The sequence below is a fragment of the Platichthys flesus genome, chromosome 12 (assembly GCF_949316205.1).
Source record: "Platichthys flesus chromosome 12, fPlaFle2.1, whole genome shotgun sequence".
NCBI lineage: Eukaryota > Metazoa > Chordata > Actinopteri > Pleuronectiformes > Pleuronectidae > Platichthys > Platichthys flesus.
Genome location: NC_084956.1, coordinates 5,360,236 through 5,646,818, shown reverse-complemented (window position 1 = coordinate 5,646,818; position 286,583 = coordinate 5,360,236). Strand labels below are relative to the sequence as shown.

General features: G+C 43.1%; 14 protein-coding genes and 2 long non-coding RNA genes across 23 annotated transcripts in view; 8 read left to right on the top strand and 8 right to left on the bottom strand.

Moving 5' to 3' along the window:
• Window positions 1-4,408: 4,408 nt before the first annotated feature.
• On the bottom strand, window positions 4,409-16,325 carry tnfaip3 (tumor necrosis factor, alpha-induced protein 3). Of its 2 annotated transcripts, none has more exons than XM_062400585.1 (9): window positions 16,097-16,325; window positions 14,082-14,495; window positions 10,282-10,472; window positions 9,968-10,109; window positions 9,460-9,630; window positions 9,081-9,261; window positions 7,945-8,942; window positions 7,602-7,807; window positions 4,409-7,397 (listed from the first exon to the last, which is right to left on the bottom strand). In XM_062400585.1, exons 2-9 carry the CDS (start codon window positions 14,386-14,388, stop codon window positions 7,110-7,112), a joined length of 2,484 nt encoding a protein of 827 aa, XP_062256569.1. In that variant the 5' UTR covers window positions 14,389-14,495; window positions 16,097-16,325; the 3' UTR covers window positions 4,409-7,109. The 2 variants fall into 2 exon arrangements, with proteins under 2 accessions (XP_062256569.1, XP_062256570.1); XM_062400586.1 differs by lacking the exon at window positions 16,097-16,325 and adding an exon at window positions 15,756-16,042.
• Window positions 16,326-16,783: 458 nt separating this feature from the next.
• LOC133966640 (uncharacterized) lies at window positions 16,784-18,236 on the top strand. The gene is made up of 4 exons (XR_009923963.1): window positions 16,784-16,978; window positions 17,125-17,159; window positions 17,273-17,323; window positions 17,454-18,236. It is a non-coding gene; the product is annotated as an uncharacterized LOC133966640 (long non-coding RNA).
• A 4,332-nt stretch (window positions 18,237-22,568) lies between these two features.
• perp (p53 apoptosis effector related to pmp22) lies at window positions 22,569-32,096 on the bottom strand. The gene is made up of 3 exons (XM_062400812.1): window positions 31,754-32,096; window positions 25,499-25,639; window positions 22,569-24,389 (listed from the first exon to the last, which is right to left on the bottom strand). The coding sequence occupies exons 1-3, from the start codon at window positions 31,956-31,958 to the stop codon at window positions 24,178-24,180; spliced, it is 558 nt and encodes a 185-aa protein (XP_062256796.1). The 5' UTR covers window positions 31,959-32,096; the 3' UTR covers window positions 22,569-24,177.
• Window positions 32,097-34,046: 1,950 nt separating this feature from the next.
• LOC133966347 (transmembrane protein 26-like) lies at window positions 34,047-40,558 on the bottom strand. 3 transcript variants are annotated; one of them, XM_062401245.1, is made up of 7 exons: window positions 40,306-40,558; window positions 39,026-39,113; window positions 38,723-38,809; window positions 37,838-38,046; window positions 37,659-37,741; window positions 37,497-37,587; window positions 35,810-35,973 (listed from the first exon to the last, which is right to left on the bottom strand). In XM_062401245.1, the coding sequence occupies exons 1-7, from the start codon at window positions 40,494-40,496 to the stop codon at window positions 35,943-35,945; spliced, it is 780 nt and encodes a 259-aa protein (XP_062257229.1). In that variant the 5' UTR covers window positions 40,497-40,558; the 3' UTR covers window positions 35,810-35,942. The 3 variants fall into 3 exon arrangements, with proteins under 3 accessions (XP_062257227.1, XP_062257228.1, XP_062257229.1); XM_062401243.1 differs by lacking the exon at window positions 37,497-37,587 and having other exon boundaries at window positions 34,047-35,973; XM_062401244.1 differs by lacking the exon at window positions 37,497-37,587 and having other exon boundaries at window positions 34,047-35,973; window positions 39,026-40,197; window positions 40,306-40,392.
• A 12,359-nt stretch (window positions 40,559-52,917) lies between these two features.
• arid5b (AT-rich interaction domain 5B) lies at window positions 52,918-130,672 on the top strand. The gene is made up of 10 exons (XM_062401102.1): window positions 52,918-53,079; window positions 53,425-53,679; window positions 64,911-65,145; window positions 88,378-88,608; window positions 107,690-107,853; window positions 109,749-110,028; window positions 115,858-115,910; window positions 116,947-117,044; window positions 125,887-126,097; window positions 126,423-130,672. Exons 1-10 carry the CDS (start codon window positions 53,059-53,061, stop codon window positions 128,421-128,423), a joined length of 3,549 nt encoding a protein of 1,182 aa, XP_062257086.1. The 5' UTR covers window positions 52,918-53,058; the 3' UTR covers window positions 128,424-130,672.
• Window positions 130,673-131,086: 414 nt separating this feature from the next.
• Window positions 131,087-139,927, bottom strand: rtkn2 (rhotekin 2). The gene is made up of 12 exons (XM_062400460.1): window positions 139,694-139,927; window positions 138,008-138,207; window positions 137,726-137,784; window positions 137,546-137,599; window positions 137,319-137,436; window positions 136,782-136,982; window positions 136,034-136,128; window positions 135,472-135,578; window positions 135,245-135,376; window positions 134,590-134,758; window positions 134,270-134,377; window positions 131,087-134,036 (listed from the first exon to the last, which is right to left on the bottom strand). Exons 1-12 carry the CDS (start codon window positions 139,826-139,828, stop codon window positions 133,330-133,332), a joined length of 2,085 nt encoding a protein of 694 aa, XP_062256444.1. The 5' UTR covers window positions 139,829-139,927; the 3' UTR covers window positions 131,087-133,329.
• Window positions 139,928-141,914: 1,987 nt separating this feature from the next.
• cep170aa (centrosomal protein 170Aa) lies at window positions 141,915-176,471 on the top strand. Its single transcript, XM_062400456.1, has 23 exons — window positions 141,915-142,054; window positions 151,417-151,476; window positions 151,672-151,808; window positions 154,638-154,727; window positions 156,179-156,257; window positions 156,481-156,539; window positions 156,651-156,882; window positions 158,160-158,294; window positions 161,031-161,204; window positions 161,448-161,753; window positions 166,228-166,581; window positions 166,673-166,959; window positions 168,239-168,331; window positions 169,056-169,173; window positions 169,373-170,920; window positions 171,104-171,154; window positions 172,082-172,346; window positions 172,525-172,756; window positions 173,094-173,261; window positions 173,367-173,455; window positions 173,564-173,657; window positions 173,750-173,801; window positions 173,925-176,471. Exons 3-23 carry the CDS (start codon window positions 151,704-151,706, stop codon window positions 174,254-174,256), a joined length of 4,863 nt encoding a protein of 1,620 aa, XP_062256440.1. The 5' UTR covers window positions 141,915-142,054; window positions 151,417-151,476; window positions 151,672-151,703; the 3' UTR covers window positions 174,257-176,471.
• A 375-nt stretch (window positions 176,472-176,846) lies between these two features.
• Window positions 176,847-178,687, bottom strand: hint1 (histidine triad nucleotide binding protein 1). Its single transcript, XM_062400459.1, has 3 exons — window positions 178,530-178,687; window positions 177,316-177,420; window positions 176,847-177,166 (listed from the first exon to the last, which is right to left on the bottom strand). The coding sequence occupies exons 1-3, from the start codon at window positions 178,638-178,640 to the stop codon at window positions 177,002-177,004; spliced, it is 381 nt and encodes a 126-aa protein (XP_062256443.1). The 5' UTR covers window positions 178,641-178,687; the 3' UTR covers window positions 176,847-177,001.
• Window positions 178,577-180,829, top strand: lyrm7 (LYR motif containing 7). 2 transcript variants are annotated; one of them, XM_062400457.1, is made up of 5 exons: window positions 178,643-178,791; window positions 179,482-179,554; window positions 179,642-179,712; window positions 180,179-180,260; window positions 180,417-180,829. In XM_062400457.1, exons 1-5 carry the CDS (start codon window positions 178,651-178,653, stop codon window positions 180,485-180,487), a joined length of 438 nt encoding a protein of 145 aa, XP_062256441.1. In that variant the 5' UTR covers window positions 178,643-178,650; the 3' UTR covers window positions 180,488-180,829. The 2 variants fall into 2 exon arrangements, with proteins under 2 accessions (XP_062256442.1, XP_062256441.1); XM_062400458.1 differs by lacking the exon at window positions 179,642-179,712 and having other exon boundaries at window positions 178,577-178,791; window positions 180,417-180,473.
• Window positions 180,830-181,314: 485 nt separating this feature from the next.
• Window positions 181,315-185,698, top strand: dync2li1 (dynein, cytoplasmic 2, light intermediate chain 1). Of its 2 annotated transcripts, XM_062401126.1 has the most exons (13): window positions 181,315-181,443; window positions 181,549-181,672; window positions 181,765-181,799; window positions 182,078-182,147; window positions 182,412-182,500; window positions 182,594-182,792; window positions 182,919-182,987; window positions 183,163-183,240; window positions 183,380-183,459; window positions 183,759-183,829; window positions 183,970-184,070; window positions 184,230-184,322; window positions 185,458-185,698. In XM_062401126.1, exons 1-13 carry the CDS (start codon window positions 181,430-181,432, stop codon window positions 185,518-185,520), a joined length of 1,086 nt encoding a protein of 361 aa, XP_062257110.1. In that variant the 5' UTR covers window positions 181,315-181,429; the 3' UTR covers window positions 185,521-185,698. The 2 variants fall into 2 exon arrangements, 1 of the variants encoding a protein (XP_062257110.1); XR_009923935.1 differs by lacking the exon at window positions 185,458-185,698 and having other exon boundaries at window positions 183,759-183,851.
• abcg5 (ATP-binding cassette, sub-family G (WHITE), member 5) lies at window positions 185,689-194,811 on the bottom strand. Its single transcript, XM_062401125.1, has 14 exons — window positions 194,461-194,811; window positions 194,007-194,128; window positions 193,602-193,738; window positions 192,432-192,530; window positions 192,063-192,195; window positions 191,066-191,205; window positions 190,559-190,688; window positions 190,197-190,410; window positions 189,698-189,903; window positions 187,602-187,740; window positions 187,448-187,521; window positions 187,194-187,305; window positions 186,949-187,061; window positions 185,689-186,419 (listed from the first exon to the last, which is right to left on the bottom strand). The coding sequence occupies exons 1-14, from the start codon at window positions 194,628-194,630 to the stop codon at window positions 186,235-186,237; spliced, it is 1,974 nt and encodes a 657-aa protein (XP_062257109.1). The 5' UTR covers window positions 194,631-194,811; the 3' UTR covers window positions 185,689-186,234.
• LOC133966278 (uncharacterized) lies at window positions 193,449-194,584 on the top strand. 2 transcript variants are annotated; one of them, XR_009923937.1, is made up of 4 exons: window positions 193,449-193,498; window positions 193,608-193,767; window positions 193,995-194,099; window positions 194,454-194,584. It is a non-coding gene; the product is annotated as an uncharacterized LOC133966278 (long non-coding RNA). The 2 variants fall into 2 exon arrangements; XR_009923936.1 differs by lacking the exon at window positions 193,449-193,498 and having other exon boundaries at window positions 193,505-193,767; window positions 193,995-194,095; window positions 194,454-194,568.
• A 7-nt stretch (window positions 194,812-194,818) lies between the features above and the next one.
• abcg8 (ATP-binding cassette, sub-family G (WHITE), member 8) lies at window positions 194,819-202,532 on the top strand. 2 transcript variants are annotated; one of them, XM_062401122.1, is made up of 13 exons: window positions 194,819-195,289; window positions 196,520-196,624; window positions 196,758-196,905; window positions 197,529-197,767; window positions 197,964-198,096; window positions 198,608-198,877; window positions 199,092-199,251; window positions 199,550-199,642; window positions 199,862-200,061; window positions 200,336-200,412; window positions 200,894-201,161; window positions 201,273-201,400; window positions 201,652-202,532. In XM_062401122.1, the coding sequence occupies exons 1-13, from the start codon at window positions 195,239-195,241 to the stop codon at window positions 201,787-201,789; spliced, it is 2,010 nt and encodes a 669-aa protein (XP_062257106.1). In that variant the 5' UTR covers window positions 194,819-195,238; the 3' UTR covers window positions 201,790-202,532. The 2 variants fall into 2 exon arrangements, with proteins under 2 accessions (XP_062257106.1, XP_062257108.1); XM_062401124.1 differs by having other exon boundaries at window positions 194,829-195,289; window positions 196,523-196,624.
• A 1,504-nt stretch (window positions 202,533-204,036) lies between these two features.
• Window positions 204,037-252,651, bottom strand: lrpprc (leucine-rich pentatricopeptide repeat containing). Its single transcript, XM_062401121.1, has 38 exons — window positions 252,440-252,651; window positions 251,228-251,430; window positions 250,838-250,960; window positions 250,580-250,701; window positions 250,355-250,413; window positions 250,110-250,196; window positions 249,893-250,019; window positions 249,198-249,342; window positions 248,946-249,103; window positions 248,706-248,811; window positions 247,989-248,096; window positions 242,267-242,385; window positions 242,092-242,182; window positions 240,812-240,881; window positions 238,770-238,797; window positions 238,197-238,254; window positions 237,245-237,351; window positions 236,548-236,625; window positions 236,311-236,382; window positions 235,939-236,052; window positions 235,693-235,823; window positions 235,212-235,297; window positions 230,929-231,133; window positions 225,690-225,814; window positions 223,928-224,034; window positions 220,119-220,187; window positions 219,900-219,990; window positions 219,122-219,264; window positions 217,367-217,490; window positions 216,620-216,746; window positions 213,892-213,980; window positions 213,539-213,743; window positions 211,926-212,053; window positions 211,700-211,815; window positions 208,032-208,106; window positions 207,582-207,666; window positions 206,123-206,265; window positions 204,037-204,336 (listed from the first exon to the last, which is right to left on the bottom strand). Exons 1-38 carry the CDS (start codon window positions 252,649-252,651, stop codon window positions 204,265-204,267), a joined length of 4,308 nt encoding a protein of 1,435 aa, XP_062257105.1. The 3' UTR covers window positions 204,037-204,264.
• Window positions 252,652-253,209: 558 nt separating this feature from the next.
• Window positions 253,210-255,902, bottom strand: znhit2 (zinc finger, HIT-type containing 2). Its single transcript, XM_062401650.1, has 2 exons — window positions 255,798-255,902; window positions 253,210-255,070 (listed from the first exon to the last, which is right to left on the bottom strand). The coding sequence occupies exon 2, from the start codon at window positions 255,003-255,005 to the stop codon at window positions 253,281-253,283; it is 1,725 nt and encodes a 574-aa protein (XP_062257634.1). The 5' UTR covers window positions 255,006-255,070; window positions 255,798-255,902; the 3' UTR covers window positions 253,210-253,280.
• Window positions 255,903-275,746: 19,844 nt separating this feature from the next.
• Window positions 275,747-286,583, top strand: part of ppm1ba (protein phosphatase, Mg2+/Mn2+ dependent, 1Ba) — a 16,731-nt gene continuing 5,894 nt past the window's right edge. Inside the window, exons 1-5 of the mRNA XM_062401579.1 lie at window positions 275,747-276,147; window positions 282,288-283,204; window positions 283,544-283,661; window positions 285,072-285,186; window positions 285,573-285,630. Of these exons, the coding sequence (XP_062257563.1) occupies window positions 282,317-283,204; window positions 283,544-283,661; window positions 285,072-285,186; window positions 285,573-285,630 (1,179 nt within the window). The 5' untranslated portion in view covers window positions 275,747-276,147; window positions 282,288-282,316. The remainder of the gene's footprint in view (window positions 276,148-282,287; window positions 283,205-283,543; window positions 283,662-285,071; window positions 285,187-285,572; window positions 285,631-286,583) is intronic.

The following is a 286,583-nucleotide window of genomic DNA, read 5'->3' as shown; positions in this document are numbered from 1 at the left end:
CCTGCGTCTGAGTCAAAAAGATAGACATCATTCCAAGAAAAGAAACAGTTGTAGCATAAGCATTATTGATTATATAGATTATACAGCTAATATTTATTCACAGCATATAGGTAAAATATAGTCACAAGATACAGAGAAACATAGATATCTCAACAACAGGCCGCTGCTCAGGGTCATCCTCCTCTAAGTGGAACTGTTTCATTGCTACATAAACTTACAATAATATCCGGCCCGTGATAGAATATCAGATATCTGTCCTTACTGTCCCGCATCATGAACCTGGAGCTGAACCAAGAAGTTTTCATATATGATGAACTTGAACGTTCATTTTTCAAATCATCATCGTTTCTTCAGGCCATCATGTCAAATACCAGCAGGGGGCAAATGTGTGTGTGTGTGTGTGTGTGTGTTCCCAGACATGCAAGAACCATAGCTTTGAGTCCAGCTGGTTTAAGGAGCTGCCCAGTTTAACTGGGACTCGATCGTGTAAACTGGTGATACTTGTTGTCTTTGTTCCAGATGTTGCCGTAAGTTGCAGATTCGTCATTTCCACATAGTGCCCATGTCTGAAGTGTGACATGACCTGAAGGTCTCGGTGGCCTTCACGTGTCATGAGACCGAGCCCGGAAACTGAGGGGAAATTAGATGATTAATGGTAAATAAAAAAACAGGAAATAGGACATTTGGTCATAACATTTTTGACATTTCCCATTTGGAGCTTGGTACTTTTTCAATTCTTCCATGGCTGCTTTTTGATTGGAAAAGCTTAAATACTAATTTGTCCTATTTATAAACATCAAAATTATTATATGTATAAAGGAAATTATTTATATCCCCAAGTAAAGTACCAAAAATCTAACAACAGATTGTCTTTGTTATTTATTGTGTTGGCATGTGAAACCGGTTTGACAGACACTTGTCACCAGCTCCACCTTAAGAATATAAAGGTCATGGTATCTCAGGGATCTTTCTTAAGAGGGAGTTTCTGGTCACAATTATCTGACTGCAGCTTGGAAACAAAGATTCAAAACGAAAATAAATAGCTGACATGTAATTATTAAAACACAACTTGGTCATTTGAATTCTTTGTATATTAGATTAGATAAAAGTGCTGGGGATCCCCACGAGGGAAGTGCAGCCTCAACAGAGAATATTATGCTGATAATAAAAACATTTACAGTTACCGTTGCAATAAAACTAAGAAAACTGCAGAAAGTAAAGAGTTGTGTAGCTACAGGGTCAAATATCACCTGGTGTGCTGAGCCCTGGCTTCTGTCACTTTCATTTCTCTTTTCATTCAATCACCTGTCACCAGCAACACTCCCACATGCACGCACTCATGGGATCGTTGCAGGATTAGACAGATTTACTTTGAAATCATAAATAGTCATTTGGTTGTGAAATTGTGGACATTTCACATGAGGACGTGAGAAACGGAAAGAAAAGAAACAAACTACAAGTATAATACTTTGTCATAACACACTATACTATAATTTGAAACAAGTTTAAAGACTTCATAAAGTTGTCCTAAGAAATTCATGAATTCTTATATCTCCTCTTTAAGGGTATCAACTGAATGATTCTGAATGTAGTAACTGTTAGGGTTAGTCAATCATCTACGTTTATGTATATTAGATATTACATTCTTGTTTATGACATTTCATCACTTTATTACAACTGAGCAAATCTCTCTACAGAGGACACAAGATGTGACTGAAAGTCTAGAAGGAATCTAGTGAGTGTACTTTGAGTTAATAAGTTAGATACTACATGTACTTGTACTGATCAATAATCATTCTTTGAGCTCAACATGTCTTAAAGACTTATCAACACATTCATATACAGTTATAAATTGGTTAATGTGTAATTGTTAAACAAACTTTTTTTATATAATTTTTTTAATGTACGATTATATAAAAAAGCACAAAATATTATTGTATCTGCCTACAACTTTATAAGTGTGTTAGAAAACATTTAAAAGTGTATGTATTTCTTATTAATGTTTTATAAGAAATGTAATAAATAGAACAAATAATTGCAAGTACCTCAAATTTGCTCAGACTAGATGATAAGGTTTGATCATATTTCATTTAGTGGAACATTTTAATAATCAAAGATATGGAGGCTATTTATTTCCACCTGAAGGAGAAAGTTCCCTGCAGAATGTTACAGATGTGTGAGTTACTGTTCAGTGGAAGTTTTGATCTCACCTCTTTGTTTGTTGCTGCTTGTGAATAGTGTTAGAAATGATAACCATGGATACACCCTCTTCCTATTGCACAACATCACACTTCCTTTCCAATGACTCCCCCCAGTACTTTTGATTTTTGCGACATTTTACTTTTAAACAGAAGTGAGTCAGACTTCAATGGGCTCATTCATAAATAGAAACGGTGTTGAAATCCAGATTTGACATTTTCATTTTGCAGTTTGTGGTGACGAATCGAACAGACTGGGGTCGTATGGATTTCTTGTCTCTTTTTGTCATTTTGAGTTTGATGTCTTTATGATATTCCACAGACATTATGGCATTAACACTTTACTTTACAATTCACCTTGTCACATTATCACAAGTCAAACAACGAATTCTTAGAATACCACACCAGCCCCAACGCTCCACCTTTAAACACCTGAACTACCAGTGGGGGAAGTACATGAAGTCGTATACTCAGAAGTCAGAGGGAAACATTTTTCTATTTACAGCACTACTTTTATCTAACAAGTGTTGCTACTGTACTTTGCTGATCCTGAATTTGTAATAGAGTCAATCATTTCAGATTAAACTGCATTAAAGGTAAGCACAAGTAATGATATATAGTATTCAGCATTCAAATGAGCCATTTTCCTGCATTATTAATATTGAACAGCAGACTTTGGCTAATAATAATTTTCCACAATGTGGTTTTGATACTTACACCTTTCACTGTTCTAAAGTACAATATTAACAACTTAATAACTTAATCATCTCATATTGAGCCTGTGTGCTGCTGCAGTTGTGTTCAACCACAAATAACCACACAACATTTATAACCTTTTGTTTAAATTACTATATCATGTGACCATTCTACACGTCTGTTTTGACAAGTGAGGTCAAAACTCCACTCCAGGTTATACTTAACACTTAACGCTTAACACTTATTAATAAAAGGATGGGAATCTTCAGTCCAAACTTACTGTCTTCAAACAAACTGAATTTAGAAAATTGAGAATTAAATTAATGATTTTTTGTTTTAGGCCTGTGAAGAGTATTTTCTTTGGCATCCCATTTAATACATTTAATATTTATTTAGTTTTTTACATTTGATCTTGCAAAACAGTTTCCACCATGAGATAATTATTGGAAAAAAAAAGCATTGCATATGTTTTCAGTCATAATGTTGATTTCCACCTCATCTCCCATTCAGCTTTTAGATAATGCATTTTTTCTAGGACACACCCTTCTGTATTTGTTATTTTAAAGAACAGCATTTCTTATAAATGGTAGATATCTGCAACCTTTTTAACCACAGATCCTCAGTGATGAAAATAGGTCACATCAGTGAAGCTGTCACACGTCAAGTCAATCTGCGCTCGTCTGCAGAGGAGCAGTTGAGCTTAGGGAGTGTTTGCACACTGGGGTATTTCCAGGAAACCACATGAGCCTACCAATCTCACAGTGGTAGATACCCACGCACGCACAAACCTGCAGCCCCACGCATGTTGAATGTCACCTCTGCCCTGCCACATGTATTTTTATATAAAAAACTCCCTCCCACTGCATGATCCACTCCTGAGTAAACTGTGTGAGGGTGGGGGTTCACATTTATTTTATTTTTAAAAACTGGAGACTCTAATAAAAGCCTGGAAAGAACAGATTAGAGACAAAAGAAAGAACCTGAGAAAAAAACAACTGTTTAAACTTTCTGTTGGGAAAATGTGAAACAAAAGAAAAAAACCAGCTAACCCAGTAAAGCAGAGGGGAATGGTGCACGCTGCACATCTACACCAGGCCTGTGATCTGTACCTGCTGCACTGGTGAGGAGTTTGGTGCCAAAAGTGAGCGGCTGCTTTTCAGCAATAACCGATTTAGGCAAAACCCAGCAAGGCAGAGAGAGGCCACGCTGTAATAAGAGTGCAATGTTGAAATCTTACAAAAACACACACACACAAGAAAACTGTATGTGCAAGGGCTTGCCTGTGTGTCTCATATACACACACAGGTTTGTGCAGGTATACTTTTTAAGACTTGCTTTCATTGTGGACAGCCCAATCAAAACCATATCCCTTAACTTACCCTCGACCAAGTCATGCACTGTATGGTTGGTGAATGGTGCTGTACTAGAACCATACACAGCACCTTGACAAGGTCAGTGTTTGTTTTGGAAAGGACACACAAAACAATAGAGACAAGAACCACAGGAGACAGATCTTCAGATTTCTTAATAAAAATAATTCATTTCAGGACGACATATAAATAATTATTGAATCACACAATACAGATATCTTGATATGAATAAATACTTAACAAATAAAATCAGGCGTTTTTTTTCACACAATACCCTATTGAAAAGGTCACACAAAGAAACTTCCAAACCGTTTGCATGTTTTTGTTACACCTTCTGCTCTCACGCGGATGCTCCTCCTACTGTTGGAATGTCCCTAAGCGAGTCGGAGTACCATTCCCTAAATGCCTCAGCAGCTTAGACAAGTCATGTGCAACTTACGTGATCATCTCCCAGTGGAGCTCGGCCAGAGCCCCGAAAACCTTATTAAGGGGTACTGAAGAGCAGACCACTAATTGGCCTTTAATTGATTAAGGTTTGTCTAGAGGTGATTAAAGCACACACAGATCTACATACAGGCTGTCAACACGCGGGCCGGCTCGACAGCTTTAGATACAGTTGAATGGAAAGGCAGACCGAGAGCCTGTTTGTCTACACTTATCTAACTAGAGCCACAGATGGACATCTGCCTATTGCAGCTGAGTTCTTCAGCAGATGTATGAGGGGAATAACTCTTTGACGTCACATTGCATTTGATTAACTTTTTATAGAAAGGTTATCTCTTTAGGTAAATATGTTTTCATATTTAGATAAAATAGACACGGAAAGATGGGGGACTTCAGCAGAAGCAAGCTTGATAAGCTCTAATCTGCAGTGACACAGGACTGGAGATGTCTATCTGTGGCACTCTTATTAGTTCAGAATGGTCCAGGCTGGCCATTTTTAAGGAGGTAACAACAACTGTTTGGTGATTGATGGCACATGTTTTTTTGTCTTTTTTTGGCAGAAACAAAACCAAATGTATCAAAATACAATTAAAAATTTCCCAAAACAAGAAAAACAAACAGGAATGTGAGTTTTGTGTATTCCAGACACACAAATGCGTACACTGTGTGTGTGTGTGTTTGTGTGTGTGTGTGTTGGAGATGAGGCATCGGGTAAGAAGGTCCTACAATGTGGACCAAGATCCATATTCACAAAAGCATTTAATAGGTGGGGGCACTGATCTAGGATCACTGATCAGGCCCCTCTGGTCCATATATTTTTGAATCACTACTTAAAAAGGCAAAACTTGTTGAGGATCAGCCCCAAAACTGTGCTGTTGTAGCAGCAGCACAAAACACATTCAGATAAACAAGACTAGCCAAAGCAGGCGATGGGATGGCTCTCTGAAGCTTTAAACTTGTCGCCTTGGCCCATCCAGTGGAGCGGCGCCAGAGAGCGATGGATTCTGGGTTTATTTACCTATCACCTCTGGCAGGGGTGGGGCGCATACAATCTCTCAGAGCTGTGTTTGCATGTGCAAATTGTGTGCGTGTGTGTTGGTAAGGTGAATAATCATCCAGACTGCACTGGTCATTGTGTTGTCAGTTCTCTCTATAGTTGGCAATCCCCATTTACCAAGGAGTGGAACCACAACATTTGCCTGTGTGGGTATGTGAGCGCATGTGTCTGCTCTAGGTGCTGCAGTTGACGGTAAACAGGAAAACAATGTCCAAGGCAACAGATCTGTTTAGGATGAGAAGAGGGGGAACTAAGAACGTGAAGCAGGACTAGAAAGAGAATGAGTCCTGTCTCTACTGTGTGCTCTGCCTTCTGTCCGCTGACACCGCCAGCATGTTGGCTACAATGAGAGAGGCTTGTGTTTCTGTACATGGAGCACCAGAACAAGCAGGGGCCGGCCCTGTCTGTCTTGCACTGTTTGGACACATGATCTGTTCTTACTTTACATATCAAACCACTCACAATGATAACTTCACTTAACAGAGAAGTCACAATACTGAGGTCAATTGAACTTGAAATATAAACCAACACTGCTATTGATTGACTAATGGAAGAAAAATAATTCTTGAATTTTTTTTTACAATATTGATTGCAGGAAAGCCTTTTTTTTGTTTTTGGCAAAACTACTGTGGAAGGACATAAATGGATGATTTTGGAGAAGTAAGCTCAACAGTGGTGAACAACATGTTTCATATCTAGAACATCACTGACTTTGCTTTGCCCAGTTTTGCTCACTTCTGCTTACTACTTCCGCAGATTTTGTTGCTGGGGTTCAACCGACTACTGCAGCCCTCACTCTACAGAGCAAATGCTAGACAGACAGGCAGACAGATACACAGATGGGTTAAGACGGACGGAGAGTCGGTCAGACGAGACGTAGGGGTATAAATCCTTGGCTGTGGTCTAGAAAGCAATGTCAGATGCTTCTTGTTATGTCGACATACAATCATTTTGTCCGGCACGACCTCTAAATACATATTGTACACAAGAATTGAGTCAGTTGCTTTGACATGAAGCCAAACCTCTCAGGTGTAGGTGCACAGGGCACATCAGATGATAATAATTGCACAAAGAGGTATTCTGGAGGCCATGTCTACTGCGAACACACACACACACAAACACACACTCTCTCACTCCCCCCCACGTACACACATTCTCTCTTCACATTCTACATGGGGGGTTTGATTTTCAGGCCATAAGGTTACTAGTTAGTCACTAGCTAGTTAGTTAGTTGGTTAGTTAGTATCAGAGGTGCATTGACTGGCATGGGGCGCCCAGAGCAGGGCAGCGGCTCTAGCGTGCTAGCAATGTGTCGCCATCGTTGTTGCGTGCATGGGAATGTGGTCAGCCGCGGTAGACCTGTTTGAAGTGGTCGCACTCGTTGCAGTAGCCCTGTTTCTCTTGGTTGGCGTAGTGGTCGCAGCCCTGCGTCCGACACCGCTGCTTGGACTTTTCCTTGGGCGCCTGCGCCCGCCTGCCCACCTCTCTGCCCTGGCCTCGTGTGTGGCACTCTGGGCAAAGGTCTGTGCAACCCGGGGACACGTTGCTGCAGCCACTCCGCCGGCACTGAGTCTGGGTCTGGGTCTGGGTCTGGGATTGCTGCGAAGATCTGGGTTTGACTGCTCGGTCACGCTTTTTGTACAAAGACAAAGAGGAGAGAGGAGGGAGCAAAGAGAAACAGATGAGGGGTCTGTTGGCATCTGTGGATCAGCTGGAAATTGCGAAAGTTGAGAAAATAGGAGAGAATGACAGAAAACGACAGAGGCAAATAACACAAACAAAGATTAAGAAGAGTAGATCAAGAGAGACATCAGGGCTGTGTGGATGATCCCCTACCACGACTAGAGGAGGCGAGTGTGGTGTGCGATGTGCCACTTGGTTGAGCCGTGTGCTTTGCTCTTTGACGTAGCACTTGTCGCAGTAGCCCTCCAGCATTGTCTTGCCAACCGCACCACACCCAGGCCCACGACACCTGGTGGCATTCTGGAAGCCTGCCTCCAAACCATGCCGGCTCTGGGCCGGGGCGACGGGAGGTGTCATGTCTGAAACAGAGAGTGGCCCATATCAGCAAAGAAGGAAAGAGGAAATCCAATCTTAAATTACATAAACAATTTGGCAGACTTTTATAAACAATACAATTTATTTTTCTGAAAACCCTTAACTTGATTTCAGGACTTACGGTGGTTGGTCTGATAGTCTACGTAGCAAATAGTGCAGAAACCCAACTTCTCTTGCGTCCCAAAGAACTGGCAACCAGATCTTTTACAGGGCCGTGCGAGAGGGGCCTGCCAGGCTGAGGTGTGTCCTGGTGTTATGGTGAGGCACGGCCGCTCAGCGTCCCTGGCCTGGCTCCAAGCTGAAGACGAGGCCTCAGTTCTGGGGTTGCTCTGCTGAGGCTCTCCCCTCTCTGGAGCCTGCTGTTTCTGCATGCAGGGTGGACACAGGCCATTGAATATCCTGAACGCCTCCTGTCTACACATGCTGCAGCGCTCTGTCTCTGTCTCAGAGCCCCCCCACTGGGTCCAGCCGGAGCCCTGGGCTGGGTGGGGAACTGTAGGCCCCCCGTTGGGGCCTGGGAGTCCTGTGGCAGCCGTTCCAGCTCCAGGGGCTCCTTGGCTCTGCCTGGAGTTGAAGCAGCGCTCACAAAGTCCATCATGCTCTACGCTAAGAGTGAAGAGGCAGCCGGGGGTCTTGCACTTCATGGCATGAGTTTCACTGTACAGGCTGAGGCTGGGGGCGGTAGGTGGTGCTGAGCGGGGGCTGGAGATCACCACCCCTCTTCCAGACGAGGAGGAGGGGGGGCTGCTGCTTCGAGCTCCTCTAGAGTTCACCTCAACCTCCGAACCCACCAACACACCAACCCCACCTTGTACCCCTGCTCCCTTGGCCTGTATCACCCCTTCTATCCTCACTCCTCCACCGGGGGTGGCATGCTGCTTCTCAAAGCATTCGTGGCAATGAGGCTGCGTGTCAACAGAGACGTAGAAGGTGCATCGTGGTGTGGCACAGCGGATTTCGATGAGGGAGAGCTGGGAGACGGAAAAGGGCGGCGGGCGCTGTGGCTGGGCAGCCCATGCCTGCTCCTTGTCCTCCTGCCAGCGCTGGTACTCGTGGTTGACGAGCTGCAGGTAGTCCTCCATCAGGTTCATGTCTTCAGGAAGATTGCCCTCGTCCAGCCTTCAGACAGAGACATACAAAGTGGTTCTTTATTATTATCATATAAATATATTAACAATATAAAGCTCTTGAAGCGTTTGACATTATGACCTACATCTGAGACGTTATTCTCTTACAGAGTTTACAGGCTTTACGTACCTTGCAGCGTTGACGATCCTTAGAACATCGTAGCCCAGGCCTATGACAGGGATCTCTATCAGGAACAGGTAGTCTTTGAGAAGCCTCTCCTTCTGCTGCTGCTCTTTCTCCATCAGGAAGTGAACCTTCAGCTCCTCGAAGTCCCCCCGTCCCGGGTTGATCAGCGGCACAGCTCGGATCTCTGGGAAATACCGACCAAGACATGGCATTGAAATAAAAAATATGAGCAAACCTCATAACAAGGCTCTGTCTTTTTTTCCATTTATCAGGTCAGCTTCATAACACCAGTTTCCCCCCCATCCAGCCATTAACATCTGTTTTGTGGAAACAGGACACCTGGGTGAGCACGCTTGTGAAAGAGGCATTAAGAGCTTCCTACCTGGACCACTGTCTTTGATGGTGATGAGGGGTGCAAAGTGCTGGGAGTCATAGCCAAGCACTATTGGGTATTTGTAGCACTCTGTGGGCGGCCATTGCAGCGGCAGATAAATCCCACCCACATTCAGAGGAGAGATGGAGGAGCCAGATTTCATACTTCTGACCACCTGGTCTGTTGGAAGAACAGAGATTCAAGTTATTTAAAGAAAGTCCAAGAACAACTTTTGTGTGATGCACATTTTATCGGATGCGTTTTCTACACGTTCATTAACGAAAATACATTTTAGAGGGTAAATACATATTTTTCAGAATATTTATCATCCTTATATTTATATTTCAACCACAATACCCACTCTACATCTGCAAACTAAAGCTGATGGGAGGTGATACAGTGGAATCAAACATGAAAACTACTAAACAAATAATAGACTCTATTCTACATACAGGACCAGTGAGTCTTCAATGGCCAACAAGGAGCTATACACATAGAGAAGGTAGAAGGTGTCTACCTGCGATGACGATGATGGGTCTGCGGAGAATGTTGGAGAGGACGAAGATGTGAATGTCTTCCAGAGAATCAAACTGGAGGCCATTGCTACTGGAGATGGGAGATGCCATCTTCACAATCTTTTCCCACTCCTCCTCCCAGTTCTGGGAATGTGCACATACACAAACGCACAAAAACTTAGGATACAAACTTAAGATTTACTTAAATTGGTTTCATTACACAAGATACTTTCTTGGTCGGAAATTAAAAAGTTGCAGGTAAAGATGCAAGTTAATGGAAAAGGCTTTGAACATGGAAGAGGTCTAGTCTTCATACCATGGTGGTGTATCGGAGTCCGGTCTGGGTGAACTCCTGGGACTGGAGCAGCTCTGCCTGGAAGCGAGCTCTAAAGCCACCAGTGTCCGTCTCTTTCAAAACGCCATGGAGGGCTTTCCGGAGAACAAGGTCTGTGTCCTGAACGCCCAGCATGTACTGGGAGGCCGCATGGAGCAAACAGTTCCCATCTCCTGGAGACACAAAAGAGGAACACATCCAATATTAGCACAAGGAGTAGTTCGTTTTATACGCACACACAAACTTCTACAGTTTTGAAGCAGGACATGCATGTGAATGTGCAAATGTGATAGGTGCACAGCATACACAACAGACAATTGCAGTGTACGCACACGCACACACACAAACACACACACACACACACACACACACACACACAAGTGTAACGAAAGCAGGGGGATTTCCAGGCTGTCACACTATCTGGTGTCTAGACTATTATATGACCCTCACATGTCTGAAAGTATGCAAACGCTACAGACAAAGCTCAACTTCAATGTGGCCCTTATTTCACCTCAAAAACATTATTGAAATATGAAATGTCACTTCTTTTAATATCCCTAATCTGCCTGGTGAACCTCCATAAATAGTGTTGTCTGGTTTCATGTCAAAGAAAAGTACTTATTCTACATTCTACAAACCGTCCAGCGAGATAAAGAGTTGGTTTCTCAAGAAGGTATTTGTGCGTGGGTTAGGGTTATAGCGTGATAGATAAGGAGTGACTACAACTCCTGGTATTTCTTTATTCACAATGGCTGCTCCGGGTCTTTCTCTCATTGAGAAACAGGAGAGCCCATGTTTGTCAATGTGTGCAGCGCTGAAAGAAAGAAAAAACCTGCTGCACACTAACACAGGAATTTCCCTGTGCTAATTTCTGCCTTTGTGCGTGTGTTCCCCCTCCTATGATCCCGATGCATCAGAGCTACTCAGCTAGTCCTGGACTTTCCACAGGGGTGTGGCCTGGACAGGATGGAATGTTATCTTTTTAACTATGGCTATCAACACCCAATGAAAGCAGCGATCAGGGAGCGTTGAGATAACGCATGCAAAAAGGCTACAGTGATATGCAATGTGCAAAACCTTCCCTTTATCTTTCCGATCTGCTGCCTCGTTCGCTGATGTTTACCCTGCAACAGTTCACATGCACCTTATGCAAACAGGCCGAGATAACCCTATTCTAAGAGTTGTGTTCATGTTACAAGGAAGAGCATTCGTTGTAACTTATATTAAAAATAATTCAATGTAATGGTTGACGTTCGTGACTTTCACCAATTTTTGATTTCATCCCTCAGAATAACATCACCTGTGCTGCAGGGTGACCATGATGTGTTACACAGTTGTCATTCAGGAAATCCCATTGTACTGTTAGAAAAAGAATACATGCACTTGTATTTCAGACCAGCTAGCTCTTGTTTTATTTCGGCCCTCTTGCATCACTCTCAACAAAAAGTATATTATACGCACGGCACTCTGGTGAGAAAAGAAGACAGACACTCACACACACATACACACACACACACAGGTGTAGAAAAGGAAATAGGAACTAACACGTTTGTTTAATCAGTTCCCTTTCGTCCACAAAACACACAGACTTGTGACCCTGAATTAAGCTTCCTGACGACTGAGGATGAAAGAAGGTCTGCTGGTCCCATCAGTCTAAACATAGACGCTTCCTCTGTGGCAAGCTGGGACACTTCCTGAAAACACTAGCATAGGACCAGACTTAATCCTCATCCGTTCTGCCATCCAGGTGATGGAAGTTAGCAATGTTGTTTGTATTCCACGCTTTGTCTGAAAGCTGCGTATTAAGACAAGTCCTGGCCAAGACCAGCTTTGCTACCGCTCTGGAAAGAACCCGAGTGCATCTGGCCAAACAATCTGGATTTCTACATGACCTGAAACATGAACTGGAGACAGTGGCCGTATGTGTGTCCTCTCTGCGACTACACTGTTGTAGACTCAAGTGTATTGTAGCTGAACAACTGACTACGTGTTGGGGACTCATGACAGACATGGGATGCTGCTTGGGAAAAACCCTCACATGCATCATCAACACAGATGACACACTGAATTTGAATGAAGCATTTCTTCAGTGCGTGGAAAAGTTGAATGAAGCCAGAAAAAGGGATGTGACCCAGTTACTTTTTCCAGGGAGAGAGTGTCTGAAAGAGGACGTCAGATTTGGGAAATGGATTGAAAAGCTGTTTTAATAATATTCATTCACGGAGATGAAGGGTTGAGGAAAAGATTTTGTGCTTGAGGTTGAATTTGTGTCCCAGATGATGTGTTAAGACTCTGAGAAGCTTGATTAATGTGACCTACAATCGCTGGACGTTCATGGACTTCTGTTCTCTCACGTTCTGTGTGTGTGTGTGTGTGTGTGTGTGCTGAGAGCCAGTGACTCAGCAGCAGTCAGTCCTTTGTGTGTGTGTGTGTGTGTGTGTGTTATCCGTCCTATGCTCAAAGTCACGTCTGGGTCCTTCAGAGTTAGACACTCCAGCTCTAAATTCTGTCTCATCTTTGTGACATCATCTCTGCGGGCCAGGAAATTCCATCCAGGTTACTGGAAGCAGAAGTCAAAAGAGTTTGTGCTCAGTTCAGGGGTCTTTTCTGAAGAGGAACCATGGTGAGAGTTACAGTAACTCCTACAGAAATGACTCGCTTCGGAATCGACAGGGCCCCTCGTTTCAATCTTTATGAAAGACGTAAATCAGGACATGGCACAAACCAGTTCCTCATCCATCCGGCTACTGGTGCTAATTACAGGATGTGATTGATACTGGAATGTCTAACTGACCACACTGCTGAGGGTCAAATCGCTTCTAATGAGAAAGAAAGATACTTTGGAAACTCACGGGTTTAAGTCAAACTTAACACTGCTGGATTTCTGCTTCCTTCTTCTTCTGCTACGGCTGACGTTTCCCTTCATGAACTGTTTTTTTCCGCTTGTCTAAAAATGGACCTGAGTCTTAAACTCTTGCCATGTAGATAAGAGTCAGCAGAGACAATGAGACACAGTTGGATTTGGCCACATTGAACGGCTTCTGGGCTGTGACACATCTCAGAGTCACAAAGGCAGTGACATAAACCTACATCAGTCTGGCAGGTGGGGATGGCGAGGGAAAATGACTTGAGATGTTTTCAGATCCTCTGACATTCACACCTACACAGAACAAAGGTTGTAAAAAATGAAAAACGGTGGAAAGAACTGAGCCCGAAAAACATCATTAACGGTAAATAATAGTCCCACGTGTGAAGCCAGAGAATTTCCGAGCACAGAGCAGTAAGATCAGAAGTAATCAAGCCTAGTGTCTATAAACGTTGGCCCACTCTGGGATGTTCCCATGTTGCAACATCCACGAAACAGAAAACATGACTTGGCAAAGGGCTGACTGACCTCAAACGCTCGGCTCAGTGAAATGAAAAGGGGGCTTAAGTGAATGTATGTGAAATGGAACCTGTGTCACTCGCTGGTTGTCACTTACGGTAACTCTGCCTGTGAGTAATAACATCTGAGAATTTAAATAGCACATCTCCGCTGTTTAGAAAGTGAAACAAAACTGACAACAAAAAAATATGTCTCCCCTGAGCAGATCACCATACTTGGTGAAATCAAGGAATTTAAGTTTGACATCAGCTCTGTGAACCAGAGACAAACCATGAATCCCAAAACCTCACTTAAGTGCTCACAAACTTCCTGGAGTTTCACACCCAAGTAAGAAAACCAAAGAAATCTGGGTTACTGGAGATGTCAGACACCATCAGTCAAAACAAATCGTTCTTACCATTGGTGCGTAAGGGCACCATCTTCTTCACCTCCCGACACCAGTTGAGCTTCTTCTCCTGCTCCAGGGAGGCCTGCATGGCTCGGTCCAGGATGGCAGCCTGCACCACCTCCCTGAAGGCCTGCGGGAAGTGGTTCATGGCGATCATCTCCAGAGTGTACCTGTGCATGCCCCGCAGGTGGTGCATCAGGCCGCCGCTGGCCGCCGGCTTCACCACGTCGCTGGGCACTCGCTGACGGATCTTCACCGCCTTCAGCAGGTTGGAGACAAACAGGAATTTGGGGAGGAAGTTCTGACCCTGCGACATGGCGGACGGATGGCCCGGTGGATGGAAGGACGGGGGACGAAGAGGAAACGAGGAACAAGGAGAAGGAGGAGGTGGCGCCAACCGCCGATGGCCGCACAATGTGGAAACTGGATGGAGAGAAGGGGAGAAGGGGAGATGTCACTTCAAAGTAGTGTACAGTAGAAAAGAGCAGAGACGACTGGTGGGAAATTCACAGCGGAGAGTCCCGTCCTTATTAATTGAGACTCAAGACACAACTTAATTTAGAGTTTGTCCGGGAAATAACCCGACGCACAGGATCATCCCACTGCTGGGGAAGCTGACGACCAAACACAATAAAAGTACACAAAGAGCCCTTTCATCCTTGTTGGCTCTTTTAATTCTCTCTTTCGTCTTGACAGGGTTTGAGAGTTTCCCTTTGCCCGCCGAGCTCAAAGTCCTCGAACAACAAAACTGGTGTTTTCCAGACTTCCACCCGAGGCCACCCAGGGCTTCCCAGGCTGCGATAAAGGTCACAGCGACGGCCCCAAGGCCTCCTCCCTTCGCCCGCTCCTTCCTCGAGAAGGCAAAACTGCCTGGATTCAGGGTTTGTTAGAAATATAAGACAAGACAAATATTCATGTCTGTGCTGTAGCTAATACAAAAAACATTAGCTACAGCACATTGGTCTCGATAAAGTTCTTTGAGGAGGATAGAAGTTTAATTTTTAAAGCATCTCAATTAAATTCCTCTTCCATCCCATCTGAAGAAATATGTAACGCTTCCAATTAACAACTGTTTGAATGTTTTCTTTACACAAGCAGCTATTACACAACTTCAAACTCAAATATGAAGTTTCCTGGTTTGAATTTGGGAAGTTCAGATTGAACTAAAAAGACACAGAATATAATGTGTTACTTTAGAATTTGAATACTTTTCCCCCTACAGTAACCTCTCTTCTGGATGGCACTTAAGGGTATGAGGGTTCAGTGCCACTCCTTTTTTTTAAAAGGGCACATTTCACCCAAAACGAAGAGCCAGTCAGCACATTGACAGCTCACAGGAAGCAGAAAGTGATGGTCAGCACGCAGGCCTGGAGTTTGGCTGACTTTCTTCTTCTTTGACTTGCAGTAACATCCTCTCTGCAGACATGTGCACCTGGACACTTGTCTTCCTGTGGCCTCTGAGCCTTCCACAACCCAAACAGCAGCAGGTGCAGGTGCAGCTGCAGACTCAGGCCAGTACGGTCCAGGGCTCCCCGGTCACATGAGGGGACCGAACCCCTGGAGGAGCCACCGAAGGCCCCTGGTTCGGTTGGAGGTGCCACCGGAGGAGTTGAGATGGTGGCGGCTGCACACAGACACACAATAACAGCGCACGTCCAGTTACGTAACTCCAATGACAACTACCTCCGAGACAATGTGGCGACGAAGCGCGTCTCGCACCGCGGGGACCGACGCGGCGGCGGCGGCGTTAACCGACGCTGCACTCGGCTGTCGGGTTGCTGCTGGTGGTGGTGATGGGGGGGCGATCCGCCGGAGGGAGGGTGACGTCTTTGTAAACAATGGCTGTCGTGAAGGGAGGCTCCGAGCTTCCTCCACGTCCCCCCGGCCACACGTTACATTCAAGGCCCCGGACGACGGTGGCAGCCGCCGCGTCTCAGCCTCCGCGTTTTCACGGTGTCCACATGTGGAGGAGAGAGAGGGAGGGGGGGGGGGGGGGAGAGGAGGAGGGAGGACGGCCGCCTTACCTGTGCAATATGTCGGGGTAATAATAACAAAGCCCTGCCGGATGCTCGGGCTAGTCCTCCACTTCACTCTGCGGTCCACGGCGCCATTCAGCCCGCTCGTCCCCTCGGTACCAGCTCGAGCCCGGAGCCCTCGCAGGTTGCGACGCGGTTCAAAGCAGCTCGCATGTCCGCCACCGAGAGTTTTTCTTTTTTAAGCGAACAACCATAAGGGGATTTCCACACGGGGACTTTCCGTCCACCCATTTCCCCCCCCCTCCTCTCTCTCTCTCTCTCTCTCTCTCTCTCTCTCTCTCTCTCTCTCTCTCTCTCTCTCTCTCTCTCTCTCTCTCGCGCACTCTCTCTTTCTCGCTCTCGATCTCTCTCTCTCTCTCTCAATTTTTTCTATTCAATTCAAAGTAGCTTTATTGGCATGAGGAAACAGACGTTGACACTGCCAAAGCAAGTGCAGAAGCAACAGACATGAACTTGACTGTGCTGTCAGTTGCTTAAAAATAAAATAGAAGAATCTGGATTTCCTGTTAAAAATACACAACTGTAAATACAAGTAAGTGAGAGCAATATAAACTTAGTTTCATAGTTGTATATACCATTTAGTTATACAGCTATAAACATTCATTCAAGTTAATGAATGCATTGTAAACAAATTTATATCAAGTGTGTCTGTGTGCAGATGTCAGCACAGTGCAGATGGTCAGAGGACACACAGGTGATTGACTCATCGTGCTGCTGTGTTTGCACGTTGCTATAATAGTTTTGTTTTTGTTTTTTTTATGATTTGGTTTAGTCGGTCTCTGTGCTGGGACTTTTGGTTGTGTTTGAGAGTAGATTCCCAGGACCAGCTGGCTGAGGGGGGGGGAGCTTCTCTCCTGGGTGTCACTACAGGTGAGGCCTTTGTGATGGAGTGTGTCAGGGTCACTTTCTTGTCTGTGATTATAAAATAAAAGCTTTTATAACGAGTGGGTATTGTTTTATATTGAAATCTGAATGTGGAGTCTCAATTTGGTGTTTGTCCCTTTTGTAAAATCTAGGTTGGCGAGCAGACCACAGACCATGACCCATAAAGGTGAATTTGGTTCTATCACAGAGTCTAATATTTGAATCCATATTTGAATTGGGATGTCCAGCTTGATGGTCTTTTTGATGGTGTAGAACGCTCGTCTTGACTTGTCCCCACAGGTCATTCACAGCTTTGTTGAAGTCACCTGTGGTGCTGATGTTAAGGCCGAGGTACGTATAGGTTTTTGTCTGTTTAAGAGAAATAGTATCTTGAAAGAATTTGTATATGTGTTGTTGGAGGCTGGGCCTTTTTTGGAATATCATAATTCATTCTCTCTCTCTCTCTCTCTGCCTCTTTCAGAACCGATGTAGTTGCAGGCCCCGCCGCCAGGGGGTCTGAGCATTTCCGACCTGCTGTGCACAAAGCAGCGTCACAGACAGGTGGCGTCATCCTCTCTTTCATGATGCAGCTTCAGAAACAAACCATCATCCTGCAGCAGGCATCAGCTCCGAGGGGATCAAAAACCACTCAACCCAGAAACTCTCCTTCCTCAGCAGAGTCTGACTGTTCTTCATTGTGACTGAGTTCACCACGGTGTGTTTTCACTGTGGGGAAATTCTCCTGTCAAACCCACTGTCTGGTGTCTGGCTCAAGGGCACCTCAGAAGCAGATGTGGACTCGGTTGCAACGCTGGATGCGGAGGTGCAAGATTCCTTTATCTGCTTCTCACTCTCTTATTTGTAATTATATCCCCAAGTTATTTAAGTGTGTAGGATTTATTTATCATGCATCAAAGGCAGTATACAACCATGTAAAATACCAAAGTACTTCATAAAACATGACATTTTTTGTAAAATTTAACTAAAAATATTACAAAGGATGAATGTTGATGAAGTAACTACAAATAATAAACCATACAATTACAAAACACCAAAAAACTGATTTAATAGGTAAAAATAGCAAATTTCCCTCAAAGGCTGTTCCAGCGAATCAGAGCGTAGGACACATTTTTTTTCTCCTGGAAAAGTGCATTCATTCTCCTCAATAACATTCAAACCTTCGGGTTTCCATAGCTCATGGAAACGTACCTGAACGCAACAGCCCACATAGAAATCATTGACTTCTGGTCATGCTCTGTTTTGCGTATGGTGCAATTCAGTGGTTTGTCATTGTTTAAGTTCATACTACTATTAAAGACCAAATGCACAACATCCAAACTCCATTTCATGTGTCAAGTCCCAAATGCCCTTGTGCCCCTCGATGGTTACCAGTGTGTTTAACCAGTGACACTGTTGTGTGCCAACGTGCCCCAGCTGTTTTCTGTGGTCTACCAGCAAAGATGCTGTTTCTGCGTCAACTGTCACGTCTGACACGAGACTGCTGTTGCATGACAGGTGCCACAGAGGCATATTACATTTAGGAGGAAACAACATTAAGGTCACGGATAAGAAGTTGGTTAGTTCACAACGAATGGAAGTCAATGCAAAGTCCTAATAAGGATATCTGCACAAACCCAGTGCCTGAGTTGTGGTCTTCAAACAGATCAACAGTTTAAAACCCCAAAGTTGTCCAGTTTACAGTGAGTCAATGATCCCATCAGGAAACAGTGAATATTTCATATTTTTACTTGATGAAGAACTTCAGTAATTTTTAATTACCACAGGAAATCTGTCATTTATAGTTTTTCTTTGATGAGAAGATCAAATCATACGAACCCCCTGACCTGGTTCACTCCGAGCTTCTATCTTCTAAGAATCCTCTTTATATGTAAGTTGCTCATGTGAAGAACAGAAAATGATAATCACCTGAAGGCTGGATTCATGAGGGAAGAGATCAATGAGTCACTTTTACCTTTCAAAGTTCAAAACAGGAACAAGGCCCTCGACCCACAGTTGACTTTCAGCATATGCTGGGTTTTAAGTTGAATAAGCAGGATGTCACATGTACAGATTTCACATATGCCATCATGACTCAGCATTCGATAAGAACATGTGACTTCTTTGCATTGACATTTTGCACATTGTTAACTACTGATGAGGCTATTATTAAAGAGGCGGATGATTTAACTGTGCAAACTTGCTGCCGGCTCCACACAGGATCACATGCTGCTGACTCACAGGTCGGAATGGTCAGTTCGAGCTGGTTGTGGAAGCGGTGAAAGTAAAACACCGCCGCCACACACGGGAAAACCCAGAATTAATTTATTCACTCGCTTCATTGTCCCAAATCGGCAGGTGGTTAAACATCGGCAGCGTGGTGTGCTGTTTGAATCCTTCACAACATTACTTCACATGAGAAGGACACACACAGGGCAAAGAGTATCAACTGCCCTCATTACAGGCCCTTTATGTGACCTACACATCAAACTACAGCCTGTCTGACTGACACTGTGAATGTCCTTATGAACTCGGAACACGTCTAAACCAGTTGGATAGATTAAATAGTTCTAAGTTTCCCTTTAACACATGAAGAACATCCCCTGACAAGCCCTCTGACTCATCTGCTTTTATTTGTAACTGTGGCTCAAGATTCTTATTTTTTAATCGATGTAACTAAGTACATTTACCGTTTTATTCATACCACACATAATAGGAGAAAACCCATGTGTAGATGTATACATCTCAACTCACTAACACTACCTGTCTACTTGCATCTTTAATGTTAACCTCCCTTGGCTCACTTTAAAGAGGCCCTCCCTCCGTCATGTTGATGTTATTTGTCCGTTTGTTATCTAGAAAGGAAAGCTGAGGTTACGGGCGAGATCTTTGGAAACTGGTTGAAACGCAAGTTGAGAAAGAAATACACTAAAAAAGTGACATCAGCGTGTTTCCTGAGTAGCAGTGATGTGCTTTACTCAGAAATTCGCAGTGACCTTGTGACTCAGTTAGTGAGAATGGGTCGCATGTCTGTGCTTGAATCTAGAATGGGATGGTCTTCACTCGTCCTCCTCTATCTTCCTCTATCCTCCTCAAGTCCTCTTCTCTTCATGTAGTTTAAGAAGCAAAGATGGCCGAAAGAGTGTGTGACCTCTATGAACAGCATCTCATGTTGAGAGCACTTTCTCCTCCTTTGATACCAAAAAAAACCAACACATGGGACAATTGGAGTTCATGGTTTTCTACTGGTAACCCAGGTACTTAACATTCACGTACAGGCCTCAGAATACGTAACCTCCCGACTCATCCGTGTCTCGTGTTCTGACGCTGTGGCCAGTCCCTCGGAGTGACTTCTGAACCCAGCTCGTTCCGCCAGGGCCCCAAAAGCCTTGGGGCCGCGTCCCGATATGAGGTGGCAGAACAGCGGGGAGAACCCTGAAGAGAACTATTGAGGGGAACATCTCAATGTTCTCCGAGCTCTTCTTCTCAGTGGAAAGCACCTCGGAGGCGGATCGAAACCAACCCCCACTGACAGTCACTTGACACAGCTCTGTGTGGGGGGGTGAGGGCTGACTCCAACTTCACATTGTTCAGTCAACAGGTTTGTCTTTACTCGGGGGGGGTCAAAGGTGTAGTTGACCTGGAGGGAGGAGAGTGGGTTAAGGCTGTGGAGCACCAGAAGCCAATGTTCTACAAGTCAAGCCTGAACCCTAGTGGTAATCATGTAGAAGTACACCAACAGAGCACATTGACAAGCAGTCTGCTGCTGCTTGTTTCCATGTTCTGAGGCTGCCCCCTGCTGGCTGCTGGTTTCCTCTGCTGCTCTTGCTTGGTTTGTGCAGCATGTGATTAACTTAAGTTGTTCATAAAAGAAAATCTTTATTATCCTTCATTTGATGTACAACCAGCAATCAGTGCACGGCAAACATAAACCAATAGATACAATGTAAATAAAACACAATATAAAAACCCTATAGACTAAGCAGCAGGGGAAAATTAGCTTTTAATAAATGAATTGATAAGCCGAGCAACAGAAAATTACCTGTCAACTATTTAGATATTCTAGAAACATTTCATTCTTCTTTTAAAGCAACAATTCCCAAAGTTTGCTGCATCCATTTTCTCAAAGGTGCTGATTTGACACTTTTCTCAGTCACAGTAGGATTTTAAACTCTTGGTTTGACACAACAACAACTTCAGGCTGAAAGTAATACACAGATATATTCAACATTGTCCATCATTTTTAACAAAATGTTAAAGATTTTTGCAGAAAATACTGATTAATCAAAAGCTAAAATTGTATTTAGTTCACATTAGCTTAGAGGAGGCAAATATTCCATTATTCTTAATGTTGGAGTTATTTCGATTTTCCTCCTCTCCATGTTTCTTGTTTTATTTCTTTCCCTTCTCTCTCTCCATCTACTGCCCTCCTCCCCCATTCACAGTATTTCTCACCCTCCTGTCATTCTCTCTCTCCCTCCCTCTTCGTCACCCCCTGCTCTCTCTCTTTCTCTCCCTCCACTCCTCTCAGAGAGAAACCAGAGCTGTCAGGACATGCTGAGCAAAGTTCAACCCTCAGCAGGCTTGTCCCTGGGTGTGTCTCCCTGGGTGTGCGCTGACTCATAAAACATGACTCACATCTGTGGATCTTTGTGTTGTTTGTGAACTTTGTGAGTGTGGTGACGATCCCCTTGTGTATTGGAACGCACAATTCAACTTTATCAGAATTCTTGTTGGGTCTTGAACTCATTAAAACTCACATCACCTGATTGACTTGACTTTTCAGAGGATATGTTTACTCTTTGGTTATGTTCACATTTACGATCATCGTCCTGTTGATTTATGAAACTTTTGATGCATGTGATCACACAGAGCTCCTGTGTGTGTCTCTAAATTCAAATCATAACAGAACCGCCATGTTGTCGCCTTCGATCTCGAGCTCTTCCTGCTTCTTGTTTTTCTTTTCCCCATAGCCTTCCTCTAGACTGCAGCCCTTCTCTCTTTGAGCTCTACCAAACGTTTGCATCTTGCATTGAAGTCCTCACTTGACCGGAAAACACACGCCTCCACCCTGAGGATCATTGTTGTGACATTTATTTATCATTCTTAACCCACTGTGCTTTTGTAAAAGTGGTTTCCACACAACCTGTTCTCTTATTTACCAGGCTACTTGCCATTCTTTACTGTTTACAACCATGCACCTATTGTTTTAGAACATTCTTATATATGCCAAAGCAACACTTTTGATATCTGATAGATTTTTTGCTTCTTTATTTAGCCTCATTATGGTTTTCTTCACTGACATGTCCATTTCTTCCCTGCTCCTATTGACACACAACTCCACCTCGATTTATAAGGCAACTGTCAACTCTCACTCGTCTTTTTTGTTCACTGACTAAATTGACACAGTCCTATAAACATTTAAGTGTCCTTCTTTTAAATGTTGTACCCATGAGAATCTTAATTGTTTTATCCCTCTGTAGAGAAAAGATAAGATTTGCACACATAAACATTCACACATCCCCTTTTTCTTCTTCTCCTCAATCATAGACATGCACAGTGTCAGCATCTAATCAAATAATAATAACCAAGTAAACTCTTTAAAATACTGTAATTCTTTATTGAATACAAATGTACAGACTACCAAAAATAATCAGTTCATACTACAGCAGAAAATAGCTGGGAGATTTTTAGAAGGGGATGAAAGTGACAGTTTTTACCCAAACACGCACTAATGAGGATTTTTTTTGTTTTTTAAAGTCGGAGCTGGAAACAGATTCACTCCTGTGGATTAAAGTTTGTTTGAGACACACAGAGAGAGTTTCTTCAAGTGTAGACCTGCTTGAATCCGCCCTTCCTCTTATGCTTTTCGTAGAACAGTCACAGATCTTACCGCTCATCCAATGAAACAATATGATTTGGTCGTGTTCAGGCAGAATACTGGTCTGAGCAAAAATGTAACTGTGAACAAGTGAGAGGCAGTAAAACCAGACTGACCAGTTTGATAATACATTCGACACAGCAGAAGAAGAAGCCTGAGGATTTTATACCTCTGTCTCCTTGTCTCAGCAAACCAGACGATGGCATCAAAACATGAAAACCTTTAGTGTTTTTTTTCCAAGTGACTCAATATAAAAATATTTTGGTCTCTTTCTCTAAATGCACCCACTTTGAAGTGAAGACATGGAAAACCCAGGATGAGAGTTTATATTGTTCCCTTTAAATCTTTGACGAGGACGTACATTTGGACCGTTAGAGGAAATAAGTAAAAAAGTAAAATCGTGCTCAGGTAAACAGATTAATACTCAAGTTCAAATGAAACTCAATCTAAAATTTGCTTCCAGCTAAAAATGACAGAAACAACTGTAGCCAAGTCAGAAAATTCACACGTCTCCTCTTCACTAGCATATCAAGCATCACACCTCCGCGCCGACACATGAAGAAGAATAATAATAGTGTTCAAAACAGGGACGAAGACAGCACAGCAAGCTCCACAGTGATACCCCCTTTGGTAATAAGTCAGTAAGAACTCAAAAGTAAAACTAGAATTATAGAAAAATGCATTGAAAAGGTGCAAACGAGTTAAAACTACATATAATAGCATATGTATAGATAACATTCAGCTGCTGAGCCTCTGCCTCCTTACGCACAGCAAAGACACACTGAAGAACAGACTCTCCATTTAGCGCACAAAAACAAAAGATGATTTAACGATTTCTTTAGTATTCTGAGCAGAAGTTTTAGCCTCGATTGCTCTTTTACCAAAGCTGTTATGAGCGCTAAGATAAATCAGGAGAAAAACAAAGCTTTACACTTGAAGAGGTCCCCTCAGGTTAAGTGCACTTTGGTGATCTTGCATTGACGATGACAGGTAAAAAGTGAGCAATATGTTGTCAAATGCACAATGTGTGTAAAAAAAAAAATAGCATGGTTAAAAAAACATTAATGAAGCTGACTTAATCTAGAGGTCAGTACATTAAAGCGGTTGATCCATCCAATCACAGTCCACTTCCGCTAAGAATCACGCCCCCTGACTTCTGACTTCCCTCTCGGATGGTAGAAGAGGTTTTTCTCCACCACTGAACTGGTTTTAACTGCAGCATCGTGGAGTTATGATGGAATTGTACACGTTTAATGGCCGGGACAACATCCGGCTCAGAGTGTTAGGCGGACGTGGCTGCGACTGGGACGGTGTGCAGGAAATGTCTCTAAGTGGAGGAGTAGAGGTATTTCCTCTTGGCGATGCCGCTCAGCTCGTCCTCATAGCGCGGCAGGCAGCAGAAGAGGATGGCACAGCCCAGGCAGAGGATGGTGGCGCCCCAGCCGAAGCCGTAGGCCCAGGTGTAGTAGTAGTTGCCCTCGAAGATCTCCTCGTTGAACTTGACGGGGTAGATGATGAGAGCGATGATCTGGAGGATCACTGCAGGGAGACACGGATGGAAAAAGGTCAGTGGCAAATAGCAATGGTCGTTGCAAATGGCAAACACACTTTCTTTATTAGCTTTGGTTGCAGCACCTGATTTAAATTGAAAGGTTTTCACTTTCTTTTAATTCTCTGCCCATGAAGAGGAATTGAAAACTACAACCTTCACTCTGGAGCACACATCAGCCTTTAAACTTAATGATAATCGGACATTTATTGAGATAATTATCGATATCAACCGACAATATGTTTTATTCTTGGGTTTAAACATTTCATCCCACGTAAACACAATATATCTGTGATATAAGGATGTTGGGTTGATTTCTATGATCCACAGATCAAACACACAGGCATTATCTCTAATAACTGGTGAGTGGAAAGAACCACAGACAGATCCTGCCACTGTGGTTAGGATCTGTTTTATTTATTAATATTCATCTCTCAGGTTTCTGATTGATACACGCGTCAATTAATGGAGGCAGAGTGAGGTGAACTCTCTTCAGCACATTGACACAGACACATCACAGCATCTGCGGGTTACGACTGGCTGCTTCACATGCCTGTCTTCCAGTGAAGAGCTGTGTGTTTGAGTGTGTTTGTGTGTGTGTCTATGTGTGTGTGTGTGTGTGTGTGTGTGTGATGAGTCAGATCACCAGACAGAGCCAGCTGTTCCCATGGTAACGTCACACCAAAGCCCTGACGCACTTTCTCCACTTCCTTTCCCTCGCACGTCCTCTATTGGTGTGAGGCGTGCACACATCATCTCTTACTTCCACATTTCTCACACCTATGACACTGTTAACCTCCACATCTGTTCGACCTGGATGACTCTGGTGAAACCCCAACACACACACACACATTACTAAATCACCACAACGGTGTAACCTACTGCCCCTCTTAGTAATATTTATTTTAATTTAATGAAAACCAGTTAATTCTGATACAAACCAACTTTTAAATGTTTTTTAGAAGTCAGTAGAAGTTAATTTTGGTGGGCAGGTTATGCATGAGTTGGGCATGGTAAGGTTTTGGTCAGTGTGTGTGTCTGTGTGTGTGTGTGTGTGTGTGTGTGTGTGTGTGTGTGTTTGTGTGTGTGATTCTCTTACCAACAATAATCAACATTCCTGCTATGGCGGGCAGAAGAGACATGTTGAGCGAGCAGCACAGAGCCACGCAGGAGAGGATGAAGGCCACGATGAGGATGAGGAGGCCGATGATCATCAGGGCCGCCACTGCTTGGGCCCAAGCTGGAGTCCAACACAAACAAACACACAAATTAGTCACATGTGCGAGTGCAGTGTGTAGTTTATATGCATTTAATGTTTTGTTATGTCCTTTAGGCCTCTATGAACATTTCATTCATATTTTGGGCATTTATATCCTGAAACAATAAGGGGATACGTTATATTTGTTTTCACACTACGGTAACATCGCTCTCTTTCCTCCTGAAGTCTCTGAAGTCTCACACACTGAAGCTCGGGTCGCCACGGGCTCATTTCTGCAGCGTGTGTGATATCTCTCTCTCTCTCTCTCTCTCTCTTGCTCTCTTTCTGTCTCTCTCTAACCCAACGACATTTAGACATGGCGGCACATTCCTCAGGCGTGTGAGCCTCGAGCGGATGGCGACAGGGAGGGAGCGGAGCCGCCACACCCTTCTCTGTCACTCCTCCACTTTCTGCTGACTTCTTCTGACCAGGTTTCACAGGACCTCTGTCATCATCAACAAAACATGCAGGTTGAGTTTTCTCAATATCAACCTGATGATAGTTATGAGTAAAAAAACTGGTGCAGATAATCCTAAATGGTGTCTTCTATGTGGCTGAAGCCAAACCCACCATGTGGATTTTCATCCAAGTGTTACACCCAGTTCACCCAGTTCACTGTTACTGGATCAGCCAACGCCCTAAATTATTCACACCTGTATGAGGTTGCAGTGTGTGTGTGTGTAAAACTCGCTTCCTACTTAGCCTGAGGCACTCCTCTTATAAGGCTCATGCTCATTCACACACACAAATACTAGTTCAACAGGTTCAATCCTTTCTCTTACTCATAATAATGGACGCAAACATTTCACTCCAGCGTTCACTTGGACTCTGCAACACTTTCAAGTCCAATTCTGTTAAACAAATTCAGGCCCAACCTGAACTTTAACATGATAAAACCCACTAGTACAGTTTGTAAGTAGCAGCTCTTCAAACACAATGAGTATTAAACATGTGAAAAATAAGTGTACATTTCGGTTTTGATTTGAAATTAATCTGGTCATTAATTAATGTTTTTTTGCTGCATGATTTTATCAATAAGAATTACATGTACACAAAAACAAATCAGTATAATATCATCTCTAGAGTAGATGTTGTTATTAAAGCACAGCAAGACACCCACACACAAAAACCCTGATTGAAATAGACAAACTGCAGCCACCATCCCTGTTTCCTTTATTTATCCCTGTTCCAGATAACACTGTCCAGCAACACAACATCACTCATGATTTCAGCTGCACAGCAAATCTCTGACTCTCCCACATAACATTTATATAACAATCACATAACTGCAGAAATCCGCTCGCAACACACCGACAGCATCAAGAATCTCCTACTAAATGTTCTGTCTGAGCAATTTCTGTTAAAAGAAATAACCCTGTTCTCCCAAAAGGGAACACGATGATAAAAACTAAACTCTGAAAAGACTTCAACTCTTCAACTCCAACTGCGGTTCTGGGAGATATATCTTGCAATGTGGTGGAGGTAAAAAGATTTTAATCTAACAAAGATGTGCACTGCACTGTTTGAGGTCATAAACTAGAAGCGTTTCTATTGCATTCCTGTCAATTTTGTTTGTTCGTAAACAGGATTACACAAAAACCACTGGACCGATTGGCACAAAAAACAGTTTGGATGTGATATGCGACTGGGAAGAAACCATTACATATCAGTGAGAATCCAGATCTGCTGCAGATTCAGGATTTTCTTTTTCTGCATTGCCAAATAGGGCTTTTTCAAACATTTTGTTAATTTCTGAAAATATAATAAAGGTTAATGAAAAAAAATTATGCACTTTCATTGTTCAGTGCAATGAAATCTATGAGCGTGTGTAATTTGGTGCAGATCCACATAGAAATTGGGATCTAGTGAAATTAAATGTTTAATTGCTCTACTTAGTCACATTCTAGTTTGATTTTTTAGCATTGTTGCATTGTGTCCTCATGTCTGTGCCTGTTTCCTATATAATCCCTGGGAACGTTCTGTCCTCTGTGTAAATGAAGTGATGTCTGGGTGTGGGTGCTTGTATGTGTCACAGGTGAATACTCAAACTGCCAGTCGCGATCATGCTCACGTCACATCATCCAGTTGTTTCGGCTTCTGTTTCCCTCCTCTGATCAAAACTAAGGAAATCCGGCTGCATTAACACAATCAGTACAATCAGTATTATCACAACCCAAAGGGTTTTTTGGGGTTCCACAAATTCAAACACACACAAATATCAGCACTGGGAAATGTGTCATATCTTCCACGTCTGGGGGGGGGACCTTCTGGTCTCACAACCAAGGCTCATGTTTATCAGAGGTGGATAATGATTTCCTTTGGGCAGCAGGAATAAATTCAGCTTTCCTCAGAAAACAGGTTTTTAAGGCGAAACCCGCACACAGACAAACCACATTCACAATCATGAAGAGACTAATCTCTAAAATTGTATGACACATGGTCAGCCACTCCCACTGAACCGCAAATCGCCAGCCAAACTTCAAACACTTACAAAGTGTGGGAACTTGGAACAAACAAGTAAGAGGAGGATATCAGCTGCATTTATCTCGAGGTCAGATCTAAACTGTCACACACTCAAGACGTTGATATGAAACCTTGAGATCTTTGGAACTTCTTAAGTCGTTTTTAATCAGATTGGACAAGTGATTGTGAAAACTCCCCGAAGTCGTTGCAAAGATGGCTGTCAACTGGTTTCAGTCTCTCAAATATCAGATAAAAAATACAAAAAAATAAATACAATTTCAGATTTAAAAAAAAGTATTTTGCATTTGATGACCACGTTGAGTTCTAGAAAATGAAGCTGGGCGATTTGGAACAGAAAGACAAATTTGAGAAAGTGGTCAAAGATTTACAAACAATGAAAATACTGGTTCATTGAGTAATTTGATAATGTCCCACTGATATCTGAAATAGTAAAATTTATATAAAAATGCAATTTCTGTTATTTGGCTCATCGGATATCAATCCAATTATTTTTTTTTCAGCCGATATATCATTATTAGAAACTGATTTAATCCTTAGTATTGATATTGTCATCAATCCCAAAATTACACATGGTTTGGAAGTTATATGAATCCAGTGATGAACTACTTTCCACATGTTCTCTCCATGACGCACTCATGAAAAAACATGTTTATTCCCATTGTTCCCATCTGGAGCCTGGACACAGTGGAGTCTGCTTGGTGCCAACACTCACTACGTCCTACATCCGCACACCATCGATTGTGCTGCTCATGTTTGTTTCCTCCTTTTTTGAAAGTTCAGAACATATAAACTTTCACAACTATTCAGGACAGAACGTAGATGCAAGAATTCCCAGGGGAGCTTCAGAGCCAAAAAGTTTCACGGATCCAGCCAATGGCCTTTTGGCAGCTGAGGCCGTCTTTTGTTTCGACTGCTTCAGACCAAAGCAGGAGCAGCTCACACAAAGAAAACATCTTGATCTACGACTTCAAGTGAGACCAGAGAATTCCTGAAAAACAATGTGTCGTCTCACATGCTCACAGGAAGTAGAGCCCTGCCTCCACAACAGTTTACATTGGGAACTGTGTGTTTGGAGTTCACGCTGATAATCTCTAAGAGGACTCTCTGCTGCTGCTGAGGAGAGTGGAGCAAAAGAACCGTTTATTTATCGATTCCAGCTAATTTAATGAAAAACCTAAGTTTCTCAAAGCCCAAGGCGATAGTCTTAGCCCAGACCAACAATCCAAACCTTAAAGATTTTCAAAATCAATGATATGAAACCGAGAGGAGGGAAGAAACTCCTCTCTCCAGATGTTAGGAGACAGTTTAGTAGAAAAACAACTAAAACAATAACATTATTTCCTATTCATCTCAAATTTTTAGGTCTTATCAATAACACGTGTGCTGTAACAGCTACATTTGTACATCTTGATACCGTTTGTAAAGGTTTTCTATATTAAAAACAACTATGGCTGCACTCTTACATTATATGGACACATAAGGAACTTTTGCACACAGGGCTGCACCAACTATTTTCATTATCCACCGATGTGACAACAGTTTTCTCAATGAATCCTTTAGATTCATTGAACCAACTCTCGTGCATCAGAACCTAGAAACCTCAAATATGATATTTTTGATAGAAAACATGCTCTTAGACTATCAATCTATTATCAATATACCCTACACCGCGAGTTGTTAACAGCCATGAATCTCAAAATCGATAATCTTTGCCACTATCGGGAATTTTAGGCGATCAGAGCTTTGATTGAGGACTCTCCAGAAGCACTGACAACCTGAAATCATCAGGTAAAAAGAACGACTGGTCTCGTTGACGTGTTCTGCAGATCATAAACTGGATTGAGGTGATACTAGCTCTGCGACTTCCACAGCGTCTGATAAGAGGAATAACAGAGGCGTCTTTGTTTGGTGACTCTGGCTGTGGAACAACTCAAACACAAGCTGAGAGGGAGAGATAATGAAAACAGACGTTTCAGTTCAGGGCGAGAGAACCTTTATTTTTAATGCTCCTTTCTGTTTAGTCGTTTTATTTGAATTTCTCCTTATTGCTGTATCAGCACCACGGCCAGTGTTGACGTGTTGATATCTGCAATCTGAAAGGTTTGTACTCAATTCCTATAATAAAGTTTAAAATGAAAGTTAAAGACCTTTTTCAGCATTTTAAACACAAGGGTTACTTATATATATACACACATGCATATATATATATACACTTATGGATACAGCTCTGTTTATGTGTCATTTCATATCAAGATGGCTGCTGTGAAAATAATCTATTGTTCAACGAAAGCTCAGTTTGTTGTTTGGACGACACAACAGTTATAAATAGTCTTATCTGTGTTACCATGTCAGACATGCAGCCATCTTAAACTCTGCTTCTCACCCTCTCTCTGTCGGGTGTCGATCACAAACTATTTCAAATATTCTATTAGTCTGCCTGAGGTGTTCGGCTAAATGCTCCTCTAAAAATAAAAAAAACGAGTTTCTCTAGTGGTGTTTTTACAATAATCCGTTGACTGTCACCTCCAACATGGCGGTTGTGTTTTCACCCCCGTCTGATTGTTTGGAGGGTTTGAACTGAGCGGGTTTCCACGACGCTTGGATGAAGGATGTGATTTGAGTCGGGAAAGTACCCGTTCAACTTTGGAATTTCACTTCACTTTCTTTGACGTTGTGAAATAGGGTGAAAATAGTTTGACTGTTTGCTGGGTATTAATGGATCTTGATGAAAATAATCTGGTGTATTTGAGGAACTGATATCTATGAAAGAACAAACCTCTCCATTATGCAAAAAACTGTTTCTTAAAATCAATGTTGTTGATTTTTGGCTGGTGTCAAACTTTAAAATAAATAACAAACTCTCCCCTTTCTGTGTTTTAATTTCATTTCTTTGAATAAGCCTACAAACATCATTCCCCACAGTAAAGGATAATAATGAGGGAGTAACTCATTATTATTATTATTATTAATCAGTTGTGGGAAGTTGTTCCTTGTTGTAAACATGATGTTGTGAACCTGTAAAGCCAATAGACACACTGTAGGGTCCCAAACATTCCAAAGTGGATTCACAAAGACTTGGAATGTGTGTGTTTGTCTCGTCCTACCTCGTAAATCAAGATACTTCTTTTGTCACATTTCGCAACCTTGCTGTAAGTAGTACAGTTCATAAATCTGTTATTATCGAGGAACCATTAACAATGATCATAACTCTGTTTGACTTTTTCCTGTGAAGCCCAGTCCTTTCCTACAGTGAAGGATCCTCGGCTCTATGGGGAAGAGGAAACTGTCTGACTAAGTTGTGGGGAAGCTGTTTCTTGTGGGAACCAGTGAGCTGAAGCAGAATCCCAGTCACGTAGGCTGCCTCTTCTCTGAGTGAATCCAGCCTTATGCAGACAGCGAAGACCAAAGTTCAGTTTGTGGACAGAGGTCGAATCCCTCCAGTTTTACAGAGCGAGCATGTTGAATTTAACATCCCAGTGAGACCTGCACTGGTTCAGCTGGTTTGATCAGCTCCATTAAAACATGCACCCCTCTCAGTTGTCATGCTACTCTCTCTCTGTGTGTGTTTTGTTGTGTTGTGTTGTGTATCCCACGGTGCAACCCGACACTTACAGTACTCCATGAGCGACACGCACTTCCAGTGGTCGTTCCTGCCCCGGCACTGCTCCCACATGCTGGCGTAGTGGGACTTGGCGTCCTCGTCCTCCACCCATCCGTAGGTGGCGGCGATGGCGATGATGTCGAAAATAATGGCGAAGAGCAGCAGCAGGGGGACGATCCACCTGCACCGGGGGTAGGCGATCCCGCAGCGGAACATGGTGTCGGTAGACTGGCGGCGCGTGGAGACCGGAGACGAGAGGAGGAAGGTGGTCACCGTCGAGTGAGCTGCTGCGTCCGAGGTGCTGCGAGTCTGGTGCGTCTCTGCGCGGGTGGAGTCAGTGTGTGTTGTGTGTGTGTGTGTGTGTTTGGGGGGGGGGGGGGGGGGGGAGCAGAGAGAACAAGAGCCCCACCCGTGTGTGCGGTGCAACCTGTTCCGGGACCTGAAGAGGCCGGGCTAGTGAAAGCGGAGTGAGCTCAGGTGTCATATTACAACGGGGAGGAACCAGGCTGGAGCCGCTAGGGGGAAGCCGCGCGTGGGTTAGTCTCCTGTGAGAATACCAATCAGAAAGTCTCACTGGGATTAATCACTTATTATAACAACCAGTCGGACACAGTTTAAACATGACACAATCACTCTCTCTCCCATTTGTCTGGGCTCACCCCAACCGGACGAGGCACATACCCCCCAACACCTTATAGATTTGACCCACATTCAGCCCACATATACCAGCGATGGCACTTGGGTAATCCACTCCTATTTGCCGGATTTGGGCCACAAGTGGGCCACAGCAATACCCCATGTCAACCAAAGGTGGCCCGAGGTAGTATTGAACTATTTGGGCCACATTCCCTATTTACCATATCGGCAACTTTAGGTTCACATACATTTAGTTAAGGTCACATCACTGCCTTGAAGTGGCCCACATCTGTAAGTTATCCAGATCCACATTGAAATTGTACTCAGACGACACATTATTATTATTTATAGTCATAATATCTTTGTTCTGATACCATAAAGTGTGTATAGCATTTGTAAGCTCTTCAATGTTAAATAACATTTTTTTTTAAAGGTTGTAGCTGCTGAGGCGCCTGTTTAGAACTCTTACAAAAGTGATCATGACGGTAAACTTCAGATATAAACTGGTACAACAGGTAGATACATGCTGAGCTGTGAGAGTGAGAGAAGGAAAGGTAGAAGAGGAGGGATAAAGGAGGGAGAGATTCAGGATCAGTGAAGCAGGACGTTCAGGACTCATCTTGCAGCCAAGAGCCATAGTTATAGTATTTCTCCAGCATTTTTCAACTGTCAACTGTAAGTGTTTATAGGTATTTGCAAAGATTCTAAAATGGAACAAAAAACAGTGTTAGTTTTAGAAAGAAAGAGTAATTGTTGGTTCTGGAAAATATGATTTTGATAAATTTGTTTTATTTTATGATGGTTTTATTTGGAGTGGTTTTATTCTCCATACCATTCTTGATTTATACATATTGTATTTGTTGTATGGATTTGATGATATGGGATGTCAAAGCATTGCAGCCACTGCATCACTAATTTCTTTTTATACAATATAAAGACGACCACAATGGGAGAAGGCCTTGGATTTGATCTTTTACATTCTGCTTCAAGCTTCACAAATACAACTTTCACACAGTCAGAAAACACTAATACTTCAAGGTTACATGTTAGTTTAGTGTTAGCACCAACAGGCTTGTCGATGATTGTGGTTGTGATGAAGTCGGTTTGAATTTCCTATTTCAAACGTTGTTGTTAAAGAAACCGGTTTTCATAGAGTCGGGTCACACCTCACCTCTACGCCTGAACGTCAGAGGTGAGGCGATACAGGGAGTGACACCTGGATACAACCTGAGGCTGCTGTAGTCTGTCAACATGCAAATCAAACTGATGATTATATAATGTTGAGTCAGTGATTCACTGTGAAAAACTCCAATTCAACTGCTGATACTCTGATGTCCACAGTGGGGAGCCAGTGCAACATGTTTGCAATGGTCCAACGGGAATTCAGATTTAAAACTGATCTTATATTAAACCTTGAGAGAAGCAGATACTGTGAGTTGATCCGTTACCATAATAACTAAATAAACAGATGTGCTCAGAGGATATTTGTGTTTATCTATATTTATGTTAATGTAGGTCACAGTAAGGGGTCATACATGCTAATACAAAATAGTACAAGGTGTGCTACAGAATACTTCATTATAAAGTATTCTCATCTCCATGAAATCACTGCCTGTGTAAAAGACATATTTTCTGATAGAATGAAAATTAAATATAAAAATTCTTACCATGATTTGTACTGTTTTATTTAGGTTTCTTCAAGTCCAGCCACATTAACAGTGACTAATACCTTCCCTTATAAAGTCAGTGATTAACATTATAAGGGGCTGAACCTCATTTACAGTAATAATGAGCAACAATATACATGACTTAAAAGATACAAAACATTCAAACGATGCACAATTATTTAAATATAATCAAAAAAATTCTGATAATTAAATGCAAAACACATAGAATAAAATCAGTCAAAAAAAAGTGATACAAAATTATAGTATAATACATTTTACTATTTAACAACTTTCAAAATAAAGTAACAAGGGGCGATAGTGGTTAAACATTAAATAATTCAAGGCAAACAATAGGAGACAGTTCAAAAGTAATTTGAAGGTCACACATCATTAGAGCAGAGATACAGAAATAAAGATTAGTAAAAATATGATAATATAAAACATTATAAAAAAGAAATAATGATTAGGAAAGACACTTATAAAACGTGTCTTTCAGAGAGATTTAAAAGAGGATAAAGAGTTTTTCCGACAGATGTGGTCACCTGTGGTCCTCAGCCAGGACTGTGGAGCTTTGATCATAATAAAAACCAAAGATCATCACAGAGTCACCGTTAGAAGGAAGAATCCCAACGAGGTCTTTGTTACAAAAAATATATAAAAGCCAATCGAGTCAGAGTAGACCATCAACCTTAACAAACAGGATGTAATGATGAGTGTAAACATCACAGGGGCAGAGGGACAAGGTTCAAGCTTAGAAACAGATGCAAACTTGAAAATCACATCATCAGCTTCAACTTTAAGTTTCCAACAGAGAAAGTTTGTCAGGTAGCCAAAGGTATTCAACGGATTAAAAGCAGTAACATGACAGTATTTTTCTTTCATTACTTTATAACCTTGGTTTTATATGTTTTCAATTCAACTGTAAGATCTTTGAGTAAAGTGGAGTGGAGCACTAATATCTGGCTGGTAAGGGAAGTAAACAGTGTTGAGCTCAATTTACCAAGTGGACTCTGGAATGTGCTGTTATTTATCTGTGCAGAAGTAAATACACAGAAAGTAAATAAATGGGGGAGGAAAGCTGTTCTCCAATCTCAGTCTCTGTCCAGCATCAGTGTCATTGAGTATATCTCTCTGTCCTCCTCTCTTCCTGTCCTCGGGGCATCACACAGTGAGAAATCTGGCCAGTCCTTGTCCGAGCAGCAGATTACTTCACTTACTGGCAGTGCCGCGTTGATAAGCAGCCTGTTGTGCTCTGGGACTTCTTTCATACAGTGTATAGTGCTGGCTGCTTTAGTAATGTGCATAATGTGTTTACACATAAACGTAGAAAGGGTTTCTCTCACATCCTTTTCCTGTTATGCTCTGCTTCCCTCTTCTTCTTAACTTTCTTGCCCCACTGCCGGGAATTTCTTTGATTTCAATGTCTCATCAGTTCTTCTGTCAAAGGATAAATGACGTATAGTGTGAGCTTCAAGTTGAGTCGAGTCAAGAGGAGTTTGAACTTGACATCTTCATCCCCTCGCAAGTGTAAGACAATTATTCACAGCTTTTCACATCCTCTTAGCTTGTTTCCCATCGACTGTGAGTGCAAAACTTGACATGTCTCCGTCCCGTCTTCCCCTTGATCTCATTGAAGACTCACGGGAGATCGGTGTCCCTGCTGCTGCTGGAGGGTCGGTAGTCCTGGCATATCACAGCCAGCCTGTACAGGTTCAGTATGACCACCAGGAAGTTCTTGATGGTGAAGAAACCCAACATCTGGTGGAAGACTTTGGAGTAGATCATGACTATGAGCCTGACCACCAGGAAGGGCCCGTCCTGGATGAACAAGGCCTCCATGATGCTCCACACGTCGCGGCTGTGTTTGGTCAAGAGGGACGTCTCCTGGACGCCCTGCTCATTCTCGATGTCCGGCTTGGAGCTCACCACTTTACAAAAAAAAGAGATAACAACACAAGATGTTGATGTTGGAAGGAAACTGAGAGCAGAAGTAATGTGTATGTGTTACAGCTTTTACTGCTATTTTTGTATGGAAAACAACTGCTTTATACAACTGCTTCCAAGATAACACTAAATGTTTGTGGTCTGTCATTTGGGTGAATTTAACGTAACTTAAAATAACTTATCCTATCTTACAGTTATCTTATCTTATCTTATTTTATTCTGTCAATGGTTAACTTTCTTATTATTTCAATTCAAAACATTGTTTTGGTTCCACATGCAGAATGTGAAAAAACGTTCAAGATCACAACCTCAACACAAGGTCCATTTAGGCTTTCTGTGAACTTTTACGACAATGGGCGAGAGTTCCCTGATAACAGGGCTCAACTCCATCAACCTATGAAGAGCCTGTGATATGCTCGCGAGGGATTTCGGTTGAAAAGTAGATGATTATCGGACGTGTGAACTCACTGTGTGTGACTAACAAAATGACTTACACCCACTTTTGAAGATAAAAAAAACAACAACACCGACTGTACATGTCAGCAGTCTCTTTCCCCCAATCTGTGTGTGTGTGTGTGAGTGTGTGTGTGTGTGTGTGTGTGTGTGTGTGTGTGTGTTCTGGAACCGGAGCAGTTTTCCTGCTGCCTCCCCATCCTGTGAAATTTAGCTCATTGCCTAAACCCTTGCATAACCTGCTCTCCTCTTCCTTTCCTCTTCCTCTTCCCCCGTCTCCGGCCCTTCGCCCTGTCAACTCTGCTCCTCTGCGCCTGGACCCCGCTCGGCTCAGCTTCCTTTCCCCCCCGACACTTTGCTTGGCTCAGCCCGAGCCTTTCCCCTATACTCAGCATAGGGGGAAGAGCTGGGGCCCCCTGCCCTGCTCAAATCCCATTCCTCTAACCCTGCAAGAAATAGTCCTCTAACCATCCTCAGCCTCCTCGCCTCCGTGGGATTTAAACTTGGGTTCGCTAGCCTTCACAGAACACAATGAAAGGAAGAGTCACTTCATTTATAAACTGCAGTGTGCATTCAAACACTAAGTGCTCTGTGCATTATGAAAGTAGACTCACAGATAAGAATCTCAACATCTATTTGTGAATTATTCAAGTCCAGGTTATGAATAATTGAGATCATTAGCGTGAGTTGTCTTTTTTCCGAGAACAAAGTTCTGCTGTTTCTGATCAGACTTAACTCGTTCTTCCTTGACTAAAAGGACTAACTGTCTTTTAGCATTTGACTGATTGTTATTTCCCATAATCAGCCAAAGATAAGAGGTGCACACTTAATGCAATAAACATGTGAGACTGGATTTCCTTTTTAAGACTTTCTGCATTTCTAAAAACTGCTGGAGTCGCCCAGCCTTTCCTGTTGCTCATTTCTGTTTTTAGAACTATAGGTCGAAAAGTAGGACCTTCCCATTTCTCTAACAGGACTCTTGTGGTTTATTCAAAACTGGGGGACTTGGCCACAGATAGAAAAGCAGCTTAACTAACTCTCAGTGTTTACATACAGCGTTGGTGTGGTAAGTGTTGACTTTTTGGGATTGTTTGGCCAACTCCGAAACACGTTGTTGAGATGGTCCCACACTGGGAATGGGATGCCTACAACAATAAACAGCTGTAACTGCTTAGTACACACCAGAGTTATTGGATCACCAGAATGAAGTACTCACCGGCCAAGTGTAAGGGGAACTGCAACATGCTCCAAGTCCATACACCTAAAATAACGTAGACCATCACAGAACTCTTTGTGTCTCTGCACAGTGAAACGTAAAAGTTAGTAGTATCAGTAAAAGCCTGTGGACGCCCATAAATCTATGAAACATGTATGTGAAGAGCGATGGCCACCCACTTGACGTCCAAGAGCGTCTCACTCGTAAATTCAAGGATGTCCGCCGCCGTGCCGATGAAGATCAGGAGAAGCTGTGAGAGCTCGTCCCGGGTGACTCCGCCCCCCAGGGGGAGAAGCCACTTCCCCACGATGAGGAGGATGAGCAGGATCTGATGGAGAGCCAGGATCCATTCGTTGGGGCAGAAAGATGACAACTTCTCGTTTATGAGCTGTCGGTGTAAAAGAGACATTCAGTTATTTCTTGGTTGACACTTTATTCTCATGACCTCCAAACTGCCGGCACCTTTCACACATTCAATTTAAACTGAGATCTCTGGAGCAGCAGGCCGAGGCAGGATACAACACGTTCCTGGAATTCCTCTGCACGGATCACATATCTTTGTTTAAAGCCCTTGTCACCAAAAGGTTCTCAGCATTGTCATCAACGTCTTCTACGTGCATGGAACCGCTTTTTCCGTCCTGAGACACTTGTATTGTTTTTATTATATTGTATTTGTTTGGAGGACTGTTTGGATGCTCTCACTGGGACATTTGCGTTTTCCGGAGAATGTCTGGAGATCACTTTAAATATTGTTTGTTTGAGGCACAAGCAAAGCCAAAAGTTATAATGTCAATGTGTGTTTTTTTATTGGAGGTCACATGGATGATCATTTCTGTGACAGGGGGTGGGTTACTTTTCTGGAGTCTGAATGCCCGGCAGCCTTATATATCCCCTATATCTCCAAACTACCGTGTAAGAGGTTTCTCAGAAAATCACTGTGAGAAAAAAAAAAAAACTGAATCATTCTTTTCACTTTCTGTGCTTTGCAGGTGTTTCATCCTAACAGAGAATATATTCTACTATCCAAGCCAAGTGAAGAGTAATGATCTTATCTGTTTTCTTACCTCCAGGTAGTCCTGGTGTGTGAAGTTTCCGAGGCTGTCGTTCGTCGTGAATGTTCTGCGCAAACTGTCAGAGTCAACTTTTTTGCACTGGAAAGAGACGAAGGAGGAAAACGCTCATACTTCTCTCTTGGTACAGCTAATCATTCAAAAATAACAATCAATAAATGAATCAATTATCAACTGCAACTTTGTGTTAGCGCCCGCCAACATCTGTTATAAGATTAGGTTTGGAAGAAATGAGAACTGCTGTTTTTGAAGTGTTACACGCTGACTGAGCGTTTTTTTGTTTCTGTTGTGGAGAACCTGAGCCTCGCTGTCCTGGGTGTGGAGCTCCAGGAGCCAGATGGATGGAATGATACTGATGAGGAACATGAAGATCGGAGGAGAGAACCTGCAAGACAACCAGCACAGACTCATCAACAAAACTTCATACGGATGCATTGGAATTAACGTTGAATAATGAATATGCAAGACCCTCGATAAATGAGGTATATATTTTTTAAGGATATATTTGTGGATCTGACAGAATGAGTCAACTTAAAATTGACATGAGAAGTGGTTGAACGCAACTCAGTAGAATTTTATCATTACTCCTCTACACAACTATCGGTGGTCTCTACTCTGCATGCTCACCTCGTTTTAATGGATGAATGTAATCAATAACGAGGGGTGAACTGATCCGCTGATCCAGACTCAGCCTTGGAGATGTAGGAGATGGTTGCATTACAGGGAGGAGGATATACTCACTAGTACTTTTACTTTACTTTACCTTAAGTACATTTAAGTAACATAAGAGTTTTAGTTTAACCTTGTATATGTTTATACTGTATTCTGTACATTTTTTATTTTCATTCTATATATTTCATCTATTTTTTATCTTGTTTTTGTGTGTGTGTGTAATGGGGCTAATGTGTTGCTGCAGTAATAGGAATTTCCAGTTTGTTATCAATAAAGTCCATTTATATGTCAGTCCGCCCGTTCCCCCCTCCATCAATCTGTCTAATGTGGAACTTCTACTTCTACTCGAGTACTTTTTTATCAATTTAAGTGTACTTTTACTCAAATGTTTGAATACTTTCTCCTTGACAAGCTGTTTTGGACTCATCGTACTTATTTAACAACAGAGAAAGTAATTTCATCAATAAGAAAAGTGACCATTCACAGCCACACTGCTGCATATTTCATTGCCTCACTTTAAAACATCAGGATGCTCCTGTACAAAACATCTGTTTCTTGTAAATGTTTCATGCACGGGCGTGTGCTTCTCAAATGTTATACTTAAAAAAAATAGCTGTAGGTTACATGTCCAGAAAATGAAGTTCGTTCATGGAGGAAAAACGTGGAAAGTTGAGTTCCAGTAATGAAAAGTTAAGGGGCAGGACCCCTCCTCAGTGTCCCGGGGGAGGTTAGACAATAGCAGCAGGGCGACGAGCAGGATGCAGGGTCCCTACAGGCTGGAGGGGGTTGGGGGTCGCCTGAGGGTAGTAATTCATTCCATCATGTACAAATACAACAGTTAGTCAAGATGTTGTAACCTTGTTACAGGCTGCTGTTTATTCAAATACCACAACACTGCATCTCACCACTTGTAGTCCTCTCCCCTGCGCCTCTTCAGGGTGATGATCATTTCCAGGACGAGCGGCAGAAAGAGGAAAGTCAGGAGCCAGTAGTTCGGATCTTTCTTCACCCATGTCACCCTCCACACCCCGACCAGGGAGACGAGGACGAACAAGCCCCTGGTAATGATCGCACTTGTGAACTTACACAGGCTCATCACTACTCAGGCTGGTTCCAGATCAGCTCTACACAACGCCGGCTCTGCACCCGAACGATACACCAGAGTGCGCAGAGAGAGAGAGAGAGAGAGTCAGGTAGAGAGAGAGAGAGAGAGGGGGGGGGGGGGGGGGGGGGTGCATGACGTTATCTTACAAAGTCCCCAAAGTTGAAGCCCTGCCCACATGAAGTTTTCCTGACAGTGAATTTCTACATTTTCAAACTGTTGTTAAATTTTTAAGTTCCTACAGTGAAAAAACATTTTCCAAATAATAACTTACCAACTCTCAATGAAGATTTCTAAGAAAAACTTAGTATCTCAACAACTTATCTTTAAATAAATTAGCTAAAAATAATGACGTGGTATCTCTAATTAAATTATTAAAACATAATAGACAAAATAGAGTATTTACTGTACACGTACTGAAATACTAACTGAATGTAACGACTAATTAACTCAAAATAATAACTTATTTTCGCAAAATAATGACTAAACATACCTAAAGTACCTTCTCAAAATTTTGGATTACGATTCTGTATTTTATTATAACAATTCCTCATTGTAATTTCCTAACATAGCATCCGTCTCTTTTTCTTTCAACTGCAGAAATGGGTCAGAGAGGAGCTTGACTTATCAGGACTCGATTAGCCTCTGTTAGAGAACAGTCTTAGAGAAGTCTGAGAAAAGCTCATTCACGTTTATTCAGTGATTCACAACTGAATCCATGAGAGCAGCTCGAACTCTGCCGAGTGCACAGGAGAGGGCAGTATCACGTCATCTATTCATTCACAAGGACAAACACGATGAAGAGCACTTCCTGTGACGCTCTAACAGCAGCCAACGGTTATTTATGACCTGGGCCTGAACTAGAATAATAGAAGCTGATAAGGGGCAGACATTCCCAGTAAAATCACACAATACCAGTGATGGAAGGAGTGAAGAGAACCGTTCGACAGCAATAAGTATAAACTGTTAATCTTACGTTAGTGAAAGTACACAGGCATAATCAGGGAAGAGTATTTCATTTATTATTAAAAGTACACCAACATAAAAGCAGTTGTATTCTCTATACCTTTAGGTACTTTAATGTATCCTGTTATTGTAGGAGGAGCACACAATCCATATAGGTTTTAAACCTTTAATCTGAAAAGTGGATGTGGTAGCAGCCCAACTTTCAGTATAACAATCATATTTTACTCACAAATGCAAAACTACGAATAAAAGTACTTTAAACTTGTATTTCAATACAATAATCAAGTAAATGTACTTCGTTACTTTCTACCAATGCAGGGTTGAATCCTTACTAATGAACATATTTGTAATAATTGCATATTATAACGTTTTTTATTTTACATATGACATACAGATAATATTTACATACAAGCTCAGCAAAAGTAGTTCCAGTAAAACACACGTGAATGTTAAACGTCCTTTAATGAATTATTTATCTGTTCTTTCCGGAATTTCTCCTCAGTCATGAAGTTTTGTTCAATATTAAACCGTGATCATGGAGTCGAATCACAAATCCCATTATCTCCTAATGCAGGAAATACAACATCACACCAAATCCACGTCAGCTTTCTAATACACACACACACACACACACACACACAGATAAACACACAAAGACACACGATTCAAGATTCAAGATTTTTATTATCAAATGCACAACAATAACATTAAGCAGTCGCTGGCAGTGAAATTCTTGAGTCACAGGCTCTCTTCTTCACACACAGAGACACACACACACACAGAGACACACACACACACAGACACACACGCACACACACACACACATTGCCCTACTGAATGCTGAGTTGATTTCTATTCAAATCAATGGAGTGAGGGAGGAAACAGTAGAAAGGCCTGTGACCTTGGACGGGAGACAAGCTTTTCCTGTCTTTGTTCCAAATTGTCCATCATCATCATCATCATGCCTCGGTTTAGATCACGTGAAATCAGACAAAGCCGCACGCAGGAAAAGAGTTATGTTGCATCCTGCGCCACAAAAAGAACAACATTGTGGCTCGAGTTTTGAGGAAACCACCGATGTGTTGTTGTGTTTTCCGGTTTGCCTCTTGCCAAACTACTGAAACAAGCAGGAGTGAAAGAAAATCAAAGAAGGCTCTCGTGAAAAACACTGACTGATTCTGTGAGAGAGATAAAAAGAGACAAACGCTGCTCTGTTGACCGAGACAGGAAAGTGATCCGAAGTCCCCCCCCCCAGGCCTGGTGTCACCCAGAGATTCTGTGTGAATGTTCTGTTCAACACCCTGCACCCTGACAGAAAGGGCCGAGGGGCTCAACGGTCATTCCCTCTGTGCACTTGCTTCAAAACTCATGGAGCTGCAAGGTGCAGAGCAGCACGAGCAGCCCAACACAACAACAACCAAACATTTTCAGCTTTGTCGCCTTCGTGGGGTCTGAGGTGACTTCGGTTGACATCTGAGGAAAACAACCTCAGGAGGAATCCTGGTGCAGGTGAGATTGTGAAGTGTTGGTTGGATGAAGGGTTGGTGCAGTGGAGATGTTTTTTGTTTTTGACGGCATTCATTCGGCAACATCCTTTGTGGGGGCAATTTGTTTTATTGGCATTATACTGGAATATTTTGTCTTCAATTTTGTCATGTCTGCCTGAAATAAAACACTGGATCACATAATTGTGTGTTTACTGCATGGCAATCGTTTGTTTATTTGTTGGTTGTTGTTGCTGGTAGGTCTTGTCTTGTAATGTTGTAGCCCGTAACACGTTGAGGTGTAATTGTCATAAAGTTGTCCAATCCAATATCGACCAAGAAGGACCCAGAGGAAGCCCATGGAGACAGTGTGAGAACATGCAACCTCCACACAGAAAGGGATTCAAACCAGGAACCTTTCTGCTGTGTACCGGCAGTGCTAATCACTACACCTGCCGGCAGCCAGAATGAAGATTTGCCTATAATCTTATAAAGTCACTGACTCACAAAGAGAAACTCAGGTACTAAACTATTCAGGAGTTCCTGCTTGTTCCCGCTGATATTTTCAATCTGATATCTGTAGAACTCTGTTTAAACAGAACATGGAGCTGAAAGAAGTGAAACAGCTGTGTCATTCGTTGAAATGCAGTTTTCTATCAGTCTATTTGAAAATCAAGGTTTGCTTCTATAATTTTTTTTTTTCAGTTTATGCAGAAGAAAAATATCATTAAAATTAAAAGCAAAACTTTTACTTTTTAAATTGTTATTGTGCTTCAAACTACACGTTTGGATGTCACGTGTCCATCATCAGGTCGTCCACAATTACTTCTCTAAGAAGGTGAGGAAAACTAATTCGTGACTTTAATTACTTCTGTTTGACAAATGTGAATTTATTACTGTTGCAAATGATAGTTTTCTGCAAAGTAAAGTAACAATAATGCTGAGGCAGGGGACTAGAGATGTAGGTCCCAGGTAAATGAGGCTGTGATCAATACCAATTCAGCATATAGGGTTTGCACATTGGTAAAACATCCTCTTTATGTTGTGTGTTTGTGTTAAAGGTATACAAAGATATGTATGTTGGTGTTGTTGTCATCATATAATATCTACTTCTATCATCTATCTCCTGGTTTCAAAGTTAGGTGAGCTGTTTGAATGGCTGCTGTCACCCTGAAACGCTTCAGACATTTAAACTGGAATAATAACAGCACCCTGGGAATCTGCTAATTATGATCAGAGGTATTTCAGTTTTTTTACTCTTGATATAGTCCAACATTTATCTTTAGTTTGTGACCAACAGCTATGCCTCTCTCTCAAGACTAGCTAATTAATAACATGGCGATTATGTTCCGCTGTAAATTACCCTTGTAATCCGGTGTAATACATCTGTCACCGGCTCCCTGCTCTTACCACTGCGTCCCAACAGGTGGCGCTAACACCACAGTCTGCAGAGAGAGTTTAATCTAACGTTTATTATGGCTACAGACAAAAGGTGCAGCATAATGTCAACAGGAAGAGTGTTGCTTCATTTACAAGCCATTGCTCAACGTGTGTGTCAATGTATTCTCAGGGATGAAGAATGTTTTCGCACAGTTCAGTGAATGCAACTCATATTTTCCAAAAGAGAAGAGTCACTGGGCTGCAGCCTCCCTTTGTTTATTCAGAGAAATTCATGGAGGCTTTGACTGATTTAAACCTACGATAGAAAATAAAGAAAACCACAGAGGATTGTTCATGAAATACAGGATTTTATTAAACTATATATTCTTTGCGTTGCAGTTCAAAGATTTCGGGAACTGGCAGTTTGGTGCAGTGAAGATACTTAAATATTATCAGTGGATTTCCAAAATTCAGACTGAAGCACTGGAAAGGAAAGTTATGAGCATGAACAGTAGCTGATTGTAGAGGAAAAACACAGAAGAATAGCTTTTTAGACAATTTCTTTCAGTCATTTTGTATTTCTTTTGTCATTTTAAGTGCTTGATAGTACTTTTAACCTTTAAAATATCCTTTTACATAGTCTTTTAAAGTTTTTTTCCATATTTTTTGAATTTTTTCAAATTTTTTCTTTTTTTTTGATAGTTATTTTGTCTTTATATGTGTTTTTAATCTTTACATTTATATTTTGAAGAGATTTGGAGTCTATATATTTGCACCTCTCATCCTTTAAAAAAAAAATCCAGACTTGTACTGCTTTCATTTGCTGTGATTTGAAAGCAGTTTGGCTCGACTCCTGCTGCTTGTCATGTGCTACATGAATAAATCTGACTTGACTTAAAAACACAAAGACGACAACAGGAAGGTGATCACCCAAATAAAACACAGAGTGACACTTGAAGCAGTTCATGGGGGGGGGAGCAGGTGGCTAAACGGTCACACAGCTCCGGCCTTGATTTTCTCCCCCCTCATTTCAAAAACACTGTTTTGACTCACGGGCCCTGTGTCGAGTCACACATGTCGAGCATTTGCATGGAAGAAATTGGACTTAAATGGGTAACACATGACTCATTCTGTCTCAGCCTCGACAGCTGCAACAGGCCAGGCACTTATTGGACAAATATGATTCGCCCCCAGAACCCAGCAAGGCTTCAAAGCTTCTTTTTTCCAGAGTGGAATCTTTGACGTAAGCCCCCCCGACAAATAAAGAGACACTGACGGAGGTTCAGTGTGAAACATACCAGAGTCACATTCTAAACCATATCATGGAGGGTTCACGTCACGGGTATTTCAATCGCTGGATTTCTGTCTGACCTTTTCCAGAATTCTTCACTTTGCGATCGAATCAAAAAAGTGTTTATTTCCAGTCCTGTGCAGCTTGGAGCTTGTTGCTGCTCGGCTCACATTCCCTGTTCGGTAAACAGCCCACAGATGTTTAACATTGATATTAAACAACCTGAATTTGGCCTGTGCAGAAAAAAAGGCCAAACATAGCGTGGGGATTGAGTTCTCAGCCATGTATCACACACGGCAAAGACAGCAATCTCATTTAGCTTGAGTGAAGTTTACAGTGAGTGGGTTTTGCACAGGTCATTAGTTGTCTCAAAATACACCCCCCCACCCCCCACCCCCCATCCCCCTGTCACCATAGCAACTTCAAGTGACTGCTAAATTGCCTTGTGAAAAGAGATAAATGATGAACGCTGAGAGTTTATTTTCCCCGGGCTCTGAATAAAAATACTGCATGTTCTCTCTCTTCTGCAATGGAAACAATTTAGCAGTTGTCATTCATATTTCACAATGCGTCTTTAACGAGGCTGATTGCTCTGCGGATGCATCACAGCCTGGGATTGCACAGATTACAGCAGCGTTGCACGGACGACAGCTGAAGCCAGTTTGTTCGGGGGGGGGGGGCAGAATATCTTATGAGAAATCTCTCTCTCTCAAAAAAAATAAAATAACTGCTGGTGTAAGTGGCTGCACTGTAATTGCCTGTATACCCACACGGTTATTTGACATAAACATAACACGGGGCGCTCTCGGGCCCCCCTTTCCCCCCCGATGGGAGGTTGACACACACCAGTGCGTAATCTGATTACAGACGTCTGCTGACATTTATGCCCATTTTAATAACAATCCCGTGTTTTGACAGGAGAAAGGCACAGATGGTGAAATGCTCCGGTCTCTGTCCTCATAGTCGATGATAGTTTGACCACCGGGGGCAATAAACTGAAACACAGAGAGCAAATCATACATGTCGGGATCAGGTTCAGTGCAGATGGATTCCTCAGATGTGGAAGTGACACGGTGACTCCTCTGCTTTAAAAAAGAAAAGCACATATTCTTTTCTTCTTCTTTTTTTTTTGGGTGTAAGTCTCGCTCCCTTCACTGAAAACATCCATAACTCACAGGCTGCTGTAACTCGATCCAACAAAATGCCTTTTCAATCACTCTCATCTTTTATAGTTATACCCATCAGACATTTACATAAATGCATTATTCATGGTTCTAATCCTGGTTTCAGATGGGGAGATATAAAATGGGACTGTGTGTGTCTGTGTGTGTTAGTGTGTGTGTGTGCGCCTGCATGTCCTGATGTGTATGCAGATGGGATGAAGCGGCCTATTTTGTTTGTGGTTCGCACATTTCTGATTCAGCTGAGCACTCTCCATCAATGAGGCAAATTTACATTTGCCGCGGCGGTAATAACCTGAAACCCACAGTGATGTTAACACTTCTCTACACTCCAGTTCACGTCGCCCGGCCGCATGATTACATTTGTGTCGCGCTTAATAAAATGACTCACTTGACATTATCAAACAATTCAGCTGTAATAGTGGCCCATGAATGTGAAATTGTGTTTCGCAGGCAATTAGTTCATTGTCCAGGCAGCCATTCAGACCAGTGTTTGCCTTATGAATATACTATTCCTATAGCACACATATATAAATAGGTTTTATTAGATCTGATCAATAGCCATGGCCATTATTGTTTTGTCTGAAATGAGGTTGCTTTGAAAAGGGTTGAATTGCAGAAAACCATAAATTACCCATTAAAACGTGATGAGGTTTCGGAAGCTCGGATAAACAAGTGTTAAATCAGATAAGATCAAAAAAAGTTGGAGTTGTTTTTCTGCTTCCGAGCGTCTTTCTGTTCTGCTGTGAACAGTAATAATCCGCACAGTTCACTGCATGTGGTGTCTGCTTTGATGTTCTGAGGATATCACTGCATCACAGATATTTATGAGCTCAGTCAGTTAATATTCAGCTTGTGGTACACCGGCTGACACCTGCTCGTACAAACACACAGAGAGAGAGAGCATCTCAAACAGCCTCCAGTGAAAAACGACTAACTTAAGTCCTGATTAGAAAACTGGTTCTGTCCACAAGCTAATTGGATTCCTCGTGCCTGAGCCGTACCACTGTCGGGCGGACCCATGTGCGATGGAATGGAGAGAAATGCAACACCGAGTTATAATGAGTCTGAGAGGCTAAAATTAGCTGTGCAACTTCACCCACGTCTCCTGTTACCTTTCCTCGAGCCGTGCTGCAGACGAGAGGCATTGTCGTGTGATTACACAAAGACGCAGGTGTAGAGTTACAACGCACACCGGTTCCCATGGACAAATTTACGTGATGGGTTTCTAATGTCCCGGGGTTTTCCACTGAAGATAGATGGATATCTGCGGGCTAATGCAATTGTGCGATTGTGCATGTGGAATTAGCGGGAGATTGGGTTTGTTGTCTTAAATTCTCAGAGGCTTTATTGCTGCGGTCATGTGGATTTTCATGATTCCTGTTGTTTCGAGTTGAAATGTGGATCCCAATATCACGCTGAAAGTTTTTACAGTGTTTAAAAGTGATGGTCATGAATTTATATTCCCTGCACTGCCCAGCACTGCTGAATAACTCTGACTTCCCCTTTAAGACTGTTTCTAACACCTAATTAGATGATTCATGAAGTAAATTTGAAGACTTTAGGTGTTTTTACCCTTTAATCGTTTCCTCCTCTGTTCTTAAAGCACATTTTGCGTTTGAAAACACTTAGAAAATTTGGGTACAATTTTCCTCTATTTCTCCGCTCCAGTTTATTCCTGCTCGTACAAAAACAACAGGCTGAAACAAGCTCAAATGAAAAATGTCATATATGGAACATATACACACACAGTTCTCAGAGTGAACTGTGTAGAAAATACTTTGAATTTACTGCATATTCAATTTCATTAGTTGGTAAATTGATTGATTGCCTGTCATTCTTGGTTCCAGGTTCTCAAACATTGTTTGCTTAATTGGTCTTATATATTAACTCTTCTGTGGGTTCTGGTGAGTTGTTCAGACAGAGTTAATGGGCTCGAGTAAATTGTGAAAGATATTTTCCCAGTCTCTTCGGATGTTTCACAGACTGAATGATTCATTGATGAACAGATTAATCATCGTCTGTACTCACCGGAGCTCATCCCTGGATCGGGCCCATGATCCAGATCCTCAACAACATTCAATCTGTTCTTTTTTGAACCAGACTGCATATTACACCAGGTTTTGAGGTAATCTGTCCTGTAGTTTTAGTTTTATCTAGCTAATTATCAAACAAACAAGTTAACAAACAAAAGAGAACGAAAATATAACCTTCATGGTGGATGTAATAACATAAATAGTTATTAGTTGCAGCCCTATATTGAATTATTTGTTTATTTCTAAATAATTATTAGGTTTTTTCATGTATTGACAACTATTTTTAAATTATTGATTAATCCGACAATTATTTTCTCAAATAAATGCCAAAACTCCAAAAGCCCAAATGTCTTCAGTCAACAAATCAGTTTATCACCCTGTAAACAGTCATTTCAACCATTTCTTTCAACAGTGTAGTCAAAAACTGTTTCTCCATGAGACCCTCAAAGCTTCTATTTAAATTCATCTCTGTAGCCGGCTGCCAGTGGATTTCCTACCTGTGGCTTTGTGGTGGTTAAATAGCCAATTGTATAAAAGTAATTCTAACTGCACTTCCATATTCACCGTTCAGACGTTTCAGCATATGGTCACAATTATGTAGGAATATGCTATTTTAATGGTTTTCTAGCATTGCTTTGCTGCGGCTGAACCCCGGCTCTCCGGTCCAAGGTGGCGTTCCAACCACATTTGTGGCCCCCCCGCCGAGGCCGCCTCATTATGTGGAACGTGAAACACCTGTGCCGAGGAATAACGCTTCGGCACTCATCCAGTCGTTGTGCGTTTCTGCTCTGAGCAAGTGTCGACCCAAGATGCTTCTTTTTGTTTCATTTCAAGGCTTTTTTCTATCAGGCTTCCTCGCTCACACGTGCAGTCGACACATATTAGCAGTGGCAAGAGACATTTCAATGTCACAGCTCTGGAAATGAAACAGAGAACACAGTGAGTGATCATCTTTCACTCAAACGCTAAACTTTTGAGCAAAAGCTGAAATATAAAGTGAAGTGAACCTGAAAGACTCACACTCGCGCAGGCTGCACTTAAATCAGGTTGACTTCAGATTCTCCAAAGAGGATTGGAGCTGTCACACTTTAACGTGGATGTGCCGAAACACATTTAATTCCTACCTGAACGTGATGCTCAGCCGTCAAACACGACTCACGGTGCATTACTCCAGCTACTGATTTGTCTGTAAAGCAGAGGATGTGTGGGACCATCACTCGCTGATTCCTTTTCACACTTCCAGTTCCCACCTTTTGTCAGGTTAACGTCCTCTGTTGAATGTTATCTCACCACCAAGACAAACTGAGATAAAGAGACGCAGCTGAGATTGTAAATTGAGATTTTATGAATCCTCCGGCACGGCTCGGTTTTAAATAAGTACAGCTGATATTTTGATATCACATCATCACAGTCACGTCTCTCTTTCTACACAACACGCCTTTTTTCAATTTTACCTCAGATTTCTCACAAGGAGCCACGTTCACACCAATTCACATAATTGTCCGCATCCCACCGTTGCAGCCACCGCTGGGCTCTGGCTGTTGACAAGCAAACACTTGCAATTGCCAGATAAGAGCTCGAGTGGTGCCATTGATTAACCAGGGACTTCATTATTGTGGCTGCCATTAACAATGCAACCCCATTGATTCTGCCACTGAAATGGCTGTGAGAGAAATCAGGAAAGATAACTCTGAGGGCTGAGGTTCATATTGGATCCTCTGCAGGAATCCCAACGCTGCTGCAGCCGCATGTAAGACAATGAGCCTCTGTGTAATCCACCTTTTACTCCCAACCGTCCCCACGCTGTGAACTGCTTCTTAAAATATCAGAGTGTCACCGAACCTCGCCTCGTGTTTCAGTATTAATACCTAATGTTCTGCTGCTTTCAATCCTGTGAGCTGTGATCTTGTTTCCAATAACATAACATTACATATAACAACATAACACAACACAACATACCACAACATAACATAACGTTACATAATACAACATAACATAACCATATGATATGTTACAGTGTATGATATGATCTGATATGATGTATTATGTTATATAATCTGATATGATTATATGCTGAATGACACACTGGTATAATAGGCGTAAATTATTATTCATGAGCTTTGGTTAAACTGACTCTTCATCATCAAGCTCTGGTAACATACCATAACATTACACAACACAACACAACATAACATAACATAACATAACATAACATAAGATGACATAACATAACATAAAAAAACATATAACATAACACATAACATAACATAACGTAATATAACTTAACATAACGTAATATAACTTAACATAACATAACACAAAATAAAACAACATAACATAACACAACATAACATAACATAAAACAACATATCACATAACATAACACATTATATAACATAACATAACACAACAAGACACAACATAACCTAACGTAATATAACTTAACATAATATAACACATAAGACAACAAACATAAAACAACATAACATAAAACAACATAACATAAAACAACATATCACTTAACATAACACATTGCATAGCATAAGACAACATAACATAACATAACATAACATAACATAACATAACACAACATAACACATTGCATAGCATAAGACAACATAACATAACATAACACAACATAACACATTGCATAGCATAAGACAACATAACATAACATACCACATACCACATACAATAAAACAACATAAAACAACATAATATAACACAACATAACATATATACGTATAGGTCAATGTATGTGTATATATATACATGTATATGTAAATGTGTATTAATACATATATATAAATATATATATATACATGCAGATGCCCACTGATGAAACGAGTGATTATCTCTGAGCCTTTGTTTCACTGAGTGTTCTTTATCGGTATCTGTTTATCTTGAGGAGAGAAACCAGGCAGTCATTCATAACAGCAACAGCAGCAGCAGAGGAGTGAGTTGGACATGAAAACACTTTAGTGGATGTGAATCAATGCGCCTGTTTGCTCTGCTCGTCATTTTTGGAAAAAAAAGGCGCATTGCGTAATAGTGCACTTGAAATAGCTGGTGTCAGGAGGAGGCCTGTGGCGCTGCTCAGGCTCTGTGATCTGAGTGCTGGATAAATGCAGGGCATAGGCTGGACCTCAGAGGGGGGAACAGCGCAGCGGTGTGGACGAGGCCGGTACTGCTCCACAGGGACACATGAATAACTCCAGACAGAAGATAAAATCCAGCTGACAAACGACGAGAACACAGGGAAACACAAACCGACAAGTTTGTGTAACTTGGTGAAGAAATCATCGCTGAAATCAATAATCAATGATTGTATTTCATCTATATGCAAATAATCCCGTGTTTATACAAATATATAAGTGGCTCTGATCTTGCAAGTGTGACTTATTTCTAATAAACACGCACAAAGTCAGCGCCGCGTTTTTAACGTGATTCGTGGATAAAAGGAGCGCGCCTCGTGAATCCAGGCTCGTGACGCGCCACTCTCCTAACTCGCCCAAATTCGTCTTTTCTCATGTTCGCCTCAAAAAATACATAAAGGCCATTATTCTTCCAGCTTTAAAGCCCCAAACCTGTGCGCTTGAGCCCCGGCACACGCACACAGACACACACACCGCTGCTCTCAGAGCTGCGCCGACACCTCGCGGCTCTCACGTTTGAGGAATCAGTTGATAACCCTATTAACGCTCATGTAACATTGTTTCTTGAAGACATCCTCAGTGTCATTACTGTGAGAAATTTGCTTTCATACTGAACGTCTTTCACGCAAGTCCTGGAAGACACATATCCACACAGCAACGCGTTAACGCTGAATACCGGCACAAATTCATCTTTTTAAGGCAGGAAAATGAGTGAATTTAGTGTTTTATGTCTATATACACAATTTATAATCAGTCACGATTAAAAATGATTGGTCTGTTTATAGTTATACGGTAATATGCGGTCAAAACACGTGATAACGCGCCATATAAATGCGCCATAAAAACGGTATCGCCGATTTCCGCCATTAAATTAGCACATGGGTTTACGCAATGCCTCCTGAAGGATGTTTACTCTCAAAACGAATTTTTCCCATCGTTCGCCATCGACTGTGCTCGATGTTTGAAACTCCACGGACGCGTGTTCCTTGCAGGACCTTCGGCAATCCATTCAAGCCAGCAAGTTTGGAGAGCGTGTTGAGTTTAATCAATTCATAACGTCGAGATGGAGCCGAACTCACTGAAGGTAACGTTTGTTATCAACCGTCGAATTGTTTGATTTTTTTTTTTTTCGCTCTGCGCTCGTCGTCGCCTTCCGTCCAAATGTCCTCATGTGTTCGATCCGGAGAAAACTTTTACACTCTGCGGCTCATTCGACCACATCTGTGTCATATGTTGACCATCTAAAAATAGTTATAGCCCTGCATGATACTAATTGTGCGCAGAAAATGCTCAATGCGATATTCGCCAGCCGTGCGTAATTGCGCACGAATGTTTGGAATGTGTTTGTGCCAATGTATGATTTGTTTACAAAATGAGTTGATAAAAAAATCCATTCATTAATCTGTCTCGTTTTGTTTCTCCTCTACAGTGGGTGGGCTCGTCTTGCGGTTTACATGGACCATATATATTCTATAAAGCCTTTAAATTGAACCGGGACTGCAAACCGAGGATTCTGTCCCTCGGAGACTTCTTCTTCGTCAGATGTAAACCGGAGGATCCTATTTGCATAGCGGAGCTTCAGCTGCTCTGGGAGGAAAGAACAAGCAAGCAACTTTTATCAAGCTCCAAACTTTATTTTCTACCCGAGGATACTCCCCAGGGACGGACAGTCGCTCATGGAGAGGTAGGACTGTTAATCGCCTGATGAATAATCACGCGTAATATGTGTGATTAGTTTTTAATCGTGTGTCTTGTTCCTGTTCCTGTTTGCGAGCCCTTCTTTCTTCACGAGCCGCATCTGTGTTGCTGGTTGCTGCTGAATCTCTGGGGACATTTAGAGGCGCATGTATGGATATTGACATTGATGTGTCCGGGTCAGTGGAGGGACTACAGTCTTCCTTGAGTCTGTTTGTCTATTGTGGTGTCAACTGCTGAATGTGCACTTGTCCAGCTGCGCTCCATAAGGCTGCGCTGCGCTCCGTGGGGTTAATTGTGTTATAAAGAGGGAAAATCCGCAAGAATCCTGCGCTGGGGCTCCGTCGTTTTCATTTCTCTGGGTTGAAGCGTGTCAAATGCTGACATATGGGCGGAAATTGCGAAACGATAATGAATGCACGGGATCAATGTGGCTCAGATCGCTCGGTGCGATAGTTGCTGGAGATGTTGTAATGCTGCCTGATGTTGAAAGAGAGGCAGAGCTCTGGTAATAAAGCGGAGCGGAGCCAGCGCCGACACGTTTTAACTCCTCTCTCTCTCTCTTTCTCCACGCTTTGCATATTTTCTTTTTTTTCCCATGTGGACATTTTTCATAACCCGACATTGTGAGACGTCCCTGTGTGAGTTGCATCGAGGCGTTGTTGTTGGCACAGGGAGCTAATGGTCATGATTGACTGTGGCCATATGTGGCGCGTGTGATCCGGTTTCATTGAATGGCATCACTCTGATCTCTTGAGGGTGTTTTTTTTCTTCTTCTTCTCACCGTCAACAAATGAGGATCTGTTCCCTCTTCTGATTTTCCTCATCCAGCGCTTTGATTGCTGCTCTGCGCCTGTGATCGGCGGCGACTCTCCGCTGCTGTTACATTGTTTATGGGGAAGGACAAAGCGGTGTTTGTACTTGACTCTTCCGCTGATGGTTTACTTACATTCTTTCCTCTTGAGTAATAAGAGTGGCTATCACATTTCCCCCCTTCATGAGAAAGATGGCTATTTATGGCCATTTGTGGAAGGATTCCTCCGCGAGCGGGTATCATCTCCCGAAGCCTTCCTCGCTTTAGCCTTTAACACGCTGCAATTATTTAGTAATTACTTTGAGTGCATGCATCGTCGGTTTCCGAGGCCACACTTTGCGCAACGACATGTCAACTCCGCCCCCTTTCCCAAAGACTTATTTGCATTGCAAAGTGCTTACATTCCACTCCATTGGTTAAATCCACCAGCAGGAGCTTCAGTGCCAATGCAAATGAATTATTCTCCAACAATTAAGGACAGAAAAGTGAATCGCACTTACAGCTTGCAGGTTGAAGTATTAGATAACATTGTGAAAACACAAGAGGGAGGAAATTATGTCTGAACTTGCATCACAGCACTTTATCCTGCAAGTGACAGTCTCAAAACAGTTTGGGACATAAAGTGAAACACATGATCATTCTTAGTTTGAGTGTAAAGGTTACATAAGACAAGTAAAAGTCATTCACCCACATGAATAATGCAGTAACTGGCCTCACAGCACAATCCTGCACATGCAAATGGAATATTCTCAAACAATTACACACAAAGTACATCACAGGGTCATTCTGCTGCTGTAGATTGAATATGAGGTTACATAAGAGGAATTAAAGTCATTTACTAACATTAATTATGTAGCGACTTGCATCTCATGACACAATCCTGTGAATGCTTATGAAATATTCTCAAAAGATTAAGCACAGGATCCTACTGCAGCTTCAGCTAGAGTATAAGACAGCAGAGTGGAGACCTTAGAGGAGCATAAGTAATTTAAAATCATTTATTATCGCATAATCCTGCAAATGACATGTTCTCAAACAATCTGGGACATAATGAAAAGTACCCGATCACACCACCCCTGCTGTAGTTTGCGTATTAGATAACATGGGAAGAATTAAAGCACCTCCATGAATTATGTAGCAGCTTCCATTACAGCTCACAATCATGCAAATGAAATATTCTCAAGCAATAGTCTTGCTCCCGCTGTAGTTTGTGTATTTCATAACATGAGGGATACAAGTCATTGAACCTCATGAATTATGAGACATTACAGCAGAATCCTGTAAAAACGAACATTGCAAATTCGCACAGACATTAAGGACAACAACAGCATCCTACTGTTGTAGTTTGTGTATTTGATAACAGGGTAGAAACATCAGAGCAATAAAAATAATTCACCCGCATGAATTATGTAGCAACTTGCAACGCAGCACAATCCTTCAAACGCCAGAGACACATGCTCTTACTTTGAAGTTGCACTGTGATTATAGAGGAGGCTAGACTCATAAAGTGATATCATTCAGGGGGATGATATGTGTAAGTGAATGGAAGTTGCCTGCAGGCTGAGCTCCATCAAAAGCCTCGTCCAACCCCCCCCCCCCCTTCTGCTCTCGGCGAATCAGACGACTTACTGTATATTACACGCTGGAAATTGCCCTGACAACTTAAAGTCACTTTATGACCTTCACTGAGCCCGTGCAGATTCTCGCTGACTTTGCCCCACAACACTAATCTGCACCGCATGAGTCAGCCAGGAGTGCTTACAGATGCAAACCCGTAATCCAGAAAACAAACAGGAAGGGTGAACCAGCCTCTGAGATCGAGCTGTGATATTAAAACCGGCCGGCTGTTAAAAACCCTGCGCCCGGGTGACGTACGTGTGAAAAGATCATTTTTATTTTCCTCTTTTTGAGGTGTTTTATTAAGCAGTTTATTAACCTCACATTAGTCACATTTTCTCCAAGGCTCTGGTTGCCTAATGTGCTGGGGGGGGGGGGGTTTCACCGAACCGTAAATCTGTAATTGACTGGCTGAAAATCAGGAGTTCAAATTAGCCCAGTGACTCATGCAGATATATGAACCTGATAACTTGGAGCTCTCAGGAAATGGGCTGTGTTCTCAGAGGAGCAGCCGCGTCATGAGGTGAAGCCACAGCTCGGTATCAACGAGGCTCATAGCTCTCATTCTTAGATCCAGTTGGATTTACTCTCCATTCTTTTCTTTCTATTTCTATTTTCTTCACTCGGCATGAAGCAGAAACAGTTTGGGACACTTGACGTGCGGGGAGCAGCCGGTGCAGCGTGATCGCACCTCTTATCTTGTAGATAGTTATTACCTTTAAGCCTGAAGCCAATATCCTTCAAATACCTCAACTTTGTCCCCCCCCCCCCTCCCCACCACCACCCCCCCAAGACATTACAGCTGTGTATTGAGCCAGCTCCGTAGAAGTGGATTACTGATTCACTCGTGTTCTCGGTGCTGAGATATGATGTAATTTCCTGGTTATTTCTCAGGTATTTGTTTGCCCTCAGCCTCTCCTGCGCCGTGTGCCGTGCGGCCGCAAGTGGAACCAACCCATGACCTACTGTGCTTGTTTTTCTTTTGCCACCGGGTTGGAGGTCAATTTCCTTTTAAACGCAGCCAGCTTTTTTAAATGCAGTCGGCTGCGGCGCGGCACAAACACAAATAGTGATTCATTGAGTAAACCTGGCTCTCGGCGCCGGGCGCTCGCTGACGAGCAAATCCAGATAAAACTGTATTAATCTATTTATACCGAGTTAATTATTAAGTCCATATATGTGGAGGTGCCTCCATTATTTCTCATTGTATCTCAGCCCTGACAAGCTAGTGTTTACCCTCCACCAGTTGAGCTCTGCCTGCTCTCTAAATAGGCTTTGTGCAGAGCTGCTCACCCATTATGACAAACCCTCTGTTGGGGCCTCCGCTCTATTTGTCTGCCTGCTAACTGCCACCGACTAAACAGTCACATGTGTTTTTAAAACTCATTGAGTGACACATTATTTCTGCTCAGTCCAAATGGCCTGCCTCTCCTGCTGGTGTGCTGCTCGCCGGCTCTGATACTTTCTGTGTTTCGGAGAGAGCTGTTGTAGATAACAGCGCGCCGCATACAACACCCACTTACTGTATACTCGGCTTCAGGCGCTTAATTGCTTGTGCTTATCTTATTTTTATATATACCCCACTTTACTGCAAACACAGCGAGGGGCTCTTAATGGGAATCCACAACCTGGGAGAATATTTCTGGATCATGTTATATTAATGGGCTATTATCATCACCTCTGATTTCATCTGACCTCTCTTCTCCTCTATTCTGTCCCTGTAGCTGACAAGGCTTTGGCACACACACACACAAACACACACACAAACACACACACACACACACACACACACACACACACACACACACACAGACACAGACACAGACACACACAGTGACAGGCTGGGGACTGCAGCAGTAGGCCAGTATTGATTGCTGTGGAAAACACTTTGGCATGTGTCCAGAGCCATTTCTTCAGTTCACGGCAGTCGTCCGTGCATGTGTTCCAGTGCTTGGAAGGACCAGCTTGTAGGGAAATTAGATTGTATTCATTTGCTGCTTCTTTGATTTTTCCTCAGGGAGAAACCCTGAATGGGTAATTCAGGCATCTGGGAAGCTAGTTGAGTTAAGTGTAAGTGGCTCAGATATGCAAGCAGCGTTTTGATGGATAAGGTCGTTCGGCTGAATGACTGGAGTGTAAATGTGAAATGGCGCATTTATGCAGTGATCTTTTCCATCCATACACTGCTCTCTGGTCGTGGCCGGTCTGTGCATTATACCAAATCTCCCCATTCACACAACAATGGCAGGAATTTAGAGGTGGTGGGGGGGAGCGTGCACGTGTGCCTCCTCCTGCTGCAGAACAAGTCATTAACTCTGAACACTGCCCTCCAGTGAATTCCTCACCATTGCTGAAATAGCATGTAAATTATTACCAGCTTTTTAAGGATAGTGTAATTTAAAACCTTTAAAATGGAATAGCCAGGACTTCAAAGGCTATAAAAAGCCCTGCTAACATTTCCCATCGGTTTAAGAGTTGTCATTCCCCGTGCGTCCAACTCGTTTTCACCCAAAACTCCTTTGTGTCTTTGTAGCCTGTAGTAATGACATGTTGCTGCAGCGCCTGGTTTGTCAACACGCAGGAGACGCTCGCTGCTCTTCAGCCCCGTTTTCTCCACCTTGTCATTGACTAACCACTTGTACAGGCAGACATTTGCCTTGATGCATGACTCCAGCGCCCCCGGCTCCAGTGGATCGTTATTATAACCTTTGAGGAGAATGTAGCCACAGATGAGAAACTCTCCCTTAATACTCCAGCCAATATTTCTCATTCTTAACTGTGGTGTAGTATCATCCTGCTTTTTTTTGTGTGTGGATGAGAGATAGAGAGAGTGTGTGTGTATGTGTGTGTGTGTTTGTGCATTTGTAAAAATACAAGGGTACAAAGCTGCAGTGATTCCAGGGCGCTGACGCAGCTCTTTCTCGGTGTCACCTTACATGATGGATGCCTCTCCCACTTTCACGAAAAGGCTTTTGAAAAACTCCTGTTATCTCGCTGTTTCTCTTTGTCATTATGACCGCGCCAAAAATGCAGAGTTCATATATCACCGCGGCTCGTGTGAGAGCAATCTCTTAATGGAATCGGTGAATAAAAGATGAGTTCAGCGCCCCGCAGATAGTACAGCAACTTTTATGCATATGAATGAACTGCAATGCATTAAGTGCCAGGACATTATGTACAATAATTCTCACCTTTTAAACGCTTGTACCTTGAACTCTGTCTCGTCTTGAGGCAGTCTCTAAAAAAAGAAAAGGAAAAACACAACATATTCTAATTCAATCGTCCCTGGCTTACTCCCCAGAGCTGCTGTTTAATTCCCAGATAAGTTTGTTTTGGGACACTGAAGCCAAGGTCAGTCATGGGGAGGAGAGATAGATAATGAACTCATATTGTGTTTCATACCCCTGTTCTCTCTCTCTCTCTCTCTCTCTCTCTTCCTCTCCACCTCTGCTCTCTCTTCCTCTCTGTCTCCTCATTGTCCATGTCACCATGTCCATTACTCAATTACTAATCTCCTTTGGCCTGAGGAATTCCAACGCTGACCTCTCGGAGGCAGCAGGCTGAAACCTTCCCAGCATGACAGGAGCAGTGTGTGTGTGTGTGTGTGTGTGTGTGTGTGTGCATGTATGTGTGTGTGTGTGTGTGTACCGACAGTATAGAAAGACACCCACCCACTGGGAGCATGCATCCCTTTGACTCCCGAGCTGAAAGTCCTGTCCGAGCGATGCAACGCTCCGCCCCAGAACGCTGACAGTCAGGAATGTCTTCCCCTCTGCTGGCGCGCAGTGGCACGGATTTCTCGCGGGGGGAATTGTTCGCGGCGATATGGAATATTTCAGGGTGCATTGTTTCTAATTGGATCACCGAACATAGAATTCGGAATGTCCCCTGCGCTCTGTTTCGCCACCGGTACACCGCTGCATCCATACAAATTGAATGATATGGATTTTTACGGGCTTAATTTCAGTGAGATTTGCCGGAGTCGTGCCGGAACAGAGTTATCTACAGCTTCACAGCAGAAGTCTGTTTTTCAGTCCATTATGTGCAGTCATAGCAATAAATTCGCTCGGCGGTGTTTTCGGAGATATCATGCCGCAGCAGTAATAACATGAATTATTGATGGAGGAGCTGCGACAGAGTGTAACATTCAGCAGTTAATGTGTTACCTTGCATTTTAACTCGGGTAGGCTATGTGTGTGTGTGTGTGTGTGTGTGTGCGTTTATCGACACACCCGAGGTGAAATCCTACCAACACATTAAGAGACTTGTGAGTGTAGGATCCCCGAGTGTATAAATGCTCCTAATGCACCGGTGCAGGACGTGTCGGTGAAATGACACCCGGCCGTTTGGCATGTTGCTGATGTGGAGTGTCACCTCTTGGCTGTGGGCTTGCAGTCCTCTGACCTATATTATCAAGTGGCCTGCTGGCTGTGTGTCTGCTGCTTTGCTAAACTGTAGGCTGCCTAACTGGAAATGACAGCACAGTGTGGACGGGCGGGCGTTTAGAGAGAGAGAGAGCGAGAGAGAGCGAGGCCCCCGAGTTTCTCTTTGAAACCCTGGACAAATCCGAGTGGCGAGTAGGAGACCCCCCCCCCCCAGGCCAACGCATACCACTGGAATGATTCGTCTTAATGGAGAGTGGAAACAATGAGTGGATTAATTGGTTTGGCAGAAAGTTAATCAGCCACGTCATTAGTAAAGGATGAGTTATTTGAGTCATTTATTAAGCAGAAACATAGGGCTACAGCTAACTAATATTCCAATTATCAATCAGTCTGCCAATTATTGTTAAAGTCATTGATTTGTTAAAAGTACGTGAACATGGTCCAATTTGAACCTGTGTTGTTTTGTGCAGCCGAGAGTCTAATTAACCAAGAAATTCACTTTCATAATACTCACATTTAATAAGTCACAAGCAGATAATTATGGGCACTTATGTAGAAGAAAACATGCTTTGAATGAGTTATTGACCGTCCAAATAGCTGCAGATTGATTCATGGATTGTTGTCGTGTCAGCGCTGCAAAAATGTCAAACGTGCACAGGCTGCAGCTTCTCACATTTCAAATATTTGCTGCTCACTTCACTTTATCTGATTGTGGATTGAGTGTCCGTGCGTTTTGGACGCTGCTGGCTGGACACAAAGTATTGTGATCATTTTTCACTGTTGAGTCTTTATCAGCTGAAATATTATTGAATCGACAGATGAAACAGAAATGAGGATAATCACGGGGCTGCAGCTCTGGTTCGATCCGGCTCTCCCTGTTGTTTGGCTGCTCGACTCAATAACTGACCCGGTTGGCTGCTTCTCAGAAACCCCGGCACGGTTCCTAAGTCTACAGTATTTGCTTAAACACAAACCATAAGCCCGGGCTCAGCGTCCTGACTGAATGTGCTGCATCACAGCAGCTGAAAGTGTCTGGTAAAGTAATAAAAACAAGCAGAAGGGCACTGAGCAGAGCGCACACTGCCGTCAAGGCCCAGCTGTCCTCTTTAATTCAATCAAACAGCACCAAGTTCCTCGAACTCAGAGATACCAGGCCCCTCTGTGCTCTTTCATTAACATCCAGGAATTACTCCTCTGGAAATTGGTGAAACTGTCAAAATAAAAGCCCTATTTTGCAAAGTTGAAGAAAGTAATAGAAGATTCCTGGATTCACACCAAAATTGAAGGGGCTCTTCTCTGACCTATACCGCATCTTTTCACCAAGTTTCGTGGGAATCCATAAAGTTATTTCTGGTTAATGCTTGTAACAAACAAGTAAACAATCAAACAAACACCACTAAAAACACAACTTCTTTGGCGGAGGTCGAAATAAAGCTAATGGTCGAATCCCGTTGTTGTTGTTGTTTTGTTTCTTTCTTCCAGCCGCGGCTCAGTTCATAGACTGATTATGTTCTGGACTGTGTTGACAGCTGCTGAATTGCTCTCACCTGTTGTGTTTTGGTCCTGAGCCGAACAAGTCCCCGAACAGGATCTGTTGACACTCGCACAAGGCGCCGTGTCATTCGGCTGATTGATACGGAGGGAGCGGCTCTGGGCTTTCAAGGTTTTGCTGGTGCTGCGTGGACGCTCTGGCGTGCTATTGAATTACTTGAAGCCTTGCTATTTGCCTCATACATCAGCAGCAGAACATTCAGTGCATTATATTTTTTTCAGTCTTTTTGTTTCAGACGGACTGAAGTGGAATATTCGGTTGGGTTTTGTTTCTCCGTCAGTAGATTGCATCAAAGTACAGTAGCTAATTCTGCAGAGATACAGAGCCGTGTGGTTTTTTGGCTGCAGGCTGAAGTCTATTTGCTGTTACTCTATATTATTCAAATGGCCTGCTTTTTTGACTGCAATAGCGGCAGTCAGTTTTTCACAGCACGGAAAGCTGGTTCCAAGCACCCGGCACCACTTGACAGCTGAAGACAGCTCATTATAAGAAGACCGAAAACCCATGTTTGATGTTTCTACTTAGTGAGGGAGGCACGGCTATATCAAGCTATCCCTCGCAGGCTTTTTTCCTTTATAAGGAAATACTGTCTCCAACCGGTTGGGATTTGATATGCCTGTATAGTCGCGGGTGACGTGAGGAGTGAATATAGGTAATTGTACAGAGAGACTGTGAAAAGCTGTTTGTCTTTTAGCAAATGGAGATGAAATAACAGGAACTCTTTGAAAGGATCCATTAAAACGTGTGGGATGAAGCGTCAGATGCCCATAAAAAAAAAAACAACCTTTGCAGTTAAGCTCCACAAAGGAAGGTTTTTACTGCAGAGTTGGGATTTAATTTGTTTGCATGGGTTTGTTATTTTATTGCACGCACCGTCTCTATATTCATACAGGACATAAATGAGTGTTATTTTAATGTCAGGCTCTTTTGAGGGGGAAATGTGTCCAGGGACGCAGATGCCTGCTAAATTGGAGATAACCAATGTAAACATCAGAGAGCGACCCGGAGCCTGTGTTTCTGCCCTGTACACATCTGTCCTCCAGATTTCCCTGTTTCTGTAATAGCCGTCGTCCAGCACACCACTTCACTCTGTTGGTTACAAGCACTTCATCCATTAGCCCCTTCAAATGGAAACACATTTAAGGATCTCTGCTTCCTTCCCTCTCCCCCCATGTCGGACTCGTAGTTCTTTGAGCATGAGAGTTATTAAAAGACGTTGAATCAACCTCGGAGAGAGAGAGAAAAAAAGAAAGGTCGAAGCACACACTGCTAAGAGAGCAAATCTTATTAAGTGAGCCAAGTGAGCAGACTGAAGTATGTACACAAAACCGCCGCGGCTATATCCAGCCCTCAGTGTCAGCCGTGCACGTCACCGCGATGGATTTACATTTATAGTTTCCTTGACAGTGTCACATTAATTTGACTGTGTGTCAGGGAGAGCGCTGGCTCGCAGCTTTCTCCAGTTCAGTCATTATACACCCGGGCTCCAGCAAATTACCTTTCTTCTACTCCTCTACACTCTGGAAGGTGGAATCATAGCCACAGAGTGTGACGCGGGATTTAAATGCCTAAAAAAAAAACCCAAACCTCAGCATTCATGGTGAATACGAAGAGCCCTGACTTCCCTAAATGCTAATCGGAGAAAAAGTCCAAAAACATATCTGTCCTCATCAACATTGATTTAACTGCTGGCGTCAAATTCAATTCACATAATTCCATATTCATGCAGCTGTAATTTACTTGTATGTTCATCCACAGCTGTACGTTCTCTTGTTTGTTCTGTTTCTTCCACCGACTCCAGCTTTGAGCCGTTTGTCTTTAAGCCCTTCTTGCCCTCGACCTTTGAGCCTGATTATGTCGCCTCACACAGCCAAACATGACTAACCACTGTTGGAATGCAGCTACATTCACTTAAGCACTTTCCTTAAATGCACATGTGAGGTATTTGTACTGAAATTAACTGCATACGTGGATTTCAGAGATAAATATTGTCAAGTATATAATCATGGAAATTAAATTGTGCGTTATTATTTATAAGTGATCAAGAGTATTATGTTTATCGGTATTATTGTGTTATTGTTAAAATGTGCTGAAAGTGTTCAAAGAGCTTTATATCTAAATAATACTAATCAATAAAAGTAATAATATAGCGCCAACAACATATCGAAAGTGCAACATTAACATTGTAGAAGGACGGTTTGAGCTTCTTTCAGATACTTCAAATGTGCATTTAAAAGCAACACAACCATTGCGAGTTCAGTATGTGCATGTACGAACAATACAAGCAAATGTAAACATAACATTTAACGAGCGGAGGTGGAGGAGAGAATGTTGAGAACTCGTTATGTCGAGTCTAGACGCCGAGCACAAATATCTGATTGTCAGGACAATATATCAGTGTTTAGCAGTGGCTCACTACTCCACTTTATAATAACATGTGTTAGTGTTTCTGTTTTTCTTCAGTAAAGGAGCTGTACAGTACCACACTGGGGTTACAATGTGAAAATAGCCTAATGTTGAACAGCAGGGGTTTTAGGTCTGTAGAGAAAAGTTCCCTCTGATTAGATGCAATGATTTCTAATGCAGTTTTACAGGAAGTAATAGTTTTGTTATTTTAATCTGAAAAATGTTTGTACAGACTGATATATTTGTTTGTAGATATCACTTTCAAAAATTCAGTCATGCGAAGCTGCAGATATGCATATTTGATTATTTCTTAAATTATTTATTTCTGTCTAAGCAAGTTGTACAATTCCTGCACTAGTAAATGATCCTTATCTTTGCATGCTGCACATCTTCAGCTCCCATCATTCTGCTGATTGTAACCGGGGTTCTGCCCTGCCTCATTTCAGCACGAGGTAATTGCAGTGTGTGAGAAGGTGGTTGTGCGGCTGGAGGACCTGGTGAAGTGGACGCTACCGGACGTCTCAGGATGGGCCCACGGTCTGAAGGCCGAGCCCCTCAAAGCCTCCGTGCTCCGGGAGCTGGGGACCAACGGGAGGCGCGAGGCCCTGCACCGCTACCGGGAGAGCACCTTGACCAGCGGACTCAACTTCAAGGATGTCCAGAGGGAGAGGGCACAGCTAGGTGAGCGCCCGGCCTCTTTCCATAATGTTACCGCAGTGTCTCCGTCCTCTCTCTCTCTCTGCTGCTGTGTGTTGAACGTTTATGCATTTGTGTCCCGTCTCCTCCATAAATCAGATGATTTTTTTTTATTGTCCCACGCTCGGTTTAACAAGTGCTGTCTTGACTGGAGTAATTCATCAGGATATCGTTGGTGTTCCTCCCGATATAATGAGCTGAGAATCGCACTAATAGAGGCAAGCTAGAAGTAATGGCCGCGTGTCTGCCAACGCGTTACCATCCTGCTGTATAGCTGTTTTGTTTTCTGACTCTAGCAACAATCACATAATTCAGCTGGTAATGTCTTTTTAAATAATCAAGTCGATTCAAGCTGCAGACTCCAGCTCCTCTGACACCTCGGCACCCGTCAGCCACGCTCATAATTGACTGTGTGTCTCCGCAGCTTTAAGGATAATTTCGGTTCTGTGTCTGAATGGTTGTCTGGCGTATTCATCATGAGCACGGTGCCATTAACTGTCGGGGGGGGGGGGGGGAGGTTTGATTCCTGCACCGGGCTTCTCGGGCTCCTCGCTGCGGTTGTGAATCGGGTCCAAAATAAATCTGGATTGCCTCTGCAGATGAGTCACCTGATGCAAATAGGAAGTGCTGCCATTTGAGTCTAATAATCAGAGAGAACATAATGTTCCCTTTGAAGCCGTTTCCCACTTATTTGCCTCTCTCTCTCTCTCTCTCTCTCTCACGGCTGTGATGTAATGCCTAATGCTGATTTAGAATGGTATAATGTAGCTTAGCCAACGCGCCCGGAAAAACCCGTCAGAATTACAGTACCTCTTGTCAGGTTGTGAGTATGCATAGCGGTGATTAAAGCCAGTTTTTAGCTTTATGATCCTCGATTAAGTCATTTTTAATAATCACATACGCCCAAAGCCTACGTGGAAGTTAAACTGCCACAAAAATACGAGCCTTCCTCGGTAGAAAATCTGGATTATTGATGACTCCCGTTCTGTTGTCTGCCCGGGCTCTTCCAGGAAGAGGAGCTGTTGTGTGTTCGCCGGGCCGCTGCTGTGATGCCCTTGATTACTCGACATTGCTTGAATCTCATACACAAAAAAAGGACAAGAGGATCGATAATGGAAGCTTTGTTGTTATTCCAGTAATCAATACAGTTTGATTGTGCTTGTGGGTGTGGATGTGATTGCTCGCTTTCATAAACACATTTGTCAGCCTGCCTCTTAAATGATATTATGTTCCATATCGCGGCTCCGCATAAACGTTTCATCTGGATTTTATAGATTTATCTGTTGTCAGTGTAATGACGCTATTGTTGCTGTGTGTGTTTGTGTGTGTGTATGTGAATGTGTATGTGCTGCTAATGAGCGGTGCTGCCGTTAATGACTCCATCAGGCTGTTTCTAAATGCACTCGTCACTCCGATGGGACACTACGCCAGAGAATCTGCCCACTCAGCAGAACGGGCTCAGACTCTGGCAGGGCACCAGAGACACACGCATGCGCACATGCTTTGATGCACACGCATATTGCACACATGCACGCACACACACACACATAAACGGACACATGCTACACACCAACAATCAGTGGTGTGGACTCACTTGTCCATTAGTTTGTTTGTTCACTACATCTTTGGCGTGTGTCATTTGTTGACAGTCGAACAATATGAGAGGGGCAGAGAGTTTGGGAGATGGAGAGACAGAGAGGGAGGGAGAGAGAGAGACAGGGAGAGAGAGATCACTTATTCATCAAGGCAAATGCATGTTAGTCTGAGCACCGGTTTGTATAGAAATATGAAATGAGCCACTGCAATGCTGCTGACTAACCGAATGAAATATTCATGTCCCAGCAGCAGATCAGATATATCAGTCCCCTTAAAGCATCCTGTAGCTGAATGTTCATAATTCTGTGTAATATGTGTGTTAGCATTGACTAAACAGGCTTTTCTTATGATAGAGCTCTACATCTTTTTTTATTATTTATGAACAGAGCAGCCTGAAGTGGCTCCTCGCCGTATTACTTGAATGATGTATTTGCTGATTGTTATTCTCGGGCTGATCTGTAGCTATGTCGGAGGAATTGGATTGTTCCCCCATAACAGGATACTGCAGCAGCACCACGAGCTGCACAGAAACACCATTGTGAGCTAAAGAGCAATAAAGTGTGCCATTGTTATCGAGGGAAACTGCGCTCCCCCCCCCCCCAAGTTCATATCCTAACTTTTCCTGGCAGACTGCCAATGCGAATTAAGAGCACTGTTATGTATTTTTGTCTCAAAGGCAAACGTGTGAAAAATAGTGCGCCGACATACGCGTCTCGAATAGCAGAATGTAATATTGTGTTGTTCTTGATCAGGGACTTATAGACTGGGAAGTGAACAAAGCCCCGTTCTGTCCACGGAGATGCAAACAGATCCAATTCAAAGATGCACGGAGTGAAGTAATTAATTACAGAAACAAGTGACCTTCACTTCCGTCCTGCAGCTTCTGCAAGAGCTGCGAGGCAGAGAGATGATTGGGATCATAATTCAAATGCCAACTTTATTCAGGCTTTGGGACGCACAGTTTTAACAGAGTGGACCACGAGGCATGAAGGCCTTTTGTCGCAGTCCTTTAAATCATTACAGAATCCTTGAGGTCATCGGCCCGTTAAGGGAACGGTCAAATATTTTGGTAAATGTGCATGATTTATTTTATTATAAAGAGCGAGATGAGCTAATCAATACTGCCCTTGTGTTTTTACAGCTAATATGCAGGTTAGCTAAACTTAGCATACAGAGTGGAAACAGGAAATAAAAAGGCTAGCATGATTCTTTAAAGATGCAGAGTTATCAGATGTATGATCATTATTGTATTTGCACGAATTTTGATCATTTTGTGACGGTATTATCAGTTTTTTTGTTTACGCATCTCATCTCATGTGATGTCCTTCCTGTCTCCTGTTTCAAAATAAGAATAAGAGTCAAGCAGACATTGTTTTATTATCAAGGGTTTGATGATTCTGCTGTTTGTATAGAAAATGTCACGGGCCGTTGGTTATTCAGCTAAACTTAGCATGAAGAGTGGAAACTGGAAAATTGATGACGCGTTATTATACGGAAGTAATTTTCTTATAATTAAGCGTTAAATTAGTTGATCTATCATATTTTTACAGTAAATGTGAAGATGCCACTGACACCACACATTCCCCCTGTCTCTAGTTTATTCAGCAAAATACATAAATATATATATTTGCTGTGAACATCATGTAAGATATGTGACATTCAATTCCATTAACATGCTTAAAAACACTTATAAATAATGAAACTGAAAAAAACAAAAGTGTCCCTCAAATTCCACAAGAGGATAAACATATCCCTGAGTGGGTGGTGTATGTTACAGTCATTACGTAATCCATGTAACCAGCTTAATGCAAAGTGTCCACTCAGTTTATCTTGTTATGAGTATTAGGAGCTTTTTATTTTTCACAGCTGAAGCCACCAGGGATGGTTTCCTAGGGAAGTTTACATTCTGCCCCTCTATCTCTCCCCAGAGAACTGGCCTGATTCTTTTTTTTCCGTTTTCATTGCCGCCTCCCGAAATTGGTTTCTGGTCGTATACTGCGAGGCCGAGCGTTGGAGAGAAACTGTATCTGCTGATACAGTTTGTTGGCTTGTGCCGAGAGCCATAAATGGGAAATGATAATAAAAAAGAGGACACACGCACACAAAGGATGGCTCTTGCTCACAAAACAGCTCAATAGGGTTTTTTCTGTCTTGTCTTTCTTAAATTCGAGTCCTCGGTGCGGAAAGCGCTGAGCAGATTGTGACTGGAGATGATGTGGAGGATTATACAAGGTCACAGCCTCTGGTCCCGAGAACATGGAGGGAGCTCCTGACTCCCGCGCTCACCTATAGGATCATCTGGAGCTGACTCATCCCTCAGCGAGGATCAGGGATCTGAGAAAACATTCAAAGGAACCAAGCAGCCCGAGGGAAAATAAATATACAGTGGATTTTAAAACCATGAACCCTTCCACCTCGGCTTTGTGCCGCGGCACCTTGTGGAAAGCAAACAATTGACCCCATTAAATCGCACAATAATATTATTGGGTTTGACTTTTATCTGGAGAGATCAGGAAATATTTCTTTTAGATACACGTTTCCTGCAGTGCTGCATATTAGAGCAGTCGTAATTGTGAAGGATTGACCCGCGTCACATCGGGCTCAGGCGGAGAACTGGAGGCTGCATGATGGATTAAATATCAGAAAACATGAACACTTCATAGAATATTCAGTAAGTGATGGTAATGAAGGTCAGTTATTATTATTCAAGGAGAGACGTGTTGGTCATGCGGCTCCTCGCTGGAGGAGAAGCTGCAGATGCTGCGTTTTGATTGATGTTTTCACTTCCAGCGTCTCCGACTCGAATTGACGAGATGGATTTACATTCAAAATGCACTTTGTTGTGAGTTGTATGTACAATTATAATTATGGATTTTTTTCTTTCTGTTATCCATAATAACTGACCTTCCTTATTGCGTATGTTGTATATTTTAGGTGCTTTGCATTTATTTGACTGGTGCGTTTGTTCCACATGTATATATTTTTTTCAGGAGTAATCTTGAAGCACTTCAAGGACACTTCAGCTTGTGGTTCAAGCAGCTGATGATTAAAGTAGGAGAACTTCTCCAGGTTAGAGTAGAAGGGGAAGTTTAAGGTTAATGTTTGTCAATGAGTCAATGAGAGGCCTCAGCATTCTGAGTTCATCAAACACCTTGATTGATATTGAGTCTTGATATTTTACAGATTAACCACAATCTTTAATTTGCATTTCTATAAATACATAAAAAGTTCAAATGCAAAAGACATATGTTCAAATGAATGGAGAAAAACTAGACTTTATTTACGTTATATATGAATATAAATGCATTTTTCTGCAGAGTTAATTGAGGTGGACGGACGTAATGAACAGAATTTCCTTCTGAGAAACGGACTGACTGAAGATATTAAAGCCAAATATTCGCGTCACATAAACCTTTGGTAGAATAAGACTGTGGATTTTCTCCAATATCACTTGTATTTGAAGATCTTAGGAACAATTATCCTTCTGGTTAGTATAAAGAGGAAGAATTTAATTATTTATATTCTGCTACCTTCTAATATGTAGGCTATGGAATAACACCTACCATTTGAATAAGTTATTTTTAAATTGTGATCTTATAAACCTCACAATGAGACGACTAATTTAACGTGAGCTGTGAACAGCTGCTCTGTTTCCTTTGTGCATTGTGATGTGCAACAATCAGAGAACGTTTTGCTTTTGCGGCACGAAGACTCCTCCTGTTAGAAGCTGCTTAGGATTAGTGAGCAGTCTAACACTGCAACACATTTCAACATTCATTTATACGATCAGAGCTAAATGTACATTGACTGAGCCTGAAGGTCAGTTTTTATGTTTTTATGCATATACAACAGGGATAGTGGAGGGAAATGCACATGTGGTGTGTGTGCCTTCACCACGCAGCTATTTGAGTTCCCTTGATATTGTTGCATTTCAAGATTCTTTGCAGCCGCGCTCTTGCTCGGGGATCGAATCACTGTGCTTCCTGTTCTGATGCAACATCTGATCTGTATGCCAGGTTTCACGCGTGTGCCCGAGTTGATATTCCGACAATATTTCAGTCGGAACGTTTCAATTTGATGTAGGAGGTAGATTCTGTCCCTCTTACAGACGCTGCCCAGAGCGTCACAGAATGTTTATGCGGGTTGGTGCCGGCCGATAAGGAAACAGACAGATGCTGTCTTCTCATGCTTGATTTGTCTCGCTGACAATACAGAACAATATTTTGGGACTTTGAGCCACGATCGCACGCGGAAAATGTTTTTTTTTATGTTTCCACTGCGGCGTGGGAAAAAGAAGGAGTAAGCGTTTTTTCCCTGGAAAAAAAGATAAAGCGTGCGCGTGCTGCGGTGCCACAAGAGTAATGGTGTGTTGTGACTGTGACGGAGACAGAATGCCGCGCTTTCGTAAGACACACCGCCATCGTGCTCCTCCAGTCACAACCTGTGTGAGATTGAAGCGTTTACACTTGTCTGCTTCCCGCCCCTCACACATATTCCTGCCTTTTCTGCAGAGCTAATTCAACGATCTGCCCGAAACCCCCATTTGAAGTAATTTAATTGAGTGTGTGTATTGATTATGTGCCCCCCCCCCTCATCACCCCCTCCACTGTGTTTTTTTTTTTAAGGGGGTAGGAGGGGGGGGAGGTTGTTGTTATGGTGGTATCTTCCTCATTATGCTCAGACCTGTAGGAAAGAGAATCACAAGCTGTTTTTTCCCCACTGATGTGCTCATATCATTAATTCCCTTCTGACTGTGGCCTGGCCGGAAGCCAGAGAATTCTAAATCTGTAAGCAGTAAATTGTGTGCTGGGCTGGAAAAATCTATTAGATGTTTGAGCATGCCTCGAATTTGAATGGGAGAACGAGAGAGAGAGAGAAAGACACACTGTGAGAGAGAGAAAGAGAGGGAGGGGGAGAGAGAGAGAGGGGGGGGGGACCACCCAGCACACCAGCCATATCCTGTTATGCCTCACGCCGTAATCAAATTCAGCTTCTTCGAATAGCTATATTCATTAATAATTTGTGTTATTTTATTTCTGGAATGTCACATAATGTGTTTTTTCGACTCGCACGAGGGAGGGAGGGGATTGGTGGGGAGTGGGGAGGGGGGGGGGGGGGCTGGAGGCTGGTGCATGGTTAAACAATGAGAACGGCCTCAGAGGAAATGAAGAGCTCCGTCTCTCCATTAGCGAGCTCTGAAACAACAGTTGTGTCTCTCCTCTCTCCATTAGTCAGGTCTGGAACGACAGAGATGCTATTGATGTGACCTCTGCCAGGCATCTTAAACAGGCGGGGGGGGGGGCTTCTATCATGAGCACTAAATAAGAAGAAAAGTAATTATTTACACATTTATTTTAATGGAAAACCTCAAAATCTCAGGACAAGGAGTCTTTTTAAAAAAATTGTATTATCTCAAATTGTGTGTTGATTTAGGAACACTTCCCCTTTGTCTTTCTCTTTAAACAAATCGGCTGCCACTTCTCGTTACAGCCTGACTCACACTTAAGTGTTACCCAACCGTCAGCCTTTCTGGACAGATTTCCGCGTTTGTCTTTGTCAAAACGATGCTCATTGCAAGTATTACAGCGACATTCATATTTCAGTGCAGATTTGCCTTTTGTGCACGTCTCTCTCTCTCTCTCTCTGATTGGTCTCTCTCTCCCTCACAGTTCGGCTCGTGCTGTCAGATAGATAGATAGATAGATAGATACGGGTGATTCGGTGCAGCTCAGTGGGCTTTCTAGACATCACAGATTGTACAGTGAATAACTCTGCATATTTTATGAGCACGCCCGTCCATCTGCTTTATGAATGCATGTAAGACGTCCCTCTTCTCCTCTGGACGTCCTGCGGCGCACGGGGAGGAACCTGAAAGTCGAATCAGCATTAAGAAATCTGGGCTTGTGAAAGGAATTAGAACAGTGGAGGAATTCAAGTTCCGACTCAAAGTATTTGAGTCACTTGATATTACTGATTATTCATATATAATGTCACTTCATATTCTGCTACAACAGGGAACTAATGATGAGATTTTTTATTCCACTGTCCTTATTGGACGGTTTGGGTTAGTACTTTGAACACAAATTAAAATGATAAAATATGACATTTTTACAGATTAAACTACTATTTTATTTATAAAAGAAACGTTAACCCGATATAATGGGAAATGCCACTTACACAATAATTCATCAGTAATAATAATAATACAATAATTAATACTCTCAGTAGCAGTTTGTACTGAGTAGGCTCATAAGTACATTTTTACTAACTTTGACATATGCAGTGCAGGACATATACTAATCAAGTATTTACATATTGTTTTATTTACTTATATCAATTTAACTATTTACATCACTAAATAACTAAGAGTGCTCAATATCTCTGATAGATGTATGAATAGATTATAGTTTTATCTTTGGGAAGGGAATCTAGAAATGTGAGGACAACTTTAATTCGAAAGCGATGTCAACAGAGAACAAAATAACACACACACACACACGCACACAAACACACACATGCAGGATACAGGGATTTGTTGCTATGTGCTTTATCAGATTAATGCGTAACTGTGCCTTTAAAAGATCCGGTTCTATTTCTGAAAAACACCAATGACTTACCTTGGCCGAGCTTGTTGTTTACCTCATGTAATCACAACGACTGCGCAATGATAAGAAAAACCTGATGAAATACAGAACATCAGGGTGTGTGACCTGATTGTTGCTGAATGACTGTTTAATTCTAGTTTAATTCTTACTAATCGTTACAGGTAAATAATAAATAGAATAAAGAACAAAGCTCTAGCGGCTGATTTCAGATCAGTTTCTCCTACATCCACTTTATGTCTGTCGTGATCTGTAAGGCAGAAGTGATGGGGGGGGGGGGGGGGGGGGTCAAGGAGCCATGGCTGCAGGATGAATACTGTCGTTTACCGTATGGAAGATGGACTTACACCCTTGTAGAATAACATAGTGTTCATTTCACAGCACAGAGGTAATGCATTTCTCCCGCATTGGAAGGTAATTGCAATGGGGGCTTTGATAGATTCCAGACCTTTGGTGTGTGTGTGTGTGTGTGTGTGTGTGCGCTCACACATTCTTGCAGGGGTACATAACTGCTCTTAATGCTTTTATTAGGCCAAAGAAATACAAATGGCGTAATCTGTATTTGTAGAGTATGTGCGTGCAGGTGGCGTAATGTATTTAGCTTTCTTTGAATATATATCGACTGCCAGGGGAGTCGGACGGAGCCGAACACAATAGATCACTGATGTCTCTCTGTCCTCTTTCTCAATCTGTCCATTTCCTTGTTCTGTACTGGCCTGAGGAGCACTTGGCGAAATGAGAGGCATTCAGCCAGTCTTGTGTGTTTTGTTTTCTCTCTCTCTCACTCTCCAGATTTTTTCCCCTCAGCCATAACTCAGGGGAGAGCTGTTGTTTCATTCCATGTGTCAGAGCATAATATCTAAAGTTAACAATAGCCCAGTCGACAGAAACACTGTGCTGCAGAAGGTGCAAGTTGGATTTGTAGTTATCGAATGTGAGGAAGGAAGAGCGAGGGCTGCAGAGATGGATAAATATGGAATAAACCCGCCACGATATTTCAGTGTTTGGCTTCCACAAGGAACAAATTGATTCTCGTAGCGTTTTTTGTCTTTCTGATCATTTATAGCCTCGGTCTTATGACACACACATATTGGCAGTCATCACTAAGACTGGCAAGTTCTTAGGCAACGCGAGCATTTGCCAAATAATCGCTATGATTCATGTTATTTTTCCTTTCATACTACTTCTCACAGTGTGGTATACTGTGCGCTCAATGCTTAACAGCTCTTGGACGGCTTTCATAAAAATAAAATAACAAAAGAGAGAGAGAGAGAGAGAGAGAGAACATAAACCACAAAAAAAAACACAATCTCCCCCCATTCAGACATTTTCAGCTCTTATTCAACTTGTGTTAATCACAGGCGATATCACAGAGAGAAGTGGAAATAGAAGCTTTTCTTCTGTTGGCAGGAGCGGCCATGTGAACATAAACATGTTATCGCAGCTCGTACTTATATCCTCCACTGAAGTTCTTATCATTGTTGTGCAATGTGAAAACGCTCGGGCCCCAGACGCTGTGTGCACGGTTGATTCCAGCCGCGCAGGGTTCACCACATCAGAGGTGGCGCTCTGCAATCTGGAGTGAAAGCATTTCTGCAGCCAAGCCGATCGCACACTTTATCAGAAATTACCTGCTTGTTTACCGGAAACGAGGCGCGTCACATGACCGGGCGGGGGGGGGGGGGGGGGGAGGAATCATTAGGGCCTTGTGGACGGAAACGCGATTGTTAGAAGTTGTTTTATCTTCTATTTTTTGTGTGTTTGTGTTGGTGTTGGAAACGCAGAATCACAACTAATTGCACAGCAAAGCAATGCGAGGGATACAAAAATCCTACAGTTTGCATTTCTGAGGTTTTTGCTTTGGTGTCTCCGCCGCGCTTCGATTATCCATGACGGCACGTGAAGTTTAAAAACTCCGAACAGATGGCGCTGATTTTTAATGACATATTGCTTTCCTGTACAGTTTCCCTCCGAGGCTTCAGAGTAAAGCGTCTTCCCCTCGGGGCGGGGGGGGGGGGGGGGCACCACCGCTCTGGTTGTTATCATCCGCCCGCTAATGTCACTCTTCCCTCTCGCCACATTGTCAAGTACCTTCAGCTAAACACATGAGATGTAAATTGAGTATTGTGCTGGATCTAATTATTGAAAGGGGTTCCAGTTGGCTTGACTCTTCAGGGCTGTTTATTTAAAGCCTCCCTCCTCCGTGCAGATCAGATGATAGAGCGCGAGAGGCAGAAAGACACAGGCTCTTATATAATGACGGGAATTAACAATGGAGCCATGACTGACACCCCCCCCCCCCCCTCCTCCCTTTCTCATTATAGTTTTACCATTGGGAAACATGCCTGTCCTAAATAGCCGAGTATGTTTTTTTTTTTTCCCCTTCACTCTTTCAACAAAAACATATTAAATCATGTTTCCTCTAACGCACCGTGTGCCCTGAGAAATAAAGTCTATGTTGATAATAAAGAGACCTACTTTGAGGAAACACACACGGCAACTTGGATCTAGAATGGCATGCAATTCCTCGCCTGACCCAATTCCCAATCTCCTGATAAGACGTTTTCTCTCTCTCTCTCTCTCTCTCTCTGTCTTTCTCTTTCCGTCTCCTACTCTCCCTCTAACCTTCCAGCCGAACTCACTCACTCGCTTCCCCATTAAAGACACATTTAAACATGTCATCCATGTCAGTCTGCAGGAGGAGCCGGCGTCTACCACAGGTGGAGTCGAGGAAACTCTCTCTCTCTCTCTCTCCCTCTCCCTCTCCCTCTCCCTGTCCCTGTCGTTGACAACCTCCGAGATCTCCGATCACAGCTGCTCAATTGTGTTTGTGTCGGACAGAGACGCGTGACAAATGAGAGTGGCCGTCATAGCAGATAGAGTATCATCACCTGGGTGTAAAAGCTTTTAGGTTTGTGCAAGGGGGGAGGGGGGGGGGGGGGGGGCTCACTTGTTTGCTCAGTTGACAGCCAGCTGCATTTCCGCAAAAACCAAAAGATAGTTGATTAAATTAGCTCCCTGTGGTATTTGCACATTTCGTGTTTTTTTTTTTTACTCTCAGAATTGACTGCGCTCTAAGTGGATTGACCCCCGAAACCCAGCAGTAGTCTTTCATTAGGCGGGATGCAGCCGGGGAGCAGACAGCGAGCGGTGTTTAGGGCCGATCCATCACCGTACAAAAAGGGGGGATCAACATGGCACAAACTTGTCCTTCTCATCTCGAAGCGACAACTTGGCCTCTCACCTCGTTTCAGCTTTCCTTCCTCGTGACTCCTGATAATTCTCAGGTTCTCTTCTGATGGCTCATTTGTTACAAGGCCCCCCTGTCCTTCTTTTTTGGTGTGTGTGTGTTATTTTTTTTTGATAGTAAAAAGACCCAATTTAGGGTTTTTTGACAAGGACAGCCCCCTCTCTGAATAATTCCTTCATGTATTACAGGACCTATTAAATGCAAACTTTTCAATCAGGCGATCAATAAGGCCGGCAGCGCCGCGTGGCCGCGTGCCAGACACATTAGGGCTGCGAGCGCTGGTTGCTAGGGAGCTGAGCCTGCTCGGGGGAAAGAATGTTTAATGTAATAGAATCACATAAATCAACCGGAGGAAAGTGCTTGTGTTGTTTCTTCTTCTCCTCCGCTCCTCTCCTCTCCTCTGCCTCGTCTGTTTAACTGAAAACATTTTAATATGGGTGTGTGTGTTTTTTGAAAATGTGGTACGGCCATTTACCCCCCCCCCTGCGCGTCAACCACAAGAACATCTGGGATGGAATTAAGCTGAGGGAAGTTGAATTCTCTCTCTCTCTCTCTGTTTGTGTGTGTGTGTGTTGTATGCCTTTGTGTGTTTATACACCTCTTATGAGTGCGTGTGCTTGTGTTTGTATGCATAGCTGTGTCCTCAATCCTTGCGCCGCACACTTAAATAAATTGAGGTGAAAATTATATAAACATTTTTTTTTTTTTATCTTTGTCACAGGCCACTGCTCCACCCTGCTGAAATGAATGAGGCACTTTAGTTCTTTACTATAATTAAGAACAGGAGCCAGCATGCATGGAGGCTTCTCTCTCTCTCTCTCTCTCTCTCTCTCTCTCTCCCCCTCCCTCTCGCTCTCTCGCTCTGCCCCCTGTCAAGTTTCAATCGAGCATTTCCTCTGGGTGTTTGTGCCCTTTTGTGAGAATATGATTCCCAGACATTCCAGTGAATATAAAAGCCAGATATCTGTTAGACTCCACCCATTGTATCTGATTCTAAATATCAGATACAAATATGTGCCCATAAGCAGCATGAGGCTGTGATGATCGCACCCCCCCCCCCCCCATAGGAACTTCTCAAACCAGTCCTGCAGCACAAACCACTTCTCTCCGCCTCCTGTTTGCCACCACAGTGTTTTCTAAACAGTCATATTAAACCATGGAATGGTTAAATTACTCTGACGGTGTGTCCCAGTCAGACAAACTGGCCTAGTACCCATTTGTTGAAACTGCTGCTGGGTTCAGGCAATTTATTATTCTGCTGAGAATTTTTTTACCCCGACACTAATCATGAAATCGTTGAAATTTGTTCATTAATTGGTAGGAAAAACCTAAATAACTGATTATGTTAATTTTTGTGAAAACCTCTGGGCTGTATTGATACTTTATTTTTATATTATGAGGTTTATGGTAAAATATCAGGCCTCAGTTACATTCCTCAGTCATTAGAGTTTGGAAACCAAATCATAGGTGTCACTGCCAAATGTCTAAAATATTTTACTGCCCAGTTTCTGTTTCAGTGTTGGCCAACAAAACGTAGTACGGCCCGGGTTCGAATTCCCGTCAACATTAGCATTTATCTGGAGTTGTGTTTCTGACCATGTGATGAAAACAGCTCCAGCAGTCACTTGTCTTCCAACTCTGTTTTGGTCTCCATCAGGTCCTGGGAATAATGTCTGTCTGTGAAGCTGCTGCCTGTTGTTTGGTTCTGAGCCTGAAGTGCTCTGTGGGTTTTTTAAGGGGGGGTGGGGGGGGTTCTGCAGAAAACAGCTGCTGCTGATGCTGGAAATGAGGTTTTCCAAAACAGTTACATTGTGCCTGGTGAAACCACAACAGTGCTGAGAGATTCTGAGGGGAACTACGAGCAAAGCCCTTTCACAACACAACACAACACAACACAACACAACACAACACAACACAACACAACACAACACAACACAACACAACACAACACAACACAACACAACACAACACAACACACACACACACACACACACACACACACACACACACACACACACACACACACACACACACACACACACACACAGCCTGTTGTTGATGTAAAATTACTGATGAACGCAGCCTCCGCGCAGGAGGAGCTTTTTCTTCTGCTTCACAGAGATCCGCTCCTTTGATTGATCATCGCTTTTCATTATTTATATTCGTGACATTTGACATGTTATGAATGTGACGTATGGAAATTCATCCTTCATATTGATTTCTCACATATCGACCGGTTCAACTTGACAGTCCAACGCTTGGATGTAGGTGACGTGTGCCTGTACGGGGCTGAATGTGTGTGGGTTGTGTACATTGTGTGTGTGTGTGTGTGTGTAGAAGAGCCCAGGTTGCAGCTGATATGATGAGCAGTGGAAAGGTGAGTCAGCGTGTGTGACTGATGCATCGTTTGCTAACACAGTGTGTTATTCTAAGCAGATCCATAAAGTAAAATTAAAAAAAATCCAAATACAGGGATTTATCGACGCCCCCCCCCCCCCCCCCCATGTGAGATTAATATGGTTTTGTTTACAGCGCAGTGCTCGCTTGCAATTAACAAAATGTTCCAGCACATTTTGTTGTATCCAAAGACAGTGAAGTCATACACAGATTTTGAATTCAATTAATACAGGTTATTGTTTGATGTAGTTCTGTCCTCGTAGGGACCACACGGTTGCCTCCAGTGAGCCCCCCCCCCCCCCGTGCATAATTTCCATTCGGTGTCATTGACAGATGCTGTTCCCTCTTTATTTGGTCAGGTTTCAATAACATGAAAACCAATAGCCAGATCGGGCGCCTGCTGCTGCTGCTTCCATGCCCCCCCCCCCCCCCGACCCTCTCTCTGTGTCACGTCCCTCCATTGAGAAGTGAGCAAGGGAGCCGGAGAGAGAGAGAGAGCGAGAGAGAGAGCGAGAGAGAGAGCAGAGGCGGACGAATCAGAGATGTGTTATATATTATGAGAAGAAGTTAAATGGAAACAGGGCGACCTCGGAAATCAATACAGAGCACGGAGCGGAGAGCTCTGCAGGATGGAGTGAGAATACCAAACCTCCTCCTCCTCCTCCTCCTCCTCCTCCCTCTGTCGTTGTCCTCTGTCCATCTTATCTCCACTAATACCTTCTCTTTAAAGCCTTTAGACAAAAACATTTTTATAGGAAAATATCAAATAGGAAAGGGACACCATTAGGGCCTGGTTGCACTCCTTGCCAACGCAGCGGGGGGGAATCCAGTAAATTCCTCAGCCCGGGCAGATAATGTGGAAATGTTGACAACAGCAAATTTTGAGGGCGAGTGAGTGATTTAAGGACTTCAGCGGGTGACGGAGCGCAAGAGCCGGAGTAATAGTTTTCGCCCCCCCCCCCCCCTGCTCCTCTGTGTCGGGAGAAGTGAGCACACACTTGCTCGGGAGATCTTGTCGGAGCTTGTGGGCAGTTGTGGATGTTTTCTTGAAGCTCGGCTGAACGTAAATGACAGTTTACATGAGTCACACTTGGTTTTTAATTAGCCGGCACGGATCTGCTTTTAACTGCAGCCCTCATATTACTCTTCATTCCCAGAGTTTCAAAGCCACGACAGAAATTCTCTGGAACCGGATCCCCCCCACCACCACCCACCCCCCTTGTTTATTTCCCCTGTTTTTGAAATTCAACGATATCAGAGATGTTTCATGTGATGTTGCAGCAGCTACTCATCCAGAGGAGCAGCTGCCTCGAACCACAGCTAATTGAGTTTCATGTCCTATACGCAGCATTTCTGAGATTTTGATCATGACGAGTAATTTCTCGAGTAACTGAAATCTCTCCTCTTGTGCAATTTCCCAAAATGTTCCTTAATTCTTTCTGGTATCGAACAGCTTCAGAGCTCGTTTCTCATCAAACTCGTTTCCGCCCCTCGCTTCTCTCGCATTGTTTCCTCACTTCCCTTTTTTCACTGTGGGTTTTATTTCCTCAGAAGACAAGCTGGAATATTTATCCAGCAAATATCACATCCGCCCTGTGTTTGTGGAATATCGTTTTGTCATATTTATGAACCAAATACTGTGCACATATTTTACAGCGTGTTGCTTTTACAGTGCTGGAGTAGATGGAGTTCTGTATTTGTTTTACTGTGCCGAGGGTCTCATGACAGTTACTGCAGCTGATGACTTTAACAGTGGCCTGCACTTTTTACACTAGTGCGTTATTTCCCCTTTTAATATGTTTTTAAAGGACTTGAGCTCATGAATCACATGCAACACTGTCGAGTTCTACATGGAAAAACCTCTTTTAAGACGGTTTCAGTCAACTAGGTTGTTGTTCTCATTATTAATCAAGTCAAGTTAAAGTTAATTAAGTGTACATGACATGTTCAAAACAACCAAAGGTAAAAGAAAGAAAAATAATATAGAAATATGTTTAAACAGAGACGAAATGAAAAATACAAAAGGCAATAAATCAAACATCGTAAATGGTTGATATTATACAACAGCAGATCAATTCAAGGTCTGAGAATGACTCAGATTGAAAGCCAGTGAGACGAAGATAAGGTAAAATAAGATTAAATGAGATAAGATCCTTTTAAGGTCTCACTACCGGGAAATTGAGTCTGTTACAGCAGCAGTTTTTGAGCCCGTATCTCAGACTCGGCATCATTCTGTCAATTGATCGTATCGATGCTTTGAATCCTGCATTTCACAGCTGATTGAAATTATACAATAAAGTTTCAAATATCCTTCAGTGTTATATTGGCACAACATGCAACGATATTTGAGATATCCGCTCACAATAAAAGCAGTAAATATTCACATTAGGGAACTGTACAACAACAACAACAACAACAACAAACACAACACAAGTGCTGACATTTCAGGGTTTTGACAGCTGAATAAGTGATTAATCCAGTTATAGTTTAATTTCATGTCAGCACAGTGACACTACTGGTTTGCATCTTCAAATGATTCGTATGTTTTTCTTGTGATTTGAGGGAAATCCGATGTCTGAGATTTCCAGGAAAGAGAGAAAAGTCAGCTGCTGAAAGGATTTAACTCTCCAGTCGTTTGTTGAGAGGAATCACATATTTCTGGAAGACGGACAGGAAGCAGACACAGATGTTGTGAAACGGCCGATACGACTCTGGCGTGGAGATGAAGTTGCTGTTTGGCAGGGAACTGTCACATTTCCTTGTTTTCCCTTTTACACTCCAGCGAACGTTTTATTAGCGACTTGAAAGTCACACGGCTCTGAATAGAAAGCAGGGATTGGACTGGGAGCCAGGAAACCAGTCAGATCTAAACCAGTGGTATGAACCTCTCGCCAACACCAGGATTTGACTTTATCATTCTCTCCTTTTTCTTTTACAGTTGTTTTATTTTAAATCTTCAAATCAATACGCATGAAAACAAAAAGCCCTGCACTGTAACTATTCATTTTGTTCACGGTTTCTGCTCTGCCCCCCCGTCCCCCCCGCCTGTTAAAGGGTTTGATTAAACGAGGCGCTGGGAGAATCATATTGCTCGGTGACAGGTGTTTGTGTTCCTTTGTCTTGAGGAAATCTACCGACATGGCTTTTTTCTTTGAGTTCCTCTCCTCTTTCATTTGTGTGGCACCGGATCCCCTGGGTCACGATTCACAGCAAAAAGCCCAATCCCAAGGAACCGCGGCACGAACGCACACTGTATTGATTCACTGTGCAGTTTCTTTAAAGCCACCTTTGGTCGAAGCGGCGCCCAGAACACTAATACGACTCTCTGAATAAGAAAGACAACAACAGAAAGAAAGAAAGAAAGAAAGAGAGAAGGAGAGTCTCTCAGTGATGTCGTGCTTCCCCCGGCTGATGTTATTTTTAAGTTGTTTTTTTTCGAGCCTCAAATGGTTTTAACAGATCGTCCATTTTGTATAATTGTCTCAACGACATCAGGGGGCGGCTGACTCACATGTGAAACGTACATTTGAATCATTGATCCTGACGCTGCTGCACACACACAATGTAGTTCCTGTGTTTTTTGAAAATGCAAAATAAATCACAACAGATTCCGGTTTGTATTAGAATTTGCATTTTTTTTTTAAAATCTGCTTCTGTGCAGCTTCTTTAATCTCGGAGCCGTGGGACAAGGATCGGTCCCCTCCTGTCGACTCAGGTCCCAGTGAGTCTCATCCACACATCCCGGCTGCATCACTGAGATGCTCTTTGTACTGGAGCGAGTCTGTGGAGCGTGAAGCGGCTGCAGCTTGAGGTTCTGCTGCCGGGACTGAGACTGTGGAGTTATGCTAATATCACCCCTGTGTTTGCTTCCTTCAACTCACAGCATGTTAACATAGATTTCTTTTTTTAATGACTCTAATCAGTTTCCTCTGCATGACACAGTTCCAGTTAGCGGTATTTTACAGGATTGTCAGTTCTGACAGCTGCTAACTGGCTAGTACCGCTAATGACAACAACAATTACAGTTACACATAAAACAAACTATAAGAAAACCGATCAGGTTGTGTTTACTCGTCTCTATGACAGGAACGAAACCTAAAATCTGTGAATTATCTTTTCTACTTTCGGCTCCTGAACTGTTTCTCAGTCTTTGCTTTTAATTCACAGCTGACGTTCGACCTTTAGAGCACATATTGTTCATCTTTATTCCTCTGATCATTTCCTGTTATCTAATCCTATTTCCTCCTTCCCGGTAACCTCTCTGTCAACTAACAAATATTTGTAAAGGGCACTCGAGGCTGATTTAGCCCCACGCTGCACATGCATGTTTTGAACCAGATTCCATGCACACTGAAGATTTTCTGCAAACTGCATAAAACATTGGCAAAATATCCATTCTCAGAAACAGCTGGTTAGATAGTGATGATTCTTTTCATGAAAGTGAATACAGATCAACTCCCTGGAAATACTTATGCACAAAAACAGAGTCATTATCCAGATCTTGTACAAAATTAGCAGTCTGCCGGATTTTTTTCAAATCAAAATTACATAATGTTAAAGAAATTTGACCCATTTCCTGATACTGATCTTCACCGAAATCAAATGACTGCTCCCTGTCAACTGAGTTCCGTGCTAATCCGTTTTGTACTTTTTGTGTAGTCCTGCTAACAAACAAACAAACAAAGACACAAATGCATATCGCGGAGGTTATTAACGCTGCACAACACAAACAAAGGGGGTGACTCCTGCCAGTTTAGTGAGTTCATCGAAAGCTGAGGGACTCGACACAAAGCAGAGAGTGAACATATTTGAAGCAAGAGGCCAAAAATATTCTAATTTTAATCCCTCGGATGAGTCAAGCTCCCAAAAACACTGGATCCTACGTGAGGCAAGTCGATAGCGTCTCTCGGCTCGTAAACCTCTGTGTGTCTTTTATAATCCACACCCCCCCCCCCCCCCTTCAGTTTGTAACACAAGCTTTCAGATATACATTCGTGCCATGCAGGGTTATTATTTCCGAGACTTTTGAGTGCCACAGAAGTTCACGTGTGAAGAGGCCCCCTTTAACTTTACCTGGACTTCACTCGTCCTGGCTTCTTCCTCAAACGTGTGCACGATCATGAAATGTGCTGTAACACATATATTTGCCACTTAGCTTCATCAGTTTACTGCGGCGCTGCAGCAGGATTTATCGAGTGGCTGCGCGGACCGAGCGGCTGTAAAGTCGGCCGTCCTGGAGAGCAGTTATGACCCTGACACTATTGTTGTTTATGAGGTCAGGAGCTTTAACAGCGTGTTCTGAAAATAATCTGCCGCCCCACAGCTGGTTGATCAACACGCTACAGCACCGGGAGGAGGACGGAGGGACAGAGGGACAGACAGATCCAGAGAGAGAGAGAATGTGGGGGGGGGGGGAGAGAAAGAGAAACAAATTGCATAATGTCTTCCAGCTCTCCAGCGACGCAGCCACAGCCCAAACCAATTAGAAAGCTTACGTTAAGATAAGGGCGTCCTTTATTGGGAAAGGTCGGGCTTTAAGAACAAAAGGAATTCTTAAAGTGTTAGAGTGGTTACATTACATGCACAGGCACTTACACACACTTACACACACACACTCATGAACACACACACACTCTGTACCATTATTAATGCCCTGCGGCTCGCGCTCCAAATTGAATCTAATCAAGTGAAATGTTGTGAGGATCCTCGGGAGAAGGAGCAGGTCTGACGGTGACCGCTTACAATGAAATCCCTGACATTTGAAAAACAAAGCCTGCTCCACCTCGGAGCTGTAATTTCATCCTGCAACTGCTGCGATATTTGATGGATGTGTGTGTGTGTCTGTAGTGTGTAGTGTGTCTGCAGTGAATGTGAATGTACGTGAGGAAAGTGTGTTTATCCATCTGTGGGTTTTTGTGGCACCTACCTCCCCGTACGCTTGTGTGTTTGTGTGCGTGTGCGTGTGCATGTCTCTCTGAATGGCTCGAATAATTTCTTTTGAAGTGGTCATCCTATTGGAGTACAGTGGAACTAATTACGCTGATTGTCGGGAATGCAGCTGCAGTAAATATGTCACGAGTGCCGTCCTTCCTGCTCGGGGGTTCTGCTGCTGCACTCTCCAGCCAATCGGATCCCTCGGCAGCTCGATGAGATATAACCCCCCCCCCAAAAAAAAAATACAAATGGGCACAAATGCATTTTTAAAAATAGACCTGTTCAAAATTGACTCTTCAGATGATGCTCACTAGTTAGTGGAATATTGCAGTCAGCAGCACAGGGAGCTTTATAGAAGCAGACAGGACGGTGAATAATTCATGTGAAAATCATGTTTCAAACTGCCTGACTCCGCTTCAGCAGCCGGTGGGCCGTGGCCTCGGCTGTGTAAGCTGCAAAAATATTAGTCTTCCAAACAACAGCCTTTAAGTCTCGATACAAAATGTGACATTGAGCAGAGTTTCAAGGAACAAGGGACATGGACTGTGTGTGATTGTGCGTGTGATTGTGTGTGTGATTGTGTAATTGTGTGTGATTTCAGTTCACGCTATTTGACCTGTGCTCTATTCACTGCTGAGATCATGTGTCATTTTGTTATCATGGATCATAAGATAAGAAATAAGTTATGATCACAGTCTCTCGGGTTTCCTTCAGGGAGCACTGGAGCACATTCAGCATTCTGTCACATGACTCTGGAGCTGAAACAATGATAAATGGTTCCACTTCTCCTAGATGAATATTTTTGTAATGATATTTATCTGAAAACTATTACGTCTGGTGATGTGACAACAAAACAAGACGTTTTACAAAATATCTAACTTTGGCTTTTGGAAATAATAATTTGTATTTAGACTTTACTTTATTAAAATAATATAAGAGGATGATAAGTTGCAGGTTATGAAAGCTTTAGATTCCTCAGCTGTATTTGCATAAACTCCCCATACGGAAGGCCATGTACTGAAAGAACAGGTTTAATAGAATGTCAAATCTGCTGGTTCAGTTTGTGCAGTAAATGGAAGGTTTTATGCAAATTATTGAAAAGTCATGAGCAGATAAATTCAAAGGAGAACTTTGCTTATCAGGTTAAACCCTACACACGTGTCTTACAGGTTTTAAAGGCTGAACAGTTTTCAAGACTTTATGTTGCTGTTTTTTTTGTTTTTTTTTGTCTAGTTAAACTCACTGTTGTAACCGTTCAGCAGTGGGTTTATGGTGTTTTATTACCCGGGGATGACAGTCTGTCAGTCAGACCTCCGCTCTGGCACCGGACCGAAATATTCCGAGCAGGATTTGATGGATTGCTGTGAGATCTGGTGCAGATGTTAATGTTCCTCTCAGGATGAACAGTAAAAAAAACTATGCTGATCCCCCCCGACACTCATCCTCCATGCAGCAAACATCAGTAGAAATCAAAACTTGTATTTATCCAATACTTTGCTTTACGACTACATACTGGCAAAACTGCTCCCACAACGCTCCCATCAAACGTTTCACAGGAACCTGACATTCGTCTCAAAGCACTTCCATACTGTACGATCCCTCACACACACACAGTCTCCGTATAAGAGCCCATAAACAGTTTGATTTGTCTGCCCGCGTCTCCTCCCGGCTTTTGTGGCAGTTTATCGTTTTCGGCTCAGTCGGCACATCCTGTTCCGAGCTTCGCCGAAACAAAGGCGAAACGATTCGTGTCGCCAGTTAACTGTCACAGGTGAGAACGCATCCGTCAAACTCACTGACGTGTCGGAGGAATATGTGATTACCCTCTTGTGTCAGACGACATAACGATAACAACAGCGATGTGATGATGAAATCTGACTCTGATGGGAGGTTCCACTGTGAGTACAACAGAGCTTAGTCATTAGGCGGCAGTGTCAGGTTACTACTCTGGTTTCTGTCTCAAACGTTGTTCTGAAATGTGAGTGCAGCTTCACACGTGTACACGGTTTGTACAGGGTGACCGGGTCAGCCATCAGGGACTCATCACACTTGTGTTGTGTGTAATGGTACAACAACAGACAAACTGTCAAGCGAAAGTGGAATCACATAGAAGTTTCTTCTTGTCGTTCCCTCTTGTCACCCTAATGGAGAAGAAGCATGTCATGTTAACAAGCCGCCCGACAACATTAAGTGTGTTTTAGATTAGATTCAACTTTATTGTCATTGCACAGTACAAGTACATGTACAACAAAATGCAGTTTAGCATCTACCCAGAAGTGCAGAGTATTGTGCATAGTGGAATATGTAGATAAATAGGAAGTAGAGTTAGAAATATAAATGGAATATGAACAGTATTAAGAGGTAAGGTATGATATAAGAATGATGAATACACTATGAGCAAGATAAATATATAAATATGAAAACACTATAGGTGGGATAATACATGTGGAGAAAAAATAAGTCTAGTGTAAACATGCAGCCTGACAACATTAAGTGTGTGTCTTTGTTTGTGTGTGTGTGTGTGTGTATGTGTCCAGTGGAAAGTGCTCGGTGAGTCAGGTGAAGGAAAGAGTGAGATTTTGATGTGGTGAAACACGCTGCTTCCTGTATGTGATGCATTTCCTGAGACACGTGGCGAGATGGTTGAGATTCGAATCCAACAGAATAGAGAATCTAGAGTTTCATCATGAGAGAGAATGATTCAAACGTCAGGCTGTTGTTTCTCTGGAACCAGACAATAGAACATATCTGCTTGTCGGGAAATGATGAAATGGAATTTTTCAATCACAGATATTTGCGGTTTATGGTTGGCATGGGGGTGCAGTGGTTGTGTCACTTCTAGAGGTGGCACGGTTCGAATCCCAACTTGCCCGTTCTATGTGTAGTTTGCATTGTCTCCCCAGTGTGTTTGTGGGTTTCCTGCAGCTGACTCACACACTGATTCAGGTTAAGTTCATTGGAGACTTTAAATTGACTGTAGGTTTGATTGTGGTTGTTTGATTCTATACTTCGATCCTGTGATACGCTGGAGTTCCTAAGCGGTACAGCTATCGGGGGGATTCACCATTTATTTGGTGCCCATCAGAAGTTACTAGAAGAAGCAGAGTTCCAGTGTTAATATCTCCTCCAACAGAACGGGAGACCGTACAGTTTGAGGTCAGTGGAGTAAAAGGATCGTGTCCACAGCACACTGGCAGCGGATGAGCCAGAATATGAAAGCAGCCAAACACTGATCTCTGAGCGAGAATAAAGAAACAGAATCCCAGCAGAAATTGAAGGAGTGAAAAAGTGTCTCCGTGAGATTTACTGCAGCAGACCGTCCTCCACAAATCTTACAGGAGCCGTTGAGACACAAATGTTGGCTGTTGAGTTTTTGAATCAAACCGTGTAGAGCCTCCGTGGACCTTCTAACTGTTGTGTGTGTTTCTTTCTCTGCAGGCCAGGAGGAGGACGGACGGAAGGTGCTGGTCCTCAGCTATCCCCAGTACTGCCGCTACCGCTCGGTGCTGGCTCGGCTCAGCCAGCAGCCGTCCTCCCTGCTCATCGACCACACGGTGCTGGCGCTGGGCGGCATCGCTGCGTTGGGCGGCAGCACGAGGATCCTGTACTGCCGGGATACCTTTGAGCATCCGGCCCTGCTGCAGAACGAGAGCATCTGCGACGAGTTCGGTGAGTGCAGCGACTGCGGATTTGATTTTTACCCCTTTTTTAAATAATCCATCTTAGAGGCATCGGCGGAAATGCCAACTTGCACTTGTGTAATTTTGCTTCCCCAGACCTTTTGTTCAAGTTCGCTTTTTGGTGGAAAATGGAAAGTGTTTAATTTCTACGGCCAAGAAATGTGGTTCCTTTTGTGTGAAATTCCAGAAAGTCCACTCGAGTCCAATTAAAGTCTTAAATGGCTTAAGGTCAGATTATCAAACTGAAAACCATCAAAGGGGAAATAGAAGGGAACTTCTGTTTCCAAAAACCAAATACAGCTGCTGTCCTGTGAAATCCTGCATCTGCAAAAACCACAGCGGCTCCTGACAAAAACAGCTCTGAGCACCGATGACGAATGTGTTTCTCGGATAATCCAGAGGGGGTTTTTAATTTTAGCAGAGCTTTGAGTTTTCACATCAAAGTCTGTTTACAGTTCCTGGTGAGTTGTAATGCTTTGTGTATTAAATTTTGTGTTGTGTAACGACCCCAATTCTGAAAATGAGATTGAGATCAGGGACGTGGAGAGTTTTCAAGGAAGTGACCGCAGCAGATCATTGTGGCCCTTTGGAGAGGGGGGGGGGGGTATACAGCTGCAACATGCAACGTCACCACTAGGTGTCACTAAATCTTACACACTGCTCCTTTAACACGTGACAGTCGTCATGTCCGATGCGTACGCGAGTTGTAAAGTTGTGCTTGAGGCGTTGAAGTTGTCAGTGGTCAAGTTGCATTGTGGGTAAAATAAAGGCGGGAGATTTTGACAAGGGAGAATGATGTCTCTTGTTCTGCGGCATCATTTTCGTTTTTCATTTCTTTCTTTCTAAACGGTAGTTTTTATTTTTCTCATTCTCTCACAAAATCAGGAGGCTTTTCTCCGCCTGACTTGTTTTGGCTTTGAACAAAACAAAATACAAAGGAATATAAAAACAAAGAGACAGTCAAAACTGTATTATTTACAATAATTGTTGGTAATTTGGAATTGTGTCGAGATCATTAGTGTTTTATGCTGTGGTCTCATTTCTGTCCTTGCATATTTTTTTTTATGTTGTGATTCCTCTGTATTGGTTCATTTAGACATGTCATGGCTCAACTCAAGTAAGTTCATCTGTTTTGATTGATTTAAAGAGCTGTCATGATTTCAATATGTTTTTCATTTAGGAACACGCTCGCCCGTCACACCTATGACAAACAATCTGTTGTTCCACTGAAGAGTTCTGCTGGAACACGTCTGTTTGCCGTCTGTGTGTTTCCCTTTCACTCACGACTCCACACATTTTATTAACCCCGCGCCCGGGCTAAGACAAAGGACTCACGTGATTCATCTCTCTTTATATTTCCTCTGGTCGGCGGCTCGGCAGATCTCGCGCTGCATCAATTTGACATTCGCAGTAACGGCTCCTCTGGTCAGAAGTCATTGTTTTTTCTTTTCCTGTAAATTCACCAGTAGGTAATTGCATTGAAAGAGAGCAGCAAAGGTGAGACCAGAAGGGAGAATGGTTTTAGGGCATAGGAAAATAAGTTATGAATAGTAACGCTAACATCCTGTGGCTGCTGTTGCTCATTCACTTGGCTCAATAAAGCCATTCCTCTGTGAGCCACATTTAAGCTAAAGGTTTATTTTCAGAGCCTGAGGGAGTTCAGCTTTTTTTCCGTACTAAGGCAGATCTCTAATGTTACTCACATGAAGGTTTACTAGGTTCCAAGCAGGTTTTTATTTCTGCTGGAATTGCTGCTTGGAGACTTGTTTGTGATTTGTTTCAAAACAGCAGAGCTAAGTAATTTCCATCATTCTGCCAAGTGAGCCGAGGCCTCAAGGGCGTGTCACGTCCGGGCACAAACACATAGATGGATGTTTGCACATATTCATGTAGAACCAGCTGCCATGTAAAGTTCTCGTTGTTTACGCCTGTATTAAATCCATTTTTATTAGGATAAATAGCACTGGGGACATTTCTGAGGTAATACTGGGCATCTGTGAAATATCAAAAAGTAAGAAATGTATCTGGGGAAGATTTTAGGACGACTTCGGTGTTTCCCCTCAATGCTTTCGGATTCAGCCAAATCGGCCGTGGCAGCTCTAATGGCTGTCCGTCTTGTCGAGGTTAATTCACGAAAGTGTGTCAAGCTACCCTCGGGTGGGGGGGTAGAGAAGACAAGAGGGATCAGTTAAAAAAAAAAAAAGTGCTATCGTGGAGTCTGTGTGAGGCAGTGGACTCCAGTAACTGTATCTGCATCATCTTCACATTTGACTTTTAAATTTGGGGCATGAAAAAATAAATAAATGCAAATGTCTCCTTCAGATTCCTCTGTGTGTGTGGAGGTGAGTAATGAAACGCCGACGTGCTCCGGCTGCTCCTCCTGTTTACATGATGACTGATGTCCTCGGTGTTTGCTCTGACTTCACCCGGTGATGTAAGGTCGTTCCTGGGACAACTGGGACTGAGCTTTATCTCTCCCCCGAATCTATATCTGTGTTTCTTTTCTTCTCCTTTTTTTCGTTTTCAATCCGTCCACGTCGCTGGCTGGCATCCCGGCCTTTGAACCAGCTCGAGCAAAAAAAAAAAAAACTGCAGTTGCGTCAGTCACCAGTTCTCTTAGTCCCTGTGATCCATATTCATGTTCGGCACCGCCTGTCACCCCTGCAGCTGCTTCGCTCCCTGAGAATGACACAGTTTTTTGTTTATAATTATCGTGCGTTCTCAGCCTGCGTGGATTGATTATACCCGTTCTACTTTGTGTCCCCAATTTGATTCCTCTGCCGGGAGGAAACGTAATATTTCCCTCAGAAAAAAGGGAAATACAAGTTGCATGTGGAAAAACCTCGCTGGTTTAAAAACACTCAATATTATTGAGGTATTGTGTGATGTCCTAATTGTAAAACAAGCTCTTATATAACCCATAGTGTAAAGAAGGTGCTACATTCTCAGCTGTACTATAATAATATTGGCATTACCGAGGATCCTCTGCTGCGAGGGAAAGCCAGGAATAGTTTGAGTGGGCCAGGCCTCTGAGGCGCTGAATGACAGACGACCAGGTTCAAGGTTTTGTTATTAGCCATGGCTGTCTGCGGAGTGTTACTCGCATTCATTTGGCAACGTACGTGCTAAAAAGCCAAAACATAAATATGTCGAGCACATTGCATAGGTGTATGATGTATTTAAACAAGGTGTGTGTGTGTGTGTGTGTGTGTGTGTGTCTGTGTGCGGCGCGGAGCTGCCGAGCGGCCTGACAGCCCCTCGTTTGGGAGTCTGTTAAGGAAAATATTATGAGCAACATTTTTCCCCTATTTCTCTAATTCTGTAGCTATGCTTCCAAACTGCTGACCCCCCCCCCCCCCCCCCCCCCCCCCCCAACCGGCCGCCAGCCCCTCGGAAACCCAACACCCCTTGTGTGCACATTGCTTAAATCAACAGTATTTTTGAAAGTTGGTGAGGCAATCATGTTTGAGGCAAAGCAGTTGAGAAGAGCTGCTCCCCCCCCCCCCATCCCCTCCTCCTCCTCCTGCTCTTTCTCATTTGTCCTATATTCCCCAGGTCCTTCTCCTTGGCACAGAAAACTGTACAGTGCTTGTCTTTGCTCGGCTCAGTGTGCGTTGTTTGAAATATCTCTCACTCGGAGCCGGTTTGATATTTATTAAAAAGAAACATTTTCAGTGCAATCCGCTGAATCCTCCAGGGTGGGATGAGCATAAAAAAACAATTTATGGCTTCAATATATTAACGCGGTCCAGATGCGCCGATCATAAACAGAGCTTTACCGTCTGTTTTTTGTAGCGCGGTCGTGCCTCGTGTGTGTTTACGAGGGTCGGAGCTAACTGTCTGGTCACTCACTTTCCCTCTGACACTGGAGAACAAGCGGAAGGATTCAAAAAGCAGCAAACATGCTACAACCCAAACCCCTGCACGGTGAGACAATATCCCTGAAAACACTCGGCCCCGCTCGCCTGATTGGGCTGGGTCACCAAACCAACCCGCGGCATGATGTCATTGTTTCCACAACTTGAACCAGTTTTTCTCGCTCGCTCTTTTTTAAACATGAAATCAGATTAGATGAAATATGCATACGCCAATATCATCCCATGACAGGCCCGTCTGTTAATGTAATAGGCGAACTGCTTGCTAAGCTCATGTTTTTTCCCCGTCTCCTTTGCAGATTTGTGTTAACCGCCCAGCCCATGAATTTTTCATCGTCCATATGTCACGGTATACGGGGGCCATGGAGCAGGAGTTTAGAGGAGAAAAGAGCACATGCTGGAGCTGTATAGTCAGATTTCATAAGCAGGACGTGGACGCCATAAAACAATATAGGGAACATCTGGAGAAAATCCACTTAGGGTTCACTTTCATGTCCTCACATGTGGGTAAGATGATGCTTTTTACAAGAAATGAAGGAAGCATATTTTACACTATATGCTTTTATACGTCGTATAACTCAACGTGCGCTGCTCCGTGACTCGCCGGAGCACTCTGTGATTTATTGCTCTACCTGGCAGAATTAACACATCGGGGCTGTTTTAGCTAAAAGTGCTCTTTTCCGCTGAGTTCAGCCGCATTAGCCTGACTTCCTGTTTGCTATTATGTCATCAGCAATACACCAACGTTGCACATATTATCAGTTTTAAAGCAAACACAGCAGAGAGATAAAAGAAAAAGACATCTGGGGTTTGGCGGGAAGCTTATCAGAGGTCCGGACCTGTTATTGCCTCTGACGAGGATTGATTTCCATGAAATTTTGTGCAAAGGTGGGATGTGACCTAACAAAGATCCCTATAGGTTTTGGCCCTGGATCAGCAAATGTTTTTCTTTCACTTTAACACTGTGAGATAAGGTAGTGTTTCAAAGTAATTTATGGACCTTGATTTTTATAGAGCGTGAGTTCAGTGCAGATCCAAATTAAAAATATAAGGGGACTGCTTGTGGATCTTAATGCAAAGTTTTCCCCAGAAATTCTCACATAAACTCTTGCTTCAGTTAATAGAATCATATCAGTCACTTTATATGTCTTATTTAAAGCAAATCCTATATCATTTGGACGGAGCAGTGTCCTCTGACAGTCCAGCTCGCTACATCCAGATCAGATAAGAGAGGAACTCATTAAAAAAAAAAAATTTGATACACTCAAACTTATTCCCCTTCAATTCGAACCATGTGCTCACAGTGACGGGCTGATAGTGAGTCACTCCCTCACTTTCTTCTGGCCTGAGTTTCACCTCTCAGGTTACATGCAGGCCTCCTGACCCACCGGAGGATGTGGCCTGAGAGAGAAGACGGTTACTCCGCAAAGCTCAGAATCGTATATTGCATCCTCCTCTGCATGTTTACGTGTTTTAAAAACAAACCAATCTCCTTAAAAGACCAAGGGTTGAACATCAATTAAATATGCAGCAGTAACAGATGGTGCTCTTTTAAATGATGATTTACATAAATACTTCATCTCTCATAAAGTAAACATGTGATTTTAGTTAAGGTTATTGTATTAATTAAACTGAGGAGTTATTTATGCAGCATTTAAAGGTTGTTGGTACAAAAAGAGACATTGATATAATCATGTAAATTGCAGTACATTGCTTTTTTAACTTTTTCCGCTGGAAATCCAACCTTTCAATAATTTACGATGAATATTCCTACAATAAGTATGAAAATACTTCATATAGCTGTGAAACATTCGTCCAGATTTAGTTTTTTAGTAATCCTGGTTAAATCGATCCATACAATCAACTGCCTTAAAGGCAAAGCTGCATTGTCTGCATCTTCAGACTTTCAAACACTAAACCCCGGAGTGTCCTTGAACACACCACCACGGACAGCTTTCTGGCTCCTGCCTGTGAAGGTACTACAGGATATTAACGTTCACAAAGGCGTTGAAGTGTAAATGACTGATATGACGTATATTAGGGTTCAGTCAAATAGAGCACGGGGGAACAAATATTTCTCCTGCATGTCCTAAACTCGTCCTGAGAGGTGAGTGATTAACGACTGCGTTCTGACAGTAACAATTAGTTTGACAGGTTATCTTGAGGCTCGCAGATAATAAGAAATGAAGAGTTTTTTTTTTCTGGATCAGTAATTTAAAACTTGCTGAACAGACAGAATTGACCTCATTCATATGACATTGTGTTTGTTCCATGATTTCTCTCACTGAATGTAGAACCACCACTGAGCTTTTAAAAACAAGATAACAAAGACACTGCAGCTTTGTATCTGTACGTGACTCATATTTTCACAGAACACCAGATGTGAGTTGTGTTACAACTCCTGAATGTCCCTGATTAAAAAAAAAAAATTACAGAACAGCGTGTTGCAACCTGGAGTGAACACGTCTGAGTCATCAGTGTAACTGTAGACGCTGTTTACAGAGTCTGTGTGTGCTGGCGGAGGAACGGGCTCATGAATGCAGCCTTGTAGCGGCTGCGTTAAATGTCAGACATCTTTCTCCCGTCTGCAGGTTCGGGCTCGTTGCCGGCTGTTGTCTCTGAAAAGAGCTTTTGTAGCTTAAGTGACGTCAACACGTGTTGTTGCGCCTCTGACAGAAACAAAGTGAGGATTACGCTGAACGTGACGACTTTGATTGATGTCCCAGGTTTTTTTTCCAACTAAATATGACGCGGATATTTCTTTGGAAACATAGAGTTTAGAATTCCTCTGAATCACAGAGGGGACAATTATATGTCTCACATCCGTTCCCAGTTTGCTGTTGGCTCTAAAGTGTCGAGCACAGCCACACAGCATAAAAAATGAATGAAGAATTAACAAATTGTCATATTTATTATAAGTATTGTTAGTGAGTGACAAGTTTATTTAAAATAAAAGATGAGTGACAGGACCGGGCCATTTCTAGGGCCTTTTCAGTGTGGGCCAGTGCCCCCCTGGACCCCCCCTGGATCTGCCCCTGGAAACAAGTGTAACTTTATTCTTTGTCGGGGGAGTTTGCGTTAACTTCTTGAGACCAGGAGACGGAGCCTGTTCTTCTGGAAATCATTAGATTTCTTTTGTTTGGAATCGGCTCCAAAAATACAGTAAATTAACATAAAAACAAGAGAAAATAAACAAGAGCTGGAAGATAAAAGTATCCATTGGCCTATTTTGTTATGGGAATGATGATTATTTATAATCAGCGCGGCTTAGCGGCATGCGGCTTTTCAGAACGATGAAGTCCCTGTGATTGGGCTCATTGGCCGACTCAATCCCATCAAGTGTAACTAGAGCGTGATCTATTAGAATACATATGTTTTATTGATGTATGGGCCTCGTGTTTATCCTGGCATTCATTTATTTATAGGACGATGCTGTGATTTTTTTTTTTCTTCTCCTGCAGTAATGAATAGGATAAGCCTTGAAGCTTATCCACTGCTCCCTTTCATCTCTCCCTCTCTCCCCCACCTCTCTCTCTCTCTCTCTCTCAGTCTCTCTCTCTCTCTCTCCCTCCAAAAGCCAAATTGAAATACTGTATTTTTTAAAGCTGCGGTCCTGCTGAGTTGTTGCTGCAGTCTGTCAGTATCAATGATGTGGAAGTGTTTGAAGGATACGCTGTTATGTTTTAGATTTTTTTTTGTTAAATCAAATCCTCCACGTTATGTAACCTTGACTCTGTTTTACATTCGGTACAACAGGGTGTGTTAGTAATTGGGACAGTCCCCCTGCGTGCTCTCCACATTTCTTTGGAAAATGGGATTTATTCTTTAATTTCCTCTCGCCCCAGAACAATGGCCACGGAAGAAAATACCACTTGCAAACACTTGGCTACAGGCAGAACACCCGAAGTGACGTGTTCGCTTGTCAGATATTTACAGCTTTTGTTGTGCGGCAGATTATTTGTTTAAATTTTCTCCTGACAGCTGCGAGTTATTGCAGATTAGTTACACAGAAAAGTATTAACATATTTTGCCTCGTTGGCTCAACACCGAGTGTTCCTTTTTTCTTTTTTTATTGCACAATTACACTGTGTGTGTGTGTGTGTGTGTGTGTGTGTGTGTGTGTGTGTGTGTGTGTGTGTGTGTGTGTGGGTTGAGCTGGATAGTGGGTTGAAGTCATTAAGTCCTCGGGGGTCAGAGGTCGCCGCATTCCTCAGTGTGTGTGTCAGTCAGTGGATCTGGGTTAAGATTAAACCCAGCCATGTCTCGAATGTGATGTGTGTTAATAAGTACTTAACAGGCGACGCCTCCATCATGAGGCGATCACATGAGCTGGACAGAACAAAGAGGGCGAGGGAAGGAAAGGAACCAAGGACACAAATTCAAAAAGGGGAGGGGGGGGGGTATGATTTGCTTCCTATAATCACAGCTTATTTTGACTATAAATTAAGTTTGTGAAATTTGTCTTGTAAAACACGGCACAGTGTGACGGCGAACCATAATTTCCTATTTACTTTGCAAATGGGGAGCCGGAGCTGACAGCCTTTATGAGTTGGCGCATTGGTGAAGCACACACATTCACACCACTGTCGAAACACACACACACCCCGATGAATCCGATGAAAACGATTTCATAATCCGTCGCAATAATAAACTTCTTTGAACAGTTTAATTGGCTCTTCCTGGAACGGCACGGCTCCGCTTCATTTGATCTGATGAAAGAGTAATGTTGCCTCTCCCCAGGGGGAGCATGCACAACGGCGCACAAATAATGAATTAAGAACACTACCCCTTTTCTTTTTTCTCTCCAAATGATCCATAATAAAGCAGAAACAAAAATTCATACCGCACTTACATCAGTTTCTCCCTGAATTGCTTTCATGTTTACTCGCTTGTGTGTTTAATTTTCAGAGGGCTGTCTTTTAAGTGAAAATAATCCTGATTCCTGGAAGGGCAATGGATTGAGGTCACTCGGTAATTGATTGTCATCTGAACGAGCTGCTGTCGTTAGGAGGGTTTTTGTGGAAGGTTCCAGAAACGTCGCTCATGTGTAATTACGAGAGGAGAGAAATCCACTGTTGAACACGCCTGGAGTTTAAATCGCCTTTTTAGAGTTAAAACTAAAAAACGTGAATCTAAAGGCATGTGGTGGATCTGAGACGGGGGGGGGGGGGGACTATAGCTTTGCATAAAAGGACAAATGCACGTGTTAAATTGAAGCTGACAAAGTCTTGATGGTTTGGGAGAATGTCCTGTTTCCCGGGCTGAGGAATATTAACAGTGACAGTGTGAATGGAGAGTCTGTGTACAGCAACAGTATGGTCGCAGAAATGAGCTCATTACTGGCGAGTGCATCACGTATGTGCACACAGAGAAACACTCGGTGAGGCACGTTCATCTGAACATCGCTGCGGTGATAATATTCCATTTACATATGTAAATCATAACCCCTGACGTGCTCGATCCTGACGGCGAAGGAAATCAGTGTGAAACCCAAACCGTAACCTCGACCAGTTCTCTGCCTGAAAAATCTCTTTCCCTAGTATGGCTTGGCAGGAGGACTATAGCACACACACACACACAAACACACAAACACACACACACAAGCACACACACATACACACACACACACACACACACACACACACACAAGCACACACACATACACACACACATGCACATTTAGAAAAAAGGCTCCTGGCTTAAAGAAGCTAAAAGAACGATTTACACGATTTTGTAAGTGTGAGTTAAAAATATGGGCGAGTATTTTTAATGTGCTGGTAAACACACGCTCGCTGGGATGTGGGCTTGTCTCCATGGCAACGGCAGTGGGAGCGTGCCCAGCCCAGCGTTCTGACAGGTTCCCCTGATGATGATTGATAATTACTACCTGACTTGTTGTCCCCGTCTCCACAAACATATGGCGCGAGCTGGCCTCCGTCATATATCTGATAAAATGTTCCCCTTTTCTGATAATAGCTTTTTAATGTTGCGTTTTGTTGTGCATGGATAGCAATCATACCCCCGCCATGCGCGCACACACACACACACACAGACACACACACACACCCCTCCCACCCCTTTGTAATTACATTTACTGCTGTTCACATAGTTATTACAGAAAGGAGAGAGAAACAGACAGGAGGAGCAGAGGAGTGGGAGAAAGTGAAAAAAGAGGCGGGCGGAGGGAGAATTGATTTCACTTTGAATTGATGTATTTTCTCCGACCGCTGCTGGATTCAAATGCTTTTTATACAAATTGTCAGGATTATCACAAAGAGGCAGCATTTCTCCTCTGACAGTGTAGTCACCTATTAGAATATAAACAGCAGATAATGGCCCCGGTGGCGGGCTGTCTCATAAAACCGCTTTTTATTCCATATCGGTGCACGCAGCGTTTTATTATGCAATGTGTTTGCATGCAGAAAGCTCATATTTGGATGCAATTGGAAGCAATCTTGTCGTTTTCACAGAGGCTATAGAGGAGGACATCAATCTATAAACAGTATTTATCTACTGCGCACCGTCCTGGATCTTACTAACTGAGATTTCAGACCGAACAAGCACTTTAAACCAGCACTGAGTTCAAACACAGGGTTGAGATGCTTAATATCCCTCTCAAGGTTTCAACTCCAACACATCACGACTCCTGCTTTTCCTTTAATTATTAAAAAATGTGTTAATTTGTTTCTCAGGATCTGATCTTTTTATATTGCTCTATTTTCATTCACATAAGCCCCAGTAGGCGCTTCAAGGAACAGGGACATTATCAGCAACCCTCTCTCACTCGTTACGTCTCGGCCTCTAAAGTTAAATCAAATCAAATGAACTTGTTGGCCACTGACAGCTTGATCCAACATGTCCCTAGTTCCGGGATTGGCTGGACCACCGGTTCGCCCACATCCTCATTGGTTAATACGACGCGTGGCCCACCTGCAGTATCTTAGGACACGCTGCACTCCGTGGAAACTGATGTCATTTCTAATAGTGTGTGATTGAGGTCTGCCACAGGCTACGGCAACAGACAGGCTCTGTGAAGGAGATAATGATGCATGCACACACACAGCTGTCAGTCAGCCGGCTGAGGGGAATCGTCTTGTGAGGAAAATAAAAACAGACTGCAGTCGATATAATGCAGCAGAGTCTGGATGGGAAATGACGGGTTTGGGAAATGACGGGGTGTTAGAGCTGACGCGACGAGGAGAGGGGATGTGGGGAGAATCTCCCCCCCGACCCAGAACTCTCACGTGGACTCCTGTCTTTTGCAGTTTTGTTATATTAGTACTTTCATACCGAAGTTATTAATACACAGAGAACAGGTTTGGACTGAGGATATGTGCAGATGATATTAAAAAAACAAATTGAATGTCTCTAGTAGAAAGTAAGTCCAGTGAAAACTTGCATCATATTACCGATATTCACAGACGTCTGCATCGTCCAATTTTACTTGGAGTCCAATTCTTCTTCTTGTGTATTTGACAGATTGTTGATGTCGACTTTATTGCCACCTACTGACCCGGCATGAGCTTTATAGTAATTTTTTGTATTCTCATCTGTACGGAGATACTCTGTAAAATGAATATCACGTAGACTTCTGAACACATTTTGAGAAACTTTGTTCAAGAAACAATAAGAAAAGAAATAAATATATTTATGTGTTAATCCGGTGTGACCCTTGAATCAGAGGGAGGTCGAGGTGTCGTGTGGTTAGAGAGTTGTGTTTACACGGAGCTGTGGAGGACCGGTGGATGAGGCGGCTGCACCTCAGGGGGACTGTGTTGTTCGAGCCCTTTTTAGTTACAAGCCGGACTAATCCCTGCCTTTTATTCAGGCTCATGCTCTAATAGCCTTGTATTACAGTGATGTCAGGATGAGACTTCCTGATACATGTGCTGTCTCCAGACAAACTCCCCACACTTCACACACGTTCTGTTACTACTCTCTCTCTCTCTCCTGCTCTCTGGTTGTTGGCCCACGAGAATGTGGTTGTTTGTGTTAACAGTAACTGGTATCTATTGTGCAGCTATACGCGTTTCTCATTAAATTCAGAATAGCTCTGAGCCACGGAGGAATACAAATATCTTCTTATAGACCCGCTGCATTTAAAACTGGCATGACAATGACACGGGCCATGGAAATACCTCCAATCCCCCTGAGACTGATCTAATAAAAAATCTGTGTATCTTTAATTTCAGCTGTGAAATGTTTTTTCTGCAGTTTATCAACGATGATCTCTCGCTGTATAGTTATGAGAAATTAATTAACACTTGTATCATCTATCAACCTACGGAGCTTTTGATGATTAATAAAAACAATGCGCTCTGTCCGCCTACACACTCTCTCTCACTGCGTGGGTGCGTTGTGTAATTTCTGATGATTGCGGTGATGAGAGAGGCTCGAAGTATCATTGTTCATTAATTCATTGTGTCTCTCCTGTACGGCCAGTGTGTCTCAGATGACTCTGTGCAGAAACGTGCCCGGAGCGCAGGAGCAGAGGAATAACTCTGCTGTCAGATGTGACACGGTGAGAATTATGAGCACATCAGAAACGCCCGGTATCTGGAGGTGGAATTCAGCGGTGGCAAGGGGAGCGCCTCATACACTCTCTGGTTTTACATATCGAACATCGACAGACTAGTTCCCGTTTCAGATGCCAGGGCGGCCCAGGGAAGTCGGTGACAGTTTGACCAGAGAGGGGAAAAAAAAGGCTATCAATTCCCCCACATTTAAAATAACCTAGAAACGAAACAAGACAAACACTGTGAGCTGATGGTGATGACAGATGTGGCCTGAATGTGAAATAAAACATCAAATTAAACCACAAATTAAAACTAGAAAGTCACTGAGTGGTGCTGCAACAAATTCCACACACTCCTACATGTCAGTCCCTAAATATGCCTGATTTGTTTCCACATTAAGATCCATGAATTATTCCGCTTCCATATTCGGATCCACACCAACATTTGATGGAATCTTCTCTGAACCCCGATCACATCCTTCCATCAAACTTTAGTGCCAATCTGTTTAGCTGTTTTTGTGTAAACCTGTTGACAAACAAACCAACCAACCAAAAAGGACAAATAGACAAGGGGGTGAAAACATAACCTCTTTTGTGGAGTTAAAAACCCCATCGAGGATGATGTGTAAAGGAAGAAAAACTGTTTTTTAACTTATCCTCTTTCACATTAGCCACCAGCGTAACTATATCGTGACTCTGGCATATCACCGAGGAACACGGCGTCCTGGTCTCCGAGTCCTGTCCAAAGTAAACACAAGACACAAGCTTCCTGATTTCACTTTTCTTGCTGACCTGCCTCAGAATCTACTTAGGAGGTGAAAACTAATGTTTTTGTTAAATTGAAGGTTATTTGAAAAGCCTTAGAAGGCTCCGCTGATCTCCCTGATTCACGCTCTCGAGTGGCGTTGACTGGAAACAGGTCTCACAGTGAAATCTCAGATGAAGTCCTTTCTGCTCCAGCTGGACAGTGAGTGGACGCTGATAAGAGAGAAACGTCTCCTGAACATTCTATCTTTCTCAGTTTTAGTTTGAAAACTCCCGGGCTGCGTTAACGATGACACTCACGACCACGAGCTGATTGGGTCTTTTCGGTTTCGATGTACGTTCATCACATGACCCCCTTACGGAAGAATCCAAATCCTGTTTAAACCTGCAAGTGCATGCCCCATGAACGTGAGTGGGATTAAAACAGTAAGACACTGACAGACACATACCAGTATGGATATAGAAGCATTAGCTCAGACATGGACACAGAAACTTTATTTTTTTTCCAGTGTCCTTCTTAAGACGTGGCCAGAAATATTCCCTCAATGAGCAGAAACAGTTGAAGTGGCTTCAACCGATGGGATCCGTGATGAGCGGTGCAGACGAACCACTCATCGCTGGTATTTTTATATTCCCCCCCGATCCTGTCCCCTCACTGATCACACGTCTGACACCCACCGCTCCACAGAAGTTGTTTCAGAGGGTGTTTTCTAAAAGTATTTACCATATTTAATTCATTATTTATCAGGTTTGTAGTTTAAATCTCATGAATCATCATTGTTTTTTAAAATTCTATCTTATTTCATTCAGTTTATTTCTAATTTAAGTCAGAAAACTCAGCTTCTGCTTTCCACAGACGCACTTCCTCTTTTCCTCAGAAATATCAAGACGTGAAAATGCATCCGCTGCGTGTGACTTGAAAAACAACTGTCTGTCACAGTGTTGTGTGTTTTACGAGCGGCTGTAAATTTCCAACGCACCAGTGTAACCCTGTAAGCTAGACTCAAGTGACCTTCTTTGTGTCTGTGTGTGTGTGTGTGTGTTTGTGTGCATTTGTGTGTGTTTGTGTAGGTGTGTTCACAGGTACAGTTTCGTACACAGAGCTTAACCCAGGGGAGGATTTCTTCTCACCTGGGCAGATCCACACAGTGTTTGTGCTCTGGAGCCGCGGTCACTGTGGCCTGGATGTTTCACAGATGACTCTACGCTGCGTTCGGCTCGAGAAAAGAATCCTTTAATTCCTCTGCTCCCTGGTGTAACTCACAGAGGAGCCATTTGAAATTGACTGAGAGCATTTCTCCTGGAGTCACATCGATTATAACAGAGCTGAGATGTAACATGTCGATTCCTTCGTGCTCCTCAGACACTTGCTGCTGCTCTAAACCTCTTTTTGTGCTCATTTTATTGGTTTATTTTGTTGTTATAAGATGTTGTTATTCTTCCCTTCTGGGCGAGTCACTCTTGCTCAAACTATTTCAATTTCGAAATCATTTATTTACATAAAAAGTTGATTTATTAGAAGTATTACATGCTGGTGTGTGTGGTGTGGTATTGTGTTCTGCCCTGGGGGAGCTACTGTACCGCTCCTTGCGTTGCAACACCAATGTTACCTTTGACTGGGAGCTATGCTGATAATTGCCGAGTGGGCGTAGGGGCCTTTGGTGAATTTGCAACCAAGTGAGACAACAAAATATGTCAAAACATGTTTTTCACCCACCACTGCTTGTTGTAGTCATGCCTCACTCGTCCTCCCCCTCTCTCACCTTCGTGTTTGAACTTGGACCTCGTTACGCTGAGAGGAAGTCGAAGTCAAACTGTAGAATTAAGAGTTGGTGAGCGAAGACGAGAGTGGGAGTTTTTTTTTTCTTGTTCTAAGGAAACGAGGAGAACAGATTCTTCCTCAGTCCGTCACAGTCTGTGTGAGATGTGACGCTTTCACAACAGAGCCACCGCGTTCAATTCACTTTTAGAGAAATTTAAATTTCATTTTTATACAACTTATAAAACCATGATGGAACTCAGCTGAAGTTGTTATCATTAGTTACACTCCTTTGTGATATTATTCTATAAAAAAATCTAAAAGTGGAAAAATTCTAAATATAACTCTGAAAGTGTTTCAGCTCGACATCTGTAAAAGCTTATAAGATTAATAATCAATATTCATTACAGCCATAATTTGACCAAAATGATTCACTGGACTAGCGATAGCCATGTTAGCATGCTAACCTTTTCTAATTAGCACTAAACACTTATTGCAGCCTATGCTAATATGGTTCAGTGCACCGTCATATTAAGACCCGATAATGTGGCTAGAAACTTTATTAAATTACAATTTGTCCTGTGAGAAATGTGAATGTGTGTCTGACACCACAGTTCACCAGTAAGTCTCCATCAGATAGTAACATGTGCTTAACCACAGCGACCAGTAGTTGTTCTGCTTTTTGGAACCAGCCTCTTTTTTTAAAGCCACAATCATGAGGTGAACACTTGTAGATTCTGAGCTCTCTGATTGTTTGTTTTATTGTGTGTCAATTTTCGTGAGCGATATGAACCGAGGCGTCCATCAGTAGATTTCTCCAGTCGGCCCGAAGCGCCTCTGGTTCCCAGCAGCCTCTCGATCAATCAGTCCATTTTGTTGTGGTTCCCTGTGGCTCTGCAGAACTGTCAGAACCCTGCCCGCTCTGTCTCTAATGACTTTTTCATTAACATTGACATCAACTGAATGGTAATGAAACAGAGGTATTAGGGCTGTATTTAATTGAATCTGAAGGAGGAGGGAGGTGGGGGGGGGGGGTTATTACACATGACTGTGTAGTAAAGCTGTAAAGAGCTGAGAGCGTTTGGCTGCATCCAGAAGACCAAGTTGTCAGAATGTGGGTCCCACTGCTGATGTCATCCTGACTCTGGGTTGTGACATGTGACAGACATGATGGATTCGTACCCCATGGAATACAGATTACCTGTGTGTGTGTACGTGTGTTTGTGTGGGGGCAGGGGGGTATATATGTATATATATGCACATATGTGTGTGTTTATGTATGAATGTAAATATAAATAAACACATGTATGTATAGTTTATCATGAGCTATGACTGTTGAGTAGGTGTGCATGTGTATGTGTGCATGTGTGTGTGTTTGAGTGTGCTTTCTGGGGTTTGTGAAGGACCAGTCACAAGAGTCCTCTGGTCACCTCAAGGCATTGAGGATTTCAAAGTCATGACACAGACCCATATAAGCAGAAAACCACAGAGGAAGAAGTCACTCAAAGGGAAGTAAATGAGTAAAGGAACCGAGGAGCTTGTTCAGCAGCCATTTTTGGTGTATGACTAGAATGCCCATTTTAGGCTCTTTGAGGGAAGCAGCATGTCTACTTAAATGATCTGTTTCTTTTCTAGTGCACTGACAAAAACACTTAATGCCCACAGGGAGATAAAAATATCACATATCCCAGGGTGCTATAAAATCAGCATCTTGTGATAGTTTTTTTTTTTTTTACGGACTATAAATGTCTATTTTTCCATTCTAGAAAATCAATCTTCACAGAGTCAGCGTGTGTTTGATTTTCTTTGTGTTATTCTAAAGCTGGAGCACTCCTCCCTTATGCAACTCTGCCAAACAGAGCTCGGAGCACAAGGTCTGCACAACTGCTGCAGCACGGGGAGAGAGAATGTCTACACTTGACCTTGTGCGCCTGTTTGTGCATGTTTACAAAAATACACAAATGCATTGTTTGACCCCCAGTTTCCAGCGAACATCCACCTGGGTTGTTTAACAGCTCTCAGGTTGTGCATCATCAATAAGTCAGTTCATTTAAACTCGCTGGGTGTCGTCTCATCATGGGCTATGCAGCAGGGGCTTTTTTTTGGCTGTAATTGCGGCAAACAGCATTTTCCTATGCAGCAGTATTTGACCCGATGAAAAATGTAAACAGACAGGCAGGTTGTGTAACTCAGTGTAGGGTGTCACAGGGATAGAGCTGCACTGAGAGAGTGAGCTCACCCCCGCTTGTTTAACCCGGCGTCACATGTTAGAAACTAAATCGACAAGTCAATCCTATAAGCATTTATCACGTGTCACATAATGTTTGTGTTGTATACGACTGCATGTGTTTTTAATGCACTGTACAATGCCTGGCATGTAGTTGGTTCTTCCTCAACATTTGTTTTAGTTTAAGCAGATTTATTGGCTGTGTTTTAAGTTAATTACACATTTATATGTGAGTTTGTACAAAAGGAAAACGAGCCGAGGCTGTAAAGGTTATGATATGTGTTTTTTATCTATTCGATGAATATTTAGTGCTTGTGTATCTGCCCCGGTCTTAAAAAATTCAACTCAAGTATAAATAAATCATGTGGTTTATGTAATTTCTCAGCATTAATGAGTAATTGGCAGAATATAAACGACAGAGTGAGAAACACTGCGGGAGGAAACACACCCAGAGCTTTCTAAGTAAAGATTAGAGCGTTGAAAACTAGTTCTTTATGTGTGTGTGTGTATGTGTGTGTGTGTGCTGAAGGGAAGACAAACGCACAACAAATGCCCTTGGAATTCTCCCTGCCCTGTTCCTCTGCGGTGTAGCGGATGTGAAAACAACAACGCGGAGTGATAGGCTGCTGAGTTTTGATCATTTCACCCATTTTAATGACTTGCCTCTTAAATTTGTTATTGTAACAATCTTTTATTTTTTTTAATGCGAATTCAATTTCGACAAAAAATAATCACAGAGTCCTTTTGGGCAGAGAACAACCTTGGATGTGATTTAATTGTCATTGCAGTTGGAAGGAAAAAAGAACGTTGACGCTGTGAATACGTGACTGAACTTGGATTATTTGAAGTTTCTCTCTCTCTCTCGCTCTCTCTCTCTCTCTCTCTCTCTCTCTCTCTCTCCCTCTCCCTCTCCCTCTCCCTCTCTCTCTCTCCTCTGAGCTTATCTGTGTTTGTGTTGCTGCGTGGAGGCGAGGCACTTTGCCAAGTAGTTACATTACTGTCGCGGGTTGACATAAACGTGGGTGTACAAAGGACTTGGAGAGCTTAAATTCTTTATTGTGTGTGTAATGTGAACTGAGCAATTATATCTGCCAGCCTTTCAAACAAAGAGCTCCTATCAGGCAGACTCATGTGTCTTTAATTAACAGCGTTGGGCTTTAAGACATGAGCGGGATCCGACCCGGAGACAGAGCAAAAAATAGATGCACGGTGATCAGTACGTCTGAGGTGCCACAGCCTAATGTAATTCTTTATTTCACTGATGACTGAGGACGACTGTGGAAAAACAAGACAAAGCACTGCTGTATTAAACATGTTGTTGTGGTGAAACACACATAAAAGCTCGGGAGTTTTTGCTGCATCTGTATCGAATATTTGTCTTAGCAGGGACTGTTTGTTTAAAATGTATTCCCTTTTGTGGGTTTTGTGGGTTAACCGGCATCTGTCATTTACTGTATTATACCAACTGCATGACTGTTCCGACGCCCTGGTGTGAAATCTTAAAAATACATCTGTCTGAATCCAAATGTTGTTTCTCTTTCGAGGGCGAGAGGGAACTTGAGGATCGTGTTTACTCGCACACTGGAGCAATTTGGTGGCCGGCTACCCCATCCAACTAATCCAGTTTAAAAATAATTAGCTACAGGCGAGCGGGCCTGTGAAATTCCTTTCTCTGATTGTAAATGTTCCTGTCAGAGAGTCGAGTCAGTGTTCCCAGAGGGGAAATGCATTCTTTGGTCGTAAAAAGTTTTCACATGTCCTTTTTATATTCTTCCTTTCAAATGAATAAAGATGAAGAGGGAAAATATTAAACTTAACCAAAAGCTGGCAGCAAAGAGGTGAAAGTAGGAAAGGCCCAGTGCTGTGTCAGCACATGCTCCTCCACCTAAATGGATCAATCTCACCGCCCACGTTTCCTCTCCCCCTCAGCTCCCAACCTCAAAGGGCGACCTCGGAAGAAGAAACTGTCCATTTCTCAGAGGAGGGACTCCCTGGGTCAGGCTCAGGGTCAAGGGTCATCGGGGTCAAGCCAGGGATCAGCGGCGGTGGCAGCACAGGACCCCTGCAGCCCTGAGAGCAAAACTACAACCAAGGTAAGATCAGGCGATAAGAAATGTACATGAGGAAATGCAAAGTGACAAAATAACAAGAGATCCCTGGGGGGGAGGGGGGGGGGGGGATTCACATTTTGCAGCCGCTCAGAGAGAAACTGAGAGGTCATAAAAGAGATCAAGTGTTCTTTGAATTATATATATTAAGAATTAACATGTTTTACTGAAAATAATACATACATAAATGTGTGTGTATATATTAAGATAAGATAGATAGATCCATGAGGTTGATATGAGAACATATAAAAGTATGAAATAGAATATAGTAGAACATTCAAAATGAAATCAAATGCAAATATAGAACATTTGCACATTAAATAACCTGTAACTACAGACTGAAATATGATCTGTAGAAAACACAAATGTATGAGTTTATAGATATGAATTATGCAAATATTGTTGCAGCAGAAGTTCAGCACAAATGGTACAACTCATATAAACATATAATTCAGGGAAATAAAGTACATGATATGAAAAGTATTGCACAATGAAGTCTCCTGTCGTACAGTAGTTATCACATCTTAACTCACGTTTACAGCAAACTGCTTTTTATCAGTCACACAACGAGGTGACATTATTACACAACTGATTCACTGAGAGTCACAACAGTGTGATTTCATTCTGGACAGTGCAGGTAGTGCATGTGACTGTGAAGGATACACACACACACCCACCCACCCACCCACCCAAACACACACACAAACACATATATACTCTACACTACTGGGTGACAGTTGACAGATACAGTGAGACTACTAGTAGAGTGATGACATAAAACTACATAACATAATAGAGTGATTACATTAAACTACATAACTACATGAAATCATGTTTGTGGTTACTAGGTCAAATACGTTAGTGATAAATCTCACTATTGATTCATTTTTCTACTGATTATTTTCTTGATTAATTAATCGTTTGGTCTATATATTGTCAGAATATGGTAAATGTTTCATAAAATCCAAAACAATGTCCTCAAATCCCCTTTTGTTGTGCAGCCAAAATTTAAAAAAATTACTCTATGTATCATCACATAAGACTAAATATTACAAGCTGGAAGAGGTGTCTTTTAAAAATAGTTGAAGGCATTAAGGGTTTGCCAAATTATTTTCTCATTTCTTTTTTGTGGGTAGATTGAATGACTAATCACTGCAGCGCCGCAGCAACATAATTTGCTTTCATCTGACTAATTTATTCTGTGAGGATATCATTGTGATTCAACATCACCCTCGTTGCTCAAAGTCTTTTCTCTTCCTCCAACCACAACAATAGACATTTGAACATGTACAGCTTCTCCCACAGGGGGAAGAAGAAAACATGTTTCTACGTTTTTTATTCCGCTGGATTTTCTGAAAACAAGAGGCAGCATCATGAACACAGACGACTCGGATATCGTGTTATAACATGGAAATCTAATTCACGCCCGCATTGGCAGACTTTTTGTCATATTTTAATAAATAAATCAATGCTTTTCAGTGGCATATTTACACTTTGTGTTATTGATTCTGCCGCTTTTTATCCAGCCCCTCTCCGACAATGGTTGTGATATTCAAAGTGGAGGAAATAACCTCCTCTGAAAGCCCTTCCGTGATTGTTGTTCCAATGACCTTGAAGCAGTTTAATCAATATTAGCAATTCTCTCTTGAAGCTGCAGTCAAACTAATCTGCTCCTAATCTCTGATGACAAGAGGAGCTGCTCCATTGATAATCAATGAGAGGCTGCGTCTGGGGCCTGGAAGAATATTTGTTTGTGCTTGAACTCCGGACACGTCTCATCCAGAGCACCTGACGTCATCTGAATAACACGCTCTGCTCAGGATTCAATTCTTCTTCTGCAGCCTCATCCTCCTAACTCCTCACTCTCTCCCTGTCTGCAGGTCAAACCCAACTGCAAGACGGTACCCAACGGAAAACTGCCGCCAGCCGCCAGATACAAGGCCAACGGCCTCAGCAAGAGGTCCTCCGCAGAGGAGAAGGAGAGAGGCAAGGAGAAGGAGAGAGAAAAGGAGGAGAGAAGCGAGAGGGAGGAGAATAAAGAGGAGGAAACATCAGAGGAGAGTCGAGCGGAGGAGCAGACTTTCTTAGTATCACTGTACAAGTACATGAAAGACAGAGACACGCCCATAGAGAGGATTCCCTTCCTCGGCTTCAAACAGAGTGAGTAGAGTTCTTATTCCCTCACTGGCGATGTTTAAACAAGGGCGCGCTCCAGCTCACACTCACTAGTCTCTCAGTGAAGTTTGTGAGGATTTATTTGACTTGGTTTATTTTGGAGGTTTAGCTCTTGTCTACACTTCTGCAGATAGTTTTCAAAACTGATATTTCCCCCATGATTGCAAACGCTCACACGAACATGCCAGGTCAGGAGGTGGCGCTACATTATTTGATGTTAACGATCTTTCATATTATTATTATTATTTTGTGAGATTACTTAGTGAGTTTATTCTCCTGTCAACGGGTAAATAGGCGCCGTTGTTTTGTTGCTGTTGTTGTTATAATTTCTGATGTGAGCAACCATGCCACTTCAAAGTAAGCTGGGATGTTATTGTTTTCTAAACGCTCAGTTTCACAAGTTCTCACAGAAACTGGAGTTTTTGAAAAGGAAGGTATTTGTGAAAAATATCAGTTTTAGTGACTTGAACGTGGTTTGTGTGAGAACGAGAGGCTCAAACCCACTGGAGAGTTTGTTTTGCAATAGATCCACATGAGTGAGAACAGGATATCAGGTGACAACACCACCGGGGAAGATAAGTAGTTATCAGTTCTCAGCAAATGGCATAAAAGTACCAACTGTTATTCAGAGTTTCCACCCAACAGGAACAAGCGGATGACTTGAACCCGTTAATTTCTTGTTAGTAGAGATAAGAAACAGAAGCATGTTTCAAATCATTTTTTAGATTTCAGATTGAAACTCAAAGTCTTACACAAGAGAAGTGACATAGGCAGCGGGGGGGAAAACCCTGTGTGGCTTTGAATCAGCACCTCTAACTAACTTTTTCTATACTCCCCCCCCCCTTCCCTTTTGAGGAAGCAGTAGCTGTGTTTCAGTCAAGTCAAGGGCAGATTCATTCTTGGCCATCCAGAAAACGAGAGGTTTAGGAGGCCAGCAGCCAACTACTGCAGGCCCAATGCCCAAAACCTCTAAATTACTCTGCTGTTAAACTGTAAAAAAACACATTAAATCTGCACTAGTAATAAACTAGAGGAATAATTGTCTACAGTGAAAAAAAAATCGAGTAGTGAAAGACTCTGGAGGCTTCCTGTCAGAGCACGTTTTAGGTTTGCTTTTATAAAAGGGGGAGAATATCTTCTCACACTTGTCAAAGAGTTTTTTTTTTTTTTTTGAAGGCCAAGAACGTCCTCTACCAGTGTTATAGAAGATCATCACGTGTATGGGAAACACGTCTGCCCCACATGAAAGGTTTCAGATATAGGTCGGATGCTTAGCTCGCACTCGGTCGACCTGGGACAGAGAAACAGAAACACGCTCGTAAACATCACAAGTGGCAACGCTCTGGTCTCCAGGAACTGAGAGAGAAAAAAGAAGAAAGGTGCATTTTGTTTAATGCGTTTGATCTCGAAAAGCGACACACACAACAACGTGAGCTCTCTCTCTCTCTCTCTCTCTCTCTCTCTCTCTCTCTCTCTTCTCAAACTGTGTTTTCTCCAAATTGACTTCTCTCTCAGTCTTTATTTCGAGGAAAGGGAAATCACATTTGCATTAATGTCAAACGAGCCAAGAAAGATTTAGCCGCTTCCCGTCAGAAGGCAGGAACCGCAGCACCGGCAAATTAATGAGAGAGAGAGAGAGAGAGAGAGAGACAGAGAGAGATATGTCGGTGTTGGATTTAACTGTGACAGTTTATAGCACAGTGAAAGTCATTATTTTAAACCCTTACACCAAGGTAAGCTGTGGTCACCTCCACTCTGCCAACCTCACCGCGGCAATTTTGACAATCTTGTCATCTAGACTGCCGACACGTTGCTGCTTAAATGGGTCATTGTGGTTGAGGGGGGGATAGAGCGAGCGAGCGGAGGGGAGAGCGGCAGCACCACCACGCTTCACTTCTGCTCTGCGTTCGTCTGGTTTGAGCCCGCGATGCAGTCGAAAGTCCACGCGCCAACTGCTTTACATACAGTGCATGCTCTGAATCGCTAAACCAGGCACATCATAAGCACGGCCCTCATTAAACGGTGAAATCATGCTGTTTAAACTTCGTCCTTGGCAGCGTGCACACATCAGCACATGGGAAGGTGAGGGGGGGTTAGGGAGGGGGGAGGAAAACACATCATAATTAATACAACAAACCCCCCTCAGATGCAATCAGGTGCTGTTTTCATATTCTTCTTTTAACCTGGCCACAGATGCATTAGGCGATCAAAGGAATCCACTTTTCCTGGGATGGAAAATTGAAAAGATGATTGTTTAAGTTGCGTTTGAGTTGTAAATCAACGGGTGAAAATTGTGCAGAGTTTAACAAAGCAACAGATGGTTGAGTGATTTCACCGGCTCGCCCGGCGCTTTGTTGGCTGCTCCAACTAAAATATACATTTGATTCAGAAACAGAAAGAAAAACCCGCCATCGGAATCCATTCTCCACATTTTATTGTTGGATGTTCACCTCGTCTTTTCCAGCGGCGGAGTCAGACCTGTTTATTTATAAGACTGCAAATCTGCCTCTCGACAGCCCAACAGAGATCCATGAACCAACCAGCGGCTGATTTGACTTCACCTCCAATGGCTCATAACATATTTTAAACCCAGTAATTTTAATTTTGCCGGTCTGACCCTCTTGTTTTGCCTGCCTCACCCTCATGGTGAATTCATATTTCACTTCAGGGCTTGTATGTATTATACATCTTAGAGCACGGGCGCTGATCTGAGACCAGTCAGCCTCTTAGCTTCATGATAATAATGTATTTTACATCGACTGCCATCATATCCTTCAACTTGTTGAGAAGCTGGATACTGCAACTATAATGAGGACTTTCCATAAATGGGTCTGATTATTATTTTCCCAGTTCCTCTCGTTTGTCTCTAAAATATCAGAAAACATATCCAGCACATTTTCCTGAAGGCAAAAGCTGACATATTCAGATTTCGGCAAAAATCCAAAACTCAAATATATTTCAAATTAGCTCTCATAGAAAAACAAACTCATCTTGAAGAGCACAACTCGAAATTTGAGTCAGATAATGATGATATTTCCGATATGTAAAATAAAGATTAATGTACCAGTTATTTTCATTTCACAAAACGAAAATACATTTCAAAGTTATAGGAAAAAAGAACATGTATTGAGATTTCGGTCAAACAATTATCTATTATCAGTATAGGGCTGCAACTAAAGACGAATAAGATAATTGTTCCACTACTTCTGCTAAAGAATTAAAACTGAAATTCTTCATCTATCAATTTCCTTGGTTAATTAATTGTTACATCTCTAATACATTTATTTTCTTTTATGTTTATCTAATGCACAAAAGACCCCGAGATGCCTCAGCTCAACAGTCCTTTTTAAAGAGGTGCAGCTGAATCACAGAGCTGAAAGGCAGTAGTTGTCTGTAGCGTTTGAGGAGCAGTACATTCGCAGAGGGGGGAAACTGTGGCTGCAGTTTATTCATGCGAGTTGCCGTCCTTCTATTTTTTATCCCTTGGTTAATATTGACTCCGCAGCTGCAGCCATTGAAGTTGTATGGGTGCAGCCAAGGCGTTGAGGGAAATGAAGGATGGAGCACAGTGAGGAGGAATAAAACCGGAATAGTAGTTGTTGCATTATATATTCTGACTGTCCTTGATCTGGAAGATTAACTAGTAATAGTGTGTGTCTGTGTGTGTGTGGATGGAGCTATTCCAGACGCATGTGATTGTGAACATCAGTTCCAATTTGTCCCCGTCTTTCAGCCTTGTTGTCTAATTGCCATGCCATGGTTGTGTCATCGAGGCTGCATTGTGTCCCTGTTTTGTCATCCTTATCTCGGTGATAATTGCCCCATGCCAAATAGAGGGGAATTAAGAAAAGAAATTGCTAATGACAAGACATCTAAGGAAAAAGGCATGTTCTCTCATTTCCTTTATCTGTCCTGTCCCCTCCCAGTCCCGTGTACCATTGTTGTAATTACAGTCGATGCATAACAAGCTAGTTAAATAGACCAGTTTTCTGTTTTCACAGTCGGCGAGCACAATACGCCAGAGTGCTCAGTTCAAACAGAACAACCTACCCAGCTCCCTTTGTTATTCCACCCGTGCATTGACAACGGTCGCAGTGAGAAGGGAAGGAAAAAATCAATGCTGTCAAATGCGGAGATAGGAAAATGTCATTTTGACAAATGCAAGGCTTTGTGTACGCACAGATTGAATTTTGATGGATTTCTCCCCAGGCGAGGCCTCCTTTTCTTATTTATAGGCCTTCGCATGAAAATGTTAAACAATGATGTTACAGAAGGCAAATACAAATGTCATTGGCACAAAAAGTCCTCCGATGAACTTGTGCCTCTTTGTTTGTGTGAAATATTTCTCTTTCAAAGACAGACAGTCATTTCAAGCCTTTCTGGAAGCTTCATGGCTATTTTTAGGATGTTACACAAGACGTGTCGTTTGATAGGGCCTGTCATGGGGTGTTTGCATGACCAAATCAATGCAAATGAATTTGCATTAGTTCAAACAGAAGTTTGAGCACATTGCCAGGCGCTTGATGCTGGTAATGGTTTTTCATTCATACCTGCAAGCTGGAGCGGAGGGTTAACAAATTTCTTCTTGTCAGGATGAAGCATTGGCAGCATTTTATCAAACAGCAGTGATTGTACAAGCGCTCAATATTGATTTACATTATTTTAGCTGGAGTGCATCCATCTGTCTGTCTATCCACTTATCTGTCTATCTGTCTATCTGTCTATCTGTCTATCTGTCTATCTGTCTATCTGTCTATCTGTCTATCTGTCTGTCTGTCTGTCTGTCTGTCTGTCTGTCTGTCTGTCTGTCTGTCTGTCTGTCTGACAGTCAATCTATCAATCTGTCGGCCCGTTATACTGATGCTGGAAATAAAGTGGAATTTATTCTGATTTCACAGCTGTGGTTGCAAAGTTTTTGCAGAATAATATTATTCTACTTTAAAAATATATGTTCAGCCTATGAAATATGGTGCATTATTATGGCTAGAGCAATATGAAGAGTACCAAGGCCACTTAGAGGGAAAAATATGTCGCAAGAAGAAAGATGTGATATTATGAAAAAATTTCTTGCAAAATAAAAAGTAATTATATTCGAGAATAAAGTCAAATTGTATGAAAAAGTCACAATGTCACAGGAATAAAGAAAAACACATGTTTTAGTAAAATAAGCAGTAAGGAGAACTTTAACTCCTGGTTTCTTGAGAAACTTCGAAATCGCAGATGTAAGCAACACAACACTCGACAACTACCAATCATGTCCTCCTGCACAGAAGACACAAGTCTGTGGTTCTTTCCCTGGAACAGACTCTGCTTGTTGTACAATCTTTCCTGCGGCTCCTTAGGATAATGTGATATTACAACTTTTCCTTGTAAAATTACGACTTTAATCTCGACATCTATCTATGATGTTTTGTTTTTTTTTCATTTTAAACGGCCTTAATACTCTGTCGTAAAAGGAAAAACTGTTTAGAGATTTTTAAATTAACTCCATCATTTCTAACGGCATCATTTTGCTGGTAATCCAGTTATGCAGACGTTGTAAAACCCGGGGAAGGAGCCACTCACCATTTGATATTTAAGTGCGTTTTCCCTGTTGATACTTAAATAAGCCGCTTCCCTTTGTAATGAAGTGTATTTACATTCCGGCTTTACTGCTTTTACTCAAGGAAAGGATCTAAACACTTCCTGCAGCGCTGCATTTCTCTGCCTCTCTCTCTCTCCACTGTAACGACTGTATCTGTTGACGTCATGTGTTTCAGCCCTGGTCCTTTCCCAGCGTTCCTGACTGCCTTGTTTGTCTTCTGTCTCCCACAGTCAACCTTTGGACCATGTTTCAAGCTGCTCAGAAACTTGGAGGATATGAGTTGGTAAGTATTCACATATGTGGCAATATATTCCTTCTCCCTCCCTCCCTCCCTTCGTCTGTCTCCCCCTCTTTCTCTTTTTCCCTCCTCCTTACGTCTCCCGCCCTCTCTTGTCTTTCTACCTACCCCCCCCCCCCTCTCTCTCTCTCCCCCCCCCCCTCTCTCTCTTTCTGCCCTCCTTTTGCCCCTTGAGGTCGGTCACTATTTTCCCAAGAAGAAAGTCTTGCTCAGAGCCACATTTAGCAAAAATGATGCCATTGTTTCAAACCCCCCTCTTAAGAGTGGAAAACACATGTTCCTCTGCTCAACACTGGTCAGAAGGAAATTGGTCAGATCCCTCGTTTTTTTTTTTCCCATGTTGTGAAATGCCCATAAGTGCACACACACACAGACACACACACACACACCCACACACAACGTGAGTCAGAAATATTGTATATGAGGCTTTAAACTTGGCTGCCTCACCTGCCAATTATTCACTCACTAGTCATCGACAATGTTTTTCCAAAGTGAAGTCGACGTGTGATGTGAAGTCGTCGGTGGAATGGTCACGTTTCTTTTTGTTAGCTCGCTGATACAACACACACAGACACACAAACAGATCTGACCATAAACAGGATACACATCGTATAACTGTGACTCGGATCCTTTCTAAACCTCTCAAATATCTGCAGCTGATTATCTCGCCCTTTTTTCTTTTGTTGCTGTTTGGCCGCCCGGAGTTTTGTGTTTTGTGTCGTAGCCTGTCGCCTGCTCTGGGATAAGAGGTTACAGCAGGAACAAGTGACTGCATGATGTTAACAAAGCTTATTATGTTAGAGAATTGAGTGTTGAGGATTCAATAACTGGAACATCATGACTCAGTAACTCCCCAAGTCCTCACAATGATGTCAACCACTTATGGACTTCTTTGTTTTTTTTTCTCTTTTTCTCCATCACATGTTTTTTCAATTTTCCCTCGTTCCACATTCATTTTTATTTCCATCCTTTGTCTCTTTTTCTCATTACCGTCTCGTGTCTTCTCGTCCGTCCCTCGCAGATCACCGTGCGCAGACAGTGGAAGCACGTATATGATGAATTGGGCGGGAACCCCAGCAGCACAAGTGCAGCCACGTGTACACGGAGACACTACGAGAGGTGAGGTGTTCGGCGGTTTCATATATGTACCCGTGGAAGAGTTCGTGGGTAAACTCCCGCACAGCTGCATCAAATATGATTTCACAATGTCGGACACTGCAAGACAAATATTGATCCGGTTCAGAGGAAGCAGGCGTGATCACACACACATGAAGTCTGGTGTTTAGAGGATAGCTGGCAGATCGTCTCTCACACGCAGTTCTAATAGTATACAGAAATGCTTTCCTCATGGGCTCTGAATCAATTCATGAGGCGATGAGAGTCAATTCTTTTCTTTGGATTAATTGATTAGTTGAAAGACACTATGGAACCAATTAGGCTGTAAACTCCTCCCACTCCGCTCCAAGAGAGGATTTAAAAGCTCCAAATGACGGCCAAGTTTTTAAATTATTAACTGACCCACATGGACACACACACACACACAGAGTAACCCCCCCTCTCACAATGTATACGCATAGTGAGATCAAACAGAAGTGTAATGTATGCATCTTATAATCCAGCCGGATACTGCAGCGTCCTGAACCTGCACATTATGATCACTCAGTATTACCCAACCAAAGAAAGCATATGGATGTGGTCCTGAGGGAGCTGTGATGGTGTTATGCAGGGCTGCTGGCACACACACACACACACACACACACACACACACACACACACACACACACACACACACACACACCCCACCTGCTTTGCCAAGGTTAAACAAATGCCAAACACGATCTTCCCAACAAGAGATAACCAGTCACTCATGAAGCAGCTCTCTCCTCGGGGCCGACGACCCTCTCCACTTCTCTCCCGCTGCTGCAGGTTCATGCATCAGCAAAGCTTAGGCGACTCACACTCACACACACACACACACACACACACACACACACACAAACACACCTGTCACCACCTACAGCAGTATGCCAGCACTACCATATGACGGAGCTTCATATTGTGTCAAGATTGCATGCTGTAAGCAAATTTGCAAGCAAAGGCGTTGGCGGCCGGAACGGGTTTTCCAGGGAGATTTGTGCAACCGTACGTGTGAGAGTGTGTGAGAGTGTGTTGTGTTTGTACACAAGCTCACAATGTTTGGCTGAGGGCGTCGACATGTTCATCCTTTAGTACTTCCTCACAACATAAACAGGGAGGAGGAGCTGCTGCACATTAGAGCTCCTTATCTACTGTGTGTCTGTATATGGCTTGTATATCAGGAGAACCGTTCATCTTATCAAACCGACACTTCACACGTGCCTTGTTAAGGGACCAAGGAAGGGCAGTGTTGAATTTGGTGTGATTCGGACACATGATACGTTCAATATCAAAACAATGTCAATGAACAGATGACCAGCACTTTGCTTCTGATGTTATCGATCAAGAAAGCAGCAGGTTCTCTATGAACTCAGATTTTCCAGTTCAGGGTTCCGTGCACTGAGTCAAGCTCCACTGAGCTTTGAATAACCAGGTGAGCAGCTTTGTGCCGCGTCAGGGTTCTGTGGACTGAGTCCTGCCGCCGTGCAGCTCGATCACCGCGGGTCACTTTGACAGTTTCTGAAAAGAAAGCTGCAACCAGCATCACCACAAACCAACAAGCCATTCCACACAGGCACGTTAACAACAGGCACTGCACTCGACTTCACTTGTAACAGATGTGACTTTCAACACCTGATATTCAAGGTGATGCTTATCATTGTGTTGTGAGAATCAGAATATGTCCCTGTTTTGTGATCGGTCTCAACCTAGAACTACTTAAAAGTGACGCATGAAGATATATATATATATATATATATATATATATATATATATTTATATGTTTGTATTAATATATGCTGTATATATGGCAGACTGGGTTGGATGGAGCAGTGCAGGAAGCTCTGAGTCGTGACTGCTGCTGCGCTGGCCTTTCCTTCTCCAGCCACTGAGAAGCAGCTGAGAGAAAATAATGCTGAATCAATACAAAGCAATAATATCCACACACTGCAGTGAATATCAGGCTGACAGAGAGAGGAGGTGTAGGAGGGGGGTGATGGGGCATGTGTGTGTGTTAGAGAGAGAGAGAGAGAGAGGGAGGAAGAGAGATCAGCTGAAGCTGAGCAAGTTTCCATTCAGGGGAATAATTTTAGCTGAGCCTCTGTGTTTGGGCTGCTTGGAGGGCAATTAGCTTCATTGTATTAACTCAGCAAACACGGCCATTCTCTCCGCATGATGAATGAGGCTGTTTGTGGGCTCGCTGAAGTGTGTGTTTGTTCCCCAGAGGCGTCTTTGTTTCCACCTTTAATCATTAGTCAACGTGCTACAGGAGTATAATTCACGGGCGCAGAATGTACAGTGTACAAACTGGAACAACGCTGCGTACGTTCCCCGCTCCCCTCTCGGAAGGATCGCTTCGGCGAGGGGCCCAAGTGGAGCAGAGCGGGAAATAAAAAGAAAAGTCTCAAACTACTAAGAGGAAAGGAAACACGATTTCAGGACATAAAGATTAAGTGGATATTCTTGTTTCTTTCCCTGGTACTATTTGGGTTAAAGACTGCGAATATCCACAAGCCTTCAGCTCTCATTTCAAATTATACACATTATCCCTTTACGGCCCTAATGGTAAAATCATACGAACCTGTTTCCTAGGAGATGTTATTGTGAAACACGGCGCCCGGCAGCGTAATTATTATATTTATGTCGTCCAGGAGAAGGCAGTGATCACTGGTGGTAATGGAGTTACATAGCTAGAAATTGAACGGGAGATAACCTCGGCTAATTGTCATTTCCAACGTTACTGTTGTTTAGTCACAGAGCGGCGTTCATTAGTGTTCGGGGGGGGGGGGGGGAAATCAATGTAGGAGCGTCCAAGCCAAGGTCTGCCGCCGCGGCTACGGGGAGAAGCTTTAATGATATTTATTTCAACCCGTTTTCCCGAGATTAGCTGTCAGGGCCCGGCGCTCTGAATTAAAAATGAGGTCATGAAAAAGATGGCATCAATAACCTTGAAATAGACTGCCTTTTGCTTCTGTGCTGTGCCATTTTCTCTCTCTCCTCCCTCCCTCCTTCCCTCCCTTCCTCTCCCTCTCTCTCTCTCTCTCTCTCTCTCCCTGGCTCACCCACTCCCTGCCTTGCACTTCATGCTGTTTCTTTCATTATACAGGTCAGCGCCTTTTAACAGCTCCTACATATTTAATCTTCCCGGTTTTTCCTGCGTGATCTCTTGTTACAGAAACATCACATTTCACTATCTCCACTCATTTCTGCCTCTTACAGATTTTTAATACCTCACCGTGCCTTGGCAGCCTAATGTAATTGCACAATGGGATTGGTATTGGGTTGGGAGGGGTAGGAGGAGGAGAAGGGAGGAGGAGGAGGAGGAGGGGGGGGGGGTATCCATGGCAACAGAGAAGCAATTTAGAATAATTTTGCTATTTAAAAAACTAGGAGGTTTTGGGCGATAGCAGGGAGCGTGGAGGGTTTCTTTTTTTTTCTGATATATCAATAATTTCATCTTTTAAAGTGTTTTGACGTTTTTTTTTCGGAGGCCTTGTGAAATACTCCCCGGCTCAGATCATGCAGATATGTGTCTCTTTGTAAGACCGATGCACGCCTGTTCCAATTTTAGTCGACGGGATGTTTTATTGATTCCGCCTTTTTATTCATTCCCTCGCGGTGTCGTTGATCCTCCACTGGCTCAACTCTCCAGAGCAAAAATTTGTTGCTCGTAATTATCAGTAAATCTCCAGCCAGACCCCCCCCCCCCCCCCCCCTATAGAGGCATAATAGGATAGAGATCAGATTTCATCACGGGGGATAGACCTATTTTATTTATTGTTGTGTTTTATTCGGTGAGACGCTCAGCACTCTGCATCCCTCAGCTTTGCCCTTGCTGTACTGCAGACACATCAGCTGTAATGCATTACACTTCAGCTTGCCTTTGGTGATGCTGGCTCTAAAGGGTATCATTGGAATGCATTGAGAGTAGCTGCACGGGGGGGGGCGTGTATCACCTCAACATGCCCCCTGAGCTTTTTTATTCCCAGAGGCTGAAACAATGACGGGTTTTTAACCAAATATACAGAATATTTCAAAATCCATAAATAAAGCCGGAGAGAAAAAGAGACAGAAGTTGCGGTGTGACACCATCACTGTATAATTCCTGTCAGCATTCCTCAACACTACGTCTCAACATGTTTTACGCCTTAAAAGCCACAGCTGACGTCTTTGTGCAGGAAGCTGAATGTGGACTCCAGCCTCAGTGGGAACGCTGCCAAAGAGCTTCATGTTCTTTACACTAGAATAGCAGGCAGCTATTTTAATCCTGAGAGCAAGAAAGTTTCCCCCTCAAGACAAAAGTCCTCATTCTTAACAAATCACAATATGTAGTGAGCTCTTAATGCTCGGTATTCAATCAGAGGGTCCGAGGTTTCCTTCCCCCCATCGACGTGTCACAATCAGCTGGATGAGAATCTATTCAAGCCTGCAGAGATTAATAAAGTAGTTCAAATTAGCGGCGAGCTAAATGGATTCCTGCAGAGATCGCCTTCCACTTTAAGAGTAAACACACGCTGGATATTTAATACTCAAGTGACGGAAAAGGTTACGAGTTGTATAAGTACACATGTATTTTAAACAGTTGGTACTCTCGGCCCACACCTGCTGCAGTGAGCGTTTACCACAGACTGCCACTTGCAGCAGCAGCAGCTAATGAGAGCAAACCCCGGGGGAACAGTAGAGGTCATTTTAAATCTGGTATTTTCAGACTTGACAAAGGACTTAAGTTTTTCATACATTCCTGCGCTGCCCTCCTGTTTTAACTGCATGAATGAGGGTCACCTCAAGTGGTTTGGCTTCCAGACAAAAGAGGGGCTTTGAGGCATGAATCCAAAGCAGAGGGACCGGCTACAATGTCTGTTTATCCCTCCGCTGGCATCCTCCCTCCCTCCCTCCCTCCCTTCTCCACCCCCCCCCCTCTCTCTCCGCAGCAGTGATTGTTTTCTCCTCGTGCTGATGTTGCCTAATCATTGCATTAAGACGTGATAAAGATTTGATTTTTATCGTTTTTATAGTATTCTCTTTCCCCTCACAGGCTTGTAAAAGTAAGTCGTTTTCTCTCCTACAAATCTGCCTCCAGCCCCTGGGGGCTTGTCCACCAGCTCTTTAAATAGTTTCTCTCCCCCCCCCCCCCCTTTTTTTTTTTTTAAACGTGTGAAGCAGCTCTTGTGATCTTAAGACAACACAAGCTAAAATTAATTTCAGCACGGACGGGAGGGAAATTGTTGAAATGGAACAGCCCGCAGGGTTTTTCCACTGATTTGGTGACTTAGGCATTTCTTGGATTGGAGCAGGCTGCTTGTTCCTGTAACACAAAACTCAGATGAGATGAGAGCAGCACATTGCTGGTAAAGTCACCTTGTTTTCGCCAAGTTGTCTGTTTTATGGGGGGAGGTGCTCTGTGTGCAATCTATTATTTCAAAGGCAAATACAGAATGACTGTACTATGATTATTACAGTATAGAGATAGATTAAATAAATAGAAATACAATAATGAATTTCGAAATGTTGTTTTCAAATATCATAAACACATATAACATATATATATATATATATACTATACTTCAGCTAATACCTAAAAACTTAAGTACTGTAATTGAGTATGTAATAAGTTAGTTAGTTAGATAGATAGATAGATAGATAGATAGAGAGTGATAGATTTAGGGATGTAGATATAGACAGACTTGGAGAGAGATAGATAGATAGAGAGATAGAGAGATAGAGAGATAGAAAGAAATAGAGAGATAGATACATGTAGAGTGATACATTTAGAGAAACAGAGAAATATAATTACTTGGAGAGAAATAGATAGATAGATATAGATAAATAGATAGAAATAGATAGATAGAAATAGATAGATACATAGATAGAAATAGATAGATAAATAGATAAATGTAGATTGATAGATTTAGAGAGATAGAAATACTTGGAGAGAAATAGATAAATAGATAGATAGATAGATAGAGTGATAGATATAGGGAAATAGAGAGAGAGAGGTAGACAGACTTGGAGAGAGATAGATTTGGATGGACAGATAGATAGATAGGTAGGTAGATTATAATAAGCAGTCATTTTCAGCTGAATTCAAATGAGGCATCTTCTGTCTCTGCCTCTTCAACTCTTAATCTCTCTGCTGCATATTTTAGTGGCTTGTTATCAACATGGAAAACGGCTGCTTAAACAAAAGGCGGGTGATAAATTGGCATGAGAGGAAGTTAAGTATTTATTGACCTCATAAAAATGTTGCCTCTCCTGCCTTTAATGAAATTCTTTTCCTGGAATCTCTCAGTGCAGCACGTGCCCCCTGGTGGCGTTTGTCGATAACTGCACCTGGCTTACTCTCAGCAGCCAATGCAGTGGCTGCCAAGCTCGACCTCTTCCTAGGAGGAAATTGCTACTTATATAAGTGGTATTGTATCATGAGTGCTATGTTACACGATCATGACTCGCTTTCTTTCTTCTTTATCGTGGAGTTAAAAATGGATAAGTGAGCGGCCGCCCCGTCGCCTGAACTTTCCCTGCTTATTCAGCCCGTTCGTGGGACATTTACATAAAAGCATAAAAGGTTTAATGGCGCAGAAAGAATTAATCATGGCATTTAAGGGCCTGCAGGTTTATTATTTTTTTTTGTTAGGTCTTCTTGTGTTAATTAAACGTAACAACGCAAATAATTGTGACAATGCAGGGAACTTCCTGAGAATGATCTTTTTTTTTAGAGTTTCCTGCCGACACAGCATATCTGAGCCTTTCCATTTGGAACTATTTAGGGCTCCAGTAATTTCCCGGGCTCAGCTCTTACATTATTCGACTCCCCCCGCCCCCCCCCCCCCACCCCACCCCATATTGACATTCCATAAAGTTGACCCAGGCCGAGGCAGCCATCGCTTTCCCACAGATCACTCACATAGTCAACACTGCGCCCTGCTACAAAGTGGATGTGCCACTTTTCTAGCTCTTTGATCACCGATAGTAAACATGATTACACGTTGAATACACATTTAGTCTTTTTTTTTTTTTTTCTAATGGTGAAATATTTCATGTAATTATTGACAGCCTGAGAACCTGGTCCCTGTTTTTAATGAATTCCTCTGCTGCCATGTTGAAGTTTAAACGAGTGCGTGTTTCTCTCCATTCAGAGTCATTTGTGCTCTTCATTAACATGTCATTATCCCCCCCCCCCGCTCCCTCGCTCCCTCTGTTTTTCTTTTTCCTTCTCGCTCTCCCACCCGCCCCCTCTTCTCTTTCACAACCCCTTTGCTCTCCCTCTTTCCAATAAGTCACATTTAATAGTACATTTCCTTTCTTGGCCTGGGGCCTGGTGCCAGACCAGCTGTATGAAATGTAGTTTCACCGCTTTCCCTGCCAGCGTTTTTTGTTCAGAGGAAAAATAACAAAAAATCCCACAGAGCCTCTTGAACTCTCCGAGGCTTTTTTTTCTTTCTTTCTTCCTTTTGAAGAGGAGGCGAAACAGCTCTTGATTCATTGTTTATTTTACCGCCATGTCCCTTAAAAGGAATAGTGCAACCATCTCTTGTCGTTACACGAGAAGACCTTATTTTCTCTCCTGACTGGGAAAGTCATGTTTCTGCCTGGCTTTTATGGATTGTTATTGTAGAGAACCTGACAGAGGAGCTGGAGAGATTTTTCAGAGGAGCTCATTGAAGTTGAGAGCATTATAGTTTTTCAGTTGTCTCGGTTTCCTCTTCCACAACGGTTCTTGTTTCTGGTCTAATGCCAATTTCCATTTTCTTTTTCGGAGCAATAAAAGTCTAAAAGTTTCCCCTGCTGGTTTCTACATGTCATTATTTTACACATGGGTATTGTTATGTTTCCCAGATCTTAATGCTCCCATTAGTTATGACATCAGATACGGAAAATTGACTTGGGAAGGATTCAGGGGAGAAATAACAGAAGTCAAAAATAGTTTAATAGTTTTTCTGCAAAACCTTCTTTGTCACTTAGTATGGACTTAATTAAGTTGGAGTGTAAGCAGCGATATGATCGTGGCAGCGTGTTAAAAACTGGAGCTGTTGGTGTTACAGCTCAAACACTTTATTACTGTTACCACTGTAAAGTGTCCTGTTCATATTAGTTTATTAAATTAGATTTCACATTGTATGAAGTTCAGTTAAACAGCTTGATTTCACGACTTCCAGACATTGTTCCTCCTTCTCATTCCCGCAAGTTAGTAACACACTAACACACACATACACACACACACACACACACACACACACACACACACACACACACAAACACAGACTTCTCTCAAGGTTAAACTAATACCAACTGTGATCCATCTCAGAAGGAGATAACTGGTTATTCACATTCTCTCTCACTAACGTACACACATCACACACACACACACACACACACACACACACACACACACACACACACTCTGGCACTCATCTGAAACTGGATTTCCCCTAACCTGGTTTAATTACGACAGGATTGTTAATGCTTGCCAGGTATTAAAAGGAGGAGGTTTTAAAGCACTGTATTTGTTATACTGTGTGCCTGTGGCAAAGCTGTAGCTCATTCAGTTTCTTTTTCTATTCAACCATAAAACAGGCTCCTTGTGTAGTTTATTATTACTTTCATTTAAACTGTGGTAGAACAAAACTAAGGTGCTTTCCCTCCATGTTAACATGTCCACCTGTGGAGTTTTTGTTATTTTAAATCTAAATGTGATCTTTTGTTTGTGTGACGAACTATAAATAAATAATATTTATATATATATTTAAACAGTTGTTCCTTATGAGCATGACGCGACATGACCACGGCACAGACTCACCTGCATTCCTGTGGTTGCTTTTTTCCTCAGGCTCCTCCTCCCTTACGAGAGGGAGATTAACGGTGAGCAGGACAAGCCCCTCCCCTTGGCCAAACCCAGGAAGCAGGAGGTCAGCCAAGAGAAGGCCCCGGGACCCAAAGCCAAAGTAGTGGGGGCCAAGAAATTGAAAGGCTCCAGCAATCCCAAGCTGGGGAGTAGAAAGGACGGCGGGGAGACGCTGAACAGCCAAGAACAATCACAGGTCAGTCAGAGGCGCCTCAACAACTGTTTCTGTCTCTCTGGTATTAATGTCGGTCCTTAGAGATCCAATCACGTTAAAGTGCATCCTGAATCTGTCTCCTTACATTCAAATAAACACGTGTCGCTTGTGTTTGCAAAGACCAAATCATGTTGTTGACGTGTGCAATGACAAAGAGCGGGGGGACTAAGTGAAAGGAATGTGTGCAGCTATGAAGAAGGAAAAGTATCATCTTCACCCTTTGTCTTGAATTCTTGTCGGGTTTTTTCAAATAGCAGAATAATAGTAAAATGTTGAGTTGGTGTAACGTGTATTTCTCTGCACGCAGGACTCGGACGAGAAAGAGGAGGATCAGGAACTCTCTGAAGCCGTAAAACAGGAGGCGTCTCTGAGAGATGAACCGATTCTAATCGAGGAGGAGGAAGAGTTACACGTCACTCTGAAGAAAGAGGAGTCTTTGGAAGTGGAACAGCCATCATCACTGTGCCCCAAAGAGCCGGACTGCAGAGCGCCGCACCCTAGCCTTCCCCTCCACTTGGGGCCTGGTCCCCATCCCGAATGGAGGCAAATCACTGAGGCCCTCCAAGCAAAACTGACCAGTGAACAGCAAACTGAAGGGCATTTCATTCCTAAGAACCCGTACCTGCCTCACCGCTGGGATCAGAACAAATCAGCAGGACACGTTGCTCTGCCCGAGGCCTCCTCCAGGGTCAAAGACTCTATAGAGAGTCACGGTGGGAGAGTGGGGAAGGTGTTACCCATGTGTAAGCAGGCGGACATACAGTGTATAGACTTGAGCACAGACTCCTTCCCAGAGAAAGAAGACTATGGGGTCACTAAGAAGGAGACTTCCCAAAGCCCTGCACAGACGGCTGCCTACTGCAAAGCCAGTCAGGGGGTCATGTCGCCTTTGGCTAAAAAGAAGCTCCTTTCCCAAGTGTGCGAGTCCAACCCCTTCTCCTTTACGTCTCCTTCCCTTCAGCCTCAAACAGTTGCGTCTTCACTCATACCAGTGGCAGACAGGGACAAGGAGAGGAAGAAGGGTGAGGAGGAGGTGCTAGGACAGCGGCACGGTTGCGCGTCAGAGGCCATATCGGAGGTAGCGCCCATATTCAGGCCATCGGTCATTCAGCACGCCCAGAGCAGCAAGCCCCAACAACAAGCCGCGTCAGAGAGGAGCGCTGTCGGGGAGCTTTCAGAGACATTCAGCTGCCGGACGAGCCATCACCTTCAGCCTCATGTCACTCCGCCGTGGCAGCCCTATCTCCCCCGAACCCACGCCAAGGACAGCGTGGAGTCCGGGGAGAAGCTACTCCAAGGCCCAGCCGCTCATGCGCGGAGCTACGTAGGCGACTGCTACTCCTCCCCTCACCTCCACAGTCTGTACAGGCAGACTGAGAACTGTCTGAGCCAGGAGAGGATGGTCAGCTTTGCCAACGGCGAGCGGAGAGAGCACTACACCAGGGAGCGGGAAGGAGGCCAGGGCTTCGTTTGTGGCGCCCTGGAGCAGGAGGGCCTGGCCTACAGGTCTCACTACAGTGACAGGACTCAAACCCATGGGGAAAGTAGAGAGGCTGACGACGAGCCCAGAGACTTCACAATTTCTAAACCTCTCTCTCAGAGGGTGTCCTCTTTCTCCAAGCCCTCCTTCTGCAGCCTACCGTATCCCATCATGCACCAGGGGTTGGACTCCCACCCTAAGGCCTGCAGGGTACCCCCTATGACAATCTCTTCTCCCAAACAGAGCTCAGCAGAGTCGTCGCAGCCGTTCCCCAGCCCCAAAGCCTCGAGCGACGCGCCCCTCACCATCTCCATTCGACCCAGCAAGCGGAGCCTAGCGGAGCCCGATAACGAGGAAGTCCCAGAGAGGAAAGTCCGAGTGGTGACGCCGATCCACCCCGCCTGCTCGATCCGACGCAGTGACCCAGAGGAGCTGAAGCCAGCCGAGCCAGCCCACGCTGTTCACCTCAACAACCATCTCCCAGAGGGCCACCCAGCAAACAGCTTCCCCCCAGGCCTGGCCGCACACCTCTACGGCGGCCTGTACCCGCACGGCAGCCTGGTGTCCCCGGGGACACAGGACGGGCTCCAGCACCACCCGGGTCTGCAGTACCTGAAGAGCCAGTCGGCCGTGTCCCCCCTCATGCCCTCATTAGCCTTCCACCCCATGATGCTCCACAGGCAGCTGTTGGCCTCCAGCCCCAGCCCGCACCACTTCTACCGGCACCCGGGTGGTGCTGCACTGTACGGGGACCTGATGCACCACCTGTACCCCCTCTCCACCCTGCCGCCTCAGCTGTCCTCGGTACACCCCAGCACCAGACTGTGAGGGAGAGGGGGGGGGGGGGGGATTTCTTCCCTCTCCTTCCTTCTCCGTAGAAACTTTTTCAGCTTGTTTTTGTCTGTCTGTCTCTTTGCTCGGGGATTGTGGCTCAGCCGAAGAAAAAAAACTGATTATAAACTTTGGCTGACAACAGACGGATAAACTCGTCAGTCGGGCAGACTGACAATTCCATTTCCTCTTTTTTTATTTGTATATGCATTTGTTTATATACGTTGCACTGTTCGTTACCTTTTTTTTGTTTGTATCACCACTTACTGTATCTGTTTTTTTGTTGTTGTATCCTTATTTGCACAATGCTCATGTGTATGTGCCCACAAATCAGTTCGTCACTCGAAGCCACCGTGAGTCAGGTCGTTGCTCTGGATGTGTGAGAAGTGGAGGGCAACAGAGAAAAGCCATTTGTTTACTGCGTCTGAGGGCTAAACTTTGTTGCTAACAAACACTACAAGTGACAGGACGACGTAAATGAAATTCTTTATATAACTCGGGGGTGCGTTCACCCTCGCCGAGAAATCAATGTGCGACAGCTGTTTGACGCATTACTACACTTTAGGCCGCCTGTGGTGTTGTATCTGTTTACATGTCTCCACGCTGAAAGCTGTTGCCTCTTTGTGCCACAGTCAAATCCACCTGGAATCCTTAGGAATAGACGTTAAGAGTCACCGCAACACGAGATAGATTCATCTTCACATTCAGAGGTGCTGTGTATGACAGATGTACTGTTATACGCTTTCTTTTTTTTACACAGTTCAGGTTATTCTTCGTTATCTATTTCAGTTCTGACGCAGCAGAAGCAGTCATCCTGTCCGGATCTGCTGACAAATCACGAATGTTTATTTTTGTTCCTTAAATGAAAAAGTCATTTTAATTCATACTTTCTTAAGTGAAAGTAGTTTGACCCCCAAAACGCCTGTGATGAGCAGAGAGTAGCAGCCTGTTTGTGTCTGAAGGACCAGCATCATGATGCAGCCATCTGCTGTGGAATGCTCACCACAAGAAAATCTGCATTTCATCTTTTTTGTTCTTGACTTGAAACCCACCCCCCCCCCCAACCCCCCTATGCGAACAAGCTCTTTAACTCAACGTGCTAAAAAACACTCGCTGTACGATTTAACGGGAATGTTGTCACTTAGGATATTATTGCTTTGCAAATATCTGTGCCTTTCACAGTCTTGGATTAGAGTTAGCACTACAGTTGTTAAGGTTTATCTCCTGTAGCAGGGTAGGAATATAAATAATACTGTCGCTCCCGTCTGAAACGCAGCACACAGACGTTCATGCAGAAACTACATGGCACACGTGACTATCAGACACCAGACTTGATTGGTCTGGCACAGGATTTATAGGTATGCATTAACCCTAATGGTTCGTTTTTTGTGCTTTCAAATGAATCCATTCACTTCGCTTAACCGCGCCAGGTAGCCAATTATAGAGAGAACCTGAAAAGATTTTTCCCATAGTTACTATTGACACATGTCAGGCGTCCACGGGGCATGTGTGCTCTATGTGTTCTCTGAAAAGGTACCAGACTCCATAAAGTATGCCTCCCGTGCTCCAGCGCCCGGGGCAGCAAGACGACACCTGCTCTGGCTTTTTACAACCACTATTATTGCAATCCAGGATAGTCCACAGTGAACATGTCTGGTGTCTCAAAGGAAGCGGAGGAAAAAAAGAAGCTGTAAATGTGGATGTGTAAAGTTTTACTGAATACTTAAAGACATTCATTTCTGATTAAGTACTGTACATTGCTGTGTGTAGGTAGAACTGGTGTCAGCGCCGGCTCCTGTACAGAACGTTCACGCGGGATCAACTCACAACAACCCCCCTCTCTCGTCTTATTTTCTGTGTAAATAGCACTGTAGATAATATCGCGTGGTTGTTATCATATAAACTGTTATAATCTGTACATAGTATTAAAAAAAAACAGTATAAAAGTCGGTTACACAATCTAGCTGTGTCCTTGTTTGCTCTGTTTCAAGGTCACCGTGATCATGTTAGATTTAAACCAACACTACAGTTTAAGAATTAGGATACTCTCTATTTTTTTTTTTTTTTTTTTATTTGTTGTCGTTTCACTTTTCTTTCCTCCATGTTGTTTCCATTAATGTGCATCCTGAAAGTGTTTTTGATACAGTAGCCATCTGTTTACCAATCATCCAGCTGGCGAGCAAAAGAAAAAATAGACATTTTGTATATGACCTCCTGTATATTTAATTAAAATATTTTACTATCTATGCACGTTTCCTCGGCTGTGTTCTTGAAACTAACTGCAGATAAAGAGCAAGGGCTGAATAAACTGATATTTAATGCCAGTGTACTAACAGCAATGTAATGTTATTTTTTTTGCCAGAGTAAATGCGGTGTGAATGGGGTTTTATTATTGTAATACCATTATCTGGCTATGAGATTCCATCTGCCTTAATCTTCACAACAGGCTACTTCTGGGCTCAAAGCCAGAGAAGCCTCTCCAGTATTTGCTGCAGTCGGAAAAAAAATTGTGCTAGTGCCTGTATCTCTATGGGACGTGTGTTGGGCTGCAATAAAAGCAATGCTTTGACTTTTATTGCCACCCCCTGGTAAACCTTTAGCATGAAAAATATTCAGTAATACTTCCAAGCTCAGCAAAAATAAAGCAGCCTCACCAGGGGTAGAATGTCGGCTGTTTTATTGCAGATCAGCAATATACAAGAAAAATACAGTTAGGGTTCTGAGACAAGTGTGAACAGAGAGAAGAGAAAATTGCACCTTTTGAGGAAGGAAAATTAACTACAGTACTTAACATTGCACTAGTCACAAATTACACTGCAAGAGAGATTCAAGGTTAATATACATCACTGCCTCTCTAGTACATAAGAACCGATCCACTAAAAGTCTAAATAATGAATGTGCTTTAAAGTCAATTTGAGATGACAGGGAACTATTGTCCTATAAAGAAGGAATATGTATATCATATTAAATGCTAATGGCTGCTATTGTTGATGTGTAATTAAGAAATGAAAAGACTTTTAAATCATGCATATAAATTTGGCTCATTAGTTTAAATCAGGATTAAAGTGAGAATGCTCCGAGCTTGTTAAATCACAGGTAAATGTACATTTTCACAGTAAGAGTCAGTCATACTAACATGGAATGTATATTGTTTTTTCGCTGTCTTTATTCTAAGTAAAAGCAAAGCTGAGATGCAGGTTATCAAATATAATTGTTGTGATGATTTCAGCCATAACTGCATCAGTAAAAAACAAAAGCTGTGAGGATTTATCTGCAATTTCCCTTGGATTTTCCCAGGTATAAAGAGTTTAGCATTGAAGTGACTAATTCAACCAAGCACAGGAGACATTTAAATGCACCTCTAATATTGAGCTGCGTCCCCTTTTGCACAATCCATTCTCTATTATTTCAAGGCTTAAACTAAATCCTCCTGTAATCTGCCTCTACCCAGATTTGCATCTCTCCCTTTTGATTAAACAGAATTTAGAGGGTGAGATAAAATCAAATATTTATCAGCAGGCAGTTTTGGATATGTTAAAAAAAGACACAAGGGCGTTCGTTATTTTCAGCCACTCAAAAATACTAATTTGCCCGATTAAGTTCAGAGCGTTTTTTTAGCTGCGGTGTTAAATTACGTTGGACACACTGTGTGGCTACTGAAAACCAAGGTCACTCCATTATTAAGACCTCTGGGAAATGGAGAGCTCACATTAGTGCTTGCAATTGCTCCTAAAATCCTGTTCCCTTGAAATGGGCTATAGTGGTCATAAAGTCGTCACAGTAAGTGGAATAAGTCAATAGTTCCAAAAGGAATGACTCCTCCACAGTTGGCCAGTGGATCAATTCCAATTTGAGTGCTTTTGCAAAGACTCTTTCTTGGGCCCGTGTTCCAGTGGCGGAGCTGAGAAATAAGCCTTTTCCATTTTAGTGGGATTGATGATGCCGGTGCTCAAGCCAACACACGGCTTCCAATTTTATCTGTGGGGGTTAAGCTGCACATGAGAAAGTGTATGAACGGAGAGGGGAGCTGTACAGATACAATAATCGATATTGCGATACGAGCCGTCCACTGGGATTTGTGTTGTCGTGATGGACGTGGTGGGGACGTCACTCCCCCTCCCTTTAGGTTATAGCAGTAGTTTGACTGTTTGGGAAATAAGCTGATTCCCTCCGATATGAAACTGGAACGTTTACTTTAGCACAAAGACGTTCAAAAGTATCCAATCCACCTTCCAGCACCTCCAAAGCTCATTGTTTAACAAGTGATATCTTGTTGGTTTAATCTTTACAAAAAACAAAGTGTTAAAGCTATCGGCTGTGGTTTTAAGGCATTTATATACAGTACTGTTCTTGGCAGAGAACGGGGACTTGCTGGAATGTGTCAGACAGTTTGAGTTTCCTGGTGATGACAAGGCTGAACCGCTCTCAGCCAAGAGAGAGTCTGGCACCTAATCTCCCACAAAACTGTAACTTGGTCTGTTTTCAATACGGATTAAATAAACAAGATGTATCATGTTAATTTGTGAGCTTTGGAGGTGATTTTTATATCAGCTCCATCTGATTGTTATGCTAAGTCAAGCTCCTCATCTCATGGCTCCAGTTTTATATTTAGTGTACAGTTTGGTTTTGATCAACTTTTAAAACTCATGGCAATAAAGGAAATAAGTGTATTCCCCCTAATGATCAACTATTCTGTTAGTATTTAAGTAACGCACAAATAGTAATGCCAATAATATCATCACAGTGTCTCTATAAAGTTTCAGTCAAATATATTCAGATATCCCATTTCTTCAATGGTCCCCAGCTCATTTGAAGAACTAACAACAGTTAGTTGTTATAGATATGTGTAGTAGTTGTAAGGAAGCGCTAGTCGGTTAAATCCGGATTTGGTCGCAGGTCAATGTCACAGGGCTTTAAGGTTCATCCTCTCTCTGAAAGACTTCCTCAGTTTGGCCCTCGGTGCCGGAGCGGGGCCGTGACCGGCTCTGACGAAACCGGGCTCATCTGTGGTTTCAGGGTTCTGGCTGTGTAGGCTCTGGTACTCCAGCTGCTGGACAGGGCCCTGAGGCTGACCTTGCGGTTGAATATCGAGGACACCCAGTGGAGCATTTTTCCGGCTGAGGGCCCCGGCTCCTCCTGCGTTGTTCCGTTGGAGCTGCTGGATGATGGCAGAAAACTTGGCGTCCAGTGACGGTCTGCCAGTTTTGGATCTCGTGGCCGGCTGAGAGGTGTAAGTGCTGGAGTTCTCCTTCTCATGGTATGGAAGAGGAGGAGGAGGATGATGAAGAGAGGCAGGAAGGGGAGGTCTGGTAGGACGAGCGGGAGGAGCATAGGGCTCCTTATAAGCAGGAGGGGGCGGGGCGCGCCGCTTCTTGATGCTGCTGGGTGTAGAGCTGGAGTTGTGGTTTGGGCTTGAGCATGGGGTGGAGGTTTTGCTCTGGGACAGAAGACTCTTCTGCACCACCACTGGTTGAGATCCCTCGAACAGAGTGGACCAGTTTGGGACATCCCTCTCCTCCTCATGACCAATCAGATAGTGGCCATCTGTCTCTTCGATCTTGTTGTGGATAATATCCGTGATGCTCTCAAACTTGCCAGGGGAATTTATACCTGAACAAAACGATTAAATAGTAAAACACAGACCAATACATTAAAACCCTGTCGGCTTTTCCAGGCTTGATGTATTACAAAAATAATTGAATAAAATACCACAACGACATAAGCACATGTTCCCATATTCTAATCAGTATGTAAAATAGATACATGAATAACTCGCAAACGAAAAAATCCTCGGAGCGGTGAATTATCAACCTTCATCCACTCGTTCCAATTACTCTACTCACTGAGGTCGTTGTAAACAGAGTCCGCCTGCTTGGTGAGGAAGAGTGATGGTTTCCGTGGTGACGCGACCTCGATCTTCATTAGCCGGTCACAGCAGTGCAGCCACCGGCCTGATGGTAAACAAGGACAGGCATGAGAGGCAGAGATAAAAGTCTGTTTCTCGCTAAGCGGAGTTTAGCTGAATATATGTGCGGTCACCGTTACAGTCCCGAATGCTCTTCACACTGCACCTCCTCTTTAAACACTCTCAAATACACACACACACACATTATTTTATGCATACAAACCCATCTGCTGCATGTTTACACAAACTCCCACTCACTCTGGTCATAAAGGTGCTGGTGGAGGGCGTCCAGCCAGTCGTCCAGTTCCTCCCTGGTGTCAGTGGTAAAGACGACGGTCTCATATCCCTCTGGTGAAGGGTTGATGACTGACATACTCCTGGATTTTCTGCCTGCCGACTCCTTCTCCATCACACGGATCCTTGTGTCCTGTAGAAATGACACAAACAACTTTCAATAAGTGCAGAATACAAACTGGGGCTACTTGTGAGATGTTGCAGAACAAAGAACATCGCTGATACGGCGGAAAAATCATTAAGTCAGCAGCAATATGCCAGAGAATCAAGAAGGATCTCAGTTTGTACAGATCCAGTTTATAATTTGGTTCTTCTCAAATGTTAAGGAAAACTCTCGGCTGAGATTTCAGTTTTTCTTAAATCAAAGACAAATCATTTTTACTGATATCATCATCTTCCTTTTCTGCCTTTATATTTCTAATAGCTAAGGACAGAAATGTATGTATAACTTCTTGCAGAACTGTAATGTTTTGAGTGTTACAAATTCTACAAATCCACTCTGAATCTCTCATCAGTGGTGTCCTTCTGTTGCTACTGGGTCGATGCATTACCAGAAGAATAGAGCAGGAAATATGACTGTGGAATTGAAAGTCAGAAAGTTATTGTGACTTTGCCTCACCCTATTGATGGCTATGTTGAGCGTGGGAGGAACTTTCGCGTCGATTTCCTCGGGGGTGAAGTAGCAGGACAAACAGCCAGCGCTCAGGACACAGTACAGACTGCAGCAGCGGTTCAGTCCCCCCACACTTTGCTGCCATTTGCCCAGGAAAGAAACAATGGAACGTGAGTATTTAACCTTGGAAGCAGCTTTGGAGCTAACGCTTACGATAACAACAGTGGACCCACCTTCTGACTCAGGTAGCCGCTCATCATGGTCTGTGTCATACAGGTCGGCTGGGCCACCAACCGGCAGCAGAGGTTGCCGTACAGTGGGAGCCATGATGACCACTCGGCTGTAATAAAACCCAAACATATAGAAATCATACATGAAAAGGTACTTAAAATTGTTTTAATGTGGTGAGAACATAAATCCAAATCTCTTTTTCCCCCATTATAAAACACCTAAATGTCTAATACCAACAATAGCCATTAAGCATCATCCTGTGACATGTGGAGTTAGCAAGAATAATGATTTTATTCTGTGGACCTGATCACCAGTGATTCACTGTGCATACCTCTGAAATTAGCTCAGAATAAAAATGAGCATCTGTCTTATCCCTTTAATCACCCACACAAAAGTCATCCAAGCTCTACTTCAGTCGTAACATATTTTGTTTACTTTAGCTTTCCATTTTAAATGGTGTGAAAAATATTGTATTATTACCCCAGTGCTCAATTGAACCAGGAGCTAAAAAGCATAATCCCTTCAAATCCCCACATATTAAATTTCCCCGCCTTTGTCTCTTACCGTCTTGGAGGACAATGAGGGAGTGAGACTGGAAGCTGCCTTCAGCCTCGGGCAGACGCAGAGTGGTGTGGGCCAGCAGGCTGTACTTGGCTCCTCTGTTACAGGTACACACACACACACACACACACAGACAGACAGACAGACAGACAGACACACACACACACACACACACACACACACACACACACACACACACACACACACACACACACACACATACACACACATTCTTTCAAGTTCACTGCATTGACTTCTTGTCATCTCTCGGCATCCCGGGCTTAAACGTAAAAGATTAACGCTCAACTCGAATCTTAAATATGAAATAATAAAGCTACACTGATATTCAAGCCTTGAGGTCTGAATAAACATCTTTCAGATTTGTTATGAATTCTCTCCTCATTCAAATACCTATGGATTGCCATGTTTTCCTCCCACAGAACACGTGGTATGTGTCACTCACCATATTTTTCACAGATTACTCGATTAAGTGTTTTAAAGGAAGTCCAGTTTTTCCCGTCAGACACAAATAAAACACAGATGGAGGTGTTCCCCCTAAGAATTTCAACTGTTGCTTAATTATGTTAAACCCTGATGTCACTCCTCACCCAATGAGATTTATTGACCACCCTGTTAATTGAGCCTGCAGCTACTACACCCCTTACTCCAGTAACAAGTCAGGATCAAATGAGTTCCCAACTAAACAGAGAGCAAAGAGTCTGTGCACTTTATGGGGAAACGGAATACTCACGAGGGAATGGGGTTGTGCTGCAGGAAGGTGTCAGGGTCCGGAGACTCCAGCAGGGGGCAGAGCTTCTTCCCAGCAGTTTTTCCAAAGGAGCTACGGAGCTTCTTGGCAAACTTCTTTGGCGTGTTCACCATCGTGAGCTCTTCCTCCAGGGCACAACTCCACAGCTCCACCTTCAGCTCAAACTGAGGAACTGCTTCTCTACTGTGGAGCGCGTGAAGACACGTTTCAGTTTCAGCAAAGAGGATAGACGTAAATATCTACATAAAGAACTGATATAAATAAATACACAGGAATAAAGACATGTAAACAACACATTGATTGCACAGAAAAAGATGATCAGTGACACCCCTACCAATATAGGTGTCAGTGATTGAAGGAACAATCCAAATATATATTCTCATATTCATATTACGAACTGAAAAACTCAGATGCAATATAGGATTCACATATTTTTAGTATAAGTCTACAATAAACACGTTATTTTCCCCTCTGTAGAGCAGACTTCACAAAAGTAAGTGTTTGACAAAGATCACTTACAAGATGGTGACTCCCTCAAAGCAGACGTCAGTGACGGACCTGTCCACCACCACCATGTCTGTGTCAAACACCTCGGAGCCGATCTGCATCACACAGAACAAGGCCACTCGACGAGAGCCTGGTGAGGGAGCACAGTGAATGTGGTAGAACAGCAGGTGTCCAAAAAACAACAAAAGGCAAAGTAAAACAAAAAGGAATGAGTGGAAACGTAACAAGGACAAACTTACTCCCTCTGTTATTGAAGTGATGTGAATCGCTCCACATCAGGGGAATACGCAGCCCTACAACAAGAAAGAGGAGGAGGAAAATTTATTTGCCAAGAAACACTATAACAACGTAATGTCTATAATGCTCTATGTCCAGTTTGTGAAAAAAAAAAAACATGGATTAAAGGGTTGCAATCTTACCAGACATTGCAATTGTGCCGCTACAGGGCACACGGTCATCTGAGACTGGATCGGAAAGTCTGAAATAAAAAATCATATTCATCATTACAATGGATCTGAATTAGTGTTTCAATAATAAAATAACTTTACCGCAACAAAACTGACTTTAAACCTGCTTCCAAAAAAGAAGCTTAGTTTTTATTTCTGTAACACTTTATTCTTTAAAGTTTCTTTCAAAAATATCTAAACATGGTCATCCAACTGATGAATCAGCCAGGCTCTGGTGAGCACCCGGGTCCTTACCCTCTGACGCCTCCCATCATGTCTTGCTCCTCTTTTTTCTTCTGCAGCTGAGTGAAATAAGCCTTGATCCTGGAGTTGCAGGTCAGTAGGTTCTTGGAGGCGTGAAGAACCTGCTCTCTCTTGCTGCAGGCCAGCAGCAGCTTGTAGGCCCCTTCACGCATCCGCACCTCAAAGTCCAGCTTTTCTTGTAAGTTATTGTTCTTTGTGGAGATAAAATTACAGAGTAGAAATGTCAAAGTGAAATGAAAATCAATTTAGAACGGCAGATTCCTGTGATGTTCGGAACTGTCAGAGAATATCCAATAACAGCATGGGATGAGATGGACATGATGAGAGCAAAAATGAACATATTAATTTAGCTAAAATAGAGTTAGGGTTAGAAAAGTTTCCCTCGAAATTTTTCTCTTTGTATTATCAGAGGCGTTACATCACTTTGTCAAGTCAACAAATAATGTACACAAATTTGTATCTTTGCATTAAATAAAACAAATAATCGATTATCGAATCATCTGAAAATTACTTTTCTACAAATCAATGAATTGTTGCAGCTCTGGGTGGATGTTTGAAAATGTGAGGCCTGTGGAGCAAACTTCATTATTCAAGAGCAACCTTTGTATGAGTGTGAGAAGAAATTATGAAGTGCAGAAGTGGATCGGCTGGCTTGATGTTGACCAACTAATATTTGACAAGCATGTAAAATGACACTAAGTAGAGAGCCCAATGTTAATCATAATAAATTACAGAAAATAAAAATGAATGAAAGAAATGGCTGCAAAGAATGAGTTGATGGTTGCAGGAACAAATGAGTCAGGGCAGCTCTAACTAACAATTTGTGGTTTGAATGGAGAAGGATGAAGTTATGAATATTATCTGATTTGAAATGGCCATGTTGTTGTTATGAAAAATGGATTTGAAAAGTTAGAAATTGAAAAGTAAACTCCGGAGGTACATGTGCAGTTTTCTTAGGAATACAAACATCTAGAGGTCGACTGATTTACTGACTGGTTGATAAAAATTGGCTGATGTGTCAGCAGGAAATATGTGCATGGAAAAAATAAGGAAATAAACATTGCAGAAAATATATGAATGTTTTATTTTGTGTTTTATGTAAAAAGTTATGTATTTGTGTTTACTTCCTTATGTATCTATTTGTATTCATACTTGAATACAGGCTTACAAACATCATCCTTCTCCATATTACAGACCATCGTATGCACCTGTAACTTCTTAGAAATCTGTCGTATGTACAACAGGTTCAAATCCTCCGCTATGTGCACGGTGTCGTTCAGGAGACTGGGGCATCGTCTCGTGCTTTTAGCCTGAAAACACATTAGTTCATCATTTCTCCACATGCTCAGAAACAATGCAGCGAGAACACGTGAAGTGGATGAATGGGAGAACTCACGCCCCCTGGGGACTACTGGTTCAACTGGAAACCAGCGTGTGTGTTTGTGTGTGCAGGATCATATTTGAGAGCATAGTTTAAAACAGACGAGAGGAAAAGTTAGTTTAGTTGTTTTAAATCAAAGAGAAGAACGAGCTCTGTGTATCTGCAGCGGTGTACAAGAAGGGTAACTGCGTGTGAGCTTGTTTTCGTTGGTTGGACCTCGGACCCTGTGGCGTCAACTGTCACCGGGATTCAAACCCTCAAACACAGTCTGCGTCTCTCTCTCCTGTGGAACTCACCTCTGTCTGGAGGAATAACGAGCTCTGCCGGATCTTCTTGCGTTTCACCTCCATGGCCGTGGAGGAACCGGCCGACCGCAACGAACAGCCGCCGCCGTTTCGTTTGGAAGTTCGAACGTCCCGCTGCGTGTCCATCTTTTCCTCCACCCAGCAAACAGCCAACAACCGCCCCGCCCGGCTCCCACCTCCAACCGACAGGCGGGGGCTCGATTTGTGTCACCGGATCTGCCGGAGGGGACGTGTGGTCCAGAATGCAAAAATTTACGACTGTTCAAATGAGGAATACACACTTATTGTGAATTATTATACAATTATTACATTAAATATTGTACTTAAATATGGTTAATAACCTCGTTTATGATGTTTCTTATCCCAATCTTTAGATGATTTGGTATTTAAAAGACAAATCCAGCCTTAAAATAATAATAACAGTCTTAAAACCAATCTGGTTCAAAATGTTGATATATTAAAATGAGAAAAAAATAATTTCAGTTATTAGTACTTCTCGTATTGTTATAAGAAAATACTAGGCAGACGCCCCGCCTTTCCCAGCGGCTCCTTCCCATATCTAAACCGAGCGCTTTTACGCTGTCAGGGAGTAGGGGCGTCATTACGTCACAGTGCCAGACAATACCTTTTGGTTTTTGAATTTTTTATATTGAGCATTTAGAAAATGATAAATACCTACTTCCACAGTAACAACGTTTTTTAAATGTAATAGCGAGCAGCATATGAGTCGTTTATTTCTCCAGGTTTGGATTTTTCAGCCTCATGATACTTCAGATTTCACATATCAATAATCTATAACTATTTCTAATAGAGGTATTATTTATCTAATGTGCACAGGTTTTAAGAAGCTTTTACCACAGTATTATCATTGAACCGTCTAAAACTAAATACTAATGACAATAATAATAAAAAATAATAATAGCCTGTAATATTGTTATGTTCTGGCATTTGATTAATCTGATCGCTTGCATAGTTGTTTGGCTCCTAGATGCACTCGTTCATTAGAGCAGCTCATCCTGCAGGAGGCACTATGTTTATTTCCAGTAGAAACTATAGGACCATGTCCAGGTGCTGATGCGGAGGGGACCATAGACTGTATGTAAAGAGGATGGGACGTGCAAACGAGCCTGAAGCGTGACCAGTGAGTGCAGGAAACCCGCCCACCCGGTTCCCCCTCAACGGGATCCTGTGGCTCCGGGTCGAGCGTCCACAGTTGGAAGTGTCGACGCAGGAGCTTCAGCACAAGCAAAAACCCAAACACAGGAAGTTACGACATCTGCTTTCGAAAGTAAAAGATGGATCATATGAGATGCATACTATATAGGCAAGACATCCATAAGCCCCTGAGGTAATCTGTGCACAGTGATGTCAGCCTCTCTGCCATCTGGGCTGCATTTTGTTTTCATCTCATTTGCATTAACTCTTGTATTTTAGTTTTCTATTTTTCATCATGCCCAATTCACCATAATATTAGGGAGTTGTTTACAGCGACAGTTTATCAGTCATAGCCCGATATAGGATAACACTAGTGGACAATCATCTTATTTTATCCTGTTTAATAATCTTATAATTTTTGTTTCCAGTTCCTTTTGCCCCATCTAAACAACATTAACAAAAAGAGAATCACCATGATGTATATCAGAACGTTCTTACTTATGCCATATGCTGTACACAAACTGGATTAGTTTTGTTTTTTTTAATTTAAACTAATCCTGCAAATAAAACATGGTTCTCGACCTCTGTCTTTAATATGAGATATAGTAGAGTCGTAGTAAGATGAGTTTCCATCTCAATCTTAAAAAACTATTCTGGAAACCTGGCTCATGCTTTTATTAAAGCACGATGATAAATTAAGCCTAAAAGCTTTATTCACTTATGATTGCATTAGTCATCACCACTGACTCATGTGTTTAGTTGCTGATTCAGATATTTGTGTAGGCGTGACAATGGTTGTGTTGTTCAAAAGCCCGGGGGAGGGGGGCAGAGAAGCTGCATTTACTACATACGGGCCCCAGATTATTGTTGTGCACCACCACAGCCTACTTATTTACACTTAAGCTCAGGAAGCCCCCCCAGCCCGCCTGCATGCTGTTGTCACCACCCTGCTTTTACTTTGACAGTCACAACCGGTGCTTCTGTTTTGTCGCCTCCGCCGCGTTGACGCTTCTCCCTGCGCGGTGGGAGCGGCGTGTCTCCGGGTAGCTGAAGCCGAGGAGGCCGCGCGCGGACTGAACTGCAGCAGCGGCAGAGGCAGCGGCAGAGGCAGGGCTGGGCTCCACACACACACACACACACAGAGAGACGGACACACACATTCAACGGCAAACACACCGCCAGAGAAGGAAAAAACGGGTAAGTGACGAGCGGACTTTTACTTTTATACGGAAAACAACGCGTTTAGCATGTGGCTAACGGTGAGCGTTAAGCTAGCCAGGCGTCAGACTCGTGAAGTTTACGCACGAGATACAAAAAATGGGAAAGAGTCGCTTTTTTTTCTGCCTCTCTGCTGCACATCTATTGGAGCCTGTGTGTGTTTTTTTAATGGTGATGTAAAAAAATACTGAAGCTAAATTGACGCACACCCTGTTTAATAAAGACACAACTAGCTTAGCAATAACACGCTGTTATGCGTATAACGGCGAAACAGCCCCGGTGTGTGTTGGCTAACCGGGGGGCTACTATTGTCAGCAGCGGCATGACCAGCCTGTCTCCGCCTTTTTCCAAAGCCACACAGCCACCGCCACTTTGCATAAAATACATGAAAATACATGAAAATGGACAGACAAGCACCGGTCCCCATTAACTGTCTGTGCTGCTATTGTCTGTTATGAACCCGCTGTCGGTCGCATCCTCCCGCAGCCGCATGGAGGAGGCTGTGCAGACAGGATGCACATCAATGACGGCCGCTCGCATTGAGCGCTTTGTGCTTCACCCACTGGAAACACACTCCATCCTCTGGAGCCAAATTTGAGGGTGTTTATATTATTCTTTTAACCGAGGAGTGGGTTTGCATGAGCAGGTATTTCTCTATGTGATGTGGCTGCAGTGTGTCCCGATGCCGGACCCCCCCCCCCCCCCCCTTCCTCCACCTCTTCCTCCTCCTCTTCTCTGTGCAGGCTTTGTTTTCATGGGGCAGATGAAAATGTAGCTGTCCTACATGCATCCGCTCTCTTTGTGTCGACCTGCAGTATAGCTGTCATCAGCACATGATATATAAAAAGTTGTGTGGTGTTAATGCATGATGGCATCTTTAATACAAAGGCGAAGATCTTACAAGATGTCCCTGTTTTGGGCCTTTTACAAAATCAATGCAGAAAGTAAGGGTTGTTGTTATTATCTGGCGAATGACGGTGGTGCAAATTCTTGATACAGATGCATGACAAATACAAAAATTACTCAACTGTCCCAAACACTGGAAACAAAGACGTCTATTCATAGCAGCAGCAGCAGAAGCAGCATGATATTATTAAATTATCCTGAACCTTTTCTTTAATGTATTCAAGTGTAAAAAGGTACCAGGACATTCCTGTTCAGGGTTTATAACACAGTTTGCTGTCCTCATACCGGCCTGGTGTGTTCTTGGAAAGCTCAAGAGCTACAGTTGACACTGAGCAGTCTCCTCCTCCTCCCTCAGCTGCAAGGATTCAAATTTTATTTGGATTTGAGCCATAGAATGTGCAGACAAACCCATCCAGTCCAGTTCGGCTCTTTCCTTTCCTTTTTCCCCTCTTCCTCGCTCGGACCCTGCCTCAGACTACTTTGTGTCCTCTCTGAATTTAACTGGCGGCGTTATTCTTCCCTCTTCATGCAGTTGCATTTTTAAAAACTGTGTCAGTGTCACAGGACGCTCGGTCAGCTGCAGCTCAGCCAGACGCCTAATGTTTCCATTAACACAGTTTAAGCACTGACGATAACATTGGAAACATTGACGTTGTCTTAAGTTGAATCAGTTTTCCTTGTGAAAACTGGAAAACTTTACATTATAGAAATTTCTTCAGTCACCAAGCTGTCAGAGCTAATGATCACACTCGACTTGACTATTTACATTTTAACGTTGAACTCAGAAAAGGAAATATCTATATTTTTCATCTGTACAACTTGTTATCTCACATCTGACACAACTTGTGCCTGGTACAATAACACAATCCCTATAACCTGGTGTTGAATGAGCAGTGTGTCATAGAGTATTGCATGAAGACTATGACCCTATTTTCTGTTCAAGTGTGTATTTGGGATTGTGGACTTTGTTGTCTGGCCTCCCCATGGCCATTGTGTGTAGTAGGAAGTTAAGGAAGTGAGTTCATTTGACTTCAGTGGTCAGGAACCATTATTCACGACTGAAAACAACAAGCCAGCCTGAAACTTAATATACTAATGCACTGTATTCTTTTCAATTTGTCTTTAAAAGGGTCTTTGTACCAGGGAGTCTACGGTTAACTATAGCTGCGAATCTCACTTTTGTAATCTGCAAGAGTAGAAATGTTAAAAGGGTTATGAGAGTCGCATAGCTCTGCCTCATGCAGCTCCTGCTTGAGTGCAGAGTCAGAGAGAAAAACAAGGGAGGTGAAGTCTGTGATAAAATGGAAAAATGGGAAAGCAGAGCAGAAAACAAGAAAAACGATGTAACCATCGGCTTCTTCCTTGTTATGGAACATCAAGGGCGGGTCTGACTTTATTTTCCTTCCATTTAACCTTCTCAAAAATGAGAAATAAAACAGAATGAACCTCACATCTGTTTCGGGGTGTAACATATTCCCTTGTGAGTTTCCGGTATTTTGTGCTTCTCTCCATTGCAGATATTGATCTTGTATTTTGGCAGTTTCTATTCCTATCTCTCCTGTCTCCCTGCTGATTGTCCTGTTATGCTAACGGTGATGTTTTTTTCCCCTCCACCTAAATGCCAGTGTGGATTTCAGGGTGAGAGAGTTGTGTGTTCACTATTTTTGTCTGCTGCTGCTGAGGTTGCCGCTGTGGGCAGTGTAATGTCGGTGCCATCAACAACGTGGCAGGGTTGGCCAAACACTAATATTCAAACTGTTGAAAGGGCCACGGGTCAGTCATTATGTGCTCAGCAGGGGCCACACAGGGCCACGAGACCACCGACCAGCCAGAGCATACCTTGGCTTCAGTTGGTGCATAATTCAGTGATTTATTTAGGCTTATTAAATAGTGATGGGTAACTATATTAGCCCAGTTAAGAAGACTAAAATCGGCCCTCTGTTAGACTACACATTTCAATTACCTAAATTCGGTATCTAAAATCAAAGCAAAAACTTTAGAGCAGTTGTTGAATTAAGTTTCTTAATGCTATCCCAGTGTTTTATTAAACCATATAGGAGCTGCCATTGTCACTTCTTGTTGCCGTCTCACCTAAGACACACCCACTGCTGCCAAACCTCCGCGGTTCGGCCACAAGTGCATAATGTCTGGCAAAATGGATTCTAATATCATATTTCGTATTCCAACATTTTGATGTTGAATTTTCAGTTGACCACTTTTATTTATATCCTGCTGCCATGTCCTGGTCAGAAAACTGCCCCCCAGCCTATCTCTGTTATCTGAAAAATGTACACCACGCTCACATGACTCAAGAATTATTCCTCTACGCTGACAAAATCTATGCTGCAGGGCATGTTCTCCATTAATTCTCTTGGATTGATAGTAATAATGAACTGGAGTTCGTTCAGAGTGCTGGTTTTCCCCTCTTACACTCCATAGGATGAATAACGTCCCTTCTTCAGATAGTTTGGAAGAACAGACTGTTTTATTTAAACTATTATTCTTTACATTTCTCAAAATCCATGAAATCAAATTTTCCATGTGTGTGTCTGTAGATCGCTTGAAAACACAAGGGTCACTGAGCATGTGGGGGGTGTAATTCTTAAGACCATGGCCGTGCTGGGTTGTGTATGGTAATAACAATGAAGCAGGCTGGACGGCTGCTGGCTAAATGGAGGTGTTTGCTTGTTTGTTCCTCTCACCATGTGATGTGTGCGGACGCTTTTCAGCACCATATGGTCTTTTCTGCTGCACGGAGCAGTTTTTTTTTTTCAACCCACATGCTGCATGTCCCATATAAGCCACATTAACACACATAAAGCCAGACATGCACATATACACTCAGGTTTCTGTAGGCTTGGAAGTTTTATGCTGACACCATAATGATTTATTAGCCCCTGCACGGTGCTGTAGTCCTGCCATAAAGAGATTAATGTTTGTGTATAGTCTTTATCTGGTTGTATATATTATGAACTCTTTACCTGTATCATTAAATAGCACACATGTTCTTCCCTTAGTGACAATTTACATGGGTTAGGGTTAGTTATTGACCTTGTTTTAACTTGCTGGATTTAGATTTACAAAAGCATAGTGTGGAAATCATGACCCATTACAGTATCATTTAATAAGACGCCATTACTCAACTGAATGTTTCAGATAATGCTCTGGTGTTTTGAATATGTTTGTGTAGCCTATGTGTGTATGTGAAAGGCAGGCTTCAACAAACGTCACATTTTCCAGAGTTAATGTCTGAAATAAGCTAAAATATGAGTATATGTCAAAACGTTCTGCGTTCTTTCAGTGTGTGGAAGCCAGAGCACGCTTGGCTGTGATACTCACTTCATTCAGCCTCAGGTCTGTGAACAAGCCTTTATGATGACAACCTCATACTACAGACATACTTATCAAAGATTTCAGCCCGCGGCAGTTGTTGAGGATTTCTCTGACAAATTACCATGATTAGAGTCATTCCAGGTTTGAGTGGTTGACAAAGCAAATCGGTTCTTTGGGATACAAAGTCAAAGGAGTTCCCTTCAGCAGAATTTATTTGTTGGCTATTTTTCATTTATGAATAGAGGTAAAGTAGGCCAACTGGATTCAAATGTCAAAAGGAATCCAACACTTTCAGACTGACATCCCTTGAGCTGTCTCCTTTGTGCACCCAGAACTTTTCCTAAGTACTTTATTATTAAACTGCTGTGAAACAGAAGTTATGTTTTTGACTGGCGGCCCTAGATATATGTATTGGTTTTGTGTAAAAAAAAGGTGCCAGTTTTCTTCATTATCATTTGAAAAGAGATAAAGCAAATCCAAATAAAAATCCAGATCCATCAGACTGTTGGGCCTTGGTGGAGATATACACTCAACTGAGGGCTGCTCTAGTTCAGCCTGCTATAAGTGTCTGGTATATTGTTACCAGTCTTTTCCTAACGTGTATGAGGGAACAATAGATTGTATACCTCCTCTACCGAGCACTTTTATGTCTGTAAATCTACAGTAGAATCAACCATTGGGGACCAGCCTGTCTGTCCGTTTGCCTGTCCAGAGGGTATATGGTTGTCTCTCCAGGAATCTGTTGTCTGTTTTTTCTTTTTCTTTACACCCCTCGGGGTCTGTAGGCGTCTTTGCTCCCAGAGCACCTCCGGGGTTGCTAGACCACTTCGTCCTCCCTTGTCTATTATCTATTGACTTTGAGAGAACCTAACTGACCTTACCCCAGCATTTTCAAGAGAATGGGCTGCTTCGATGTGCTTTTACTGTTATTGGCTTTGCTTATACCTCCAAGGTGCTGTCTACCATCACATGCCCTCTTTGTTATCCTCTTCCCTTGTTGCAAAGCTACAATATCGATTACAGTTCTATTGTCAGAACCCGAATTCCAGGTCTTACACAAAGTGTTTGAAAGGTTTAAGCCTGACCGAGGTAAATTTTTCTAGGGGTTGATGGCGATATCAATATATTGGATATATTAAAAACAGAGAAAATGGCAAAGATTCCTACAATGTCTTTATTGAACTCTTATGACAAAGAGATTTAATTGTAGCTTAAACAAATATAAAGAAGAATAATGATAACATAATAACATAACTCTTTATTTAAATGATAAATACTTGCATGGTTTTTTCATTGATCATCCTTTAACATAAAAGTCTTCATATCTGTGTTTATCAGCAAACATAAACAGCTGGGAAGCTCTCTGATCTTAAGGATTTAAGTTGAAGTATTGTATATTTTAGGCCAGGGAGGGCTTTCACTGCTCAAACTGCTGTATCCACTGAGTGCTATTTATATCAGTACAATCAGGTTTAGCTGATGCTGTAAACACGAAGTCCATGATCTAGTGTCTACCGGAGGATTTCTCCTGGGAAACACTAACGAGATATGGACACTCAAAACAGTGAGTGCCTGGAAGCTTTTCTCTTTCATCACTAGTATGCTTTATCAATCAGCAGCAAGATAGGATGTTTGAAAATGTCATTATTCTTCTCTCTTCTGTTTCCCAATTAAATAAATGCACATAGTGGAAACATGTTGTTTTTAACAACAGTATAAATTAGCATGAACTGTTGCTGTGGTATGTTTTAATGCAGCTTTACTGAGTTTAAGCTCCATTTTTACAATGTAGGCAGACAACCACACCCTGACTAGGGCTAAGTTTGGCTCGCATCATAAGACCAAGCGGAAATGTGTGTTGCGGGAGAATGAGTTGTCTCTCTGTCCGTCTGTCTGTCCATCTCTTTCTCTCTCTCTCTTTCTCTCTCTCTCTCACCGTCTATCTCGCTCTTGTTTGCTTAGTGTCAGTAAATGTGTGTGCGGAGGCCACACATAGCAGCTGTCAGCATGTGTGTGTGTGTTTGTGATGTAGTGTGAGTCAGCTATCGGGGTTATGATGGTGCTGTATAACGGTCTAGGAGGTTAACGAGAAAGATCAGAGGAGTGATGGTTACCAAGCTGTTGCATCATCCCGGGACACACACTGGAGCCAGATGCTACGTGGAGAGCTGCGGCAGCCATGTGCAGAGGAACACACATGAGCCGATGACACAGAATGAACTGGTGCTCACTGACCCAACTTCCTGAATCCCTCCAGCTTATATTTGTGAGTGGCTGGCTCATCATGGCGGGAAGAGATTTGAACTATTGAAAAAAACAGACGACGGCTTGAATAACATTTTGCCGGAGAGCGGAAACATGGCTGTTACAACAATTACTCACTGCTGATCGAAAGTGCTGCTTTATTATTATTATCACTCTTCCCTCACTGCAGATGACGTGGGGCTTTTAAGTCGACAATTTCAATTTGGATTCAAAGATGAGTGTCCACCATAGGAAGTGCCGTGCAGGCTTCCTGCCCTTTCCCTCTTCCCACGTACAAAGAATTCACAGTCATCTTGGAATAATCCTGCCCTTTCACTCCTTTATTCTGTGTGTGTCTGTGTGTGAGTGCGTGGAAGACAGATTAAGTATAGTTCAGGGTGTTGGATTTCCTGCCAAACCATGAGGTCACTGTTCCTCTTTATTAGTACCAGCTACAATGCTGCTGAATGGAGATGAGTGGGAACCAGGGCTGTTCCCACTCAGTTTGTTTTTATTACAAACACAGAAAATGTCTATAACCAGTATTTAGAAGGATCGATTTCTCATAACCCAGGGTGATTATTTCAGATTGCTTTACATTTGTGATGCACTTTTGCTTTCATATGCAACAAACATAAGCAGCAATGTTCACCCTTGTTGGCTGGAGCCAGACTATTTGACATAAGCCATCCAGGAGCATTTTAAGTTTTAAGTTATTCCATTGACTTACTTCTTGTAAGACTGAGATAGATATATATGTCAATATCAAACCCAAACTATCTGTATTGACATCAATTAGATTTCAAATGAGAAAATATATATTTTTTAAGAATATGGGTTAACTCACTATTTTTACATGAGGACTTTAATGGGCACATGTCAAACAGACATTATTTCCTTCTCAGCTGTACCTCCTCTGTCAGACTAACCACTGCATTCCTCCAGCTGTGCTATTGCTTTCATGTGTTGTAGCGAGAAGGTTCTTTTTGATGGCCCCACACAGGCTGGTATGCATCGTATTCAGGCTCCTCAACCGCACTCTCATTAACCTTGCAGTGTGTGAGTGTGCAGTGGTTATGGAGACAGGAGGCTCTCTGATGGTTTGGTTACAGCGAGGAGGGACGACCACAGATAATTATAGTGCTGTTGTTCTGCTTTCTCTGATGCCTGCCATGCATGCAAAGTGTGTTGTTGCAGTGTGGAATCCAAACACAATATAAGTTATATATCTGAAGTATTTGATAGGTCATGTGGTCGTATAAATATTAATGATGATACGTGCATTTGAGTCCTTTGTTACTATAATTTAATGTATTACATTATCTTTTTTCATGAGAATAGGAAAAAAACAAGTTTGGTCCTTTTCTAAATGCAACCAATCTTACATTCCCCGGGTATTCCGTTCTCTCTTAGCCCACGTATTTTATTATGCTCTTCACATTAAAGCAAAAAATGACAAAATAGATTTCAAAGAAAGACTTACCTGTGGCTGCGTGTTGCAACAGATTACTTTATTATTATCACAGTACTTTTCAGCTCTTCGGTTCTGCATTAAACGCTTCACACAACCCATTAAAGTGTTACTGGAATGAAATGAAACGCTGATCCATTTGACATCAGAGAAGTGTTTGTACAGTCATGTTCCCAACAGCGTTGGGCAAAGAACCATCAGAGGTGTGCGGTTGATTAAAATGTTACCCAGGGGATTATGGAGTTGGTATACGAAGCACTTATGAGGTCAAGTGAGCAGGAGCTAAGCTCAATAATCTGTAATTCCCTCTCTGAAGGGCTTTTCTTGGCATTTTCTCCACACGACGTAGCTGCCGTTATTTTATGCCACATGAAATTACCATAAAATGCTTCCGTTTGAAAGCTATGTTTTATTTAGAAATTAATAATTATGAGACACATTAAAACAGTCTAAACCTTGGTTTTTAACTTTTGACAACGGACCAGTTGCCATCTTGTGACAGGGGGGAAATTAAATTATAAATAGTTAATGGCTGCAAAATGTTGCATGCATCTCCTCAGTCAGACCGTGGCACTCTCATCGAGCCATTAAACCAAATTACTAACTTGCTAAGTAGCCAGTCAGTCATACACAGGGTTTTTGCAGTGAAAAATGAAATAATCCTAATTGTAGGCCTAAAAATTCCTTAAATATTTTAGATTATTATGCACTTGGTCCTTCATACTAAAGGTCACCGTAATTATATTATAATATGCTACCTGTCACGCTTTTAATTTTTAATTTTTTTTTAAGATGAAGTTTTGAAACCCTGCTCACTGATAACATGCCTGCTGAATGTTAGTTCTACCGAGCGCCGTCCTTCCAGGGCTCAGCAGTTAGAACGTCTGAGGGGCTGACCTCCTTTCCAGCTCATCTGAGGTAGAGCGAGGGGAGGAGGGAGGCAGGAGGGAACATAAACGTCCTGCTAGTGAGGCCGGCCAACATTCCTACATCACTTCCTCCTCTAACATCTGGCAATGATCAGGGCGGGCAGAGAGCGCGAGAGAGAGAGCGCGAGAGGGGCAGGGCGCATCTCACTGGCCGGCTCAGTGTTCACTTTCAGGCGCAGCCCATGTGGCATCGCATTGCAAGACCGCCCACTCCATCTCATTCCCCCTCGCTGCAAAACAAAATGAAGCAAGATGGAGTTTTCTGACTTAATTTATCTTGAGTACTTTGTTTACAATTTGCATTTGATTCTGCTGGCTAGCTTTTCATATGGACTTTCATACATCACTGTTTAGAATATCAGGATGCAAGGAGATTGAATATGTTTGACTGCATATGTGAGAGTGAACTGAAAAGAAAAGATAAGAAACTAAAATCTCACTGTTTCTTCTCTTCTCAGGATGGCCTAGCGGCGTGGTGCTGTCAGTGGTCTATCAGCAGTGAGCTACCTGGACCAGAGGTGTGTAGTACAACTCAACAAAATACACTTACAGACAAATATGTTTGTCAATTATTCAAATTGACCTCCATTCTGATATACGACTTAACTCCCAGAACTATTTCAGTAATTTAAGGATTTAGCTTGATGTGATTTTGACATACTGACATTATTTAATCAGTAAATACATCTGTGTATTTGCTCTTGTCCCAGTAGGTGTGTACCAGAGGCAGCAGCAGGTCGCAGAGATGAGTGTGACCTCCTGGTTCCTGGTGAGCAGCGGGGGCACTCGCCACCGGCTCCCACGTGAAATGATCTTCGTCGGCCGGGATGACTGTGAGCTCATGCTACAGGTGAGAGCAAGTTACTCACCGATTTCTCCCCTGACAGCAGCCTCATTAGTCTCAGTAAAGCGGAAACGGACAAGTTATGTTTTCAATTTCAATCTCATTTGAGAAATTGCTCTCCTGCCCTGGCTATTCAAAGAAACGAAATACTGTCTCATTGCAGCCTGACTCTTAGTGAGTTAAAAATGAAGAGGTTTTAAGATAACATGATAAATGATCATCACATACAGAGCCTGATTCTCATTTAGATTCCTCTCAGTTAAATAAAAGAACTGTTGACCTCTCACTGATCTGACTATTTACTGAGCCTTACTAAAGACACTGCAAAGGAACCCTTGTGTTGTTGCTGTTGTCCTAACAGGGCATGTTTATTTGTCCGCATGTTTGTGTGCGTGTTTGCCTCATTGTGTGTACTGAAATGGTGTCTTGACTCCAGAGACCACGGTGTGTGTGCTCATGTGTACCTCTGCACTATTATTAGAAAGTGGGGCAGATACCTCTTCAGTTAGATCTGATCTGGCTGAGTCAGTTGAAGTTGTGTGTAGGGGGGTGCATCTATTACCGCAGCACCCTCTGTTGTGACTTTACATTTGAGAGAAGGTTTAACTGGTCCCAGTGCCTGTCACACAGTTAAGAAAACACTCAGAACTCTTATTCAATTTCGCTGTGTTTGTTTCTATTGTTTCAGACAATATCTCCCTTTTTTTTGAGAACTTGAAGCAGTCATGTTTATTGTTGTCTCATTTCTTCTAGTGGTGAGATTTTGTTCACAAGATTGAGAATTAACTGTCAATCTCGATTGGACAGCGTTGCTTAGTTTTTGTGCCACTGACATATTATGCGGGGGGGGGGGAGTGAGTGATTAGGATCTCCGTCTGTCTGTGCATCTGTCTGCAGCAGAACTGAGAAACTATGTAGAATTTTTTCATAATGAAACTTCACTGTCTTAATGTGAGTCAAGCAGTGAGGTTGTGTCCATTGATAGTTTGGGTTTGGCTCTTTTTGAAAGATTTTGAATCCCGGGGGAAATGATGTCTCCTGATGGCCGTTGTTGTTATTGCCCAGTTGACCTACGTCCTCTCACAGTCATGTTCTTTCATGAGGAGACTTCAAGAGAGCAGTAATAAGGACCATTTACTGAAGCATGTAGAGTGATCTATATACTGTTCCTGCATGTGAATGTTTGTGTTTCTGTGTTTGTCCCTATCCTATATGTGACTTTTGAAGGATAGGGAATTGTAGATAAGGGAAATATTTCAAATTGAGGACATGTTCAGCTTTGTGTATGTGTGCGTTCTGAGCAGCTCCTTACAGTTGTCCTCCATGTGACTGCGTTAATGACCCATGGCGTCATCACATGGCTAGACAAGGGGCTTTCTGTCAATGCAACATTCAACACAAACATTCACTTGCAGGCTGAGAATGATCGAAGTTACATTGTTTTTGTGTCATCTTGCTAAATTTACCCGCTGCTTGTTTTGCCATCGATCTCACACACATACAGTTGTGACAGTTCTACTATTCACAAACTGTGGCTGGTATACATTCATCTTTTCTGTGTATCGGAAAATGGAAGGCAAAGTAAATACAGGAACAGAGTCACCAGGCTTGAATCATATGTATTTTTACTCTGGGTAGAAATGAACTGGATAAACAAGTTTACACTTTAGATGTGTCGTGCAATTTCTTCTCGCTGCGTTGAGCTACTCCACGTTTGTGTCCTAAGTTAAATTTAGCTGGTTGGTATTATCTGTAACCCCATTAGTCGGCCCAACTGTTCTGAGGTACAACAAACAGCTCAGTTGGTCTCTATCTCGTTTGATCTATCTTAATCTCACAACCGTGATCTGTTTAAAGGTCGTCTCTATAGCGTTGCTTCCCTCGGTTTTAATTTAGAATTATCATGACACCTCACTCACTTCAGATTCTTCAGAATGAATCTGAAATTCTGAGTCAGTTTTACTACACATGTATCAGATATAGTTTATCTGATATAACCACTGCATTAAGTTGGTATTAGAGAAAACAGGAGCTGAAAAAGGAAATGAGTTATTGACTGAGAAATTTCTTATTTTCTCAGAAATTAGAAAGTCAAAACTATTTTGATTCACTGAAATTATAAAAAGAATAGCTAATGCAAACAACAAAAACAAACAACACCAGAACAAGGTTCCTTGTTGTACTGAGGGATCTGAAGGGCACTCAAATAGGTATTTGGAAACGACAGCACATTTTTTTGCAAGTCAGTGTTGATGCATAAATTCTGTGACATTGATACATGAAAGGGATTTTCCACCAAGCCAGATTCAACGATACACTGTTTGCAATTTATCCTCAAAACAGCTGATGGGCTCATATCTGGACAACTTAGAAAATCAATACGTTCACCTCCAGCCCTTCATTACAACACTGTTCTCCTTTGTGTGTATATATGTGTGCATCTGTGTTCAGCTGTGCGTGAATGAGGAGGTGTCAATAGAATGTGGGCAGTCTCAGACATTGAAATACCTGCAGTCAAGGGTTTGAGTTGATATCAAAGTAGATATCATACATAGTAACATTGAGATTCACTGACAAGGTTGCATTTTTAACATAGGATGCTCATACCTCCATTTCACAAGTTCTCTGTAGCCTTGTTGCTGCACCGTTGTCGAAAAAAAGCCATGTGATGATCGAGAATTTAGAAATAGAGCAGCAAAGATAAAGAGTAAAACTAACATTATCCTCTGCATATTAAAAAAATTCAACGACATTTCATCTTAATGACCAGATCTCAATTATTACATTTAGTGCACGACACTGGGTTAATGTGAATGCCTGTGTTTGTCTTTAAAGTCCCGCAGCGTGGATAAGCAGCATGCGGTCATCAACTATGAGAGTGGAACTGATGAGCACAAGGTCAAAGACCTGGGCAGCCTGAATGGGGTGAGTACAAAGATAAAAGAAGACTGAAGGAGGACAGGGCAGACAAAAAGAGGAGCGAGGGGTGGTCACGTGATGGATGAGGGATGGGGAAAGCTAAGAGAATGAGTTTAACCAGCTGGAGGAGGGGAAAAAGGAGGTTCAGAGCAAGATCGATGTAGAATTCGAGAAATCAAGAGATACAGAAACAAAAACACTCCAAAAGACATTCAAGGTAAAAGTAGATGTAGATGAGGGTGGTTGAGAAGGGTTAAAGGTTGACATGTTTTTGACCAGTCAATAGAACTACGACCCAATCGATCTCTGTGTCGATGAAGATTTATATCAGAGCCAAGGTCAATTTGAATCTAAACCTAATTATGTAAATCGCTACTTCAGGGCACAGTCTGCGATTTAAATATTGACCAAAGGGTCACTCTGTCTAAAACTCCAAACACCTTCAGACCTGCTGTCATTCTTAAATGGATGTTTCAAGAGAGATTAAGACAACAGTAAAATCACAATTTTGTAAACACAGCAGGGCAATTGGCCGTAAGGTAACCATTGTGCCAGCAGCAGAGAAGGAATGCATGGAAGTAAATGTACTTTATTCAAATAATTAATAAAATGGGGCTGTTATAATATTATGACTTCTTACCTAAATGATGATTTTGTGTTAAGAAACACAGGGTAGGGTCTGTTTAAAAGCTATTTTGGGTAATATCCTAAATCACGAAGTGATGTTGAAGTAGGGCAGTGTGGCCTAGGGGGTAGAGTGGTCTTTCTCCAACAAGAAGGTTGCCGGTTCAATCTCCACTCTTCCCCATCTGCATGCCGAAGTATCCTTGGCAAGATACCGAACCCCTAAATGGCCCCTCATAAATGTTGAGTGTTCTAATTGTAAGTCGCTTTGGACAAAAAACAACAATCCAAGAACCCTCCATGTGTCTCTTTAACATTGAAGTTCAGTAAAACACATCTGCTGTTAGTCATGTTTGGTGATTTAGCGTTTAGTCACAGTCCACCAGATTGGACACATGCAGAATGCCCTCACATCCTCTCCAGCTGTCAGACAGGAAGCCGCAGTCAGAGCCACTTCCTGCTGTGTCACTAACCGTCCAGCATCTTCAGTTGGACTCAGAGGAAGTTTTCTCCTGCTGAGTCAGAGAATCGGAAGAGATTGGCCTCCGCAATGTTTCACTACAACAGCAGTGCTGCCTTTATAGATTGATTTCTTATAAAGAAACACCAGGATCAGCATATTCAGCTGCTCTTAATGGCTTCATGCATGCTAGGTATTCACTGACAACAGTTAGCAGTTTCTCCTAACTGCTACAGTTTCCAATCTATTTAAACCACAAAAGGGAAATCCTGAATCAAGAGTTGGTTTTCCCACTAGACGTCTAAAAAGCTAACTAATTTATGTATTAGTCATTGTTGATTTTGAATAACAATATTTTTCCTTGCCACGGCAGACCTTTGTAAATGATGTTCGCATCCAGGAGCAGATGTACATCACTCTGAAGTTGGAGGACAAGCTGAGATTTGGATATGATATCCTTTTTACCTTTCTGACCTAATCTCTTTAGCCCTCACACTTCCACAAGTCACATCATACCAACTCTTAACTGTGTACTGTATGAAAATGTTTTCTATTTTAAAGATTGCGACAGTAAATTATTGTAGCATTTGTGTAGATGAAGTGTGTGTGTGTGTGTGTGTGTGTGTGTGTATCATAATTCTGCTTTACCACCAGTATTTTCTTAACCTGTCTCACATACCAACTTGTTCACGGTGGTGAGAGGAGAGCTCACTGTGCCTGAGGAGGCTCTAAAGGTAAGAACTCACACACACACACAAAATGTGACACAAACAGCTGTGTATCACTGGTCACCATGATACACAGCTCTTTTATACTCCTTTGTTGTATTGTTCATCTCCCTGTAGCATGAAAAGTTCACAAGTGGACTCCAACTCGGCAAGAAGCCATCAAATGGTGAAACCACTAAAACCACTACCACTAAGTCCCCAATGAAGACTCCAACAAAAACAAATAAGTCCCCCAGTAGTGGCGCCCCAAGGCCGGTGGAGAAGAGCCGAGGAGCAGATGGGGTCACGTCCTCTAAAGAGCCACCATCTAAACCTGTGGACGGTCAAAAAGCAGAGGAGAGGACACTAGGTGAGAATGTTAGCCCCTTTAATATAATGTGAACAAGTGGATTTGATGTGTATGGGTATTTGTTCTCCAGTTTGAATTATTTCCATCATTACTTACTCAAAACATAGTTAAAATATATACAATTGTGTGATTTCAAGCTGTGCTCGTGGATTTCAGGGAAGATTCCCTCTCCACGAAAACACATTTTCAGACAGAATATAGAAATATAAAGTGTGTTGGGGTTTTACTTCAGACCAGTAGGGGGTGGACAAGCTCACCAACAGTCATTATTTGATATCATGTGTGTAGTTTAGGTCTTTAAGGGTGTCCTTCTTAATCTCTGATCAAACTAGGGTGCTAGCAGGGGGCCTGGGTAATCTCCAGATGTTGAAACAAGGCCACATGGGGCTTGAGTTCTTGCACAGATTTAGCAGTAACAGGGTCAGAGTGCCTGCACGATGCAAACCCATATGCCAGAACTACTTTGAAATAGAGTTCAAGTTAAAGGCACGCACACAAAAAACAAGCAAATATACACAAACAGTGTTGTAAGTTACCCCCATCCACTGCTCGCGGTTTTAGTGAATGTAATCCTGCAGCATTATTACTGTAATACCAGGCATCACCCATATATTAAACCTCACAGAGCACATACATCCAGTAGCTTTTATATAGAATATCCCCAGTTACTGCACTCAATTTGGCACAGAGCATCTATAATTATCTGGGTACACTGTAATTAGACAGAGACATCTCAGGATAAGGGCTACTTAAAGAAGGTAAAGTAAAGGAAGAGGAAAGAGAAGAGAGAAATTAACACAGGTTGGCATGGTGGTCTAAAAAAAAACAAAACATTGCTAGATCAAATCCGACTAGAATTATTCTACTGTGCTGTCCAAATTTGCCACAGGATGCTTGTCTCATGTCCACTTGAACTCAGACAGGGACAGTCCGGCAAACGGAAAGTCCCTCTTTCATTCGAAGCATGTGTGTGGGAGAGAAAGAGAGAGAGGGAGAGAGGGAGAGCATGACAGAGAGATCATGTACGTGTGTGTGACCGTCTTGTTGGCTATACTTCTGAAAATAGGTCAGTGGTGCAAGTCCCAACCAGAGGAAATCACAAACCCATACACAAAGAGCAGCTGGGTTCACTTTGTGGCACCAGTACACAATGAACAGAACCAGAGTGTGTAATGTACATGACAACATGACAGGCCACAGTCAAAGCTACAGTGAAGTGTGTACTACTCTCTGCTGGGCTTTGTTTAACTGGGTCTGCGTGTATGCATCTGTCTCAGGGGACATCGGAGCGATGCCTCGTGGGACCCCTCTGTACGGCCAGCCATCTTGGTGGGGGGATGGGGATGCAGATGACGAGAACTCCTTCCATCAAGACAAGTCCTCCATCAAAAAGCCTGACGGCTCCATTTCAGGTGGGATGATGTTGATTTTTAAACTTCTATCACAAACATCTACTCCTCGTCACTAGGGTTGAAACATAGAGTAGAGAAAACCAGGGCAACAGGGATTTAAATGGTTTGAAGTCAATATTATTATATTCTTAAACATTATATTATTCGAAATTAGGCCTGAAAAATTATAAAGTACAGCATTGAACAGTATTTTATGTAAGTGTAACATCCTAGTGCACCCAAAGGCTTTTCTTAGAGCCTGTATTTGTGACTGTTTGCCTGCAGTATGTGTATGTATGGTGACCATTGGACTATGGGGGGGCGGGGGGCGGGGTGTCCCTGTCAGAGGAACAAGATTAGAGGCTACACCAATAGTAAAACAGCTCAGTGATGCAAAATCAGTCCGTGCCAGGCTCGTGTAGCGTGGACCAGTGTGGTCAGAAGGAGTGGGGGAGGTTAATCAAACACTGGAGCAGACTGAAGCAGTCGCAAATCTCTCACCACATCTGGGTGGATACGTTGGCATCGTCTTCACCAGAGACTTTGTGTATCTATTTGTTTACTGCTGATTTTAAGTATTTTTTTCTCAGCTAGAGAGAGATTAGAAAAGACTGATTTTGGAGTAAATCTGTGCAAAGCGTGGCAGGGTGATAGAAAGACTTTCCAAAAACTCAGATGGGATTGGGGACTTCAGTCATGGAAGAGGGTGAGTGGCTGCTGAGTGGGGCGAGACTTTGGCACTGGACCGAAGTGCAGAATGGATGTAGTGATGTTTTGTGGACCAACGTGCTCCAGGAGGTGTTGCACTTGTGTATTTATGTAGGTGAAATGGACCTCAGCGTTAAAACAGGTTCATATCAGCCTACATTGTTTGGAAAATAGTTTGAGCAAACCCTCTACATCTGCTCTTATAAACTTTTAGTATCACTTTAAGCAGAGAAAAGGAAGTGAAAGAAAGAAAGAGAGGAAGCGATTTTGATTGTGTTGGTTGTGTGTGTGTCGGTTAAGTCAGATGTGTGTCCTCCTCCTTCCCACTGAATAGGCTGTGTTGTCAGAGCTCCCTGCACCCCTACAATCCTCCCCTTGGGTATTGTCACTCAGGCTGATTGGGTTACGCCGTTGCACATATCTCCCCTCCATTCCTCCCAACACACAAAAACACACACTCCTCCACCCATCGTTCAAACAGACCCCTCTCTCACTCTGCACTGCAGCGATCATAAGTTAACCACTCTCTTATTCCCCGGTAAGTATCTCTCTCAATTCAATACGTTTCAACTAATGGAGCAGGGATAGAGCTTTTAGTTTAAATCAACTTGTGTAAGTCGCAAATCTACTTACTTCGCACTTGCTTTACTACCTGTTAGAGAACTATGTGTTCATTAACAGTCTTTTAAATCTCAAAGAAGAAGAACTACAGGTTATAACATATTTTTGGGACCTTGTAATTTAAAGGCAGTCATGTCCCTTACGGCTGTTTCATTTTGTGATGGTTTCTATGTAGTTGACACTCGTGAAAAACACAAACACTATAAAGTTCAGAGTTTCATGAACATGATTTAACATTTTCACAGAAATTCATATGGGTGCCGTTCAGACAAGATCTGTGAAACTCTGATATATATACTCACCCATACTCTGAATTGTGTGAGATACAGGAAGTTTAGTCACTTTAATTTCAAGCAAGGAGCAAATACATTGAGAACCCATATCATGGTTTATGGTGTCAATGTTTCTTTTGAAGCCCCCTGAGTTTCTTTAGAGAGGAAATGTAAACACAGTCCTGCCGCAATATCTAAAAGTTTTAAAGATTTGCATGGTATTGCCTTCTACGTTCAGTCATTGCATCTTGAACATCATTCAACATATTTAATCAACCTCATATTTGCCCCCCCCCCCCCCTTTTTTTTTAATCCATGTTGTAAATCCTCCCAAACTTGCAGAGCAGCTTATGCTGGCATCCGCTGATCCTGTTTCAACGACGACTCCAAGTGGAAAACAGGCTTTTTTAATTTGGGGATTCAGTTTCTCAGAAGATTGTACTTTGTCCTCAAGTCATATTTTTTAAATAAACCTAAAATATATATATTAAAATCTATTAGTCACAATTTTTTCTCTTTTTTCTATTCTGCAAAGCCAGTTTCAGTTTCTTGTTCTTGTTTCTCAGTTGCCATATGCTCCTGCGTTTGCTCCCCAACATGAAGCAGATGGCCTCTCTAATTTCTGAAAGCATCATTTATCATATTCAGACCCCACAGAGGCTCTGTTTGCTAATATGAACAGATGAGAAAATAAGTACTTCGTATTGTGAGTGAACCAGAGCACACAGTGTCCTCAGTGACTATATCTCTGAGAGACAGAGAAAAAGACAGAGATAAAGAGAGACAGAACGTACCCCTATGTGTATGTCTACATTGTATTTGTAGTGTGCGTCTGCACCAAGAAGGAGACTGTAAGTCAGATTTAAATAATATGTGGACCTTTAACTTCTAATATTGAAACTTAGATATCATCTGTCACTTTGGCTTTTCAGCACTGGGAGGTTTTTTGTAAGATTCATGCTCAAGATTTGGATAGAAGAAGATAAACTGAGCAAAATATTCCTTTAATTACCTAAACTTTTTCACTTTTTTTGTTGGACATTAAACATGTCTTATTTGAGGTTGCTTGGTTACAAATATAAAGGTTTCAATCACAAACAACAACATTTAAATCGTAAAAATGTCCAATGCTTTTATGTTTCTTTTTTAAACTCAGAGAGCCAAGAGGTACGTCGAGGGGAGAAGGCGCAAGAAGACGGCATTCATGTGTCCCCCGCCCACAATTCCATATACTGTGAGATCCCTACCAAGGAGAGTCATATGGCCGATAACGGCATCCATGAGATTCCCACTAAGGACACAGAGGGCAATGACATTCTCAGCGCTGCAGGTGAAATATGATTTTCATTTATTTCGGTTTATTGTAAAAAAGTGACGAGTCACTGTGTGTCCTGTGCAGAGGGAGAGCAACTTATCTTCAATCTTTTAATATATTTGGAAAAACATCCATGTGCTTTTGATTATACCAAGAAGTCACATTTTCACATCTTTTTTTTTTAAGAGAGCTTCACATCATTCTTTTATTTGGTATTATTGACTGACACAGTAACAAAACTGGATGTCTGCTCCACAGCTCCAGGCCATGCCTCCTTCACCATAGAGTTTGACAGCACTTCTCCGGGGAAGGTCACCATCAAAGACCACGTGTCAAAGTTCACAGCTGACCACCACAGACCGCGCTCTAAGAAGAGTGGAGCAGGAAGTGGAGGCGCAGGAGGGAGGGACTTGAGCACACTTCAAGCGGCTATGATGGCATCAGAGAGCAAAGTGGCCGATTGGCTGGCGCAGAACGACCCCACTCTGGTGCGCAGCGAGTCGACAGAGGACGACAGCAAGAGCATCAAGAGCGACGTGCCGGTCCATCTCAAAAGACTGAAAGGTGGAGGTTATTTTATTTCACTATCTCTATATGTCTACAGCTTGTGTAAAAGTGTTTGCTGTACCCGTTTATTCTCTCATTTTGTCCAAGCTTCTTTACTCCCATCAAAGATTTTCATTTAGAATAATGATTATACCTTAATTTAACATGATTTCACACACTGTCTTAATGTTCCATTTGTCTCTTCCTCAACTATGTGAAGACTGTAGACTCTTTGTTAGGAGCAGGACAAGTTGGCTGTGGTAACCAGCTCCGAGGGATTAGCAGCTACCAGACAGAAACATTTAAACCCCTATCTCCTCCTCTAGTGCTCTGACAGCCAATGGCAGGACTTAGCATGAGTTGCATACCACAGCCCCCATTGAATTTCACTTTTTCACACATTATCCAGTGAGGAGCACATACTCTCTGCGTGTACTACTTCACGGCAGTTAATACGTGACTACACGCGCGTCAGATGCAGCTTTTTGTTAAGTATTGTCATTGTGGTCATCTGAATCTTCTCTGTATATCTCTGTGGGCTTGTTGCTATTGAAATTGCTCACTGTAGATTGTTCATTGTTCTTTTTTTAACATGTTTTTTGTAACAAAGGCCCGGACAAAGCAAACCCATGCTAGGCTTTATGCTGTTAGTAAAGAGAGTTTAAGTTCAATGCTAAGCTATGGTAGACTACATGCTGGACATGAGTTAATTAAATGGAGGCCAATTTATGATGCTGTTGACAGGTATGGGGGAGGGACCAGCCGCCAGGAGCTGATGGAAATGGAAGTCTGTCAAGAAGCCGCACAGGGCAGGGAAGCTAATTCAGTAGATGGACGTAGCAGAACATGCGTGACAACTGGCTGACAGAGTGGCTCACCTAATTGATGACTGTGGTACTAACTGAATGTCTGACTGACTTTGGGACTGCTAGACTCTGCAGTCTGTGAGAGGGTGATTAGTCGATGAAGGAAGAGAGCCCGGGAAATGGAATAAAGGAAAAAAAACAGGAACCACAGACAAGGAAAAGGAGGGATCAAGGGGGAATAGAGGGAGGGAGAGGATGAAGAGTTATGGGCAGAGGATAGGTGGACAGTTATATGGAATGCTGCCGGCTGTGGACACATGAGGTAGAGTGAAACAAGCACAAGGAGGAGATGGGTGACAGAGCGAGGACAGCAGGGGAACCTCACTTTCTCAAAAAGATGGAGAAAGGGAGGTGGGGAGAGAGTGAGAGAAAGACAGAGAGAAATGAGCTTGTTGCCTGGACTGCAGTGTGAGTGGAAAGGGAAGTTGAAGAAAAGGACAGAGCAATTTTCTTTGGCTGTTATAGAAACAGTGATGCAAATGATGGCAGGGCAAGAAATAATAAAGACATAGAAAGGGCAAAAACTTGCAGTGTGTGTGAGTCTGTGTGTCTGCCTGTGTGTGTGTGTCTGCCTGTGTGTGTGTGATGGCTGCAGGCGCGTGTGTACAAGAGGCTCGTCTCAGCGCTGACTTGTGTGCATTTGTGTGGCAGAAATTTGTCGAGTCTGTGTTTGCTGCGTGATTGTGTGTTTGAAACGTGCTCAGTGCTGATCTGCAGAGCAGCAGTGCAGCATGTGCGGGAGGACGCACGTGAGATGTGCGTAGGGTGTGTCATCGAGGTGCTAGGCAGAGACGGAGGCAGAGGTTTGGCAAGGAAACTCATCCACGGCTCTTGATTTGAAAGCAGTGCGGTGAGTCTTTGTTTTCTTGCTGTACGGAGAATTGCAGAGGATTCATCTTTGAACTGTCCGTATCAGTTTTGGAAGATGAACCCTTGTGTGTGTGTTGTGGTAACATCAGAACAAGTCTGATCGTTTTCCTTGCCAATTAGATTCTGATCATTGCAAGGATTTAAATGTGTCATCAGAAAAGATTTTGAGATGAATTATCTGTTAATTATTAATTTGACAATATTATTTACTTTGAGTGGATAAATGATAATTACTTCATGCACAACTGATATTATTTGTAGTAGCAGGAAGAAATTAGGAAATACACAAGGGTTGAACATACATTATACATGCGTGTTTTACTACTTCACTGTATTGTATGATCGCAGTATATTTGAGGTTTGCCTGTGCAGCTGTGTGTGCTTGTCAAGTAAGTGCATCCTTGCGTCGAGCACTCAGTTTCGTGTGTGTGTGTCTGTGTGTGTCTGTGTGTGTGTGTGTGTGTGCATGCAGCCAGCGGCAGAGGCAGAGGCCAGCTCCACTGTGAGTCATGGTGGGGCGAGCGGGGCAGAGCACCGGACTCTCACAGACACCTCTGTTCTCGGCTGGCCTTTGCCAACGGCTCCTTTGTCCGGGGCACATAGCATGAAAGACCTGCCTCAATCTCAAGGTCTTATCTGCTGATCTGCTCGAGCTGCTGTAGCGCACCGCTGCTTTCCTCTCTTGTTCCTCGTATGCCGTCTTTTTCTTCTCTTTAATGAAGTGCATGCTTTATCAAATTTCAACCGCTGATAAAAGTCAGGGAAGGTTGCAGGAGGAGGGCGCCGGTGGAATGTGACAAATGAGCTGCAGAATATGCCCAAGGCCACAGAGTCATTGTGATACCCCAGGGTGGAAAGACTGTTGAAAGGGGGACCACCAGTGATTCATATTGTTCTATGCTGGAGGACTTGTGAGAGTCAAGCTCCAATAATATTGGACCTTACAGTTCCTGTAATGCATATTGTCTTTCACTAGACTCTTTAATTTCCCTTTTTTTAGTTCTGCAGCCCAAGCAGAGACAAATCCTCGTGACATTTCTTAGAATTGATAAAGTTCCTCCAACAAAGACATGAACCACCTGATTCCACTGACGGAGTAGAACTAACAATGGCAGATAAGATGATCATCGTTAAAAATCAGTGAACACTCCCTATAAATACAGTATTGCGGTGATAATGTGATATGCGGATTCACCACTTCCCTCCTAATTCGAACAATGTCAGGCTTTGTCAAATGGTTTCATTTTCGAGTTTGGAACGTCTATGTAACAGTCTATGAATGTCCGCCATTATTTCCCCGATCCACTGTCCTTCAACAATCAGGTCAGCAATACAAAAGTGCAGTGAAATCAAAACACACTGATTCAAAAATCCCCAGGCAAGCCACTATGGTCAGCTCAGCCATGGGAGCAGTGCAGTATGTTCTCTTTTCTAATGGACAAGTCAGCTTCTGGGAACTTATCTCTTTCGCAATGTAGCTATGGTCAAAAATCTGTTTATATATTCTCTCCAGCATGAACATTGCAGTGCCCCAAGTTGAGCTAATACTTGAATTCACTTGAATTAATGATTTTTCAGCTATGAGCTGCGATATAGATGATATTTGTCTGGATATGATGCTGTGCAGTGTTATTTTGTGGGTTCAGTGTTTTCTGATGCTCTTCACAACTCCAGTCAAGTGGTGTTTCATCCCCTCCTCTCTCTGATACTGGCTGATGGTAGGATGACCGTCAAATCTAGTGACACAACGCTGTATCCAGCATTTAAGAGACTCCCCCCTTGGTTTTCTCTATCGTCCTTTTTAATCCACTTTCTCCCCTTTCCAATCTACCCTTCTCTTTTCCCCCCAGCCTCCCTCCCTGTTCACCCTCCCCTTTTCTCTCCCCTCTTTCCTGTCAGCTCCCCTCCTATCTCTGAAGCCCCCTCATCATCACCCACCATGCAGACAGCCGACCACTTACACAATATCTTACACGCAGACTCCTACTCCCCCTCCAAGTTCTTGTCCTCCCCTCCCCCTCTTTGCCCTCTCTCTCTCCCCCTCTCTCTTGCTGTCAGTGAAGTAGGCAGGGCCAGTAACTGTGTGGGTGGCATGTCTGGATTAGTATTACACTCTGTCTGCCATCGCACTGAGAGGACCGGCTTATGTGACCCTGACTCATGAAAACGTAGAAATAGCAGTTTTGTGGAGGGGGAACCAGGCGCCGTAAATTTACAATCTGTTATGACGAGTCGATTCATTAGAATCAGGCCTCAGCTGAAAGTTTATAGATTCGGATCTGTAATGGTTCCCAGACATTTGTTTGGTGTTGCTGTGTTCACAATGGAAGTACTTCCAGGAGGATGTGGTTCTATGCTGTGGTCAGTATGGGACGTTTGTCTGCATCCTTCTCTTGATTGCTTAATTTAATTAGATTTAACACACATTGTTGTACTGCACAATACTGCTGCATTGTATCTTTGTTGATGTACAAAAGCTGCTGTGTGTTGCTATCCTTTGCTTATTGTTTACACATGTTGAAATATGAATTAAATAATGTTGGATATTGTAACATCCTACAGGTTATAAGAACTGTTAAAGTATTGGGCCCTCAGTTGTTGTTAATAGGATTTAAAACGAACCCAAGAAAACAAACTTCCACTTTACTGTTGTATGCTGTAGTGTCGTAAGAAACATTTGCTAATAAGCGCTTCGTTAAAAACAATGTGTGTGATATGTAGTAATTAATCTGCCATTTATTCTATTTCCCTCATAGGCAGCAAGCATGAAGATGGAACCCAGAGTGACTCGGAAAATGGAGTAGGCCTTCGTTTTGCCAACCGCCGCCTTGCCCTTGAGGAACGTCTGAAAGCAGCTCAAGGCCACGTGGGAGCAGGAGCAGGAGGTGGGAGCGTAACAGTGAGCGGGTCCCAAAGGTCTGTACCCCGCACTGCCTTCATGATTGAGTTCTACGACGAGGAAAACCATCGCAAGCGCCGCTCGTATTCGTTTTCCCAGACTTCACCCCTGCTGGGGGAAGGAGCTGGGGGAGAGGGACTGTTTCCTCAGCCTCCATCGCATCCTAAGGTGTTCAGCATCTCCACCTCTGCTACCACAGCCTCAGATTCAGGTAATAAAAAAACTGTTATTATTTAACCTGTTACTTAGTAGCTTTGTCATTCATTCACTAATAGATGTTTTTCTGCTTGTTCCTGTGAAAGGTAAAACTCCAGCTCCAATCCCGGCCACAGTGACGGCCGGGGCTCCCACGGCGGCCCGTGTGCTGCTCAAGCAGAGGTCTGAGGACCTGAGTATCGGCCGGAGCTCAGTCAGCACCGGGCTGGCCACAGGGAGCCCCACCAGCCCCAGTGAGGACAACTCAGTCGTGGGGAGAGGAGCAGGGACAGCTAGAGATGCAGAGGATGACCACAGTGATAAGGGGACCTACACTATCGAACTGGAGAACAGGAACCCAGAGGAAGAGGAGGCCAGGCGCATGATAGACAAGGTAGGAATGTAGACAGATGTCAGCCACTACCTTCCCAAGTGGGACTGCTTCTGTATGTTTTTAGTTTACACCATTATGTCATGTATTTGGAATCGTATCACAGCTACAGAAAGGTTGAAAATTTGCTTTTGCATTATTTTCCTGCAAAGAGGGTGAATGATTCATTAAATCCGTTTATATTTATCACTAGTAATTCAAGGATTTGAATTATCATTGATTTACACTTAAAGTTATTCTGCAGTGACTATAAAGGGAAGAATTTGACCCAACACAAACAGACCACAGAGAATGTAATGGATTTATATGACCTCTTTTAATGGCACTTTCAAGGTTAGCAAGTCACCTGAGACTATTAATTTTTTCCCACTAAAACAAACCTATGATCTCTCTGTTACCGTCCCTGACAGCCACTCCATCCTCTCTGCTTCGCTGGTAAACCTAATGCTTCTGTAATAGCCCGGAGAGACTTGCTTCACCAAGCAAGGTCCTGCTTTATCATAAACGATGCTCCAGGGAGGCAGAACAACTCTCATCACAACTACCGCTGCCTCTGTCCTGTACAGAGCTCTGTGAAGGTCGCAGAACACATGACTGAATGGGACAGAGAGAGATTAAGGGAAAGATTTAACAAATGTTACTTTTGGCAATCATTACAAGTAATGTAAGAATTAAGAAGAACGTCCTTAAATGTCCAATAAAGTTTAGTGGACACTCAGACATAATTTAATCTTTACTAAACATCCTTGTGCAGTGGTACGTTTCAATTTACATGTTCTATACAGGTGCTGTGTTCAGAGAAGCAGGGATATAATTAGTGGGGTGTTTTACTCGTCAGTGTTAGTCTGAGTGCAGTACATCCAAAACTGTAAGAATTGTTATGTTAATTCCTGTAATTCACTGACACTAATTGGCACACTGCTCACAGTCTATCCGCTCTTGTATGTGTGTCTGTGTGTGTCTGTGTGTGTGCGTGTGTTTGTTGCCATGGTGCTCAACTATCAAGTGCAGATTGTCGTTTTAATTCAACAGCATCTTCATCCGGCTGTCCAGTTCACTTTTGTTCATTAAGAGGGCTGTAGAATAATATTAACAAAGTGTTTATATCTCGCAAGGGCACCTCCTTTTCATTATAAAGGGTGCTACAGTGCTTTTGAACAGAATAAAGAGTAATTTGACATCATGACACTGCACATATACATAATACACGGATTGTACTTAAGAATAATCTTTTGCCCCATTGACCGCTTTTGTTTCTTTCTTCTATTTCGACTGTTTTTAGGTGTTCGGTGTTCAGCAGAACCAAGACTCCTCTCTTCTCTCAGAGCTGAAAGGAGAAAGAAAAGAAAAGGAGACCAAAGAGACGGGCAAAGAGGTAGAAAACTGTTCTTTACCAACTGATGTGTCTTCTATTCTTCTACTTATTTAAATTGTTTATTTTATTTCTCCAATCTGCATTTTTCTGCACGATAGATGTTCACCCATACACCAGCGTCTCCATCACAACAATAATGATATTGTCCAAGATGATTAATTCATATAATTTAATAATGATTTCATTAGTTTGGATATGGTAAATCCCATTTTGTGACCTCTGACTCCCTATGTGTCATTATGACTCATAGTCGAGTGTAATAAAAGATTCCATGAGCTGAAAACTAAGATTCATGGCTGTGTTTCATCAACACTCACTCCCATGTTTTGACCAATACTCCTCTAGCCTGTTAATGGGAGTAGGCTAGTCTTACCAGAGACTGACCTAGATCATATTCCGATGAGGAGAGACATGCTCAGCCCTCAGGCCATTTCACAAGACTGAGGGGAGGGGACTGTGTACAAGCACTGAAAGTGTTTTACACCCTTTCTGTAAATGAAATGAGCAACCATTTAGCTTTTCTTCAAACTGTCTTGAAAGGTGATAGAGAGTGATTAATGTGGACTTTAATAAAAATGTAAATGTCTAAAAGTATAATCAGATTGAGGCTCCCAAGAAGTTTACTTAACTGATTTACTTAACTGCTCTTTTATCTGTTATTCTCAACCCCTGTCTCCATTTCTCTTGTCGCCCCACCCCTCACCTCTCTCTCTTGTGCCCACAGGCTCATCCTGGTGACTCGAGCTGGGTCTCTCAGTGGGCCAGTCTAGCTGCCAATCACACCAGGACAGACCCAGAGGGATCGGGAGGAGAGACGGCAGTCTTTGTGCACAAAGAGCAAGGTACAGCATCACTTGACTATCAGAGTATGAACAGGCCTATATTAAATCTTAATTGTAAGTTTTCAAATAAACTATTTCCTTCAAAATGTCTCAAACCTTACATGTTCAATTTAAAGCTGCATTTGAAATCCCTTTAATGTGCTTCTAGATTTTATGAGTCTTGCATTTCAGTGAGCTGAGTTTTCTTTATGTTCTTCAGGAGTTGATGCCTTTGAGTCCGGTGCATCACTCAGCAGAGGCGAATCCTCCTCTAGTCTGACCGACCGCAAGCGCAGGACCCTGCCCCAGCTCCCTCTGGATGACCCCCGGGCCAAAACCAGCACCAAAGCGCTGAGGTCCGAGATCGGGGAGAAACAGGACACTGAACCACAGGAAAAAGAGAACAAGGGAGACGGGGAGTCCCCAACTCCCAAGCCAGGCGCTGAGATGACAAGTAAACGTAAACAAAGCTCAACTTCCTCTCCGTCCAAAGCTCCTGTCCGAAACTCTGGCAGCTCGGAGCGGAGAAAGAGGTCACAGGAGAGGAAAGGAGGAGGGTCAGGAGAAGACAAGTCAGGGAAGCCTCTAGTACGCCAGGGCAGCTTCACTATCGAGAAGCCCAGCGCTAATGTCCCTGCAGAGCTCATCCCACGCATCAACAGAGGCAGCAATGGGCGTGAACGAAGTGACTCTGTGAGTAGCATGGATACTGCCACACTCCTGAAAGACACTGAAGCTGTCATGGCATTCCTGGAGGCCAAACTGAGAGATGAAAACAAACTAGACCAGAAGGGTAGTAAAAGTGCAGGTACTGGCTTCCCCCTACGGTCTGACTCTATCTCTCCAGAGTCAGATGTAGACACAGCCAGTACAACCAGTTATGCCGCAGGAGAGGCAGACAGGAAAGCTGGTAGTGCACAAAAACGACGTTCCTTTAGCAGCATGCATCGGGAGAAGAGCAATGTGAGCACTGCTTCCAAGACCAGCGTCACCAGCGTAAGTGCCCGTGAGCGCTTGGACAGGAAGACTAAACCAAGAACTGTGGAGACGACAAGCCGGACTGATGCCCGGCGTTCTGTTCAGCCATCCTCAGCTTCCTCCAGAGCCCGTCAACCTTCACAGGATCTCACCGATGATGATATGACTTCTTCTTTCCCCATCTCTGATATCCTCTCCTCAGACCAGGAGACCTACTCTGGGCCGCTGGGGCACTCAGCTTATGGACGTGGCTTTGATGATGCCCTCCATTCCAAACATGAGAGCAGGTCTGCCAAGAACTCCACCAGTGGTTCCTCCAAAACCAGCCGCACGCTCCAGTCAGCCACAGCCTCCTCCATGAACAAGCAGGCCGCACTGCCACAGCCGAGGCCCACAAGAGCCTCCCTTCTACGCCGAGCACGGCTGGGGGATACATCTGACACGGACCTGGCTGATGCCGACAGGGTGTCTGTGGCCTCTGAGGTGTCCACCACCAGCTCCACCTCTAAGCCACCGTCTGGTCGGAAGGGGTTGTCCCGACTGGACATGCTGGCTCAGCCGCGCAGGACCCGTCTGGGCTCCATCTCAGCCCGCAGCGACTCTGAATGTACAGTGAACCGGAGCTCCACCTCCTCTCCACGCCTGTCGGCCGAGACTGCTCTGCGTCTGGGTCTGCGCTCATCAACGCCCACAGAGAGCAGACTGACACCCAGGATGAGGGCCAACAGCGTGTCCAAACTGAATGAGATCAAACCTAAGACCACTTCAGCTGGATACTGCTCTCCCACAGGTGAGCACTCAGACAACCTGTTTAGATTTGTTTCAATATAATAGGAAAGAGGAGAAGAGGAACAGTTTGTTACCTTAGGCGTCTTTCATTGTATACCTCATTACTGTGTCATCATGCAAACATTTGTCTTCAAACATTTCACCTGTGTTGTGACGGTCTTGTGCATTGGTTTCCATCGTCCAGAGAGCTCTCAGCCTGAACCTGAGGGTGCTGATGCAGAGGAGGAGCTCATGGGTACTGTACCAGAACTGTAGAGCCTTGCTAGGACCGTGTGTGTGTGTTTGTGTGTCAGACCTGGGTCACACCAATATAAGCTGCCACCAACCTCATAGAAAGGGAAAATCTGAATGTTCATGTTAGCATGAATAGTTTTTATATCAAATTTTGACTTGACTAGTTGAAAGGTGAAAGATACGCTAGGAATTTCAGCTTATGTAAAGTTCTTTGTTAAGAATAACACAAACTTGAATTTAGAATATATTTTTTACATGTAAATTTAAAAGTATAGCTTGTAGTAGCTCATTATAAAAGAAAAGTTTCACTGAGTAAAGTTCAAGTGCAATGACCCAGCTCTAGCATATGTTGCCGTGCTAACTTTGTCTCCCTCCTTAAATCCATCATGTAACGTGAAGACCCAAATGCTCTACTCACTCCTTTTTTAGTAACACATTTTACAACTACAAAACCCCTGAGCTAAAAGGTTTTGATTTGGGAATGATGTCCCATACACGTTGTGTCAATTTGTCTTTGTGACTCTTTAATCTTGTCCCGTTTTGCTCCTGAGAGACTGAGAGAGCATGGCGTTGTCTCATCATGGATTTGAAGCTGATTAACACGTCCTGGGTCTTCCAGATGTTATGTTGTTTGAAGCATTTGTTTTGGCTGCCTGGGGAGTTTTTAGATGAAGTCTCTTGTTTTTCATCTACATTTATTTTACATGTCCATTAATCATAACTAAAACAATATAATATTTGTTATTTATTGCTCCCATTGTTTTGAGTTTTGCCAGAATAAAGTAGTCCTTGCTGAGGGATTCCTGTGGTAACAAATCCTTTCATGTTCACCTACTCATAATTAACTTCATGAGTAATAACTGTTAAAATGGAATGAATCACTGCAACATTAACTGACGTTTGTCTTCCCCTGCCGTTATCATCACAGTGTCCAGTAGCAGCAGATGGAGACGTCTGCCACCGGAGTACGGCTCCACCTCAGAGGAAGAGTTCGGCTCCAACCGGAACTCTCCGAAGCACGGAGGCCGCTCCCACGTGCGGCCTCATCACCTCGTCCCGCACCGCAGCTCAAGGCTCAGCACCGCCACCAGTCCAGGCGCCGGCGTGACCACGGGTCCCGGGATGAAACACCGCATGAAAGAGCAGGAGGAGTACATCAGGGACTGGACCGCGCACAGCGAGGAGATAGCAAGGTATTGATAAGCACTGATCTGAATTAGACTGATCTATTAATTGATGTTGTAACCGTCCTTGATGGTTTCACTTGTATCTTGATGTCTATGTTTGATTATTGGTTTTGTATTCAAGTTTCAAGTGTTCAATCAGATGTCTGTGCTGATTCCTAAAGAAACCCTGTCTGATGGTAAACAGGTTATTCCCCTGTGTGCGTAGGATCAGCCAGGACCTGGCTAAGGACTTGGCCGTCTTGGCTCGTGAGATCCACGACGTTGCCGGCGAGATTGACTCGGTCAGCTCCTCCGGCACGGCACCCAGCACCAGCGTCAGCACCGCCGCCACCACCCCGGGATCAGCTATCGACACTCGGGAAGAGGTAGGCCCTGCACGCTCCACGCAGCCGGACATAGAGGAGAGCATGAGAAAGGTGCCTGTTTTTCTTCTTCTATCATTTTCTTACTGTGTGTGCTTCATTTATGATTTTGCCATCTCTCCTGTGTTGCTAACCCTAACCCCGGCCTTACTGCTACTTACTAGCTTGCATCTGCTGCTAGAGGTTTCATTTATTAATCCCTTCTGCTAATCTTTAATTCATCTACCTCTTCATTCTTATTTGAGGATTAAAATCTGACTCTTTTAAGAGGAGGCTGGGTTTCTAATTCCTTCATTTCATTTCTCACAAATAACTCTATTATAGAAAAACGGAATAACAGTGGATAGAAATTTCTGTAAGTTCTCTCTTTTCATTTTTTGTTTGTATCCAGTTGGTGGATCGGGTGTTTGATGAGAGCCTCAACTTCAGGAAGATCCCGCCTGTAATTTCAACCAATAAGGCGCCGGAGATCAACGGTAAGCCAGTGGAGCTCCGCCCCCATGCTCCTGAACGCGTGGAGCCCCGAGCTCTGAGGAGACGGACCTGGAACCGGGAGGAGGTGAGAGGCAACACGTCACATCGTGAATATTCAAACACGCGGAGTTCACTGAAACCCTGTCAGGCTGTCAGATGTCACACTGAATTCATTTTCCTCTATGTTCAGGCGGTGTTGGACAGCTTGCTGATCAATTCAGTTTCTCAACTGTCCAGTAAAATCAGAAACTCTGTCGACAAAACTGCAGGAAAAATCCGGTAAGTGCACTTTGTGATATTATAACCAGTGTATCTACAGTGCATCAATTCCTGAATGTTGATTTGCTCTTTTACTGAACACGTGTTGTTTGTTACTCCTCTGTACAGGATTTTGTTTAAGGATAAAGACAGGAACTGGGATGAAATTGAAAGCAAACTGCGGTCGGAGAGTGACATGCCGCTCCTGAAAACCTCCAATAAGGTAAAGAAGTCTGTCGGATCAATAAATCATGACGGGTGAAGCAAAGTGATATAAGAAGCTAATCTCTTTCTTTTTTCATTCACGTCACGCAGGAGATTTCATCAATTCTGCTCGAGCTGAAGAGAGTTGAAAAGCAGCTTCAAGGTAATATTGTGTCCCTGTAGGAAAATAAAATACCAAAAAGATTTCATTGCTAAATTCTGAATCTAAATCCAAAGTTTATTTTTGCAGTAATTGTACACTGACTTCTATCTTTCTATTTCTCAGTGATCAATGTCATGGTTGACCCCGATGGGACACTGGATGCCCTGGCCTGCCTCGCCCTGACCAGCCCCACCAGCCCTACCAAGCCCCTCACCGCCAAAACAACCTCCCCCTCCGCCACCAGCCCTGGGTCTGTGACCCCCGCCAAAGAATCACTGCCGGAGATCCTCCCCGGGCCGGGAGGATCAACAGCCTCCGCCAGGGTTCAGGCTTCATCTGCCAGCAAAGAGGAGACTGCTCGAGAGCCCGTTGTGGGTCTGGGGTTAGCAGGAGTCGGAGGAATGCACTTCACCCGCATACGGCCGAGTGGAGAGGAGGCCATCGCACAGAAGTGAACTTGAACTTTCCCTGAAATCAAGGTTATGTGAATATACATGAGTCTGGACTGGAGTTCTGCTGGCTCATGATTCAGTGTTAACAGCAAGGAGGCAGGTATTTTACTTTTTGCCATTCTGCTGACTATACCACTTTAGCATTATTGACACAAAACCAAGATAATTGTTGCCAGACGAGACCAGAGAAGTGCTTCAACTTTCCACTCGACTGGCTGAACCCCAAACGAAGCACCATGGATGTACCCTGAACAGAAACCGGCCCCGTGACTGATTTGGATATGTCACGTGAGCTTTCCATCCTCTTCACGCTTATCGGCCAACCCGACCTCCAGATGGACATAACGCTACCTGACGGCTCTCTCAGTGGACAGATCTCCGTGGCTGTACAGTCTCCACTCTCCCTCCAGTCTTCTCCGTGTGTCAGGACCCTACCCAAACTGAGGGCATGCCTTAAAACACATCCTCGATAGTAGCAGTGTAACCCCCCCCCCCTCCTTGTCCCATCAAATAATATACCATACAACTTTTAAGATTTTTAATACAGTTATTTCAGACGAACAGAATGCATTGTAACATAACACTCACAAAAGATGTTTTATTTAAACTATGACGAAAATGCAACACTGCAATAATTTATTCGCTCTTCTTCAGTACACAGAATATTTCAACAGCCTTAAGTATCCACCCTGATAAAGTACACAAACAGTCCTGAAGCCGTTCAACAATTTAGCAGAGTTACCGAATTTTTCTACATTTCACGACTAACTGTCCGTCCATTGAATCGTCATCGACCGGGACTTGTAGTGCCTCCTTCACCAGTTGTCTTCTACTCTCTCCTTCCCTTTCACTTTCCCTCCCAGTAGTTGGAAAAAAGATTGCTAGTCGCTTTAGTAGCATGTACTGGACAGAGATCACAAGTCTGTGTCGATCTCACTGAAACTGAATAGTAACAGCCTTTGGGAAACCAATGATCATTTTTCAGCCTAAATTATCACTTACCAAAGTTCACCACTTTCTCAACGCTGTCAATTTCGGACAGTAGAGCCATCTTGAAATTCATCTGTTGTGCAAAAGCGGACAGTTCAGTTCATATTGTAAATTTGAGATGGAAGTTCACCTTTTTTCTCTGAATGTCAGTCAACAAATCTTGGATTCATATATTGAACCACTAGTTTAGTCATCGCTGCCATATCTGTGACACAGCTCTTAGCCCTTTGCTATAGAAAGCCCACTTGAGTATCCTATGATTTCCAATTGGCTTTTTTGTACTTCTTAGTCAATTTTTCTAAAACTCACACTTTCCCATCCTGCCGCCAAGTTTTGTGGAAATTTTTTTTTGTGTAATCCTGCCGACACAAACAAACAAATGAAGAAGATTGAAAACACAATAACCTTTTTTGGCAGAGGTAATAAACTAAATCTGTGTATTTACAGAAGGTGCTTAGTTCTGTTTCAACCAGTGGGTGAGGTTAGAATTACAAACAGCAAAGTGAAACTCTTTCTTATCAACTCATCCCTTATTTTTAGGGGGACTCTTCATTTTCTTTCTCCAGCTTCTCCATTTGATTTGATTTTGATTTGATTAGTCTGTGTCTTAGAGTAACATGACTTAAAGGCAGTGTATTAGTAGATTTTCTCAGAAATTAGGTTCCAAAATACAAGTTCATATCCTTCTCTGTCTACTGTACTTTACAATGTCTTTCAATTCCTCGAGCATTTTGACTAGAGAAGGGCATTGATTAAGATCTAAAAAAGATGTAGCTGTCTAAAAACAAAAAAATCTTATTTTGCACATCAGATTGTTTTTTTCTGTTTTCATACAAAAATAGTGAAGAAATGGTGAGATACTGCGTCACACGTCACGTGGTTTGATAAAAGAAGTGACTTCCTTTCTTCTCTGGAACTATTCTGTCTGTACAAAGCCTCTAATTGTGTTAATTGTCTGTTTTTGTTTTTTCTCGCCACATTTTATCAAAAAAAAAGAAAAATGAAAGAAAAAACTGTAATTAGGGGACTGTGAATGCTAGGTACATGTTTGTTAAATTCTACGTGTCATCGGATCCGTGTCAATTTTTTTCTCTCTTCATTTTTGTAAAGAAAAGACACCATTTTATTTATTTATTTTTGTTTTAATATTTTGTGGATGTTTCATGTGTTTTTATATTTGTTCAACTATCTGCATTGTTTCTTACTGTTAATAAAACAGAGCCATTCACTTTGTTTCTGTTCTCACTTGACTGGACACTGAACATTTCAATGCAAAGTCGCTTTGCTTGAGTCATACAATATGTGGATGGTGGAAAAATCCAACACATACATTTAGTGAATGTGCAGTAAATAAATAGTTCCTCTTCCTCTTTAACATAAACCTGATTGACCTCAGTCTTCAATTCCCATTGGATGTATCCTGTAAGATACAATTAAAGAACGTCTCTGGACACAGGTGATAAAAGCCCAACTGACCATTTGAAAAAAATCTAAAATCTATACATGATTTAGATTTAAAATTAAACATGACTCATGACATTTTAGAAAAGACAAATGGAAGTTCTAGATCTGAAGAGTTCTAGAGCAAGAAAACACAACTCTGTTGTTGTGAAGTGCATTTTATTAGTACGAGTGATTTGCCAGGTTTCCTTTGACACGTGACGTCAAGTTTCACATGCAACTTGATTTAGTCTAAGCTGAACAGTGCCTGTTTGCAGAGTAACAGATGGCAGGATGGTTTGTGCCGGATGGTGGAGGTTAGCCAGGGGGCCACGCCATGCAGCGTCCACCCAGGACGTGGACGTGGAGGTGGTAGACGGACTGGCCGCCATCACGCCCGTCATTGATGACGATTCTGTAGCCGTTGTCCAGACCCGCGTCATGAGCACACTTTTTGGCGACTATCATCAAGTGGCCCAACAACTGAGAGACAGAGAGAGAGAATGTTTACATGACGCTGCAGTGAAACAGATAACATAATGAACTGTAGATGTTCAGACAAGCATTACGTTGGCTGTGAAGGATGCCATCTAGTGGCCACTGACAGAAAGTTGTTATGGGATCACACTCACTGCAGCATCAGTCTCCTCGGCTTGTGACAGCTGAACGATCGGCTTTTTAGGAACGACGAGGATGTGAGTGGGAGCTTGAGGAGAAATATCAGGGAAGGCTATACACTGCAAAACAGAAGAACACATTCAGAGGAAGGATTCAGCCTCTGCAGAAACAAACGTGACAAATGCAATAAATACTCGGTCTGTATCCTGACTGGCACTTTAGAAGTTCATGTGTTGGGTCTATACACACACAGACACACACACATCTTTATATGTATAGAGGTATTCATACATCTATGTGTTGCATTCAGGATTTTAAAGATGCCAGACGGATTGAAAGAGGAGGGACAGAAGCCATGTTTGCCAACGTGGAAAAAGAATCACTCAACATTCAGCCTCCTTCAATCCACTCATGTTCTCTTTCCAGGCAGCTCAACACCCAACCACACCCCAATATTGGTGGCTCCTAGAATAACAGGGTGGGTCAATGACAGGCATCAACAGCCACTCACACCAAGGAGTGTTTCAATTGAACAATGTATGAATACAGTGCAGAGGAAAACAACACTATATGCATCTACCCTGATCTGATACTATCTGTCCTTGTCTTTGTCCGTGACACCTTGAAAATATGTCAAATATGTAAAATATCCTTAGGTCCCTTGAAAGTTGTTATTATTATGATTACTATTATGTCTAAATATGAAACTGGTGGCTTCACATTTAAAGTTTAGACTCCTGCAGTGACCCAGTTCTGACTGGTTTCATTCCACAGACCACATGAACAACAAATGAAGGAGCTCCACTTTGCACAATCCAGTCTCTGCTGTTTACTCATAACATTCTGCAGAAAATAGTATTTGTATATCAAATTTGTGTTTTCTATCTTTAAATGTATTCTTGCATGTTTAAACCTGCTTGGCAATAGAACCGGATTCTGGTCCTGATTCTGGGTTCAGCTGCAGGAAACCGGATGTGGCCCTGGTCATATGTTGGTGGAGTTCCAGCTGTGTGCAGATGTTAAGTAGCTGCAAATGGAACATGGGTCTCATGCAATGTTCACTTCACTGCTTCCTCTGCACTCAATCAGTGTGTTAAACTCTGCACTGCACACTTCTTTCTTTACATTAGCGCAGAGCTAACGCCAGCTAGCTTAACTGCAGTGCACGCTGCCCACGTGAGACTCTTCACACGCAAACCTCCTCTCGGTGTGAGAATCGAACGCCTACCTGCTCGTCCTCATACAGGAGCTTCACGGGAATCTCCTTGCGTATGATTTTGCCGAATATCGTGTCTCCGCCCGGCTGAGCGGTCTGTGCTTTGGCTGTCTCGTCAGCCATGTTGGCGCAGATGAGGGCGGAACTACACCGCACGCGCTTTGACTACAACAACTCGTCATTTTTACAAATCCGCCCTGATTGGTCGAGGCAAATATACTTCCTGCACACCGGAAGTGTGTTTCAAGAAGTCAAGATGGGGACTCGTGTGAAGGTGAGGAGCCTTGTTTTTATAAGAAATAACATGTTTACAACAATGTTCCGTGTGGTTCCTTCTGCAGGTTTCACCACAGACACGTCGGTTTGCTTGTTGTTGTAAATCTGCGGCTGAAGGGTTGTTATCTGACAAATGAAACCACGACAAACCATCAAACAACATGATAACATGAAGCTTCAGTGACACACAGGAGTTCTAATGAAGGTGGCAACAGCAGTGAGAGAACAGAGGGAAGATGTTTGTTCAAAATGTGAAGAAGACTTGGTCGGTTTGTTCATGGAGAAGCTGGAGACACTAAAATCCAGGCTGTGGTTTGGCTCCACAACATTAAACTGTACTTTATTTAGTGTTTATGATAAAACCCACTTCTTCTGAGCTGTTTCTAATATGTGATTATTGTATTTTATATCTCTAGTTATTCGCTTTTATTTGCGTTATCTGTTATGACCTATGTAAAGTGTCTTTGAGCACTGTTATAAAGCGTAATGTAAATAATATGTATTATTATTGTTATTATAAGAGGTTTGTTTCTACATCGTAGGGGAACAGATTTAATAAAGTATGCATTTTGTTTTTCCTCCATCTTCTTTAATTGAATTGTTATTACAATAGATTAAAGTACAGTTAGATTGCTGATCAGGATTTCACTAGTAGATCAACATTGTGTGACTATTTGTGTGCATGCAGGTCCTGAGCGTGTTTAAAGCTCTACACAGAACAAGGCAGACTGTTTTCAAAGACGACAACAGAGCACTGGCGGGTGAGTTGTGTCAGATTTTTTTTAACAAACTGAATAACTCAGTATAGGACCTGCAGCATCAACTTCATAACTGTTTTCTTCCATTAGCTGCAAAATTAAAGATCAATGAGGAGTTCCGGAAAAACAAAGATGAAACGTCAGTAGAAAACATTACAAAGGTAAAATTTCCATTTCTAATCCATGACTTTCTTAACGACGACTGAAAGGGGTCCCCAATGCAGAGGCCCAAGGGCCAAAGGGGTCAGGAGGCCCCTATACCAGACATTTTAAAAGAAGGAAACCCTGATTATATTCAGCTATAAACCTGATCCGAGTAATTTGACAATTAACAACTGCTCTAATGCAATATATTATGTTAACATAATTCATAACAGTGAGGACTTCTGCAAGCATACAGAATTATTTTACTGATTTAAATGAGATCATCAGAAAAATTCAAGCACACCATTAAACCAACAGCAGCACTTTAGATTCATGGTCATTCTGCCAATGAAAACAATGAACAGTGGAGCTACTGCGTTGTTTTTATGGGGGACATTCGACATGTTTGTTCAGGGGGCCCCAGTGGCCCCCTGATCCTCCCACTTGTCCAGTACGCCCTGCAATTCTCTTCTGCTTTTACAGATGATCAAAATGGGCTCAGATGTGGAAGCTGTTATTCGGCAGACCGTGTTACAGATGGAACATGTCGGAGACGACACGCTATGTATGATGTCCTTCTTCTCCATCCCTTTTTAATGCTAGAATCTCACATGTGTTATGCAAAGAATTTAATCATAAATTGTCAGACCTTTCACAATAATCATACTTTTTAAATGATATGCACTTGCTCAGTCTCTTTTCTCATTCTTGTCTTTCACAGTGCTCGTACCCAGAGAGGAACTCCTCCTAGAAAATGTGCCCTATTGTGACCAGCCCAGGAAAAAGTCATGATATATTAAATCTTTGTCACCCAGAACTCATCGTCATCCATCTGCAATTTAAACTATTTAACCAGAACATTTCAAGTTGAAGATCATCTCTACATGAGGAAATGCCTGTTCCTGATTCATTGCTGGTGTCGGCTGTTCTGTTGTAAAAAATCAGTGCTGCAAACTGGATTATGTAGTTTCCTGTGTAGTGTTTTGTTAAATGTTATTTAAATGTTTTTATTTAGTTTGGAAGTCTTCTGCTTAATGTCCAGCAGCTTGTTGTTATCCTGAAGTCGAAGGAAAGGCTGCTACTGAAAAATAAATGTATTCCTGCTTTCTTATTAAAGAAGAGGATTGACTCTGACTCTGATTTGACTACTACTTTGAACTAATAACAAGTAATAAATCAACGTAACAAGGTGGAATCTCAGTGCAAAGACCAAAACAACAACAATAACTTTCAGGTCCTCTCACATCAAATCAAATTAGCACATTTTATCAGATTAATTTCTTACATTTGAACCTGAGATTAAACACTCTGACACTCGTATTAACACATGTTTATACAAAAAAAATTGAAAAAGCAAAAAGATGCAACGATTTTTAATTTCATAGCAACCAGAATAAAATATCTTCTGTACCCTGAAGTTTCCACATAGTTTGTACCTAGTCTACAACACTAGGGTTTAGAAAAAAATGTAAAAACTGCTTTTAAATTATATAAATATTTGAATAAATCAACTGAGCACAGTATGGAGGGAACTCTAATAACTTCAAATGCATGTTTTGTCAATAAAAGGTGATTATCTCAAAGAAAGCACTTCATTTCCCACAATGCCCGTCGAGCATGAAAATGTAATACGTAATCAAAGTGCGCCGTTACTGTGGAAACGCTTGTGACGGCTCCCCATGATGACGCCGCTGCGCTAGTTCTTCAACGTTTGGAAGGAAAACATCGAATTCGATGCCAAAAATAAGGTAAACAACAACTCTACGCGGTCGCCTCCATGTTTGTTTGTAACTTTCTCTCAGACATTGTGAGTCTTTCGAACGGAGGCTTCAGTTTTCTCCCGTGTTCCTCAGCTCGGACACGCTGTGGGAGCAGGCGGCGGCCGAGGTCCGGCTCCGGGAGAGCGGAGCCGGGGAGGAGGCCGGAGGAGAGACGCTCACCGAGAGGAGCGTGTTCCTGATTGGGAGCAAGTCGGGGGTGAGTCTCCCTTCATCGTCCCCGGACCACAAACCTTTTTGTCTTTAACTACCTAAGTTACTGGTGGTAACCTCACCTGTGCTTCGTTTCAGGGGAAAACGTCCATTCTCCTCCGGTGTCTGGACAGGTGAGTACACGTGTGGTACAGATAAACAACCCTCATCTTAAATCTAAAAAATCTGCCGTCACTTTAAAACCTCCATGAAGACTTGTGTCAAAGAGACAGATCCCCCAGGACAGAATCAATCAGTCCAGTAAAAGTCTCTGCTTAATAGCTCTCAATCAGTTTCAACCACGTCTTACTATCCTCCTCTGAGAAAGGAGATGATGACACACAACACAAAGTCTGTGGATAGATTGAGCTGTTGACTTCCAATATGTGTGTCGATGTTTTAAAATCACCAGGGACGAACCATCCAAGCCGACCCTGGCCCTGGAATACACCTTCGGCCGACGGGCTCGAGGACACAGCACGGTAAGGAGGTGTAGTCAGTTCTGGAAGGATTGGTCTAGACTATTAAAAAGAGATAAATACACACAATTGACTGTTTATTGGCAACTCCCAGTACTCCCAGCACACTTACCACAATGCACCAAGCTCACTGTAAGCTGGTGATAACTGTCACAATTGGTTTTCCATCAGTAAATACCCCCACCTATTTATAGTCAATGGTGTGTGTACAGTTGACCATAACTTGTAATGAGTTGAAATCACAGCGTGGTGTTTTTCCTCCTTCAGCCCAAAGACATATCTCACCTGTGGGAGCTGGGAGGAGGGACCTCTCTGTCAGACCTGGTCCAGATCCCCATCACTCCTGCCAGCTTCAGGTATGTCTGTCACACACATTCCTGACGTCACACCGTTTGTATATATTCTAGATATTATGTATAATTTTCATAGCTCTTTTTTTTTTTATCCAGCTCTTTCTCTGTCATCCTCGTTCTGGACCTGTCCAAACCCAACTCCCTGTGGGGAACCATGGAGAAGCTGCTGCAGGCCGCCCAAGCTCAGCTGGAGAAAGCCTACTCGCAGGCGCAACAAGCAGAGAAGACCAAAGCTGGGTCCAAACACCAGTCGTCTGTCCACCCAGCAACACGTGTCTTACCTAAAGATTATCCTGTATGACCCAGACTCATTAAACTTTCAATTTTTTTACATCCCACTGTCAAGGAGGTTGTCCTGGCTAACATGTCAATGTGTTCCCTATTCTCTCTTCCCCGTTTTCACTGTTAACTCGGATCCCAGGACAGAGAGTTGATCAGCCCCTTTCCTGTTCCACTACTCATCATTGGCAGCAAGTATGACCTCTTTCAGGTAAAACATTTCAAACCTAATAGATTCTTTCCCAACTCAACTTCTTTCTTAACTCATGAACACAGCTTTACCAGGTGCAGAAGATGGTGAAGTTTGGTAGTTAATGGTCACAGTTGGACAGGTGTAAACTGAGGCTGCTGCCGGTTGTAATTTAATTTTTGTTTTGTTTTTGCAGGAGTTTGACTCTGAGAAGAGGAAAGTGGTCAGTAAGACGCTGCGTTTCGTTGCCCACTACTACGCTGCCTCGCTAATTGTGAGTTTAGAAATGTTCCATCCTGTTTGATTGTTTACTCTTGCAATTGAATCCTTCCATTCAATCGACTGCTGTTGCTCCACTTTTCACTTTTTTACTCATTTTCTTTCTGTTGCTGTTCTGATATGTTTTTCATCAGTTCACCAGCATCAAGTTAGAAAGCCTCATGTCAAAGACCAAGAGCTTCTTCTCCCACCTGGCGTTCGGCGTGGACAGAGGGTGAGGAGCATTTCACATCATTGGGTTAACACTAGTATTGATTATTAAGAGGGGCCACTGCCAAGTTACTTTATGCTGTCAATAATACTTGGTGGAATTCCCTTTTGCATTTTAAATTTATACTTAAGCAGGGCTATGAACAATTATATAGCATTTGTTCATTTCATTATTATTAACGGTTTATACATTAGTTTCAACCTAGGTAAACATTTCAAACAAATTACATAGAATTTTTATCTGAACATGTTATCTAGTATTTTTGTTATTGTTGTTTTTCTTCCTTTTTAAAATGTGACCAGGAAAACTGTGTGTTCTGACTCCAATAAGCCTCTCGTCATCCCAGAGGGGTCTGACTCCTTCAGTCAAATAGGTGAGACCAGCACGATCCAGTGGTAAGAGGCAGTAATGCTCCCAAGTTTTGCTGTATTGACGGACAAACCCCTGCCTGGACATTTGTTGACTTGACCAGGGCTGAATTGATTTGTTCATTCAATTATTATGTTCATTTAGGCAGTCCTCCTGCTGCTGCTGATGTGGATATAACTTCGCTGCACGCCAAAAACCCAAAGGATCTCTGGAACAAAGTCTACGAGCGAGTTTTCCCCCAAGAGGTAGCTCAGTCACTGGGGACACTTTGTTTTTCAAAGTCCAACTGAAGAACATGAACACCCTCATACAGAAGAGCCATACAACTTTGTGTCACTTATTATGAATATACTGATTTATTTGCACAGTCATATTTAAATCTGTCCATCTAACCGTCTCATCAGAGTACCGGTGAACAGAGGGAACTAAAGGATCCAGCCAAAGACCCACAGTACAGCGTCCCTCAGATTGATGCCATGAGAGCCCAGAAAGACCAGGTATAACACCTCCACCAATCATGTTCCCCCTTAGTATTACTTTAAATCCCAGTGAATCACGACAGAATGTGCTCTTGCAATTTGTGTTGTGAGTAATCATTATTCATTAATAAGTCCTGTTTACTTCTCTGTGGTGTGAAGTGACCTTTGACCTACCTGTCAACAAGTATTAATTATTAATGATATCAATTATACAGATATGAAAAAAAAACTAAAGGAAGAAATGAAGAAGAGTTACATCTATAACATGGGGCCACATTTTGATGTGGGGCTGAACATGGGGCTGATTAAGTGGTTGGATTTAATAAAAATGGAGCCAGAGTAACATTTCAGCCAGAAAGCAAGGAGACTATAATTAGTATATTTGTTATCCTGTATTTATATATTTGTACTGTGATATTCTATCCCTGCTGTTCACTGTGTTAATAAGGTTTTCCACTGTTTTAAACTGTCTCTTCTCCACATCTGTCTTAAACTATGTTCTAAAGTAATCTTCTGTCCGACATTAGCCTGTAAGGAGTAGTGTTCCTGCAGCGGCATCATTAACAGCCTGTGATATCTTCTGAGGTGATAAAGTCAGAGATAAGTTGTGATCCTGTTGGCCTGTGCTGGAGAACACTCTGGCACTTGAACGACAGTAACCTGCTCAAGTCACAAACACAGATCGTACATCGTTATCAGGGACTCTGGATCATCCTGCTCTTCCATTGGACGTTACATCGGATGATTGTTCCGAGGGTCCAGTCAGAGAAATGGAGTAAAGGTTTATTCCATCTCAGTGGAAAGAGTAAAGTAAACAGAGATGCATGTAAGGACAGATGGTGGACAGATATCTGTTATATAAACTAATCACAGTCTTACTTTTTAACCTTTAAGACTTGACCAACTAGCGGTAATATCAAAATAGCCCATGTGACCTATGGATCGTGATAAAGCCTCAATCGTTCGATTTAATATCAGGAGTCCTGCAAGTGTTCCCCTAAATGTACACAGTACCTTAAATCTGCAGATATACGTGTTAACTATTATACTATATATAAGTATAAGTGTGATATCATATGAGTTTTTAAGGCATCTCAGTGTTTTTAGCACTTTTAAAAAGGATTCTCTCATTCTGTCGGCACCTGTCTTTCAGGAGTTGGATCAGTATAAGAGAAATGCAGCCAAGTCGTGGAAGGGATTGGAACTGGAGTCCTGAGAGATCATCAGCTTCTTGGTCACACACATACAACACATGTACATTTTGTTTTCATTATTTATTTCTAGGGTGTCAGTTGTAGGTACAACTTGTGCACATCTACTTTTTCTTTAAACGTTACAAATTTAGAGTTTACTGATGATAAAATGTGTTTTGTAAAATAAACTATTTTACATTATTGCTGTAGCTTTTATTTTTCTATTAATAAAACATAATAATCACAATATATGAACAAAGTAATACAAGCGATACACGAGCAACATTTTGACATTGTGTGAATATTCCTCTGATACAAAGCAGACTGTTGTTCAATTTTGAATTATACTGGTGATATATATAATATTAAAAGACTTTGTTAACTTTTATATTAAAACAATAATTTAACAACAGTGCAAATATTGATTGTTACATTAAGAAACTGCTTCTTTGAACTATGCAGAGCAGCAGATTCAAACTGGGACTTGTTGTTTTAAGGCACTTGTTGGTATTGGGACCTGTCAGGTGGTTTAATGCCATAATTTCTCATAAGAATACAAAGTACACATATACAAACTATACATTCTTTACAACTTAAAGGTTATATTTCTTGAATGTTAAAGGATTAAGTGCAAATGCAGAGGATGTGTTTGTAAGTCAACATGATCTTACTGTAAATATTGTGCTTTAAATCTGTTGTTGGATCATCTGAACCAAACTAGGTCGGTGTCTGTGGTTCTAGTGACGTATAAGCTTGTCTCTGATCTTGAAGCTGATCATCCCGAGCAGCAGGAGGGCAGGGAGGAAGGAGTAGAGCAGAACAAAATCCAATGTGTATCTGGACAGAGCACCCGGATAGCCCTCATCGATGATCTGACTTCCGTGTGTGACCAGACAGGCTCCTGGCAATGGGTTGGAAACATCTGCAACACAACACGTCACAAAGCCAATGAGTCTCCCTCGGTGTGTCCTGCCAAGTGTCCTTGAACTATGAACCCACTCAAGAAAACCAATCCTAATAAGAGCATCAGATAAAATCTCAAACTGATAAGTAGAAATCGGTGCCTGACAATATTTAATCTTTTCTTTCTTACAGTCAGCTTCCAGGTCATTAGTTTCATCTAGTAATATAAATCGCTCAAATAGCTTTCAATAGTGCAAAAGAAGAGTGTGTTCTCTTGAGGCAATGATGGCAGGTAAAAACATTTTAACAAATGGAATGTCAATCACTTTGTGGCCTTAAATAAATAGCGGCCATATTTAAAATCACGTAACAGTCAAAATTGGAAAAGTGTTTATAAACATATGAAAGTAAAACTTGTGCTGGAACACAGTGTTTGACACATTGATAGAAGTTAATCAAGTAAAAATTACTATGATTTTCGACCTCATTTCGTTCTGATGGCAGGTGGACAAACAGGAGGAACCCAGGGTTATAAAAAAACAACGTACTGCATGTGAAGTCGAGTCCGTCGAACTCGGTGACTATGAGCAGCTCACAGCTGTACTTCTGGAAGGTCACGTAGCTGAGCCACTGGAAGACCTCCGGCATCTGCTTGGTGCTTCTGTGGAATGGAGGAGGAAAGGAAGGCGTGTTACTGGTGCTACTGGACACCACAGTGCCATTATTTACAGTGAAGACCTGACAAGGAAGTTACTTCAAGCTAATGAATAAATTAAGAATATTTGTGTCTCACCTCAGGAAGCCGGATCCCACACAGATCCCTGCGATATTGAGCAGAGCCACACCAGTGTTGACCATGTTCGGGTCTTGGACCACTCCCAGTAACACCACAGTCAGCAGCTCACCTGCAGTACAGAGACATAGTCACAGCCAGAAACAGTGGAAATATGACATTAAACAAATTAAAGTGTTAAAGGATAAGCACTTGTTATTTTCATATTTGAAAATCGCTGTAATGCTTATGAGGTCTTATCTGTATCAGCTCACCTATAATATGTGGGACGAGGACCACAGCAGTGAAGCACAGGAACCGTATGGTGTCGGGGTGCATCCCCACCGTCCTGAGAGGAATCCAGGCAGAGAGTTAGAACACGAGTTAATGCTCAGGGAGGTTGATGCACAGAACACACTTTGTACCGACCAGTAGAGGAAGGAGGTGAAGATGACGACACTCAGGATGCTGAGGGGCAGGATGTGGAAGATGTAGGCCAGGAACATTTGCCATTTACTGTAGAGACCATCCTGACTCTCCTGATCACTGATGGCTCTCAGCGCCGGGACTGCGGAGGACAAACGGAGAGGAGACAGAATGAGAAATGGAAGATTTAGTGAAGCGATAAAAGCAAATGAAGCTCTGAAGTGATGCCGATAAACAACTGTTCGAAATTTAGGCTAAAATCTTTATCCTATTCAAAATTGGGCTTTTGTTTGGGTTATAAAAATAAGAGAAAGGTACACGTGAGTTAATAGTGTATTAGGTGGACTAGAAACATTTTCATTATTCCATTCAGGGTTTAAATTTCATACTTAAAACCCAGAAAGATCTATTTAGTAAAATAAAAATCCCTTCTCTACAACAGAATCACTGATGAAGCAATCTGATCCGTCTTTATCTTGTGAACTCATCCTGTCAAAGTTCCAGATTGTCTGGTGTTCTCGGTTTTTATCCAGACATCTTGGTCAAAGCGTCTCTGTGTCCTATCAGCTGTTGTCCATGAGAGTCAAGGTCACCATGATAGCCCCGTTCATTACCTCTGGCTGTTTGGGTGCTTATGGACTGCTTTTTAATTACCTTTTAAATTCCAATGTGACTCCTGCTGAGCCCAGTCTCTTATCACATCTCTTATCCTCAGTATCTGTAACAGCTAGAGCCCTAAAGCGGAGATTTGAGACTCAGCTGTTAACTGAGAAATACATTGAAGAGATAATCAACTCTCACAGAGACAATAAATATATAACTGTCCATATCATCTTTTAAATTACAGTGGATAGTGTGTACAAGGAATATGATGAAACAGCTCCTATAGATATAATATTAATAATAATTATTTTCTATTTACACTGCTTTAACCCCATTTTCAATAGGAAACTGACACTGAGATTAGAAAATTAGTTTTTTTCTGTGTAAACACTATCGCAAGATCAGAGCTAAACCTCACAGAACTTTAGAATAATTATTTGTCAAATCCCCCAAATCACATTGTGATAACAAGCTTGGGTTCAGTTTGTTTTGTCCCTTTGTGCCTCTAACATGCGAGTGTGAGTGTTTGTCTTGGTTCAGGGTTACTACAACTCACAGCAGCTATAAATACAGTGAGAGACACAGAAACAAGCACACATAGATAATACAGTAGTGTATAGGTTCTATAGGTCTGTGGGTAAAAAGGCACTCGGGTTCATTGAGCTTTAAATGGAGTAAAGGTCACGCTCCCTTTGGAACTCCACATGTCAAACGACTGGGTAAAGCCAGCAGGAACCAAACCTTTTTTTGTGAAAATCATTTAGAAACGGAGGCTCCTCTGTTGGAAAACTTATATTTCTGCTGACAGTTGTTCTAATCTATAAAACTCCTAAAGATTAACTCACAACCTTTAGCTTGATCTGTTAATCTGACCCAGCAGCCACTCTCAAAGTAAATGGAATCTCTTCTGAGTCCTTCACCGAGCGGAATCCAACCTACACTACACACAATTTTTTTGCTGAAGGGAAGAAAAAATACTGCAGGCATCAGAGTGTTTCACCTCCTGAACGAGAGATAAGTGAGCTTACACTGCCGAGATAAAAACGCTTCAAACATGCTGTTTAATGTAGATAGTGCATCGCTTCTACTAAGGTAATAGAGCACCCCCACTTCAGAACGTCCCTGAAGTCATCATGTCCACCTCCTGTAGATATTTACTGGGCGATGTTATCAGACACACGCTGTTTCATGGACTCTAATGGGAACATTACACAACTGCTGAAATGATGGAGCTCACTACATGGCTATGTTTTTTTCCTTTTGTCTAATATTAAAGTGAATGTTGTATCAATGTACGCTGAAAACAGAACGACAACAATAAATGGAAGGAAACATTTTGAAATGATTTAACTAGAGTGGGACCCAGTGGAGAGCAAACCTCCACAAAGGCCCAACAGGCCCCTTATTAAACCACATTTAAATGAACTAGATCCAGATTTACATCATAAATAATCATGCCTGTACCCCCCAGGTATGGATGTGTGGGAGTAACTCACAGAGTGCCACGGCGTTCAGCATGCCAGTGTAGGGCGAGGCACCGATGCTCTGGTAGATGATGCCGATGCGGTCCTGCACCGCTCCCTTGGCGACGTCCAGGTCCAGGTGCATCACGAAGAACGCCACGAAGAGGCCGTAGATCAGGTTCTGGGACAGACGCATCAGGACGCCCATCCGGTCTCGGGAGAGGTTTCTTGTGGTCCGCCTGCACACAGAACACACGCAAAGAATAAACACACAGAAACACAAGAATACACATTTAATGAAATGAAAGGAAGATAATGTTTTGTTGACATTAATTGGCCTTATTAACTTGAGCTACCTAAAGCCCTGCAAAAGTTGAGATCTAGTTATATTTGATTTTTGAAAAGCAGAGATAGAACTCAATGATGTAAATCAAATCAATTCTGTAGTTTAATTAAAAGGGTCGTACCATTTATTCTGTTTACGGATAATGTCCTCATACACTTTGGTATTGATGACCTGCTCGGCACTGACCTGAGCAGAACCTCCAGTTTGGCTGCACCGTTGGGCGACTCTTTGCTCTTGAAGGGGATGACTGGTTTCTCTACCCGTTGCAGGCTCTGCTCTATTTTTCCCAGCATGCTTTGGTAGATGGCCGACCTCTGGTAGGACGACGTGATCTCGTGCATGCGACTGAACGTGGCCGCCTCCCTCTCACTGCTGCGCGTGTCCACGGAGGTGAAGTCCACTGTTTCACATCACAGCAGTTTGGACACTTTAATGAACGTGCTCCACAGGCTTCATTCTTTCAGATACTGTAATGATGTACCGTTCATATTCTGCATTTCTTTGTGTTTAAAGGAACAAAATTATCCAGGGGTTGAACTACACTGTACCGTAGATGTCAAAGGGGTTGCAGTAGTCTGGACACTCGTATCCACATTGACTGAAGAAGTCCACCATCTCTCCTGGCTGCCCACAGAACACCAGCTCTCCACGACTCATTATAGCGATCCTGCTGAACACCTGGGGGACATATGCACACAGTAACACAAACACACACACACACACACACACACACAGACACACAGACACACACATAACAAGGTGAGATCTGATGCTTATTATACAATCTGTGTCAGACCAATAAGTAGACAAATTACTTTTCTTTCATTAATATTTCCCTAGAAATAGATTTCGTAATGAAGAACTCCAAAAACTGGTTCACTGTACATGTGGAATTGTGGGTATTGACTCATAAGAAATAAGTGAGTCTATCATTTTTAAAGAAGTTTAAGTCTCTCCCTCTCTCTCTCTCTCTCTCTCTCTCCCTCTCCCTCTCTCCCTCTCTCTCTCTCTCTCTCTCTCTCTCTCTCTCTCTCCGGTTCATCCCTCTAACTCACCCTGAAGAGCTCGGAGCGTGGTTGGTGGATGGTTACAATGACGATGCGGTTCCTCCGGGCCAGCTGGGCCAGGAGCACCACAATCTGATTGGCTGTCATGCTGTCCAGGCCAGTGGTCGGCTCATCCAATAGGATCACCCCTGCAACGACATCACACCCAATGACACCATCAGCCCCCCCGACCACGTTGAAACATCGAGAACAAGAGAAAGACACAACAGTAACTTTTTCCTTCTTTTAAGTTTGGAACTTTTTAAATGTACTTTTTATTAAGTGGCACATGAAGGAATCTCAGCGGGGCCGACTCAACTTATGAAGATAAGTGACTTCTTTTTTTTTTCTAGTTAATTACTCTAATTAGGACAATTAAAAGATTGCCTCTTTGCTTTATGGAAGCAGAGTGGAATTAGCAGATGCTTTAATTGTGAGATTAATTCATTTCCTGGTTGATTGGAGAGGCAGCGAATGGGAACTCCTCATTACTCTGTGTGTGACTGTGTGTGTGTGTGTGTGTCCATGGCTATTCTAATCCTGAATGAGGACTGAGACCCTTCAACCTCCCTCGAGGATTGTAGCCCTGATAAACTACACCTGGGATAAGCGCACACACACAAAGAGGTGAGTCTCTGCTCATTCCCTTTCTGGAATGATAACCCAGCCTTTCATTACTGTTCTCCATCTCTCCCTTCATCCCCTTCTGTGTCCTTTCCCTATTCCACTCTTTCTTGGATCCCTTTGTTTTTCACACGAGTGAACTTCCAAGGACCGGAGTTGAACTTTCTCCTCCTGACTCTTCCAAGAGTCTTTGTATTAGATATATTCACCTACTGTCTTTAACATTATCTCTCTGATATCGTGTGCTCGGGGCTCTTTTTGAATAATCATCGTCCCATATGTTTGAAAGCTCAACTCAGCTCTAATGCATCGGTGTATCGTTTCAGTATCTCCTCGTTTAAGTTTCTCCTGAGGCGTATCCCAGTCACAGAGGTATACTCACTTGGGTCCTGAAGTAGCTGGCTGGCGATAGAGACCCTCCTCCTCTCCCCCCCAGAGATCCCTGGGAAAATACGACCTCCTATAACACTGTGGGCCACGTGACTCAGACTCAGCTCGGCCATCGCGGCGGAAACCTGCACAGAAGAAAGAGGTCAAAGGGTCAGAGATGAGATAGGTAGATCTTCTACCTTCTTCAAATATTTCCACCTGAGTCAGATCTTCTCTTATTAGTGATATAACAATAAAAATGTGTTGTTCTCCACACCCAGGCCTTTCTTCTCCTTTGTGTCCTCGCCTCGGCCCGAGCGAGAAGACAAGTCTAGAAGAAGAAAACTCACAAAGCAGAAAGAAGACGGTCTCTAAAACTCACCTTTTTCTTGATCGCCCCGGCCGAGTGCTTCCGCAGAGCGAGCTGGGCCGTGTACGTCAGCGTCTCCTCCACTGTCAGATAACTCAACAAATTATCACTCTGACGGAGACAAAGAGAGAAGGGGAGAGGACAAGATGGTGAGGATGAGGCAGACCAAGATATCACATGGTTCTTTCATCCTACTAGAAGATAAGATGGAAGGATTTATTTTGTAGCTATTTGGGTAAACCTTCCTCCATTTTTACAGAGAGGAGACCTCCCTCTCACCAGTGTGTTCACCAGTAATCAAACTACAGTATATCTTGAAACCTACTGGTGTGACTGGCATGAAATTTGTGTGGTGCTTCACTTTTCTAATTCTGATTCCATAGCCTTAGCATCAATATCCTCAAATCTCAGCAGCATCTTTGCACATTCATTGTATTTTCATATATGCAAAAGACCGACTATACCTTTGCACGAGACACGTGCAACACACACACAAACACACACACATTGCTTCAACCCTCTGAACCGCCTGCCTGCCTCAATTAACACACGGCACCTCCCAGTCCCACTTCTCCTTAGTCTCTCTTCTGAATGACTTTAATATCAGCAGCTCATATCACCTCCTCATCTTCAGCTTAGCGAGGGGAGTTAATGACGAGGCTTAGAGAGCCGGGGAGGCAGAGGGGGGGGTGGGGGGGGGGGGGTTATCAGCGAGAGGAGAGAGATGATTTGAAAGGAAGCGAGGCCAGCTTTACACCAGTGTTTTTAATTCGGGCTGTGGATACACTTGAGCACCTCTCATTGAGAGATTAAGTGTATGAGGAGGCTATCGAGGGTTTTAAGTTAATTTTACACAGAGGCTGGGGGGGGGGGGATTTGAGGAGTTTGTGCAAAATGTTGTTTTCAAATGGTGGTCAGTCGAACCACAGGCAACTTAAACACATACAAGCAGGTCTGCATGAGGCCACTCACACGTGACACTGTCGGGTAAAGTCTAACCTGATGTCAGTGTGTGGTCAGAACTCGAGGGCAAAGTGAAATGTGCATGTGTTTGGATGGGATCAGCTGCTCCTGTCAGGGTTGGTGTTGTCAAGCCCAGTTTGAAGCATTGAGAAAACCTCACAAACAGTGTATTTTGTGTGTGATCTGCACGACATGTTTGTGTGTTTGTGTGTGTGTTACCTGCAGCACGTAGGAGAAACAGTCCGGATACTCTTCCCTCTTCAGTTTCCGGCCGTTAATGAAGATCTCACCCAGCAGAGTCGCTCGGTGTCCGATCCTCCCCGAGATGGCGTCTAACAACGTGGTCTTTCCCGAGCCTTTACAACACAAACACACACACAAATAAGTACGTATGTGCACACAGTCATTTGTTTTAGATTTGTATTCACACTGTTTGGGTTCTCTTTCAATTGTGTAGACTGGACACATGAGCAAACATTTATCTTCTCTTGGATTCAGTGTCTAATACATCAACAACTCTTTTATCAGAAAATGCAATATCACAATTGAACCACTGTTAATATATCAATTGGATTTTTACTAATTAAATGTCTGTTTAAACTTTGGACTGAGTGGAGGGTGGACCTGAGTTTCCCAGTATGCCCATGATCTGCCCGCTGTCTACGTGGAAGGAGACATCGTTTAGGATCTGACGAGTCCATCGCTTCCTGTAGGTAGGTAAGTCCCACCATGGACCCACACGCTCACTACAACACACACACACACACACACACACACACACACACACACACACACACACACACACACACACACACACAAGGGCATGAGCAACATTTTTCACAGAACTGCATCAATCCCCACTCAAACTGATCACCACACATCTATATATAAATATAAATCGTCAGTATAAACACTCAGTAATGTGTTTTATCTTCTCCTACACTCTCGAGGCAAAGAGATGCATGTGTCCATTTATTCTCAGGAGCCACAGGAACAAACCACACAACAGTTAAACTAAACTCGACCCGAGCATTCTGTGTGACCCTCTCTTCTTCTTGTGTGTTTGTGCAGCAGTTACCTGACTGTGTAGGAGATGTTCCTGACGCTCAGGCTGCAGGAGGGCTCCGACCGCTCCTCTCCACTGTCCCTCCACACACTCCTCTTCTCCTCCGACACATAACTGAAGGATTCTTTAACTTGGCTCCTGTCCTCTGGCTCCTCCGCCTGCACCGAGTCTATGTTGTTCATGTCTCTTGCCCGTCGGTCGCAAACCACATCCACACGACAGTTCTATCAAGTCCGTCTCAGATCAGTGTTTTCATATCCACTAGGAAACAGCTTGCAGAGCTCTAAACTGGAGTTGTCTTACAGTCCGAGCCTTTTCTATCCCTGCCTTCATTCCCTGTTCGGAGCAGAAGTGCGAGAGCCGTGGTGTCTCTGCTGGAACCATAAACACACAGTGAACGTTTCGTTATCTCAGGGAACTTTGATCTGCCGTTGTATAAAGAAGAGAAAAAACACAAGCAGAGTTTACTGACTGGATGTCAGTCTCTCCTCGGTCCTCGAATCGTGCACAGCGACCGGGAGAGCTCCGGCTGACGGGACCGATCCGACGGGCCACTGACATGGCACGGATTCTGAAACTTTGAGCCAAAAGGCTTTTGAGCTGAGACACAAGGAGACCTTCAGTTTGACTGGAGTCAGACTACCAAACAGGGAGAAGACACAGTGAAAGGAAGGGAGGAAAGAAAAAACCCTAAAGAGAATCTCCGTGGGGAAAAGAGAGGGTTCTGTCAGAAGAGGGAAAAGGGTCGACTTTGACCTCTTGACCCGACAGACCAGCAACTTGCATCATTATGGACACGGACATAGACATGGGCCTCGACCACAGAAAAGACTCCTCACAGGTCAGTTCATTACCTGGGTTTACACACACATCAGGATAAAAACATGTTTTTCTTTTTTATTGTCTGAAAGATATTAGTTTTAAGCTCCTCAGCTAATTTTCTTGAGTTGTTTCTTTCTAACCTGACCAGCTTCGCTCTCTGCTGCAGAACCACTGAATTCATCAATTGAAACCTTGTGTGGCTAAATCTGATCATTATTATTATTATTATTATTATTATTATTATTATTATTATAATGAAGGTCTGATTGTCAAAGATTCCAGTTGGATTGGGATAATTTTTGAAAGTCGTACGATGGTTTAAGTCATATAACTGAACTTAGTTTAGAGGAAGAGTTTGTTTAAGGTGTTATATGCGACTAAACTATTTCCTTTCAAAATGATAAATACTAAAGTAATTTACATTTTATCTAGAAACTATTTCATGCATTTCTATGTGAATGAGTTTGAACACTTTTCATTATGAATACTTTTCGGTACTTAAGTAAGTTAATTTGACAAATTTAAATCTTATTTAAAATTGATGCATATTAAAAACTTAACCCCTAAAAACCTTGTTCCAAATTGTTTATTCTGCAGGTGGAATATGATACTTTAAACTTTCTCCCTGCATTGCAAATCCTTGTTTAGTATTTTTTCATCATCTATTTTTGTTAATCATAATTTTCTTTGGTTCAGTGGTTAACTATGAAACCGACTTAGATCTGTGTTTTTTTTTGCACTTGATAAATATGGTGTTCATAGGTTCTACTCTCCTCTCTATGTTACGTCTTATAACAGCTGGTTAAAATATCTGGTGGAATAAATTGAATGTCTGAAATCATCCAGTAGATATAAAGTATGTGCAGCAGATTTGTGTCAATATGTGCTCACTTTGAATTAAACGTTTATACTATTTATCTACTATTTATCTAAATTGGAGAAATTACATAACATTAAATAATTGTGCACACAAACATGATTAAGCAAGCTCACATGCTCGAGCACGCACACGGGGATCATTAAATAAATGAGTCATTGTCAAATAAACTTTTCTGATAAAGTTCAAATTCAAGATGGTCTGATACTGCAGCACTGCAAAGGTTGATTGTGGTGCCACTTACACAAATCTGTGGTTTTCTAGTGTCTGGTTGCACAGACTCACTAAAGCACTGATACAGATACAGTTAAAAGTTCCAAATCAGTGAGTCCTGACTGTATGAAAGTCATTGAGCTGTTTTCTCCTCGTCAGCAGCATCCAGACACCGAGTTGTTCTCCTCTGAGGAAGACAGCAGTCTGTACTTCACCTACAGTGGGGGGTGCAATGAGCTGGAGGTCAACGACCTGCACTGTGAGGTAACTGACGGCGTCCGGCTCTGCCCTCGTCTGCAGATTCCTCTGGCTTCCAACTGTTTGAACATCTTTACATGTGCATGTCGGGGCTGCATCATACCCACGTGTAGACTGTGTGTGTTCATTGTGTTCCCAGGTGGACACTGCGGCTCAGATCCCCTGGTACGAGAGGTTGTCAGAGTTCAAGCTGCCATGGGAGATGAAAGGAAACAAGCAGACGGCCATCAACAAACTCAGCCTGAGAGTCCGCAGCGGTCAGATGCTGGCCATCATCGGCAGCTCAGGTGAACCACGCACAACACAACACAACACACACAGCTTGAAACACTGCTGTTTCTAATCATGCCAACACATGTAATGGCCTCCTTGGATTATATTATAATGTCAGCATGAAGTCATGTGGTCAAAGAAGAACTCAGATTTGTGAGTTAAGCAAAATAACCAATATCACATTTGCAAAACGACCACAATTCATCTGTAGATAAATCTGCGGAGCCGAGGGATGACTCTTAGAATAGGAACAAAAGATAAATTCTGTTCTGCTGAATTAATAACCAACTTACTGTCATTTACAATCGTATCATATGTTATTTATAAGAAACTAGGAAACCACCAAATGCACCTTGTGGAGTAATGGAGATCGTTTCTCAATGGATACAGTAGCACACAATGTAAAATACCAGTAAAGTATAACTACCTTAAAATAACTAATATTAATTAAAATATAGTTAAAATATTGAAAATACAAAGATAAATAACACAGATGACAGAGAAACCAAAAGAGAGTGGAGGTCTTTCATGGGCTGACGTTCACTAACTGAGAAAACAAGGGTTATAACATTTCCATAGTGACTCTAGTTCTGTTTGTAGTGAGAACTGCTTCATGTGACTCACCCTCTCCTCTCAGGCTGTGGTAAAACGTCTCTGCTGGACATCATCACGTGTCGGGACGAGGGCAGCACCACCATGTCCGGCCAGATCCTGATCAACGGGAAGCCCAACACGCCGCAGCTGGTGAAGAAGAGCATCGCTCACGTCCGCCAAGACGACCGGCTTCTCCCTCACCTCACCGTCCGCGAGACTCTCGCCTTCGTGGCCAAGCTGAGGCTCCCCACCCACTACACCCAGGCCCAGAGGGACCAGAGGGTAAAACTAGACTCAACACAGACACTATGTACATACAGGATGAGAAAGTAGACAGCTTGATGGTGAGATCAATTCTCAAAAGACGAATTTAACGGATGCATATAAGCTTTGTTTGGACCTGGTGTGATGTTTGTGTCTATTTCTGTTTCCTCACGTTGTTGTAAGATCAAAATCAAAACCCTGTTTCCTGCCACAGGTGGACGATGTCATCGCCGAGCTGCGGCTGCGACAGTGTGCTCACACCCGGGTGGGAAACGACTACGTGAGGGGGGTGTCCGGAGGAGAGAGGAGGAGGGTCAGCATCGCTGTCCAGCTTCTCTGGAACCCAGGTGAGAGGAATCTGCTATCTCTTCATATTCAGGTTGAATCCCTCCATCTGACTGGCTTCTCTCTGAGAAGTGAGACGTCTATACTGGAAATGGGCCAGTAGCTCAATCACTAAAACCATCACAGTTATCAGGCAGATCAAGGTGGGGAGAGCTGGTCACTTATTCTCAGCTCAGTTACAAACATTTGTCTCTTGTATAAAAAGGAAATGGATGGTGTCCGTTAAGTTCAGCAATAACAGCAGCTCATCCTCTTTCTGTGTGTGATACTTACTGTGATGATTTTACCTTTTCTGATTTTCAACAATCCTAATGTAGAATAGTTTTAAATTGACTAAACTCTAGAAAGTCCAGTGAGACATCTACTGATTTCCATCACCTACTAAACTCTTTCCCCTCTATTGCACCTGTTTGGATAATTTGAATCACCACTGATCACAGAGAGTAGGACAGGAAGGAACCTGCAGTCAGAGTGTTGAGTCATTTTAATGCAATGTGTCTTTTTGCATTCCAGGTATTTTGATCCTGGACGAGCCCACGTCCGGCCTGGACAGCTTCACGGCTCACAACCTGGTGATCACGCTGTCCCGCCTGGCCCGAGGCAACCGCCTGGTCCTGCTGTCCGTCCACCAGCCTCGATCGGACATCTTCCAGCTCTTCGACCTCGTGGTCCTGCTTTCGTCGGGCTCGGCAGCTTACTGCGGCGCTGCTCGGGACATGGTGCCTTACTTCACCGCGCTGGGATACCCCTGCCCGCGGTACTGCAACCCCTCCGACTTCTATGGTCAGTGTGTGTGTGTGGAGAGCTGTCAAGATGATTGTGGTGATTGTATTTGAAGAACTTACAACGTTTTAGAGTTGTTATTACTCTCACACTCATTAACAACTCAGAGGAAGTCTCAGAAAGCTGATTTGTAACTCTTAAAACAAACATCAATTTGACCCAAATGTCCTCGTAAACCGCGTCATCTGATCAAGTCTCATTTTGCCGTGTCCAGTGGATCTGATCAGTATCGATCGGCGCAGTGCAGAGCGGGAGGCCGAGTGTCTGGAGCGAGCCAGACTCCTGTCTGAGCTCTTCATGGGAAAGGTCCGAGACACACACGACCACATGTGGAAACCTGCTGGGACCAACGAAGCACCAACACACACCGAAAGGTACCTGTGTGTGTGTGTCTGTGTGTGTGAGAGTGTGTGTGTCCAAGTTCTGCCTCCTTCCTCCTCTTATTTGCTTCACTTTACATTTGAGTTATTATTTTATGTATTGCTTCGTTATATATTTGTGTGTTTTATAGAATATAGCTCTGGGAAATGTTTTCACTATTTTTCTCACATTTCATAGACAGAAATAAATTGAATTCAGTTCAATTCAATTTAATTTGTCTACACAAATGACAACATACATTATCTCAAGGCCCTAACTCATCCGTTACTTTCTTTCCTGCGTCTCTTGCAGCCCTCAGACGGCAGAGGGAGAGGAAGTCATCACAATCTCCAAGCAGAGAAACAGACTGCCGGGCCGACTTCACCAGTTCACCATCCTCATCAGGTAACAACACACACACACACACACACACACACACACACACACACACACACACACACACACACACACACACACACACACACACACACACACACACACACACACACACACACACACACACACACACACACACACACACACACACACACACACAAAGTTGCATTATCGAGAAAGGAGAACATTTGTAAAACTGATCTCCACTCACTCCTCCACCCCCCCCAGGCGTCACATGTACAACGACTTCAGGGACCTGGTCACCTTACTGGTCCACGGCTTCGAGGCCCTGCTCATGTCCCTGCTGGTCGGTTGTCTGTACTACGGGGCAGGAGCCGAGCGTCTGTCCATCCAGGACACCGTGGGCCTCCTCTACATGATCGGAGCACTCACCCCCTTTGCTGTGGTGCTGGACGTCATAGCTAAATGTGAGTAATTAGAGCCGTGAGGGAGATAGACCGTCTTTGTTTTGCCCTTTGTCTGTTTCATCTGGGTTATTGATTAGTTATGAGGCTGTTGTAAACTCACAGTTACTGGTAGAGTCATCAGAACCTCACAGATTACACTTGGTTTACTGGGCTGTAATGGGACTTTGGTGTAATAAATGTATATTTGGAGCTAATAAGAGACTTTTAGGTAAAGTATTGAACGTACTTTGTGAAGTGTGACCTGAGCCTCATCAGACTGTGCTGCTGCCTGCAGGTCACACAGAGAGAGCCATGCTGTACCACGAGCTGGAGGACGGAATGTACTCAGTCACATCCTACTTCTTCGCCAAGGTAAACCACAGTGACACAGCTGCTGCTCCAGTAGGGGGCAGTCTTGCTCCACACGGGAGTCACACTACAGAAATGAACGTCACTGTAAAATGCCGCCACTTCATGGGAAATATTTGTCAGTGTAAAAACACACACAAACATACTTACATACTTACACAATGTACGTTTACCTTAAACCTAAATGTAATAGTGACCTGAATAATTGAATCCTAAAACCAAGTCTTAACCCTCAAACAGCCTTTAGAGCATGTGTCTATCCTGTAAAGTCTATTGGTCATACTGGTCCTCACAACCAGTACAAATACTGGCCCAACTCAGCTCTGTTCAAAGATTCTACCTTCAACCGTCACCAAGTGCTGCTCATGGAGACATGTTGGGTCTCTTAAGAGTATAAAGAGCAAAGAGTGACCTAGAAGACGATAGAACCCTGAGGACCCAAGTCCACCGGCCACGACCAACCCTTCTCTGTATTTGAATTCAGATCCTGGGGGAGTTACCAGAGCACTGTGTGTTCACACTGGTCTACGGGGTTCCCATCTACTGGCTGGCGGGGCTGAACGGGGCTCCGGACCGGTTCCTGCTCAGCTTCCTGCTGGTGTGGCTGATGGTGTACTGCAGCCGAGCCATGGCTCTGTTCGTGGCCGCCTCGCTGCCCACCCTGCAGACCTCGGCCTTCATGGGCAACGCCTTGTTCACCGTCTTCTACTTGACCGGCGGGTTTGTCATCAGCCTCGAGAACATGTGGCTTGGTGAGGAGACGGATTAATCGTCCCCGGGAGACGTGACACTGTGTGAGGACAGAGAACAGCTGGAGAAAAGAGAGCTGATGTTTGTACCTGTGCTTGTGTCTGACTCCTCAGTGGCTTCCTGGTTCTCTCACATCTCCTTCATGCGATGGGGTTTCGAGGGCATGCTGCAGGTGCAGTTCAGAGGGAACAAGTACCCGGTCGGCCTCGGGAACATCACGATCAACGTTGATGGAATACACGTGAGTTTGAAACACCAGAAACTAAATAAACAGAACCCTGAGTAGTAGAAGGAGTCATGGCATACTGGTTAGAAAATTGTTTTGTTGGAATTAGTAGTTTATTCAGAGTAGAGAACTATTTTAAAGATTTGAGTGTAAACTATGATTCATTTACAGCTAAACTGAATTGAGGCTGTGTATGTGAGACCCAGTGTTGTACCTCTGCCAGTTCTCCACACGGACAAACCAACACCATTCTGTTTGTCTTCCAGATGGTTGAGGCCATGAACATGAACCAGTACCCTCTGTACCTGTGCTACCTGGTCCTGCTGGTCGTCTGTCTGGTCTTCATGGGCCTCTACTATGTGTCCCTGAAGTTCATCAAGCAGAAGTCCAGTCAGGACTGGTGAACACACCTGGACGGGTTTCAGCAAATAGACCAAACATAATCTGGATTTTTTTTTTTTTGCAGTACTGAAAGGAAGTCATTTCTAGTTCGACTGGTTCGACGCTGAGTCTACTGAAATTTTTATTTAGAAGTTAAAGCTCAAATATATGTCAAATGTATTTTTTAATTGTTTTTACTCTTGACTTTAATTCCTCATGAGAAAATACTGCATTTTGAAATAGTAGAAAAACATTAAATATCCCATTGGCACATCAGCAGAATGTAAACTGTATAAAAAACATTGTCAACAAACATCAGGTGTTTGCAGTTCAAACAAGGGAACGATTGAGAAGCATCTGTCGCAGTACCGCTGTCTGCTGCTGGGTGGCAGCAGAGCACCGCAGTAACACCCCGGTTCAGGCTTGTTTCCCTCTCTATCGGAGTCGCCGCCACTTTGGCTGATTTCCATCTGCAGCTTGTGCTTGTTCCATTTTCAATCTTCTTTTTTCGACAGCTTTATCTTTTGTATATGTCAGGTTATTAAGCTTAACCATGCCTGTGCCAGTAGAGGAGGCACTGGAGAGAAGACCAGAGGAGATTTAGTAAGTCACACTTAGAACAAAGAAAAAGAAAAAGAGCTTGAGCTTGTTGTGTCCTCAGATATTGAAGTTTATGTAAACTGTGTTTTTTTTGCACTGGTGCAAAAGCCTGATAAATATTTCACTGACGTGGTTCAAGTCCAAATTAGTAAAGTATTAAATCAAATTGCTGCACTTGTGTTTATTTTTGTCCTTGTGCACTTTGTCGTCCTTTGGTACACAAGTCGTTCAAATACACAACGTGTTCTCCTTTGGCTGCTTCACAACAATTCACGTTCCCTGAGCCTGTTCTCCAGTCGCTAGTTTTACATGAAACTTGATCAATGTGTGAGATGCTGGTGGTGGAGATTTTCACAGTGAGGCAGAGGAGCGATGAAGGTGATGAAGGGTCAGAGGAGGTTGAGTTAGAGTTAGACAAACTGAAGCCAGTGATCCTCAACATCTGTACGATAAAGTTTTATTGTTTAACAAACGTGCAGATGTTTCCACACCGCAGATAGAATGTGAGGATGTTTTTTTTAATTTTACTTTCTTATGCCAAAGAGTTTGATTTCACCAAAGTTGTGGTGCAGGTTATCAGGCTTTTCATTTTCTGTAATAATCTCTGGCCAGACACCGGTATGTCAGTTTGGCCTTAGCCTTGGTGGAGCTATGCGTTTCATTCTCTTCACACAGTGTAGAAGGTTGTTCCGCCCGCCTCCGTTACAACTGGAACGTATTTCCACTCAATGAGGACTTTTTCAAAGACAACGTGAGCTGCTTCTCGAAGCCTTTCTGCAAAAAAATACCTCCGTGCAGGTTCTGAGTGTGTATTCATGCACAGAGTGACTCAAGTGTACTGAACACACAAAGCATGCATTTGAAAGAAATGTGCTTTCGTCCCAGATTATTCTTTCACAACACAAAACACGGGGATCAAAGTGAAGGAGGTGTTCAAGATCCTTCACTTGTGTAAAAGAACATTTTGCAAAGTGAGAAAATATTCCAGTTGAAGTAAATCTTGCTTTTGAAACTTGACATAAAAGTGTATACTTAATTTACTACATTACTACAGCTGAAAACAGGGAAGTCACTAGCTAAAATTGATTGAGCTGTAAATATGCCTCATATTTTATAGTGTTCATAACTTTTGCCTCTACAGTTTGAATCTGTAAAGCAATAATCAATAACTCAATTTGCCTGTTTTTTCATCAAGATCTGTGAGTTATTCACTATATTCATTATATAAGTTAAAGAAAAAAAATACTGGATGCCCACCTTTGTCTGTATCGGCACCAAAGTGTACAGGGTTCATTCCTCGACCTATGTCCAATCCTTCCACCAGGTTTCGTGGAAATCAGGTCAGTCGATTTTTGGTAATCTGCCTGACAAACAAACTCACAGGGACAAACGTCGTGTACGGTATTTCCCTGTAGTAAAATTACAAAGTGCCATAGGATGGAACGTTAAAAGAGCACTTGAGTGAATCAGTCTTTTAAATAAAAAGGAGAAACTGATAAATTTAGTTGTGGATAAAGGAATTTATGTAACATTTTTCTTTAGCAATGGGAGATGAGATGTTTGAGCCTTGATGGAAGTTTGAGCTCTACTGAGGGACATTCGAGTCATAACTGGGTTTTACGAGCTGCCCTGAATCTCACATTAAAACGTCATGAAGAGCCGGACACAGATTCTGGATTCCTAACTTCATTTATTAGCATAAATACTTCTGTACAATCTCAACATCATTATCTTCAACATCAATTTCACAGCGGACCGAGTCGAACACCAACAAGTTTTATCACATTATACTCAAAGTTTTCAGCTCAAACAACTTATATAAAAAAAAAAAAGGACAGAGACAAAGAACGAAAACAGTGGGATGAGGACTGAAACAAGAGGAGAGGAAGAACGACTCTTCACTCGTCTGCTGCCACCTGGGCCTTGGCGGCTCTGTCTTTCAGCTGGTCTGCGTAAAACTTAAAGGACTCCTGGAAGAAGAGAAAGAAAGAGAAGAGACTTAGTCAAACGTCCTTCAAACAAAAAGCACAAGTGCTCACCTGCCTCATGTATGTGTGTGTGTGTGTGTGTGTCTCTCTGTGTGTGCGTGTGTGCAGCAGTAAGCAGCAGCAGCAGCGCCCCCTGGGTCGCTCCACATGGTCTCCACCCTCCAACCAGGTTGTCTCGTCTCATCTTTAAATCCCCATTAATACACAAATAAGGGATTTGTAGCCGACTCCCCGAACACACACTTTTGCTCTCTGCTTCTGTTCCCGGCTAATTAATCTGTGTTTTGATCCAGACTAAGTGTTGGGGGGGGGGGGGGGGTTCACTGCAGATTACGATATACGTTTATTAATGCAGAACAGCTCTAGGGTTCACTGCAGCGGAGGAGGGAGCGAGAGGCTGAGAGAAAGGATCAGTTCAACAAAATTACAAAAACATCGTCTCCGTAGATTTGGTTTTGTTTCCTCGGCCGAGGAGGTTACGTTTCCACCTCCGACAGTTTGTTTGTGAGCAAGATCCCAAAAAGAAAACTGAACGGATTTCCATGAAACTCTGTAGAAGGACGCAGAATCATTCATTACATTTTTTTTTTTTTTCATTGTGAGATCAGACATTTTTTAACATTTTCAGTTTTGGGATCTTGTTGGGAAAAAAACTCAGTCTATCAATCTCTGCCTGTGTCATCCCCTCACTGAACAAAGAGGTGGATATTACCCATGATCCTCTGCTTCCTGAGCTAGAAGAGCTGTGGCTGCAAAAAATCCGACAAACTGTTTACCACATTTAAAAAGTTTGAATATTGGAGATAAACACTGTTTTTTAATAACTTGTACGTCTTTTTAACTGATCTTAGTTCAGCTTTGGTCTTGAAGTTACTGAACCACCATCTTTACATTTTATCTGCATCCATATCCGACCTCTACAAAGACAGCGAGGAGGGAGAACGAGGAGGGAGAACGAGGAGAGGAGCGTTTCTGGCGGGAATGTGTGTTTGCGAAAACTTCAGAAACTCTTCACCTTTCCCTCTCCTTGCTCCTCTGCCTCTCCTCTACTTAAACCCAGCAATCACTTAACTATCCTGACACTCAGTGAATAATGCAGCAGCTCCTCTACCTTCATCCGTCTTTCTCCTTCTATCTTTGCACTGCAGGTGAGTGAAGGGAAGGTAAGAGGGGCCTCGGTCTACACCTGCCTCCAGGGGACAGCACATCAAAGTGCTGGGGCTGCGAGGGCTCTATATGTGTGTGTGTGTGTGTGTGTTTATGAGTGTGAGTCCTTCGCCAAAAATAGAGCTACATCATCTTACAAAATGTGCAATGTGCTGAAATGCTCAAAAACACTTGGAGCCAGAAAAAGAGAGCGGCTATCGCAGTGACACCATCTCGCTTACACAATATATGTACTCTGTGACCGTGGGGCACAAGTTTCTGACACACACACACAAAGCTACAAACACGGGAGGCTGGCTGCAGGCCTCGTGTGTTGCTGAACTACCCTGAGCGGCCTGGCACACTGCTCCTTCACATTACTACTACACACAAACACACACACGGACCACAGCATCCACACAATGGCACGTATCAGGACACCGGCTGTACTGGTGCCAGAAGTGGTTAGGAGCTGTGGACTGTGTGTGGCTTTGTTTGTACACAGATCTGTTCTTAATCTGCTGTTTGTATCTGCATGGTCGGAGCCGCGTGTAGAAGTGTGTGTGTGTGTGTGTGTGTGTGTGTGTGTGTGTGTGTGTGTCTGTGTGTGTGGGAGACTCACAGGGGGCTCGGTGAAGGGCGCCGTCTCTCCTGCATTGCGGTAAAGAGCAGCCAGCCGTTTGAGTGACAGCTCATCTACGACCATCCCCTCCTTCTGGATCTGCTCATGCAGAGCTTTGGCCGACTCCAGGTCCTTATCCGTGACTGTCAGATGAGAGAGGGAGAAAAAAAGAAATCAGACAAAAGATTCAAAATATCAAATCTATATTTAGAATGAAGACATTTAGAAATAATATGAGTGTGTGCAAGAAACACAAATAAAAGAATGTAACACAAGTAGTGGGATAATAATGTGATTCTCTGTGTTGGTCTGTCATCGATTCATCGGAACAAAAACCTGCTTCTCATAACTTGACCAGGAAAATACATGACTTCTAAAATCTGCTATTTGTTTAACAAGCAGCTGGTGGTAAATAACCAGCTGGAAATACGTGGATTGTACGATTCTCTGCATTGAAGTAATGAATAAACAGAGGTGGGATATAAGTTTAACAAAAGCCCTTTTCCACTGAATCTACATTTTCCCATGGGCGACATATGGACGTGCATTGATCTTCCGGAAGTCGGGTCATCACTAATCATAATTAATGATTCCATAATTTCAAGAGTAACATAATATTCATATACACTTAAAAAGCAGTTCACAAATAAATAAAGCTCAGATCAGTTTCTAGATCCTCTCCCTCCGTGACGTGGTCGGTGAAGTCGTCTGAAAACGTGAAACAGTTTGAACGTGTGTGCGGTTGTTTGCATCAAAGTGGGAAGTGAGGTCACCAATGTCCAAAAAGAAAAGTTACGGAGACAAGAGAAAAGAAAGAGAAGAAAGAGAAGAGAGGCGAGCGGAGCATCGCTAATTGCCTCCCCGATGGCCGCCTTGACCGACCGGCGGGCTAATGCTAATTAAATAGTCATGTCTGCTCATCTCTGGTGTGACACGGTGCAAAAGAGGGTAGACGGGCGGGTGAGAGGGGGGGGAGGAGGAGGTGAAGGTAACATGAAGGAGAAGAAGAGATAAAAAACACAGACAGAGACCGGAGTGAAAGAACCGGTGCAGAGGGCAGGAAGTGATGGAGGAGAGGGAAAGAAATGTGGGAAGACAAAACGCTGAGTGGTGGATCGTGTTGCGATTAGCACGCTAGGCTAGCCAGGCCAGCTAACTCATTAAAGGACATGTGTTCCTCCAACTCCTCAATGTCTGCACACACACACACGTGCACACACACACACAGACCTGGTGCATTGTTAATGCATGTGCTGATGTTGACTTAGCCACAGGCCAGTGAGTCGCCCGAGTAGGAATTATGTAGGTGTGGGTGTAAGAGTGTGTGTTTGTGAGACAGTGTGTGTATGTATGTGTGTGTGTGTGTGTGTGTGTGTGTGTGTGTGTGTGTGTGTGTGTGTGTGTGTGTGTGTGTGTGTGTGTGTGTGTGTGTGTGTGTGTGTGTGTGTGTCTGTCTTACCATGGCATTTCATCAGGTACGGGTACAACACCTCCTTCTCTGTGAAGTCTGGGATCAGACTCATCAGAGCCTTGATCTTTCCCACCTGTCGACACAAACATCATCATGTGACAATCTGTCAGAATATCTTAAATTAATCTTTTATTCATTTTTAATGCCCCATGTTTTCTCAATTGCCTGTAAACCACTTCTTAATTGCATTGGATTTGTTTGGAAGGTGCTTTATAAATAAAGTTTGATTGATTCATTCACTTACTCAAAAATGGAAGATAATTGATTCAATGTTTAACAGGCAAAGATTCCTCTCTCCTTTTGGATGTTATTTTATTTTAGGCGGATGATGTACGGGAGAGAGGAGCGTCCGGCCACCGGGAATCGAACCGAGGACCTAAATACATTAGAACTATTGAATATTTGGGATTCTGAAGAGAAGAAACCTAAAGTATTCACCTGTCCAGGAAACTGAGCCTTCCGAGACACGTAGGACACCAGCATGTCCTTCTGTTCAGCCACGGCGTTGCAGCGCTACGGAGACACAAGAGGGACAAAATAGGTCAAGGAGACTCTCCAACCTGCCCCAGACACACACACACAGACAGACACACACACACAGCGAGGAAACACACATCCCCCACACGTTCATCAAAACACCAGCACACCTTCACTCAGGTTAAAAGTTAATTACGGCTCTAATCGCTTCTTTATGGATTTAAATGTACAGCATCATTATCATCACTTAGTCTCGCTGAAAGACATCTAGTGCTCGATGGAGACACGAGTGCAGCCTCGGCCCAAGTTGCTTAATGCACAACTGAGGCCTGAGAGGTCAAAGAGATGATGAGGGAGGAAGAGAGGGAGGATGAGAGAGAGGAAGAGAGGGAGGAGGAGAGGGAGGAAATGCATTGAAAAAATATTCCATTTTATATTTCTAACAATCAAGAAAGTGCCACAATTGATGATATGATACTGATTTCAATAAATCTTCATCAGGAACAAATTGTTGTGGCAGATATGAAACAACAAATAATAAAAAAGGTCTTTGACATTAAGATTGACCTGTTCTGTATCGGCTCTAATACTGATGAAAAAACAGTGATACTGTGAGCAGTTTTAATTTAATTTTAATAAGACACTCTATATTGAAATATAGATTCTATAAATACGTTACATCATAAAAACGATCTGACAGATTCCTTCTGCTGAACCTTTAGTGGGTGCATGACTACTTCACCGTGAAAACATACATACAATACACACGTGTGTTTAAAGTGTGTGTGTCTGTACGAGCTGCATTAACACGACTGTGCTTTGAGTGAGTGTGTGTTCTCCTGGTTGAGCAGCAATGAGATCCCATTACTAGCCAGTCGTGAAGTAACGTGTTTCACTGCTCCGGCTCCTACTGAATTAAAAGCGAGTGGCCTGTGAGGCTTTTAACAGGACCACGCACGCACACCCCCCCCACACACACACACACACACACACACAGCAAGTCACTAAGTGGCAGAATGGCTTTAGCACAATCAAGCAATTAACCATCACTATGCCACTTCACTCAACTTTGCTCCGCTCTCTCTCTCTCTCTCGTTCTCTCTCTTTCTCTCCTCTTCTTCTTCTCCCTCACTACACTGACCACTCCCAAAGGCGACGCCACATCTAGCCAGGTTCTTCTGTCTCCCCTCACACAGACACACACACGGACACAGAGACACACACAAAGTCTAAAAGCTTTGGGTACCCAGGGAATGCCATCTTCCTTTTTCAATGACCCCCCCCCCCCCTCCCAACTCACACATGCACGATTTGCAGTTGTAAACGAGTCTGGAAAGCGCCTGCTGCCTCGCTGCTTCCCTCCGTCACCGTTTCACTTCTTAATGACTGACTTCATCCCTCTCGTTCTCCGCCTGCTCCCCCCCGACCTCACCTCCGTCTCTCCCGATAGCCTTGTCACCATTATTGTCTGCTCGCCTACTTAAAAGCTTTTCAGAGTTTGGCCTCGGCTTCACTTATGACGGGATGGAGAAGTCGGGCTGCTTCCCTCCGGTGACCCTGGAGGAGCAACTTTGAGCGGGGGGGGTCGGAGACGAAGGCCGTGATGAGGGACAGACAGAAGAACGCCAGTTAAACCTGGGTCACACCAGTGGAGGCTAAACTCACAAACTTAAAAACTCCACTGACAAAGAAAAGTAGGGAAACAGAAGCGTCTTTGTCACTTTCTTATCTCTTACAGAGAGAAGAGATGCATATCATGCAAGAATCATATTAAAGCTTTAAATACGATCCATAGTTTGTGTTGAAATAGTGATGAAGAGGAGAGTAGTGAGTAATGTATCTGTTCATTAACATGCATGCCAGTCAGACATCCCTGTTTAAAGATTGAGAGGGATAATCACTCAGGAGGTCAGGGGGAGACGAGGAGCAGACGCATGTTGTGGTTTCTCCGTCTCAGTGTTTTACATCATCTCTGTCACTTCCACAAATAAAATACACATCTAGTCAATTTAAATGTGGTTTGGTTTCTAGTTTCAATAAATTACACCAGTATTTCTAAATAAAACAAATAAATTGACTTTCCTTTGCGTGTATATTGTAGTAACGTCCTTTATCTGCTTGTTCAGAAGGTGCCTGAATAATTGTATAGTTTCTGCATCAAAATTGCACTTTATGAGATTTAAATATCAATTTTAAATCCAGAAAACCATGACTGTGGCTCAGGGTGAACTGGAAGCAGCCAGGACTGTGGGAACACGGGCGCAGAATGAGCTGAAAAACCCAGATTCCAGTAGTTTGTGTTTAAATAGTGATGAAGTGCAGAAAGTGAAGGCGGTGAGTAATGTATAGACTCTGTGTTCATTAAAGTGCTCTCCAGTCACACATGCAACCGAGTGACTGAGAGGGATAATCACTCAGCAAGCGAGCAGGAAATAATCCCCGTTAGAGAGGAGGAAGACGGAGGGTGAAGTCTTCTTCCCCTCTTCCTCTCCCTCCTTCCACCTGTCTCTCAGCCATGGAGCCTCCACAGAGTCATGTCCCCAGGCTCAACGCAGAGTCATTGAGCTGTAATGTATGACCTGTGTTAAATAAGTGAAGTAGCAGGCGGACAGTTTCGGGGGCGGCAGACTCAGTGGTGGTTGTGTGGGCAGGCGTTTCCTGACATGAAAAAGTAAAGCCGGATAAATAAGTCAACAATTGTGGCGTCTGGGACGTCTCTCTGTCGTCGCTGGGGTCTGACGCCTGGAAGGAGGAAGGCGTGATGGACTTAATTCACCACCAGCTCCCTCGTTGATTTCTGTTTCTTTCATTTTTTGGCAGATTTTAATTACTTTTGATAGAATTATTTAAAATCCAGCAAAGTGCTAGAGACTCAAATGGAGACCAAAAAGCTCCGGATGATTTAAAATTTATTTAAAGTGGTTTCACAAAAAACTTAAATGGTGTGCCGGATGTGTCTGAGCTGCATTTTTCACTATGACAGATGTATTTGGCAGAGAGTAGAGGTTTGGCTCCAGAGGCAAAGTGTGGTTCTCCTCTAAGATGTAGTGTTCTGTTCATGGCATCGTTATCTCCTCACCTCTTCACACAAAGACAGAACCCAGCGCCATGTGGATTTCTTCATTTTATGTTTAACCAGTTTAAACCTATGGCGCCAAATGAAAATCGCTTCTAAAGACTAAGTGTTTGCAAACCACCCTCTAAATCTGATGTTTTCTGAAGAGCTCATTGTTATTTTTATCTTAAAATCTTTTTTGGAGGCTGTGAGTGCTACCAAACAAACAAAGTACATTTCCCATGATGCATTTGGCCTTTCCCGTGAGTTTTTCAGCGAATCACGATGCGTTTCATCGGTCACATGTATTGAAAACGATGACACTGGGAGAAGCATGTTCATGTCACGTTGTGTGTTAAAGGTATGTACACGAATATATTACATCCAGTCTTAATGGGTTAAATAGTGAGAAAGAGAAGTGAGGAAGAGCAGCAAGAAAATCTGTTACTAACACTCGACACTGAATTAAATCTTTGGACGATATTCAGCTGATATACATCAATGATACGTCACAACATAAATCTCCTGGGTCTGACACACACACACACACACTAACACACACATATATACTCACAGCCAGCATGAACTTGGCTTCGTCCAGTTTGTCCATATCCAGCAGCTGGAGGAAGAGGTCTACAGCTGGTCTGTAGCAGGCAAACTGATTGGCTAGCTTCTCCGCCATAGCACTCACTACAACACAACATGAACACTTGGTCAACAGGGATTTAATTTTTTTCTGGTGGTCTCTTATTTAGTTTATTTTGTGTGTTTTTGTGTGTTTTTGTGTGTGCATCTCTTACACTTGTCTATGGCTTTTTCGTTGTCATCTTCCATGACCTTTCTGAAGACGAAGGACATCCCGGGGTTGGTGCTGTCTGGACTCGTGTAGACGGACTCGAGCAAATCGACCGCTGAGTCCACGTCGTCGCTGAAGAGGGGGAAGAGCATTGATTGGTGGCAGGGAAATAAATGGTCGGTTCATAAAAGATCAAAACAACACTGAGAAACCCCAGAGACTACAAAAAGGTTTACGGGGGGGGGGGAAACAATACTAATCAGTTGTTAGCCTGACCGGATTATTGGGGAGGGGAACATATCGGTAGTTAATGATAAAGAGACAATTTGCGTGAACTTCATGTCAAGTCCAAACAACTCAGAAAGTTAATTGAGTTGCTGATGTCATTGTATACCTGCCACAGCTGATCATGCTTCTGACTGACATGACACGTGTTTCCACATTCTGACTTCAAAGCACAACAACACACCGGAGTCGGTTCAACGGCTTCTCCACTCGGTTCCAGGTGAATGCAGTTACACGTGAGATATTTTAAAAATTAAAGGAAGATAAAAACTGTCCTCAAACACTGTTTTTGCTCCTGTAACTTAATGTTTAGGTGACACTGGTTTAATTGTTTTGTCCTGTGTAGCCCCCCCCCCCCCCCCGGAGGACAGACCCACTCACTCTCCCACTGACTAACTCGAACACTCGCACTGTGAAATATGTTTCTGCTGAGGTTGCCACAAGCAAACAAAGCCCTGCAAACCGAGGCACTACAAATCTAAAACAACTCATTCTGGCAACACAACCTCGCTTCTAACACTTTACGCTCCCTGCTCCCTCCCCACCATCACCAGTCCTAATGAATATTTAACTTGCAGGGTTTGTGTGCGTCTCCGTGTACGTGTATATATGTGTGTGAGCGTTCGGAGGTGGGGGGACATATCTACGCTGATTGTTACGACTGGGACCGTCTGAATAATTCAGCGGGGGGCCCCTCTGAATGTGGCGCTCCGCTCTCCGGGCCTGCCTGCCTCTCCGCCCCGGCTCTTAACCAGTCAGCTTGACTCAGATACAGTGGGGACGCACGTGTCAGAGCGGCTCAGGGCGCAGCTCCCGCAGGTCAGGGTTCAAGCTGACAGGCCCGCGCTGCGATGGCCAATCGGGCGTGAGACCGTCCTGCTATTCTTCACTTCCTGCTGTCCCTCCGAGTTGGCACAGGGATGCTCCCGCTCGAGCGGGGGGGGGGGGGGGGGGGGGGCTGCTCAATGCGGCTAATGCGGAGAGTAGCGCGATGAAAGTTTGATGCACAATGTGTTTAAGGTTTTGTTCCATTGTTGTCGGCGGCTGATTTCATGACATTAAAAGGAATTCATGAATAATCTTATTAGGTCCGTGTTTCCTATTTGTACTGGACGCCCACTCGCTGTGGGAGCTCTTACTGGGAGAGGGTGTCAACCTGGGTTCTGTCATCTCTGCTGCCGGCGCTGCATTAAACTTCTTATCTCTGTGAGCTGGACATTAATAATAACTAATAAATACTAAAGTGCTTCTCTGGAAGTTTTTATACTAAAACTTCACAGAACAGTACAAATACACAGAACAGTTTGCATGTATGCTCAGCAGCAGTCTTACTTCTTGATGTGTGCCAGGGCCTTGTTGCTGACGAATACCATGCTGGACAGGTTGAGGTTTGTGCCGAGACTTTGCATCAGGGACTCCACTTCCTGGATGCCTGCCATGTCGCCGCTGCTGCCCTGGGCCTGGACCAGTCTGGTGATGGCGAGCTGCGAGGGCACGTGACCCGCCTGCATCATCGACCTCAGGTTCGCAAGAGCATCTGAGGAGAAGAGCGAGAAGTGAGTCTGTGTGTATAAAAATGATTAAATGTGTGTTTTATACTTTATTCACATAATGAAACTTCAAAAAGGCAGTATACTTTTACACTCATCCCCAGATCATCAGGTGTGTGTGTGTGTGTGTCTTACCACTGGTCTCGCCTTTCTTGCTGTGAGTGATGATGAGCAAACTGGTGGCGATGTTACTCAGCTGGAAGCCCGGCACACGAGACGCAGCACTGAGGGAACACACATTTTCCACGTCAGTTAACTCTTCTCAACAATGAACAACTTATTTGTGTCAAACTTTTAAAAATAAGTTAAAATATTTTTTTTTTTGATCTTTTCAATCTCAAACGTATTTTATGCCCAGTTAAAAAAAGGTTTATAATGGTTAAAGGGAAGGAGTGGCCAATATGATGAGGTCACTATCCATTTAATGGCGCATTTGACAGTCGTGTGTATACTGGTCACACTAACTCCATCTCGCCCGGCAATCCTCAAAGGATAAATGCATCTTATCCAGTAAACCAACAACCAGAACTCTTGTTTTCTATGAGGTATTATCGCATGTCACATAATCTTATACGTGTCTTTTCTATGTATTTATTGATATTTTCACTATATAAGATTACACGCACACGATAGAAGATGCGATCAACCTCTCAGTGACCTGTGTGGCTTCAGAACAGTGTGGACTTCTACTACCCAGCTATTACAGATCCATTATTTCCAACTTTAAAGCTGATACTCTTCCACTAAAAGCAAATCCCAGTTAATACCTTTGTGTCTTAATCTCAAACTTCTGTGCTCGTCCATTACGAGGCAAAGATCAGGTTCAGAGAAGCTTTAGACTCCACTGAGGCCGAGGGGACAAAGCACAGGAGCCGACAGGCAGAAGTCAATGAGACCCCAACGTGAGTGACAGCAGGTCTGAGCCTCTTACAGCGCCCGCTGCCACTCTGAAAACAATACACACATCAAACAGTGTGATGAGGTGCGTCACGTGTGTGTGTTTGTGTACTTGTGTGGTATTAAGAGGAAGGGTGAGGCCTGCTCTCTCACTTCGTCACTCCTTCCCTCTGCATTTTCTCCTCCACCCATCCAGCAGTCTGCTCGTCTGCTTGCTGTCGCTTTGAGCCTCCTTTTCATTTCTCTGCCACTAAAACCTCAATCAAGCACGGCTCTCGTCTTTCTCTTTTTTATTATTATAGCCCTGCAACCAGATTAATCCGTCCGCTCAGTTGAGCATCAGGCCGTTCAATCCTTATCACCGCGTGGACACCGGGCCAAGCGGCATCCGGCGGCCGCTGTGACAGGGTCACGGCAGAGATTGGAATGGGAACAGGGTCGCCGACAGATTGAGTGGTGGGGGGTGCGGGGTCAGAATTATTCTTATCGGGTGGGAGGAAATCTCTAGAGGCCGTCTCTCACTCACCTTTCCCCCCCCCCCACACACACAGTCAATGCAACTCTCTCCCGCTTTCTCCTTCTAGGGGTATTGTGCTTTAGCCAAGGAATCCATCATCCAACTCTTCGTCTCTCTCGCTCATCATCATCACTCTCTCCCAATCCCTTAATCTCACCATAAGCACCCCCGCTGCTCAATTCTGTACAGATTACCCCAAAACAAACACGCACACACATAGAGAATTAATGCCTATAGCGTCTTCATTAACCTCGTACATGATTAAATCTAGCCCTCCTCCCCTCACACACTCCTCCGTTCCTTTTTGGCTCTTTTTATCTTCTTCCTGTCTTTTCCCATTTCCAGCTCCCCCCCTCCGACTTTCCTCTCAGCTCATTTCACTTTTCATTTGGAGAGCAGATAAAACGAGGCTTTTATCCAGGCAGGGATGCCGTAAACCAATTCAAACAGAGCCTGGAGATGGGTTATCACTCGTGCTTGTTGAAACACGGCTCTTAAAATTGGATATGATTATTTCTCATAACATAAGAGTGAACCATGTCCAGAGATGAAAACAGGGAAGAGGCTGATAGTGTAATTGGTGTTTTCAGTTTTTTTTGCTTTCTCAGAAAAATTTGTACTTTCATGTCTTATTAATTATCGTGTTATTTTCGACTGTGTTTGTGTATCTCCTCAGCAGAGAGAAGGTGATATAAATAAAGAAACGAAGGGAAATAAAAGAAAAAGGAGGAGATTACCTAAAAAGACAAAGCGATCAGGACAGATCAGCAGTGGACTCAAGCCACGTCTCTAATACCTCTGTCTGTCCATCCATTTGTCTCCAGGCTCAGGTCCTGATATGGCCCCGTAACACAACAACACATGATACATTACTAATTGGAAGAAGATTGATGTTTTGGCGCAAAGTCACCCTCTTCCCAGAAATCCCAAATTAATCTGTACATCTAAGAATGTGTGTGTCTGTGTGTGTGTGTGTGTGTGTGTGTGTGTTGTGGGGCTTAGTAAGAACCACTGTTCATATCCAGCAGGGCTGAGTGTGTTAGCACACAATCAGTTTATAATCCTCATGTCTAGTGAGGAGACATCATTTTTTTTTTGCCTGAGGTGACCTGGTGCCGCAGGGTGAGGGGACCGGGGGGGAAGCAGCAGAGCATTAACCACACTACAGGTTGAATCCGTGTCTGAAGAGCGTTTTACAATCTGCTCTGATTTTCACATTTCAGATTAGTGATGATCTGAATGAGTTAAAGACACTAAAGAGAGATGGGCTTCTTACAATTAGATTGAGTGTAACCTCAATAATAAACAGGTGATGAGAAGTTTTCCTTTCGAAAGAGTGAGAGAACCCTGTTCAGAGCTGATCACCTGTTTATACTCGACTCAGACGCAGAACAGAAAAGAAATGTTTTTGTCGTATGTTGTTTCAAAATAAGATGTTACGGCACATACATGTCCTTGACCACCATGGCATCATCATAGGCCCCGTCAGCCAACAGCGCACGGATCAGGTGGTCGTAAGGGGTGGGGGTTAATGTCAAACCCTGCTTATCGGCTTTCTTCAACATCCCATAGGCCTCTGCAGAAAGAGAGAAGAGGAGAAAAGGTAAAAAAAAAAAAAAAGGAAGAAGAAAAAAATATCCTATATCGAACTTTGATTGGATTTTGATGAAATGTGGTGCTACTTGTTGCTGGTGCAGTTGCTGACTGCAGCCAATCAAGAGTCAAAAGTCGGTTTAAGGCTTCGTCAAGAAACATTTTTATATAAATATTGAATCATTTCAGTTGAGACGTTGCTTGCACTTGCTGAGATTCAACATTCAACACTCGCAGCGTTTAAAGCGTCAACTTTCTAACACTGAGTTTGTCGTAAGAGGAACAAAAAGCATCTGAAAGCCCAAACCCATAAATTTACTTCTTCAGAGTCCAAGTGTCTGACATTTTTTTAAACTTCCCAAAATCTCAAAAGTTGGGTAGAGGTCAGAGAGGTCCAACCGAACAAGTGAAATCCTGTAGTGACCCCGCCAGGAATTTTTTCTTAAATAATTTCAATCACAAACAGTATATCGGGTCTGCAGGATTAATTCTGATCCTTAAATTCACACAGCGCAGACTGTTTTGTTTGAAAGCAGCTTGTGATGCGTTTAAATCAGCTCCATGTCGAGTGGGACATGGACACCCAGGCCTCCTGCTGCTTACCTTTGGCTTTGCCCTTCTTGCAGAGGGCCAACAGGCGGGTCTGGTATTCAGGGCCACCTTCGGCTGTGGTGGGGGGCACCCCCGACTGCTCCTGCTGTGCGGTCGCAGATCGTTCGTACCAGGTCTGTAAATGACACGGACAGAGGAGACGCTGATAAAACACTGTGCGATGTTGCAGTCAAAACACAGCTACATCTTTCTTTCAAGCCTGTGTACATGTTCCACTGTGCAACGAGCTGGTGTGTGCGTGGGTGTGACAGTGCAATAACGCTGGGCAGGCAGGGCAGTGGCCCCCAATGCTCGGTCACCCGTGTACCGATGAGTTGGAGGGGGGTTAAGCTGTATCGGCTGGGGGCAAATTAGGTCTGGCACCCCAGGGGCAAAAGGAAAGTGTATGTGTGTTAAGAGAGTATGTGTGTCAGAGCGGGGAGGTGTCAACACGAGAGCCCCTGGGGGTCGCAAAGTTCATCGCTCCAGGCAACAGCAATCGCTTCCTGTCTCATCACGCTTCGGGCCATCGCAGCACACTCGCGTGCACAAACGCAAGAACGGAGGAAACATGTAAAGACGAGGAATCGAGCAACAGAACAAAGAAGCTGATTGTTGCAACAGCTGAAAGAAAAACAAGAAAAAAAACTCTTCCATCTTTATTTTATTCATAATTCCAAATATTCAGATTCTATCCACCTGACATTAAGAACCACACCCCCCCCCCCCCCCCCCCCCACACAGACACACACACACACACACACACACACACACACACACACACACACACACACACACACACACACACACACACACACACACACACACACACACACACACACACACACACACACACACACACACACACACACACACACACACACACACACACACACACACACACAGTGTGCCGAGCATCCAGCAGCAGCCATATGGTGGCATTTAGCTGCTGGTTAAATTAGTGTGGCATTACAGATTTACAAACAGATCAGGCTGTAATTCCTTTCACCAGGCGGCTGCTCTGATTGACTACACTTCAGATCAGAGCTCCAATCCTGTTTCCTCTGAATGTAATGAACAGAGGCTTAAAGTATAGCAGGATGGGGGGGTAAGAGTTTCTAGAGTTTAATTTGGGGGTGATCATCGGTTTGGGGTCAATTTGAGGTTCATTTTGGGGATTTAATGAACGACTATCAAAATTACTTTTTGTCAAATGAGCTGTTGTATCTGTTATATTTCTATATCAAGGTCACCTCCGATATCAACGGGGAGAATGGAGAAGGAAAACAAATTGTGAGAAACGATAATCACACCTTCCCAGAGATCAATTATGAGATCAAGAAAAAAAAAATTGTGCAATGATATAGAAGAAAAAAAAGAAAAATCCTTGGATTCTAGTCGCTATAAACAGAGGAAATGGTCCATTATGGTTGATAAAGGACTTAAAGAAATAGATTATCCAAACTTAGTGTAATTATGTGTTCGTCAACAAATCATTTGAGGCTTTAATCTTTGGCAGCACCTCTCTGTTTTATTCAAGATCTTACGACATAAATGTATTCACGACTCCACTGTAATGTGTGTTTAACCATCAGTGCTGCATGGCTGCGTGTTATCTTTGACCTCAGGCACTTTCAGAGGCCTCCAGAGCTCTTGGGAATCTCCTGGCCTTTGCTTTCAGTCTCCTCCTGGCAATTATTCTTCTGAATAACACATCTGTCAAATGAGCGTCAGTGTGGTGTACATATTATAAAGCTGGGGTTTTACCTCGGGCATCTCGAAGGGCACCTCCTGGCCATTAGTCTTCAGGATGTCAGCTAGCAGGCGCAGCGTCCTCTCCCGGGGAACGATGTTTTCCTCCTGCATTTTCGTCCACACGGCCTCGGCCTTCTCCCAGTTGTTTGATTCCTCTGAAAACAACAGGAAGGAGCAGTGAAAGTGAGAAAAGGTGATTTCGGATTTAATTTCTTATGAAACTCAGTTTTATAGTCGTTCCTGACAAAGTGCTGCATGTTGAGGAAGGTCAATGGAAGCAGCAATCTGATCGTCTGACTGACCCTCAACTAGTGTGTGTGTGTGTGTGTGTGGGTGTGTTGGTAACAAGGAAAGTGGAGGTAATGGGAGACAATCAGCTTCAACACTCCAATCACTACTGTTATCTGTTCTGCTCTCCACTGCAGTATTCACACCACGTCTTCTGCACAAACGCACAAAACCGTGTACCTGTATCTTAGTGAGGACACTCATTGGCATCACGCATTTACTCGCCTCTAAACATAACCTGAGCCATCACAACTAAAGGTCTAACCCTAAACCTTACCCTAATTCTAACCATTACCCTAAGAGCACAAACCGTCCATCGAAAGAAAATCAGAAAGTGAGGACCAGACAAAACCTCCTCACTTCGTAAATTGTAGGCTAAAAGATGGAACTCAAAGATACCTGTACAAGTACACAAACACACACTCAGCGTGGATGGGGAGATCATGACAACACAGGGAGGTCAAACACATCCACACACAAAGATAAGAAGAAAGAAACTTACTGCAGAGGCGGAGGACATAGTGGTACATCTCGTCTCTGTCGCACTCAAACAGCTTGGAGGTCATGTCTACCATCTGCTCCAAGGTCTCCAGCTATACACACAAACACAGCAAAATACATTAAACTTGGAATTCACATATTTTCACTCTGCTTTTCATCTGCTTCATTGTGGCCTTGATTATTTCAGCCTGGTATTTGTGTGTGTGTGTGTGTGTGTTACCTGGTTGACGAAAATGCATTTCTCTGCATACCACTGCAGACGTCCAGGCCTTGCCCTCAGACCAGGAGTCTACAAACATTTAAACAGATCAGGTTATTAAATATTAATGAAACTCTATAACGAGACCCAGCACTACATGAAAACTAGGTTGAATACATACATCAAAAACAAAAGAATGATCTATAATGTAAATGCATATTGATCCACACAACCCTTAAATATTGATATTACTTCACGTGCACCAATTACAGCCCTAGATCAATAGAAATGCATATTTCCCCGGTTCATCAGCAAATTTATGGGTCAGCAGAATTATAGTTTTATGTCAGTGCAGTGGTTTTACACTGATTATAATAAAGCCTCCTGTGATTTTGATTGGCCTTGTACACACACACATAAATATACAAAACAGAGATAACACAACTGACAAAAGAGCTTTCTTGAACAAAACAAAATGGATCAAATTCATATTTTTGGAAGCTAGAATCATCAAATGTTTCCGATCTATAGACAAATTTCATCAGCTAGAATACACATTCCTAAGTTTCAACCAAATCGATTCTGTGTGGACACAACATGAGAAGTTATGATCAATCATGAAAAACCAGACAAAAAGAAAAATGGGAAATATAATGTCACTGCATTTCTGGGAAATCTCTGGTCAATAAAGACTCGAGTGTGAAAAACAGACAGATTCTCTGCATTCTGATCTGATGGGGTCATGACCGAGCAGAGAAAACACACATTTTCAGGTTTAAGTTTCAAAACATAACAATAACACTTTAGGATTAAAATTCTCTGACAGAAAAATCTGTAAATCGTCTTCCATTTTTTTGGGGGGGAGATCTGTCGTCCTTTCAGGGAACCAATGATGCGCAGATAAACCGAGTGTCTGAGCTGTGAAACCAGGGCCGACATAGATTGATCTGCAGGCTCATGCTGCTGAGATTTACCCTGATATGTGGAGTGACTAGATGATTATTATCATGGAATAACCATGATCAGGATTTCATCTGTGCCTTGGGGCTTTGAGACAATCTGAATAAGACTAAGACTGAGAAATCCCCCCCCCCCCTCCCTTCTCCTGGTAATCTGGGAGAGGAGGGAAACAAAAAAAAAGAGCGAGAGAGAGAGAGTCACAAAATGATCTGGAAGTTAATCTGAATGAGGATCAACGGCGCTCAATTCCCGCTGGCCTCTTTGATGGGAGCCCATCATACCGTGAGGCTGCCCGTCCCCTCACGACTGTCATCCTCTCCTCTCTCAATCCCCTCTTCTCTCAATCCCTGCCTCCTCCTCCAAATCTCCCCTGCTTCCCGCTCTGTCTTTTCCCCTGCCTCTCCATCCGGCCCTGGCGAAGGCATTATGTTCTTACCCAACCAGCCAAAGGGACAAATTAAAATGTGTTGCGCTCACTCTCTCTCTTTCTGTCTAATCTTCTTAGAGACTAAGGCCCAGTGCAAGTCCTCCATCTTTTTTGCCTGCGAGCCCTTTCACTTGGTAAAGTCTTGCGGGCACGAAGCAGCCTTCGCACATCTACTCGCGAACATATGAATGTGTTAAGGATTTTGAATCCGTCCGGGACAAATCTGCCTAATCTGGACTGAAAACAATCCTCAGAACAAAGGAAGGCACATAGTTTACACAACGTGGATTAAAAGAATACAAAGAACGAACAGGCAAAAGACGTTCTTACTTTCAGAAAGAGATGAGCGGAAATGTCAACCGGGTCAGATTATCAGGGCAATCACGCAACACACACACACACACACAAAAGTGTATTTCAATATTAACTAACCTCTTTTAAAACACTTATATGACCTTTGAATGTTAAAACTTTACAGGTACATGTACACAAAAATAAAAAAGGATAGAGGAGACCTTGTCTCACCTCCACTTAACAAACCCCTCTCCATCTCAATTCCTAATGTTCTAATTCTACTAATCACCTGGCCAATTACACACACACACACACACACACACACAGACCCCTCTCCCTGACACAAAAACACATAATGGCTCACCACTCTTTAGCAATACTACCTAACCTTGACCATCACACACACGCAGCACAATAATAGGCCTGACCACCTGACAATCCTCTACCTAACCACGACCATTTAGCACAAAATTGGCCACCTCTCTCTATCATTACATTTAATTAGCTGTGATTAATCAGCTGCCAATTATACCAAACACAGCCTAAAGAGAGACACCACTCTGGACGGCCACTTGACGCTCTCACATGGGGGGGAACGAAGCGTTTGTGTGTTTGCATATCTGAGTGATAGATATGATTCTAGTGTAGTTATATCACCTGAGCCAATGTGTCGCCATCATCACACAAGTGTAATAAGAGACAGTTTTAACTTTCTTAAGTGGGCAACCAACAGTTAAGGCGAGAGACTTTTTCCTGTTTCAACTTGAAAAAAATGTCCTTGTCTCTCGTTTCAAGGCTACAATTTAAGAAAAGGAAAAAATCATTTACCATTATTCATCTTAACTTCCTAAATTTCCCTCAGGATCAAAAGAGTATCTATTTATCTATCCAGCTGTGGTGGATCGCAATATTCGAATCTGTCCCTCAGTTTCCAGCTGAGCCAAATATAAGGAAACTGCAGAGGAAAAAATCCTGGATCTGCTAATTTCTTTGGAACAAAACGAAATGGGTTCTTTCCTGACACAGGCAATAATTCCCGTCCATACTAACACACCTGAAGACGAATATCAAGTGTCCTTTCAAATACATGTGGAAAGAGAGAGCAGATCACCGTACCAATATTGGGACATGTAAAGATCTAATGGTTTAATCCCACTGTGTCCAAGTCAAACCCTCCAAACCCACCAACATGGAGTTAAGCTTTTTTTCACAATCACCTTCATCTTCCATTGACACCACGTCAACATGTACATTAGTTGTCCATTTACGAGGAATCATCAATCTCACACAGCACTAGCGTGTAGCTGACTCTTTGTCCTAAGCAGGATAACAGCTGTACAATCCAACAGGAGTGGAATGAGAGTCACAATAACAACATGTCAGTAATATTTAAGAGGGTTGGAAAATCCTCAAGCGGGAACAAATCCCTCTTTTAATGCCACACGGGACAAGAGAGAGACTCAGAGAGAGGGAGTAGAGGTTTTTTTTCTTCTTCTGTTTTGTTCTCATCCTGATCAGAAAACATAACGGCCTTGTTTCCCTTCCTCTGATGTCAGGCTCATCCCTCTATTCATTTAATCGTCAATCTCTCTGTCCTGCTATCCAGGCCTTGACCGCCTATCCGTCTGATCCACGTGAAAATCGCTTCTTATCTGCCTGCTTTGCCTCCTCTATTTTTCCTCACACTAAGCTACAGGGTTTTACAGCAGGACTTAAGATGACAAAGATATAAATATTCATAAAATATCCAGGTCAGATGAGCTCCGATGACAAAAGGACGGCGCGGCCTCTGTGGCTCATGAGAGTCGGGCAGATTTTTATTGAACTAGTTTTCACTTTAGCTGTTTCACAGTGTAGCAACATCCAGAAAACATGGAAGACATGCAGTTCAAACCAAGGGCCCAGAAAAAAGCAGGTCTCCTCCTATTAATATTATCTAAACGTATTTTCCTGATGTAAACAATATCAATTAAGATGGGTTATTATTGGAAACAACACACAGCAGCAACATTTGCTTTCTAGAATGATCTGTTGAACTGATCAAATAAAATCAGACACATGGGATTAATAAAAGAGCTCCTTCATTTAATTGATGTGTTTTATAATCAGTATTGTGTGTCTGTGTGTGTGTGTGTGTGTGTGTGTTTACCTCAATGATCTTACGAGCCTCCCGGAACCGGCCTGTCTGCAGGAAGGCAAAGAACAGATCGTACAGCATATTCATCTCCCCTCGCTCCTGACTCACAAAGTCCATGGCTGAGGAGAAAGACGGGCGGAGACAGAGAGGTCGTGAATGAAAATAACTGCAAGGTGAACAAACCCACCACACACTTCATCCTTCCTTCTGATTCCCTTATTTGGCACAGTGTCCCAGGCACAGGGAAGCCGTATCATGTCAAACACACACACGCGCAAATCCCGAATGAAAGTCTAAGCTCCACTGGTGAACTTGCTAAACTGCTGTGCTCAGCATTTACAATTATCTCTGTGCAGCAGCTTCAGGAAAGGTATGACAAGCACAGACACACACTGCAAACTTTCAGTTGGAGGTGGAAAGTAGACCAGGACAACAGGAAGTCAACAGCAGGAAAACTGTGGTGACATTTGGGTTTGTGGGTCAAGATCTACGAGTTTACAGACTAAATTTAGATTCATCACTTTTGTGCACGTGCTAGTTTGAAGCTTTGGTCGGAGAATGAGTCCCATTAGCTCATTAACACCACCGATTAATGTTTGTTACCTCTTTCTCACGTTCCAGGTTTTGAGTGTGTTTGGTGGCCTTTTTCAAAATTGTTCACTGGTTTCTGCTGTTGCCAAAAAAAAAAAAGCCACGAAAACCCTACATTTTATTTTTTGTTGATGCTTGAACTCAAATCAAGGTCGAACGCATGAGTCGAGAGCTTTTGGCGCACCGCCTCGTGCTTTTAGTGTTTCAGACCTCTGAAGGTCAGTCTGTTGGAAGGCTGCAGGTTTTTTATCATTTTAATTCAGATGGTGTGTTTCCAGGGGAGTTTTCATACTATCCGAGCACTGCAGCAGCAGCATGGGGTCCACAGGAGAGAGCCGAGGTGTTAGCAGGCTGCAGAGCTCGACGTGTTGAATGCTGTCAGACGGAGCGTGACTTAAGGTTTTTGTTGTAACTCCTCCCGTCTGAACATGATGGAGTGGGAGACGGAGATATTTGAGTCAACATTTAGCCTTTTGTTTTGTAGGCGCAGCGACTGACTCTGTGGGTCTGTCACCTCTTGTTGGGCGGGGGTGGGATGGGGGAGTAGGTGGAGAGGCGCTCCACTTTACCGTTGGAACTTTAACACACTCGAGAGCCACTTGGCCCGGTGGCACTCTGGATTGAACTTTTCACCTCGCCGCTGTCGACACACGGGGAGACTGTTCAAAACGTGAGCCGCTGACATGCTTCACCGCGACCCGGGCCTGAACCTCCCTCACTCTCTGGTCCTCTTATATTCTTAGGATTGTTACGCACACGCACATAAATGAATAATAAAAAGGTAACGCTAATCACGAGACACACAAAATGAGGCTGTTTGGACACTAAGGATTTATGAGGTGAGATGGGGCAGCCTAGTGGTGCGTACCATGTCTTCTCTCCATTGTGAACTTTCTAATAAAAAGCATAGGATGCCTCCAAAATACTTAATTCCATAAAGAGATCTGGGTGAAGTGGGGATCCAGGAAGAACTTGGTTTATTTATTTTGGGGAAATGCTCTGAATGAAACCAACTGATGGATGAAGAGCAGCAACTACTGATTCCTTTCATTATTATTATTATTGAATCAGCAGATGCTCGGCTTGCTCAGAACACAGGGGAAGTTAATGATCACTGAATTGATGCAACAGAAGAACATTGTGTATGACAACATGTGCAGCCTTGTGTAGACAAATGTGCCACCTTTCTGCAGGAGCTCGGTGTCTCCTTTCTCCACCAGAGCCACGAGGATGTCGTGAATGCGGGGCAGCTGATTGTAGAGCTTCTGAAACTCCAGCGCTGCCTCCAGAGCTCCGGGCAGGTCCTTACTGCAGGCGTACACACACACACACACACAACACACACACAACACACAGACACAAAGAGAGAGAGAGAGAGGGAGAATGGAGAGTGAGTTAGATGTCAGGTCTGTGCAATCAGTCATGTACGCGATTGTGTCAGGAGAGAATAGAGAGTGTATCATGGGTGTTAACCTTGTGACCTCCCATTCAAGGACTACGACCCAACGCAACAATACAGGCCTTTGAATTCATGACAGCTCAACTGTGGGTGATGAGGCCTTTTGGCCCCAATACATCATTCTCACACAATCAAGCGCACCTTTCTGTGAGGGGCTAATGTCCCTCTGGACAGGCTTTTAGAGAGGAAGACATGCAACCGATCAAAGGACTCGACTGATCTTTACCCTCAGCTCCCCTCGCTTCTCCCAACTTCTCTGCTGCTCTTTCTCCTCTTTTGTCCTCCCCGACTCCCTTTAACCCTAATTTCCTCCTCTTCTCATTTCCCTGTTCTTCCCAATCTCCTCCTTCCTTCCTTTCTTTCTTCTCTTTCTCGCCCCTACATCTTGCTTTTTGATTCCATGCTGTCAGCTTCCACTCCCCTCCGACGACCTTGCCCCCCAGCTGCGCAATTTAGCAGAAATATGGCAACAACATTAAGACCCCCCTACCACCACCAGCTCGTCTCATGTCATGCTTCTCTTGCTTAGTCTACCCCCCCCAATCTGCACACGGTCCATCCCTCGCGGGCGGATGAACAAACAAAACAGCGCGTGGTGAGAGGATGAGTGCACCTGATGGAGTGATAACGAGAGAAGTGGAGAAACGGAGATGGGGGAAAGAAGCAAAAGAACGTGAAGCTGCAAGATGGGGGAGGAAGACAGACCACTTCAATCCCCTCTATTGTGACAGCGCTGCCATCAATCTGTTGATTGGGTAATTACCATGTCAATCACGCAGAGGTCAAAGCAGATAGGGCACCCGTGGGGGAGGAAGGGGGCAGAGCAAGTGAGCCAGAAAAAGACAGAGACGGAGCGTGATAGGGACAGTGAGCGAGCGAAAACACGTGTTATTTCTCAAGTGTTTTCTCCTCTAATCAATTAGATGAGCTGATCAGAGAAATGGGCCCCAAAAAAAAGGACAACTTGCCGCCGGATAAAAAAATAAAGGAAATGAAGTGACCTTGAGTTTGGCAGAAGCAGGAGAGAGCGATGGAGGGATGAGAAATGGAGTGATTAGGGTTGGAAGGTAAAGAGGTCCGCTAATTGAAATGAAGAGGGACAACATTATTCAGCAGCGCCAGTCAAGAGGCTGTTCAACCGCACAACAGTCGGATTGAGCGAGTCAGAGGAGCGACAGAGGGAAAGAGTGCAGAAACACGGCGGGATGCCATTTACTACAAAAATGAGACAAATGCTTATTTTAATTAAACTAATGTGACTCATATTGTGTGTTGGTGTGTTGTAAACAGAGTTTTACATGAGAGACGCTTCTTCTCATTGTAGCCAAGTCATGGATGGATGGATGTTTCAAAACTCCTCCTCCACTTTCTATCGATCCACCTCATTCACATCCTCCATTGCTCTTCCACACCTACTTATAATCCCTCCTTCCTGATGAGACATCTTACAAAAACACCCCATCACTCTTGGCAAAAAAAAAGAAAGAAAAGGACCTGGCTTTGCAATTACACCCCCTCCCCACCCACCCTCCCTTCCTCACTCCCTCCCTCCCTCCACCCGCCGATCCACCCCAAAAAAAGAGCTAAGGATGTCGAAAGATGGATAATTTCCCCTAGGTACAATTTAACTGTCACTTTGCGTTGCCATTTACTGCGGCGCGGAGCCCTGTTAATGTCCCCAACTTTGCATGTCAGCCACTTTCCAGCCAATTAATCCCTGAAAAAATAACAAGCGCTTTGCTCGGTGGAAACCTGAAGGATTAGACAAGGAAGCTCATTTTGGCTCATCTCACTCCCCCCCCCCCCCACCCTTTCTACCACTCCGTCCCCTTCTTTTGTTCGGAGGAGATCGGCAGGCCTGTTATCAAGCCACTGTCCTCGAGCTGGGGGGGGGGGGGGGGGGGGGGGGGCGGAGGACGAGGTCTGTCGGTGTGTCTCAAAACGCAAATGAGAATGTGATCATGACACCACTAGCCCACTGTTACATGTGCTGAAGAATGGTTCTAGTGTGCACATCAACACCCACACAGTCGTACCTACTCCGTCATTAGGTTTGCCACTCAGGGGCATTCAAACCGGCTGACAACACATTATTCGACACAATTGATGTATTGTTATGTCAGGGCTGAAAATACCTCCGCTATCAGTTGCCTTCAGTTGTTGCAACCAATGAACATATAAATATATATCTATATATATATATATATCTGCTATCGTTCGCACTGAACCACTATGTCCGCCACGTGCAGCCTAAAATCTATATCAGCGCTAACTGAACATGTGGACATGCTCCAGGTATGATCCTGGAATGGAACGTGGGATCAGGTATGATCGCAAATCCTGATTTTAGGAACGCGGAAAGTAAAGTCAACCCTTTAGCCTTCATCCCAGGAAATAGATAAGGCCTTTTGTTGCTTAATGTTTAATTTTCTTTATTATCTTTATGCAAACATCTGCCATTTAGTGCTTGAAGGCATTGTACAGCTAAAATCAGTTCAGCTGAAAAGCAAGGGTAAAAAAACAAAACAATGAGGTAAGAGGGAAGACGTGAAATATCACTTCTAAATCCTCCGTTTCTGAAAAACCATGATAGTCAACAGTCATTGTTAATATACAAGATACCGATTAGTATCGAGTATAGATTTTAGATAAGGTTGAATAACAGAAAGCAAGTTATTTTTTCTCTGAGCTCCCATCTCTCTCTCTCCTCCTCCTCCATCGACACTGTCTTATCATACATGTCCTGCCAGTTCTTCATTTAGCTGGACTCATTAGCATTTTCTGACGCTAATCACTTCCATGAGGACGTGGCAATCTCAGCTAGCTAACGCGGTAGCCGCTCAGCACGTACAATGCTGAGCGGACGGGCGTGAAGGCTAACGGGGCGGCGCGTATGATGGGCTGTCAGGGGCTAATCTGCCAGAGAAGTGTTCATTAAGTCATTAGCGCTGACGCAGCGATGAGACGGGTGCCGGCGGGGATGATGCCTGCTTTGTCCTCTTTTATCATCACGTCCCCTTCCGTCCCTCCTCCCAACTGTCGGTCTGATTGCTGACTGACGGAATGAAAAAGTGGAGACGAACGGATAAAGTTCAAAAAAAGAAAAAGGAAATGAGGAAGAGAGCGAGAGAGAGAGGAGGTGGATTGGACTGGAGTTCAAAGGTCAAGGGATGTGGTATTCAAACCTGCTCAGAGCTTCACCACTGTTACAAGTTAAATATGGTTTATATTCTTTTATGCATTTTCACCTAAGTCAATTATACAATTATTATTTAACACGAAGCCTTTTAACATTCAGGTTCCAGGAATCTCTATCAGTGTAAATGTGGCTCACATGTCAAGAACCACTCATCTTATCAGCCTCACACTTGGCAGCTGTATTGTTAAGGGCACAAGGAGGTGTAGTCTTGGATGTGGTGTGATTTGGACAAATGGTACATTCGATTTTCTTAAACTTTGTTGATCAAAACGTTGGTGCTTTCACGAAAACAGCTGATTCTCCACTTCCCGATTTTGTGTACAGGGTCGAGCTTCAGTGAACTTTGGGCGATTAGCTCTTTGTGCAGCTTCAGGGTTCTGTGGAGTGAGGCCGGCAGCTCATTTATTGTATTTTTACAGTTTCAAAAAGAAAGCTGCCACCAGGAGACGTTAACACCCCCTTCCAAACAGAAAGAATCTAAACTTTACAACAGTTTAGATTTTGACAGATCAAGGTGACCACTATCAAAATAACTGCAGCTACACACAAGCATAATCAACCAGGCAAAAACACAGTTGCCCTGATTACAAAAGACAGATTGTGGTACAATTCGAGCTTGTTTACTTGTGTACATTAGTGTGTGTTCACTGCTGTATCATTTGAAGCAAGTGAAACTGGCACTTGATTTGTGAGCAGGGTGGTCGTACGCTGATGTGTGCGTTTGTGTGTCTCGCCTGCTGTTGATGACCCAGAAGTAAATTAGCCTGCTAATCTCACCGAGGCAGTGATTAACGAGTGAACCTGGAAACTCGGTTTGTGCCAGAGCGCAGACGTACAGCAAAACAAATAGTGGCGGGGGAGCACCAGTGAGTGTGAGCATCTGAGCCTGTGTGTGTGTTTGCACAAGCTTCATTTGTAGAGGTCTACCTCTGCAGCAGCACGTACACTACAGTTACACAGTGTGTTTGAAAGCCTGTGCAGGGCATGTGTGTGTGTGTGTTTGTGTGTGCGTGTGGTGCAGGGCCCCAAATGGCGCACTGCGTCTCTGTGTTAAATCCAGCAATTAGTGCTCTGTACATAATTAACATGCTAATGAGTTGATCTACTTAAAAGCTGCTCTGACAAATAAAACATGGGAACGTAAACACACACACACACAGAATGGATTTGTGGGGTTGGGTTATACTTGTGATCCCATAGCCAGTGTTTTGTAAAACATTTGCATATTTGCATTATGGGAGGAAGCTTTGATGGCCATCTCTCATGCACACACACACACAGACACACACACCTTGGGAGTATAGCAGTGGGTGTTTCAGGAGATCAAGGGTGGGGGCTCATGGGAGAGGGTGCAGCTGGTGAATCTTCAAACAAAAAAATAAAAAAAACTGGCTCCAGCAATGCACTCGCACAATATCACACACACACAAACAGCCATTCTTACACACAAACACACACATAAATGAACAATTTCCGCATCCTCTCTCTGTCTGAATCGCTGACCCAGAATGTGACCTCAGCTATGATCATAGGGAGGGATGAGTGACTCATTGCGATACACAGACATACACACACCTGGCAACCGGGTTTGGCAGATGAAGACGACAATGTGACAACAAAAGTGAGCTTGTTCTCTGGTGAGGGGAGAACTTCACACGGTAAAATATACAATGAGGGAATAAATAAATAATAAAAAAAATATCATAACACATTGAATCTGTGAGTATATGATTGTAGAAATCAGTGCACGTGTGATTGTAGTACCTCTCAAGGTAGGCAGAAATCAGGGGTGAGCAGAGATTGGCGGTGGGCTTGGCCAGACCGAGGGTGAAGATGGTGTCCTGCAGCCGTCGGATGGGGGCGGCACCTTTGGTCACTAAGCTGTTCAAAGCGTAGAAGAGCATGCTGACGTTGGCGTCGTTTATCGCCACATCCTTCTCCTTCATCTCCTTCAGGATGTCCACGGCCTCTGACAGAGCGAAAGAGAAATACAGAACATCATCGTGAAGACATGATAACATCAGAAACACTTCTCCCTATAGCTCCGCAACATGTCTGATGCTTTGGTAAGATCACGTTCAATCAAAAGCAACACACAAGGGATGGTGGGAGGAATTCAGAGGTAAAGACAAAAGAATAAATGAAAGATGCAAAGAGAAGGAGAAAGAGAGAATGCAGAGAGAAAGCGAGAGGAAGGGCAGAGCGTGTGTGAATATGATAAAAAGCCCCTTTAGCTAATTCCATGTGGGGAAAACAAACCCATATTAAAACAGCATTTTGCGCCCAGCGGGGATGCAATTCCAACCCCGTATAATGCCAACTCTGCGCTAATTGCTACTTGCGGTTTTCCAAACGAGACTACAATTACCAGACCCCTACAATGGAGGCCGGCTTTTTGCCGTGGCCATGTGGAAAGCACTTGGGGGGCTAAATTATAGGTATGTGGCAACAGGGGCCCGCAGCAGCCCCGGTTAGACCCCGGTAAGCGGGCTGAGGGGTGGATCAGTTTGGTCAAGTCCAGCCAGTAATGGAGGGCTTTTTACTGGGCCACGCGCCCATCTGGCCAACACCGGGGGCTAAATGGTGAAAAGGGAGTGTATGAGTGCGCGTGTGTGCGAGTGTATATATGCGTGTGTGTAATCGTAAGCTAATTAAGATGTGTTTACTGTCTATTTAGACAGCTCCTAATGGCCTGACAGCGATACAGCCGCTCTCCAGCACAGATACTAATCTATACAGCATGACCGAGAGGGAAGGCGGAGATGGAGAGATGCAGAGAAACTGAATATATTTGAATAATGTGTATGAAGTCATTTCGCCAACTGCAGCCTATAATGGCACCTCGCTTTAAATTCACTCGAGAAATATCCTGGATCCTTATGTAGGTGAAAACTGTAGCAAACATATAAAAATGCAGAGAAGTTTTTCTGCACAACTCGTAGATAACTGGTAATATAACAAAACCTAAAATGAGGGGTGTCATTCTCTACTGGGAACACACATTTACACAGACACACACACTTGTGGGGTGAGGGACGGGGCCACTGGTGAGTGCTTTGGCATCCTAATTTCAGTCTCTCTCTGCCAATTGTTATGGCGATCAGAAACGCTGTCACAGATGGGACAGGGGAAAATAGAGGAGGGAAGCATGGAGTCAGGGTAACTGGCAATGGAGGAGACACAGAATTACAGGGGGGACAATGACAGGGGAATGGAGCTTGTAAGAGGAAAAGGTTTGGTTTGCTATATAAAGGTTTGACGTGTGGAGAAGGTAGACAGAGGAACTTGGTGTGAATTCAGGAAATCTGTGGCTGCTCCTCTCTCAACGCTCTACTCTGTTGTTATTTAGTTCATCGTTCAACAGAAACAGCATGAAAACTACAAAATCGAGATTATGAATGTTAATCGAGCACCATAATTCAAACAACAGGTGCCAATACAGGGGGGTTGTCTCTTAATTGAGCTTCAATAACGTTTGTGTCAAAAGGAAGGAGAGTCTGAAACTAAACTGGACAATAACAAACGTAACTGTGATCACTTCGAAACAACAGCACAAACAAGCTCAACCTAAAATGCAGGATCAAGATTTAACAACTTTGCTTCAAAGAGCTGATCTGATAAAAATGAAACTAATTCTCGTGCTCCTAATGGGTCTCTCTTCCTCTCTACCCCCGACCCCGTTTATCCCTACCTCTCTCCATCACTCTCTGACAGACCCGTTAATCACTGAGACCAGTGGCTTGGAGATGATCTGCCCAAATGGAGCTCGACTAGCTACCATCCCTCCGTCCACCATCCCCACATTTCCCCTCCATCTCTCCTTTTATCCGTCCGTTTAGCCAGTATGCATATCCATCAGCTCAGTCGAGCATCGTAGCCAGCAAAGCAAGCCAGACCCCCCCCCACACACACACACACGCACAGAGACGGGGAGGCAGACAGGCCAGGTAAACAAACATCACACAGCCCGATGGTTCATCTAATGTTCAATGACTTGACTGCTAGTGATGTCTCTTTTTCCCAAAAGACAAACACACACACACACGCACACACACACACACACACACACACGCCACCTGAAGCCAGACCCTGACCACCTGAAGCCAGAACAAGTTGTATTTACCAAAGTGGGAGGATGGACAGAGGGAGGCAGAGAGGCAAGGGTAGGTCAAAGAGACGCACGGTGATAGAGGAGAGTAGTATTTACAATAATGGAGTGAGAGAAGTAAAGGTAGGGAGGTAAAGTCCTGAAGTCCATGTTGATACTATGGCAGGTTCACTGGGTGACAGGATGCACTTGATATACAAATGTGACATAATAATATTGTCTATTGAGCCTTTATAGAAATATCTAGTTCATTGAGTTGTGCTTAATTTAAAGTTTTTTCCATGGCGTTCAGGAGACGTCACATTCACCAGACTGGGTGGACCCATAATTAGTTGTTAAGAAGGCGAGAGAGTCATTATAAAGGAAAAGTTATATACCGAAAAGGTGGAAGAAAGGTAACTTCAGGATAAATTCACAAGGTGGAAATGAAGTAAAGTTGCCCGGCGAGGTGGGAGGAGATAAAAGGGCGAAAACAACAAAGCCATTAGAGAGGGCGAGAAATCAAGCAAGATGCCAGGAAACATGATCTTCAGCTGGGCCTGGTGTGTGCTGGGAGCCGGGGCGGACCAGCGTCTGGGTGGGGACAGGCTAACATCAAGGTTAGCCATGTGTGCTAATGTGGCTGACAAGCGTCCCTTCCATATGCACACTCTGGCTAATGGCAAATGCGTTAGGCCTATACACACACACACACACAGATGGACACACCACCAAATGCCTTTTGCTTGAATTCACATGCAAATGTGCACGTCACTGCATGTGTGTGTACGTGTGTGTTTGTGTGTGTGTGAAATGCTCAAGCACTTCGGCAGACATGATCTGCCATTAGCATCAAGGCGGATTTCAATAATTCTGGAAAAATACACAGAGTCCTGTAATTTTCCCCCCTCTCTCATTTCTCCCTGACGCGGATGTGTGCAAGGGGTGGGGCCGCGGGGGGGGGGGGGGGGGGGGTTGAGAGAATGACACGCTCGTTGACAGATCGGGGGGGGGGAGAGAGAGAGAGAGAGAGAGGGTCAGGTAGAGAGACGGAGGGAGCGAAGGAAGGGGAGGAGAGGAGAGGCGAGGACAGACAAGGGAAACATTTTGCCTGTCATTGTGTGCAAAAAGCAGCGTCGCAAATCTGATAGTAATTGGGTCTTCGATGGGCTGAAGGAAACCCACCGTAGCATTCAGGAAATGGCTCGCTAATGTGGTTTGAGGGAGGGAGAGGGATTGTGACAGAGTTGGCCACACACACACAAACACACTTTTTAAGTTCAAGCCTGATCTCTGACTTACTGAGGAAAAAGTTTTGAAGAGTTACGCACTAGTGGGATTAGTTAATCCAACAAATAGAGGATATTAAGAATCATTTTAATGAGTTAGTTGCTTTCAATCCTTTAAGCAAAATCTTTGTTTCTTGGACAGTTGATTTGGACCAGACATGAAAATTGAAGAAGTTACTTATTTTCTTTACTTTACCAGATAATTTTAAGATATAAAGATGAATCTATCTACTATCTAATAACTCTAGAAATCTGTCTCTGTGTGATGCATATCTTATTGACGTCACTCTTGCTATGTTTATTGTTAAGAGACCAAGGAAGTGCAGTGTCGAATATGGCGCAATTTGGAAATCTGATTAAACAGTCGACTAGTACTCTGCAGCAGAGCGACTAGGAGAACTCCAGTTCCAGTTAAAATCTAGTTCAAGGTTCTACGTACTGAGACGTGCTTCATCAGACTTTGAATAAACAGGAGAACAGCTCTGAGTTCAGCTGCCAGTCTTTATTATAGGTCGCAGCTCAATTACTGCAGGTCCCTTTTACAGTTTCAGAAAGAAAACTAAAACCAGCTTCACCACTGGCCGAGCAAACAGCCCGATACCCACAGGCATGTTTGGCACTGCACTAGTAATAAACAAATATGAACTTGCTGCAGCCTGACAGTAACTTACCCTCAACTCTGTCCACCTTGGAGAGCAGCTTGACCAGTGCGATGTATTTACCAGCATCCAGCGATATGGATGAGTCCTTACGACTCCTGATGACAGAGAGACAGATAGAGAGAGAGAGAGAGAGAGAGAGAGAGAGAGAGAGAGAGAGAGAGAGAGAGAGAGAGAGAGAGAGAGACACGGAGGGTGACAGAGATTAGATTAATGTATTCCACTTACAGTAATGCAGCTCATCTATTGTACATTCTCCTGTTGGAGTTCTGTCTGATGTTGAAAGCAGGTGGTGAGTGAAGAGACAAACACAAGATGGGGGGGGGGGGGGGGGGGGGGCTCCTGTGTTATAGCGAGTTAACAGAAGGTCTGTTCATTGCATTAATGTCTCCCCTAATACCACTCATGTTAAACTTTAATGTCCCACTAGTGGTCCCGGCGTCGCCGTGTGGGTGCAAAGAGTTTTCATATGCGTGTTTCCTGCTCCACTCACAGTTCCATCTTTAGGTTCAGCGCCTCCTCCACATTTTCGTGGCGGCAGCACAGGTTGATGAGGGTGGCGTAGCTGCCGGCCGTCAGCTCCTCCACGTGCTGCTGCTTCAGCTCGAGGGCACGCTGCAGGTTCTGATCAGACAACAGAGCGGGCACATTGCATTGGTCAACAAGAGGAAGGAGAAACCACTCGTTTGGAGAGGGAAGAGGAGATTTTGTGAGACGGGGCGATCCAAACGAATCCTACCTCCTCGGCACAGAGAGCTTGGATGGTCTGTTTGAGAATGAGGCCCAACGGTTGGTTCTCTGCTTTCAGTTCAGCTAATTTAGCCTCAAGCGCCACAACCTTACCCTCGATTCCCTGAAGGAGACAGAGAGGTGGACATGATCAAACACATATTGATTATAATTTCTAGTCTTGATTAACACTTTGAGAACTTCACACTACAGTTTTTCCATTTCCACATTCATACAGTGCATCTGAGTGCAGCACACATAAAACACACATGATGACCAGCTTTACCTCTTAAACCACAGTTGCCCCTAAATAACAACACAAGCAACATATGGTGTCCGAACATCAGAAGTAAATATCTTTTATTTGACCTGTGCTACTTACAGTAAAACGGGGAGATGCTGACACAGAGCCACTGGACGCTCTGTCTCTGGGGTCCACCAGAGCGATCACATCCTAAAAAACACACACACACCGAGAAAGCATTAGCATTAGGAATACACCCTCAGCCTGTCATATTAAAGCTTTGGCTGTTGAGTTTGACTGAGCTTAAAGCTGTTCTACGAAACATTTGGACTATAGATGAAAGGGGGGGGGGGGGGGGGGGGTCGAGCTCTGTACCTTGACAAGCTCTGGGACATGATGGGACTCCAGCAGGTTCCTGATACCTTTGAAGATGTTCAGTGAAATCTTTATATTCTGCACAGAAGAGACAAAAGGAAGAAAATCAGCATCGTGAAAAAGCAACGATCATCGTCATCAGAACAGCTGGAGAGCAACTGGTCGAACTTTGTGTGTTGAGGTCAAAGGTTGAGATCGTAGTGGAAATACTGGCATTTCGGCTACCTAGTGATCAGCATTATTGAAATCTGAATCAAGGAAATTCAAATGTAGTGTCATTAGGGACTGTTATGGTTTGAAGGTTCCACGCCGGAGCAGGCAACTGGTTCACTGAACTCCAAATGGCCAGTTAAGACGTGACCTTTAACCCCAGAGTGTAAAACACAATTTAATCTTCCACAACATGTCTGGATGCCCCGACTCAAACCTTCACTCTTCAGAAATGGAGCAGGAGGAGTGTGTGTGTGTATGTGTGTGTGTGTGTTGGGTGAATAATCCACGTCTGATTACAAACTGCAAATCGTCTCAGATCAGAATGTGTAAGCTCCTTTAACGTGGGAAGGTTATGAATGGACTGGATATAAATTTGTGTGAGAGTGGTGTATCGTTTGTGTGTGTGTGTGTGTGTGTGTGTGTGTGTGTGTGTGTGTGTGTGTGAGATGGTTTTCAGTCACCTTTTCAGTGTGTGTGTTTGTACCTGAGCCTGAAGCTGATTTAAATATTTCCGCAGTTTGTCTTCCTGTGCCTGCAGCTCCTCCTCTGTCCTGGTGTCGAACAGATTGTACAAGAAGTAGGATGCCCCTTCTGGATGGGACAAAAACACACACACAGAGAAAAAGAGTAGAGTGAGTGAGGAGTTGTCTTGGGAATAAATTTAAATTGCCACTGTGTCAGTCTCTGGATCCATTTGTGCATTTATACTATTTTCCTGTAACCTCTGCAGAGTGTGTGTTTGTGTCTCTTTTCTGCTGACAGAGGCTGCTTTCGGCTGGAGTGTGAGTGAATGTGCAACGGCTGGTAGTGACAGGCTCCCCTTACTTCAACTCCCACACACAAACACACACACACACACGCACACGCACACAGACAATCGCAGATGTTGTCTAAGAGGATGTGACATGGATAACAGTCTCCATCGCTCCCACCAGCACACACCAGTTTCAGCGGTGGGGACTTTTGACTGTGACACGCATACTGACACAGAGTGACATTAACACTCCACACACACACTCACTGGCAGACCAGGGATGCTGTCCGGCACTGACACACACACAAATACACTTTAACTAGTCAGCGCTGTGTCAGCAGCCAGGCTCTATTTCCTCAGACGGAGAGAGCGCAGGTCTTTCACTTCCACACACCGACACACACCTCAACATAAACACACACAGGCTTCATGGCGAGGAGTGACCCGGTCAGCAGTATGCTGCTAATGAGACTGAACATAAACACACAAACAGGACTGCTCTGTCATCTGAATTAAAGCAGAAAGGTGTCTTGCAGACTGCACTCTCCGCAGTCTGCAAGTTTGAATACCGATAAGTGACTGATACACAAAAACACACACCTTGTCTTTATCATACCCATACAAACACGTACTTCTTGCATATGAGAACACTGACAGATATGATGTGTCTAGGTTTGCTTACCAGAAGGCTTGGTGCCTTCCTTGCTGAAGCGTTTGTCTTTGAATAACAGCTCTGTGATCTGGAAAGAAGACAAACAATTTAACACGCACAGACACAAACAGTACTCAAAGGATTTTCCACTGTAGTCTGTGGTGGGTTTAGGACAGAATAACAGGCCAGACAGGGCTATGAGAAATGTTTTATGAGAAATGTGTTATTTTGTATTAACTGTGTCTTACAAATTTCTTTCTTTAAATAATTAAAACTACATTTTGCAGAACCCGTGTTTAGGAAAAAACTGTTCATATTGAATCCAGATGAATATCGGCCCACAAATCATATCTTTATTCAAACGCTCCCTCTGCCATAAGGAGATTTAGATAAAAAGCAGCAGATGGTGTTTGTCACATATTGTTTATTCTCACTAAATGAAACTCAGTGTGCAGCAGATGTTGTTAAATTATCTTGCTATTTTGCTTCAAGGAATAAGAAATCATATAAAACAATTGTATTCACGTATAGTCTGTTACAATTTCACAATGATAAATCCTGTATCATTTTGTAGTGGTGTACGATTGCTTCACAAAGACCTACCTTCGCCATGCTCTCCACATCATCAGACCTGCAGGGGGCAGTAGAGGACAAGACATGAGCACCAAGTGGACTCGCCTCAACAGCAGGTCAACAACAACAACACTGGAACATGTCAGCATTAATGTGCAATCTGCTCATAAGCGTTATGCTTCTAGGCAGCACAACATAGAGCAGGGTTTACACTTCTGACAGCAAAGCTACAGAAACGTGTCCCCCACACACTTTAAGAACAGATTTATTCTTCTCATCCATGTTTTCTCTATTTGTTATACCAATACAAATAGAAACCTCTCAAACATATTTACTATACTATAAGTGTCAATTGCTTGTCTTGTAATTTTAATTTTAATGTCTGAATAAAAGCAACAGGCATTCTTCAGATGTTAATATTTTTTTTTTTGCATTTTCTATAATCGTTATACTATATGCAATTTTAAATACAACAAAAATATTTGTGATAAATAATTTCAGATAACATTTTCTAACAGGAAGTAATAATTTATAATATATCATTATATATACACGACATAGCTACTGTACTAACAGGGTAGTACAATACTATACAGCAAGTATACGCATCAGATTGCTCAGTCTGACACCCTCGATCCCACGGTACAAGAGACAAGTGGGATGGCTTCACAAAAGACACACACACGCGCACGTGCACACACACGCACACATTGAGGCTAAATGATGACAGTGTGTGACATTTCTGGCGTTGTCAGCGAGTTGGAAAGAGGGGGAGATGAAAGGAAAAGGGAGAAGAAGAAGAAGAGGTCTTTAATGATTAAATTATCCCCTGACCTTGTCTTTGACAGGGGCAGGTCCCGCATTGCAATGACACGGCAATCTCTCTCTTTAACACACACACGCACGCACACACACACACACAGAGTTCCCAAGTGACAAGCCCAATTATGACCCTGTCAGACAACCTAACAGTCAGAGGAGTGTGTGTGTTAATGCAATGAGTGCAAAGCTTATGGAGGAAGTGGAAAAGCAAATAATGAATATACTGAAATAAACCAAACTTGGCAAAAGATGATGGATCTGCCCATTTCTGCACAAACAATCTGGAAATCTACATTTGTGTTTTTTTTGTCGTGCTTTTTTTGTTGTTGTTTTTGTTAAACCATCATTTGCTGTTACAACAATTTTTCCTCTGAAATATAGACGATGTACAGCAGATTTCTAATCTTAAGAGAACTTTATTCTCAAATTTATTTTTATTATTTCCATTTTTTTGTAACTATAAAAATGTCCCAGGACACAAACATTCTTGCAAGTTTTATTTATTTAATAAAAAAAAAGGATAGGATAAATTCTTAAAAAACATCCCATTCGCTTTTTTCCATCTGTTATGTTGGTTCAAATTTTAACATCCACAGCTACGATATGGAATTCATGGACCGACTGAAAATTTCAAAGTTGAACTAAACGGAGCATGTTTTCTGTTTTCAAGTGGAAGAAATGCTTCGGTCCCTGCAGACGGGTCAGCACTTTTCTCTTTGACTCACCTCCAGCTTCGCTCAGGGACAACAATGTTTTTGTGTGGACGTGTGGTGTTAAACTGTAAATATTCATAAACACCCATTTCAACAAAGCCCACAGGTCCGACCGTGGTCCTAAGGCAAACTCTGAGTGAGTATGTGTTTGTGTGTGTTCTGGGTATAAGGGGCAGTGGTGGGCATCTGCTAATTTACATATCTCCCACGGTGCTTTGGGGCGAGAGCTAAGGGGTGCAGGCCTCCATATGCATGAGGCACCCGTGTGTGTGTGCGTGTGTGTGTGTGTGTGTGTGTGTTTGTAAGTCTGCCAGTGTGTGTGATGCAGTGTTTTCCCCACAGCTGCCCATACACATCCACACTGTAGATGGTGTGATATGCTGCACATGTCATATTCATAGCATATGCCGCGGTGACCTCCAATAGTGCTACAGGCCTCCCTAAAAACGCCAGTCAGGAGCTATGAGGCAAATTATGGAGAAATATGGAATATCAAATGATGGAGAACACGAGCAGACTACGGGCTAATTGACTCACTTTCTGAAGCCCAGGATGAGGCTGTTGCGGAAACTGTTGTGGTCCAACGGGGGGAAGGAGGGATCCGACACTGAAATGAAGATGGACAGAAAAACGATTACAGGCAAAGAAAGAGAAAAGACTGAAACAACTTGTCACTGTGTGGCGTGAGCAATGGGGTTTATGATGGGATTATATGCAGTTTTTCCCTTTACCCACATAGACTGGGACAACCCATCATATTTACCATGTGGTCATCCTATTGCCCATAAAGTTGTTACCATCCACAGAGACAGTGAGTGAATTCCCTGACAAACACTGATACGTGTTGTATGCAACGTTGAGCTGGAACGATTTTACTTCTGTCTAGGGAATTTTCTGCAACAACCATCATCACACTATATTGACACAATCATTTCTGGGGACTTTCCCAGTTTGATATAAGGCATCTATTGTTGGCCACTGTATAACTCAACCAGAATAATTCTTGCTTGTTTCCGATTCACTTTTTCAAATGTTGTGTTTCCAGTCAGGATTCAAGCCGGTCGCTGAAATGCCTGTTTCTACTGCAAAAGCCGAGAAATATAAATTTCATAAGATTTCCAGGGCTGCACACAATTTTCATTATTGATATTTCTACAAATTATTTTCTATAGCTGGTATGAGGGGATTGTGAAAGAATTCCAGTTCTAGTGTCCAAGGACGCGACTGTAAATTACTTATTCGAGAAAGAGTCTGAAAAGCCAAACGTGTTCAATTTAAAATGATTTATAACGGAGGGGAAGCTGTGAATTCTTTCAATTTATGAAGCTGAAAGCAGCGAAGGTCTGAAATTTCCTGGCTTGATAAACATTTCGAAGGAAGCATTCTGTGTTTCTTGTGATACTGTATAGCTTGGAGAAGAAACCCATAAGGGACACTGAAATACATAAAGACGAAGGAGAGCAATGTATGTGGAATCCAAAGCTGGATGTTTGAGACTAAAACGAGATGAAAGACAGAAAACAAGAATCATCATCCATTATTAAAGATACTTCTTGATCCCATCCCTCTGCCGGTTCAGGCACCTCTCGTTTCTCGCTCTTTACATATTCACACAGACTAATCTCTTAAAAGGCCTGATGAGCACAGGCGGGTGAGAGGGGAAATGTACGAAGGAAAGCTGAAAATTCTTCTTTGTGCATTGATGCTGGCCCAATTAGCCCGCAGGCATAGCAGCGATTTTTATAATGATGGGAGCTTGAGATGAAGTGGTGTGTGTATGTGTGTGGGTGTGTGTGTGTGGGTGTGTGTGTGCTTACATTGGGTGTAGAGTTTTGCCAAGTCGCTCACTGCCAAGGAGCGGACCTCTAAAGACAAGAAGTTTTCAGAGTCCAGAGACATGCCAGCTTCCTAAATGGAATAAATAAAAGATCACTGTAATGACAAATAAATACATTTAAAAAGAAAAAATCGGATTACATTCAAACACATTACCGTGATGGCCTGTCGAGCGGCCTCTGTGCTGGGGAAGGCAGGGAGGATGTAGATGGACATAGTCTCAGAGTCCGGGGTCACGCCGAGTTCCTGCATCCCCTTCAGCACCTCCATTACACCTGCAACACACACACAAAGTCATTAATATCATCTTTCAGGGTCTCTGCACGTTTCATAAAGTTACATTTAGGACTTTAAGACACAAATGAATTAAGTTAAAGACCTATGACAAACATGAGGGAATATCAAAAGTCCCAGAACTACTTGCAGCTCCTTTTTTATCAAATTGATTTACTCATAGAATAAAACATTGGTTTTCTCTGACTAATCAAATAAATGTTTGGTCCCGCAAATACGAATATTTTTGACAATTGGAAAAACAGTCGCGTTTGAGAATAGTTTCCTACAGTTTATAAAAACAGAGCTTGATGTTTTGGAAGCACTTTGCTCCATTCACTTTCATGCACAGGCCTGGAGCTGTGAACCCACGGCTAAAATATGGCTCTAAGAAATGAGCTGGCACATACTTTCTGTCACTCCTTCAGTTCACACACACACACACAAAATGCTAATGGCCACCCCTCTCTCTACCTTGGACTGCTGGATACATGCACATAAACACGCACTCGGCCTGAAGTGGACTCTTGCACCACCACCCTGCACTCTAGCAGAGCCCCGAGGTCCTGCCCCAGGGAAGGGGGCCAAAACAGCCACATGCATATGGAACAGTCGCTTACACACACTCAAAATGCCCTCAAGTGTGTGTGTGTGTGTGTGTGTGTGTATTTATTTGGGAGTATGGGCACTGCAGCACTTTGCATATGTCTGGGAGCATGCCCACAAAGGACATGGGCCTAAATGAGCGCATGCATGCATCTGTGGACGTGCGCCCATTCTTACGGTGTGTTGCTATGCGGGTTTAGGACCAAAATATCATTACATCTCGATGTTATATAAGACTGCATCCAAGGTACCAATACACCTTGCTCCCATGTGGACTTCAGTAAACTCCCATAAAGTGCCTCCTTGAGTTCACACACCACCAGGAGCTGTGTGTATTTGCTTTCCATGCAGGTTCGGAATCACACGTGCACGAACACATATATACAGCTCTGTGTTTCTACGACCTCCTGGGACGTATGTGTTCACCTGGCAGTCTCTCTCTTCTGCTGAATAAAAGATGAGGCCGAGGCTTTTATATGCCATTAAAACTTGCTGCTGGAGGAGGGGGGGGGGGTGCATTATGCCAGGTAGGGCTACCTGAACCACTTCATCCATCTATCCATATCACTCTATCATCTGCCCCTCTCACTATCCATCTTCCCTGCTTTCAAGAGAAAGTCAACAGGCGATCTTCCTCTTTCTTCTCAATGGAGGTCCCATCCGGTGTGCGGTCCATTCTAACCCCTAATCGCTTTCATCCTGGCCTGTTTTTATGAAAGAAGAGAGGGAGCACCTGCTTTCCTCCTGAATAATCCATAATCAATTTCACGGTGAGTCAGACAGACAGAAAACAAGTGAATGGAGAGCTGGACATATAAATGCATACGCCTGCGCTTTCCGGCCGCAGCACGTCAGCTTTCCTGATAATCAGCACTTTTCTGTTGTCCAACAAGCATGTTTGTGTGTTGTTATGTTTGTGCAAGTCAGGTCTGCGAGCAAGAGCTTTTAACCCTTTCAACCCCAGAGTGCTTTGCTCAGTTGTCTACTCCCTTTATTTACAGGCCTGTGGCAGACGTTGCAACATGACTTGGGTAAGCAGTTATAAATCAGGTATCTGAGAAAGGCCGTCTGTGCGCCTGTGAGTGGTAGTGTGATTACATCGGCCACTTTTATGTCTGTATGGTCCACTCGTTAAGGCAGATCAGCCTGACCCACACTGCTTCCTGACGAATAAACAAACCAATTAACGCACAAATGGACAGGGTTGAAAACGTTACTTGAAAAGGGGAAAAAAGATTCCTGGATCCAATCTTTTACACCAATCAACTGTAAAAGTGATTGGTGTAAATCAATTTTACAGTCGATTTATACCAATCAAATGTGACGCATGAAGGATTCCCCCTTTATGGGTCATGCCCGACCCCTCCACAAAATGTATAGAAACCAGTTCAGTAATTTTTTCATAATCCTGTTGACATATAAAGAAACGCAGATGAAAACAAAACCTTTTTGGCAGAGGTTAATCTGATATAGTTTCATTTGCACACTTCTTAATCTGAGCCCTTCTCTCCATATTCGTTTCATGCCAGCAACCCTTACTTTTTTTACTTCCCCCTGTCTGATAAATTTAAATAAAGATTGGGCACAGAGAAGAGAAGCAGAACTGAGAAGAGTGGAGGCCTCTCCAGGTTGGTCAGCATAAAGTCTGACATACCATCCGGGCAAGAAAGTATCAAAGCAGTGAGTTAAGCATGGCAGTGGTCACAAGATATCATCATCAGACTCATGTCTTCAGGTTAACTGTCACACACGAGAAGTGAGGACGGAGGAGAGAGAGGAAAAGAGGAGTGGAGTGAGCCGGCCGCTGTCATCTCCCCCCCGTCCTTGGACATGAGTACCTGTCACTTCTCCTTCTCTTTCTCCCCCGACACCATCCTTCTCTCCATCGCTCCGTGTCGCTGACTTTCTAAAGGTAGAGTTTGTCGGCTGTGAGGCAATGACGAGTTGCTTTATGAAGAAGCGAGAGTAAGAAAATGTCAATTTTATGGGGCAAGAAAAGCTGTGATGTCTTCTTCAATCTTTTTGTTTCCCTTTTTCCTCTTGGCCAATCAAGATTAGCAGGTTTGAAGGTTTAAACGCTGCAAAACCTGCTCAAAAAAGGGGTTTGACTCCTTTCCCAGTCACTAGAGGTGTTTATTTCCTCTGGTGCATCACGTGCAATGTCAGGAACACGGCAGCAACTGAGGCGCTCTCTCTTTCAACCCTGCCGATCGCAGCCAATTAAAACCCGCGTCTGCCATAGAGTCGTTTGACACAAGAGTGAATGCCGATTGTACCCGTTCCCATTGCAGACAAAAGCCAGATATTATTGGGTTTTCGGACCAGTGAAAAAGAGGCTTTAGACAGAGGGATGCATTAAAGGTGAAACGGATCAAATTAAATAAATATGGTGAGGAGCAAAGAAGGAAAGCAGAGTCGACAAGGAGGCCTTTACATCTCTCATCACCTAACACACACGAGCCTAAAAACACTCTCTTCCTATGAGAGTCTTCCTTCCCTTTTTTTTTGTCCTTTCTTGCACGGCCATGTCAGAAGGGATAAGAACGTGTTACATCGCGAGAGCTGACAAGCGGTGACTAGCTGGCGGCAGGTGGGAAGTTTGGCCCAGCATATGCTTCTGCTAAACCCGCCAAATCCACACCTCATCAAAATGCAAGGGGAGTTTTTTTTTTTTTATCCCTCCCCCCCCAATACCTCTCCTCCAATTCCAAGGCTCTGGCCTCTCTGCCCGCTAGTGACACCTGTGGACAAAAAGTGACACGGCGCTTAATATTTCATGGGCGGTGCACAGTGGGGCGCGTAATCCAAAGTGAATTCCCTCAGAGCGCTTGCATTTACATGAAATCAAGTCACTCTGCATCAGTCACATCACCTGCACTGCCCCCGACCTCCCCCCCGCACACAATATACACACCCCCACACACACACCCCCACACGCTCACACACCTCCAGCAGCCAATGAGTATAGAAAGCAGGAAGGAGAAGGAGAAAAAGAGGCTGCATCATTCATGAGGGTTAAGGCTAACACCATCGGAAGCGAAGCGAGTGGGTAAACGAAAGAGAAGTTTCTCCACTTTCCTTCCTTCCGTTCTTTTTCCCCCCCACACTCTGATAACTAAATGGAATCCATCTAATGTGTGTGTGTGGCTTTGAGACAGAGGGTTTACAGTCTGGGTGTGGGTCTCGGCGTTTGTGTGGTTGTGCAAGTTTAAACTCATGTCTCATCGTCTTCCTCATGACAGGCACTGAGGCGTCTCACTATTCAAACGGAGAATCTGTCTCAACCGCACAGAGAAGTCAATCTGCAGCGTCGCTACACTCGTCTCACCGGCTCCCCCCCCCCCCCTGCCAGCTCAAATGCTGTCAATTAGCTGACAGGAGGAAAATACATCATTTATTAATCTCTCTGAAAAACCCCAAAGAGAGAGCCGGAGCTCGGAATAAATAAAGCACTTAAAAGCCCAGACGCTGCCGAAGACGTTTGACAGGGCACATTCGCTAATGAGTTGTGAATTCTGACAAGTCTCCCAAATGCAGACCATCGGCCACTGACACGATTTCTACCACAAGCACGTCACTTAAATTTCCCCCAAAAAATAACCATTTGCTTTAACAGAGATGAAAAGTGGGAACAAAAGTATTCCCCTTAGCTGACCCTGCTGGGACGTTAAAATGCTCTTAAGTGGCAGAGGCAGAAAATCCACAAAACGCTCTGAAGGAAGTAAAAAGCTCAATGTCATTATCAAAAACAAGTCTGTTTAATTTGTTTTAGTAATTTAGCTTGAGTTTAATTTAATACAAGGAGGCTGAAAACCGTCAGGAGCACATATAATAACTTCTATCCACAGACACGCTGCTTACCCAGATTCCCAAGTCTGACAGGAACAGCTAGACACCAACATGGGTGTAGTTGAAAAGGGTTCAACACAGACCAGTTGCATGTTGGCAAATTAATACTGAGGACAGAGCCTTATTGGAAAAAGGAGAACTGGAGTGAGGGACAGTAGAAGACGTGGACTAAAACAAGATTTGGTTTGATAAATAGATTCGAAGTAAGCTACTGGAGCAAAATGACCTCGGACCCCTCAGCCTCCGGCATGTTTGTGCTCTCATGTATGTGTGTATGTGGAGAGCCCCCCCACCCCCAGTCGTCCTAACGAGAAGGCTAAGCTGCCCCCGCCACAGGGCAAAGGTCACCACATCAACCATCCATACATGATGTGCACCACTTCTTCTTTCAGCAGCTTCTGCAAAGTTGGTACACTGGCAGCTTTTTGGGGACATTTACTGATTAAAAATTCCATGGATGAAAGTGGTGCATTATTGACAGTTGCTGTCATCATTTCATTTACAGGTGACAGGTGTTTGGCGATCATGAGGAGACATAGGAAGTATGACTCTCGTGTCGGAGCGTACTTTCTGAAAGTCTGCGTCTTTTTGGTGCAGAGCTCGTGAGTGGCTGACGTTGAGACTTCTTCTAAACTTGGGTATCTATTCCTGGATCTCTCCCGAGAGACTCGGATGTGTGTTTGTAATTCGGATTGAGTGTGTATGTACGTGTTTGTTTCATCTCTTCTGGCCTCAACTTTCTCACTCGGGGATCAGGCTTCTTTGCCCTCGACTGCCCCGGCTCAGTGAAATCTGTCCCAGCTGGACCACTCTGTGAGACATTAATATTTGAGGGAAACTCTCCTTTAAAAGCCCTTTCTGATACCGAGGACAGAGGAAGTCATGAACCCCTCTGCACGGGGAAAACAACACACGTTCACAAACAGCTAATATCATGCCCCCCCCCACCACCCCAAAAAAAAGGAAACACTCTCCGTATCAGTATGGATGCAGTGAAGATTAAGATCAACAGTATAAGTCTCGTCTCATATGCTGTTACGACTCCGAGACATTCAGTGACATGTTCAAGTTTAAACAATCTCAGCATTAAAGCTAAACAATCATATACAAAAATGCAAGATTAAGTCTGTCTTTGTGTGTGTTTCTGTACCAGCTGTGTTGTTGTCCTTCAAAAACTGACTGAGGAGAGGGCAGAAGTAGTGTGGCCTTATGGGTAAGCCTTGCTCCTTCAATATCTTCATCAGCTCAAAACTTAAACCTGGTAAAAAAAAAAGCAAAACACAGATTTAATATAATTTGCAGCGGAACATCTGTCAAGGGGTTAATACATTAATGTTGCACTCAAAATACAGTATATCCAATGTGGGGGCTGTGTGATATGACAAAGACCCCCATATCCCAATAAAGGGGATTTCATCACCTTTTCTTAAATGTAAATTTAAGTGGACAGAATCTCCTATGGCTCTTGCAATGACTAAGTTTGGGATTTGTTTCACTAAACTCTACTTTTGTGCTTCTCATCCGTAGAGCCTCTTGACATGATTCTCCACTAGGGGGTTAAAGAGGGTCAATATCTACTAGCTACAATCTTCTGTCCTGATTTACTGTTCTTTATTTGTGTCTGTTTAATGCAAATTTCCTGTCTATATACATATTGGAAGAAAGTGCCATCCAAATTTGATTTGTGGCACAATGAAACTACAACACAGAATCATTTGAAAAACATGTTTTTCGCACAGCCCTGTTAATAAATAGCTATTGGTTTTGCTGTGTATACAGAAATATAGCATAAACACTAAACTTTATAAAAAGAGAAATGTCTCCCTCCAACACAAGTGATGAAAGTAAATTGAAGCATGAGCCGTACCAGTCTTCTTGGCCTCCAGAGCACATTGCAGAGAGAAGGTGAGTGGGTCAGAATGACGCTTTGTCTTCTGGAGCTCTTCACAGTAACCTGTGAGCTTCTCCAGTGACTGTAGCACACACAGAGGGAAATACAAAATGTACTTAAACATCTAAACGTATCCTCAACATACATTTCAAGTGTTACAATGAATGCTTAAAGTCAAACGCTGAGTTAGGGTGAAGTGTGAGAACTTGTATCTACCGTGTTCATAGTGACACAGTGTCTTAGGAAGAAGTTGCCCAGGTTCGGGGAATCGTTGTTGTAATTATCCGGCTCCAGTGAGGAGAAACTCTTCAGGACGTTAAAAGCCGTTTCTTCCTGGCCCTGCGTGATCAGGCTCAGACACAGATTCATAGCATCTACAATAAAAACAAAAGGGACATTCTTCTCAGCCTCATAACACTTTTAATACAGCTGATTAGCTATTTTTGCTGAAGAAAACATGATGTGTACCTGGCACATAACCCCTCTCGTGCCTCATGCGCTCAACCATGTCTGGGATGAGGTGCTGGTGTCCGGACTTGGCCAAAGTGAAGATGATCTGCATGATGTCCCTGTCCATCAGACTGCAGTCGGCACTCTCTGCCTCCTCCATGGTCTGACAAAGACAGACAGGAGTGGGAGGAGTGTTTTAAGAGGCAGAGGAATAGAAAAGGGAGGAGAGGAAACAATAAAACACAGAGAGGATGTTCAATCATCACATACAAACACCAGGATTCATACACATTTGGACCAATGGATTTCCATGACTTTTCAATAACTTTAAACCAAATTTCCATGACCGAACATTTTGTGAAATCTCGGTGTATTCGCGAAAAAGTATTTAAACTAACAATGAGAATTCCAAGGCATACAGTATAACTTAATGACACAAACCAAAGTATGCCTGCTTATATTTCAAGTGTATTTCTTTAAAAGCATATGAATTTTTTTTTTTTTTAAATCAGTGAAAAAGAACGACATGAAAATGTGAATATAACAAATTTCAATGACTTTTCCTAAACTTTTGGGATTTCATTTTTTTCCATCCCTTTTCCAGTCCTGGAAAAACACATTTTTGACTTTTCCAGGTTTTTCATGACCGTAGGAGCCCTGAAACACACACGGGTACAAAATGTTCAGCTGTATTGTTTTTAAACAATACACACCTTTTTCAGATTTTCCAGGTCTCCCTTTTCGGCGTAGGTGTTAAGCAGTGATAAATAAGTGTCGGGTCCTGGTTCAATTCCCGCTCCGCGCATCACAGGCAGGATGTTCTTAGCACTCTCGATGTCACTGCACAAAAAAAAGATGACAGCTTGTTAAAATCGAATCACTCCAGCACAACACTTATTATGTCCCATTTAATATCATAGCGACACTCACCCTGCACGAGCGTGGCCGGTCACCAGAGAGTTGAAAACTGCCTCAGTGATCGGCAAATCTTTGGTCTTCATGAAACCCAATATGGTGCTGAGGAGGCAGAGAAGACATGGGGAATATAAGATCTTCTGCTTTAAAATACTAAAATATATATAATATACTGTGTTTTCAAAATACAATCATATCACATATTAAGTTCTGCAAACTGTGTCCCATCAGAACATGAACTCTGTTGGCTGGTTGCTCACCTGGCTCCCTCGATATCCCCATTATGGCAATAGGCTGCTATGAGTCTCTGGTAGGTAACCTAAGAATCAAAAAGAACGAACAGAATCAACACCTCGGGATTGTATGACCAGACCGACCAGTCCACATCCAGGACTCATAATATATGTGATACAGACCCTAAAAAGGGGGATTTAAAACTAATTCAGTTGTGTTTGAGAGTTTTTCTTCCACCTTGCAGCACTTACTCTGTTGGGCTGGACATTAGCTGCTTCCATCTTGGCCAGGAAGTCCGTGGGAGAGAACTTGAACTCATTCTGCAGGTAGACCTTCAGCAGGGCGTTGTAGTGACTGACATCAAACTGTGCACCTGGTGAGGAGAAGGCAAAAATCTGTCAACCCGGTCACAGTCGACTACTATGAGCCAAAGACTTCTACTCTCATAAGCATGATTAAATACTTGATGATATGACGATTAGGCTGTTTTCATCGGTGCTGTCACTTACCCAACTCATGCAGCTTCTCCCACACCCGGTGTGCCAGCACGGTGCGTTCCTCCAGAGGCACCTCCGGCAGCAGCGAGCCACAGCTACGCAGCAGCAACAAGGCCTGGTTTCCACTGGGATATCCTTTAAACCGACAGGAACAGAGGATGAGGATGGAGAGAGAGAAAGAGAAAGAGAAAGAGAGGACTGTATATTCCTGATATCACACAGCTAGCTGCACTTTCAGGGATAATCAGCATAGTTTGGTTTGTTTGTTTGTTTGTTTCTCACAATAATCTAATGTCCACAGGCACCTACTGAGCTGGGTTATCAGTAGATTGATGAATAATAATAGTCTACCCCTTCATCTGACTTCCATGTGTCCACCTGTCGGTTGTTCGGCCTGCCTACCTGCCCTGCAGATGTCATGGAAGATGCGGAGCAGCAGCGTCTTGGTGATGCGGCCGGTCCTCCTCACCGAGCTGTCGAGCTTGGCCAGAGCCCAGTCGAACTGCTGCGCCTGCTTGGACCGCACCGAGACACTGGCCTCGTCCTTCTTGTCCGGAGCCACGGCATAGCCACGCAGCCCCCCCGCCGAATACGGCCACAAGTGACTGCAGAGGGGGATTCACAGAGTGAGACAGTGAAGGTGGGAGTTGTAGAGCAGAGAGGGATGTAGGTGTGTGAGGGGGAGGAGGACAGATTGAGCAGTTTATTAGGTACAAGAAGCTCAACCTAATGCAGCCCAATACAACAGCCCTGCAATAACTCCTGTATCATGAAGGTTAATATGTTTAATTTGTGTTCAAAGTGCTGATGCAACTGATGAACATGCCAGATTTGGGTCATCACTCTCCACGAGTTGTAACTACAAACCCTGAAGTTTTGTCAGCTTCCACACAAACTGAGTATTATGGCTTCATGTAGTAAGGATTTACTGTGACCCTGGTTTATAAGGAGGCATTCATTTCAGCTGGATTGGACTCATAACCCACTAGGCGTAGATACACATGGATGCACAGTAGCTTCACCATTTCAAATGCTGCTTCAGGTTTTAGTCAGGAGCTGTGACCTTGAGTTTAAAATGCTCCTAGAGAGAAAACCACACCAGGACTCAAACCTCTTCATCTTCAAGCCGCCTGCAATCCTCTACTGACACTTACTGATTCAAATCTGAACATTAGATTTGATAAGAACATCCTCTGTAGCTGCAGCCTGACAGAATGAATGGCTGCACTTCACTGATGAGCCTCCTGCTAACAGTTAGCATCTCATTTAAACCAAGGGTCGGTACATAGACATGAGAGGCTGCCCACAGCTACACCAATAAACAAGTTCATGAACATGGTGAAAGATATGAAGTTTAAAGAACGAGTGGCCACACACATACATAACCTCTGATCAGCAGCTTATGTAAAGGATGAGGCCATGTTCATTTCAAGCTGAAGCTAGGCAGTGCGTGTGGGAAACTGAGTCTAACATGATGCTAACATGTGTCCGAGCAGTGCGTGTGATTCTACAGGTTCTATCACTGTGAACATCAGTGAAGCTGGACTGTCATTGAGCCTCAATGACAGTCCAGCTTCACATGTGGCTAGCTGCAGCTAGCAGGCTGCGTGATACCTGATGGAGACGCTGTCCGAGGCGGGGCGGCTGAGACGGGAACACGCCGCGGTTCTGCTGCCGCAGAGAGCCCCGCTGTACAGGCGGCCGAGCGGCGGTCCGGTTCGGTTCGTCCCCGCGACGTGGAGCAAGCCCGAAGGCGAGAGTCTGAGTAGCCGGGCTGATCTCAACAGGGCAGCCATGTTTTCCTGTAGCAGCGTGTGGAAGGGCATCCGCACCACGTGACAGGTCACAACAAGTAGCGCGAGAACATCGGTGAGCGGGTGAGGGTTCCTCTCATCCTTCCTGAAGGTTTGTTGTGTTTTTATTTATTTATTATCAGCAAAAGAAATGTTAAAGAGACTTAAAACCGTTACTGGATCTGCACTGAAATTGTTATCTTACAAAAAATATACTGTATTTAATTCCATTTAATAATATATAAAACTGAGTTAATCCCGAAGGACATTTATTGTGCCAGGTTACGGTAACACAAAGTAAAGAGAATGAAACATGAGTATATAGTCTAAAGAATATTAGAAAATAAAAGTATAGAGTACTATATTTGATAATAAAAATGTAGTGTATACAGATTAATTATTTTTTTCAGGGAATTTATTGTGTATCTGTTTTGTTTGTGAAACCATCAAAAACCATCATTTGTTTTTATAGTGGTGGGGTCATTTTCACTTTTTTAGACAGGTCAAAATAAGGAGTGTTGAGGACACGCAGCTACATATATACAATTATATTTATCTATTAAGAACAGACCAGACATGATGTTTCAGAGGTTAAATTTCACAGTGAGAATTTAATTTATTTCATACATTTTCATTACAATACAAACAACATTTTCAACTAATTAGCTCAGTTCTTTAATCAACTCTCTATTTCCTCTCTTCTTCCCTTTCTTCAAGTTCTCCTCAACTACAGCCTTTGATTTCTCCAGGCTGCTCCTTGCGCTCTCTCTCTTACTGTGTTCATTCCATGACTCAACAGCCAGTCTCTGAATCTGGGGTGCATTCTCCAACACCCAGGCTTGGAAGAATTCACACTTCTTGCTTGCCAGGAAGTACTTCTGCCTCCTGGCCCCTTCCTCTCCCTCTTTAGAGAGGGCAGTTCTGGCCTGGGAGAGAACTGAGCGAAGCTGACCCAAAGCTGCCAGACAATATCCTGTAGCATCTCTTCTGTCTCTGCCAGTCATGATGTGAGCCACAGCTTCCACTGCCCTGGTCGGAGCCAGTGGATCCTCCTTGTCCAGGTACCCTCCACCCAGAATTAGAGTTTCTCCACATCCCAAGGCCTCTTGGAGAGAGTTGAACACCCTGTTAGAGTTCAGGGCCTCTGACAGAGTCAGGATCATGTCACAAAACTCAAACATCAGTGAATCAGTGTCACCGTTTAGGAAGCTCAGACTGAAAGTGTAGCCATAAAGTGCATTGGCCAAACCATAGCCAACCAGGGGAGATGGATTTGCACATAAAGAGCTCAACTTTGGAATTTTTGCAGAAACTGGAGGCACAGTGGGAACTGCTGAACTTCCCTTGTTCTTGTTTGTATTCGTCCCTTTACTCTTTTTCAACTTTATAGCCTTTTTGCCCTGTTTGTGAGCCGCTTCATGTGACTCCTTGACTTTATTACAAACATTCTGTTCCTCCGCAGTTGCAGAATTTTCGCTTTCCAATTTGCTCACTTCCTCCACCAGTGCTCTCCCAGCTCCGTCATGCTCCTCCCACCATGGTCTCCACAAGGGAACAAGCTTGCTAAGAGCTCCAGACTTCATCATGTCCATGAACATGTCTTTCTCTTTGCCGTTGAGAATTTCCCACAGCTCCTCTTCTGAGAGTTTGTCCAAATCCATCCCAGAGAGTCGTTCCGCTAGGTCCAGCTCCCCTCCGACACTTTCAGCATCTTCATCAGCATCTTCAGGCAGCAGCTCGCCATCTCCAATTTCTGAAAGTTTTCTCAAAATAGCCTCAATCTCTGTGGCACTCCCCTCTCCAGACTGCTGGAGCTCTGCTAACCTGGACAAGAGCTCCACAACCTGCACTTTCTCGGCTGCTTCTTCTTCCCCTTCATCAACGTCATCTGACACGATACCTGCTTCTTTTAACAAACCTTCCATCCCCCCATCGGTTCTTTCTGCCTTTTGTCTGAGGCCCACAAGAATCTCCTGCATTTTCTTTCTCTGCTCGCCTTCTGTTTTCCCCATATCCTTCAGTTCCTTCAGAACAGACTCCTTGTAAAATGCTTCTGAGCAGAAGGAGTGATCTGGGCTTTGGTAGCAAGCCAAGCCACAATAACGCAGGTTACACCGAGGACAGGTGTAGCAAGAGGGTTTACATTTACACATCATGCAGATAGCATTCATCCCAGCGTAGCTCCCATCCTCTGAAGACTCCTCTCCCTCTGCCTTGGCCGGAACGAGAAACTCCTCTGGTCCAGAGTCAGCTCCTCTGGCCGGGAGCAGAATCCCATCTCTGGCCACTCCCTCGGGCTCTGCGTCAGTCCAGTCCTCCTTCGGGCCGATGTCCGTCAGGAGGCTCCTCACAGACGGAGGAAGTCTCCGTCTTATTATTGGATTCATTTGTAGTTGAATTGGGGCCAGAGAAATGGTGGAGCGAAGGAAGAGAACAGTCTGAAGCAGGTCACCTAAGAGGCAAACAAATAATAAGATTTTATATATTAAACTCATGATATTGACTTTTGAAGATAACACTGAAGTCAGCTTCTGATTTGGTGTTTCAGGGGGAACAGATTTTCCATTTATTAAAATTTTATCGACAGTTTTACGCTGTTTTAAACTTACTATCAGAATTGGGAAACCTTTCTTTTATTCAAGTGTGTTGACGTATTGTTTAAAAAAAATTTTCATCCTGATAACATTGGAGCAGGTGTAGTTTTAACTAGGATTTCTCAAACTTAAATGGACCTAAAGAAAGTTTTTAACACAGTTTGAGATCTGTAAAACCTTTATTTTCTAAAGTGTAGAAGCAGGAAATGAAGGTGTAGAAGAAACACAGATCTCAATGGATTACATTAACGAAGAGAGTGTTATATCAACTTTAAATACTTTCACACTATTGTAATCTTCACCTTTATTTTGAACTTAATACTTCGTGTTTATCTGTTCTGTATTTTATTCTACTTTATATTGTTCTGTAATCTTGGAGCAAGTTGCACAATAATAATTAAGGATTAATAAAGTCATATTTTATCAGGTTGAGATGCTAACGTTAGCAAAACACAACGCGTTAAATTTAAAATTTAGGACGATTTAAAACCAAATGAAGGTTTAAAACGCAACGTTCAACGTGGTCGATACAACCACGTGACTTCGTTGTTACAGTAAAATCTGAAACTAATGAGAAAAACTCACTTCGTCAACAGCAGCAACGTCTCATGTCCGCCGTCCCAAACAAGGTCGCCTGGTGATGACGTGACACTGACTTCTTCTTCTTCTGTGAGGTTTTCCTGCAGCTCACATCCACGTTCTCACACTACTGCCACCTTCAGGTTTTATTTTTCCCCTTGAGATTCATTCCTTGAGTTTAAACCGTTTTTTTCCCAGTTCAGACTAAAAACTACATGAAAATTACTTTAATATGGATTTAATCAATTTCTTTTTTTTTTTAGTGATTCTTCTGCACATGTGTCAGCTCTCTTTTTACCTGACAGTACTGGGACCTACATGAATGAGGGATGTTTCCATTGCCATAGAATCATTACAATAATATAATATTTTGCAATCATGCATGTGACAACTCATTTATTTAATATTCCCAGGCAATAAGAAACGGCTAACTGCATCCAATTCGTAACAATAACAATTAAATAAACTTGTTCATACTCAAATTGTCTTACATCTTGTAAAATTGTTAAGTTTGATAAAGGTACGTCAAATGAAATGAATACAACTAACTTTTCCCCCTTCACGCTTCCATACAGGTTCATTGGTCATTTCTTAAATGTACATTTCTGTTATTTCATCCATTGATTTGTCTGGAAACCTGAAACTACTTAAAGCTTCACAGGCCAATAAACTGAAAATGTTCTCAGTGTGACCAGCTGATCAGCCGATTTAACAAACTGTCATATTTTTATGAGGCCCGACCGGTGGCTCCTCCCACGTGGCTAATGTTTTGTTTAATCCAAATAGAGATTCCCAATCAGAGGTTTCCCTAGAACATTAATAATGAAAAGCTATGCAGGCTCAAGCTTCTTTATTTTAGAATCAGATTGGAATGACTCATCACAAGCATTTATGCATGTGACTACATTACTGTCCCTCCATCTAACTCTCTGTCAGTCTGTGTGTGCAACATGCACGTCTGTCTACTTGTGTGTCTTCCTGGCTGTGCTGTGTCTACATCTCCCATGGGGCTGTTTGCCATGAGGTGATTGTCTCCTGCAGGGGGTCAAGCATGGTAAAGGTCATGCAGGTGGGGAGTTGTCAGATGGCCGTCCACCCCTCACTGGGCCGAGGGGCTCCCGTGCCGCCTGTCGGAGCCTGTGGGGAAAGGGGGGGGTCCAAGGTCGGCGTGTGCCATGCTGTCTTGGCCCCGCCCCTGGCTGCCGTGCGAGCAGTCCTGGGTAGGCTGCTGCCTCCTCGTGTCACTTTTATTTCTCCCTGGCATGTCCTGTGACACGTCAGTAGCCCCAACACTAAATCCACCAGCTACTGACTGTTGGACTGATGATGGGTCGCAACACAGGATCTCATCCAGGTTAGGAAGCCTTGAAAAAGCTTTTGGTCCCCTTGGCACAAGGCGAGGTACAGGATTGGCATTTGGCAAAGACACACACGCACATGCACACACGCACACACATGTCTGGACTTCTATCTTAGTTAAGACAGTCATTGACATAATACATTCCCTGGCCCCTTATGCCTAACCCTAACCCTAAAACAAAGTCTTAACCCGCAAACAGCCCTTTAAAAATGTGAGGACCGGTCAAAATGTCCACACTTTCCAAAAATGTCCTCATTCTAAAGGTTCTATGCTTAAAATGGTCCTCACAAAGATATATACGTACGGGAACACACACACACACACACAGACATTCTGCCGTCTGACACCAGCTGATAGGTGAACCGGCTCTGCCTTTTGGGCATGTCCAACCCTGGCATGTCTGGAGCTGTAGGGTGTAGCGTGTAGTGTGTGGTGTGTGTGTGTGTGTGTGTGTGTGTGTGTGTGTGTGTGTGTGTGTGTGTTTGTCCACAGTAAGAGAGAGTAGACCTATGTTGATGTAGACTGTTCTGTCACCTGTCAGCTCAAAAGAATCTGGCATTATAGGCCCCAAAAGGGAGACTGAGCATGTGTGTGTGTGTGTGTGTACGTGTGTGTGTGTGTGTGTGTGTGTGTTTGTATGTGTGTGGGTGTGTGTGTGTAATCATGAGATTATTAGAATGACTATGAAGCCAAGTTGCTCAGAACAGAATGAAATAAGGATTGTGGGTTGAGGACCAGCGTCTGTGAATGAGTCAGTGTCAGTCACTGTGTGTTGTTGGACGGTGAAACACACAAAGCTCTTAACTTCAACCTGACATAGCAACAACGTCTTCCTTCTTCCTCGACTTCCCCTCCGCCTCCCATCTTCCCCCCCCCCCCATATACCTTTTTTATGAATGAACCCAAGAATATAGGCTCATCTCCTCCAACATGAAAGCATCAATGTACTGCTTCAATAATTCATCTCCAGGATCTATTATTTACTTTTTATATTCACCTCCTCACAGGAAGGCTTTGCCTCTCCCACATCAACCTCCTCTTCCTCTTCCTCCTCCTCCTCCCTTTTCCTTCTCCCAGTCTTCCTTTAATTGACAACCTTTGCCAGGTCACTCAATTCATATAAACAAATCCCTGTTTCCTGTGCTGCTCCTTGATCCGCTTCGACAAGTAGCCTCTCCCTCTGAGTGTGTTCATGTGTGTGTGTGCCGGGTGCAGTGCAGCGTGTGATGTGCTAAAACACAGGTAGATGGAGCGCTACCCTCTCAGTGACCTAAAGCGGCTGTTGACAGCAGTGACAGTGGAAACGAGCAGAGAGACAGAAAAAGAAACCTGGCAGCGCTCGACAAGTCAACTTTCTCCCTCTGTCTCTCTGTCTCTGGACAGAAGTACAAGGTGGCATGTGTCACGGCAGCCGACACCAGTATTTACTGATATACGTGTGTTTTTTTTACATCACTAATTTCATGATCTGTTATTTTACAAACCCAGACTTTAGACTTTTTTGAGTGCTTACTCTCACACTTCTCTTTTTCACCCTCCCAATGTTAAAGTAAGTGTTACTTTAATAAAATAAACGCTCCACACAGCTGTTTATGTTTTTTTTATGATGGATTTGATTTATAACTTATATATTCATGATGTTATTTTCAGATTTCGGATTTTCGAGCATCTGTTTGTGTGTAATTCATAATGTTATTACTACCGGACTGGGACACACTTCAAGAATAATCTTTTTTTCTTCTTGCCAAATAAAGATTAAACTAGATATATCTTACTCATAACACCCTTTTTAACACGTACACAAACAGAATAAAAAGGGACAATATAGATTTAAATTTTAATGTACATGTTAAGAATAAATAAAATATGAAACAATTGCAGATTTTTTGCTATAGCAGATTGTAGAACAAGAACCATTGACAAAAAGTGCTTACAATATTATAGATGGGACAAAAACCAAAGACTTTCAAGCCCCCTTAACATGCAGTGGCCGGTCATCACAAGATAATCTGTAAAACATTGTTAAAACCCACAGATGTTTATTTTGAAGCACGTTTTTAAAGATATCAAAAACATTAGGCTGAATTTAGGGGATTTCCTGAACAGAGAATATGACTCAAGACATTTGAGAATATCCAGATGTGCAGACATGAGAAACTGATGCAGTGTGAACATTGTAATAAGGTGGTGGAACAATCTATAGGTTAAACATAATCAAAATATCTGCATCCGTCAGTCTAACTTGTGTTTGTTTCTGTTTGTGTCTTCTCATGACTTGAGGAAAAGCTTGAGAGAGACTTCCATGTTTTCTCCGTCTGCTCCCCTTCTCCTTCGCCTTCTCCATCACACCATTCCCGCAGGAGTGAACCTGAGCCTGAGTGTTTGTCGGTGTATCACCCACCTCCATCTGTCTCACCTCCGGCCCCGCCTCCCTGCCTCCCCACGAGAGGGAGCAGCGGATCAAGAAGAGGGGAGGCCTGGAAGAAGGAGTGAGGGAGTGAAGAGAGAAGTGTGTGTGTGTCCCAGAGGATTGGTCTCTGTCTGTCTAAATCAGGAAGTGAGAATGTGACGGCAGGGGAGACAGAGCAGAGACATCCTTTCAGTGTGTATGTGTGTGTGTGTGTGTGTGTGTGTGGACCTTGTTGAACTGAGGTGTCATATGTGAAGATCACAGCTTCACGCTGGTGGCAACCAGGGATGACGCTCTAAATCACTGAAATGCCAGAGACAACTGTGCTGTGATATGTTGTGTGTGCATGTGTTTGTTTGAGCGTGTGCATGGATGTGTGTGGTTGTGTGTCTGTGTGAGAGCGGATGTGTGTGTGTGTCTTGTGGGACATTCAGTAGAGATTTATACATTTTAGAGTCTTAAAGCGAAAATGTTATCAAGTATGTCACCTTGGATAAAAAGAGAGTGACATTGTACCCACCAGACGCTGATGTACACACTCGCACACACTCACAAACACACACACACACACACACAGACACACACACACATACACACACACACACACACACTCTCTTTCAGCTGAGCTCAAATACCTCTTCATTAACACAAGCCCCCACGATAGTGTTCATTTAATTGATTTGGATTTTCCTTTGAGGCGTGTGGTTGGTGGGGGGGGGACCAATCCCAGGTGACATTGGGTGAGTGGGGGTGCACGTCACCAGTGTATCACAGGCCCAACACACAGAGACGACAAACCCTTCACACCTACAGAGTCTCCAATGTTCACAACCTGCATGTGTTGGGACTGTGGGAGGAGGTCTGAGGCCGAACCAGCACAAGAACATTCAAACTGGTCCTGGTCGGCCGACAGGTTCAAACCCAGTATAGCTGCTTTCACCAGTTGTGTAGGAGGCCAACTCTTTGCTTTCTATTAAAATCATTACCTATTTAATCTGTTTATCCTTCAGTGTTAATCCAGAAAAAGGCAAAGTTATATATAAATATATAAGAGAAAGTGCTGTAAGTAAATAAAGTGAATTATAATTATTGATCATTACTGCTTTTCAACCATGCATCACTTTGAACTTTGATTGGTTTCACACAATTGTTAAAACACACATTTGATGGTATTTATGTATAATTCTTTAACCAGGTCCAATCTCCTTCAGCATTCATATTTCCACACATACAAACACACTTAACAACATTACACACACACACACACACTCTCTCTCTCTCTTAGGATGAATAATTACACAGACACACAGGGCTGTCTCTCTGTTTCCCCTCACATGTGAAGCTACATGAATGTAGGCCAACTCACTGTCGGCTTCGCTTCCCTCTCAGCGCAGTCAAAACAACACACTATCCATTGTCTCCTCCTGTTTATCAACCTCCATCCATCTCTTGTTACCTTCTCTCCGTCTTTGACTCTCTCCTCCTCGAGGTGTGAGTCATACGAGGATTTGTCGAGCGGATCAACAAAACAACTGCTCCTGTGAACGGGCAGCACACGATCTCACACGGTGACGCTGACACAGTCACTTCCACATCATTATATTGGTATGAGCAGGGAGAACCCTTCATGCTCCAACACCTACGTGCCATCTCCCGTGCCTGATGTGGGTTCGAACTCATTTGCTGTAAGTGTGTGTGTGTGGCTGTGATCTGCTCTGTCTTGACAGATCACGCTTGGCACATGTAATAATAATAATAATAATATGTTTATCAAAATAGTGTTCCACACACTGCAGCATGTGAGGCAGACAAGGCCAGAACGAGGAAGTTAGGGTTAAATCTGTACTCAAATAGAAATGTGCACTATATTAATCATCACTTTTCATCTCTACTGTATTCATATAAACAACTAGGGATTCAGATTACACCCAGGGAAGTTCACAGGCAACAAAGCTAACAGTGAACCAAAATGGACCAACTCATAATTAAGGACCCTTTCTTCTTTCAGATGCTTTGCCTTGAATGTTACGTTTTCACCTGATTCTGAACCAGCAGGATTCACTCCAACTACAAAACAGACTTCCAGGAAACAGACCAAAAACAATACATTTTGGCGTGGGACTAAACAAAGGGGCAAATCAAATATATATTTATTTTTTGTTATTTGCCTTAATATTGGAAGAAATGCAGTTTTTGGACATTTTCTCCAGGGAAGTATTATTGAATATTGATCAAAAAACAACTGATATCCATGAGTGTGTGAAAGTTGGTGCAGCCGATTTTAAGTTCATTGGGGATTTGAACCAAAGCACAAATTAATAAAAGTATTTCATTGGGAAGTACTTCTGAGTTATGTGCTGTATAACAATAGTTACGTATGAAATAAGTAGAATAATGATGCACTTATATTCTGGATTCAGTCGTATTAGAGCCTAATTTCATGGCCTCATGATATCTTTATTGTTTTTGGCCCAACGTGACTTATTAATGTGTAACAAGAAATAACAGTGAAATACAAGCAAAATATCAGAGTAGTTCAAAGCATGATTTGACATCAGGAAGAAATAGTTGCACAGGACGGATCACACACACTGAACAAAGGATACTTGCATGTTTACCTGAGGCAAGACAAGGCGACACAACAGAGGAACTCTCTCAAATATTAAGAAGGGACAGGGGAGCACTTGGCATTTTGGGGCATTCACATAATCACACACTCTCACTGTGTTAGCGTTAGCCGGAAAAGGTTGTGTGTTAGTGTGTTTGACAGCGCTCCGACCCTGGCTGTGATGTTGACATTAGTGGACCAGGACACATCACCTCTGCTTTGGGAAAAGGCCTAGGGTGAGGCTGCCCTCACACAGCAAGGGGCCGTGCGTGTGTGTGTGTCTGTGTGTGTCTGTGTGTGTTTGTGTGTGTGTGTGTGTAAAAATCAATCCTACAAAACGAAATGAGAACCATATTCTAAAGGTGACCGTGCTTTTGACATCAGGGCCCCTTGGACCTACCTGAGGAGACGAGGCTCGCAGAGTCGGTGAATTCTTTTGAATCTCTTCTTAAAACCCATCTCTATGGTTCTTATAGTTTTACTTGTTCTTTTATTCTTATTGTCATATTACAGCTTTTATGTGTTTTCATGTGACACATCTCTATATTTACTCATTTAATTGAACACTACCTTGTTTCCGACCACCCACATGTTGTTGTCTGGCCTCCTTGTCACATCCTGCTGATTTTTATTTCTCTTCTATTTACTTTTCTTGCTCTGCTGTTAAGCACTTTCTAAATAATGTTTTTTAAAAGTGCTATATAAATAAAGTTTGTCATTTTTATCAAATTCAATTATTTAGTCTCAAGTGCCTGTCAAGCAGTTCTTGAGCTGTTTCTGTGAATACCTGAAACACACATTAATGTTAAAGTTTTCAGGTGGCTCATGTCATGAAAGCGGCTATTAACAGAGTTGCTGGTTCGAATCCTGTTGAAAATGTTATGGAAATTTTATTTCACAGTTTTCAACACAAAAAGGAGAAAAAACAAACACCACATCTCTGGTGCTTTCCAGGTTTTAATCTCTCTCAGCCTCACATCTCCCCTCCTCGCAGTGGTGAGTTTATTTCCCCACCTTGTGCGAGAGCCTGTTGTTGACTTCGCTTTTTCGTCCGCCCAGAAATCAAATCTGCAAATCCGAGTTTTATATTCCACAAATTGTCCCTTTGCCAGCTCTGGAGGACTGAGTGAATGGAGGGGCCCAGCGAGACGTAAACAAACAACCAAGTGGATGAATCAGCCAATGTGGACGTCAACAACACGGCCGTCATCATCAGAGGAGACACAGGGCCCCTCGACCGTGTCACGCAGGAAACAATTCCTGTGGGTCAACATTCTAATACAGAGCAAATTAACGGGAAATAGAATTCACTCACCTGAAATCTGCCTCATTGTTTTTCTCTCATTTGTTCTCTCTCGTCTTACTAACACGTATTGTGTGTGTGTGTGTGTATATGTGTGTGTGTGTTCTTCACACATCTGTGAAGTCCAGATTTTCTCCTTTGATTTATGAGGGTGTGGAATGTCAGGCCCGTCTCCTCGCATTAGGGCCCAGTGAGGAAGACACTGCCTGCCATCGCGCTCCAATGAAGGCGCCTCCACAATGGACACAGAACTCCCACCATCCTGCAGCCGCCACCCCCAACACCCCGAGTCCTTGGCACTTATCAGTTAGAGGGTCTGGGTTTCGTCGGGGGGGAGGTTCAGCGGTGGGATCAAATATGAAAACCTGCCCGGACGGTGGGGGGGGGGGGGGGGGGAATGAGGGTGAAGGCCGAAAAACTACTCAACAGATTATCACAAAACTTGGTGGAAGGATGAAGTAAGTGGGTCAGAGAAGAACCAATATCTGGATCAGCTGACAGATCCAGGAATATTTGTTTCACTTTCTTTAACATTGTGAGATAAAAAATTTTTTACATTTTGGTGAGTTTATCAAGACTTAATACAGATGATTATTATGAAAAAGAATCTGGCATTTGTAGCTTGCTCTATGAATGAGAGAAATCTGGTGTGGATCCTGATAGTGATCCAGATTTTGTAAATCAAAACAAATATTTTTATATTTTATTCAGTTACTGTACAGTAACAAATCTTCCCTTCAGCTAGAGAATAACTTGCTTGCATGTGAGCAGTTTGCAGAACATTGCTCTGAACATGTTAAATGTATCTGATCTCATTAATCATTTAAGATCATTTTGTGAGCTTCTTTGAATGATATAAAATGAATTGTTAAGTTTGGGGCTGATAGAGGGAAGTGAGGGGGCTGTGTTTGCCTGCAGCTATTTTTTAATTTTTAATTGTATGGAATTATTTGCTTTGTTAATTAATGTCTTGTGAAAGAGGAGCAGATGCATGCGATTATTTTTCTTTCTGTTCCCTTTTCATTCAAGATTTATTTGAGATTTTGTGTTTGCATTTTTAATTGTTTTGTTTGTTGGATGAATTAAATAAACGTACAAATAAAAATAAAAATCTCCATATGCAACATGGTGATGAGGAGATATATGCCCTCTACTCTATCCAGTTGTGTATAGGGTAACACACTGGTGATGGAGGACGCAGGGTTTAGGAAGAACCTATTAAATATTAGTGCTGATTCAGATTAACAGGTGGATCCCGGAGATTCTTTATTCCTGAACTTCATTTTTCTTTTAAGAACCAGAACATTATTCGTGGGACTGCCGGCCTTGGTCACCCGCACCTCTTCTTCCTGCCACCTTTTCCTCTCTTCCTCCCTCTTCCAGCTTCCTTTAAATCTCCTCCTGACCTTTGACATCCGCTCATCTTTCCACCAGCCCTTTGGTGTCTTGTCCATCCCTGTATCTGTCTCCTGTCTATCCTCCAGTCACTCTCTTGATCCCAACCTCCGTCTCATGCTCACCCCTTCCACCGCTCTCTCCTTGGGCCTGTTGGCTGCAGGTGGATGTCGAAGGTCTGTCGCAGTGTGGCGGAGCTGTCAGTCGCCCGTGCACATGCATGTGTGTGTGTGTGTACGTGTACTCGGGTATATGGTGAGAGGGGTGTGAAGGCAGCTGTCACGCTGTCTCAGGATCATATGCTGGCTGTCAGACATGTTGTAAAATAACTGACATCCAACCCCCAACCACACACAAACAGACACACACACATGCAGACACTTGACATAGGGTTTGATGTGAAATTATGCTGCTATTCTATTTCAACTCAATTGCACCTGTATTTCCAACCTCAGTCAAAAAACCTCAGTTTTCATTCACTGAACACGTGTTTTCATTGAAAGGGCTGACAGGTGGATCTGGTTCTTCATCCAACGTGTGATGTACTTAGAGCCGCTGAAGTGTCCTTGAGCAAAAAAATCAGATTCCCTGCCAGCTCCAGGGGATTCGGACCCCGCTATACGTAACATCTGTTGAAGGTGAGGAGCGTGTTCAAGGATCAGTTTGTATTGCTTCTATTTATAATACATGATGGTTATCATATGGCTATCTGACCGTGGGATTAGAGGATGGAGTGAAGTGAGCCAACGATCACTGTCTCATCACTTCTCTTCTCTTCTCTTCTCTTCGCTTCTCTTCTCTTCTCTTCTCTCCTCTCCTCTCCTCTCCTCTCCTCTCCTCTCCTCTCTTCTCTTCACCTCTACTCGGTGGTGTGTGTCTCCCTGATGTCCGGTGAGACAGGGGAGGCGGGCAGGTCTCCACTGGCCACAGTGCAGCTGTCGTTTCAGGTTAGTGCAGGCGAGAGGTAGCCGAGGAAGAGGTGGAGAGAGATGAATAAGTGAAGAGGCTGCAGACTGGACTCATGTTAAATGTAGAAAGACTAACGGACCTGACTGCTGTTGAGCTCTGTGTGTGTGTTGTGTGTGTGTGTGCTTTTTGTGTGTGTGTGAGAGAGAGAGAAAGAGAGAGAGAATTTGTGTGAGTCTACATGCGCACATGAGCACAACAGAGGACCTGCTGCCTGTCCCGCTGAGCTTCCAATTAGCACACACCACTAGAGCAGGACACACACACACATACACACACACACACACACACACACACACCAACACACACACACTCCGAGGACTCTAGAGAGAGGCCTCAAACCTGCCTGTCAGTTGCTGTTAAATCACACTGCTCTAGGCCAACACCACAACACACACACACACACACACACATGCACACACACTTGATTGCAAACTTACACTGAGCTTCAGATCAATAAAAGTCAGTTCATTATACCAAGTCAGTTGAATAATGTAAATGATAGTTGAGAGAACGTTGGCTGAATCACGTCCATTAATAGAGTTCATATAATACAGATATAATAAGTCAGGAATATTCTGTGCATTTGACAAACTAAGGGGAGTTTTTGTATCAGTTTTCTTTGTGATCCTCTGTAATGCATCTGAAGGACATTTAAACACACACATACTCCAAATGTTTGCGTCTACTCTGCCACATTTGAGTAAAAATCATAAATTAATCAATAATTATTGTGTTTATTATGTATCAGTGGCCACTAGGTCTGTAGGGTTGACTTTAGAATAAACTTAGAAACAAACACACACACTTACACGTACACACATTTACACCTAGCATTAGCACTCACAACCCTCCACTGCTTTGGCTGTTTTGTCCTTGTGCATATTTTAATGACATCATCAATAATGGACATATACCCTTTCTGTGGTAGTACAAGCTACGACACACACACACACACAAACACACACACACACAACACATATGCACAGTGTCTACACATTCTACAATGAAGAAATCACAAGGACAAGCTGAGCAGCTGTATTACTTTAGATTTAACTTCATTATAAATCCCAGATGGAATCCATCGTGGTGAATCTCACATGGTAATATAATGAGATATTATAAACAGAGGAAGATTATCCTCCTTGTCGCAGAGTCACAAACGTGATGCTCAGATGATGCTCAATGTCAGATGATGTAAAGTTATCTTATTATCGAACAGAATCCGGTCAAATTACATCAAATTCTGATTCACTGAAACTGTTTCTTTTGTCTGGTTTAAGTGAAGTCGTCAAACAGCATCTGCAACAGAGATATTTAGTTGTGGCTTGAATGGATGGAGGGATGGAGGGATAAAGGGATGGAGGGATGGATGGGTGGCTCAGATTAATAAAAAGACACTTACATTGCTTAAGTGGAGAGAGATGTCACACAAATAATATCCAGAAACAAAATAAGATGATAACAAATAACACTTCTCTCTTCTGCACCATGCAGCATTTTCCTTTCTTTCTTTTTCTTTGTCTTTTCCAGCTCAAGACCAACATCTATGCAAATCCACCTATCTCTCTCTCTGTGTGTGTGTGTGTATGTGTCTATGTGCTTGTGTGTGTGTGTGTGTGTGTGTGTGTGTGCTTGACTGTGTGTGTGTGTGTGTGTGTGTGTGTGTGTTCCCTTGGGTGAGATCGACGTGGCACCACAAGCTCAGGGTCAAACAAAACAGCAGAGAAGAGAAAGAGTTGGGACAGTTGATGAAGAGGAGGATGAAGCGAATGCAGGAAACAGAGGTGGTTGCCTTCCCTCTGCCTGCTCAGGGAGAAGATCGTCCTTGCGCTGTTAAATGATTTCTTCCAGCTGAACTCTTCTCCCGATATCAGTCAAAGGGAGATCACTGGGCGATCGCAGAGAGAAAACAAAGATTGCATGTCTGCCCAGAGTTCCCTGGGTCACCTTGGCGTACAGTTCACACAGGGAATCGATCCGTTTATTTCCATCTCGATAGCTATTCAGGTTATTCTTGTCACCAGGAGCTGTGCACTGGACAAACTGCAGTCAGACCACACAGGTACGTTTTTTATAGATGCTCGTATCTCATGACTGTCAAAGCAAAATAAAGCAGTTGGAGGCCACATTAATACAGAGGGAGGAAAATGAATGAACTGAAATAACCCCACAGAGCATGAAATAGAAAAAATATCATATAATCTTAAGTGTTTTGATAAATCAGAAGATTGGATCCTTCCATTGAGAAGCAGAGAACACATTGGATTCACACTCACATTCACGCCTATGGTCAATTTAGATGGTTTTATTATCATGTCTACATACTGGTAAACTCAAATAATTATTTTTATGGACAATGGTTTGAAGACATAACCTCCAAAACATTCACACCAAAACGTACATATGAAGAATTTAGTATTCATATGTAAAATAGTAAAATATGAGATTTGTATTTTCTTATAATTGTGTCTGACATATTGTTCAAACTTGTAACTATAGCAGTAGGTTTGAAACCATTTCAGTTGATTTTTGCTTATCATGGAGAATGGATGTATGTTTAACTTATGTCTCTCTTTATTCCAAACTAATACCAACTCAAATATTGGATTGGAAGCCTTATGCCCATGCTGATATCCGACACAACATGGAGTTGATTGTTCCCGGAGCTACAGTATTAAAGGATTACAGTCTGAACCGATGACCGATCGTAGTGAAATTGAATTTGTGCACACACGCCCACTGGAGAATACATCTTTGAGGGGGTTCAATAACAATCAGGAAACTGTATCTCTGTCTCCTTCATCATTATGATATATCCTATTTATCATCATAATTTCACTCTCCTGCCGATCCCATATGGCAGCGGTAAAGGCAGCTGTACCTCTGTCTTCCACTAGATGGCGTTGTGATACTACCAATGATGCACGGCAGCCATTCGTCACTGACCCGGCACAGCGGGTGCACTGAGCCAGGGCCCTAATTTACTAACTCAGGCCAACCTTTCTATAGCAGATCATTTTAACAGCACTGTAATCACACTTACACCTCAGCACCTTACTGCACGGCATGGTGTTATACATCTCTGCAGGTCTACAGCCTGAAGTTTACAGAGGCAGTCTGCTCTGAAGGAAGGCAGGTGAATCAGTGGATTGATGTTTCCTCTGTTGATTGACCCCTGTTCAGAGGCCTTTGAGCAAGGCATCAGTGCCTACTCTTCTGTTCTAGTGCTGATGCTGCAGATCATCTCCAAATGAAGTGTTTGTGTTTAGATAACAGTTCAAGTAACACATAGAGGGGGGACATTAGGGTGAAAGGAAATTGGATTGATTCATTATAATAAAAAATTTTGTGTTACATTACCAATTTAGACAGTAAACGAAACCAAATATCATTATTGCTGCTGCTATGAAAACATCTGCGTCATATTTTTCATCCATGACTAAATTCATCTCAGAGCTGGTCCCACAATGTCACTTGCTGATGGGTGATGACATATGGCTGCAGCCCATGCCCCCCCGACAGACCATATACACACATGTTACAGCGACATGCTAAAAGTAGTGGGTGTGTCTGAGCACATGTCGGCAACTGGACGTTACAGGCATGTGATCAGAACCGTTTGTGTGTGTGTGCGCGTGTGTTTGTATGTGAATGTGAGTGAGATACATTCATGTGTCCGCAAGTGCTGGGCATGCATGTGATTGACATATGTCCACGCATAGCCCCCTATGTTTACATGCACTGTTTTCTCTGTGAGTGCATGTGTGTGTGAATTTGTACATTGAGCACAGGCCTGTGTGGTTGTAATCCGCACTGGGCAGCTGCGCTCATTCGTATTCAGCCCTAAGGCACATCTAGGCTGTCCCACTGATTAGGGATCAGAGAGACGGAGAGAGGAGGAGAGGGAGAAATGGAGGAGAATGAAAGAGAGAGAGAGTGAGAGACAAAGGGAGAGTGTTGGAGACAAAGCAGGATAGAGAGGTCCTCTCCCATTAAGTAAACAGTTGGTTAATGACTCTAATCCCATTACGCAGGGGAAGCAGCTTGCCCCGTCACATAACACACATTAATATGCATGTGTAAGTTTGTGGTGTACGTTTTCTTCTTCTCTCGCACAAAACACGCACATACACTCGATACACTCACGCCCAGGAAATTAAATTGATTTGCCCTCATAAGCTTTCATCAAAGCCCCCGACGTTACACCGTGAGCTGTTAAGGAGGCCTGAAGAGCAGACTTATGAAAATGACATGTAAATCAAATGAGCGCTGTATATTTTCAGGCCCGATTCACCAACAATTATTGTTTTGACCCGGCTCCTCAGTCGACAAAAGAAACCTGCTTCCCCTGAGGAGCAGGAAATCAGCTTTTCAAGTGCTCTTGTGTTTGAAGAGTGGAGGGCAAGGCAAGGCGTGATTGCGGCACAGTGCACCGAGGATCAGACGTGGAGTGATTAGAAGTGGAGAAAATGCTGCAAAGGCCCAGGCTGCCTGTGTGATTCTCCTTCACATGTAATATACAAATAAGCAGTACTTGACTCAGTGTTTATACTCCTAACTTGTGCTGATCTGGTGCGAACAAAAATTATAAAATGAAAAATGTCTTTGCATTTGTAAGTCTTTAACCTCATCATAAAACATGTCTGGGTGGCATAATAATAAGGAAATGTGTGATAAAGGAACCGTGGACCCATCAATAAAGTAATCTATCATATGTAGCATGTGAATGCCGATTCATGCACTTATCATATGCAATACCGAGCTGGTGGTTCTTTATATGAATAATTGAAATAAAAGCTCAATTAAAAATCTTGATTGTTCAATGTCACCCTGAAAGGACATGGCCACTGAATAGATCCACGAGTAGAAAATTTGATTAAAAAATATATTAATTTGTTCAAACTAGGACATTTAAAATAATAATAACACTTATAGGCTACAGTGTGTTTTCTTGAGGGATCAGGGGTGGGCAACGCCAGGAAATTACTTTTCAGTTGAGGCCTACACAGTAGAAAAAGAAACAAGCAATGGACATGGTTATGCAGAACAATAATCTTACTTATGGAGCTAATGATAGAAAATGATCAAAAGCAATTTCAATGTCACACGGCATTAGACGACATCAATATGAGAATAAGAACGTTAGGGATGAGAGAGGAGTCAAATCAAAGTAAAGTTAAGTAATTAAATGGTTTAAACAGTCTGTAACACCAGAGCGAGGTTAAAGGTTTTTAATTAATAACAATAAAAAGGTGAATTCAGATGTGACTCCATCATAACCACACATCCAGTACAGAGAAGACACTTCCCGAGAGTCGAATTTTATGATGATAGTGAATTGCATCACTTCCAATGTAAGGTTGGGACTAAGATGGCTTCAAATTTCCCTCACATGTCATAGTATTGTTTGAAGTATAGTACAGAGTCATTTCAAGCCAAGCTAGATTTCTTCATGAGCACATTTTTGATGATCTAACCCACAGGAGGACGTTTTGGTGGCTGTATGCAGTTTGCTTCATACTCACTAAATGATCACATTATTAATGGCACACTTTAAGTGTTGTGAAGAACTTAAAGATACACAGACGGACACACTGGCGGCAACACGATGACATCATGCTCAGCATACTGTATACAGTGAAGGACATTCAAATCTAGACTTTAGGGAATGCATAAAAACTCTCAGCTTCATAAAGTTCAAACAAAATAATTCCACTGCAGAAAGAGTTCAGATTCTCAGAGGATGTGTTTGTTTGACCTTTTTCACAGCAGTATGGGTCGCACTAAATAAAACACGTTTTATTTGTCTTTTATGTCTGTAGGTTAATTTTGCCTCACAACACTCTCTTTACCCTCCTGCCCGAAAACTTCCTCATCCTCTTCCGACGACTGACTCTAGCAGGATGAGTCTCTTCACAGAGCTGTGTCTGTGCAAAGGCTCACATCTAAGAACAGCATTTTGTGTAGACAATCCATAAAGCTGAAAAAACAGAACTCAGCTGATTAGTCAGGGAACAATCAGTCAACAATTTCATTAATACAACTATGACTAAAACCGGTTACTTACTATAGGTTTTTCGTGTGATCCATCAGGTGGACCATTGAAAGAAAGTGGTGTTTGAGACCCATCTCTGGTGTGAGCCTCCTCTTTTGGTCAATCTGTAGGAGGCCAGTGAGGAGACTGACGAACGCTCTCCTGTCCTGCAGCTCTCTGTGTCCATTCAGGACTGGGTGAAGCTGGATTTAAAACAAAGGAGCTGACAGTTTTAGCTAATTCCTGTCTCTCAACAACAGAGAAACTTGGGGCTAATTCTTCCTTCGTAATAAATTGGATGACTTACTGTGATGAGGTCTTCCAAGCATCTAATGTCCCTTGTCCACTCCTTTGGCTCGACGCCAGTCTCTTGTTTGTATTCACTTGGGGTCTACAGGAGCAAAACATGTTGGTCAGATACTTGATAATCTGTTAAACATTTTGTAAAGAGCTGTTGTCTTAGCGGCAGAGAAATGTTTTAAAACCGGTTAAAATACCTTCAACCACCCATCTGGGTTGCCCCAGTGCTGGTCCTCTAGGAAGAACTGACTGGTGTATAGTCCAGCCTCGAGGAGGTGGTCAGCTGGCCAACCCAGCATGTCCACAAATCCTTTCACCTGGAGAGAGAATCAAAAGACTCACATCAGCCGACATCCAACACCAAATCTCCTATTGGATTTAGACATGTTTTTCTGGCAGCATGGAAAAGGCTTTGCATTTAAAATCTACATACATTAGAATACTTACTCCCTGGTACTCGCAGCTGACTGAAAACAGGTGGTTAGCGAGGTAGAGGAACAGTAGTACGCAGCCAAGACCCCACATATCGATGGCCTCTGAGACAGGGGGGCCCAGGGTGTCCTATGGTGACCTGTGAGTAAAAACAAGAACCAAAAGAGACAAATTCGCCATGTGTACTGAAGACTGACACAATTTCTTCTGGATCATTAACAAGGCAAACAAACAAGTGCACACATGTTCAAAAATGAGGTTGGCACATTGATCCTACCTGTAGCCCTTGGGCTGGGTTCTATTGCCATACGTGTCCCCTGAGGTCATATCACAACATCAGCATCACAAAAAGTAAGCAAAGTTAAATAAAATGAATACCTATGATATAATAGATGATGATATTAAACTCACCATGTTGAAATTAATAAGCTATTGATTTTATAGCCAGATTAAGAACATGGGCACTTCTTTAATTTACATGCAGGTATATCATTTTGTATACCTGCTAATTCCACAAACGTCTGCCTGTGTCTCTCTTTCTGTATGCGGAATTCAAATCACACAACATGATCGCTTCACAGGAAGAATGTGTTTTTTTTAAGTGGCAGTGCAGTGGAGGAAGTGCAGTGTAAAATGTGGACATGTGTTATGTTCAATATTAATACATTTGAATAAACAGACAAAGAGTAGTCAGTGGGGAAAAGGGCCTTTATACTCAGTCTGCTGATCAATTTGCATTTAATTCTGCCTCCTCAGATCAGTGTTGTGCATGAACGAACGCAAAAGAACGCGTTCATTGAACACGTTCAACTTTATGAGAACGATGAACTGAACGCAACTTAATGACAAATAATGAATTTGAACGGTGAACACGTTCATATTGTAGCGTCCTCGCGTACAGACAACAGGAAACTTCTCTCTTTATGTGTAACTTTATTAAAGTCCAGCGAACACATCACACTTCTTGTTCGTAACTCCGACACCCCTATCATCCACCACTGTATTCTTCACTCCCGTTCCTCATTCACCCTTGATACTCCAACTCATCAGCCAATGAGAGCCTGCCATCCCACAAAACCCTACAGCCATTGGCCTTGAATTGTCATGTGCCCCACCCCTACCTGTTCACTAAAGGCCTAATTATAGTCCTGCGACTGCAACCGCGGAAGGCCACGCAGCTGCATCGACTGAATCCGTTTTGGTTTATGCTTCCTAAACGTGTTGCGCGTGTTGCAACGCAATTCACCGCCAGAACACTAGGCGGAGTAACTTTTTTTTTCGAAAACAAAACACACAAAGAAGAGACGTCTTCTTCGTCGAATGTTTATTTACATCGCCACTCCGGCTCCTCATAGCATATTTCTGGCGGAAACGTACTGGGTTATTCTCTAACAATCATCCAGTATCTAAAAGGCAAAAATCTAAAAGTAACTTTTAAGTAAGGCTGTCAAATATATGTAGTAAAGTACAAAATATTTTCTCTGAAGTGTTCATCAAAAGCAGCATAACATGACACGGACACGCACATGATAATTTGGCCATCTTCTTAGTGTGTTTAGTTCTTCATGGCAATCATCAGGTTGTGTGGCCTAGTTGGTAGAGCGCCCGTTCTCCGATAAGAAGGACCTGGGTTCGAACCCTCTCCTTCTCATCTTTAAGCCAGAAATTTAGCAGTTCTTAAAATTGCGCACGCAGAAGCAATGGGCTTCTGCGCAGCATGTGCGCAATGGGCTACTGCGCAGGATGTGCGCGTGCAGTTTTTTTATTTTTTATTTAATTTAATTTTTAATTAAATTTTTTATATTTAATTTTATATTAAATTTTTTTACTGGCATCACCTCCAGTTGGTCCGTCAATATACACACTTTTAGCGTCTTTACCCACAATACCCTGGGGCACTACGTCACACACTACAAACTTTCCTTAAAGGGGCAGGCCATACCTGCAACACAACAGCTCTCGGTCTCATACAGAGGGCAAGAGAAAGCAGAGAGGGATTTTTACACACTGTCTGATAAAGATTCCGACAGTAAAGGCAAGGGGTAGTGATGGATAAGGTTATCTTTAACAAGTTAAGTCTTTCATTCTCACTTTCCACCTTAAAACTATGACATGAACTGAACTGTGAACTAGTTCAGAATTTAAATGGTGAACTATGAACGTGAACTATTCATGTTTACTTGTATGAACTGAAATTTGAACTAGTTCATGAGAGGTGTAAACTTGCAGAAACACTGCCTCAGATATATACAGCAACAGTCTGCAGCTGGGACAATTCACCGCAAGATAATTTTGATAATTTTTCATTTCACCACATCAGACTGACACAGACATTAACAGGTGCTTCATTTCAATTTCATTTTTTCAGTGCCAAATCATAATGTAAATTATCTCAAGGCACTTTACACAGAAGGGTCAAGAGCTTAAAATGTATACATGCAAAGTATGAAAGAATAAAAGCAGTTTGGTAAATCTGAAAACCACCATTCAAATTGAATCCAACAATCTTTTTTCTCTCCCAGGTGAATGTGTAAGTTTTTCTGCAGCGACATGTGTTAATGAAGGCAGGGCTACACAACTCTTAGGAATTTCTTAATATAGAAACTGTACAACAATGAAAACTGGTCAAAATAGAGAAAAGAACGCAACCAGTAGGATGGTGGAACCAAGGAAACCCCCAGTTCACTAGACTTTGGAGCTGGTTGGGGGTGCCTCAAGGATTACAGCTAGCCGTCCAACCAGGTTATTCATCATGTGACATTGATTTTTGAATGGACCACATGGAGTCTTGAAGTTTGTTTTGTGTGTTTGTTCCTTTTTCATGTGGCCACATTTAAATGTGGAGAGGGTGTGTTCCTGGGCTTTTTCTCTCAACATTATAGCGAGCACAACTGAGTTTTATACTGTATTTATTACGTCATATATTCCATTTTATTTGTAAGAATATTTCTTAAATACACACACACACACACACACACACACACACATTACTTGATTTCCACTGTTTACAATCCATCAAAGGGGGGGAGGTGTGACCGACTCGTCATTCGACCAATCATATATCGCCTTCCGAATCCGCGCACGTCCAATCGCGGCGGAAAGCGAACACACAAGCCCCGCCCCTGAACTGGAAATTGAAAAAGAACGTCATCAGCCTTCATACATTTAGCTTTAGCTCAAATTAGCTCGGCGGTCGCGAACCGAGTTGTTCCACCCCCCCTCTTCCAGCGGCTCGCCGGCGTTGGCGGTGTTTATCGACGGTTGTGCTGCCGGGTGCGGGACCGAGCGAGCGAGCCATGTTGGTGAAAGCTTCCCTCCGGTGCAGAGACCTGCTGAAGGGAGAACCGACCGTGTGAAATGCTGGCTAGCGGGGATCAGAGCTAGCTAGGGGCCCGAGAAGCGAAAGTGGCTAACACCGACGAGCGCTAAGCCCATCACAACAAGCCCGGGCACTTAAAACACACCCGAGCCCTTAAGCCCCGAGGAGCAGCAGCGAGCAGCAGCCAACGGCGGAGGAACTCCCATTTTTTTTTAAATATACAAAAGTAAGTAACGTCAGGGCGCTGGGGTTTCAAAGCTAAAATGTCCACTTCGTGTTTTTCCCCTACAGCAAACAAGCTAGTCGCCCTGCTAACGTGCAGGACAACACTTGTGACAAGTGTGAACTTCTCTAGCGGGTGTAGCTGCTAACACAAGTAGCCTCGGTGTCCCCCCCCAACCCCCCAGGAGCAGATAACCCCCAGGCAGGTTAATCTCATTATGGTCAATAACAGGCAATACAGAACACCAGTGGTGGTTAATGGTGATTAATGGGATATTAACAACCCTGCTCGGGTTTAGCTGGTTATTAATCACGCTGGCTCCCATTTTGTTACGTGACGTTATTTCGCTCATAATGTTCTTAACCATTTTAAAAATGTGTTATTAGCGTCACACTTGCTTTGTTATTGATAGAATGAGTGAATGAATGGATCTGAGTCGACTCTGTACTCGAACCCTTCACATTGTGTTTAAATCTGTTCTTGTTTTGGAGTCAACATGGTCAACAACTACAGGATTATTTGCCTTTTTGATTCACGCTACACTGAAAGGGACTTGATATTTAACAAGTACTTGTAATGCCACATGAATATTTGCAACAGGTGTGACCTACGTGTGAAGCCTGGGTTCACACACTGTTTACTCTATTATCTGTTTTGAAATGTTGTTCCCTAAAAGGGGCAGGAGAACAATGTCTATGCCAGCCCACACACCAATGGTCTAGTTACATTCATTCTCTATTATCTGTTGACAATTTACACGGCAAAGTCTTACTCAATCTTATTCTCCTCAGAGGTTTGTACAAAAGCACCAGCGCAGGAATTAACTTGTTTTATTGCGTTGTTGTGGGTAGGGTTTATTGGGTTGTTTTTGTGTGTGGGTGTGTGTTGTGTGTGGGTGTGTGTGTGTGTGTCTGACAGTGTGTTCCAGAAATGGCAGCATCATCACTGGCATGTTTGTGTTGGCACCCTGATGTGAAATCCTGCACAAGCCACGCTGTTTTAGCCAGTGACTACTCCAAAGGCATTTATCTATACAGTTTTTTGGCCGGGACTATCGACTGAATCACTTTGCACACAGATGTACACTGGGGACTCGGTGTTAACTGGCAGGCTCAAAATAACTGAGAGAATTAATTTGCCAAGTGCCAAGAAGGGCAGTTGGATTATCTGTGTGAATGTGTCTGAACAAGAAAAGACTTGAGATATAGATTAATTTTCCGATTACACTGTTTTCTGTTTTTGGGATCAGCCAGTGTAATATTCCCTGTTCATACCGATGTTCCGGATGATGCCTGCAAGAGCTGTCTGGGCTATACATAGTTATCCTTCATACTGAGTTGTATTAACACCACATCTAATATTTTAACTTCTATTATGTGCCACATACCATTTCAACTTCATATCAGAATCTGATATCATCATTAAAACCTGTAAAATGCAGCAATGTGTGGCTATAATACTCTAGATGTTTTACTTAATGTGTTTAATATGAACACATTGCATACGTTATGCAAAATTAGGAACTGAAATTGTGTAGAAACCATTTAGTTTCGCAACTTTTGAGGCCCGGGATTCAAATTGAAGGCACACTAGTTTTCTGGATAACAAGAGCAGGTATATTCAAGTACACAAGTTCCTCCTGTTGCCCAGAGCCCACCCACACTCCGTTGTATCACAACACATTTACCTCCACTTTGCCTATAGTCTGTCTGTAGACTCCAGTCTGGTCAGGTAACGGCTCTAGCTTCCCCGACGCCACTGCACTAAAGATGGCTGAAGCTGTCTGTTCAAAGTGCACTTGTTCCAGGAAAGAGACTGCTTCTGGTGTGGCTTCAGTGATGAGTCATCAGAGAGGGGGATCAGAGAAATCCCCCCCCCCCCCTCTTTATACCACCTCTCTAATTTGTTATAAAGTCAGAGGCTCACCGAGGGTTAAAAATGATTCTGTTCTAACTACCATCTTTTATCATAACTGGGAATAAGCGGATAACACCAGCTATATCCGGATCCATTTGCGCTTTTCAGAAATGTGGACATGGCGAATAGACATTTAATCAGTGGAAAGATGATCATCTACTATATTAGTAGTAAATTTACCCCATGATCTTAGTATTTGCTTTATTAACTGTTTGATAGACTGGAAATCAGGGTGGTATCTGTGGTGGTAGCTAGTATAACTAATACAAAACAGAACAATATATACAGATCTATCACAGTTTTTCATAATTCTCACTGGTTATGTTTGCCCTAGCCAGCTCTCCTACAGTTGGATGTTAGCTGCTGTCCTCTTCCTCCTATTCCAAATCTCTCTCTTGACGCCACTCTTCCTTCTTTAGAATCAGATTCAGAAAAATCATTAACAACAACATTGTCCACTCTCATGAGCACTTGGTATTAACTAGCAGTTATACCAGCCTTCTTCTCTGAAGGGAAAAGCCAACAGTAAAAATCAATACGTGTTGGTCAGTCTTGATTTTGTGGCAGGCCACATATAGAACAACGTATGGTAAACACTTAAACAACGTAAGGTAGTTAACTCACAGAATTGTTAATTTATTCATTATTGCTCATTAGATGGGGATTTTAGTGGACATGGACAACAGGAGTGTCTCGGATAAAAAAAATGTTTTTATTGGAGACTACGTCAGTCATTTAAATTAGCTCCTCAGTTAGTGAGTGCTACTTTTCCAGAGCTTATTATTTAGCATGGCAGGACATTGTAATTTGGCTTTAATAATTCTGACATTTCTGCAACACCAGGCTTATTTAAAAGTGGATTATTTAGAACAAGGGCTGTTCTTCATAGAGGCTGCACATTACATCAGCCACACTTGCTTCTGTACTCCAAACTGAATCAGCCAGTTTGACTACTGTACGCAACTACATTTGCAGTGCCCTTATCTGGGGCCGGCATCTCTTTCTGTCTGCTGTTCTTCTTTTCATAACCATATATAAATCGTTCATGTGTTGATTTAATGTGATAATCTCACTCGGCAGCATTCTTGTAGTGCCCTGGCTACAGGCTTTCAACACCGTCTTTTTCATATTTCACTGTACCCTTGTCAATACCAATCAATTTGAGTCATTTTAGTGTCGTCATTTCGTTTTAGTTCATATACGGACACACCACTAATCTGTATCTGTGTATTTATATCACATATAGTACATTAAATTTTACCTAGCGAGACTCCGAAGGGAGAGTGGCAGTCTTCTGTTTGACGAGCTAATCTGGCTCTGCGTGTATCCCATGAGCAGCTGACTGTTAAATTGAGTTATCTGTTAGAGCTGGCCTGCTTGTCTGAAGTCTGAATTGCGGGTGCTCTGTGTCTGTCCTCAACTTTGACTCTCGAAGAGCATCAGCCATTCACTCCATCTCGCCATGTGTGCCTCGAAGATGTGAGAGAGAAATGGGTTGTGTGTTGTGATTGAATACATAAGAATGAGGTTAGTATTTGCTGTTGCAATCAAACGTAACCCCATGTGAACGCCATAAATGGACAAATGCAAGCAGGCACAGTGTCATGGCTGTGCAGTCCCCCCCCCCCCCCCCCCTCAAAGGCTACAACCACCAACATCTCACTGCCTCTGTTGCCACGGCAACCACTCAGCTGCCACTCCAAGCTGTGTAACCATGGAGCCATGCACTTGGTGTCATCACTCCCTGAAGTTCTCAGTGCTCACATTGATGTTATGTGCACTGGTTTTTATTTCTCTTTTTATGAAACAGAATATGACACATGTTGTGGTCACAGCTGTTGATGACATGATGAGCTTTTAAATGAAAGGGTCCTTGCCTCGGTGCAGTGTGTATGTGGTTGTTGATTGGGTGAAAGAGCAAATGATTTGGGTTTGATGATGGCACAAAGGGTTTTGATACCGGCTGTAAAAGGAGTTAAATGCCGAAGTGAATGTGTTCGTTGTCAAGGCTGTGACCAGTGACGCTTCCCGGCCCTTTGATATGTAGTCAGTGGCCAAGTGTGCATCTGTGTGTGTGTGTGTGTGTGTCTGAAATAAAGCACGTCTCCTGTATCACTTAAATGAATCTGGAAGTCTGGAAGTCACACCAACCACTTTGTTCTAAAAGAAAACAAAAAAAATGTGTTCTTGCTACATCAAACTGTGTGTGTGTCACCTCTGTTGGTCTGTTAAGTCTGTGTTTTGCAAAAAATTATTTAAACAATAATATTCAGAGTATGTGAAGTCCACTTCAAATTTCTGTATTCCATCTCAATAACCTTGTTTGCATATTTTACATAAGCAGTTTTTCAGTTTTTATTAATTGAATTGTTAAGACGCTCTCAATTATGTTTCGAGTGACTGGTATTTTTATTCCTTTGCTAAAGTGTTATGTTTGCCATGCTCCACTGAATCATTCTGAAGCAGCCTCCAGATCAATTTGTTCATTTTACAGTTTTCATTATCAAATATATACTAGTGTGTATTAAGAATGTTCATTGCCCTAATGTGAAAAAAGATCTTTCAACATTGGCCTTTCTCCAGTCTTACGTTATGTCCTAGTGACTTCATTTGAAATTGTCAAGTGTCCAGTCACAATGAAGTGCAATCGGTCATGTGGGCAGTGTAGACCGAGGTACTAGTTAAGATTGGAGCGTATCTGCTCAGTCAGATGTGAGATAGTGGACTGGAACAAGCAGCCTCAATGCAGATAGGGTGACTTTGTTCAGCTCATGTGATTGACTCATTTGCTAGGCAGCCTTGTTTGTTTCTTTCTCGTTGATAGTCTAAACATGCCGTTGACCTTTGACCCTTAAAAATGGATTAACAGAAATATGAGAGTGTGGGAAAAATGCACTGTTAGCACTCAGCCGTAACCCTCTGTACAATATAGACCGGAACCTTGGGTATGCCAACAACTTATTTGTAAGTCACATTTATTGATATCCTCAGAAATAATGTACAAGTTAACAGTGCAATATCGAGGCTAAGAGGCCATAAAGTAGTGTGACAATCAATAAGACTGTAAGATGTTCTCCTTTCGTAACTAATTAACAAATGCTGGACACAGAATTTCTGGCTGCCTTCAAGCTGCCTGATGCTGCCGTTCATTTAGCTAATGCAGGTGCAGTAGACAGATAACACATTATCTTGACCACTCGATCGAGTTTGGTAATGCTCTTATTGGCCAGTTGTGGCCAAAGAAGCTTTTAAGCTCTTCAGTCTTTTTAAGCAGAAACCAAAGTGCCTTTGCTCTTTCTGGATATGGTGAACGACGATCTGTGTTGATTTATTCCTTTACGCCCAGTTGAATCACTGGTTGAAGTATTCGTTGTTAAGTTAGCAGTGACAGAAACACACACGTGCTTAAAAGCTCCCAGAGTCCAAGTTCAACGACTGTGGGACATCTGCTGGGTTCATGTTTTCAGGCCCTCAAAGTGTGTTTAGATGTGTAATATGAGTTTGTTGGCTGACAAAGCATAACCACTACAAATGTTGAGTGGAACCCTAAATCATGTTTTAACTATTAAGTACCATATCAAAATAGAACAACAATTTAGCACACTGACAGTCAGATATTGCAAAGGCATAATAACAGAGAAAAAAGACCTGTGTGACATATTATAAAATTGTACAGAAAACACCATTCAAGTGATGTAAGTTTTCACTCAATGGAAAAACAATTACTTCCATGGTGTCTGTCATTTCCCCTTAGGTTAACACACACGTCACAACACACGCCCCTTCTCGTGAACACAACCTAATTTAAAGGCAGCAATAATCTTCAGTGAATGTTCAAGTTATATTTGCAATTGGACAACCCTGGCACTGCTACATCTGATTTGAATCAAGCCATGATGTTATTAGTGTCATCTGTGTCAAATGTCAACTGAGGGAGAAGCTAAAAGTGTAAACATCCAGTGGAAATGGAGAACTAAATTAGTACAGAGATTTGAAATAACTTTAAATAGTAGTTCCTTTTCTAACTGCCAAAATTAAACATAGATTTGAATGTTGTGTTGTGTTTATTGGGTGGAATTGGGCACAGCTTTGGAGGTTGTAATGAAAATATAAAAGTGAGTGAAAGAATCTGTATAGTTTTCAAGGTCAGACTTTTAGTATTTTGTGAATATAGAGTGCAAGTCTGAACTGTTTATAATGTATTCCCCCCCCCACCTCTCACACAGGTAGCAGTGGGTCACTCAAGGTCAGAGCCATGGGTGCGTTTCTGGACAAACCCAAGACGGAGAAGCACAACTTGCACGGTGAGGGCAATGGCCTACGCTATGGCCTGAGCTCCATGCAGGGCTGGCGGGTGGAGATGGAAGACGCTCATACAGCTGTGGTGGGACTCCCTACTACGGGTCTGAGTGACTGGTCGTTTTTTGCGGTGTACGATGGTCATGCTGGCTCCAGGGTTGCCAACTATTGCTCCAAGCATCTCCTGGAACACATTTTGAGTTCCAGCTTAGGGGCCAGGGGGACACAAGGCTCCCAGGCTGGTTCAGACAGTTCCAGCGGTGACACTCCATCACCAGTTCCTCCTACAGTGGAGGCTGTAAAAGTCGGGATCCGGACAGGGTTTCTGAGGATTGACGAGCACATGCGCAGCTTCTCAGACCTTCGCAACGGCATGGACCGTAGTGGCTCCACAGCAGTGGGAGTCCTCCTGTCACCTGAGCATTTTTTCTTCATTAACTGTGGTGATTCTCGAGCTGTTCTCTACCGCAATTCACAGGTGTGCTTCTCCACACTTGACCACAAGCCTTGCAACCCACGTGAGAGAGAGCGCATCCAGAATGCTGGCGGCTCCGTGATGATTCAGAGGGTTAATGGGTCGCTGGCTGTCTCGAGAGCTTTGGGGGACTACGATTACAAGTGTGTGGATGGGAAGGGCCCCACAGAGCAGCTGGTCAGCCCCGAACCAGAGGTGTACGAGATGATTCGGGCCACAGAGCAGGATCAGTTTGTCGTCCTGGCGTGCGATGGGATCTGGGATGTCATGACCAACGAAGAGCTGTGCGACTTTGTGAAATCCAGGCTCGAGGTATCCGATGACCTGGAACGAGTCTGCAATGAAGTGGTGGATACCTGCCTGCACAAGGTGATTGCATGTTTGTTTTTTAATGGGACTTATTTACATTGTTGCTGTGTTGCTTGTGTTTTGTTATGAGTTGACAGTTTAAACTGCCAAGACATTCGTTTGCCACAAATTACACATTTAATGGTATGGTGATGAAATATTATCTGTATCTTTCAATTGACTAGATTGCCATGAATTCAAAAAGGGACATTTGCTTACATGGAAACACTCGGTTGTGTGCTGAAGCACATAATGTCCCTTTACTTGTGCCTAGGAAATCATCGCTGTTTCTTTCAGCCCTACACAATGACCCCATCTCTTAACTGCTCTCTCTTCATTCCTCTCTTCTCCCGTCCATAGGGGAGTCGGGATAACATGAGTGTTGTGTTAGTGTGTTTGCCCAACGCTCCCAAAGTGTCGGAGGAAGCTGTGAGGAAAGACGCTGAGCTCAACAAATATCTGGAGTCAAGAGTGGAAGGTGAGAATGAATGGATGTAGAAGATGTATGCGATGATATCATAATGACCACGTTGAATAGTTAAAATTAAAGTTGCTTAGTTTTATATGATAGTTTTTCCTGAAACCGGTCTGTATGTACAGCCTTTGTGTGGATTTATATTAACCAGCTTCTAGAAGCATCATTATACCCCCGGCCCCTGCTGTGGATTTCTACGGACTTTAGACCAGGAGGCCAAGGGGATAAAGTCCCTAGAAACCGCTGAGCGTCTCACTCTGACATTTGCGTTCACACTTGCACCTCCTCTGGAGAGAATAGGGAGGAACTGCTGAGTCCAATGCATGTTTGAGAGCAGTTTTAGTATCATGTGGTTATTCGTGAATGCTTTTATCAAAGCCTTGGTTTTACATTCTTCTTATTAAATCACCCATGAAACCCTTAATACTTTCATTTGTTAGTCTACTTGAGGAAAAAGATCTCTATCTTTCTCCAGCTGAAACCTTATCATATCTGTGTGATGTGTGTTTTCTACACCCCCTGATCCTGCCACTCTCTATTCTCTAACCTCCAGCCAAGTTAGCTCCGGCTCACAGCAGAAGAATGACACCAATTGTGACCTCCTTTTCCATTCCAGCAAGCATCTACCCTCTTTATTCCCTGTTTGCGCTCTCCTCCCTTTCCCTTCCCCTTTCCCTCCCTCGCTCAAACATTCCCTGTCTTTTCTGGATGTATGCCCTGCTCTCCTCCTTTTCTTTCTGTCCCTTTTTCTCATTTCATCCCATTTTGTTTTCTCAGGATGCAAGGGGCCCTCTGATAAACATAGTGCCGTTTTTCTAGTCTTCATTGCTTATTTCTGCTCATTTCTCTCCGTTAAAAAAAACCAGGGCTTTTCAGCTGTTTCAGATTGTTAAACCCTGAAACTAATTAAATTAATTTAAAATCTCAGTACTTCTTTTGTCTCGAACCATAGGAAACTTTTCCAATATTTGGAACCTACATTGTAATATCCACAGATTGCAAAACAAAGAGATAGTTGTGTATAATACTGCAAATTAATGTTTGCTCATTTGATTGTTCGGCACTCCAAAGTGGGTTCAAGCTGAAAGGTAGATGACACAGGAGCGTTTTGTTTGGTTGAAGCAAAATAGATGTTTAGCTTCAGGTACTGTCTGATACTAGGAGAGAGTGAAAGAAAGAGAGTAAACAGAAAATGGCAGAGGAATGCTCTGGCTGAACATTGACCTGGCCTCATGCCACTCTCATCTCAGTTGCAGGCCTCTCTGTCTCAGACACACACTCATGTCTCATTCACTTGTTCTGTTTCCATCGCCACCTTTTCCCCTGCTAAGTCACATTTTTGGTTCTTGTTCTCGACTATCGGCAGCTTTGTTACACGTGTATAACAACATGCCTGGTATTGTTTTTTTTCAGAGATGTTGTCTCGGCCGGCGGAGGATGGGTTTCCAGACCTCGTAACAGTGATGAGGAACTTGTCCACTGACAGCGGCATGCCCCCTCTTCCACCAGGGGGAGGCCTTGCTAGCAAGTAAGGACCACTGCCCTCAAAGGGGGGTTGTGTTATCTCACAGGAGTCTAAAACATATGGAATGAAAATATAAAAGTGTTAGGAGAATGTAAAACTCTCTGCTGAGCAGTGGCTTTTAAAAAGGCCACCGAATGACCTTAACAGAGCCAATGTAAAACTTGATTAATAGTTATTATCTATTACTGCCCAGTAATTAACTTGTTTGTCATTCTTTGTACAGGGTAATATTTGCAGTCATTAAAATAGGAGCTAGATGTTTCCCTTTCTTAACAACTACAGTTTGCTGTGCCTTGGTTTTCCACATTTCCCACCTCATGTTACTTTGATCGATGTTGTGAAGAGAATAGCCCAAGAGACCTCATCACCTCATTTTTTTATTCCTGCAGACGCAGTGTTATTGAAGCAGTATACAACCGTCTGAACCCGTACAGGGAGGAAGATGGGGTGAGTGCCCGTATATGTGATGAATGAATAAGCTTTGTCCTTCTCTCACCATTTAAACAGTCTTTCTCACACAGATCTTATGCTTTTGTTAAGTTTATTTTACTAAAAACATGAGTTTCAGTCGTTTTCCGATGGGGGAATCTAACTGTACAGTTTACTTTTTCACGCTCACAACCACAGAAGATGATGCAATACGATTGACCTCAGGGATGGCTTTGAGAAATGTCTCCTTACCATTTTGTTAAACGTTGCATGATGCACACGCTTCGGCCGGCCCTCGTGATGGGTTTTACATACATGACACCATAACTAAATCGATCTCCTCTTTTACCAAAACTGGTTTCAACAGGTGAGAGCATTCTCTTCAAATGTGCTCAGTGAAATATATCAAGAAGTGGCGAAACCTTTTGTTTATGAAAGAGTCCTACTTTCTTAGTTATACTTCTTTTTCTGACTTTCTTTAGTTTAGTCCAAAGGATTTGAAAGCTTTTTGGATCAGTCTGGACTTACCAGACCTCAGATTAATACAAAGCACAATGCTAAAGTATCTGCCACTTGTAAAAAAAAAAGTTTCCTCCTTTTGAGCATGACTAGAATTGCAATTTTTCCTGCTGTAAATCGAAATCCTTCAGCTTTGTGCTTCCTTTTTAAGTTGCAGACTTGCAAACAGACTTGCACACACGCACACACATACATGGGCTGCTTCTTCATTGAGGAGAGTTGCTGCAGTCAACTCAAGAATCAAAAGATTCTTTCTGTTTTTGCAGATCAGAGCACTGATGTGTGTGTGTGTGACTTTAAATGATGGATCAGATGTGATAGAGAGTGACTGACACAGAAATGCCAACGTGACAGTCTGAAGAATCAATAGAGCTGCAGTGCAATTTCTAGGCTGGTCTGGTTGGTGGTGTTCGTGTGTTGAGTGTTTGTGTGTGTGTGTGTGTACTTGTGTG

What these genes read in the sequence shown, in the direction of transcription:
- abcg8 (XM_062401122.1), top strand. Translation starts at nt 195,239, where the DNA reads ATGGACACGGACATAGACATGGGCCTCGACCACAGAAAAGACTCCTCA. An exon ending in CAGTTCACCATCCTCATCAG is followed by an intron (nt 199,643 to 199,861) that starts GTAACAACACAC and finishes CACCCCCCCCAG; the next exon opens with GCGTCACATGTACAACGACT. An exon ending in CATCCTACTTCTTCGCCAAG is followed by an intron (nt 200,413 to 200,893) that starts GTAAACCACAGT and finishes ATTTGAATTCAG; the next exon opens with ATCCTGGGGGAGTTACCAGA.
- lrpprc (XM_062401121.1), bottom strand. Translation starts at nt 252,651, where the DNA reads ATGCCCTTCCACACGCTGCTACAGGAAAACATGGCTGCCCTGTTGAGA. An exon ending in ACTGTGTCACTATGAACACG is followed by an intron (nt 248,812 to 248,945) that starts GTAGATACAAGT and finishes TGTGTGCTACAG; the next exon opens with TCACTGGAGAAGCTCACAGG. An exon ending in CTGAACCTAAAGATGGAACT is followed by an intron (nt 235,298 to 235,692) that starts GTGAGTGGAGCA and finishes CTCTGTCATCAG; the next exon opens with GAGTCGTAAGGACTCATCCA.
- lyrm7 (XM_062400457.1), top strand. Translation starts at nt 178,651, where the DNA reads ATGAGGGCGGAACTACACCGCACGCGCTTTGACTACAACAACTCGTCA. An exon ending in CGACAACAGAGCACTGGCGG is followed by an intron (nt 179,555 to 179,641) that starts GTGAGTTGTGTC and finishes TTCTTCCATTAG; the next exon opens with CTGCAAAATTAAAGATCAAT. An exon ending in TGTCGGAGACGACACGCTAT is followed by an intron (nt 180,261 to 180,416) that starts GTATGATGTCCT and finishes TGTCTTTCACAG; the next exon opens with TGCTCGTACCCAGAGAGGAA.
- arid5b (XM_062401102.1), top strand. Translation starts at nt 53,059, where the DNA reads ATGGAGCCGAACTCACTGAAG. An exon ending in TGGAGCCGAACTCACTGAAG is followed by an intron (nt 53,080 to 53,424) that starts GTAACGTTTGTT and finishes TCTCCTCTACAG; the next exon opens with TGGGTGGGCTCGTCTTGCGG. An exon ending in AGAGCAAAACTACAACCAAG is followed by an intron (nt 107,854 to 109,748) that starts GTAAGATCAGGC and finishes CCCTGTCTGCAG; the next exon opens with GTCAAACCCAACTGCAAGAC.
- cep170aa (XM_062400456.1), top strand. Translation starts at nt 151,704, where the DNA reads ATGAGTGTGACCTCCTGGTTCCTGGTGAGCAGCGGGGGCACTCGCCAC. An exon ending in ACCTGGGCAGCCTGAATGGG is followed by an intron (nt 154,728 to 156,178) that starts GTGAGTACAAAG and finishes TTGCCACGGCAG; the next exon opens with ACCTTTGTAAATGATGTTCG. An exon ending in CAAGCTGAGATTTGGATATG is followed by an intron (nt 156,258 to 156,480) that starts ATATCCTTTTTA and finishes AACCTGTCTCAC; the next exon opens with ATACCAACTTGTTCACGGTG.
- perp (XM_062400812.1), bottom strand. Translation starts at nt 31,958, where the DNA reads ATGTTCCGCTGCGGGATCGCCTACCCCCGGTGCAGGTGGATCGTCCCC. An exon ending in CGTGTCGCTCATGGAGTACT is followed by an intron (nt 25,640 to 31,753) that starts GTAAGTGTCGGG and finishes GTTGGACTCCAG; the next exon opens with CTTGGGCCCAAGCAGTGGCG. An exon ending in AGGAATGTTGATTATTGTTG is followed by an intron (nt 24,390 to 25,498) that starts GTAAGAGAATCA and finishes GTCTCCCTGCAG; the next exon opens with TGATCCTCCAGATCATCGCT.
- znhit2 (XM_062401650.1), bottom strand. Translation starts at nt 255,005, where the DNA reads ATGAATCCAATAATAAGACGGAGACTTCCTCCGTCTGTGAGGAGCCTC.
- abcg5 (XM_062401125.1), bottom strand. Translation starts at nt 194,630, where the DNA reads ATGAACAACATAGACTCGGTGCAGGCGGAGGAGCCAGAGGACAGGAGC. An exon ending in AAACTGGAGGTTCTGCTCAG is followed by an intron (nt 189,904 to 190,196) that starts GTCAGTGCCGAG and finishes TTCTGTGTGCAG; the next exon opens with GCGGACCACAAGAAACCTCT. An exon ending in TTCACCTCCTTCCTCTACTG is followed by an intron (nt 187,522 to 187,601) that starts GTCGGTACAAAG and finishes GATTCCTCTCAG; the next exon opens with GACGGTGGGGATGCACCCCG.
- hint1 (XM_062400459.1), bottom strand. Translation starts at nt 178,640, where the DNA reads ATGGCTGACGAGACAGCCAAAGCACAGACCGCTCAGCCGGGCGGAGAC. An exon ending in TCCTGTATGAGGACGAGCAG is followed by an intron (nt 177,421 to 178,529) that starts GTAGGCGTTCGA and finishes TCTGTTTTGCAG; the next exon opens with TGTATAGCCTTCCCTGATAT. An exon ending in CCGAGGAGACTGATGCTGCA is followed by an intron (nt 177,167 to 177,315) that starts GTGAGTGTGATC and finishes TCTGTCTCTCAG; the next exon opens with TTGTTGGGCCACTTGATGAT.
- LOC133966347 (XM_062401243.1), bottom strand. Translation starts at nt 40,496, where the DNA reads ATGAGCCTGTGTAAGTTCACAAGTGCGATCATTACCAGGGGCTTGTTC. An exon ending in CCCAGGACAGCGAGGCTCAG is followed by an intron (nt 38,810 to 39,025) that starts GTTCTCCACAAC and finishes GTCTCTTTCCAG; the next exon opens with TGCAAAAAAGTTGACTCTGA. An exon ending in GAGACGCTCTTGGACGTCAA is followed by an intron (nt 37,742 to 37,837) that starts GTGGGTGGCCAT and finishes TTCACTGTGCAG; the next exon opens with AGACACAAAGAGTTCTGTGA.
- dync2li1 (XM_062401126.1), top strand. An exon ending in GCAAGTATGACCTCTTTCAG is followed by an intron (nt 182,988 to 183,162) that starts GTAAAACATTTC and finishes TTGTTTTTGCAG; the next exon opens with GAGTTTGACTCTGAGAAGAG. An exon ending in GCGTTCGGCGTGGACAGAGG is followed by an intron (nt 183,460 to 183,758) that starts GTGAGGAGCATT and finishes AAATGTGACCAG; the next exon opens with GAAAACTGTGTGTTCTGACT.
- tnfaip3 (XM_062400585.1), bottom strand. Translation starts at nt 14,388, where the DNA reads ATGTCGCAGGGTCAGAACTTCCTCCCCAAATTCCTGTTTGTCTCCAAC. An exon ending in GGTGCCCTTACGCACCAATG is followed by an intron (nt 10,473 to 14,081) that starts GTAAGAACGATT and finishes TTGTGTCTCCAG; the next exon opens with GAGATGGGAACTGTTTGCTC. An exon ending in AGGATCGTCAACGCTGCAAG is followed by an intron (nt 8,943 to 9,080) that starts GTACGTAAAGCC and finishes CTCTGTCTGAAG; the next exon opens with GCTGGACGAGGGCAATCTTC.
- rtkn2 (XM_062400460.1), bottom strand. Translation starts at nt 139,828, where the DNA reads ATGGACACGCAGCGGGACGTTCGAACTTCCAAACGAAACGGCGGCGGC. An exon ending in ATGATGGGAGGCGTCAGAGG is followed by an intron (nt 137,785 to 138,007) that starts GTAAGGACCCGG and finishes TTTTTATTTCAG; the next exon opens with ACTTTCCGATCCAGTCTCAG. An exon ending in CTCTGTTTACAACGACCTCA is followed by an intron (nt 134,037 to 134,269) that starts GTGAGTAGAGTA and finishes CGTTTTGTTCAG; the next exon opens with GTATAAATTCCCCTGGCAAG.